At 44.5% G+C, this 288,358-nt stretch overlaps 5 protein-coding genes and 1 non-coding gene across 8 annotated transcripts; 3 read left to right on the top strand and 3 right to left on the bottom strand.

Moving 5' to 3' along the window:
- Window positions 1-24,853: 24,853 nt before the first annotated feature.
- On the bottom strand, window positions 24,854-50,192 carry LOC121574607 (E3 ubiquitin-protein ligase RAD18-like). The gene is made up of 7 exons (XM_041887158.1): window positions 50,108-50,192; window positions 49,888-49,953; window positions 49,695-49,788; window positions 32,412-32,779; window positions 27,966-28,065; window positions 25,293-25,480; window positions 24,854-24,867 (listed from the first exon to the last, which is right to left on the bottom strand). Exons 1-7 carry the CDS (start codon window positions 50,190-50,192, stop codon window positions 24,854-24,856), a joined length of 915 nt encoding a protein of 304 aa, XP_041743092.1.
- A 62,652-nt stretch (window positions 50,193-112,844) lies between these two features.
- Window positions 112,845-224,984, bottom strand: LOC121575213 (SLIT-ROBO Rho GTPase-activating protein 3). Of its 2 annotated transcripts, none has more exons than XM_041888172.2 (22): window positions 224,447-224,984; window positions 177,734-177,929; window positions 164,449-164,611; window positions 159,354-159,416; window positions 151,324-151,509; window positions 149,137-149,265; window positions 146,262-146,483; window positions 145,728-145,829; window positions 143,263-143,460; window positions 142,411-142,495; window positions 138,736-138,763; window positions 137,741-137,843; window positions 136,587-136,647; window positions 135,810-135,887; window positions 135,444-135,578; window positions 134,529-134,634; window positions 133,238-133,465; window positions 132,336-132,409; window positions 125,586-125,766; window positions 118,151-118,300; window positions 117,624-117,936; window positions 112,845-114,922 (listed from the first exon to the last, which is right to left on the bottom strand). In XM_041888172.2, exons 1-22 carry the CDS (start codon window positions 224,511-224,513, stop codon window positions 114,473-114,475), a joined length of 3,318 nt encoding a protein of 1,105 aa, XP_041744106.2. In that variant the 5' UTR covers window positions 224,514-224,984; the 3' UTR covers window positions 112,845-114,472. The 2 variants fall into 2 exon arrangements, with proteins under 2 accessions (XP_041744106.2, XP_041744107.2); XM_041888173.2 differs by lacking the exon at window positions 137,741-137,843 and adding an exon at window positions 137,191-137,221.
- Window positions 224,985-229,789: 4,805 nt separating this feature from the next.
- On the top strand, window positions 229,790-229,957 carry LOC121576075. Its single transcript, XR_006002428.1, has one exon. It is a non-coding gene; the product is annotated as a U1 spliceosomal RNA (small nuclear RNA).
- A 19,502-nt stretch (window positions 229,958-249,459) lies between these two features.
- Window positions 249,460-252,682, bottom strand: LOC121575212. 2 transcript variants are annotated; one of them, XM_041888171.2, is made up of 2 exons: window positions 252,599-252,682; window positions 249,460-252,052 (listed from the first exon to the last, which is right to left on the bottom strand). In XM_041888171.2, the coding sequence occupies exon 2, from the start codon at window positions 252,042-252,044 to the stop codon at window positions 250,329-250,331; it is 1,716 nt and encodes a 571-aa protein (XP_041744105.2). In that variant the 5' UTR covers window positions 252,045-252,052; window positions 252,599-252,682; the 3' UTR covers window positions 249,460-250,328. The 2 variants fall into 2 exon arrangements, with proteins under 2 accessions (XP_041744105.2, XP_041744104.2); XM_041888170.2 differs by having other exon boundaries at window positions 252,282-252,676.
- Window positions 252,683-252,698: 16 nt separating this feature from the next.
- On the top strand, window positions 252,699-258,102 carry thumpd3 (THUMP domain containing 3). Its single transcript, XM_041888169.2, has 10 exons — window positions 252,699-252,788; window positions 253,052-253,369; window positions 254,689-254,766; window positions 254,935-255,432; window positions 255,684-255,814; window positions 256,101-256,170; window positions 256,454-256,569; window positions 256,714-256,818; window positions 256,955-257,078; window positions 257,434-258,102. Exons 2-10 carry the CDS (start codon window positions 253,121-253,123, stop codon window positions 257,623-257,625), a joined length of 1,563 nt encoding a protein of 520 aa, XP_041744103.1. The 5' UTR covers window positions 252,699-252,788; window positions 253,052-253,120; the 3' UTR covers window positions 257,626-258,102.
- A 5,398-nt stretch (window positions 258,103-263,500) lies between these two features.
- On the top strand, window positions 263,501-285,384 carry LOC121575916 (prostacyclin synthase-like). Its single transcript, XM_041889208.2, has 10 exons — window positions 263,501-263,657; window positions 264,515-264,638; window positions 266,804-266,979; window positions 272,740-272,889; window positions 277,720-277,847; window positions 280,440-280,621; window positions 282,321-282,474; window positions 283,093-283,274; window positions 283,871-284,022; window positions 284,396-285,384. Exons 1-10 carry the CDS (start codon window positions 263,587-263,589, stop codon window positions 284,544-284,546), a joined length of 1,470 nt encoding a protein of 489 aa, XP_041745142.1. The 5' UTR covers window positions 263,501-263,586; the 3' UTR covers window positions 284,547-285,384.
- The last annotated feature ends 2,974 nt before the right edge of the window (window positions 285,385-288,358 follow it).

The raw sequence follows: 288,358 nt of genomic DNA, 5'->3' as shown, positions 1-288,358 counted from the left end.
CATCCGCTCTTCCTGCGCATCTATTCCTCAATCAGTTTTAATTTAGCCATGATGGCGAGCAGGGATGCATTCCCTGATGAGTTACATTTGTACTTTTGATACATTGGAGTAGCACGCAGATCTGATATAACCAAGAGCACAGGCCAGTCTGAGTAGGCTTTGCAAGTTCGCTGTCACGCAGACTCCAAGTGCAAGGGAGGACAAATAGAGCACAGCTGCGCAACAGGTATGCTTGCAGCTTTATAGCAAAGAAAACGGCTTGTCTCTAGCTCAAACAGTAAAAAAATGATGATCCATATTACTGGAGCTAGCTTTTTCGCACGCATTTTCTACAATTTCACAAACCATGTCACAGGCCGTTTTAAACTAATTCTGGGTCGCTAATTATTGTTTTGATAAACAACATTGTTCAGTCATGTTACCTAACTAATAACCTGCTAACTTGACAGTAGGCAAATTTGATTGGCACAAGAAGAAAGGAAAAGGGTCTACTTCACTACTCATGACATGTGCTTCAAAGGTAGGATTCATTTAGGCTGAATGTAAGCCTACACTATATCAAAAATCTCTCTCTTTCTGGTGCTCCTTAAATTCTGTTTGGTGACTAACGTTTTTAAAGTTGGGAGCAGTGTGTGTATATGTTTGTGGGAGAGAGAGTGGTGTGTGTGTTTATGAGAGAGAGGGAGACAGAGAGAGTGTGTGAGGGAGGGACAGTCTGTGTGGGTATATTTACTGAAGAGTAAAGAAGGTTTCATGCAGTGTTTTCCCCTTACTGCCACAATGACATGCAGATCATTATGCATGGCCAGTGCATTTGGAAAGTATTCAGACCCCTTAACTTTTTCCACATTTTGTTACCTTACAGCCTTATTCTAAAATTGATTCAATTGTTTTTTTCCCTCATCAATCTACACACAATACCCCATAATAACAAAGCAAAAAAGTATGTTTTGTAAATGTTGCAGAAAATGGAAATATCACCTTTAAATAATTATTCAGACACTTTACTCAGTACTTTGTTGAAGCACCTTTGGCAGCGATTACAGCCTCGAGTCTTCTTGGGTATGACGCTACAAGCTTGGCACACCTGCATTTGGGGAGTTTCTCCCATTCTTCTCTGCAGATCCTCTCAAGCTCTGTCAGGTTGGATGAGGAGTGTCACTGCTCAGCTATTTTCAGGTCTCTCCAGAGATGTTTGATCGGGTTCAAGTCCGGGCTCTGGCTGGGCTACTCAAGGACATTCCGAGACTTGTCCCAAAGCCACTCCTGCGTTGTCGTGCTTAGGGTCACTGTCATGTTGGAAGGTGAACCTTCGCCCCAGTCTGAGGTCCTGAGTGCTCTGGAGCAGGTTTTCATCAATGATCTCTCTGTACTTTGCTCCATTCATCTTTCCCTCGATCCTGACTAGTCTCCCAGTCCCTGCCGCTGAAAAATATCCCCACAGCATGATACTGCCACCACCATGCTTCACCGTAGGGATGGTGCCAGGTTTCCTCCAGACGTGACGCTTGGCAATCAGGCCAAAGAGTTCAATCTTGGTTTCATCAGACCAGAGAATCTTGTTTCTCATGGCCTGAGAGTCCTTTAGGTGACTTTTGGCAAAACTCTAAGCGGGTTGTCATGTGCCTTTTACTGAGGAGTGTCTTCCGTCTGGCCACTCTACCATAAAGGCCTGATTGGTGGAGTGCTGCAGAAATGGTTGTCCTTCTGGAACATTCTCCCATCTCCACAGAGGAACTCTGGAGCTCTGTCAGAGTGACCATTGGGTTCTTGGTCACCTCCTTGACCAAGGCCCTTCTCCCTCGATTGCTCAGTTTCGTCGGGAGGCCAGCTCTAGGAAGAGTCTTGGTGGTTCCAAACTTATTCTATTTAAGAATGACGGAGGCCACTGTGTTCTTGGGGACCTTCAATGCTGCAGAAATGTTTTGGTTCCCTTCCCCAGATCTGTGCCTCGACACAATCCTGTCTCGGCGCTCTACAGACAATTCCTTCGACCTCATGGCTTGGTTTTTGCTCTGACATGCACTGCGAACTGCCAAAGGATGCACCGAGATCAATTTCTAGTCTCATAGCAAAGGGTCTGAATACTTAGGTACTTGTGTGTAGATTGATGAGAAAAAAATAATATTTAATCCCTTTTAGAATAAGGCTGTAATGTAACAAAATGTGGAAAAGGTCAAGGGGTCTGAATACTTTCCGAATGCACTGTATATTCCTTCCTCCCATTTCTCCAGCCAAATCACAGCTAGACCTTTGCAAATATGAGCAAATCAGCCAGTATTCTATTATACAGTGTGAAGTAAAATTGTATGTGTTGTTTTGATAATATTTTTTTTTGGGTAGCACATACATTTAGAAAACGGGAACAAGAGTCGGGGGCGGGGCGAACAGGACTCTAGGCCACTCCACATTTTTTCACTGTGGTATCGCGATACTACTTGGTATCGTGATACTTGGCCTTGTATCATATTGTTAGTCAAATGTTGGTATCGTGACAACACTATTGTGTGTGTGTGGCCCTATACCTGGTGTCTGCCCATTCACTCATCTAACAGCCAGAGGAGTGAGTCATCGTGGGGCCGGGCGGGCCAGACCTGGCCTGATTAATCACACAGTTATCACAGCACACCAGCTATTTATAGAACACCCCTCTGTGAGTCACATCAATATTTCAATATCCCTCTTTCTCAAAGTTAGCTCCACCAAGCTATTTCTCGTTCCTCCCAGATTTCATCCTCATCTTGCTATCACAGCACTTTATCTAACAAACTCTCTCTCTCTCTGTCCGTCTGTCTGGCAAAGCAAACACAATCTGTCTTAGTTACCTCCTGCTGGGTAAAGGCTATTACAGCTCAGAGTTATTCCCCAAAGAGATACTGAAACACCCCAGCAAACCTAAATGTTTCCCTCCTCTTCATGGTGTAATGTCTGCGCCAGTGACAGTCCCTGATGCTTAATCACTTCAGCACATCTCCAGTCTCTCCCCCAGGCGCACTTTCAAACAACCACTCCAGATAGAGGCCTTATCAGATATACAGTAACACAGCTATCAGGGGAGCTTATGGTCCTCCTGGCAACTCTCTCCGACGCAGTTGGTCCTTAGCCATACGAGGGCCTCTCCACTAAATGAAGCAGGATCGACGATGTACCCCTGTTGCACTCCCACTGTTTTGATCTGATCTGTGAATGTGAGCGCCACTCCTCTTCTCTTGGGTTCTGGCCTGAACCAGAACCCACAGCTCTCAGAGGAAGATGACGTGGGAAACAACTTTTTCTGCTAAACTGCTACAAGGACTAACGTGAGTGCACCACTCTGGTGGAATGGACTGGACTAGAATGACTAAACACTCTGAAGCATTAACACACACTGCAGTGTTTCAGTATCTAAGACTGAAGGGCCAGGTTTACTATTCATGAATTCATGAATACTTTGCACCAGCGCAAATGCACACACAGTGTGTGAATACGTGAATACACTCAGAGCCCAGTGATGCTGCTAAACTAAACTATTTCCATGCCAATCCCTCACCAGGAGCAATCATTCAGATTCACTGAAGAACAAAACAGAGATCCACTGTCAACGGAGTCAATATCGCACACATCCATTGTAGACAATAATACACAACACGGTGCTGAAATCAATGGAGAAAAAGATGAACTCCCACTGACAACAGATCAATGGAGGAAGTGCACCACAGAGATTACTTACTATAAGTTGAATGCATCTCGTCGATTTCCCCCGCACTTTGATAAGTCCATGGCCTGCAACACAGTTGGGCAAACAAAAAAAAACATGTACTGTAGAGTGATCATTTGCGTTTCAAGAACACACTAGACAATGTTATTTACAAGGGACAACGCCTTTTATTGAACATACTGTTATATTGGGAACAACAAAAAGTATCCGGTGGTCCTGTGGAGCTGGTCAGAGATGCTTTGATCAGGTATTGGTACGTACGGCCTCCACTTCTTTGGTGATGTTTTTGGCTGTTGACAGAAGATGAAAAGAGACCTTTATGACCCTCCAGATCACAAACATGGCTTGTTTATGTGAACTGTTGTTTTCAACATATAAAAGGTATCTGCCCCTGAGACCACTGCTGAGGAAATGAAGCACCCCCAGAGAAACAAATAAAAAAACAGGAAACGATCAAGTGGTTCACATTTCTGTTTGTGATTTGCGCGCACACACATACAAACACACACACACACACACACACACACACACACACACACACACACACACACACACACACACACACACACACACAGAAAAATAAGTAGGCATTGCTCAGAGCACCATTTCATATCTAGAAGTCTCAGCAAGTGCTGTTGGACTGGAGGCTCTGTCGTTGACAGCCTTTATCCACCGACATATGTTATGCCCAACTACTAACTGGAAAGAGCTAAGAGGTAGGAGGACACACCATTACATCTAGCATGATCATGTATCAAGGTCACTCACTGACATTCTTATAGCATGTACAAGTAATATACATCCTAAAGATATCACAGAAGCATGACAAATGCCAAGGCAAGAAAAATCATTTCAGCTCTAGCGAGTATTTTACAGTGGGGAAAAAAAGTATTTAGTCAGCCACCAATTGTGCAAGTTCTCCCACTTAAAAAGATGAGAGAGGCCTGTAATTTTCATCATAGGTACAGTGGGGAAAAAAAGTATTTAGTCAGCCACCAATTGTGCAAGTTCTCCCACTTAAAAAGATGAGAGAGGCCTGTCATTTTCATCATAGGTACACGTCAACTATGACAGACAAATTGAGAAAAAAAAATCCAGAAAATCACATTGTAGGATTTTTTATGAATTTATTTGCAAATTATGGTGGAAAATAAGTATTTGGTCACCTACAAACAAGCAAGATTTCTGGCTCTCACAGACCTGTAACTTCTTCTTTAAGAGGCTCCTCTGTCCTCCACTCGTTACCTGTATTAATGGCACCTGTTTGAACTTGTTATCAGTATAAAAGACACCTGTCCACAACCTCAAACAGTCACACTCCAAACTCCACTATGGTCAAGACCAAAGAGCTGTCAAAGGACACCAGAAACAAAATTGTAGACCTGCACCAGGCTGGGAAGACTGAATCTGCAATAGGTAAGCAGCTTGGTTTGAAGAAATCAACTGTGGGAGCAATTATTAGGAAATGGAAGACATACAAGACCACTGATAATCTCCCTCGATCTGGGGCTCCACGCAAGATCTCACCCCGTGGGGTCAAAATGATCACAAGAACGGTGAGCAAAAATCCCAGAACCACACGGGGGGACCTAGTGAATGACCTGCAGAGAGCTGGGACCAAAGTAACAAAGCCTACCATCAGTAACACACTACTCCGCCAGGGACTCAAATCCTGCATTGCCAGACGTGTCCCCCTGCTTAAGCCAGTACATGTCCAGGCCCGTCTGAAGTTTGCTAGAGTGCATTTGGATGATCCAGAAGAGGATTGGGAGAATGTCATATGGTCAGATGAAACCAAAATATAACTTTTTGGTAAAAACTCAACTCATCGTGTTTGGAGGACAAAGAATGCTGAGTTGCATCCAAAGAACACCATACCTACTGTGAAGCATGGGGGTGGAAACTTCATGCTTTGGGGCTGTTTTTTCTGCAAAGGGACCAGGACGACTGATCCGTGTAAAGGAAAGAATGAATGGGGCCATGTATCGTGAGATTTTGAGTGAAAACCTCCTTCCATCAGCAAGGGCATTGAAGATGAAACGTGGCTGGGTCTTTTAGCATGACAATGATCCCAAACACACCTCCCGGGCAACGAAGGAGTGGCTTCGTAAGAAGCATTTCAAGGTCCTGGAGTGGCCTAGCCAGTCTCCAGATCTCAACCCCATAGAAAATCTTTGGAGGGAGTTGAAAGTCCGTGTTGCCCAGCGACAGCCCCAAAACATCACTGCTCTAGAGGAGATCTGCATGGAGGAATGGGCCAAAATACCAGCAACAGTGTGTGAAAACCTTGTGAAGAGACTTACAGAAAACGTTTGACCTGTGTCATTGCCAACAAGGGGTATATAACAAAGTATTGAGAAACTTTTGTTATTGACCAAATACTTATTTTCCACCATAATTTGCAAATAAATTCATAAAAAATCCTACAATGTGATTTTCACTTGTATTAGCCTACTTTATTCCAATATTTTCATCATTCAGTTGATCATAACTAAGGTGAATTTCTCTCTGTGCTTTTTCGAGGCCCAATGGCTGTTTCCTCGTCTCCTCACTCTGCTGCCGCCCACCTCCGCCGCGTTGTTCTCAACACCAGTTTAAATCAATATAGCTTAATATTTTCTGGAAATCTGGCTTTTTTTCGGGTTCGGCTCATTTCATTTCTGTCGGACCAGGCCTGGGCTCGGACTTCAGCTCACCGGACTTGGGTCAGACCGGGATCGAAATTCCAGTTCTGATGAGAACTCTAAACTGCACTTGGGTCTTGAGTGCAATCCAGCAGTGTCAATTATGTGCTTTGAATTTATGCCAACTTTGTGTGAAGTAAATACACTAGACTAAAGGCTTCAATGTGACAATCTGTTTGGATAATGTGCTATTTTATAAATTTTTTCCAATCTGCTGCTGTGCATGTTGTGTATTTTGTGGAATTGCATTAGTGCGACATTGGGGAAAATTTTTGTAATTTCCAGGTCTTGTCATTTTATGTCCCGGGATCCTGGTTACCGGTGTTAATCCCTAGTCAGTACAATACAGTACAGTACTGTAAAGTAGAGTACAGTTTAGTACAGTCGGCTTGGGCGGTATCCAGATTGTCATACCGTCCTTGAACCATACCGGGATCTTGGGTAATACCGGCACAGAACACAAGGGGCGTACTTTTCTAACCCCTCTTAGCCTCTGTAATCCGAAAGTTAGCAACGCTAACAAGTACATGTAAAATCCTATAGAGAATGGTAACGAATTGCTAATGAGTGCATTGCGAACATTTTATACAGTCTCTGACCTAAACTATGTGCAGGACATACATCCCAGCTCATAAAGTTTTACAAGTAACTAAAAAAACTCTACTCAGAGTTTGCTGCACGCACAAAACAAATATTAGACAGCAAGGCTCTTGATCCAGGAGAGGATTCTCTGGTGTTAGGCTACCAAGCGAAGCTTGATTTTGGAAGAAGCTAACCACTTAGCTAGATAGCTAACTAGCTACTAAATTAACAAACCAAATGCACAACTGCAGAGCATTTAACACATTTTAGACAGTTAACTTAATAATTATAAGATATCTAGCTGGCAAACATTTAGTTGTGAATTCCATACTGTAACTAGATCCCCTGCCACGTGCTGCACAACAGTGAGTGACTCACAAGGCTCCAGTCTCTCGTCGTTGTGTGCTTGTAAACAAACACCACGTGACTGGGGACTACCGGTAAGCTTCATAATGATAAATTATGTGGTGATCTCCAAACGTATTGCAAAAGTTGACTGAATGTCCTTGAGTGGCCCAGCCAGAGCCTGGAATTGCACCCGATCTAACATCACTGGAGAGACCTGAAAATAGCTGTGCAGCGACGCTCCCCATCGAATCTGACAGAGCTTGAGAGGATCTGCAGAGAAGAATGGAAGAAACTCCCCAAATACAGGTGTGCCAAGCTTGTAGCGTCATACCAAAGACGACGCGAGGCTGTAATCGCTGCCAAAGGTGCTTCAACAAAGTACTGAGTAAAGGGTCTGAATACTTATGTAAATAACATGTTATTATTTTTTATTAACGAATTTGCAAAAATTTATAAAAACCTGGTTTCACTTTGTCATTATGGGGTATTGTGTGTAGATTGATAAGGAAAATGTTTTATTTAATCAATTTTAGAATAAGGCTGTAACGTAATAAAATTTGAAAAAGGGAAGGGGTCTGAATACTTTCCAAATGCACTGTGTGTGTGTGTGTGTGTGTGTGTGTGTGTGTGTGTGTGTATAAACAGTACCAGTCAAAAGTTTGGACACACCTACTTATTCAAGGGTTTTTCTTTATTTTTACTATTTTCTACATTGTAGAACAATAGTGAAGACATCAAAACTATGAAATAACACATATGGAATCATGTAGTAACCAAAATAGGTTTTATATTTGAGATTCTTCAAAGTAGCCACCCTTTACCTTGATGACAGCTTTGCACACTCTTGGCATTCTCTCAACCAGCTTCATGAGGTGGTCACCTGGAATGTATTTCAATTAACAGGTGTGCCTTCTTCAAAGTGAATTAGTGGAATTTCTTTCCTTCTTAATGCGTTTGAGCCAATCAGTTGTGTTGTGACAAGGTAGGGGTGGTATACAGAAGATTTGGTAAAAGACCAAGTCCATATTATGGCAAGAACGAGAAAAAGAAAAGACAGTCCATCATTACTTCAAGACATGAAGGTCAGTAAATCCGGAAAATGTCAAGAACTTTGAACGTTTCTTCAAGTGCAGTCGCAAAAACCATCAAGCGCTATGATGAAACTGGCTCTCATGAGGACCGCCACAGGAAAGGAAGACCCAGAGTTACCTCTGCTGCAGAGGATAAGTTCATTAGAGTTACCAGCCTCAGAAATTGCAGCCCAAAAAAATGCTTCACAGAGTTCAAGTCACAGACACATCTCAACATCAACTGTTCAGAAGGGACTGTGTGAATCAGGCTTTCATGGTCGAATTGCTGCAAAGAAACCACTACTTAAGGACACCAATAAGAAGAAGAGACCTGCTTGGGCCAAGAAACACGAGCAATGGACATTAGACCGGTGGAAATTCGTCCTTTGGTCTGGAGTTCAAATTTGAGATTTTTGGTGTCTTTGTGAGACGTGGTGTGGGTGAACAGATGATCTCCGCATGTGTATTTTTTTATTCTTATTTTTTTAGTGATTTAGCAGACGCTCTTATCCAGAGTGACTTACAGGAGCAATTAGGGTTAAGTGCCTTGCTCAAGGGCACCGAGAGATTTTTCACCTAGTCGGCTCGGGATTAAAACCAGCGACCTTTCGGTTACTGGCACAACGCTCTTAACCACTAAGCTACCTGCCGCCCCACCGTAAAGCATGGAGGAGGAGGTGTTATGGTGTGGGGGTGCTTTGCTGGTGACACTGTCTGTGATTTATTTAGAATTCAAGGCACACATAACCAGGCAGCATTCTGCAGCGATACGCCATCCCATCTGGTTTGGGCTTAGTGGGACTGGCATTTGTTTTTCAACAGAACAATGACCCAAAACACCGCCAGGCTGTGTAAGGGCTATTTTACCAAGAAGGAGAGTGATGGAGTGCTGCATCAGATGGCCTGGCCTCCACAATCCCCCGACCTCAACCCAATTGAGATGGTTTGGGATGAGTCGGAAACCATTTATTTAACTAGGCAAGTCAGTTAAGAACAAATTCTTATTTACAATGACGGCCTACACCATGAAGGAAAAGCAGCCAACAAGTGCACAGCATATGTGGGAACTCCTTCAAGGCTGTTGGAAAAGCATTCCAGGTGAAGCTGGTTGAGAGAATGCCAAGAGTGTTTAAAGCTGTCATCAAGGTAAAGAGTGGCTACTTTGAAGAATCTCAAATATAATATATATTTTGATTTGTTTAACACTTTTTTGGCTACTACATGATTCCATAAGTGTTATTTCATAGTTTTGATGCCTTCACTATTATTCTACAATGTAGAAAATTGTAAAAATAAAGAAAAACCCTTGAATGAGAAGGTGTGTACTTTTGACTGGTACTGTGTGTATATATATTTGCTCTACTCTCTTGGCCAAAAGAGAATAACGCAAAATGCCACAACAGCAGACAGTGCGGAGTTGTTTTTAGGTTGCTATATCAGTCGTTTTTGACAGTAGCTTAGGCTAAAAGCAACAGTAAAAGCGAAGTCTGATGTTCGCCACCATAGAACTGATTGTTTTTCAAAAAAGGTTTTCTGGTGAGTGTTTTGCATTGATGTGTGTCAGATCTTGTGGACCCTCCTTTGAAATTTTGTCCGCTGGTTATTGTCATGCAAAAGGTGCCGTCTCACGGTAATTGATCGTTAATTAACAAACACATTTAGCATCTCCAGGTTTCCAAGCATACAAGCTGCTAATGTGAGTCTTTGGAACAAATACATTTAAAAAAGTCTAATAAATCAATTTAATATACACCATCACAATAAATCCATTATTTATTTATTTTAGGCAGGTCTAAACAAATATTATGCTATGAAGAAAATGTATTTCAGAAGAACAGAATATGAGTTGGCCTACTGTATGTTATCTGGCTATGCGCCATGCCATGGGCTGTAGGCTTGTTTATTTAGCAGACAAGATATGTGTATAAGTCCCTTGCCATTATTATGTTATTTCATAGTAAGAAGAATATAATTGAACTTAGCTGAATGAAATAGAAATGATATTTTTCCCATTCCAGAGCGAGTGCGCACATACAGTTGAAGTCGGAAGTTTACATACACTTAGGTTGGAGTCATTAAAACTCGTTTTTCAACCACTCCACAAATTTCTTGTTAACAAACTATATTTTTGGCAAGTCGGTTAGGACATCTACTTTGTGCATGACACAAATAATTTTTCCAACAATTTTTTACCAACAGATTATTTAACTTAGAATTCACTGTATCACAATTCCAGTGGGTCAGAAGTTTACATACACTAAGTTGACTGTGCCTTTAAACAGCTTGGAAAATTCCAGAAAATGATGTCATGGCTTTAGAAGCTTCTGATAGGTTAATTGACATAATTTGAGTCAATTGGAGGTGTACCTGTGGATGTATTTCAAGGCCTACCTTCAAACTCAGTGCCTCTTTGCTTGACATCATGGGAAAATCAAAAGGAATCAGCCAAGACCTCAGAAAAAAATTTGTAGACCTCCACAAGTCTGGTTCATCCTTGGGAGCAATTTCCAAACGCCTGAAGGTACCACGTTCATCTGAACAAACAATAGTACGCAAGTATAAACACCATGGGACCACGCAGCCGTTATACCGCTCAGGAAGGAGACGCGTTCTGTCTCCTAGAGATGAAAGTACTTTGGTGCGAAAAGTGAAAATCAATCCCAGAACAACAGCAAAGGACCTTGTGAAGATGCTGGAGGAAACAGGTACAAAAGTATCTATATCCACAGTAAAACGAGTCCTATATCGACATAACCTGAAAGGCCACTCAGCAATTAAGAAGCCACTGCTCCAAAACTGCCATAAAAAAGCCAGACTACGGTTTGCAACTCCACATGGGGATAAAGATTGTACTTTTTGGAGAAATGTCCTCTGGTCTGATTAAACAAAAATAGAACTGTTTGGCCATAATGACCATCGTTATGTTTGGAGGAAAAAGGGGTCTGCTTGCAAGCCGAAGTACACCATCCCAACCGTGAAGCACGGGGATGGCAGCATCATGCTGTGGGGGTGCTTTGTTGCAGGAGGGACTGGTGCACTTCACAAAATAGATAGCATCATGAGGAAGGAAAATTATGTGGATATATTGAAGCAACATCTCAAAACATCAGTCAGGAAGTTAAAGCTTGGTCAATGACCCCAAGCATACTTCCAAAGTTGTGGCAAAATGGCTTAAGGACAACAAAGTCAAGGTATTGGTGTGGCCATCACAAAGCCCTGACCTCAATCCTAAAGAAAATTTGTGGGCAGAACTGAAAAAGCGTGTGCGAGCAAGGAGGCCTACAAACCTGACTCAGTTACACCAGCTCTGTCAGGAGGAATGGGCCAAAATTCACCCAACTTATTGTGGGAAGCTTGTGGAAGGCTACCCAAAACGTTTGACCCAAGTTAAACAATTTAAAGGCAATGCTACCAAATACGAATTGAGTGTATGTAAACTTCTGACCCACTGGGAATGTAATGAAAGAAATAAAAGCTTAAATAGATAAATCACTCTCTACTATTATTGTGACATTTCACATTCTTAAAATAAAGTGGTGATCCTAACTGACCTAAAACAGGGAATTTCTACTAGGATGAAATGTCAGGAATTGTGAAAAACTGAGTTTAAATGTATTTGTCTAAGGTGTATGTAAACTTCCGACTTCAACTGTATAAAGTGGCTATGTTGAGCATAAAAGTGATCATTTGAGACAGGTTCTATATGCTAGATTAAGAGTTATTTGGCAACTCTAGTTGTGAATGATACAAAACTTAGAATGTCTTAGAAATCAAAACATATATGGGCTGCATGATATGGCTGTAGGCTATTGATGCTTTGACAATGTCGCTCTGTTCCTTGCTTCAGACAGCACACGCTGTTCTCTCATCAAGTGATCATATTGTCACCCATCAGACTATTCTCAAGAGGAATGAAGGAGAGAGGGGAGGAGACGGAAACACACAGTGGTGAGATATTCTGTAGCTAAAAGGTTATGTGTCAGCCTATTAATTATGCCAGATTATTAGTCTATTCAAAATTAAATACAAATTCACTATAGTTGTAGGCTAACTCTGTAAGCCAACAGCATCGCCTAGGCCTATCTGTTCTCTTCCAGACTCATGGATAGAACGTTTGGGGTGTAGTATAAGGTAACCAGTCCATCTAGTATGCATAATAATACAGTTCACATTTAAAGGCGATTACTATAATTTGTTTAAACTAGACCAATTATGTACCAAAGACATCTTAAATCACTTCTTAAAATGTTTTTCTGCCATGTGTAATATGCGGTAGGCAAAGTATTTTATAACGGCACAATCATTATTTTAATTCAAGTTTTTTGGGGAGCTCATACAGTGAGGGAAAAAAGTATTTGATCCCCTGCTGATTTTGTACATTTGCCCACTGACAAAGAAATTATCAGTCTATAATTTTAATGGTAGGTTTATTTGAACAGTGAGAGACAGAATAACAACAACAAAAATCCAGAAAAACGCATGTCAAAAATGTTATAAATTGATTTGCATTTTAATGAGGGAAATAAGTATTTGACCCCCTCTCAATCAGATTTCTGGCTCTCAGGTGTCTTTTATACAGGTAACGAGCTGAGATTAGGAGCACACTCTTAAAGGGAGTGCTCCTAATCTCAGCTTGTTACCTGTATAAAAGACACCTGTCCACAGAAGCAATCAATCAATCAGATTCCAAACTCTCCACCATGGCCAAGACCAAAGAGCTCTCCAAGGATGTCAGGGACAAGATTGTAGACCTACACAAGGCTGGAATGGGCTACAAGACCATCGCCAAGCAGCTTGGTGAGAAGGTGACAACAGTTGGTGCGAATATTCGCAAATGGAAGAACACAAAATAACTGTCAATTTCCCTCGGCCTGGGGCTTCATGCAAGATCTCACCTCATGGAGTTGCAATGATCATGAGAACGGTGAGGAATCAGCCCAGAACTACACGGTAGGATCTTGTCAATGATCTCAAGGCAGCTGGGACCATAGTCACCAAGAAAACAATTGGTAACACACTACGCCGTGAAGGACTGAAATCCTGCAGCGCCCGCAAGGTCCCCCTGCTCAAGAAAGCACATATACATGCCCGTCTGAAGTTTGCCAATGAACATCTGAATGATTCAGAGGAGAACTGGGTGAAAGTGTTGTGGTCAGATGAGACCAAAATCGAGCTCTTTGGCATCAACTCAACTCGCCGTGTTTGGAGGAGGAGGAGGAATGCTGCCTATGACCCCAAGAACACCATTCCCACCGTCAAACATGGAGGTGGAAACATTATGCTTTGGGGGTGTTTTTCTGCTAAGGGGACAGGACAACTTCACCGCATTGAAAATGGGTCGTGGATGGGTATTCCAGCATGACAATGACCCAAAACACACGGCCAAGGAAAATCACAAACACTTATCATCAAAACAGTATGTGCTTTTTAAAACTCACCGCACTGTGATTGATCAATTTAAAGAGAGAAGTTCCACTGAGTGGAAAACAGTCTTTGTGGATGTTGTTTCAAAGCATGACACAGCGCTGTCCATTTCATTATCTAAGGTGATGATTCATTCAAAACACCCATATGCATAGGCCTATGACCTGTGTGATTGCCAACAAGGGTTTTGCCACCAAGTACTAAGTCATGTTTTGCAGAGGGGTCAAATACTTATTTCCCTCATTAAAATGCAAATCAATTTATAACATTTTTGACATGCGTTTTTCTGGATTTTTTTGTTGTTATTCTGTCTCTCACTGTTCAAATAAACCTACCATTAAAATTATAGACTGATCATTTCTTTGTCAGTGGGCAAATGTACCAAATCAGCAGGGGATAAAATATTTTTTTCCCCCACTGTAATTGGTAGGTCTACCTTTACTTGTTACTTCCGTGAACTTTCATTGTCCTCCATGCTCATGAGGAAGATAAATTAGTTATATTGCTTAAACTTACCAAAGGCAAATCATTTCTGAAAAATGTGCATTTAATTTGTTCACACATACAATTATTATTTCATTCAATGTTTATACAAATATATTCATTCAATCGAGAATTGGATTTTTAAAAACTATAGTCCAAACCCTATGTCTCTACCATATGTGGTTCACAAGTTAGACTATTTACTCGCCCTCCATTTGGCAAATCTGACCATAACTCTATCCTCCTGATTCCTGTTTATAAGCAAAAGCAGGAAGCACCAGTGACTCGGTTAATAAAAAAGTGGTCAGATGAAGCAGATGCTAAGCTACAGGGATTCTTCAGATGGCATTGAGGAGTACACCACATCAGTCACTGGCTTCATCAATAAGTGCATCGATGACGTCATCCCCACAGTGACCGTACGTACATATCCCAACCAGAAGCCATTGATTACAGGCAACATCCGCACTGAGCTAAAGGGTAGAGCTGCCGCTTTCAAGGAGATTGACTCTAACCTGGACGCTTATAAGAAATCCCGCTATGCCCTCCGACGAACCATCAAACAGGCAAAGAGTCAATACAGGACTAAGATTGAATCGTACTACACCAGCTCTGATGCTCGTTGGATGTGGCAGGGCTTGAAAACTATTACAGACTACAAAGAGAAGCACAGCCGCGAGCTGCCCAGTGCTTCGAGGCAAGCAACACTGAGGCATGCATGAGAGCATCAGCTGTTCCGGATGACTATGTGATCACGCTCTCCGTAGCCGATGTGAGTAAGACTTTTAAGCAGGTCAAAATTCACAAGGCCGCAGGGCCAGACGGATTACCAGGACGTGTACTCCGAGCATGTGCTGACCAACTGGCAAGTGTCTTCACTGACATTTTCAACATGTCCCTGACTGAGTCTGTAATACCAACATGTTTCAAGCAGACCACCATAGTCCCTGTGCCCAAGGACACTAAGATAACCTGCCTAAATGACTACCGACCCGTAGCACTCACGTCTGTAGCCATGAAGTGCTTTGAAAGACTGGTCATGGCTCACATCAACACCATTATCCCAGAAACCCTAGACCCACTCCAATTTGCATACCGCCCCAACAGATCCACAGATTATGCAATCTCTATTGCACTCCACACTGCCCTTTCCCACCTGGACAAGAGGAACACCTATGAGAGAATGCTATTCATTGACTACAGCTCAGCGTTCAACACCATAGCTCCCTCAAAGCTCATCACTAAGCTAAGGATCCTGGGACTAAACACCTCCCTCTGCAACTGAATCCTGGACTTCCTGGCGGTCCGCCCCCAGGTGGTAAGGGTAGGTAACAACACATCTGCCACACTGATCCTCAACACGGGGGCCCTTCAGGGGTGCGTGCTCAGTCCCCTCCTGTACTCCCTGTTCACCCATGGCCAGGCACGAGTCCAACACCATCATTAAGTTTGCCGACAACACAACAGTGGTAGGCCTGATCACCGACAACGATGAGACAGCCTATAGGGAGGAGGTCGGCGACCTGGCCGTGTAGTGCCAGGATAACAACCTCTCCCTCAACGTGATCAAAACAAAGGAGATGATTGTGGACTACAGGAAAATAAAGAGGACTGAGCACGCCCCCATTCTCATCGACGGGGCTGTAGTGGAACAGGTTGAGAGCTTCAAGTTCCTTGGTGTCCACATCACCAACAAACTATCATGGTCCAAACACACCAAGACAGTCGTGAAGAGGGCACGACGAAGCCTATTCCCCCTCAGGAGACTGAAAAGATTTGGCATGGGTCCTCAGATCCTCAAAATCTATGACCAAGATGGCGTAGTAGTGCAGTTGTGTTTTTATCGTATGTCTGTAAATAGCCTGTAAATACCCTATTTTTCGTACATATTTCCATATCAGACTTTTCATCCTTCTACAAAATATACTTTCCTGCAACCCGCCTCACTCAATGTGGAACGGATTCTATCATTGACTTACCTTTATCTAGAATCTAGAATCTCCAGTTGAAACTAGCTAGCCAGCTAGCCAGCTAACTAGCTACTTGCTATTAGCCTCAGCTAGCGGTATTTCACCCAGAACATTGGATTTTTTCTGCGGGATTAATTTTAATCACTGGACATTAATCACCGGATATTCGGCCAGTCTGCACAGCGCGTTATCGACCCAGAACATATCAGTTTTTCCGCCGGAATCACTGAATCACTGGACCTTTAACTCCGGATTCATCGCTATCAGCTAGCTACAACAAAACGGACGCTGTGGTCTGGCTAATCATCCTGAGCTAGGCCCATCTCCCGGCTATCTACCTCTCTGTCAACCGGACAGGACCACCTAGTGTTGACACGGAGCCCCGCCGATCCTACACGACTGGTCTGCCGACGAAATCGTCTGATGTGGTTACGACGTTAACCACGAAGATTCCATCCATCTGCTAGCCCCGGCCCGCTAGCACACGCTAGCCGTGGCCTCTTACTCACTAGTTTACCACCGGACCTTATGATAACTCAGCTATACAGCTGATGTCTGCTGGACTGTTCCTTTTTACGGTACTACATCATGTTTATGTTTAGCCTCAGCCCAAACATGGTTAGTTTATTGTTGTTTCGGTTATTTCTAATTTTACTATATCACTGAAGACCCCCCAGCCTAGCTAAACCTGCCTTAGATAGCTCCTTTGCCCCTCCCCCTATACACGCGGAGACCGACTCAATTGATGCCTCCAGCGATGCTATCTCTTTCATTGTTACCCAACGCTTAGGTTTACCTCCACTTTACTCATATCCTTCCATATCCTTGTCTGTACATAATGCCCTGAATCTTTTCTATAACACCCGGAAATCTGCCCCCTTTATTCTATGTACCCAACGCACTAGAAGACCAGTTCTTAAAGCCTTTAGCCGTATCCTTATTCTAGTCCTCCTCTGTTCCTCTGGTGATGTAGAGGCTAACCCAGGCCCTGCAGCCCTCAGTATCACTCCTACTCCCCAGGCGCTATCATTTGATGACTTCTGTAATCGCAAAAGTCTTGGTTTCTTGCACATAAATATCAGAAGTCTACTTCCTAAGTTTGAGTTATTCACTGTGTTAGCACACTCTGCCAACCCTGATGTTCTAGCAGTGTCTGAATCCTGGCTCAGGAAGGCCACCAAAAATTCTGAAATTTCCATCCCCAACTATAACATTTTCCGTCTAGATAGAACTGCCAAAGGGGGTGGAGTTGCAATCTACTGTAGAGATAGCCTGCAGAGCTCTATCATACTATCCAGGTCTGTGCCCAAACAGTTTGAGCTTCTACTTCTAAAAATCCACCTTTCCAGAAATAAGTCTTTCACTGTTGCCGCTTGCTACAGACCCCCCTCAGCCCCCAGCTGTGCCCTGGACACCATATGTGAATTGATTGCCCCCCATTTATCCTCAGAGTTTGTACTGCTTGGTGACCTAAATTGGGATATGCTTAATACCCCAGCCATCCTACAATCCAAGCTAGATGCCCTCAACCTCACGCAAATTATCAACGAACCTACCAGGTACAACCCTAAATCCGTAAACATGGGTACCCTCATAGATATCATCCTGACTAACATACCCTCTAAATACACCTCAGTTGTCTTCAACCAGGATCTCAGCGATCACTGCCTTATTGCCTGCGTCCGTAACGGGTCCGCGGGCAAACGACCACCCCTCATCACTGTCAAACGCTCCCTAAAACACTTTAGCGAGCATGCCTTCCTAATTGACCTGGCCCAGGTATCCTGGATGGATATAGATCTCATTCCGTCAGTAGAGGATGCCTGGTTGTTCCTTAAAAGTAATTTCCTCTCAATCTTAAATAAACATGCCCCATTCAAAAAATACAGAACTAAGAACCGATATAGCCCCTGGTTCTCCTCAGACTTGACTGCCCTTGACCAGCACAAAAACATCCTGTGGCGTACAGCATTAGCATCAAATAGCCCCCGCGATATGCAACTTTTCAGGGAAGTTAGGAACCAATATACATAAGCAGTCAGGAAAGCAAAGGCTAACTTTTTCAAACAGAAATTTGCATCCTGTAGCACTAACTCCAAAAAGTTTTGGGACACTGTAAAGTCCATGGAGAATAAGAGCACTTCCTCCCAGCTGCCCACTGCACTGAGGCTAGGAAACACTATCACCACCGATAAATCTACAATAATCGAGAATTTCAACAAGCATTTTGCTACAGCTGGCCATGCTTTCCATCTGGCTACCACTAACCCGGCCACCAACTCTGCACCCTCTGCTGCAACTTGCCCATGCCCCCCGCTTCTCCTTCACACAAATTCAGACAGCTGATGTTTTGAAAGCGCTGCAAAATCTGGACCCCTACAAATCAGCTGGGCTAGACAATCTGGACCCTTTCTTTCTAAAACTAGCCGCCGAAATTGTCGCTACCCCTATTACTAGTCTGTTCAACCTCTCTTTCATAACGTCTGAGATCCCCAGAGATTGGAAAGCTGCCGCGGTCATCCCCCTCTTCAAAGGGGGTGACACTCTACATCCAAACTGCTACAGACCTATATCCATCCTGCCCTGCCTTTCAAAAGTATTTGAAAGCCAAGTTAACAAACAGATCACCGACCATTTCGAATACCACCGTACCTTCTCCGCTATGCAATCCGGTTTCCGAGCTGGTCACGGGTGCACTTCAGCCACGCTCAAGGTCATAAACGATATTATAACCGCGATTGATAATAGACAGTACTGTGCAGCCGTCTTCATCGACCTGGCCAAGGCTTTCGACTCTGTCAACCACCGCATTCTTATTGGCAGACTAAATAGCCTTGGTTTCTCAAATGACTGCCTCGCCTGGTTCACCAACTACTTCTCAGATAGAGTTCAGTGTGTCAAATCGGAGGGCCTGTTGTCTGGACCTATGGCAGTCTCTATGGGGGTGCCACAGGGTTCAATTCTTGGGCCGACACTTTTCTCCATGTATATCAATGATGTCGCTCTTGCTGCTGGTGACTCTCAGATCCACCTCTACGCAGACGACACCATTTTGTATACATCTGGCCCTTCATTGGACACTGTGTTAACAAATCTCCAAACGAGCTTCAATGCCATACAACAATCCTTCAGTAGCCTCCAACTGCTCTTAAACACTAGTAAAACTAAATGCATGCTTTTCAATCGAACGCTGCTGGCACCCGCCCACCCGACTAGAATCACCACTCTCGATGGGTCTGACCTAGAGTATGTGGACAACTACAAATACCTAGGTGTCTGGTTAGACTGTAAACTCAACTTCCAGACTCACATAAAGAATCTCCAATCCAAAGTTAAATCTAGAATCGGCTTCCTATTTCGCAACAAAGCCTCCTTCACTCATGCTGCCAAACATGCCCTCGTAAAACTGACTATCCTACCGATCCTTGACTTCGGCGATGTCATTTACAAAATAGCCTCCAACACTCTACTCAGCAAATTGGATGTAGTCTATCACAGTGCCATCCGTTTTGTCTCCAAAGCCCCATACACTACCCACCACTGTGACCTGTACGCTCTTGTTGGCTGGACCTCACTACATGTTCGTCGTCAAACCCACTGGCTCCAGGCCATCTATAAATCACTGCTAGGCAAATCCCCGTCTTATCTTAGCTCATTGGTCACCATAGCAGCACCCACCCGTAGTCTGCGCTCCAGCAGGTATATCTCACTGGTCATTCCCAAAGCCAACACCTCCTTTGGCCGCCATTCCTTCCAGTTCTCTGCTGCCAATGACTGGAACGAATTGCAAAAATCTCTGAAGCTGGAGACTCTTATCTCCCTCAATAACTTTAAGCATCAGTTGTCAGAGCACCTTACCGATCATTGCACCTGTACACAGCCCATCTGAAATTAGCCCACCCAACTACCTCATCCCTATATTGTTATTTATTTTGCTCTTTTGCACCCCAGTATCTCTATTTGCACATAATCTCTTGCACATCTAGCATTCCAGTGTTAATACTATTGTAATTATTCTGCACTATAGCCTATTTATTGCCTTACCTCCATAACTTGCTACATTTGCACACACTGTATATATATTTTCTGTTGTATTTTTGACTTTATGTTTTTTTTACCCCATATGTAACTCTGTGTTGTTTTTATTGCACTGCTTTGCTTTATCTTGGCCAGGTCGCAGTTGTAAATGAGAACCTGTTCTCAACTGGTTTACCTGGTTAAATAAAGGTGAAAAAAAAAAAAAAAAATTCTACAGCTGCACCATCGAGAGCATCCTGACTGGTTGCATCACCGCCTGGTATGGCAACTGCTCGGCCTCCGACCGCAAGGCACTACAGAGGGTAGTGCATACGGCCCAGTACATCACTGGGGCCAAGCTTCCTGCCATCCAGGACCTCTATACCAGGCGGTGTCAGAGGAAGGCCCTAAGAATTGTCAAAGACTCCAGCCACCCTAGTCATAGACTGTTCTCTCTGCTACCGCACGGCAAGCGTTACCGGAGCGCCAAGTCTTGGTCCAAAAGGCTTCTCAACAGCTTCTACCCCCAAGCCATAAGACTCCTGAACAGCTAATCATGGCTACCCAGACTATTTGCACTGCCCCCCCACCCCACCCCACCCCATCCCCCTAATTATTTGCTTTTATTTATTTTTACTTAACACTTTTTTATAAAAATAAAAAAAACTGCATTGTTGGTTAAGGGCTTGTAAGTAAGCATTTCACTGTAATGTCTACACCTGTTGTATTCTGCGCATGTGGCAAATAAAATTTGATTTGATTTGATTTAGCATGGTTAGACTGAATAGAATGACATTATGACCATGGTCAAAAAGTGGTCGCTGCCAAATAGAACGGTCACTGAGCCGTGGGCAGAACGGCGCTAAATTCGAACGTCAATTGACAAGCTAGCTAGTGGCTGCAGGTTCCTGTGTGATACCATGGGGGTTTCCTAAATGAAATCCACGGAATACAAAACAAAATTGGGTCTATATATTTATTAATTTACAAAGCTAACTGACAGAATTTCAATATCTAACCTCCCCAAAGACAATCTGTTCCAGTTTTCATGGTGTATATCTGAGTCTTTCTCTTTAAATCGCCATAGAAACGTCCCCTCTCAAACGTGATTGACCGTGGTTAAAGGAATAGAAAGCCACGGATCTGGTGATGAAAATGATGAGGGTATCAAGTTGATTTTGATTGGTCCAAACTGCAGAAACATCAAAATGTTACCACCTCCCAACGCTGAAAAATGGAAGATACAACTAAGAGCTTGGCGGTTTAAACTAGCAACGGTCACAACAAACTAATGTTCAGCGTTGGGAGGTGGTAACATTTTGATGTTTCTGCAGTCTCCCGAGTGGCGCAGTGGTCTAAGGTACTGCATCGCAGTGCTAGCTGTGCCACTAGAGATCCTGGTTTGAATCCAGGCTCTGTCGTAGCCAGCCACGACCGGGAGACCCATGGGGCGGCGCACAATTGGCACAGCGTTGTCCAGGGTAGGGGAGGGAATGGCCGGCAGGGATGTAGCTCAGTTTGTAGAGCATGGCGTTTGCAATGCCAGGGTTGTGGGTTCGATTCCCATGGGGGGCCAGTATAAAAAATGATGTATGCACTCACTAACTGTAAGTCGCTCTGGATAAGAGCGTCTGCTAAATGACGTAAATGTAAATGTTATTTAATCAACACTGTTTAGTACAAGCATATTAAGGTTCTAGTATTGTAGAGAACAATCCATTAATAAATTGTATGTGATTCATAATGACATAGGGCTTAGACATTAATTTAGCAGCACCCTCTTGAATGTACCTGTATTTCACTACATTCTATAGCAGTGAGTGAACGCCCTATAATTTCACACCAAATTTGATGTGCTCCTATGAACTTCACATGTTAGTGCTCATGGTGCTTTTTACATGGAAATGCTAAGGTTAAAAACGTAAGTTTAAAAAAACTTGTATTTCAAATATCCGGATATCTGAAAAGATATCATGACATCATTCGAATAGTGAAATTATTTCAAACGCTCATCCCTAGCCTGTTCTGTTCTGCTGAACCTCTGAGCGTTCTATGCAAAGGCAGATTAACTGGGGAGTGGGTCATCATGGGGAAACACTAACTCAGAGAGGACTTGGCCCTTCATCTACACTGATTGAAGTGGATTTAACAAGTGACATCAATAAGGGATCATAGTTTTCACCTGGCTTCATCTGGTCGATCTATGTCATGGAAAGAACAGGTGTTCTTAATGTTTTTTATACTCAGTGTATAGCAAAGTGCACGTACAGTGCATTCGGAAAGTATTCAGACCCCTTCCCTTTTTCCACATTTTGTTACGTTATAGCCTTATTCTAAAATGGATTAAATAAAATGTTTTCCTCATCAATCTATACACAATACCCCATAATGACAAAGCGAAATCAGGTTTTTAGAAATTGAGCTCAGGTGCATCCTTTACCATTGTTCATCCTTGAGATGTTTCTACAACTTGATTGGAGTCCACCTGTGGTAAATGCAATTGATTGGACATGATTTGAAAAGGCACAGACCTGTCTATATAAGGTCCCACAGCTGACAGTGCATGTTAGAGCAAAAACAAAGCCATGAGGTCGAAGGAATTGTCCGTAGAGCTCAGAGACAGGATTGTGTCGGGGCACAGATCTTGGGAAGGAACCACCAAGACTCTTCCTAGAGCTGGCCGCCCGGCCAAACTGAGCAATCGGGGGAGAAGGGTATTGGTCAGGGAGGTGACCAAGAACCCGATGGTCAAAATGTCAGAGCTCCAGAGTTCCTCTGTGGAGATGGAAGAACCTTCAGGAAGGACAACCATCTCTGCAGCACTCCACCAATTAGGCCTTTACGGTAGAGTGGCCAGATGGTAGCCACTCCTCGGTAAAAGGCACATGACAGTGCGCTTGGAGTTTGCCAAAAGGCATCAAAAGGACTCTCAAGACCATGAGAAACAAGATTCTCTGGTCTGATGAAACCAAGATTAAACTCTTTGCCTTGAATGCCAAGCGTCACGTCTGGAGGAAACCTGGCACCATCCCTACGGTGAAGCATGGTGTTGGCAGCATCATGCTGTGGGGATGTTTTTTAGCAGCAGGGACTGGGAGACTAGTCAGGATCGAGGGAAAGTTGAGCGGAGCAAAGTACAGAGAGATCCTTGATGAAAACCTGCTTCAGAGCACTCAAGACCTCAGACTGGGGCGAAGGTTCACCTTCCAACAGGACAATGACCCTAAGCACACAGCCAAGACAACGCAGGAGTGGCTTCGGGACAAGTCTCTGAATGTCCTTGAGTGGCCCAGCCAGAGCCCGGACTTGAACCCGATCGAACATCTCTGGAGAGACCTGGAAATAGCTGTGCAGTGACACTCCTCATCCAACCTGACAAAGCTTTAGAGGATCTGCAGAGAATAATGGGAGAAACTCCCCAAATGCAGGTGTGCAAGCTTGTAGCATCATACCCAAGAAGATTTGAGGCTGTAATCGCTGCCAAAGGTGCTTCAACAAAGTACTGAGTAAAGGGTCTAAATACTTATGTAAATGTGATATTTCAGTTTTTAAACTTTTAATACATTTGCAAAAAATTCTAAAAACCTGTTTTCGCTTTGTCATTATGGGGTATTGTGTGTAGATTGATGAGGGGAAAAAACGATTTAATCCATTTTAGAATAAGGCTGTAGCGTAACAAAATGTGGAAAAAGTCAAGGGGGTCTGAATACTTTCCGAATGCACTGTATGTATATAGATTTTGTGTAGGCCGGTCTCACACTTGTATCTTCTCTTTGTGCCAGACCAGGTTTAAACACCTTCCATTTCATTTTTCTGTATTTATTTATCTGAATTTATTTTTCAAATCAAATCAAAATCAATCTTTATTTATATAGCACATTTCAGACATGAATGCAACGCAATGCGCTTGACAGGAAAAAAACAACAATGAAAAAACAATGAAAATAAAAACAGAAATATTTACTACACAAACATAATAGGATAAAAAACAAAAGACTATAAAGGTGTGCTTTAAGATTTCTTTAAATATGTCCACAGTTTCGGCCCCCCTTAGGTTCTCTGGCAGGCTATTCCAGAGGCTGGGGGCATAGTAAGTAAAGGCTGCCTCTCCATGCCTCTTGGTCCTAGGCTTTGGGATAGTTAAAAGGCCAGTGCCAGAGGACGTGAGGGACCTATTGGGTACATAACTCAAAAGCATGTCTGATATGCATTGGGGTGCACAATCGTGGATTGATTTAAAAACCAATAGAAGAATCTTAAAATGAATTATAAAACTCACTGGCAACCAGTGCAGAGACTTTTAAAAAACGGTGTATTGTGTGCTCTCTGTCTGGTCTTGGTAAGTACCCGTGCTGCAGCATTCTGAATGTTTTGCAGTTGACCAATGGCTTTCTTGGATAGGCCAGACAGGAGAGCATTACAGTAGTCAAGCCTGCTTGTAATAAAAGCATGGATGAGTCTCTCTGTATCAACCTAACCTGAGGTAGAAACGGCCGCACATTTATTTACTGCTCTAGGTTTATTATTTTTGCTTGGATAACCTTATCTACTATTATGTATTGATTTCCTTTTCATTCTTTATGCGTTGCGCACTGCACAGAACACCACAATAATGTTCACTGAATTATCACTGTGAATCACTGTCATGTTTATATGTGTCAATTAGTCCCTTAAGGGATGGGTTGCCAACTGACAGTTTGACACGAAAATAACATTTCATTCATTCAGTCAGTCTAAGGCTATGATTTTTTTAACCGTCAAACAAAAGCTGTTGTGTATTCTTTTTTGTAATGATGTCAATCATGAATGATAGCTTCATGAATCGGCAATGGCCAGAAATGTCTAAAGCTTTCTAGCAGTTATACGATGATGGCTTTGAATGGTGGAAAGACAGTTTATGGTGGTCAGAAAACTGCTCTGGCATTTACTGTCACTGTGGAGCAGAATTTTACCATCATCCATGGTTGACTCCCTGCCATCTTCATTATTCTACACACAGTGAAAATGGCACTCTCACCTGATTTCGGTTCCAGGGTGTCACACTGGGCATTGTAGAAGTGTACAAAGTCCTGGTGCCTCCTGACCAGCTGGTCTCTGTTACCCTGGACAGAGAGGTGGCACTCCATCAGCCTCCTCTTCAGCTCCTGCATGGACAGCAGCGTGTACACCAGCTTTCCCATCGGCCTCCTCTTAGCACCTAGGGAGCTGTGACACGTGAAGCCATAAGGAAGATCAGTTTATAACCTACTATAACATGTTCATTAGATATTAGGCCTACAGATTTATGAGCTCTGTAGTGAGACAGATATTCAGTGTTAATATTATTCCATGATGAACTACAGTGAGGAAGTGTTGTAATTGCAGCACTCAGATCTCTGGCTGGCCCAATAAGAGTCCATCATAGGGAGGGCACCACAGAGGAAGACAACATGAATGTTATAGAGATGTCCATAGTTAACCTAAGGCCTGATATACAGCGAGGGAGGGGGGCTTTGTAATTCAATTATATTAGAGGCCGGGAGTCACTCAGCTACCACTTGTCAGATCAGACACATAATTGGAGCCAGGCGACTTGGCAGCAGTGTATGGTATAAAGCTCTTTCCTATCGCTGACCTCCCTGTAAGGCTAATAAATCTATTGGGGTTTTAGCTGGGCTTTCCAAGTAATTATTTTTCTGTTCACTCTGTTCGGTCCCCTCTCCTACTAAGCATAATGTAGACTTTCAAATAAGCTGCTTTTCATACAGAAAGTCTATGATTGATTCAGGGCCGGACAAGGTTCTGCCCACATGGCATCTTTTCATCACCAAGCCGTGATGCCTGTATTTATGAGTACAGTATCATTAAAAACTTTCCAGCTCCTATGCAGAGCTGTGTGGCAGGTCTAATGTGTTGAAGAGTATAGGAACTTGTGTAATCCATCACTCTGACATCAAGTTCCGCCACAACTCAAGAGTTTCATGCTGTCACGCACACTTTGCCTGTTTCTGATGGAGCCTCAGATGTCACATGCCTACATTATTCATACCGTGGAAACTTGCATTAGATTTAGGCATAAAGGAACATTTTCAGGTTGAATGCAAATGTTAAGGTATAGTAGACATCAATTTCCTTAGAGGAAGGGATATTATGTCTCCCCAAACATAAATCTAAACATGATATACAGTGCCTTGCAAAAGTATTCAGCCCCCTTGGCGTTTTTCCTATTTTGTTGCATTACAAGCTGTAATTTAAATGGATATTTATTTGTATTTCATGTAATGGACATACACAAAATAGTCCAAATTGGTGAAGTGAAATGAAAAAAATAACTTGTTTCAAAGAATTCTAGAAAATAAAGAATGGAAAAGTGGTGTGTGCATATGTATTCACCCCCTTTGCTATGAAGCCCCTAAATAAGATCTGGTGCAACCAATTACCTTCAGTTTAGTTAAATAAAGCTAAGTGTCACATGATCTGTCACATGATCTCAGTATATATACACACCTGTTCTGAAAGGCCCCAGAGTCTGCAACACCACTAAGCAAGTGGCACTACCAAGCAAGCGGCACCATGAAGACCAAACAGGTCAGGGACAAAGTACAGATCATGGTTGGGTTATAAAAAAATATCTGAAACTTTGAACATCCCACGGAGCACCATTAAATCCATTATAAAAAAATGGAAAGAATATGGCACCACAACAAACCTGCCAAGAGAGGGCCGCCCACCAAAACTCACGGACCAGGCAAGGAGGGCATTAATCAGAGAGGCAACAAAGAGACCAAAGATAACCCTGAAGGAGCTGCAAAGCGCCACAGCGGAGATTGGAGTATCTGTCCATAGGACCACTTTAAGCCGTACACTCCACAGAGCTGGGCTTTACGGAAGAGTGGCCAAAAAAAAGCCATTGCTTAAAGAAAAAAATAAGCAAACATGTTTGGTGTTCGCCAAAAGGCACGTGGGAGACTCCCCAAACATATGGAAGAAGGTACTCTGGTGAGATTAGACTAAAATTGAGCTTTTTGGCCATCAAGGAAAATGTCTGGCGCAAACCCAACACCTGTCATCACCCCGAGAACACCATCCCTCAATCCAATTGAGAATCTGTTGTATGACTTAAAGATTGCTGTACACCAGCGGAACCCATCCAACTTGAAGGAGCTGGAGCAATTTTGCCTTGAAGAATGGGCAAAAATCCTAGTGGCTAGATGTGCCAAGCTTATAGAGACATACCCCAAGAGACTCTACAAAGTATTGACTTTGAATAGTTATGCATGCTCAAGTTCTGTTTTTTTGTCTTATTTCTTGTTTGTTTCACAAGAAAAATATTTTGCATCTTCAAAGTGGTAGGCATGTTGTGTAAATCAAATGATACAAACCCCCAAAAAATCCATTTTAATTCCAGATTGTAAGGCAACAAAATAGGAAAAATGCCAAGGGGGTGAATACTTTCGCAAGCTACTGTACAACACAGACAGAAATACATCCAAATATAAGTAATATAACCCACCTAGAGCTAGCTTTATGTCAGGGTTAATATAAAATGTTATGAGAATTCTTTAAAGGGATAGTTCACTTGTTGTTTTTTAAATTCAGCTTACTCTCAGACTTCATTAGTGTTGTTGTTTCAGGGAAGTCAAAAATAAGTTGAAACTTCAAAAAAGTGATCCATCTCTTGAACCCCTGTGAGATGTGAGTCCACTAGTACCTCCTAAGGCTCTCCTTCTTCTCCCCTCGGGTCAGACAGGTGTCCAGGTGCTTGTTGATGAACTGTTCAGAGATGCCCACAGAACACACAGGACACACCACTGCAAAACACAGACAAAGGATTTAGAGACAAACACACACATAGAAAAGAAGAGACACATTGACCACGTTTACATGCACTACAAAATATTATTTGGGATATTCAAGTATTCTATTTTTGAGTTGACGCATATAAACATCATATCCCGTTTACAATAACCCAAATAAGCTCGTATCCTTGTTGAGAAACCTGAATAAGATGCCTGGGATATGCTAATCTTAGACGGGACACAGTGGCATGTCTTATACAGTTTACTGTTTGTTTTTCTCGGTCTGCGTAGGCTCAGTTTCACATAGTATCACCTTTGAAGTTCACATGGGAACATTAATAGTTAGAATAGTAACTGAAGTCTGGACACTGACTGTAGGCCAGTGTAGGACATGTAGCCTTATAATATTAATTCCTGTAGAATTTAGTGTTTCTTGCAGTAAATAGACCAATAGATAGACCAAATGTTTGTCTCAGGAACAGGAGTGGAGAAATATGAATTATTTATTTCATCTTGAGAAAATGTGAATGCACGCTTAGGGACCGTGTTGTGTAGGCTAAACGTGATTTTTTTTTTTCAGTGATATAAAAGTTGACAGTATTTCACCTTATAAAATACGCATCCAAAATGAACTGAAATACTATCAGAAAAATGTTGGATCGTTTCACAGCTTTTCATTTCCTTAAAACCGGTCAACAAAGTCATGTCATTTAGAAATGTTGCACGGAAACTGAACATGTCTTCGCTCCACGAGAGAAGCAGAGACAAAAGAGAAAACTTTATCAATGTCAACTAGATTGTTGATGATGTATTCATTCTATCGATTTCATTCTGGTGAGCAAGGCTTTATTTAGTATTCTAGAGCATTAAGTAATGACAGAAGAGAAGCTGCATGTATCTATACTGAACAAAAATGTAAATGCAACAATTTCAAAGATTTGACTGAGTTACAGTCTTATAAGGAAATCAGTCAATTTAAATAAATAAATGAGGCCCTAATCTATGGATTTCACATGACTGGGAATACAGATATGCATCTGTTGGTCACAGATACCTTTAAAAAAAGGTAGGGGCATTGATCAGAAAACCAGTTAGTATCTGGTGTGACCACCATTTACGTCACGCAACACGTCATCTTCTTCACATAGAGTTCATCAGGCTGTTGATTGTGGAATGTTGTCCCACTCCTCTTCAATGGCTGTGCGAATTTGCTGGATATTGGCGGGAACTGGAACACGCTGTCCTATACGTCGATCCAGAGCATCCTAAACATGCTCATTACTGGTGAGTATGCAGGCCATGGAAGAACTGAAAAATGTTTAGCTTCCAGGAATTGTGCACAGATCCTTGCGACATGGGGCCGTGCATTATCATGCTGAAACGAGGTGATGGAGGCGGATGAATAGCACGAAAATGGGCCCCAGGATCTCGTCAAGTTGCCATCGATAAAAAGCAATTGTGTTTGTTGTCCATAGCTTATGCCTGCCCATACCATAACCCCACCGCCACCATGGGGCACTCTGTTCACAACGTTGACATCAGCAAACTGCTCGCCCACACAACACCATACACGCTGTCTGCCATCTGCCCGGTACAGTTGAAACCGTGATTCATCCGTGAAGACCACACTTCTCCAGCGTGCCAGTGGCCATCGAAGGTGAAAATTGCAGTCAGGTCAAGACCCTGGTGAGGACAACGAGCACGCAGATGAGCTTCCCTGAGACGGTTTCTGACAGCTTGTGCAAAAATTATTCGGTTGTGCAAACCCACAGTTTCATCAGCTGTCCGGGTGGCTGGTCTCAGACGATCCCGCAGGTGAAGAAGCCGGATGTTGATGTCCTGGGCTGGCATGGTTACACAGGGTCTGCGGTTGTGAGGCCGGTTGGACAAACAGCCAAATTCTCTAAAACAACGTTGGAGGTGGCTTATAGTAGAGAAATTAACATTCAATTATCTGGCAACAGCTCTGGTGGACATTCCTGCAGTTAGCATGCCAATTGCACGCTCCCTCAAAACTTGAGACATCTGTGGCATTGTGTTGTGTTACAAAACTGCACTACCCAATATCGGAAATTATAAGCAGAAAAATATCAAAATTAAGTTTAAAACCTTTTTTTTCCCCTCACCCCGTCAAAAAAGATATGCCATCCCTGGGCAAATTAGGAATATTCTGTTTATTCATGGTACAGCAGTGGCGGAGGACATTTTTTATTTGTATTTTTATGAGCATGGACTTATTTCTATTACAGCATATTGGATGACTGTCATTCATATTCCATTCACCCAGCTTAATGTAACATCGATAGGTTTAGGCTACTACATGCTCCTCTAATTTTCCCTATACCAATTATGAGGTTGCTACAACCTAGCCTATGAATTAAAGTTTACAGCGTAGGTCAAGAGAAATTTGAGTACTCAAGGTGACAGACAGTGACACATTCAATACCGCCTTGCATACTCTTGCCTGCATCTAGCTGATCTAGGATGTAATCATTAGTCCAACAGTTGCAAACAAGAGTTTCTATTGGAAAAATTCTGGTATGTTTATCTCCGTTCCGTTGCTCGTTGTATAATTCCTTCTCGCAATCTACGCGCTCTCCTCCTCTCACCTATTCCATTCGCTTGTGGACTTCAGTGCAAAACAAATACATCAGCTGTCTTTGACCAAGCCAAACCTTCACATCATAATCGCTACACACACAGCCTACATTGTTGTCACCATATTAGCAGATGTCATACCCAACATAGCTACTAGAACTAACGCGTTAGTAATCCCGCTACAATCATGCAGTACAGTGTACAGTCAGCAAGCAGTTTAGCAGTTACACCGGCGGGCCCTGGTGGCAATAAATTAATAAAACCAAAAGCTTACCTTGACTAGGAAGAGTTCCAGTGTTGGATAGCCATAGCCAGCTAGCTAACATAGCATCCCACTCGGTTTGAGTCGGGTGTTTGAGTAGGCTAAACTAGCTAGCTGCATTTGCTAGCTAAGCAAGTGGAAAAAAATAAAATGAAATATAGCTAGCTCTCTCTCACTTCTTCATTTATGAAAAAACTGTTAAACTATTATCTTTCTCTCTTTGGGTCAACTACTCACCACATTTTATGCACTGCAGTGCTAGCTAGCTGTAGCTTATGCTTTCAGCACTAGATTAATTCGCTGATCCTTTGATTGGGTGGACAACATGTCAGTTCATGCTGCAAGAGCTCTGATAAGTTGGAGGACGTCCTCCGGAAGCTGTCATAATTACTGTGTAAGTCTATGGAAGGGGGTGAGAACCATGAGCCTCCTAGGTTTTGTATTCAAGTCAATGTACCTAGAAGAGGACGGAAACTAGCTGTTGAGACTACTGTAGACCTTCATTGCAAAACATTGTTTTAATCAATTATTTGGTGACGTGAATATATTTAGTATAGTTTTAATCTAAAAAGGATAACTTTTTTAATGTTTCATTATTTAAATTGTTATTAAATTCACTAAGGAGGATGGTCCTCCCCTTCCACCTCTGAGGAGCTTCCACTGAGATACAGGGATACTCCGGAGCGGGATATCAAAGGTGCATGTAGGGCCCTATAAAATATGTTATATTTTTTTGCCTGATTACGTTTTCTTTTTTCCAAAATTTAGTTTTCTCCGTTTAGTTTTCCAGGTTTCTGTTTTCCCATTTTTCGATCTAAAAAATCACACTTTTCTAATAGAAAAACAACTAAATTGGATGTTCCAAGTCCACCACAATGCTTAAACTACATCAGGAGACCTCTTTTGAGGTTTAGAACCGAACATACAGACATGGAATTGTCATTGCCTCTACAGAAAGTTGCAGGATACATTCTGTTCATGTCTCATGATAAACTTGGACAAATTAATAAAATGTTCAATACTTTTAGTTGATTCCCTACTAAATTCAATACATTTTTAAATATTGTTGAATTCCATTTTAATGTCTGGATTCTGTGATTTTGTCCGTGCTTTGCAGATTTTATAGGGCCCTAATGCATGTAAACAGTTTATCCTGAATAAGACCTTAACCGGGATATGAGCTATTATTCGGAATACTATCCGCACATAAACGTGGTCATTCTGAAATGGCCACTGTTCCATGTAGCATTGAAATCATCCATAATTTTAAATGGGCATGAATATTCTATGCATCTAGTACAATGAAAAAAAGTACAACCAACATTGCTTTCCCTATGGAGGGCATTTCCATTTTAAGCATAGGCCCATATGCATTAGAAATACTGTGTTTTGGCAGCCAAGTCTTCCTCAAATTCTAAATGTTCCATTGGAAAATATCATTAGTGTCTCCACACACACTGAAGACTTCCTAGAGACTCAGTCAGCAGACAGGCCTCACCTTTAACTACAGGCTTCATGTCCTGTGATGTGGACGGCGAGTCAGCCAGAGACGCCAGCCCTGTCATGGAGATGTCCATCTTCACAGACACCAGCACCTGGGCCGGTATCTCCTCCTCCATGGGCTCCTCGTTCACAGAGACCTGATGACCAGGGTCTACTTTCACAGTGTGTGTATGACGAGCTGGCAGGGCCTCTGTAGTGAGAGATGTTGTGGAAGTGGTTGGCCCCTTCTGGAAAAAGTGACTGAGGATGGAGCCCTCCTTCTTGGGGCCCCTGGTCTGTCTGGATGTTTTACACTTGACAGCAGAGGCTGGGGTCTTCAGAGATATTGGAGGCGAGTCAAAATTAGCTTTTGACAACTGCTGCCTGGGATAAGCAGGAGGGAGAAAAGAACATCAGAACTTTAGTGTCAGACTGAAGAAATACAATGAGTCGGTCACAGCAGAGGAACAAGAGGACAGAGCTGACAAATCCTCCAGCTCTAAGTAGTCTGATAAAATGCATTTACTATTCCACACAGATATGCACACCAACCAAAAATTACAGTCTCTCACACACAGTGACAGTGAAACAAACGCTCACTAAATAACTAAACAAAAACAGTTGTATCAGCAGATTCTCTTGAGAAGGAGAGGTTTGGGGCCTACTGGAAAGAGGAGAGGGTTATCTGCCAATGAATGCTGCTGACAGTAATGTGAGCCCCTTGACGTAAACAGAACATGTCCAATTATCTTGCACGTTCTTGCGTAGCGAGAACAAGTCGGCCAGTTGGCCACAATCTTGGAAATGTGGAAAGCAAACAAATAGAGCTGGTAGCTGCAGAGCCATTACTGGGCTATAAAGTGGAATCAATGAGGTGTGCAATGCTCTGCTTTCCATATTGAAACCCTTTTATTTGTCTTCGCTCTGAGCATTAGAGCAGCACCTTCACAGCACACACCATGCGGTGCAGGAAAGGCCATAAAACTCCCACTAAGAAGGTGCTCAGCTGCTCGCTGTACCTTACCACCTGCCTCTATTAGTTCAATAGAAAGCCACAGGTAGTATTATGCACATCCAGTCTAAATGAAATGCACTTAATGAAGAGGTGGGGGTGTAGTGGGCAGTAATATTGGACGTGTATATACAGTATATATGCTCACTCCTTCAAATGCTCTCACGCCATCTGAAAGACACATCTAGTGGCACTATTAACTCTATTACGTAAAGCAGCCAGGGTATCAGGAGGGCATCTTGTGCTTTGAGGAACCGAAGGCTCCACTCAGTGCTTACCCTCTATGCAATTCTAATCATTTTGCCATGGGGCAAAAAAATAAAAATAAATTTTGCCATGACCTATGCCATTTTAATATGATATCTGAGTGAGAGTGACTTACAAAATTAAAAATGGGGGCTCCCTGAAGGTCAGGGCCCCTGGGCACATGCCCTGCATGCCCGGTCGGTATTCGGCCTTGATTACTACAAGTTTAGATAACTGGCTAGACTAACTTAGCAATCTAAAAAGTGTTAGTTGACATGGCTAATTAAGTGACTGATATAACAAGAGAAAGACTGCTGATGCACAACCAAATGTGCATCAGCACATTGTGTATACTACTATTCTAACTCTCAACAGTAAGTTGAGACCCCGACTGGACGTCGTGTGATCCACCATTAATACTGACGTCGCGACCCATACTTTAAGAAAGTCTGTTATAACGGATGGTATCTTCAATTTCATGGAAAAATTCTAACATTTAGCCTAGGCTAATGCAATAGGTTTAATAGAGGCTGACAATAAGGCTAAGTATTAATACACACATCAACTTCGTTTTTTCTAATGATATTACATTGTTCATTTACCCCTTTAAACCAAAGGAGTAGTGTTTTTGTTTAAAAAGTATTGATTACCATGTAAGTTTCACTAATACTAAGCCCACCATGACTTGGTAGGTAGCAGATCAAAGTCAGAATTGGAAGAAGTCCCAATAGTAGAAATGCCTCTCCACACACTGCATGCTCCACCTAACCTCATTGCAAGCGATCTTTATGGAGTTCATCAAAATGCCAATACTGGGGTTATGGGAGTCGATAAAACAGCAAGCCACATCCCAAGTAATGAGCATAGAGACTAAATGGGTGCATCTGTCATTATTTTACGGCTTCTCTCATTCCAGCTTTGGCACAGAGTCAGGACTCAAACTTTGTAAATGCTGAGTGGGAGATTCAGACTCACTGATATAAATACTGCAAATGACCAACAAGAATCTTCCCTGGGCTGCCTCACTCAGATCCACTGAGTAACATTGCATATGACCAACCTGAATCTCCCCTGGGCTGCCTCACTCAGATCCACTGAGTTACATTGCATATGACCAACCTGAATCTCCCCTGGGCTGCCTCACTCAGATCCACTGAGTTACACTGCATTTGACCAACCTGAATCTCCCCTGGGCTGCCTCACTCAGATCCACTGAGTTACACTGCATTTGACCAACCTGAATCTCCCCTGGGCTGCCTCACTCAGATCCACTGAGTTACACTGCATTTGACCAACCTGAATCTCCCCTGGGCTGCCTCACTCAGATCCACTGAGTTACACTGCATTTGACCAACCTGAATCTCCCCTGGGCTGCCTCACTCAGATCCACTGAGTTACACTGCATATGACCAACCTGAATCTCCCCTGGGCTGCCTCACTCAGATCCACTGAGTTACACTGCATTTGACCAACCTGAATCTCCCCTGGGCTGCCTCACTCAGATCCACTGAGTTACACTGCATTTGACCAACCTGAATCTCCCCTGGGCTGCCTCACTCAGATCCACTTAGTTACACTGCATTTCACCAACCTGAATCTCCCCTGGGCTGCCTCACTCAGATCCACTGAGTTACACTGCATTTGACCAACCTGAATCTCCCCTGGGCTGCCTCACTCAGATCCACTGAGTTACACTCATCCTGCATCCGCTGGACAAAATCTTGGACAAGTCTGGGCTTTGTCATAATAACCAGGGCACCTCAGAGGGACAGGCCATTCACTGGCTGCCTATTGCCTTCTAATAGGAGTTACATCATAGACCTTTCCTCCACTATTCCATACATCACCCAGTAGGAACATTATAATACTTTAGAAAACCATTAGCTACAATTTTCAGACGTTGGAAGAGGCTGAGGTTAATCTGCCAAAGTAGAGAATAGTGTAGTTAATTAAACATTAAATAATCTCTTCTCTTTGTGTTTGATGACTGTTCATAGATTCTAAATTAAGACAGGAAATGGAACAGATTGGAGTTAACTATATCTGTAATTAGATGAGAGAACCAATGAGTTATCTGTGTTATTGGCACAGGGGGCGGCAGTGATGCGCACCACACACACACACACACACACACACACTGTAACGATCCCGGCTGTCTGAGTCGGGTCCTGTCTGGTGACTAGTGTTCCTGTTCGTAATCTCCAGTTTCCCGAGGGTTCGGGAACGCTCCGGGGAGCGCTCTTGTTTTCCGCACCTGCATCCCATCAGCAATCTGCACACCTGGTCCTGATCATCACCCTTCTTAGGCTCTGGCCGAACATCCAGTTCCTGCCGGATCGTTAGCTATGAACAGTATGTTTGTCAGCGTATCAGCCTCTGAGCCATTAGTGTTAGTTTTGTTGTTTTGCACTTTGTGACTTGCTGTGTACTGACCTCCGTTTTTGTTCTGTCTGCAGTCTCTCACCCGGAACCTTCACCCAACCTCTGCCTGATGGTCGGCGGCTGCCGAGCCAGTACCGGACCAACCACTGCACCCTCAACAACCCCTCCACGCCACCCGCTCTGTTCCCTGGATTATTCAGCCTCACTCGGAATCTATTAAATAAACACTCACCTTTCTCTCAACGTACCTTGTCCTGGTCTGCTTCTGGGTTCTGGCATAGTAAACCGTGACAGAACGATCCGGCCAGTAATGAACCCAGCGGACCTGGACTCTGTTCGCCATGCTATTACCCAGCAGGAGAAGATGTTGGGCCATCATAGCATGGTACTACAGGAGATCGCGTTGTCAGTTCGGAACCTTTCTACCGGTCTGACGGAGGTCCAGAACCAACGTAAGTGTCCGGTGGAGGATCCACTACCGGTTTCACCCATCTCGCCTGCCGCTTCTGAAGCTGTGTCCATCCGTGAGCCCAAGGTTCCGACGCCGGATAAATATGAGGGGGAGCTGGGAAGATGCCGTTCCTTCCTTATGCAGTGTGGATTAGTGTTCGATCTACAGCCCTACTCTTATGCCACAGACAAGGCTAGGATAGCCTTTGTGATTGAGTTGCTGCGTGGTCGAGCGCTGGAGTGGGCGTCAGCCGTTTGGGAACGACAGGATCCCTGCATGGCTTCATACCAGGGGTTCACGGCCGAGATGAGGAAGCTCTTCGACCATTCCGTCCGAGGGAGGGACGCAGCTAGGCGCCTGTTTTCGCTTCGCCAAGGAACTCGCAGCGTGGCCGACTTCGTGATCGAGTTCAAGACGTTGGCTGTGGAGAGTGGGTGGAACGAGGAGTCTCTGCAAGCGGCCTTTTACCAGGGTCTGTCGGAGCAGCTCAAGGATGAGTTGATCTCCTATCCGGAGCCTAGTGACCTGGACAGCTTGGTAGCCTTGTCTATTCGGGTGGATAATCGAGTTCGAGAGCGAAGGAGGGAGAAGCAATGGGGTCCGTCCAATCGATCAGCTTCTCAGTTCCCAGTCGGGTCGGGTGGTGGACCAGAACACGTCGATCATTCTCCACCACAATGGATTAGTGGAGAGGTTCTCTCTCCCGATTCTGAACCCATGCAAGTGGGGCGGCACGGGTTAACCAAGGAGGAGCGTCAACATAGACGTAAGACCAACTGCTGCCTCTACTGTGGTAGCTCGGGACATTACATCTCCACTTGTTCCCGGCGGTCGTCAAACTGCCCGGCTCGCTAAAGTTGGGAGGACTTTTAGCGAGCCAGTTTCAACCTCTCAGTACCTCTGTCAGACCCCGTTTCCCGGCTACCCTTGTGAACAGGAATCAGAGCTTAGCGCTTAACGCTTTTATCGATTCAGGTGCCGATGGAAGCTTTCTTGATGCCGAGTTGGTGGAACAGCTGGGGCTTTCCAAGGAGCAATTGCCGGAAGCCATTGAAGCGACCACTCTGAACGGCAGTAGTCTGGCACGTATCACGATGAGGACTGAACCGGTTAAGATGCGGTTGTCGGGGAATCATTCTGAGATGATTTCATTCTTCATTCTGCCGTCTTCCCATGTTCCTCTGGTCCTTGGATACCCCTGGCTGAAGGAACACAATCCCACGTTCGATTGGGTGACGGGCAAGGTAACGAGTTGGAGCCTTGATTGTCATGCTAACTGTCTCAAGACTGCCTGCCCCCATTCGGTTCCCAGTCAGGTGATTGAGGCTAAACCCCCAGATTTGTCCCTGGTTCCCGAGACATATCACGATTTGGGGGAAGTTTTCAGTAAGCAGAAGGCTCTGTCACTCCCTCCCCACCGACCATATGATTGTGCCATCAACCTGGTCCCTGGAGCTGTCTACCCCAAGGGAAGGTTATACAGTATCTCCCGACCTGAACGTGAGGCGTTGGAGACCTACATCAAGGAGTCCCTAGCTGCTGGTCTCGTTCGTCCCTCGTCATCACCCCTGGGGGCAGGATTCTTCTTTGTGGGTAAGAAGGATGGCTCTCTTCGACCGTGTATTGATTATCGGGGGTTGAATGACATCACGGTCAAGAACAAGTATCCCCTGCCCTTGATGAGTTCTGCCTTCGACTCCTTACAGGGTGCTACGGTGTTCACCAAGCTAGACCTACGCAATGCGTATCACCTGGTCCGGATCAGAGAGGGGGACGAGTGGTTGACGGGTTTCAATACACCGATGGGTCACTTCGAGTATCAGGTGATGCCGTTTTGACTGACCAATGCTCCAGCGGTATTCCAGAGTATGGTGAACGACGTCCTGAGAGATATGATCGGTCTCTTTGTGTTTGTTTACCTGGATGACATTCTGATCTTCTCGAAGGAACCTTCCGACCACGTCCAGCATGTCCGGCAGGTTCTGCAGCGATTGTTGGAGAATCGCCTGTTCGTGAAGGCCGAGAAGTGCGAGTTTCACGCCCACACGACATCCTTTCTCGGGTACATCATCTCCAGGGGAGAGATTAGGATGGACCAGGAGAAGGTTAGAGCGGTTCTGGAATGGGCCCAGCCCGGTACGAGATTGCAACTCCAGAGATTTTTGGGGTTTGCGAATTTCTACCGCAGATTCATCCGGGATTACAGCCGTGTGGCCGCTCCGTTAACTGCCTTGACTTCCAGTATCAGGACCTTCAAGTGGAATCCGGAGGCGGATCGAGCGTTTCTGGATTTGAAGAGGCGATTCACCAACGCACCGATTCTCTCTCAACCGGACACGGCCCGTCAGTTCGTCGTTGAAGTGGACGCGTCTGATGTGGGAGTTGGCGCCATCCTGTCGCAGCGATGCTCCACGGACAGTAAACTCCATCCCTGCGCCTACTACTCTCGTCGCCTTTCGCCTGCGGAGAGGAATTACGATGTGGGTAACCGGGAGCTTCTCGCGGTGAAACTTGCCTTGGAGGAGTGGCGCCACTGGTTGGAGGGGGCGGAGCAACCGTTTATTGTCTGGACTGACCACAAGAATCTTGCTTACGTGCAATCGGCTAAACGTCTCAACTCCCGTTCAGGCCAGGTGGGCGTTGTTTTTCGGATGATTCAAGTTTGCCCTGACGTTCCGACCTGGATCTAAGAACGGCAAGGCGGACGCCTTGTCCCCGGATGTTCTCCAAGACGGAGGAGAGTGGGTCCAAGACCGAGACAATCCTCCCCCGGAACTGCGTCGTGGGAGCAGTTATGTGGAAGATTGAGGAGGAGGTGCTGGCGGCCCTTCGGACTCAGCCCGGTCCCGGTAACGGTCCACCCGGTCGGTTGTTTGTGCCTGAGTCGGTTCGTCCTGCTGTCCTCAAATGGTCCCACGCCAGCAAGATGGCTTGTCACCCAGGCGTGGCTCGGACAATGGCGTTTCTTCGCAGACGCTTTTTGGTGGCCTGCCATGGCCGAGGATACTCGGGGTTTTGTTGCTGCCTGTCCAGTGTGTGCGCAGAATAAGAGTACCAATCGGCCCAGCTCTGGACTACTTCACCCCCTTCCTATTCCCCGCGACCATGGTCGCATCTGGCCCTGGACTTCGTCACTGGGTTGCCCGCTTCTGAGGGGAACACGGTCGTTCTGACTATCGTGGACAGATTCAGCAAGTTCGCCCACTTTGTGCCAATTGCCAAGCTTCCCTCTGCCTCGGAGACGTCCGAGATCCTGGTTAGGGAGGTTTTCAGGGTCCACGGTTTGCCCAGTGATATCGTTTCCGACCGTGGCCCTCAGTTTACCTCTCGCTGTCTGGAAGTCCTTCTGTTTGGCCATTGGAGCTACAGTCAGTCTCACATCTGGTTTTCACCCCCAATCCAATGGTCAGGCGGAGAGAGCCAACCAGAAGATGGAATCCACGCTACGCTGTCTGGTCTCTTCCAACCCCACCTCCTGGGTCTCTCAGTTGCCTTGGGTTGAGTATGCCCACAATACTCTTCCTACATCTGCCACTGGGATGTCTCCCTTCCAGTGCCTGTATGGCTACCAACCTCCCCTGTTTCCTTCTCAGGAGAAGGAGCTCTCAGTGCCTTCGGTTCAGGCCCATATTCGCGTTGCCACCGGACCTGGCATCGGGCCAGAAAGGCACTCCTTAGAGTTTCGGACCGGTATCAGCTCCAGGCGAATCGTCGCCGGATCCCCGCTCCCACCTATACCATCGGAGATAGGGTTTGGTTGGCCACACGGGATCTTCCGTTACGGACTGAGTCTAGGAAGTTGTTACCGAAGTTCATTGGTCCGTTTGTGGTGGAGAAGGTGATCAATCCAGTGGCAGTTCGACTCAAACTACCGAGGACGCTCAGAGTCCATCCCACCTTTCATGTCTCCTGCCTCAAGCCTGTCTTCCTCAGTCCTCTGTTGCCTCCTCCGCCTCCTCCTCCTCCTCCTCGGATGATCGGAGGTGGTCCTGCCTACACGGTGCGGCGCATCATGGATTCCAGACGGCGGGGCCGGGGTTTCCAGTATCTCGTGGACTGGGAGGGGTATGGCCCTGAGGAGAGGAGTTGGATTCCGCGGCGACAGGTCCTAGATGCGGACCTCATCAGTGACTTCTACCGCCTCCATCCTGGCGCTCCGGGAGTCCGCCCGGTGGCGTTCGCCGGAGGGGGGTACTGTAACGATCCCGGCTGTCTGAGTCGGGTCCTGTCTGGTGACTAGTGTTCCTGTTCGTAATCTCCAGTTTCCCGAGGGTTCGGGAACGCCTCCGGGGAGCGCTCTTGTTTTCCGCACCTGCATCCCATCAGCAATCTGCACACCTGGTCCTGATCATCACCCTTCTTAGGCTCTGGCCGAACATCCAGTTCCTGCCGGATCGTTAGCTATGAACAGTATGTTTGTCAGCGTATCAGCCTCTGAGCCATTAGTGTTAGTTTTGTTGTTTTGCACTTTGTGACTTGCTGTGTACTGACCTCCGTTTTTGTTCTGTCTGCAGTCTCTCACCCGGAACCTTCACCCAACCTCTGCCTGATGGTCGGCGGCTGCCGAGCCAGTACCGGACCAACCACTGCACCCTCAACAACCCCTCCACGCCACCCGCTCTGTTCCCTGGATTATTCAGCCTCACTCGGAATCTATTAAATAAACACTCACCTTTCTCTCAACGTACCTTGTCCTGGTCTGCTTCTGGGTTCTGGCATAGTAAACCGTGACACACACACACACACACACACACACACACACACACACACACACACACACAGTCGCACAGACCAGAGATATTCACAAGTCTTCGAGGTAGAGTCCAAGCCAAGTCTCAAGTCTTTCAGGGCCAAGTCCAAGTCAAGTCTCAAGTCTTTTAGGGTAAAGTCTAAGTCAAGTCAGTAGTCCCTTTTGGCAATGGCTTTCTGCTTGCTGTGGGTTAGGTCTATAAACCTTGTAAATTATTTGAAGAGACTCCCTTCATTAGTCCATACTTGTATGAAAGAAAGCACATCAGGCACTATTTAAATCAAAATACATTTACTTTTAAAATGTAGACAGTTTACATGAATAAAAGTAACTGTACTGGATATGAAAAAAAGCTAACATAACATTTTAAAGTGCATGGTATTTTGTGGCAGACGTCTATATTTCACTTCATTCTGTCACACAAACAGAAAATCTGTAGGTGAGGGAAGATAAATGACAAGTATAAATGTAAACTAAAATGACTGACAACTGTTCAATAACTGCACTACTAAAGTGTTCTATATACCTAAAATACTGACCTGGACACTTAACAGAAACACAATTTCCTGTAACAAGTAGCAAATTACGTCCTGTGCCCTAAGACAGAGAACATTTCTGTTGCAGACAGGTTACATTTCAGAAAGATCAAATTTGTCAGCGTTCTTGCGCTGAGCCTGGCACGATGAGGGCGCATGATGAGGCCTCCATGACTAAACACTCTCCACTGGGGCACTGGTGGCAGGCACAGCCAACACTGTCATTGCTACCTGCTTGAGCCTTGGAAAGTCTTTCGCATGGATTCTCCAAAAGTCCAAGCAATCAACTTCATTTTCATCAGAAGATGAGAAGAATAATCTCTGCTCTGACAGATGACTTTATGTCTCCTTTCTTCTTGCTGATCTTGTTGCGGTAGCCAGAGAACAGTCTGGAGGTTTTAGCAGGTGGTTGTTCTTCTTCTTCTCCACTACTGCTCTCCGTAACAGTGACTTTCCGTGCCTCAGCGAAAACAAGGTCTGAAAAAAATTCATTCAATTATGTATATAATCAAGAATATAACAGGATACATTATACATCAAAACAAATCATTATTATTTGAATGCAAGTGGCATAGAAAACGTTGCATGTTGCAATGCATTGTACCTACCAATCAGACTCTCCTTCAATTCAGCTTTATCTTCATGTGGTATGAGGACATCATGATCAAGCCAGAACAGGCAGAAAGATGGGTCCAGCAGTGCAGCCATTATGTATACATAATGAGTGCTCCATTCTGACATTCACAAACACCCCATGGAATTGACGTTTGAGGGACTGCTGCAGTGCTTTTACTAGACTGACTAGGTGACAACTTGTGCTCAGTATACTTTGCAGATGATAGTTGAGTGACAGTACACAAGGAAGGGCAGCACTGAGAGTCACCACTTTCTCGGTGGCCTGGACAAAAGGGTACAAAATGTCCACTAGCTCCAATAGCTGGCTCCATTCCCTTGGTGATAAGCAGAGCTCCTTGTGTCCTTATTGAGGCTTTGTTTGATTCAGATTGGTGACTGCTTTAACAAGCCGGAGGATGGAATTCCATCTGGTAGACACAGCAGCAGGGATACTACGATTGGCTCTGAACTCAGCTTCAAATGCTTCTTTCAGACCACAGCTAGTATGTAGTAAGCTGCAAAGTTTAGTTACCTTAGCCATCACACTATTTATGATTTTTGTTTCCTTTAGTCCATCTCTAATCACCAGTTGTAATGAATGGGCAAAGCATTGTAAGCACTGTTGCCTGCAGTTGGTTTGGATAGCTTCAACATCAGCATTGTACTCTTCACCAAATGTTTCCCATAGGCTGGGGTTATCCACATCATCATCATCATCATGATCATTGCTTGCTTTGGGGAAACAAACTGTGAAGGCCTTTTTCATATTTGCAGCGTTATCACATATGATATAATCTAATGCCAAAATTATCACATATTACTTCAAATGTATCACTGATTCTTTCCCCAGTGTGTGACCCTGTGAATATATCACAGCTCAACAGAACTGACTCCAGTCTGGGAGTTTTTTTCTCTTCCATGGCCATGTAATGGGCCGTTACGCCCATGAAGCCCCTCATGGTCCTGTCAGTCCATATATCTACAGTGACAGACACTGATTCTGTCTTCTCTAGGGCACTTTTGATTGTAGCCTCTTTGTTCAGTGTTAAGTCATGCAGGCACCTGGTCAACGTGGGCCTACTTACTGGTCTATATTTGTCATCTATCACTGACATGAAATGCCTAAAGTGAGGGTTGTCCACTAAGAACATAGGCAGGTTGCAGGAAATGATCAGGTCTTGCAGTATAGCCTCTGTTATGGCCTTCTGCCTGGGGTGGCCCTGGCTGTACACATGGACACCTGTGGTGGTCAAGATTGAGTCAATGCTTCTCTGTCCTTCTGTCCCTGCGCTGGACACCTTTGCTTTGCAGAATTCAGTGAACCTGCAGATGAACAACATGATGGATAGTTGTTGCTGACTTGAGATGGAAGTACAAGGACACAAACAAATATATATGGTCTATGGGATTTTTCAGCAGAAATGTCCAAGAAGTTGCATGCTTTGAACTCTCGTTTTATACTAAATTACTTCCTAGGACCAGGCTACAACAGACAGTATATTAAATCCCATAGTGATATGCATATCGCTGAGATGTAATTTAATAATCTCTGCTAACAAGTAGGCCTAGCTATCTGACAATCCACCTCTTAACCTTTCGAGAAATATTCGACAGTAATACATTTCCAGTTAGCTAAAAGATGGCACACAAGAAAGCTAGCTATATCAAGCTGGCATCTGCTAAACAGGCTATTATTAGTCTAACCACATTGTAACGTTGTTAGCTAGCCTAACTGACCTTTCGCGGTGAGTTTTCAAATGTCAGATGAAGTTAGATGTAGTTGCGCCAGCATCTTTAATGTTAATTCCACAAGTTTTGCAAACAGCATTTCGTTTTTTGCCACTGGCATTATACTGCAGGTTCTTGTAAACAAATGTAATAACGAAAGCCTCACCACCTGATGACATTGTTGCTGATTACAATTGTTTAGCCATAGTACTACAGTGACGTACAAATGACGCAGACATTCTAGAACGCTTTTCAGCCCTCTGTATTAAACTACTATCTCTGTGTTACAATGCCGCCTGTTCCATGTTATCTGACAGAATGCACAACAAAAATGTATCCCAGTACTGACTTGCATTGTTCACGAGTCTCTCATCTAGAGTCCAAGTCAAGTCTCAAGTCAATTGATCATGAGTCTAAGTCAAGTCGCAAGTCATTTTCTTTGTGACTTAAGTGCGACTCGAGTCCGAGTCTCAGACTCGAGTTTCCATCTCTGGCACAGACACACGCACATCTATGTACCCCTATGGCCTTTAGGGAAGAGCGAGGAGACGGAGGACAATGTTGATGTACTGCTTCCCCCACACGAGGTGTGATTTGGCATGGTTTGAGCCCAGGTCAAGGAGGAAGGGATGATTTGGAGATAATCTAAGTCTACATGACAGTTTGATATGATTGCCTGCCTGATTTACTATTCAGATGCACAGAGCCTAAGCCAGTTCCATTGTGAATAACAACGAAGAAAGGAGACCCATGGTTTTTGAGGCATGAATAACCAGTTTCCCAGTGGAAAGGGCGTCCTGATAGTTACTAAGAATCTAGGAGATCTGCTCCCTAAACAGGCTGTCAACAGCCACACACAGCGTCCATTTACATTCAAAACAACATCCATATAGGGAGGGAAATACATTACTCTAAAGGCCAAATGAAAGTATTCGATGCTGCTTGCTTTCTTGTTGTCATTTTGTTGACACAACACTATGCAACTGTCCAAACACAAAGTGGTAGAGAAATGGTCATAACAGCGGGCGTTAGATTAAAGAGCTGATAATAAATAGCAGGCCAGGCGAAGCCCCCAGAGGTGAGCGGGGGGTAGCGGCAGGCCCGGGAGAGAGGCCAGGGTTTTGGGAGATCATTGATCATGGATCAGCAGACCTGAAGCCACCAGCGGACCGGATAATCAATACGGCCTCCTTAAAGCTAAGAGTCTAATTGCATTTCAAATGTCCCAGGATATTGATTCTAAAGTTGCCAGGCAGCTTCCTGCACGCAGAGGAGAAAATGTTACAAATAGAATCTTAAGCCCAAAGTATCAGAATAGCTCATAGTTTGCTTTTAGGGTCAGATACAGATACTACATTTTAGTCATTTAGCAGACGCTCTTATCCAGATAGCCTCCTATCAAGTATCTAGCCTAGTAACAACTAATTAAGTAACTACATGATCAGTTAGGTAGGCTACTCAGCAAAATGAACACATTTCAGACGGGACAAAAAGGTGATGGAGTCAAGACATCCAGTACTAAGCAAGGACTAGGCTATATCATTGCATCTCAGACAGCAGGGAAATGAACGAGTGTGTACTCTGTAAACATCCTGCTTTCTGAGGGTCCAGTCACCCATGGTGGTGTACCTCTCTTTTCACATGCTCCCTGCTAGACAAACAGGAAATTAAAGGACAGAGGAGAGGGCAGCCACATAAGTCACTCTCTCCAAACCCCGATGGCCAACTGAAATTCCTTTCTGAGGAATGACGCCATTCAGGTGATTGACATGAGTGAGCAGCATGGTTTAAACATTGATAACAACAGCACTGTGAGATCAAATCTACTGCCTGCAGCCTCAAATCCTGCCTGGGCAAAAATACACCTTTTTATGCTCACTCATAAAATACTCATAAAACAGTGGACTTATTTACTGGGAACATCCATTTGTGGAATTGCTGCAAAAGTGCAAATATCTTTGACGTGATTCCCTCAATATCATGCCATGGTCATAGTCTTGTTATTGCAAAAAATAATATAGCTCAGGTACATGAAACAGGTGTATTAGTAGCAGGTAAGTAGTAAAAAGTATGTTAAATAAAAATTGTTTAAAAGTTGGTCACCAGAGGGCAAACTATAATGTAGTCAATAACAGCAGCATCCCATGACATTCATTCCTAATCTTTCACATACATTTTTGTTTCCTGGTATTTTTATGATGTAAGCTCAAGACAACCTTGGCTTTTTTTATGTTTACATCCTCTCCTGTGTTTGTGGTTGAGGATATTTTTTTGGTGTACTGTAGTAAATATCCCATCTGTCGTTTTCATTACTCCATTACTCCCATTCCCAAGGCCAAAGTATACAGAACATTGAATCGACTTGCTCTAACAGTGTTTCCTGCTACTGTGGAGGGAAAACGAGCAAGAACATTGTTATCATTCCTTCCATTTTATCCTCAGCCATTATCATTCTGAAATGACAATAACATTTAAAATGGCATCCCCAAACATCGGCACAAAAAGTGTATTGAAAGGCAGTCCTCAAAACCAGGGTTTCTCAAACTCGGTCCTGGGGCCCCCCTGGGTGCACTTTTCATTTTTTGCCCTAGTACTACATAGCTGATTCAAATAACCAACTCATCATCAAGCTTTAATTATTTAAATAAGCTGTGTAGTGCTAGGGCAAAAACTAAAACGTGCATCCTGGGGGGGGCCCAAGACCGAGTTTGTGAAACCCTGCTCAAAACAGCACTTTCTGAATGGTTTTGTACACTGACTGTAGAAATCATTAGGAACACCTTCTTAATATTGAGTTGCACCCCCTTTTGCCCTCAGAACAACCTCAATTTGTCAGCGCATGGACTCTACAAGGTGTCGAAAAAGTTCCACAGGGATGCTGGCCCATGTTGACTCCAATGCTTCCCATAGTTGTGTCAAGTTGGCTGGATGTCCTTTGGGTGGTGGAACATCCCTGATACACATGGAAAACTGTTGAGCGCAAAAAACCCAGCAGCGCTGCAGTTCTTGACACACAAACCAAAGCCCCTGGCACCTACTACCATACCCCGTTTGTCACGCCCTGGCTCTGGGGACTCTAGTATGTTGAGCCAGGGTGTGAGTTTTCATGTGTGTTGGTTCTAGTTGTTGTGTATCTATGTTGGCCAGGGTGGCTCCCAATCGGAGACGGCTGTAGCTCGTTGTCTCTGATTGGGAGTCATACTTAGGTAGCCGTTAGGCATTCATTCATTGTGGTTTCTTGTTCCGTGTTGGTTTGTGTATGTAACCAGGGACGTCACGTTTTCGTTTTGATCGTGTGATCATTCATTAATAAATATGTTCGCATTCAACGCTGCGCCTTGGTTCTCCACTCTCACCGACGATCGTGACAGAAGAAACCACCAAGACTGGACCAAGCAGCGTGTCCAGGAGCCATCGCCAGGGAGATCTCTAGCAGATCTCCTTCGCCTCCTCGACTGGGTCAAGCCGGGTGAGGAAGAGAAGGGCTTGACATGGAAGCAGAAGGGCGAAAGGCTGGCGAGGGACATGGAGACCTGGTCCACGGGTAGGAGAGACGCCCAGAATTTTTTTAGGGGGGGGCTAACGCCGTGGACGACGGGCCAGCAGGAGACCGCGACAGAGCGGCCCAGCGGGTTGGCAGAGGAGGCCGCCAGGTTACGGGGGCCACTGGTCGAAGAGGGGATGGAAGGTGTAGAGGCACGGCGAGAGGTACTGGGGTGTGTTACCAGTCCGGTCCGGCCCATTCCAGATCCCTGCGTAGGACCAGTGGTGTGTGTTCCCAGTACGGTCCGGCCTGTTCCTGCTCCCCGTACCAGGCCAATGGTGTGCGTCGTCAGCCCGGCTCGGCCCGTTCCTGCTCCCCGCACCAAGTCAGTGGTGCGCTTCGTCAGCCCGGCTCGGCACGTTCCTGCTCCCCGCACCAAGTCAGTGGTGCGATTCGTCAGCCCGGCTCGGCCTGTTCCTGCTCCCCGCACCAAGTCAGTGGTGCGCTTCGTCAGCCCGGCTCGGCCCGTTCCTGCTCCCCGCACCAAGTCAGTGGTGCGCTTCGTCAGCCCGGCTCGGCCCGTCCCTGCTCCCCGCACCAAGTCAGTGGTGCGCTCGTCAGCCCGGCTCGGCCCGTTCCTGCTCCCCGCACCAAGTCAGTGGTGCGCCCGTCAGCCCGGCTCGGCCCGTTCCTGCTCCCCGCACCAAGTCAGTGGTGCGCTCGTCAGCCCGGCTCGGCCCGTTCCTGCTCCCGCGCACCAAGTCAGTGGTGCGTTTGCGTCAGCCCGGTTCGGCCCGCTCCTGCTCCCCGCACCAAGTCAGGGGTGCGTTTCGTCAGCCCGGCTCGGGCCGTTCATGTTCCCCACACCAAGCCAGTGGTGTGCGTCGTCAGTCCGGCACAGCCCGTGCCTGTTCCACTGGTGCCTGGTTCAGCACGGGTCAGCTGCTTCACGCCGGAGCTAGAGCAATCCGCTCCACCAGTGTGCAGTCCAGCTCCGGTCAGCAGGGCCAGACCGGACCAGGGGTACTTTGGGGGGTTAGAGAGCGAGTGGGGATCATGCCCGGAGCCGGATCCGCCGCCAAGGCGGAGTGCCCACCCGGTCCCTCCCCTGTGGTATTTGGTTGGCGCGGTCGGAGTCCGCGCCTTTAGGGGGGGGTACTGTCACGCCCTGGCTCTGGGGACTCTAGTATGTTGAGCCAGGGTGTGAGTTTTCATGTGTGTTGGTTCTAGTTGTTGTGTATCTATGTTGGCCAGGGTGGCTCCCAATCGGAGACGGCTGTAGCTCGTTGTCTCTGATTGGGAGTCATACTTAGGTAGCCGTTAGGCATTCATTCATTGTGGTTTCTTGTTCCGTGTTGGTTTGTGTATGTAACCAGGGACGTCACGTTTTCATTTTGTTGTTTAGATCGTGTGATCATTCATTAATAAATATGTTCGCATTCAACGCTGCGCCTTGGTCCTCCTCTCTCACCGACGATCGTGACACCGTTCAAAGGCACTTAAATATTTTGTCTTGCCCATTCGCCCTCTGAATGGCACACATACACAATATATGTCTCAATTATCTCAAGGCTTAAAAATCCTTCTTTAACTGGTCTCCTCCCCTTCATCTACACTGATTGAAGTGACATCAATAAGGGATCATAGCTTTCACCTGGATTCACCTGGTCAGTCTGTCAAGGAACATTCCTAATGTTTTGTACACTCAGTCTATATAAGTAATACACATGTATTTGCAAATAATATGCACTTTTCAAAGATAACCTTTGCTTAAAATTTTAGTTTTTTTCTACAGAGAAAGGAACCTGCCAGCTGGGCTTACGGTATCAGGCATAGCCTCAGCCTTCAGACACTGAGCTTGGTGGCTTTTTCAAAATACACATTTTTGTGGTTTCTCTATCATGAATTGGCAGTTAATCTATCGTACATGTAGGCACAGTTATTATGGCTCAGTTGTGCTGCAGGGAGTCTCGTTGCCTGAGGAGATGCCTCTACGTTTCCATATAATCTAACGGCGCGTTAATAGGCTAGATACAGTATGTTGAAGTTTTTCTTCCAGCATATCATGTCATTATTTAATACACAATATAGGTACCTTGCAGTTTGAAAGTTTGTGACCAGGTCATCCAGTATCCGGTTGTTTCTTAGGTCCTGTTCTGTTGTAGGCAAAAATAGAGAAAAATACATGCCTGCCAGATTTTGACATATGGAAAGCAAACAGATTCAATTAAAAAGACAGTTTCATTGTCATGACAATGCAGTGCATTCAGTGCCACCAGGGATCATACTTACTGAATGACACACTGGACATTGCAACTTGTAGGATATACATTTTCTTATGCACAAAGAGCAGACTGTAAAGAGACATTTACATAATCAGGTGTGATGATACAGTATTGTTATGAGACAAGTGGTGCCATCTTCTATACACCAGGCTAAAGCTATAACATTGTCTTGAAAACTAATGCTGGATAGTTTGTGTCTGGGGACAATATCCAGTTAACTTACAGTTGTGAGAGCATTTCCTCATCACTGCGATACTCAGAAACTCGAAACAAATTGGACATCGTAGTAGGGTATCAACATTCTGCATTCAGAAAGAATAGTGTCAGGTACTGTAGACCAGTAGTATACATGGTGTGCATCACATTTACAATGTTGTTCATGCTCAGTGGCGGCTCCTGAAAAAATTCTCAGGGGGGGCAATTTTTCTGATGATTTAGGTGACCTACACACATTTTAAAAAAGATATGTCCAGCAACAACATGAAGACAGGGGCAGCATATAAGTCAATACCAGAAGCATTTATTGACTGATCTCAAAAGTGTTGGCTTACAAAAGCAAAATAAGTTATCACAGTAAAAATAATCAAGGGTGTTCTTTCACATTCCTCAACACTGCATAAACAATATGCATTTCCATAAAACACCTCATCTAATTGTGCCACAAAGTTGACAAGTCCAAGAAAAATACCAGGGTTGGTGGAGCCCTCAGTTTCATCTTTGCCTCGCAAAGCTAACTCAAACACTCCGCAAAACTTCACACACTGGATTAGCCGGCTGAGGATGTGGCGGTTCTTGCTAACCTCATCGTTGTGGCGGCGGACAGCTAGCCTGTATCCCTCATCCAGTTGAGTGGCAATGTTCACTCTCCCCAAAGCAGACAATCTCAAACAGCTATCCATGTGGGTCTTTGACAGCTCATGTTTCTTAATCTTTTCTGAAAGATGGTGCATGTCCGTTACACCAGTCGCTGTCCAAGCGGTGCTGTCTGCCGTGCCGCCTTCAGGGTGAAAGAGTAAGCAGGGGTAGCAGAAGACTGCATTAGCTACATCGCAGCCTGCTAGCCAGGTTTTTCGTTCGTACCAATTTTTGGAAAATCCTCGGGTGTAGGACTTTCCCCCTTTAGAAGAAACCTGTTGAATTATTAAATTTGGTCTGGGAGGTCCTAATTGTTTCGTTGCCAATTTATCTTGATTTGTTCGCCGACAAAAAGGAACTTCTTTCAAAGAGACAATCGAGTTGCACTGAACGCTAGCCATCTTGACAGTAGTACGTGAATTGATTGACGCTGCTACCCGCTCTTTTCTTAGTTACGTTCATGGTTATGTTACGTATGACGAAAGCGCGTAAGTGCAAGCCCTCCCGGAACCCATAGAGATTGTATTGAAAGCTCTGATATTTGAAAAAAAAGATTTTACATGAGAGTCTATGAGAGACTTCTGGGGCGATTTTCAACCTGACTGAAATCGCCCCAAAAGGGGCGGGGCCATTTGAAGCACGACTTTAGCCTGATTGGACATTTAGTGGCAGATCAGACGTCTAGATTAGAACACTGATAACTACTGTTGCCGTGATATAATTGATTAGAAAAAAAATCCCTTCCTTTTCCCGTTTGGCAGTGCGTCGCCAATATCGCCCTAATGAACACACCGCCCCTGTTCACGCTACTGGGTTAGCTAGCTGGCTGGCTATTATGCATCATGTTTAAAAAGGCTGGCAAATATTATGTGCTAACTAGCTTCCTATCATGGATTGTAGGCTATTTTGCGAAAATAGTTAAGAAGTAACGTTAGCTAGCTAACTAACGTAGAGGGGGATTTTTGAACTAACGTTACCACTTACTTTGAGCAAGTCAGATTTGGTGGTAAAACCGCTCCATTAAAATTGGACATGATGATAGTTCTCTATAAGCAGTGTGGCTACTAGCTATGTTTCATTACATAATTCCGCGCAGATATATTTTCATACCAAATGCACCCTTCCGGGGAGATGACGTCAGTTCCTGTCTCGGGTTGACGGTGTTTGCTCTTGGTGACCAATGGGCACACGTAAATGTACCGGTTGGGTAGAGTAGCTCACAAACGTTTGACCCGTTCTTTTTTACAACAGTTATTACACAAAGTAAATTTGGTATTGGTTTGACCACTGCTGCCTGCCTGTACTTGACTTGACTTGACTTCATGCATGGTTACTTATCTGTAATGTGCTTGTCATCCAAATACTTTATGTACAGAGGGTTTATGTTCCTATGGTTTGCTTCAGAAATTCCACATTACAAGAATGGAAGATAAGCCTCCTCTGTCCCATAGAGATCCTATTAAATTACTAAAGGGGCTATATCATATAAACCCTAAAAGTTTCAGAATGAAAATGACAGCCATATTGGTCAGGGAGAAATCCAAACCAGTCTAATTGGAATGATAATCCTCTGTGAATCCCAAATTAATAATTCCCCCATGAAGTTTTACAAGATTTAAACCTCAGTAACAGTTAAACATTTAATTTGGGAGGTACAGTGCATTCGGAAAGACCACTTTACTTTTTCCACATTTGGTTATATTACAGCCTTATTCTAAAATGGATTCAATATATTTTTCTCTTCATCAATCTACACACAATACCCCATAATGACAAAGCGAAATAGGTTTTTAGAAATGTTGTACATTTATTAAAAATAAACAACAGAAATACCTTATTTACAGAAGTATTCAGACCCTTTGCTATGAGACTCGAAATTGAGCTCCATTGATCATCCTTGAGACACACATGATTGGAGTCCACCTGTGGTAAATTCAATTGATTGGACATGATTTGGAAAGGCACACAAATCAAATCAAATCAAATTATATTTGTCACATACACGTGTTTGGCAGATGTTATTGCGGGTGTAGCGAAATGCTTGTGTTTCTAGCTCTGACAGTGCAGTAATGTCTAACAAGTCATATCTAACAATTTCACAACATATACCCAATACACACAAATCTAACTAAGGAATGGATTTACGAATATATACATATATGGACGAGCAATGACAGAGTGGCATGGACTAAGATACAGTAGAATAGTATAGAATACAGTGTATACATATGATATGAGTAATGCAAGATATGTAAACATGATTCAAGTGACTAGTGTTCCAGTGATTTCTAGTCTATGTCTATAGGCAGCAGCCTCTAATGTGCTAGTGATGGCTATTTAACATTCTGATGGCCTTCAGATAGAAGCTGTTTTTCAGTCTCTCGGTCCCAGCTTTGATGCACCTGTACTGACCTCGCCTTCTGGATGATAGCGGGGTGAACATGCAGTGGCTCGGGTGGTTGATGTCCTTGATTATCTTTTTGGCCTTCCTGTGACATCGGGTGCTGCAGGTGTCCTAAATGGCGGATAGTTTGCACCCAGTAATGCGTTGGGCAGACCGCACCACCCTCTGGAGAGCCCTGCGGTTGTGGGCGGTGCAGTTGCTGTACCAGGCGGTGATACAGCCCGACAGGATGCTCTCAATTGTGCATCTGTAAAAGTTTGTCAGGGTTTTAGGTGCCAAGCCAAATTTCTTCAGCCTCCTGAGGTTGAAGTGGCTCTGTTGCGCCTTCTTCACCACACTGTCTGTGTGGGTGGACCATTTCAGTTTGTCAGTGATGTGTACACAGAGGAACTTGAAGCTTTCCACCTTCTCCACTGCGGTCCCGTCGATGTGGATAGGGGGGTGCACCCTCTGCTGTTTCCACGATCATCTCCTTTGTTTTGTTGACGTTGAGTGAGAGGTTATTTTCCATTCACCTCACTCCCAGAGCCCTCACTTCCTCCCTGTAAGCGGTCTCGTCATTGTTGGTAATCAAGCCTACTACTGTTGTGTCGTCTGCAAACTTGATGATTGAGTTGGAGGAGTGCTTGGCCACGCAGTCATGGGTGAACAGGGAGTACAGGAGTGGGCTGAGCACGCCCCCTTGTGGGGCCCCAGTGTTGAGGATCAACGAAGTGGAGGTGTTGTTTCCTACCTTCACCACCTGGGGGCGGCCCGTCAGGAAGTCCAGTACCCAGTTGCACAAGGCGGGGTTCAGACCCAGGGCCTCGAGCTTAATGATGAGCTTGGAGGGTACTATGGTGTTGAATGCTGAGCTATAGTCAATGAACAGCATTCTTACAATAGTATTCCTCTTGTCCAGATGGGATAGGGCAGTGTGCAGTGTGATGGCGATTGCATCGTCTGTGGATCTATTGGGGCGGCAAGCAAATTGAAGTGGGTCTCGGGTGACAGGTAAGGTAGAGGTGATATGATCCTTGATTAGTCTCTCAAAGCACTTCATGATGACAGAGGTAAGTGCTACGGGGCGATAGTAATTTAGTTCAGTTACCTTTGCTTTCTTGGGTACAGGAACAATGGTGGCCATCTTGAAGCATGTGGGGACAGCAGACTGGGATAGGTAGAGATTGAATATGTCCGTAAACACACCAGCCAGCTGGTCTGCGCATGCTCTGAGGACGCGGCTAGGGATGCCGTCTAGGCCGGCAGCCTTGCGAGGGTTAACACGCTTAAATATCTTACTCACGTCGGCCACGGAAAAGGAGAGCCCACATGTAGTGGGCCGCGTTGGTGGTACTGTGTTATCCTCAAAGCGGACGAAGAAGGTGTTTAGCTTGTCCGGAAGCAAGACGTCGGTGTCAGCAACGTGGCTGGTTTTCCTTTTGTAATCCGTGATTGTCTGTAGACCCTGCCACATATGTCTCGTGTCTGAGCCGTTGATTTGCGACTCCACTTTGTCTCTATACTGACGTTTTGCCTGTTTGATTGCCTTGCGGAGTGAATAGCTACACTGTTTCTATTCTGCCACATACCCAGTCACCTTGCCATGGTTAAATGCGGTGGTTCGCGCTTTCAGTTTTGCGCGAATGCTGCCATCTATCCACAGTTTCTGGTTAGGGTAGGTTTTAATAGTCACAGTGGGCACAACATCTCCTATACACTTCCTGATAAACTCAGTCACCGTTTCAGTGTATTCGTCTAAATTATTTTCACAAGCTACCCAGAACATAAGGTCCCACAGTTGACAGTGCATGGCAGAGCAAAAACTAAGCCATGAGATCGAAGGAATTGTCCGTAGAGCTCCGAGACAGGATTGTGTCAAGGCACAGATCTGGGGAAGGGTACCAAAACATTTCTGCAGCATTGAAGGTCCCCAAGAACACAGCGACCTCCATCATTCTTAAATGGAAGAAAATTGGAACCACCAAGACTCTTCCTAGAGCTTGCCGCCCGGCCAAATTGAGCAATCGGGTGAGAAGGGCCTTTGTCAGGGAAGTGACCAAGAACCCGATGGTCACTCTGACAGAGCACCAGAGTTCCACTGTGGAGATGGGAGAACCTTCCAGAAGGACAACCATCTCTGCAGCACTTCACCAATCAGGCCTTTATGGTAGAGTGGCCAGACGGAAGCCACTCCTCAGTAAATGGCACATGACAGCCCGCTCAGAGTTTTCCAAAAGGCACAGAAATTACTCTCAGACCATGAGAAACAAGATTATTTGGTCTGATGAAACCAAGATTGAACTATTTGGCCTGAATGCCAAGTGTCACGAGGGAAAGATGAACGGAGCAAAGTACAGAGAGATCATTGATGAAAACCTGCTCCAGAGCGCTCAGGACCTCAGACTGGGGTGAAGGTTTACCCTCCAACAGGACAACGACCCTAAGCACACAGCCAAGACAACACAGGAGTGGCTTTGGAACAAGTCTCTGAATGTCCTTGAGTGGCCCAGCTGTAATCACTGCCAAAGGGTCTAAATACTTATGTAAGTGTGATATTTCCGTTTTTTATTTTTAATACATTTGCAAAATTTCTAAAAACCTGTTTTTGCTTTGTCATTATGGGGTATGGTGTGTAGATTGATGAGGGAAAAACCTATTTAATACATTTTAGAATAAGACTGCAATGTTACAAAGTGTGGAAAAAGTCAAGGGGTCTGAAAACTTTCTGAATGCACTGTATTTAATCTGTTACATGTCTTGAAATCAGACATAAACAAATGCATGTGGCATATAATTAGGCACGTCTCTGAAATTGCACAAACCCCAAACATATTGTAGTGCATGTCTGGATATCACTTCGTTCTGAAGCCTGCAGCCTTGCTGGCTCGGTCGAAGTGGCTATCTGAGGGTCTAATTAGCCCCTACCCCCTCAATAATTTTCAGTCCTTCAGCTTTGGAGGGCCGAGGGGCAAGGGGAAGTGAAAGTGGGTGATTTGTGATTCAGCCCCTGATTTGACTTATGCAGGAATATAAAAGTAAAGTGATATATCAGAAATTGTGTAATATAATTATTGTCAACCTAAAATATTGTCATAATTATAAATACAGTTTATACAGGTTTTATACACATTTTCTGTATAAATAGCCTCTAAAATATATGTAAACAGACCATAAATGTCTCCGTTTTTGTTTTCTTAGAAAGCTTTGAGTGTTGTTATATGATACAATATCAGTACTTGTTGCATTTACAACTTGTCTAAGTCCTATCATCAACTGATTTCAGCCAGTGTATGGCTGTGGATTGACTGCATTGTTTGAATGCAATACTGGCATATTGGCATTTATACAACGGATTGGTCTAATCCTGAATGCTGATTGGTTAAATCCGCATTCCAGCCAGTGTATATTCCACAAGTTACCACCGGCTAAATCTATGACGTTAAAATGCCTATTTACTCTGTTCCATCTGACTGCACAATCCACTGTCTCGTCAGCACAGCCAGGCACTTTATAAACTTGATCTCCACTATAAAAAGCATCTAGACATTATCTCACATTTCTTTAAGACTAACATTTAGTTTTCAACAGCTGAGATTTGTATAAACCTTGCTGTCTGTCTCTCCAACATTTGCAACATTGTTTCAAAATTCAAATTCGATCTCCAGATCTCCCATAGTAATGAACGTGTCGGGAGACAGACAGGCAGGCCAGGCGGGCAGCTTTTCTCAGCCAGTTGAAATCATGAATCAGCATCATTTTTATGGATATATACAAAGAACTATGAATAGAAAACAGGTAAAACGAAACGAAGTGCAGCTAGTTTACTGTCTTTCCAGTTTCCGTTTGAAGTGATTGTGTTAGCTGTGTTGTTGGCTAGCTCCTCTGAACAAGTGTCCTGACGAGAGAGCACATTTTCTACGCCATGCGAAATAGCGCATCATTAGCTCATTGTTATGGATGTATCCAAATATATGTCACTAGCAAATAGCTCAAACAAATGCAAGTGCAGCTACTTTGCTGTTATTCTGTCTGCACTGTTTGACGTGACTGTAAGTTAGCTGTAGTTGTCTAGCTAGCAAGCAAGGGATAAGAACGTTGCCAGCCAGTGAACGACCAGCCGGTGGAATGTGCATGGTGGGAACTTGGTTCGGACTTTCCACCGTCATGACCCCTACGGAAACACCCACACACCTCCCGACACACTGATCAGACCATCCCTTGAGAGCCCTCTGTTGCCATGAAATGTTGGGGTCATGAGACGTCAACCAGGGAAGCCCCAACACCACGGGAAACGCAGGAGAGTCAATCAAATACAACCGAATTATCTCCTCATGGCCCTCCTGCGTTTTCATCCTGAGCGGCGCCGTGACCTCCCTAATCAACCCAGACCCCAAAGGGCGACTATCTAGGGCATGGATAGGGAAGGGCACATCCACTGGAACTATAGGAATCCCTAACATATGGGTGAAATGGCGGTCGATAAAATTCCCAGCTGTGCCTGAATCGACTAGCGCCTTATGCTGGGAATGAGGAGAAACCTTGGGAAACACAACTTTAATACACATATGCGCAACAGGGAGCTCTGGGTGAGTTGGGCGCCTACTCACCTGGAATGACTCATCAGTGCGCGGCCTACTGCCTCGATTCCGAGGAGACCCTACCCAGCACCGACCAGCAGTGTGTCCTCTGAGGCCACAGTTGGTGCAGGGGACGGCCTTTCTCCTGGTCTCTCTCCTAGTACCAGCACCTCAGAGCTCCATCGGGGTCGGCTCGGAAGTGCTGGGGGATGGAATGGACGGCCCCGAGTCCGGACGTCCGCGGGTAGCCAACAGGGTGTCCAGGCGAATCGACATGTCCACCAGTTGATCGAAGGTTAGGTTGGTGTCCCTGCAGGCCAATTCCCGACGCACGTCCTCCCTCAGGCTACATCTGTAGTGGTCGATGAGGGCCCTCTCATTCCATCCCGCGATGGCAGCCAGTGTCCGGAAGTCCAGTGCGAACTCCTGCGCGCTCCTCCTCCCCTGTCGAAGGTGGAATAGACGTTCACCCGCCGCCTTACCCTCTGGTGGATGATCGAATACTGCCCTGAAGCGGCGGGTGAACTCCGCATAGTTGACTGTGTCGGCGTCTATTCCCCCCATTCGGCGTTGGCCCACTCCAGCGCCTTGCCGGACAGACAGGAGATGAGGGCGGACACGCTCTCGTATCCCGAGGGCGCCGGGTGGATGGTTGCCAGGTAGAGTTCCACCTGGAGCAGGAAACCCTGAAACCCGGCAGCTGTGCCATCATAAGCCCTCGGGAGCGAGAGCCGAATCCCACTGGACCCCGGAGATGAAGCGATGGGCATAGATGATGGTGGTGGTATCGTCGGAGGAGGTGTAGACCAACTCCTTCTTTCCCATCGCTCCACGGTTTTCACCACCTGTTCCATGGCGGTGCCGAGAGCCTGGATCATAGCCGCTTGTTGTTCTACGCGCTCTTCTATTGATCCATTTGGCACCGCCGCTCCTGCTGACTCCATGTCTAATAGGTGCGTTATTCTGTCAAGGCGACATGTATGCGGTAGGTGAAGTCAAGAGCAGGACACCGAGCTACTGGCAGAACTTTACTAGATTCAGTGCAACAAAACCAAGTACACTGGCAACCTCGAACAGCGAGGGAAATAACAAGACCCGCACACATGGGCAACTGCCGCAAAGACCAAAAACAATAACGCACAATACACAATGAGAAACAGAGGGTATTAAAGGGAACACAATCAAACATAATGGGAAACAGGTGTAAACAATAAAGACTAAACAAGACAAGCACTGAAACATCGATCGGCAGCAGCTAGTACTCCGGGGACGACGAACGCCGAAGCCTGCCCAAGCAAGGAGGAGGAGCAGCCTCGGCTGAATCTGTGACACTTGGGTAGCAACCCTAGATTTGTGTCGGGACTATATCTTGTGGAAGGATGAAATAGTATGAATAAATTCCTCAAAATAACTTTGTTAATGAAAATATGTTGGTAACCCGTTTTATCACTTAATTAACTTGAAAAATTAATGGAATCATTCCTCTAAAACTGTCTGGCTAGCTAGCTAACAAACATACAGTGCAGATCAATTCTTCAAATGCATTTTCTTACATAATATCTTATCACAGCACTGGAAAACCCTGGTTGACCAACTCCCTGACCTAAATGGCTGACCTTTATCCCATCCATTCTATTGTTCTAATTCCTAATTCTATTCTCTGTCCTCTCTAATGTTCCTGACATGTTCCCCATGGTTTATTGTGTGTTAATCTACTGGTTTGCACATGAAAAGCTTTAATCTACTGGCTTGCACTGGCTTGCACATGAAAAGCTTTGTGCTGGAGAGAATGGTCTGATTATTAGGAGCTAGCATGTGGCAGGATCCCATTTGTAATTAAAGGACATGGTATGATGATAATAACACATTTGCATGTACAGTTGAAGTCGGAAGTTTACATACACCTTAGCCAAATACATTTAAACTCAGTTTTTCACATTTCCTGACATTTAATCCTAGTAAAAATTCCCTATCTTAGGTCAGTTAGGATCACCACTATATTTTAAGAACGTGAAATGTCAGAATAATAGTAGAGAGAATGACCAGTGGGTCAGAAGTTTACTTACACTCAATTAGTATTTGGTAGCATTGCCTTTAAATTGTTTAACTTGGGTCAAACATTTTGGGGAGCCTTCCACAAGCTTCCCACAATAAGTTGGGTGAATGTTGGCCCATTCCTCCTGACAGAGCTGGTTTAACTGAGTCAAGTTTGTAGGCCTCATTGCTCGCACACGCTTTTTTAGTTCTGCCCACACATTTTCTATAGGATTGAGGTCAGGACTTTGTGATGTCCACTCCAATACCTTGACTTTCTTGTCCTTAAGCCATTTTGCCACAACTTTGGAAGTATGCTTGGGGTCGTTGTCCATTTCGAAGACCCATTTGCGACCAAGCTTTAACTTCCTGACTGATGTCTTGAGATGTTGCTTCAATATATCCACATAATTTTCCTTCCTCTTGATGCCATCTATTTTGTGAAGTGCACCAGTCCCTCCTGCAGCAAAGCACCCCCACAGCATGATGCTGCCATCCCCGTGCTTCACAGTTGGGATGGTGTCCTTCGGCTTGCAATCACACCCCTTTTTCTTCCAAACATAACGATGGTCATTATGGCCAAACAGTTATATTTTTGTTTAATCAGACCAGAGGACATTTCTCCAAAAAGTACGATCTTTGTCCCCATGTGCAGTTGCAAACTGTAGTCTGGCTTTTTTATGGCGGTTTTGGAGCAGTGGCTTCTTCCTTGCTGAGCGGCCTTTCAAGTTATGTCAATATAGGACTCGTTTTACTGTGGATATACAGTGGGGAGAACAAGTATTTGATACACTGCCGATTTTGCAGGTTTTCCTACTTACAAAGCATGTAGAGGTCTGTAATTTTTATCATAGGTACACTTCAACTGTGAGAGACGGAATCTAAAACAAAAATCCAGAAAATCACATCGTATGATTTTTAAGTAATTAATTTGCATTTTATTGCATGACATAAGTATTTGATACATCAGAAAAGCAGAACTTAATATTTGGTACAGACACCTTTGTTTGCAATTACAGAGATCATACGTTTCCTGTAGGTCTTGACCAGGTTTGCACACACTGCAGCAGGGATTTTGGCCCAATCCTCCATACAGACCTTCTCCAGATCCTTCAGGTTTCTGGGCTGTCGCTGGGCAATACAGACTTTCAGCTCCCTCCAAAGATTTTCTATTGGGTTCAGGTCTGGAGACTGGCTAGGCCACTCCAGGACCTTGAGATGCTTCTTACGGAGCTTCTCCTTATTTGCCCTGGCTGTGTGCTTCGGGTCGTTGTCATGCTGGAAGACTCAGCCATGACCCATCTTCAATACTCTTACTGAGGGAAGGAGGTTGTTGGCCAAGATCTCGCGATACATGGCCCCATCCATCCTCCCCTCAATACGGTGCAGTCGTCCTGTCCCCTTTGCAGAAAAGCATCCCCAAAGAATGATGTTTCCACCTCCATGCTTCACGGTTGGGATGGTGTTCTTGGGGTTGTACTCATCCTTCTTCTTCCTCCAAACACGGCGAGTGGAGTTTTGACCAAAAAGCTCTATTTTTGTCTCATCAGACCACATGACCTTCTCACATTCCTCCTCTGGATCATCCAGATGGTCATTGGCAAACTTCAGACGGGCCTGGATATGCGCTGGCTTGATTAGGGGGACCTTGCGTGCGCTGCAGGATTTTAATCCATGACGGCGTAGTGTGTTACTAATGGTTTTCTTTGAGACTGTGGTCCCAGCTCTCTTCAGGTCATTGACCAGGTCCTGCCGTGTAGTTCTGGGCTGATCCCTCACCTTCCTCATGATCATTGATTCCCCACGAGGTGAGATCTTGCATGGAGCCCCAGACCGAGGGTGATTGACCGTCATCTTGAACTTCTTCCATTTTCTAATAATTGCGCCAACAGTTGTTGCCTTCTCACCAAGCTGCTTGCCTATTGTCCTGTAGCCCATCCCAGCCTTGTGCAGGTCTACAATTTTATCCCTGATGTCCTTACGCAGCTCTCTGGTCTTGGCCATTGTGGAGAGGTTGGAGTCTGTTTGATTGAGTGTGTGGACAGGTGTCTTTTATACAGGTAACGAGTTCAAACAGGTGCAGTTAACACAGGTAATGAGTGGAGAACAGGAGGGCTTTTAAAGAAAAACTAACAGGTCTGTGAGAGCCGGAATTCTTACTGGTTGGTAGGTGATCAAATACTTATGTCATGCAATAAAATGCAAATTAATTACTTAAAAATCATACAATGTGATTTTCTGGATTTTTGTTTTAGATTCCGTCTCTCATAGTTGAAGTGTACCTATGATAAAAATGACAGACCTCTACATGCTTTGTAAGTAGGAAAACCTGCAAAATCGGCAGTGTATCAAATACTTGTTCTCCCCACTGTAGATACTTTTGTACCTGTTTCCTCCAGAATCTTCACAAGGTCATTTGCTGTTGTTCTGGGATTGATTTGCACTTTTCTCACCAAAGTACGTTCATCTCTAGGAGACAGAACGCGTCTCATTCCTGAGCGGTATGACGACTACGTGGTCCCATGGTGTTTATACTTGCGTACTATTGTTTGTACAGATGAACGTGGTACCTTCAGCCGTTTGGAAATTGCTCCCAAGGATGAACCAGACTTGTGGAGGTCTACAATTCTTTTTCTGATATATTGGCTGATTACTTTTGATTTTCCCATGATGTCAAGCAAAGAGGCATTGAGTTTGAAGGTAGGCCTTGAAATACATCCACAGGTGCACCTCCAATTGACTCAAATGATATCAATTAGCCTATCAGAAGCTTCTCATGACATCATTTTCTGGAATTTTCCAAGCTGTTTAAAGGCACAGTCAACTTAGTGTATGTAAATGTCTGACCCACTGGAATTGTGATACAGTGAATTATAAGTGAAATAATTTGTCTGTAAACAATTGTTGGAATAAATACTTGTGTCATGCACAAAGTAGATGTCCTAACCGACTTGCTAAAACTATAGTTTGTTAACAAGAAATTTGTGGAGTGGTTGAAAAACGAGTTTTAATGATTCCAACCTAAGTGTATGTAAACTTCCGACTTCAACTGTATGGTCTTCAGACACTAGCTGTGTGTTTACCCAGAACAAACACAAGATGTCACGTAGAGAAACGAGAGCCAATGTCAACCATACTCAATCCAAAAACTGTGTGCGTAATTAGATTCACAGTTTAATACATTTAATGAGAATAGTGGAGTAGATAACCTGCCTCAGTCCTAGTTCGTCATTAATTCATTCAGTCATTCATCAGCAGGTCGTCCATTCATTCTTTAGATTCCAAAGCAGCTGTACTATAATAATAACTGCCAATAGCTTTGGATTCATTTTGTGTGACATTGTGCATCGTACGGCTTGGTAAATCCCTGTGAAAATCAAATTTAGACTGTTTGCTGGTGAGAAGCGTAACATTTAGGTAACTTCATCTTTGAGAAGGGCGGTACCTCCATGCTCTCTCTGCCTGTGATTACCAGTTCATTGAGTTTACATTTACATTTTAGTCAGAGTTCAATCAATTTCTTATGCCCAAAGCATAAGCGCATTAATTCTGTAAAATCCCTCACAGTATCTCCACTATACAGCATGTGGAAGCTGCCAAGGCATTTAAGAATGGCCATAAACCATGATGAAGATCACAATTAAACATTCCCTTTGTGTACTTGTTTATTTGCTCATCCTCATTAGCTTTGGGGTTTAACTTTTTCACTGAACGTTTGCATGGCAGCAAATTAAATTGGGTTAATCTAGTTTTACAACAAATTAATTTAGATTATTCATTTAATTAAATGTTATCACCAAAAATATTTTAAAAAGATGTCACTTCACTTATATCAAGAGATGTTTGCTACTAAGAGGAACTAAGATAAGCATACAGTAAACACAAATAAACAAAATAATCAGGAAACAGATTGGAATTCAGTAAAATTGTCCCATATAAAGTACAGTTGAAGTCGGAAGTTTAGACACCTTAGCCAAATACATTTAAACTCAGTTTTTCACAATTCCTGACATTTAATCCTAGTAAAAATTCCCTGTCGTAGGTCAGTTAGGATCACCACTTTATTTTAAGAATGTGAAATGTCAGAATAATAGTAGAGAGAATGATTTATTTCAGCTTCTATTTCTTTCATCACATTCCCAGTGGGTCAGAAGTTTACATACACTCAATTAGTATTTGGTAGCATTGCCTTTAAATTGTTTAACTTGGGTCAAACGTTTCGGGTAGCCTTCCACAAGCTTCCCACAATAAGTTGGGTGAATTTTGGCCCATTCCTCCTGACAGAGCTGGTGTAACTGAATCAGGTTTGTAGGCCTCCTTGCTCGCACATGCTTTTTCAGTTCTGCCCACAAATTTGTGATGGCCACTCCAATACCTTGACTTTGTTGTCCTTAAGCCATTTTTCCACAACTTTGGAAGTATGCTTGGGGTCATTGTCCATTTGGATGACCCATTTGCGACCAAGCTTTAACTTCCTGACTGATGTTTTGAGATGTTGCTTCAATATATCCACATAATTTTCCTTCCTCATGATGCCATCTATTTTGTGAAGTGCACCAGTCCCTCCTGCAGCAAAGCACCCCCACAGCATGATGCTGCCACCCCCGTGCTTCACGGTTGGGATGGTGTTCTTCGGCTTGCAAGGTATCCCATTTTTCCTCCAAACAAAACGATGGTCATTATGGCCAAACAGTTCTATTTTTGTTTCATCAGACCAGAGGACATTTCTCCAAAAAGTACGATCTTTGTCCCCATGTGCAGTTGCAAACCGTAGTCTGTCTTTTTTATGGCGGTTTTGGAGCAGTGGCTTCTTCCTTGCTGAGCAGCCTTTCAGGTTATGTCGATATAGGACTTGTTTTACTGTGGATATAGATACTTTTGTACCTGTTTCCTCCAGCATCTTCACAAGGTCCTTTGCTGTTGTTCTGGGATTGATTTGCACTTTTCGCACCAAAGTACGTTAATCTCTAGGAGACAGAACGCGTCTCCTTCCTGAGCGGTATGACGGCTGCGTGGTCCCATGGAGTTTATACTTGCGTACTATTGTTTGTACAGATGAACGTGGTACATTTAGGCGTTTGGAAATTGCTCCCAAGGATGAACCAATTTTTTTTCTGAGGTCTTGGCTGATTTCTTTTGTTTTTCCCATGATTTCAAGCAAAGAGGCACTGAGTTTAAAGGTAGGCCTTGAAATACATCCACAGGTACACCTCCAATTGACTCAAATGATGTCAATTAGCCTATCAGAAGCTTCTAAAGCCATGACATCATTTTCTGGAATTTTCCAAGCTGTTTAAAGGCACAGTCAACTTAGTGTATGTAAACTTCTGACCCACTGGAATTGTGATATAGTGAATTATAAGTGAAATAATCTGTCTGTAAAAAACTTGCCTAAGTCCTAACCGACTTGCGAAAACTGTAGTTTGTTAACAAGAAATTTGTGGAGTGGATGAAAAACTAGTTTTAATGACTCCAACCTAAGTGTATGTAAACTGTAGGGTAGCTTGGGCAGCTTAGTGGTTAAGAGCATTGTGCCAGTAACCTGAAAGGTTGCTGGTTCTAATCCCCGAGCTGACTAGGTGAAAAATCTGTTGATGTGTCCTTGAGCAAGGCACTTAACCCTAATTGCTCCTGTAAGTCGTTCTGGATAAGAGCGTCTGCTAAGTGATTAAAATGTAAAAATTTTAACTTCCGACTTCAACTGTATGTCTCTGAGGTAGGTACAATGATTTTGTAACCAAAACCCAAGAGGGTAGACCCAATTTGTAAGTCGCTCTGGATAAGAGCGTCTGCTAAATGACTTAAATGTAAATGTAGACCTCAAATACATATGTTACTGATTAACCAGGTCAGACCCAAACAATTAAACTCCCTTAATCCTAACCATGACTCCGATCAAGAAATATGAGGATGGAAAATGGGTATTCCATACTAACACACTTACTCATGGCCCCACCGTGACAGCACTGCTACTATCCAACAGGCCTATTTAAATTGATAAGGAGACAAGTGATCTTGGATGAAGTACAAATGAACATGGTCAAAGTAGCTTTACCAGCAACCCTGCCATTGAAACTAGATTCGGAACGGTGGCCGTGGTGAGTGTACAGTATCACTTGAAGACTTGTAATGGATGAGAATGTTTTACAGTACCCTTTCCCACTGCCAGAGGGCTGTCTGAGTGAAATGCCTTCATCATGAAATAATAACCACATTTCCTCATTCCCCAGATGGCTCCAACTAAATCCTTGAGCTCTCTAAGATACAGGCAATTTGGAGGGGCCATGCAGATCTAGACTGTGAGCACACATTTTCCCCAATAAACCTTCACTTCACTTCAGTACAATGTCCCACCAAGCAACCCTACTGTTCCGTGTGGAAAGGAATAACAGTTTATGTTGATATTACACTCCTCTCATATTTCAGTAGAACAGTCCTTGAATGACAGTCAAACTAGATGTAGTAGAGGTACTAGAGGTACTCTGATAGTGCTGATGATAGCTATCACACTTGTTGTCAGCTTCACATCCCAGCAACACATTCTGATGAGACAGCTGATGAAAGTCAACCTTAACTCCAAAACAGGTCATACTGTGCCGGCCAAATGTGTTTTCACAGCTTAAAAGTATTCTGCCATCCTCACCAAACTCATTTTCCTTGCAACCTGTGTGCAGAAAAGTACAGACAGTGCTATATTTGGCCTGTCACGCGATATCTAGTTCATGACTCTAACTCTTTACAGCAGATCAACAATCAACAATGAAGAGGTTATGTCATCAGTTCTGGTCCTATTATAAGCTTTGTATTTGACTGATAAGGAGGCTGTGAGTAATGTATTGTTAAAGCAAATGGCAATTGAACTGGACGTATTTAACATAGATAAATAGCTTACCTGCTGTCAATACAACACGAGGGCAGTTACTGAGTGTTTGTGTTATATCCTATTATATGAATATAATGGAGAAAGGAAAAGCAGCTTCCATGTTCCAGATGTCTTGCCAGGTGACATTTCTTTACAAACACTATCAACAGTCATGTTCAAAGGAGATGGTTGCCAGAAATGATATTGGACACGTACTAATGGATAAGGATTATTTGCTAGAGCGTAGTGTATATTATTGAAAACGTATGGAGACAAATTAACGCTAAAAGTACACACTTCCGTACAGTCTAACTGGAACATTAATAATCTCCTTAAACTGCTACAAGGCCCTTGTAACGTAAACTGATGTGGATGCAAATGGTGGAGTCAAGCGCAGGACAAGGAGGCTAAGTCCAAAATTACTTTACTTATAATGCTCCAAGACAAAACAAACGGCCTCAAAACAACGGAGGCGAACGATTACGCACACACGCGTAAAACACTAAACATCAAACGATACACCAAACGGACAGGCGTACAATTACACACAACTGCAAACAAACCAAAAGGGAAACTTATAGGTGACATAATCAATACTCAATATGAAACAGGTGCACACACAAGACCAGACCAAACAAACATTGAGAACATCCAGCGGTAGTAGCTAGTACTCCGGGGACGACGAACGCCGAAGCCTGCCCGAGCAAGGAGGAGGAGCAGTCTCGGCAGAATCCGTGACAGTATCCCCCCCTTGACGCGCGGCTCCAGCCGTGCGCCGACCCCGGCCTCGGGGACGACCAGGAGGACGCGGAGCAGGGCGCGTGTGATGACTACGGTGGAACTCAGTCAGGAGGGATGGATCTAAAATGTCCCTCCTAGGCACCCAGCACCGTTCCTCCGGGCCGTACCCCTCCCACTCCACGAGATATTGTAGACCCCCCATCCGACGTCTCGAATCCACGATGGACCGGACTGAGTACGCCGGAGCCCCCTCGATGTCCAGGGGGGACGGAGGAGTCTCTCTTATCTCACTGTCCTGGAGTGGACCAGCTACCACCGGCCTGAGGAGAGACACATGGAACGAGGGGTTAATGTGGTAATCAATAGGCAGTTGTAACTTGTAACAAACCTCGTTCAATCTCTTCAGGACTTTAAATGGCCCCACAAACCGCCGACCCAGCTTCCGGCAGGGCAGGCAAAGGGGCAGGTTTTGAGTCGAGAGCCAGACTCGATCTCCAGGTGCGTACAACGGACCCTCACTGCAGTGGAGATCAGCGCTCACCTTCTGTCTACAGATGGCCCGCTGCAGATGGACGTCTGCAGCGTTCCATGTCTCCTCCGAGCGCCGAAACCACTCATCCACCGCAGGAGCCTCGATCTGGCTCTGATGCCATGGTGCCAGAACCGGCTGATACCCTAACACACACTGGAAAGGGGTTAGGTTAGTAGAGGAGTGGCGAAGAGAGTTCTGGGCCATCTCTGCCCAGGGGATATACCCCGACCACTCCTCCTGCCGGCCCTGGCAATAGGATCTCAGAAACCTACCCACATCCTGGTTCACTCTTTCCACCTGCCCATTACTCTCCGGGTGGTAACCCGAGGTAAGGCTCACTGAGACCCCCAAGCGTTCCATGAACGCCCTCCAGACTCTAGAGGTGAACTGGGGACCCCGATCAGACACTATATCCTCGGGCACCCCGTAGTGCCGGAAGACGTGGGTAAACAAAGCCTCAGCGGTCTGTAGGGCAGTAGGGAGACCCGGCATTGGGATGAGACGACAGGCCTTAGAGAACCGATCCACAACGACCAGAATAGTGGTATTCCCCTGAGAGGGGGGAAGGACCACGGCCATTGTGGAACGGGCAGGGGTTGTAACTTCCCCCTGGGCAGGTGTCTAGGCGCCTTACACTGAGCGCACACCGAGCAGGAGGAGACATAAACCCTCACATCCTTGGCTAAAGTTGGCCACCAGTACTTAGCGCTAAGGCAGTGCACTGTCCGGCCAATACCTGGATGTCCAGAGGAGGGTGACGAATGAGCCCAATAAATGAGACGATCACGGACCTCGAGCGCCACGTACGTCCGACCCACTGGACACTCTGGGGGAGTAGGGTCGGTACGTAACGCCCGCTCGATTTCCGTATCGACTTCCCACACCACCGGTGCCACCAGACAAGACTCCGGCAGTATGGGAGTGGGCTCAATGGACCTCTCCTCTGTGTCATACCGCCGGGACAGGGCGTCTGCCTTACCGTTCTGGGACCCTGGGATGTACGTTATCTTAAACACGAACGGGGTCAGAAACATGTTCCACCTAGCCTGACGAGGGTTCAAATTCCTAGCTGCCCGGATGTACTCCAGGTTACGGTGGTCAGTCAGAATGAGAAAAGGGTGTTGAGCGCCCTCAAGCCAATGCCTCCACGCAGGCTACACCGATAGTGGTCGATGAGGGCCCTCTCATTCCACCCCGCATCCGCCGCTAGAGTCCGGAAATCCAGGGCGAACTCCTGTGCGCTCCTCTTCCCCTGTCGGAGGTGGAACAGACGCTCCCCCGCCGCTTTACCCTCAGGTGGATGATCGAAAACCGCCCTGAAGCGGCGGGAGAACTCCGCGTAGGTGATGGTGGCGGCGTCTATTCCCCTCCATTCGGCGTTGGCCCACTCCAACGCCTTGCCGGAGAGACAGGAGATGAGGGCGGAAACGCTCTCGTATCCCGAGGGCGCCGGGTGTATGGTAGCCAGGTAGAGTTCCACCTGCAGGAGGAACCCCTGACACCCGGCTGCGGTGCCATCATACGCCCTCGAGCGACGAGCCGAATCCCACTGGATTCCGGTGCTGGTATGGGAGGACTGGCCGATGGTGGTGGTAAGGTAGGAGGAGGTGTGGGCACGCCTCCTCTCTCCCATCGGCGCAGGGTGTTCATCACCTCTTGCATGGCGGACCCGAGTTGCTGGATCCTGGCGTCCTGGCAGCTGACCCGATCCTCCAGCGACTCGGGCGCCGCCGCTGCTCCTGCTGACTCCATAGAGTGGTGTGTAATTCTGTCACGTAAACTGATGTGGATGCAGTGGTGGAGTCAAGCGCAGGACAAGGAGGCTAAGTCCAAAATGACTTTACTTATAATGCTCCAAGACAAAACAAACGGCCTCAAAACAACGGAGGCGAACGATTACGCACACACGCGTAAAACACTAAACATCAAACGATACACCAAACGGACAGGCGTACAATTACACACAACTGCAAACAAACCAAAAGGGAAACTTATAGGTGACATAATCAATACTCAATACGAAACAGGTGCACACACAAGACCAGACCAAACAAACATCGAGAACATCCAGCGGTAGTAGCTAGTACTCCGGGGACGACGAACGCCGAAGCCTGCCCGAGCAAGGAGGAGGAGCAGTCTCGGCAGAATCCGTGACAGCCCTCCATAGTAAACAACTGAAAAACATCTCTGGCTGTCATCCTTTTTTCCTCAGCTATTTGTACAGCAGGAACATTTGAATTCTATTTTCCATCAATAGTTTTCTATTACAGTGCAGTAGCATAGTGATGGAGCGTTGAATTTCAAGATGAACAGAAATGTGTCAGATTGAAACATTTTCCGAGGACACTTGATGCTGTACTAGGCCACAGTCACAGATCCATTTTACCACAACCAGCCAGCACTGACTCGCTGGTTCATGGAAAAAGAACAAAACAGTCCCAAAATTATATTATATGAGAACAGTCCCCAAATGATTGTCAAATGAATAACAACAAATGTAGATATATGTCTGTTTATGTTTGACCGTGACTAATTGCTGTGTTATTTCCAGTTTATTTATAATTCGGAATATACAGAGGCAGTAAAGTACAGTGATTAGATTTAGCCAGGCCGTTTGGCTGATGCAGCCCTCCCAGCCTTTGGCTAGACTCAATAAACAGAGATGGAGCTAAAAGCTGACCAGCCTCTTAATGACATTTCTCCAGATTGTCTCCAAATCTGCAGTATTGCTGTCAATTTGGCAGCACAGCTCTGTCTGTCGATCACACCGACAGCGTCATTGCGTTTTGGTACACCAGAAGTACATTCATTTCCAATGGAACGCTGCGTTTGCCTTGCAGCATTGTTGCAGAGGCAGTTACAGTGCGTTCTGAACGGTGCATATGTTGGATTTATTGAACGTATGCATCAAATTGTATGCGTCTCTCTCTCTCTCTCTCTCTCTCTCTCTCTCTCTCTCTCTCTCTCTCTCTCTCTCTCTCTCTCTCTCTCTCTCTCTCTCTCTTTCTTTCTCTGTCATTAGAACAGCAGGTTGGTGTCCTGGGCCGAGTACAAGGACATATGGAGACAAGGACACCTTCCTAACACACACCAGAGCAGAGGGGGGTCAAACATGCTATGCCTACGTGATGATTCATCCTCAGAGGGATATATAGATGTTCCTGCACTCAGCACATAGACTGGATCAAACATGTTGCTCCCAAAGGATACAAGGAGGCCAGGGATAATATCTTAATGGGCAAGGGGCCTTGACCATATAAATTCATTTTCAATGCAGATGATTAAAATTACATACCTCTTGCTTTTATCACCAGCGCTCTGTCTCAGGAAGGTGTAAAAGCATTGGGTTTCAAGGGAATCGTAAATGTCAAAGGCAATCAACCCTCCCCGGCTCAATTTAACTGGTTAGGTTTGTCTGATTAAATACCTGGAGCCAGAGACAACATATCATCTGGCTAAATTTACTTTGGCACATTGTCCTGATTGAAGGTTCTACATTAGAGGACCTGTTATTATTTTATTCATTTGCTTTGTTTGTTTTTAAAATACACATTTCTTTGGGGGGGGGGGGAATTGTGTTCTGTTTCCACGAATGCAGTGCATGTCCCATGAGAATTCAGATAATGAAACTGAAAAGGCTTTTTGGAATGTCTGTCGATGATCTGCCTCTGTGGTGCCCATCGATTCAAAACAAAGGCTGGCATACAGTGGGGTCCGAATATATTGACACCCTTGATAAAAATTAGCAATAATGACTGTATAAAATAAATAATTCAAATACTGAGCTATATTGTATGCTCAAATTATATTATTTTATGCTAATACAATTGTTTAACAAGTAATATATTTTTTCTCAAAAAGATAGGGGTCAAAATTATTGACACCCCTTAAAGATGTTTCTAAACACTTCTATATTAATGTGGATGCTACCATGATTACGGATAATACTGAATGAATTGTGAATAATGTTGAGTGAGGGTCAAAGATCAAATCAAATCAAATCAAATTGTATTTGTCACATGCACCGAATACAACAGATGTAGACCTTACAGTGAAATGCTTACTTACAAGCCCTTAACCAACAATGGAGTTTTAAGAAAAAATACAACCCCCCCCCAAAACAATTTTTTTAAATAATAATAAGAAGAAGAAATAAAAGTAACAAATAATTAAAGAGCAGCAGTAAAATAACAATAGCGAGGCAATAAACAAGGGGTACCGCTACCGAGTCAATGTGCGGGGGCACCGGTTAGTCGAGGTAATTGAGGTAATATGTACATGTAGGTAGAGTTATTAAAGTGACTATGCATAGATAATAAACAGAGAGTAGTAGCAGCGTAAAAGGGGGTGGGGGTGGGGGAGGGCAATGCAAATAGTCTGGGTAGCCACTTGATTAGATGTTCAGGAGTCTTATGGCTTGGCGGTAGAAACTGTTTAGAAGCCTCTTGGACCTAGACTAGGCGCTCGGGTACCACTTGCCGTGCGGTAGCAGAGAGAACAGTCTATGACTAGGGTGGCTGGAGTCTTTGACAATTTTTAGGGCCTTCCTCTGACACCGCCTGGTATAGAGGTCCTGGATGGCAGGAAGCTTGGCCCCAGTGATGTACTGGGCCGTACACACTACCCTCTATAGTGCCTTGCGGTCGTAGGCCGAGCAGTTGCCATACCAGGCAGTGATGCAACCAGTCAGGATGTTCTCGATGGTGCAGTTGTAGAACCTTTTGAGAATCTGAGGACCCATGCCAAATCTTTTCAGTCTCCTTAGGGGGAGTAGGTTTTGTCGTGCCCTCTTCACAACTGTCTTGGTGTGCTTGGACCATGTTAGTTTGTTGGTGAGGTGGACACTAAGGAACTTGAAGCTCTCAACTTGCTCCACTACAGCCCCGTCGATGAGAATGGGGGCGTGCTCGGTCCTCTTCTTTTTCCTGTTGTCCACAATCATCTCCTTTGTCTTGATCACGTTGAGGGAGAGGTTGTTGTCCTGGCACCACACAGCCAGGTCACTGACCTCCTCCCTATAGGCTGTCTCGTCGTTGTCGGTGATCAGGCCTACCACTGTTGTGTCATCGGCAAACTTAATGATGGTGTTGGAGTCGTGCCTGGCCATGCAGTCAAGAGTGAACAGGGAGTACAGGAGGGGACTAAGCACGCACCCCTGAGGGGCCCCCGTGTTGAGGATCAGCATGGCGGATGTGTTGTTACCTACCCTTACCACCTGGTTGCAGCCCGTCAGGAAGTCCAGGATCCAGTTGCAGAGGGAGGTGTTTAGTCCCAGAGTCCTTAGCTTAGTGATGAGCTTTGATGGCACTATGGTGTTGAACGCTGAGCTGTAGTCAATGAATAGCATTCTCACATAGTTGTTCCTTTTGTCCACGTGTGAAAGGGCAGTGTGGAGTGCAATAGAGATTGCATCATCTGTGGATTTGTTGGGGCGGTATGCAAATTGGAGTGGGTCTAGGGTTTCTGGGATAATGGTGTTGATGTGAGCCATGACCAGCCTTTCAAAGCACTTATTGGCTACAGACGTGAGTGCTACGGGTCGGTAGTCATTTAGGCAGGTTACCTTAGTGTTCTTGGGCACAGGGACTATGGTGGTCTGCTTGAAACATGTTGGTATTACAGACTCAGACAGGGAGAGGTTGAAAATGTCAGTGAAGACACTTGCCAGTTGGTCAGCGCATGCTCGGAGTACACGTCCTGGTAGTCCGTCTGAATGTTGACCTGTTTAAAGGTCTTACTCACCTCGGCTACGGAGAGCGTGATCACACAGTCGTCCGGAACAGCTGATGATCTCATGCATGTTTCAGTGTTACTTGCCTCGAAGCGACCATAGAAGTAATTTAGCTTGTCTGGTTTGCTCGTGTCACTGGGCAGCTTGCGGCTGTGCTTCCCTTTGTAGTCTGTAATACTTTGCAAGCCCTGCCACATCCGATGAGCGTCAAAGCCGGAGTCGTGGTACGATTCGATCTTATTCCTGTATTGACCCTTTGCCTGTTTGATGGTTCGTCAGAGGGCATAGCGGGATTTCTTATAAGCTTCCGGGTTAGAAAGCTCCTTGAAAGCGGCAGCTCTACCCTTTAGCTCAGTGCGGATGTTGCCTGTAATCCATGGCTTCTGGTTGGGGTATGTACGTACAGTCACTGTGGGGACGACATCATCGATGCACTTATTGATGAAGCCAGTGACTGATGTGGTGTACTCCTCAATGCCATCGGAAGAATCCCGGAATGTATTCCAGTCTGTGCTAGCAAAACAGTCCTGTAGCTTAGCATCTGCTTCATCTGACCACTTTTTTATTGACCGAGTCACTGGTGCTTCCTGCTTTAGTTTTTGCTTGTAAGCAGGAATCAGGAGGATAGAATTATGGTCAGATTTGCCAAATGGAGGGCGAGGGAGAGCTTTGTACGCATCTCTATGTGTGGAGTAAAGGTGGTCTAGAGTTTTTTCCCTCTGGTTGCACATTTAACATGGTGGTAGAAACGAGGTAAAACGGATTTAAGTTTCCCTGCATTAAAGTCCGCGGCCACTAGGAGCGCTACCTCTGGATGAGCATTTTCCTGTTTGCTTATGGCCATATACTGTTCATTGAGTGCAGTCTTAGTGCCAGCATCAGTTTGTGGTGGTAAATAGACAGCTACGAAGAATATAGATGAAAACTCTCTTGGTAGATAGTGTGGTCTACAGCTTATCATGAGATACTCTACCTCAGGCGAGCAAAACCTCAAGACTTCCTTAGATATCGTGCACCAACTGTTACAAATATACATAAACCGCCACCCCTTGCCTTACCAGAGGCTGCTGTTCTATCCTGCCGATACAGTTTATAACCCACCAGCTGTATGTTATTCATGTCGTCGTTCAGCCATGACTCGGTGAAACATAAGATATTACAGTTTTTAATGTCCCGTTGGTAGGATATACGTGCTTGTAGTTCGTCCACTTTATTATCAAGCGATTGTAAGTTGGCCAATAGTATCAATGGCAAAGGCAGATTAGCCACTCGTCCCGATCTCCCCGATCTCCTTCCGCGATATCTCCTTTTCTTTCTACTGCGATTGACAGGGATGAGGGCCCTGTCGGGTGACTGAAGCAAATCCCTCTCATCCGACTCATTAAAGAAAAATTATTTGTCCAGTTCAAGGTGAATAATCGCTGTTCTGATGTCCAGAAGCTCTTTTCGGTCATAAGAGACGGTAGCAGCAACATTATGTACAAAATAAGTTACAAACAATGCGAAAAAACTAGTTCATAAAACGGCACACCCCCAAGACATGCTAACCTCCCCTGTTATTGGTAATGGTGAGAGGTTAGCATGTCTTAGGGATATGATCTTTGACCCTCTGTAACTTTCTCACTCATCATTATTCACGATTCATTCAGGATGATCCATTATCATGGTAGCATCCACATTAATGTAGAAGTGTTTAGAAACATATTATATTCTTCTTTACAATAAAAGTGACTCCAAAATGACACTACATTATTTACAGTTCATTTGTATTGGGCACAAAATAATCCGAAACACAATCAAAACGAACTGCAAATGCATCCAACAAGTTTGTAGAGTCACAAGCTTGATGTAGTCATTGCGTTCTAGGAATATGGGACCTAACATTTTGACCCTTACCTTTTTGAGAAAAAAGAAATACAAATGTTCTTAGTATTAGTATAAAATAATATAATAGCAAAACAATATTTGCATACAATATATATTTTTTAGCATAATTTTTTTTCTTATACTGTAGGCGTGTGTACAGAGGCCTGTCAGTTGGAGGCATGACCACTTTGAGCAGGCCAAATTCTATTGAACAAGAATAGCCACAGACAGAAAACTCTACCAGGGATTGCAAAAAATGTCCTCAAAACAGTTTGTTATGGAATTGGGGCTCATGTACTACAGCACTTGAACAGTACAATGCACTTGAACTCGCTCTGCTGTTCAAGTGCTTAGCTTAATACAGAAATGTACCACCTCTATTGCTTATGCAGACAAACTGATCCACTGCATGAACCTTATCATCACACCAACGAGATCTAGGATCCAAATTCACTGCATCTGCCTTGATGTTCATAAAACTCCACAGACCCCCCTCTTGCGCAGTGGAACCCAGAACAATATGTGACCACTTGGTTATGGTACTGTCCTTTCAGCACCATGATTTGAAAGGCGCTTAAAATAACCTTCATCAAGTTCTGTTGCCTATGCCTAATAGTTCTACTAATCACTTATTATTATTATTATTATTATTATTATTATTATTATTATTATTATCAAATAGAAGATTATCACTTCTCACAATGGTGCTCGTTTAGTAAAGTTAGATCAAAGCTGAATCAATGTCTCACAAGATCACATAATGATGAGCTTTTCCTCCTGTGGACTGAATCCCTGTGTGTCTGATGTTTAATTGTGCGTGCATCTAAACCACCACATAGTTAATGTCAGTTCTCACTGGACATGATTCTCAGTTATCTGAGCCATGAGTGGTCAGATGTGTGTGTGATGTGTGTGTGAATGTGGACATCTTCTTCCATTAAACTCCCCTTAACCTGGACATCCGCCTCATCCTTGTTCTGACCGGACATTCTGTAGTGGTTGCTACCGGCTTTAAGCCAGCACCTAAGGTTTCTTATTATATTCATGGCCCTTCGATTCTCTACAACCCTACCCCTATTTTTCACTTATGAAACAGCAATTCAAGAAGATCTAAATGCATATTCCCATGAAACTGATTGCGATCAAATGATTGGCATGCACGTGCAGTTTGGACATTTAACCGGTAAAACTTGAATAATTATCATTCACAATTGTCAGTGATGATGGCCTATTTTGAAATGAGGTATGCCTAACTTGGTGTTTGAGGGTATTAAAAATAGAAAATGTTCTTGAGACAATATGTGTAGCAGTAGAACGTGCACACAATGGAGGTCCTGTGAATCAAATGCCCGTCCAACTGATTAATTCTGGCGCCGGCCCTGGTTTAAGGTGTACACCTGGTCTGTAAGAATATTGGTGCTGAAGTACAAGTGTAGACCTGGTTTGTATGAATGTTGAGGCTTTGGCACTAGGGTAGACCAGTTTTATATGCGTATGCCCATGGATTTACATGGTTTACAGTATATGAGTAATATTTGGGATACACGTAATGGGTCTGGATGTACGTCTATTGCCCATTTACAGTAAATCCTTTCTAGCAACAAGTTTGTGGTAGGAAAAAAGTGAATGGGGCTGGGACACATGTTACACCATTGTTCTATGAGTATATCTATGAAATGATTAGCGTATAAAGGTCAGAGGTCACAGGACTAAGATATGCAAAAACAATGTTGGGGTGTGCAGTGAATAGCTGAATATAGGTTACTGTTGGTTAAGGAAAGTGGGTAACAGGGCTGAGATAGGCAAGTAACAGGGATGAGGTGTATTGGCAAAGGAACTGGGGTCTATGAGTAACAAATAGGGCATTTAGGGCTACGATATGGGTGTATCAGTACTTGATTGTATCAATATTAGGGTATTGGCATGTGGTTGTTAAGGTTAGGCATGGGGGTAACAGGGGTAGGGTGTGTGGGTAATTGGATTTAGGGGCTGGGGAATGGGGTAAATGTCTCTTAATTATATTATAGGCAGAGCACTGTATATTCCCATCAGTCACAATTGTGACTGAGCATAAAAAACATTTTTGACACATTTCTTTAAAGCAATATTACGTTAGGGTTACTAATGGCATAATATTTGCATTGTGGGATGTCTGAGGAAAATGTGGGAACAAATGGGTTAACTCAGTTCTGTGGATCAAACTAATGAGTGTTTAGGGACTGGGGTCTGGATTTTCCCCCATCCTGAAGAACCCATTAGAGTTTTCCCTAACATGTGTGTGCTATGTGAGTCGACCAACACAAGCCTGGCCACTAGGAGAGAAAAACTGAAAAGAGAGAGAAAAACTGAAAAAATATTAAATGTGACACAAACGACTTTGGTTGGTCGCTGTTGACTTTGTAGTTTTCTTTCTTTTGCATAACAAGCTTTTCATTTAGCACAGGTGATCTATTTTCTGTTGTCATCCACACTTCAAATACTGAAATAACTCAGGCATACAGATTATATACAATGGTGGCTACCACAGCCACTATTGCTAGAAATGTACCTTAAAGGTCAGAGGATTTCTGAGAAGACACTGATATAGTGCTTTGATTTGCACATGAAATTGTCCATAAAGATGTGGATGGATGTGCAGTATATGTGGAGAGATGTTGTCAGTGAGGTTGATATGTATATGTTTCTCTTCTGCATACAGCATACTGGGCCACCTTGGGTATGAAAGTTAGAACATTTATGGAGAATCAAGTTCAGCGCATTGTTAGTCCCATTTTGAGTTCATTGTCTGAGCGAGACACACTACTTTCTTAAGATGCATCGTGTCTCCATAATGTGTCTCTAAAGTCTAAACAAAATGCATCTTGTCGAATGACTTTACAAACAGTGATGGTTAATTATGTTAGGCTCTTTCTCTCTACCACACCTTAGCATGTAAAAAACCCATGATCCATTTGTTCTTATTGCCAGCAGAATACTGCCCCAAAGCACACTTAGGTGATATATTTTTTTGTTTTCTCTCTCAATAGACACACTTCATCACAATAAAGAATTTCACTCAAATAAGAGACCAGATGGATTATGCCAAAACTGTCCCCTCCTCCTTTTCATTCATTCCATCCACCTCACCCTCCTCCTTTTCATCCCATCCCATCCACCTCTCCCTCCTCCTTTTATTCCCATCCACCTCTCCCTCCTCCTTTTCATCCCATCCCATCCACCTCTCCCTCCTCCTTTTCATCCCATCCCATCCACCTCTCCCTCCTCCTTTTCATCCCATCCACCTCACCCTCCTCCTTTTCATCCCATCCACCTCACCCTCCTCCTTTTCATCCCATCCACCTCACCCTCCTCCTTTTCATCCCACCCACCTCTCCCTCCTCCTGGTCCTCTTCCCCTTCCTCCTCCTTAGAGGACTTATCTGCCAAGGCCAGATCTACTTCTCTCCCTTCTCCTCCGCCATATGCTCTCTAACCATTCAGTTGCAACCCTCTCTCCCCCTAGCCTACATTATATCCTTACTATTCTCCTACAGGACACCACCAACTTCATTCAGATTTAATGCATGACAAAATGTGCTTTATGGTATCGTTGCATAACTCAAATCTATATTCACCAAATAGTCAAGAGAGGCATGTTAATGTGGACCGAGCAAACAAACCAACATCTTCTCTTCAACCCACATGTAGGACAATAACTAACAATCATTGGAAACTCTTTTCTCAGTTGTGTCTAATTTGCAACATAATGACAAATGATAGCCGTGAAATCAGTGAATGTTATTTTCCCTCTCACTCTCGCTCCTCACTATTACAGAGTTAAGCTCAGGAGACACACGGTACAAAATAAAACTGCATTCACATAAACCCTGTCTGAACCATTTTGGAGTTGATGCACATTGTACATGGCTGCACACAAACCATTTACATTCACAAAATATGGAACATTCAGAAGACATCATGAACAATGACTAACGCTAGTTTCAGGTGAACTGTTAGGGCTGCCAAAGTGGTTAAACACCACTGTAACCAACTGTATTGCAGTGGAGATAAGAGAGGATAGATAAAAACTCAATTCATTTTAAACCTGAGCTCTATTCGCAGCCTGAACTGTCTAGGAGTGAACTGTACTGAAATTTGTGTAAACGTTGTGGCACAACAGCATTACTACAAGCCAATTGGATTCAGGCTTATTCCTGCCCAAGTGTGAGAAATATCAGCAGTGGTCTAAGAGCAGGTGTTGGGGCTGGGTGTTGTTGTTGGGATCTTGTTATGCTGTCTTTTGAAGTGGGTGTGTGTTAAGGGAGTGCCAACTGAGGAGAGGTCTGTCAGATTCAAGATCTCTCTTTGAACAAGTTACATTTTTAATAGGTAGCCTACTGTGGCACTGTCTGTCGTTTGGTTCAAGGAGTTGGTATGCAATCTGCTACCTTCTACGCATTCATGAAAGCACACACACACACACAGACTCCATCGTCTTCAATTGTGTATTTGTTGACCATTTCTTTACAACATACAGTAGGTAATATCAGCACTTCTGATCCTCTGCAGGGAGGGACGTTTATAAAGGGAAGCTTAGTCTTTTGATATTCTGCCTGTTTGTATGATGAAATGGCTGTGTATGCGTCACATTGTGATCTGTGATGGGGCTTATCAGGAGCCAGCCATAATACAGGCTGAGAGAGAGCAGCTAGTGTTTCTATTATGTCAGAGGAGCCTCTCTGGTTTGTCTCATCCCTGCCTCTTGTCTGTGTCTGTGTCTGATCTTAATGAGGCCCTCAGCAGGTGAGTCATCTCTGTCCGTTGGTCTGTCTGTCTGTCTGCTCTCACTGCCAGGGATTTTCCGCTGATCACCGCCTAGTCGCTGAGGCAAAGTGCAAACACAGTCATGTATTTAGAGTCAGTGTTCAGTCTTCTGTGAAACAAAAGGCTTTAACAGGAAAGATGCCCTTGTCAGTGTTCAGTTTTCAATGCAGAATAGAATGCCGTTTTAATCATTCATATAGACATTTCTCCTGTACAGCAAGATGACTCATCTCCTTTCAGTTTGAACAGGGGATTCAAACCCACATCCATAAATAATGAACATTGGTATACTGTGATTAAACAAATGAAATAATAATCCAATCCAATATAGATTTATATCAAATACCATACTGTAGGTTCTCTAAGGACAACAACACTGCACACCCAATGACGGAGTGGAGAGATTCTCTGCACCAGTGCACTGTATTATATGTGCTTAGGGTGCTAAACCTAGGTGGTAATAGGCTATGGTAGTCACCATATAGTCGCTTCTGTGCTGTATAATGAATGAAGTAGCTGTACTGTATGTGCAGTATGTGAGTGATCAGTGTTTCCCAACACTGCTATGTAATTGGCATGACCCAGCAATAATCATCACATGTAGGAGTTGTTCTTCCTCAGGGTAGAGGGAAATCATATTACCATCACACACACCATCGGCGATCACTCGAGTTGAGTATGATTGTCCTCCATTTGGTATTCTAGTTGTGGGTCTTCAGATGGCTGTAGAGGTGGAGGTGTGAGCCACATATTGTGCTGTGTGGACAGGGGTGAGTGGTGGTTGTGGTTGGTGGTTGGGCCTTCCTGGTGTTGTCTCTCCTTGTGTAGCTGGCGCTTGTCCTCTGCAGCACGGTGGAGATCTTTTTCGTGTAGTGCAGCTTCCTCGTGAATGTTTTTTTCACACACAAACCCACGCAAGCACACACACTCACTCTTCACACACACGCACGCACACACACACGCACACACACACACACATACACAAACACACACACACAGAGAGAGGCCAGTCATACATCCCCTGCCTGTTCTGGAGCAGCTTAGAGAAGCTCCCCTTCCTGACAGGACAGATGGAGAGTGTTTACCCCCACAGACAAACCAGTCATTTGATTCCCACCATATGAACAAAGTAAAACGAGTGGGTGAGTGGACGACTTTTTCCCGCCATATAGTTTTTTAGTGGCTACAGCTAGAGATGCAGGTGTCATTTGGTTAGCTGGCAAGAAATGTGAATCGCTTTGCTAGCTAGGTAGCAATGCTGAACTTGAATGACTGTTATCCACAGTTAGCATATCTCTTAGTTGTCAATCAAATGTATTTGACATCGATCAAATGGGCGGGCAGGCAGGCAGGCAAGTTTCCATCATTTATCAGTGCAATTTTGACGGTCAACTGCAAGCTGAAAAGGTTTGAGAGGGTTTATCAACTGTTCCCTCGTTAGATTTTAGCTAATCTCGCTTTTGTTAACTTTAGTTGTTGATCTTGTTGTTGTTGATGTGCATCAGCAACAGAGAGATATAGCCTACCTGTTTATGGTTGTTTGATCAATAGGACTGTAATGTTCCCAAATCTAAGAGGACTAAGAGGACTGAGTCAGGTTTGTAGGCCTCCTTGCTCGCACACGCTTTTTCAGTTCTGCCCACAATTTTTATTATAGGATTGAGGTCAGGGCTTTGTGATGGCCACTCCAATACCTTGACTTTGTTGTCCTTAAGCCATTTTGCCACAATTTTGGAAGTATGCTTGGGGTCATTGTCCATTTGGAAGACCCATTTGCAACCAAGCTTTAACTTCCTGACCGATGTCTTGAGATGTTGCTTCAATATATCCACATAATTTTCCTTCCTTATGATGCCATCTATTTTGTGAAGTGCACCAGTCCCTCCTGCAGCAAAGCACCCCCACAGCATGATGCTGCCACCCCCGTGCTTCACGGTTGGGATGGTGTTCTTCGGCTTGTAAGGCACCCCCTTTTTCCTCCAAACATAACGATGGTCATTATGGCCAAACAGTTCTATTTTGTTTCATTAGACCAAAGGACATTTCTCCAAAAAGTACAATCTTTGTCCCCATGTGCAGTTGCAAACCGTAGTCTGGCTTTTTTATGGCCGTTTTGAAGCAGTGGCTTCTTCCTTGCTGTGCGGCCTTTCAGGTTATGTCGATATAGGACTCGTTTTACTGTGGATATAGACACTTTTGTACCTGTTTCCTCCAGCATCTTCACAAGGTCCTTTGCTGTTGTTATGGGATTGATTTGCACTTTTCGCACCAAAGTACGTTAATCTCTAGGTCTCCTTCCTGAGCGGTATGACGGCTGCGTGGTCCCATGGTGTTTATACTTGCGTACTATTGTTTGTACAGATGAACGTGGTACCTTTAGGCGTTTGGAAATTGCTCCCAAGGATGAACCAATTTTTTTTCTGAGGTCTTGGCTGATTTCTTTAGATTTTCCCATGATTTCAAGCAAAGAGGCACTGAGTTTAAAGTTAGGCCTTGAAATACATCCACAGGTACACCTCCAATTGACTCAAATGATGTCCATTAGCCTATCAGAAGCTTCTAAAGCCATGACATCATTTTCTGGATTTTTCCAAGCTGTTTAAAGGAACAGGCAACTTAGTGTATGTAAACTTCTGACCCACTGGAATTGTGATACAGTGAATTATAAGTGAAATAATAGTCTGTAAATAATTGTTGGAAAAATTAATTGTGTCATGCACAAAGTAGATGTCCTAACCGACTTGCCAAAACTATAGTTTGTTAACAATACATTTGTGGAGTGGTTGAAAAACAAGTTTTATTGACTCCAACCTAAGTGTATGTAAACTTGCGACTTCAACTGTATCTGTGTAGATTCTGGTCCTGGACAAGACAGATGTTTTTATTAGGTTTTATTTGCTGCAGGGTCTATTAATTGTCCAAACGCATGGCCACGTTCCCACCCTATATTGTTATGGAATTTTCACAAATGTCCTTCCCATACATTCTATGGATGTATGAAAACCTGAAATCCTCAAGTGCTCACTTGTCAGATTTTTTTTTTTAAAGGCTTCATATTCTTCCTGGGGGTGGATATGAACAGATTCTAATAAGATTTCATGTTGATAAAACGCTGTCAGTTCCACTTTAAGGTTGAACACTGACAGTTTTGTAGCTTCAATGAGGCTAACAGAGGTGTATGAGTTGACTAAGAGCCTATGCAAATCCCAAAGTTGGTATAGTTACTACTTTCTTACTACACTGAATCAAAATATAAACAGTGTTTGTCCCATGTTTCATGAGCTGAAATAAAAGAAAATTATTCCATAGTCACAAAAAGCTTATTTCTCAAAAATGTTGTGCCGAAATGTGTTTACATCCCTGTTAGTGAGCATTTCTCATTTGCCAAGATAATCCATCCACCTGACAGGTGTGGCATATCAAGAAGCTGATTAAACAGCATGATCATTACACAGGTGCACCTTGTGCTGGGGACAATAAAAGGCCACTCTAAAATGTGCAGTTTTGTCACACAACACAATACCACAGATGTCTTAAGTTTTGAGGGAGAGTGTAATTTGCATGCTGACTGCAGGAATGTCCACCACAGCTGTAACCAGAGAATTGAATGTTCATTTCTCTACTACCATAAGCCACCTCCAACGTCCTTTTACAGAATTTGGCAGTACGTCCAACCGGCCTCACAACCGCAGAGTGCCCCATGGTGGCGTTGTGAACAGAGTGCCCCATGGTGGCGGTGGGGTTATTGTATGAGCACTCATAAGCTATGGACAACGAACACAATTGCATTAAATTAATGGCAATTTGAATGCACAGAGGCACCGTGACGAGATCCTGAGGTCTATTGTCGTGCCATTCATAAGACGCCATCACCTCATGTTTCAGCATGTTAATAAACGGCCCCATGTCGCAAGGATCTGTACACAATTCCTGGAAGCTGAAAGTGTCCCAGTTCTTCCATGGCCTGCATACGCCCCAGACATATCACCCATTGAGCATGTTTGGGATGCTCTGGATCGACGTGTACGACAGCAAGTTCCAGTTCCAGCCAATATCGAGCAACTTCGCACAGCCATTGAAGAGGAGTGGGACAACATTCCACAGGCCACAATGAACAGCCTGATCAACTCTATGCGAAAGTGATGTGTCGCGCTGCATGAGGCAAATGGTGGTCACACCAGACACAGATTGGTTTTCTGATCCAGTCCCATACTTTTTTTTTTAAGGTACAGTATCTGTGACTAACAGATGCATATCTGTATTCCCAGTCATGATAAAGCCATAGATTAGGGCCTAATCCTGCCATCCAGGACCTCTATACCAGGCGGTGTCAGAGGAAGGCCCTCAAAATTGTCAAAGACTCCAGCCACCCTAGTCATAGACTGTTCTCTCTGCTACCGCACGGCAAGCGGTACCGGAGTGCCAAGTCTAGGTCCAAAAGACTTCTCAACAGCTTCTACCCCCAAGCCATAAGACTCCTGAACAGCTAATCATGGCTACCCGGACTATTTGCACTGCCCCCCCACCCCATCCTTTTACGCTGCTGCTACTCTGTTAAGTATTTATGCATAGTCACTTTAACTCTACCCACATGTACATATTACCTCAACTACCTCAACTAGCCGGTGCCCCCGCACATTGACTCTGCAACGGTACCCCCCTGTATATATAGCCTCCCTACTGTCACTTTATTTTACTTCTGCTCTTTTTTTTCTCAACACTTTTTTTGTTGTTGTTTTATTTTTACTTTTTTGTTTAAAATAAATGCACTCTTGGTTAAGGGCTGTAAGTAAGCATTTCACTGTAATGTCTGCACCTGTTGTATTCGGCGCATGTGACCAATAAAATTTGATTTGATTTGATTTGATTTGATTTGAATTTGTTTCAAATGACTGAACTGTAACTCAGTCAAATCTTTGAAATTGTTGCATGTTGCGTTTATATTTTTGTTCAGTATACACTACCATTCAAAAGTTTGGGGTCACTTAGAAATGTCCTTGTTTTTTGTCCATTAAAATAACATCAAATTGATCAGAAATACAGTGTAGACATTGTTAATGTTGTAAATGGCTATTGTAGCTGGAAATGGCTGATTTTTAATGGAATATCTACATAGGCGTACAGAGGCCCATTATCAGCAACCATCAGTCCTGTGTTCCAATGGTACGTTGTGTTTGCTAATCCAAGTTTATCATTTTAAAAGGGTAATTGATCATTAGAAAACCCTTTTGCAATTATGTTAGCACAGCTGAAAACTGTTGTGCTGATTAAAGAAGCAATACAACTGGCTTTCTTGAGACTAATTGAGTATCTGGAGCATATCTCAGACTGCCCATCTTAATCTTTTATTTTTATTGGCCAGTCTGAGATATGGCTTTTTCTTTGCAACTCTGCCTAGAAGGTCAGCATCCCGGAGTCGCCTCTTCACTGTTGACGTTGAGACTGGTGTTTTGCAGGTACTATTTAATGAAGGACCTGTAAGGCATCTGTTTCTCAAACTAGACACTCTAATGTATTTGTCCTCTTGCTCAGTTGTGCACCGGGGCCTCCCACTCCTCTTTCTATTCTGGTTAGAGCCAGTTTGCGCTGTTCTGTGAAGGGAGTAGTACACAGCGTTGTATGAGATCTTCAGTTTCTTGGCAATTTCTCACATGGAATAGCCTTCATTTCTCAGAGCAAGAACAGACTGACAAGTTTCAGAAGAAAGTTATTTGTTTCTTGCCATTTTGAGCCTGTAATCGAACCCACAATTGCTGATGCTCCAGATACTCAACTAGTCTCAAGAAGGTCAGTTTTATTGCTTCTTTAATCAGCACAACAGTTTTCAGCTGTGCTAACATAATTGCAAAATGGTTTTCTAATGATCAATTAGCCTTTTAAAATGATAAACTTAGATTAGCAAACACAATGTGCCATTGGAACACAGGACTGATGGTTGCTGATAATGGGCCTCTGTACGCCTATGTAGATATTCCATAAAAAATCTGCAGTTTCCAGCTATAATAGTCATTAACAACATTAACAATGTCTACACTGTATTTCTGATCAATTTGATGTTATTTTAATGGACCCCAAACTTTTGAACAGTAGTGTATACATAAAATATATACGCTACCAGTCAAAAGTTTGGACCAACCTACTCATTCAAGGGTTTTACTTTATTTTTAAAATGTTGTACATTGTAGAATAATAGTGAAGACATCAAAACTATGAAATAACACATATGGATTCATGTAGTAACCAAAAAAGTGTTAAACAAATCAAAATATGTTTTATATTTGAGATTCTTCAAATAGCCACCCTTTGCCTTGATGACAGCTTTGCACACTCTTGTCATTCTCTAAACCAGCTTCATGAGGTAGTCACCTGGAATGCATTTCAATTAAAAAATTTTTTTTGCCAAGAATATTATTATATTAGTGATAGATTAAGTATGACTTTTTAAATCACCCAGCAGTGCTATTTGCAGAGTTAGCTCCAGGTAAATATTGCAATTATTCAGCCATTTCTGAACCTGTGACCAAAAACAAGCTACATATGGACAGTACCAAAACATTTGATCAAATGATTCTGTCTCTTCGCAGCAAAATCTGCAGAGCTGGGATTGTTGTATCCCCCATATATATAACATTCTATTTGTTGCAAGAATTTTGTATAATAATTTAAATTGAAAAACTCTAAGTTTTGAATCGAGCGTTGTTTTGTGTATCAGTTCATAAACCATGTGCCATGGAATCGGTACATCGTAAATCTCTTCCCAACTATTTTGCACAGCTGTCCATTTTTGGTCCTTAAATGAAACTGGTATACTTTTTTATTTATCACAATTTTCTTTAGCCAATTTTGGTCTTTAATGCAGGGCCGACAGACAAGTTCCTTAGTTTCTCCCCCTTCCACTTGTCTCTTCCATTTTTGTGGTAATGCTGCAATTAGTTGGTTGTGATTTTGAGTAGAGCAGACATTTCTATATATTTTTGTGAGCTGCATGTGTGACATAACTTTTTATCAAGTAGTATATTTGAGTTTAACCATAAATTAAACTGAAATTGCAACCAACTTTCTATGGCTTGTTTAAAAAATAGCTATATTTTGGAGATTATTTCATTTTCAAATAACCGAAAGCGAGAGGTTGTAATCTGAATAAAGGGAAAAAGGCCATTCTTGAACATTCAGAGAGCAATGGCTAGCTAGTATGCTAACTATTCTAGCTAACTAACTGGCTGAATAAGTTGACGACGTACTCACTCAAACTGTCAAAACGAACCCAAAAACTTTACACAACGTTAGACACGGACACAAATGATCTGCTTGGCGTGTTAACACACTGGTGGTTTATTGTAACCAAGTATTGGTGCTAAACCGTGTTATTGGAGGCTGGCATGCTAGTTGGCTTTGGCGTCATAAGATTCGGTGCCCTGGACGGTTTTCACGGAAGAATACTGTACCAAGTTAGCTAGCTGAATAAACTAAGTTAGTCTATTCCTAGAAACATTGAACCGCTGTAGTTTACAACAATTATAATTTCTAAAGAGGAAGTTGGGAGTTATATTTGAGTGTTTCAGTGAAACGTAAGTGAGGGAGGCCCCGCTCTCTCGCTTTTCCAGATGTTTAGTTCATTTCATTCCGATCTCCTTTGCATTATTGTAGCCTTTTTCTGTAGCCTGTCAACTATGTGTCTGTCTATCCCTGTTCTCTTCTCTCTGCACAGGCCATACAAACGCTTCACACCACGTGGCTGTTGCCACTCTAATCTGGTGGTCCCTGCGCGCACAACTCATGTGGAGTTCCAGGTCTCTGGCAGCCTCTGGAACTGCCGTTCTGTGGCCAACAAGGCAGAGTTCATCTCAGCCTATGCTACCCTCCAGTCCCTCGACTTCTTGGTGGAAACATGGATCACCACAGAAAACTCTGCTACTCCTACTGCTCTTTCCTCGTCTAACCATGTGTTCTCGCATACCCCGAGAGCATCTGGTCAGCGTGGCGGTGGCACAGGAATCCTCATCTCTCCCAAGTGGACATTCTCTCTTTTTCCCCTGACCCATCTGTCTATCTCCTCATTTGAATTCCATGCTGTCACAGTCACTAGCCCATTCAAGCTTAACATCCTTGTCATTTATCGCCCTCCAGGTTCCCTTGGAGAGTTCATCAATGAGCTTGACGCCTTGATAGGTTCCTTTCCTGAGGATGTCTCACCCCTCACAGTTCTGGGTGACTTTAACCTCCCTACGTCTGCCTTTGACTCATTTCTCTCTGCCTCCTTCTTTCCACTCCTTTCCTCTTTGACCTCACCCTCTCACCGTCCCCCCCTACTCACAAGGCAGGCAATACGCTTGACCTCATCTTTACTAGATGCTGTTCTTCTACTAATCTCACTGCAACTCCCCTCCAAGTCTCCGACCACTACTTTGTATCCTTTTCTCTCTCGCTCTCCTCCAACACTACTCCCTCTGCCCCTACTCAGATGGTAATGTGCCGTCGCAACCTTCGCTCTCTCTCTCCCGCTACTCTCGCCTCTTCCATCCTATCATCTCTTCCCTCTGCTAAATCCTTCTCCCTCCGATCTCCTGATTCTGCCTCCTCAACCCTCCTCTCCTCCCTTTCTGTATCTTTTGACTCTCTATGTCCCCTATCCTCCCGGCCGGCTCGGTCCTCCCCTCCTGTTCCGTGGCTTGACGACTCATTGCAAGCTCACAGAAGAGGGCTCCGGGCAGCCCGAGCGGTAATGGACGAAAACTAGACTCCCTGCGGACCTGTCATCTTTTCACTCCCTCCTCTCTACATTCTCTTCCTCTGTTTCCGCTGCTAAAGCCACTTTCTACCACTGTAAATTTCAAGCCTCTGCCTCTAACCATTTACATTTACATTTACATCATTTAGCAGACGCTCTTATCCAGAGCGACTTACAAATTGGTGCATTCACCTTATAGCCAGTGGGATAACCACTTTACAATATGTTTTTTCTTTTCTTTCTTTGGGGTGAGGTAAGGGGGATTACTTTATCCTATCCTAGGTATTCCTTAAAGAGGTGGGGTTTCAAGTGTCTCCGGAAGGTGGTGAGTGACTCCGCTGTCCTGGCGTCGTGAGGGAGCTTGTTCCACCATTGGGGTGCCAGAGCAGCGAACAGTTTTGACTGGGCTGAGCGGGAACTGTGCTTCCGCAGAGGTAGGGGGGCCAGCAGGCCAGAGGTGGATGAACGCAATGCCCTCGTTTGGGTGTAGGGACTGATCAGAGCCTGAAGGTACGGAGGTGCCGTTCCCCTCACAGCTCCGTAGGCAAGCACCATGGTCTTGTAGCAGATGCAAGCTTCAGCTGGAAGCCAGTGGAGTGTGCGGAGGAGCGGGGTGACGTGAGAGAACTTGGGAAGGTTGAACACCAGACGGGCTGCGGCATTCTGGATGAGTTGTAGGGGTTTAATGGCACAGGCAGGGAGCCCAGCCAACAGCGAGTTGCAGTAATCCAGACGGGAGATGACAAGTGCCTGGATTAGGACCTGTGCCGCTTCCTGTGTAAGGCAGGGTCGTACTCTCCAAATGTTGTAGAGCATGAACCTACAGGATCGGGTCACCGCCTTGATGTTAGTGGAGAACGACAGGGTGTTGTCCAGGGTCACGCCAAGGCTCTTTGCACTCTGGGAGGAGGACACAACGGAGTTGTCAACCGTGATGGCGAGATCATGGAACGGGCAGTCCTTCCCCGGGAGGAAGAGCAGCTCCGTCTTGCCGAGGTTCAGCTTGAGGTGGTGATCTGTCATCCACACTGATATGTCTGCCAGACATGCAGAGATGCGATTCGCCACCTGGTTATCAGAAGGGGGAAAGGAGAAGATTAGTTGTGTGTCGTCTGCGTAGCAATGATAGGAGAGGCCATGTGAGGATATGACAGAGCCAAGTGACTTGGTGTATAGCGAGAATAGGAGAGGGCCTAGAACTGAGCCCTGGGGGACACCAGTGGTGAGAGAACGTGGTGCGGAGACAGATTCATGCCACACCACTTGGTAGGAGCGACCTGTCAGGTAGGACGCAATCCAAGAGTGAGCCGCGCCGGAGATTCCCAACTCGGAGAGGGTGGAGAGGAGGATCTGATGGTTCACAGTATCAAAGGCAGCAGACAGGTCTAGAAGGACAAGAGGAGAGAGAGTTAGCTTTAGCAGTGTGGAGAGCCTCCGTGACACAGAGAAGAGCAGTCTCAGTTGAATGCCCAGTCTTGAAACCTGACTGGTTTGGATCAAGAAGGTAATTCTGAGAGAGATAGCAAGAGAGTTGGCTAAAGACCTTGGCGTGACCCTGGACATCACCCTGTCATTCTCCGCTAACATCAAAGCGGTGACCCGATCCTACATGTTCATGCTCTACAACATTCGCAGAGTACGACCCTACCTTACACAGAAAGCGGCACAGGTCCTAATCCAGGCACTTGTCATCTCCCGTCCGGATTACTGCAACTCGCTGTTGGCTGGGCTCCCTGCCTGTGCCATTAAACCACTACAACTTATCCAGAACGCCGCAGCCCGTCTGGTGTTCAACCTTCCCAAGTTCTCTCATGTCACCCCATTCCTCCGCACACTCCACTGGCTTCCAGTTGAGGCTCGCATCTACTACAAGACCATGGTGCTTGCCTACGGAGCTGTGAGGGGAACGGCACCTCCTTACCTTCAGGCTCTGATCAGACCCTACACCCAAACGAGGGCACTACGTTCATCCACCTCTGGCCTGCTAGCTCCCCTACCTCTACGGAAGCACAGCTCCCGCTCAGCCCAGTCAAAGCTATTTGCTGCTCTGGCACCCCAATGGTGGAACAAGCTCCCCCACGACGCCAGGACAGCGGAGTCACTGACCACCTTCCGGAGACACTTGAAACCCTACCTCTTTAAGGAATACCTGGGATAGGATAAAGTAATCCTTCTCCCCCCATAAAAAAAAAAAAAGAAAAAAAGTGGTTGAATGCACCAATTTGTACGTCGCTCTGGATAAGAGCGTCTGCTAAATTATGTAAATGTAATGTAAACGTCTCCGTTTGTTTGAAGTGGAGAGTGTTCAGTATGTAGCAGTCACCACACAGAGACAGACAGTGCCATGTTTTAGAATATAAAACATCTCAAATCTACATCCATTTAGATGTAGATCCTTCTAGCCCAAAAAAAGTGGGTGTCCCACTGGCTATCATAAGTTGAATGCATCAATTTGTAAGTCGCTCTGCTAAATGATGTAAATGTAAATGTAACATGGGGTGAGACATTCTTACTTAGTCCTTAGTCCTGTATTGATAATTTGCCTGTTTGATTACTCATCGGAGGTCATAGCGGGATTTCTTATAAGCGTCCAGATTAGTTTCCCACCCCTTGAAAGCGGCAGCTTTTCAGGTCCGTTGATAGGATAGTCTCCAACAAAGCTCATCCAGTTTGTTCTACAGTGATTGCACGTCTTCCAATAGAACCGAGGGCAATGGTGGTCTATTTGCTCGCTGATGTAGTCTCGTCAGGGTGCCGGCTCTCCTGTCTCTCTTTTGCCACCGCTTCCTCTTTCGAGTCCTGGGGATTAAGGCCTGGTCCGGAGTAAACAGAACGTCCAGAGCTGCTGACTCGTTGAAGTAGATATTTTTGTCCAAATCAAGGTTAGTGATCACTGTTCAGATGTCCAGAAGCTTTTTTTTGTCATAGGAAAAAAGTTAAGATCAGCGTAAAAAACACTTTAAATAGTAGAATTGGTCAGGAGCCCGTAAGATGGCTGCTATCCCCTGCAGCGCCATCTTGCCAGTGCATTTCACTCTCAGTCAGTCCATCGCTCACTGGCCCAGATTGAGAAACTGATTGAGGAGGGTGTTAGGAGGTGTAGGGTGTGGTCCAAAGTTGCCTGGCTAGCCTTGGAGCACGGTACCCTCCACAGAAACACTTTAGCAGCCATCGGCTGGCCATTTCCCCAGCCTGCAGCAGCTGCTGTCTGCTTGTTGAGATCAAATTTACAGCTTAAAAGGCATGCTGTCTCCTAGACTCCAAAAATATGTTCCAGAGGAGTCTCTCTGTGTTTCCAAGAATAATCAGAATAGGGAGTTTTGTCATTATTTGTCTGAAAGCGGGGGGTGGGGGGGATTGTTCATAGCCAAGCAAGCGGGGATATTTAGTGTCACCTGTCATCTACACTTATACTTCCTGACAGCTCTCAGGTCTCTATCAGCCAGATCAACTTGGTATTACGTAAACCAGGCCAATCTCTCTCTACTTAGTAGGGAAGGTAATTTACTGTGGAATTAAACTGCAATTACTTCAGCGGGGGAAATGGTGTATTTGTAGATAATTGCTCAGTGTGCATTCATTTTCAATCAGCATTATCTTTACACTAAATTAACCCTGGACAAAACAACTGATATGGCTGTGCTAATATCGGTTTGTTTTTCACGTCACAAACTCAATCCATTACTTGAATACAAACATAGAGAACATTTCTGCAATATTAGGTGGGTCCACTCAGGGAGAAAACTGTTTGTAAGGAGATTATTATATTAGAAAAATGGGACCTCGTTTACCTACACTGCTTCATTACACCAACACTTTCTAGGAAGTACTGCAGTAGCAATACACACGAGGGAAAATACAGCAATTTCCATATCAACAAATAATCCCCAGACTAAAGTTGAAGTGAATAGAGTTTGTTTCCAACATCAAACATAATTTCCTAGTAGTGACATCAAAGGCATTCAATAAGAAATCAAGCTTAAAGACATATAGAGGAAGGAGAAATGTTAGTTATCCTAACTAAAGTAACACCTCTCAGGTCCAAACCTGATTAACAGTGTTGATGAGAGAACTGTTCTCCTGGTCCCTCTGGATGCCCTCAGCCCTCTCACAAATGCTTGGCATCACTGCTACTCAACCACTCTACCTCAAATGTCCATCTTGTTAACCGCTAGGCCACATTTGTCTAAGTGTTAATAACATCATTATAATAACCAGGCAGGAGACAATACACACATCTTTAATTTGTGATGTGTGTGGCTGTCCTCAGGGGACTCTATCAGCTGTCTGTATTGATCTGGAGAGTGAGTGTGTGGAGGGCACTGCCCAGACACCCATCTGCCAGGCTGGATTAATGTGGGCTGATTACACAGGCCGTATCTGCCACTGTCACAACACAGCACAGAACAACACACAACACAACACGACACACCACCACACAGATCAGAACAGCACGGCACGTCACCACATAGCACAGCACGGCACAACACGGCACAACACAGAACAAATCAAATCAAATGTATTTATAAAGCCCTTTTTACATCAGCAGATGTCACAAAGTGCTATACAGAATCCCAGTCTAAAACCCCAAACAGCAAGCAATGCAGATGTAGAAGCACGGTGGCTAGGAAAAACTCCCAGAAAGGCAGGAACCTAGGAAGAAACCGAGAGAGGAACCAGGCCCTGAGGGGTGGCCAGTCCTCTTCTGGATGTGCCGGGTGGAGATTATAAGAGGACATGGCCATTAAGGCCATATTGTTCTTCAAGATGTTCAAACGTTCATAGATGACCAGCAGGGTCAAATAATAATCACAGTGGTTGTAGTGGGTGTAAATGTCAGTTGGCTTTTCATAGCCGAGCATTCAGAGGTTGAGACAGCAGGTGCGGTAGAGAGAGAGAGTGTGTCGAAAACAGCACGTCCGGGACAAGGTAGCACATCCGGTGAACAGATCAGGGTTCCATAGCCGCAGGCAGAACAGTTGAAACTGGAGCAGCAGCACAACCAGGTGGACTGGGGACAGCCAGGAGTCATCAGGCCAGGTAGTCCTGAGGCATGGTCCTAGGGCTCATGTCCTCCGGGAGGGGAGGGAGGAATTGAGAGAGAGAGAGAATTAGAGTGAGCATACATACATTCACACAGGACACCAGATAAGACAGGAGAATTAGTGGCAGGTAGCTTAGTGGTTAAGAGCGTTGTGCCAGTAACCGAAAGGTCGCTGGTTCTAATCCCCGAGCCGACTAGGTGAAAAATCTGTCGATGTGCCCTTGAGCAAGGCACTTAACCCTAATTGCTCCTGTAAGTCACTCTGGATAAGAGCGTCTGCAAAATGTAATTACACCAGATATAACAGACTGACCCAAGCCCCCCGGCACATAGACTATTGCAGCATAGATACTGGAGGCTGAGACGGGGGGGTCGGGAGACACTGTGGCTCCGTCCGACGATACCCTCGGACAGGGCCAACCAGGCAGGATATAACCCCACCCACTTTTTGAAAGCACAGCCCCCACACCACTAGAGGGATATCAACAGGCCACCAATTTACTACCCTGAGACAAGGCTGAGTATCGCCCACAAAGATCTCCACCACCGCACGAGCCCGAGGGGGCGGAAAACACAGCACAACCAAGAAAACACAGCACAACACAACACAACAAAAGTGTGACTGCACCTGGAGTTGAGTATGGAAAGCATGGGCACTGCTGAAGCCTCATAGTAAAATATAAATTATACTTGTGCTATAACAGTAGATTTCCTTGCCTTTAATCATCAATTGGAGCATGTCTCACATAGCAAGTGAAAGCCTCCTATTGAATGCTTTGCTGTTCTGTATCAGTATGCATGTGTAGACGTTAGGGTCTCTCTGCGTGTGATGAATCCAAATACCAGCAGGATAATCAATCCCAATTTAAAAACCTTTTTGATGGTGTCATGTGCAAGTTTCTTCCAGAATCTATACTGCAACAGGGTACAGAAACTCTATTTTAGTGGTTGTGTCAGGAACAACATAAAAGACAGCCAGAGTTGGATATTTATTTACTGTAAACATCATAAAGAATATGTAGAGTCTGTTGAAGGGGCCTCTGCTGAGCAATGATCCACTTAAAGATTTTGAACCAGAAAACAAGAGCAACAAGAACATCTTTATCTTGTCCCCTACTCACCACCGAGCAGGACAGAGCGCTAGCAGGAGATGATGAGTGCTAACTCGTGTTGCCATTTGGAGCCTGCTGTGATGAAAATACACATTCAAATGAAGTAAAGGCCCAGGTGTCTAGGTGGGAAATAACCTCATTGTCACATGGAAGTGGCCAAGTCAGTAAATAACAGCATCCCTCCCTCTCTCTCACAGTGTTAGACTGAATCCCAATGCTCCACCCATTTCCCAAAGTGTCCACTTATACACTTCCCATCATGGATTTAACAATGGTTGAAACTCCCTCTAGCCAATGATTACACTAATCCAATGCTTTTGAATCCATGATGGGAAGTGTGGAAGTGCACACTTTGGGAGAAGGGTAGAGAATCGGGACAGCCTTAGAATGTAATATGGTGTGTCATATTGACTGATATGATAAGAATGTTTTCACAACCTATTGAAGGACATCATACAGTTTTTATGATCCCTAAAGGACCTCAGAGGGAGAAAATCACGTAATACATTTTAGAATCACCTTCGGCGATTACAGCTGTGAGTCTTTCTGGGTAAGTCTCTTAGAGCTTTGCACATCTGGATTGTACTATATTTGCACATTATTCTTTTTTAAATTCTTCAAGCTCTGTCCAGTTGGTTGTTGATCATTGCTAGACAGCCATTTTCAAGTCTTACCATAGATTTTCAAGCCAATTTAACCTCTACGGGATCGGTGTCCCCTATACGGGACGGTTGTTGCTCAAAATGCGCTATGTGACTAGAATGGTGTTGTAAACAACAGCCAACTTTCCGGGACACAGACATGTCTTGTATGGGAAGAAAGCTTAAATTCTTGTTAATCTAACTGCAGTGTCCAATTTACAGTAGCTATTACAGCTAAAGAATACCATGCTATTGTTTGAGGATAGTGCACAACAACAAAACACTTTTATCACGGCAACTGGTTTGGTACATTCACCTCTGAAGGTAAATAATATACTTACATACTTACTCTGATTTGTCATCCTGAGGGTCCCAGAGATAAAATGTAGTGTTTGAAAAATCCATTTTTATATTCAAATGTAGGAACTGGGTTGTACAGTTTGACCTCTGACTCCACACCCACTCCGCCCGGCCATCTAGATGTGTGAAGGTTAGTGTATTTTCTGTAGGGAAGCTAATGATCCATCATTTATGACATTCCTGGGAGTGTGCAAACTTACATTTTGTATTACCATAGCATTTTTGTATGTTCTCTGTAGTTATGTACTTGAAAGCCAATTCGGCACATTTGGGAAAACTCCTGGCAGACATACAAAATATTGTGTAGTGATGTAATTCTTCACTGAATCAGTCTGAAACTTTGCACACACACTGCTGCCATCTGGTGGACAACATCTAAATTCCATCTAGAAACCTACATCACTGTCTGGCCTTTCTCTTGCATTTCAAAGATGATGCAAAAAAAAAAAAAAAAAACGCATGTTTTTTGGTTTGTATTATCTTTAACCATATCTAATATGTTATATTCTCCTACATTAATTTCATATTTCCACAAACTTCAAAGTGTTTCCTTTCAAATTATATAAAGAATATGCATATCCTTGCTTCAGGTCCTGAGCTAAAGGCAGTTAGATTTGGGTATGTCATTTTAGGCGAAAATTGAAAAAAAGGGTCAGATCCTTTTAACTACGTCACTGAGGAACACTCAATGTCGTCTTGGTAAGCAACTCCAGTGTATATTTGGCCTTATGTTTTAGGTTATTGTCCTCTTCTTTGTGAGGCATTGGAAAACCTCCCTGGTCTTTGTGGTTGAATCTGTGTTTGAAATTCACTGCTCGACTGAGGGACCTTACAGATAATTGTATGTGTGGGGTACAGAGATGAGGTAGTCATTCAAAAATCAAGTTAAACACTATTATTGCACAGGACCCCCCTCTGGCTTTGGGCCAAGCCCAAAAGTGAGGTACTATCGGGCAGGACAATTTGATCGTTAAACATTTACACAGACATTTATAGGGAGATAAGCTACTTGAAATGTGGAACACAAAGACAATAGGGCTGCATTTAGATAGGCAGCCCAAGTCTGATATTTTTTCCCCACTAATTAGTCTTTTGATCAATTACATCAGATCTTTTCACATCAGATGTTTTTCAGAGCTGATCTGTATCACTTCAATCCTCAAAGGGATTCAGCTAACAGAGTAATCACTTGGAGGTTCATCTCTCCAACATGGTAACGCTGAAGATAGGGATGGTGGAGGTTGGAGGAAAAATTGCAATAATGTTGTCCTGTTCTGACATACACAAAGAAAATTATGCATGATTGAATTTCGTGCTCTCGTTTGCTCACTAACTGTTATGGAGGATACGCCAAATTAGCATTTACACAACCTGTTTTTCTAATTGTTTCTAGATTTGGCCAGTCTTGTCAGAACCACTAACAATTCTTCCTTTACTTCCAGATTTGAATAGGTTAAATTAGAAGGGGAATTGCTGAACAAGGCACATTCCATCTCAAACTAGACAATGACTGATCTTTATCAGCAGAATCCCACAGATATTCCAAAAACCTTATCACCATGCAAATTATTGAAGCGTTGTCTTTAAACAAACTTTGAAGAAATTAGAAGTAAATACAAAGCAAACCTTGTTCAAAGAACAAGACTTTGGAAAACAGAGATAAACCTACAGTAAAAGTCCCTGAGAATTTGCTTCAATTTGTATGCTTGTGTGGGACCACAAACAGTTTGATAGAAATGCACTGTGACAGGAGAATGGGCTTTGCAGGATTTATTGACAGTGCCCTCTGTAAGCTCTTTCAGTGTACGCCCTCTTTCTTACCTTCCCAATTATTCAGATGTATTTACTTGTACTCCATGCCTTTCCTACACAATTATATTCATGCGGGTGTGGTTGATGTTTATGTTTTCCTACATTATTGGGGATGTTATGTCTTTCTAATCTCTCCTGAATCCTCTGTCGCTAGTCTCTACCCCTGCAGTGAGAGAGGGTATCAGGGAACAACTCAATATGATTTGTGAGTGACCTGAGTTTACTTGTCCCCTTTCCACCAATCTGGGCTTTTGAACATCCGCTACCCTCTGGAGGCCTGTGGGGCCATTCTCTTCCCATGTACAGTCGGGGTTCACACTGAAGTTGGCTCAGCTGAGAAGCATGTGTGACTGCTGCATCCATGGGGCTTTATCTGATAACAAGCTACTTCCTCCTTGAGCTCTCTCTCAAACAAGGAGGTAATTAGCACACAATATATCACGTTTTGATCTGACTTAATTGGGTTGTTTTGTGAATGGATGTCAATCGCCCTACAGGAAGGATCAGGAAGGGAAGTTAAAGGTGCAATCTGCAGTTGCTACATATATTTTTGCAGGTGCTACATACAATGTACCCATTGATTCCTGAAGAATATAGCTTATAAATAAATGTCTCATGAGCTTAGTTCAACTACCATACCCCATCAGAACCCAAATATAAGCTTGTTTTACTACAATGTTTGTAAACAAAGTAAATGTAAACAAACACTATATAGCCTCAAAGCATGGTTAAAAATATAATTTGTATATCATGGATGGTCAGTCCTTGCATCCACTGCTCTGTCTATGAATTTGAGAGTGGCTACATTTCTCCAGCTCCATCCCTCAGCTTTTTACCGAAACAGTGGCAGGGTAAATTATGTGTTATTGTTTCAACTGCTGATTGCCGCTTTAAGGGCTCTAGTCAATCTGTATCACTGAAGCGTTACAGATTGCTCAATAGAAATGTAAAGGTTATTTCCGATTTAAATTTCAATCACGCTGTAACACTGAACTTCCGCGATACGAATTGAATAGAGCCCTTTTAAGTTTCAATGGTTGAATTTTGATTTCCAGTGCCCCGGCAACCTCCTGATGCTGCAATTGTCACAGTGGGCTCAGTGAACACCTATATCCCTGGAGAGAGATGGCTACTTTACTTGACTTACTAACCCCAGGCTTTGAACACTTCTTTACAGTAATCCACTCCTAGTTTGGGTCTTATCACCCGCTTCCCCTGTGTTTTCAACTCACTCATCCCAACAAGCACTGGTACTTTTGCAGTATATTCACAGTCCAAAGCCTTGTTCTTCTCTCTCTGAGACTTCTAAACATAATAATGATCTCTATCAAAGTAGGTTGTATGATAACACTGAACAAAAATATAAACGCAACATATAAAGTGTTGGTCCCATGTTTCATGAGCGGAAATAAAAGATCCCAGAAATGTTCCATACGCACAAAAAGCTTATTTTTCACAAATGTTGTGCTCAAATTTGTTTACATCCCTTGGCCAAGATAATCCCTCCACCTGACAGGTGTGGCATATCAATAAGCTGAGTAAACAGCATGATCATTACACAGGTACACCTTGTGCTGGGGACAATAAAAGGCCACTCTAAAATGTGCAGTTTTGTCACACAACACAATGTCACAGATGTCTCAAGGTTTGAGGGAGCGTGTAATTGGCATGGTGACTGTAGGAATGTCAACCAGAGCTGTTTCCAGAGAATGTAATGTTAATTTCTCTACCATAAGCCGCCTTCAATGGCAGTACGTCCAACCGGCCTCACAACTGCAGACTACGTGTATGGCGTTGTGTGGGAGCGAGCAGTTTGCTGATGTCAACGTTGTGAACAGAGTGCCCCATGGTGGCGGTAGGGTTATGGTATGGGCGGGCATAAGCTACGGACAACGAACACAATTGCATTTTATCAATGGCAATGTGAGTGCACAAAAATACCATGACGAGATCCTGAGGCCCATTGTGAGGCCAATATGTTTTTAAGGTATCTGTATTTCCAGTCATGTGAAATCCATAGATTAGGGTCTAATGAATTTATGTCAATTGACAGATTTCCTCATATAAACTGTAACTCAGTAAAATCAATGAAATTGTTGCATGTTGCGTTAATATTTTTGTTCAGTATATTAAACATAATTTGTGCGTTTGTTGGTACATTTATTTATTAATTTCATTAAAATTCTGTGGTTCCGATATTTGAAGATGAAAACCACAGTTAGAGCTACATGGTGAGATGCACTACGAATGCAGTCTGGCAGAACACGATGAACATAACAATAAGGACAAACAATGGCTATCCAACTGACTAACGTGATCAGAATGCATAACAGCTGCAACAACTCACTTAAACCAATTCATAACTTGGTGATGAGTAGCAGGTTGTTATGAACTTAACTTCTAAAAGTCTGATCCATGGTACACTATATACACAAAAGTATGTGGATCCCCCTTCAAATTAGTGGATTCGGCTATTTCAGCCACACCCGTTGCTGACAGGTGTATAAAATTGAGCACACCGCCATCCAATCTCCATAGACAAACATTGGCAGTAGAATGGCCTAATGAAGAGCTCAGTGACTTTCAACGTGGCACCGTCATATAATGCCACCTTTCAGTCAGTTCGTCAAATGTCTGCCCTGCTAGAGCTGCCCCGGTCAACTGTAAGTGCTGATATTGTTAAGTAGAAATGTCTAGGAGCAACAACGGCTCAGCCGCGAAGTGGTAGGCCACACAAGCTCACAGAACGGGACCGCCGAGTGCTGAAGCGCGTAACGCGTAAAAATCGTCTGTCCTCGGTTGCAACATTCACTACCAAGTTCTAAACTGCCTCTGGAAGCAACTTCAGCACAATAACTGTTTGTCGGAAGCTTCATGAAATGGGTTTCCATGGCCAAGCAGCCGCACACAAGCCTAAGATCACTGTGCGTAATGTCAAGCGTCGGCTGGAGTGGTGTAAACACGCCGCCATTGGACTTTGGAGCAGTGGAAACGCGTTCTCTGGAGTGATGAATCACGCACGCTTCACCATCTGGCAGTCCGACAGACGAATCTGGGTTTGGCGGATGCCAGGAAAACGCTACCTGCCCGAATGCATAGTGCCAACTGTAAAGTTTGGTGGAGGAGGAATAATGGTCTGGGGCTGTTTTTCATGGTATGGGCTAGGCCCCTTAGTTCCAGTGAAGGGAAATCTTAATGCTACAGCATACAATGACATTCTAGATTATTCTGTGCTTCCAACTTTGGGGAAACAGTTTGGGCAAGGCCCTTTCCTGTTTCAGCATGAAAATGCCCCCGTGCACAAAGTGAGGTCCATACACAAATGGTTTGTCGAGATCGGTGCGTAAGAACTTGACTGCACAGAGCACTGACCTCAACCCCTTTCGAACATCTTTGGTATGAATTGGAACGGCGACTGCAAGTCAGGCCTAATCGCCCAACATCAGTGCCCGACCTCACTAATGCTCTTGTGGCTGAATGGAAGCAAGTCCCCACAGCAATGTTCCAACATTTAGTGGAAAGCCTTCCCAGAATAGTGGAGGCTGTTATAGCAGCAAAGGGGGGACCAACTCCATATTAATGCCCATGATTGTAGGAATGAGATGTTTGACAAGCAGGTGTCCACATACTTTTGGTCATGTAGTGTATGACCATTTTAAGATGATCATTTAGCTATTAGTTTTAGATGTTTTTTAAAATAAAATATTAAATTCGGGATTTACTACTATAGCCTATAGAAACACATTGAATAACACTCATAAATGGCAAAAAAGACGGTCCAAAAAGAGATCATAAGGAATAAGGTTTGGAAGTGTCTTTCTTATATCTAGGAGATATTGTCAAACGGCTGATGTCGATGTGTGGTGGGAGTCAGGCGCAGGACACAGAGGCTCAGTCAAAACGACTTTACTGGACTGAAAATAAACACTCAATACAAAAATAAAGACCTCGACACAGGAGGTAAAACGAACACGCAAACTATGCGTAACAATAACATCCGACCAAGGAAAACCAAACTGACAACACCTGACAGGCGGACAATTACACACAAATACCCCAAAACAAAACGAGAAACTTATAGGGGACATAATGAACACTAAATAATAATAATTTGCCATTTAGCAGACGCTTTAATCCAAAGCGACTTACAGTCATGCGTGCATACATTTTTTTGTGTATGGGTGGTCCCGGGGATCGAACCCACTACATTGGCGTTACAAGCGCCGTGCTCTACCAGCTGAGCTACAGAGGACCAGGTGTACAAACAAGACAAAACCAAACAAACATCGATAACATCCAACGGTGGCAGCTAGTACTCCGGGGACGACGAATGCCGAAGCCTGCCCGAGCAAGGAGGAGGAGCAGTCTCGGCAGAATTCGTGACAGTACCCCCCCCCCTTGACGCGCGGCTCCAGCCGTGCGCCGACCCCGGCCTCGGGGACGACCAGGAGGACGCGGAGCAGGGCGCGTGGGATGACCACGGTGGAACTCAGTCAGGAGGGATGGATCTAAGATATCCCTCCTAGGCACCCAGCACCGTTCCTCCGGGCCGTACCCCTCCCACTCCACGAGATATTGGAGACCACCCATCCGACGTCTCGAATCTACAATGGACCGAACTGTGTACGCCGGAGCCCCCTTGATGTCCAGTGGGGGCGGAGGGGTCTCTCTTATCTCACAGTCCTGGAGTGGACCAGCTACCACCGGCCTGAGAAGAGACACATGGAACGAGGGGTTAATGTGATAATCAATAGGCAGTTGTAACCTGTAACACACCTCGTTCAATCTCCTCAGGACTTTAAATGGCCCCACAAACTGCCGACCCAGCTTCCGGCAGGGCAGGCGAAGGGGCAGGTTTCGAGTCGAGAGCCAGACTTGATCTCCAGGTGCGTACACCAGACCCTCACTGCGGTGGAGATCGGCGCTCGCCTTCTGTCGACGGATGGCCCGCTGCAGATGGACGTGTGCAGCGTTCCACGTCTCCTCCGAGCGCCGCACCCACTCATCCACCGCAGGAGCCTCGATCTGGCTCTGATGCCAAGGTGCTAGAACCGGCTGATACCCCAACACACACTGGAAAGGGGTTAGGTTGGTGGAGGAGTGGCGGAGAGAGTTCTGTGCCATCTCTGCCCAGGGGATATACCTCGACCATTCCTCCGGCCGGCCCTGGCAATAGGATCTCAGAAACCTACCCACATCCTTGTTCACTCTTTCTACCTGCCCATTGCTCTCTGGGTGGTACCCCGAGGTAAGACTCACCGAGACCCCCAGGCGTTCCATGAACGCCCTCCAGACTCTGGAGGTGAACTGGGGACCTCGATCAGACACTATATCCTCGGGCACCCCGTAGTGCCGGAAGACGTGGGTAAACAGTGCCTCAGCGGTCTGTAGGGCAGTAGGGAGACCCGGCATTGGGAGGAGACGACAGGCCTTAGAGAACCGATCCACCATGACCAGTATAGTGGTATTCCCCTGAGAGGGGGGAAGGTCCGTAACAAAGTCCACCGAGAGGTGAGACCATGGCCGTTGTGGAACGGGCAGGGGTTGTAACTTCCCCCTGGGCAGGTGTCTAGGCGCCTTACACTGAGCGCACACCGAGCAGGAGGAGACATAAACCCTCACATCCCTAGCTAACGTTGGCCACCAGTACTTAGCGCTAAGGCAGTGCACTGTCCGGCCAATACCTGGATGTCCAGAGGAGGGTGACGTATGAGCCCAATAAATAAGACGATCACGAACTTCGAGCGGAACGTACGTCCGACCCACAGGACACTCTGGGGGAGTAGGATCGGTACGTAACGCCCGCTCGATTTCCGCATCGACCTCCCACACCACCGGTGCCACCAGACAAGACTCCGGCAGTATGGGAGTGGGCTCAATGGACCTCTCCTCTGTGTCATACCGCCGGGACAGGGCGTCTGCCTTACCGTTCTGGGACCCTGGGATGTACGTTATTTTAAATACGAACCGGGTTAGAAACATGTTCCACCTAGCCTGGCGAGGGTTCAATCTCCTAGCTGCCCGGATGTACTCCAGGTTACGGTGGTCAGTCAAAATGAGAAAAGGGTGTTGAGCCCCCTCAAGCCAATGCCTCCACACCGTTAGGGCTTGAACCACGGCTAACAGGTCCCTGTTAGACAGACTCCTGGAAAAACAGACATTTCTCTGCCTTGACATACAAGTCATGCTCCAACAGCCTACCCAACACTCGGCGCACCAGGGCTACATGCTCGGCTCGTGTAGAAGAGTACACTAGGATGTCGTCAATGTACACTACCACACCCTGCCCATGCATGTCCCGGAAGATCTCGTCCACAAAGGATTGGAAGACTGAAGGAGCATTCATTAACCCGTATGGCATGACGAGATACTCATAATGACCCGAGGTGGTGCTAAATGCTGTTTTCCATTCATCTCCCTCCCTAATGCGCACCAGGTTGTAGGCGCTCCTGAGATCCAATTTTGTGAAGAACCGCGTTCCGCGTAATGATTCAGTCATACTCGCAATCAGAGGAAGAGGATAACTGTATTTAACCGTGATCTGATTGAGACTACGGTAATCAATACACGGGCGCAAACCCCCATCTTTCTTCTTCACAAAGAAGAAACTCGAGGACGCCGGGGAAGTGGAGGTCCGTATGTATCCTTGTCTCAGGGACAACGGATACACATGGCTCCGCGGAAGTGCTGCACCTGTCTGGAGGTCTATTGCACAATCCTTCTGTCTATGAGGTGGCAACCGCGTCGCCCTCGTTTTGCTGAACACGAGTGCTAAATCCTCATACTCAGGGGGAATGTGCATTGCGGGCACTTGGTTCGGACTCTCCACCGAGGTCGCCCCCACGGAAACACCTAGACATCGCCCTACACACTGGGCAGACCACTCCTTGAGAGCCCTCTGTTGCCACGAAATGGTGGGATCATGGGTGATTAACCAGGGAAGCCCCAGCACCACGGGATACGCAGGAGAGTCGATCAGATATAACTGAATGGTCTCCTCATGACCCCCCTGCGTATTCATCTTTAGTGGTGCTGTGACTTCTCTAATCAACCCTGATCCCAACGGGCGGCTATCTAGTGCATGGACAGGGAAGGGAGCATCAACAGGCAGGAGGTGAATCCCTAACCTTACACAAAATTTCCGATCAACAAAATTCCCAGCTGCGCCTGAATCGACTAGCGCCTTATGCTGGGAATGAGGTGCAACCTGAGGAAATCTTACAGGTATACACAAGTGAACAACAGAGAGCTCTGGGTAAGTGGGGCGCCTACTCACCTGAAATGACTCCCCAGTGCGTGACCTGTTGTCCCGTCCCCCCTGGAGACCCTCCCCAGCACCTAGCCGCAGTGTGCCCTCCACGGCCACAGTTGGTGCAGGGACGGCCCCCCTCGGGCTCTCTCTCCTCCTCTCTCTAGCGCCAGCACCCCCGAGCTCCATAGGGCTCGGCTCGGAGGTGCTGGAGGATGGAATGGACGGCCCCATCTCGGGACGTCCGCGGGTGGCCAGCAGGGTATCGAGACGGATGGACATGTCCACCAACTGGTCGAACGATAGGTTGGTGTCCCTGCAGGCCAGCTCTCGACGAACGTCCTCCCGCAGACTGCATCGATAGTGGTCGATGAGGGCCCTCTCATTCCAACCCGCATCCGCCGCTAGAGTCCGGAAATCCAGGGCGAACTCCTGTGCGCTCCTCTTCCCCTGTCGGAGGTGGAACAGACGCTTCCCTGCCGCTTTCCCCTCAGGTGGATGATCGAACACTGCCCTGAAGCGGCGGGAGAACTCCGCGTAGGTGATGGTGGCGGCGTCTATTCCCCTCCATTCGGCGTTGGCCCACTCCAACGCCTTGCCGGAGAGACAGGAGATGAGGGCGGAAACGCTCTCATATCCCGAGGGCGCCGGGTGTATGGTGGCCAGGTAGAGTTCCACCTGCAGGAGGAACCCCTGACACCCGGCTGCGGTGCCATCATACGCCCTCGGGAGCGAGAGCCGAATCCCACTGGATTCCGGTGCTGGGATGGGAGGACTGGCCGATGGTGGTGGTAAGGTTGGAGGAGGTGTGGGCACCCCTCCGGTCTCCCATCGGCGCAGAGTGTTTATCACCTCATGCAGGGCGGATCCGAGTTGCTGGATCCTGGCGTCTTGACCGCTGACCCGATCCTCCAGCGACTCGGGTGCCGCCACTGCTCCTGCTGACTCCATAGTGGTGTGTAATTCTGTCCAAACGGCTGATGTCGATGTGTGGTGGGAGTCAGGCACAGGACACAGAGGCTCAGTCAAAACGACTTTACTGGACTGAAAATAAACACTCAATACCAAAAAACAAAACGAGAAACTTATAGGGGACATAATGAACACTAAATAGAAACAGGTGTACAAACAAGACAAAACCAAACAAACATCGATAACATCCAACGGTGGCAGCTAGTACTCCGGGGACGACGAACGCCGAAGCCTGCCCGAGCAAGGAGGAGGAGCAGTCTCGGCAGAATTTGTGACAACATAGGCGTACAGAGGCCCATTTTCAGCAACCATCGGTCCTGTGTTCCAATGGCACGTTGTATTTGCTAATCTAAGTTTATCATTTTAAAAGGCTAATTGATCATTAGAAAACCCTTTTGCAATTATGTTAGCACAGCTGAAAACTGTTGTGCTGATTAAAGAAGCAATAAAACTGGCCTTCTTGAGACTAGTTGAGTCTCTGGAGCATCAGCAATTGTGGGTTCGATTACAGGCTCAAAATGACCAGAAACAAAGAACTTTCTTCTGAAACTCGTCAGTCTATTCTTGTTCTGAGAAATGAAGGCTATTCCATGCGAGAAATTGCCAAGAAACTTGTACAATGCTGCATACTACTCCCTTCACAGAACAGCGCAAACTGGCTCTAACCAGAATAGAAAGAGGAGTGGGAGGCCCCGGTGCACAACGGAGCAAGAGGACAAATACATTAGAGTGTCTAGTTTGAGAAACAGACGCCACACAGGTCCTCAACTGGCAGCTTCATTAAATAGTACCAGCAAAACACCAGTATCAACGTCAACAGTGAAGAGGCGACTCCGGGATGCTAAATGCTTCATCTTTTATTTTTATTGGCCAGTCTGAGATAGGGCTTTTTCTTTGCAACTCTGCCTAGAAGGTCAGCATCCTGGTAGTGTATATACAGTGAGGGAAAAAAATGATTTGATCCCCTGCTGATTTTGTACATTTGCCCACTGACAAAGACATGATCAGTCTATAATTTTAATGGTAGGTTTATTTGAACAGTGAGAGACAGAATAACAACAAAGAAATCCAGAAAAACGCATGTCAAAAATGATATAAATTGATTTGCATTTTAATGAGGGAAATAAGTATTTGACCCCTCTGCAAAACATGACTTAGTACTTGGTGGCAAAACCCTTGTTGGCAATCACAGAGGTCAGACGTTTCTTGTAGTTGGCCACCAGGTTTGCACAGATCTCAGGAGGGATTTTGTCCCACTCCTCTTTGCAGATCTTCTCCAAATCATTAAGGTTTCGAGGCTGACGTTTGGCAACTCGAACCTTCAGCTCCCTCCACACATTTTCTATGGGATTAAGGTCTGGAGACTGGCTAGGCCACTCCAGGACCTTAATGTGCTTCTTCTTGAGCCACTCCTTTGTTACCTTGGCCGTGTGTTTTGGGTCATTGTCATGCTGGAATACCCATCCACGACCCATTTTCAATGCCCTGGCTGAGGGAAGGAGGTTCTCACCCAATATTTGACAGTACATGGCCCCGTCCATCCTCCCTTTGATGCAGTGAAGTTGTCTTGTCCCCTTAGCAGACCCCCCCCCACCCCCAAAGCATAATGTTTCCACCTCCATGTTTGATGGTGGGGATGGTGTTCTTGGGGTCATAGGCAGCTTTCCTCCTCCTCCAAACACGGCGAGTTGAGTTGATGCCAAAGAGCTCAATTTTGGTCTCATCTGACCACAACACTTTCACCCAGTTCTCCTCTGAATCTTTCAGATATTCATTGGCAAACTTCAGACGGGCCTGTATATGTGCTTTCTTGAGCAGGGGGACCTTGCGGGCGCTGCAGGATTTCAGTCCTTCACAGCGTAGTGTGTTACCAATTGTTTTCTTGGTGACTATGGTCCCAGCTGCCTTGAGATCATTGACAAGATCCTCCCGTGTAGTTCTGGGTTGATTCCTCACCGTTCTCATGATCATTGCAACTCCACGAGGTGTGATCTTGCATGGAGCCCCAGGCCGAGGGAGATTGACAGTCCTTTTGTGTTTCTTCCATTTACCAATAATCACACCAACTGTTGTCACCTTCTCACCAAGCTGCTTGGCGATGGTCTTGTAGCCCATTCCAGCCTTGTGTAGGTCTACAATATTGTCCCTGACATCCTTGGAGAGCTCTTTGGTCTTGGCCATGGTGGAGAGTTTGGAATCTGATTGATTGATTGCTTCTGTGGACAGGTGTCTTTTATACAGGTAACAAACTGAGATTAGGAGCACTCCCTTTAAGAGTGTGCTCCTAATCTCAGCTCGTTACCTGTATAAAAGACACCTGGGAGCCAGAAATCTTTCTGATTGAGATGGGGTCAAATACTTATTTCCCTCATTAAAATGCAAATCAATTTATATCATTTTTGACATGCGTTTTTCTGGATTTCTTTGTTGTTATTCTGTCTCTCACTGTTCAAATAAACCTACCATTAAAATTATAGACTGATCATGTCTTTGTCAGTGGGCAAACGTACAAAATCAGCAGGGGATCAAATCATTTTTTTCCCTCACTGTATATACACTACCAGGATGCTGACCTTCCCTCACTGTATATATATATATATGTTTTACGCACATTTAACCCCTTTTTTTGGGGGGGCATGACTCTACCTCCATGTTTCAAATTTTTTTTAAAAACCAGTACCGGTTACCTTCAGACGAGTTGTAGAGCAAAACGGAGAACACCATCATATTCGTGAGAGTCTCCTCTTTACATAGGATTAGGGTTAGGGTTATTACTTTTTAGGCCAAACCGTTCGGACGCTACATATGTTTTCATGAGAAGACAGATTTTCAGGATGTCTCATGGTCTGACAAACACAGATGTAGCTCAGACACCTTCCACTGCAGATGCGGAAGGACAACATCAGCAGATGCGGTGGTTTGAGAGGCAGCCCTGCAAAAAGATATCTCTAGCTTAAACTGACGGATTTTGATGGGGATTTGTTTATTATTTTACTTAGATTGATGCACCGGTGCGTCAATTGACTATAGGTTAAAACATAAAAAAAGGAGCATAAAAGCTAAAGTCAACAATAGTGTCACTTCCTCAGTGCTCTAATATGTGAGCATAATTTAATGTGTTCTAAGCCTTGTTTATACCTGCCGCTAACATGCGTCCTTTGTCCGGATCTTGTCCACATTCTGATTGTGCCTCACATTCTTTGAAATATACATGGTATAAAAATGTGTCTGATATCCATCCACTGTGTCTGCATTGTGACCAGATTTCCTGATCTCTCCCTGTATGCAAATTATTTGACAGATATGTTTTCAAAATAATATTACTTTTTTTAATACACATATTGATGCAATGAGTAAATGGTGCCACCTGTCAATTATTTTTGATAGGATAATGATGATTTAAATGGTTTCACTGTCCATATGTGTCTACACAATGTGTGCCTGACTACCTCCAAGAGGTCAGGAAGATCCCATCACAATCAGATCACAATGCATATTTTAATCGTCCACACGTCTGAATATGTGGGCACAATCAGAATGTGGACAAGATCAGGACAAAACATGCATGTTTGAACGAGGTATAAACAGGGCTTTTGTCTTGTCTCTGTTGATTTAAAGGCTCTGGGCTGGAACAAATTGAATTCTCCTATTCATGCGTGAATGGTGGGTTGTTTACTGATAAACCAGAGCTTGCCACTAATAGAATCCCAGGTTATTTTCAGACAGTCAACAGGAAATTATATTTTAGGCGTCACAATAATACACTAGTAATATAGCTGACCTAACTTTTATATTTATTTTAACACATAATAATCAACCTCAAAGGTCACATATTGTAAACAAATTATATAGCTCATGTCTGCACTACACACTCTGCCACTCTCAGATCTCCTCTCCCTGTCTCTCAATGGACATCGTGCTGGCAAGAAGCACAGCAGTAGTTTTGTGCCGCAGTTTCTCCATCATGTGGCTTCAGATGGAACTGCAGTCTCAGTCACAAGAAGTTTGGGGCATGATCTCCCTGTATAGAGGTGGGCTAGCTGGTCTATTTACACAGACACTGTAAGATAACCTGGTGTCTAAGATAGCTGATTATCAATATGGTACAATATAAAAAAATGACAGAATTGGTTCGGTATTACCCATCTATTAGCATACCAATTCATAGAGATTCATGAACGTCTGCAGACACCAAGGTAATTGATCAACTAGGCTATTAGTAAAGGTATGGGCATGTGTATTTGCAATTCATTTGTTTGACCTGCTGGATAAAACAGTCAGAAAATGTCAACATCAGAGGGCAACATTTGTTTTTATTTGGACATAAGGGTTCTCAACATCCATTACATCACAAGGGATTCAACCAATCAGACACTCATGAACAGACAGCATCACTAGACAAGTGTTAAAGAGAGAGAGAGAAAGAGGGTAAACAGTATGACAACAACTCACAATCACCACTATAGGCACTCAGCCAGTTTGGTCTCTGAATGCAACTTTATAAGCATTGTTATCTTAGCCAACAAACAAAAGACATTACCCATTTTTAGCATACATTCCAGAAATCACATACAGCTTAGAGAGGAAAGAGAGTGCACCAAGTGTCTTATAAACCGTGCAAGTAGAAGAGCTAGGATACAACAATGCAATGATGTGTTAGCTTTGAAGGAGGATGATGAATATAAAAAATGAAATGATTGTTAAGTATGTACAGTAGTCTTCTTCATAAATCTATTACCCTTCCATGAATCACCTATATCATATTAGATAATAAATTCTACAAGTAAATACTACATTTCAGCCATTCTGTTAGTATGACATCTGAAGAGTAGCAATTCCTCTATAGCAATGTGTACAGTACATATTTATATCATTCTTGTTTTCACATATTCCTCAGATGAAATTATGTGCATGAAGTTGGAACACTGAAGGGAAAAATATGATAAAAGTTTATATCAAACATGACTGACAACATACCATATAGTTTCAAAAAAGTAATTGAACAAGTTCATTAAATACTAATGTGCACAAAAGGCACTTCAAAATACTCATTTAAGACAAAGGGTATAAATAAACAAAATACAAATTGTAAAAATCATTTAAATGTGAACGCGGTCTAGTTGTAGATAAAGATGTGAATCTTACTTTTGCAAATAAATATTTAAAGTCTGTTCTTTGCTTTATCTTTGAAAATAGAGCTTATGTATGTTTGAGAAAAATGTACTTGAATGTAGTCTTCAGTTATACTGATGATAACTGTGGTTAAGAAAAATGTAATGTAATGTAATGATGTAATGTAATTTAGTTGTTGTTGGTGACAGCTCCTCAGGATAGAGAGCACCCTCTGAGTTTAAATGTTTTTCATATTAAAAACATATGTATGATTTATTTATTTTTAATAAAATACACAGAATGAATTGAAATGCATTTGTTTTCATCATCTAATTCTTTGCCCATTATTCTCCTCAATACACTGTCAGAAAGGTCTGTCCATATGAGTTCACCCATACCAGACCATTATCCACAGGGTACTTGTACTTGAAGCAATACCATATATGACCAGCAGAAGGTGTAAATGTATAACTTCTGTTGCTTTCCATGTCTCTGCGTGCCCTGCCTGTAGGCTAGAATCTACCCAGCACGGAGCAGTGTAATGGACAGAGGGCAGGGTTGACTCAAACAACAGACAGGAATGACAACTTTTTCAAATGAAGGTATGTATCTCATAGGAAACTGTGTATGAAATAAAGATCTGTACACATTATAACAGTGACTGAATGATGTTGATATGATTGATAATGGATTCACAGCCTGAGACTCATGCTGCTAAATCTGCTAAATCACATTTGTTGATCTACCTTAGCTGACAATTCAATTCCATTGCCCACACATTATTGCTCCATGTTAGTGCCAACAGGTATTCTCATATTCCAAAAAGGTTAGACTTCTAGGGCATAGTAGCCCACCTCTCGAAAGCAAAATGCCTACACTCTAAGTCAATTGTGCGTTTTACCAAGGAAAGACACCGCAAACAGCCATTATTGAATTGTCATATAGTATGAGTCGAATGGTACAGCATAAAACATGCAGAGCAGGGCATGCCGTATACAAGGCAGTCCAACCACACAACTGTAGGACTGAGCAGAGGCAGGAGCGGGCTTGGGCCAGCACAGGCTATAATTCAACATGGCAGCTACAGTATAGGCCTACAGTGACATCTTTCAGTACGTGCTTACATTTCCTTGCTGAAGGACTGAAAACAAGAAGTTGAATGAGACACTGGGACATGACAGTGAGGATGTTATAACCAAGATGAGAAGAGGTAAGGAAGGTAGGACCACTGTGCTGCTGTTATTATTTCACAACATTTACCGCTAACTGCTCAGGCAACACTGGAGTTGTCTAGGTAAGGTATCACATTTTAGATTAAAAGGAATATTGTAACAGTACTTTCCTGCATATTTTGCGTGTTAAAAGCATGACATAAATCAGACTCGAACAGGCAAGAGGTTGCTTTAAAGATGGCAAAGTGTACAGTGAAATCTGATTAGGGCGGCAGGTAGCCTAGCGGTTAAGAGCATTGGGCCAGTAACCGAAAGGTCACTGGTTTGAATCCCTGAGCCGACTAGGTGAAAAATATTTTGATGTGCCCTTGAGCAAGGCACTTAACCCTAATTGCTCCTCTAAGTCGCTCTGTATAAGAGAGTCTGCTAAAATAAAAATGTGTGTCTAAAGAGCTTTCATGGGCACAAAGTTATTTGGGTCAGACGGGCTGAGTTCCTATTTTGTATGGGTATTTCCACCGTCCATGCCTCACAGGGGCAGCCTGTTGGACTGTAGTGGATGGAAGCTGACAGATTTGGGCTGAGTGAGCTCTCATCCAACTTACAGAGGTGTTAGGCTCAGTCCAAACAGTGCTCAGGACCAGCCACTAGAACACCCAACATCAGCCTGGTAACAACAATCAGTCAGTCTGGTTGTGGACTGACTTCACACATGTTACCGTGTAGACCTCTAGAGCTGTTGGAACAATGAGGGGGTAAGGAGCCATGGTCAACAGTATTCTCACAGTATTACAAAATCATACAAAATAAAAGAGGGTTCAAACCTTACTGTGGCAGAAAATGGTATAATACACTCATTTTACTGTCTTAAATATGAATAATAGAGAGAATATCAGGATCCATTTGAGTGCAAATTGAATTTTAACTCATAAATACAATGTGTGGTATGATGTTGACATCCCCATAACCACATATTCTTAACACAACCTTCAGTGCTGTGTTTAGTATGTGTGTTCATGCAGAAAATGATGAAAATAACACAATGGAAGCAGAACCTTTTTGATATGTTGTCTTTGTTTGCAGGTTGACTCTTTTGTTTGTTTGTTTTTTGACAATGCCATTCACCTCTCCTTGCCTGTTCCGTCTGGGCCTGTACAAGATGAACACTTAAAAAAAAATAATACATAAACTATATACAAGTTAAACTACATGTTTACCACAGGTTTCTTACAATTAATTGGTATATTGGTTCAGTCTCTGCATCTCATATACATATACAATGTTGCTATGGTGTTACTTTGTTGAACATCCCTTATACTACAGTACAAACAAAAGGCATAACAACTTTAAGTAAGTCTCTATTTACAGTCAAAAGGCCGGTGACCATCTTGGTTACAGCAAAAGGCCGGTGACCATCTTGGTTACAGCAAAAGGCCGGTGACCATCTTGGTTACAGTCTCTTAGACACAGGCTGGTAGACTGAGTGTCCAATCCAGAGAGAAAGGGATGAGACACCTTACTGGTGAGTGTCCAATCCACCAGCAAGGGATGAGACATCATCTGGACAACCAGTGCAGGATGAAAACCAATGTCAAAATTCCACACGTACTTCTTCACGTCTTGCAGTCAATGAATCACTAAAAAGCCGGACCTGGCCACATACTTTTAATTTTAAAGGTAAAAAATGAAAAATAAAAAAATAGGTTTTACTTTGAGGTGATTTTATTCATTATTTTCACGCCTGGTTTAAAATCAAGCTTCACAGAGAGTTGCGTTGATAGGCAAACCCCTACAGCCTCTCTGCCTGCCATCACCATGGCAACTCAGGCTCACTCCAGGAGCTTCCTGAATTCAAGAAATAAAGTCAAACTCAAAATGAGGAGGAAGGAAAAATCCACAACTGTCCTCAGAGAACACATTGACAACGCATCGTCCCATTCCTATCGGCTTTCCTCTGCGTCAAACAGTTGCAACATGACAACCCTAATTCTCCCTCAGAGCTACATGGTGCCGGACTTGTCCCCGGATGCGTTAGCTGCGTTGGCTGCAGAGCTAGCCGTGGCAGTGCTGTTGGGGAAGATCTTCTCAGTGGGCGTGACAGCAGGGCTTCCCACCCCAGAGGAACTGGAGCTGGAGGAGCGGTGCCCGGTGGGGGGCGGGCGGACGGGCCTCATGGGCGGGGGGCGCAACTGGGCTCCGGCCAGACGGGCCGACAGGGCGGGCTTAAAGGTGCTCATCATCTCGGAGGTGGAGCTGCTGCTGCGCCGCATGGCGGCGTCTGGGTCGCGGATCATGATGGTGTGGAGGGGGCTGCCAGGCTCCGAGTTCACAGGGTTCTTCATGGTGGTGTCCAGGGTGTCCAGTACCACGTCTGGAGCCTGCTTGGCCGTGTTCTGGCGCTCCAGCTCACGCAGCTCATGTAGAGCCGTGGTCATGGTCTTCTCTATGTCCTGACATACACAAAATACACAGAAAACGTGAAAGGAGATCATTGTGATATAATTGTTAAGCCAAGCTAAGCTACGTTTAGCTAAGCAATGGCTGTAGCCATTGATGCTGAGAATCTAATGCTAAACTTCTTGTGCTTTTTAATAAAGCGTAGCCAGTTCAGAAGGGAAACTCGAGTGTGGTGGCATCAGCTAATTGCATTAGCAGATATTGCACCAATTGGATTCACACTTTAATTACATGCGGTCTATTTAAGTTGACCAGTTCTACATATGCTTCCTCAATACCAGATGTCAAATGCTCGCATGCGCTGGTGTCTCTTGCTGCGTTGATGCTGTAACTAGTTGTTACTCGCTATGCTTGCTGTTTCTGATATCCCACCACCACCCCAGCCGCCACCTGCACAGGTTGTGTGTTTCTTCCTTCGGGGGATTTGATATAGAATATCGTGCTCACTGCCTGTAGTTATATTATCATCTTCATATGATGCTTGGCTCTGGCAGTGAGCTACCCTGAATGAGCAGAGCCCTAACGCCAAGACATACACTGTTATCTTTTCAAATAAATAAACGTACATGTGGTGTTTTCTTTCAGAATGCAGCTCCATTCCACCGTGATGTACAGTACCATTCAAAAGTTTGGACACACCTACTCATTCAACGGTTTTTCTTTATTTGTACTATTTTCTACATTGTAGAATAATAGTGAAGACATCAAAACTATGAAATAACACATATGGAATCATGTAGTAACCAAAAAAGTGTTAAACACATCAAAATATATTTTATATTTGAGATTCTTCAAAGTAGCCACCCTTTGCCTTGATGACAGCTTTGCACACTCTTGGCATTCTCTCAACCAGCTTCATGAGGAATGATTTTCCAACAGTCTTGAAGGAGTTCCCACATATGCTGAGCACTTGTTGGCTGGTTTTCCTTCATTCTGTGGTCCAATTCATCCCAAACCATCTCAATTGGGTTGAGGTCGGATGATTGTGGAAGCCAGGTCATCTGATGCAGCATTCTATCACTCTCCTTCTTGGTCAAATAGCCCTTACACAGCCTGGAGGTGTGTTTTGGGTCATTGTCCTGTTGAAAAACAAATGATAGTCCCACTAAGCGCAAATCAGTCGTATCGCTGCAGAATGCTGTGGTAGCCATGCTGGTTAAGTGTGCCTTGAATTCTAAATAAATCACTGACAGTGTCATCAGCAAAACACCCCCACACCATCACACCTCCTCCTCCATGCTTCACGGTGGGAACCACACATGCGGAGATCATCCGTTCACCTACTCTGCGTCTCACAAAGACACGGCGGTTGGAACGGAAAATCTCAAATTTGGACTCATCAGACCAAAGGACATATTTCCACTGGTCTAATGTCCATTGCTCGTGTTTCTTGGCCCAAGCAAGTCTCTTCTTCTTATTGGTGTCCTTTAGTAGTGTTTCTTTGCAGCAATTCGACCATAAAGGCCTGATTCACGCAGTCTCCTCTGAACAGTTGATGTTGAGTTGTGTCTGTTACTTGAACTCTGTGAAGCATTTATTTAGGCTGCAAATAAGCTTTTAACAAGGCAGACCTGTTAATTGAAATGCATTCTAGGTGACTACCTCATGAAGCTGGTTGAGAGAATGCAAAGAGTGTGCAAAGCTGTCATCAAGGCAAAGGGTGGCTACTTTGAAGAATCTCAAATATATTTTTATTTGTTTAACACTTTTTTGGTTACTACATGATTCCATATGTGTTATTTCATAGTTTTGATGTCTTCACTATTATTCTACAATGTCGAAAATAGTAAAAAAAAAAAAAAACCCTGGAAGGAGTAGGTGTGTCCAAACTTTTGATTGGTACTGTAGGTGTGTCTTTCTTTCAGGTGCAGACTGTCTCTGACAGGGGCTGCTTCACCCAGACACACACAGACAGACAGTACAGCAGGACATCACTTCTGTCTCTGTTCTCCCAGACACCAGTGGCTCTCTAACTAGCCTCTCTAGTAGCCTCTCTCTGTTCCCTCTCCTCACACAGTACAGCCCAATGGCACCAAATGAAGAGAATAACACCCCCCCTTTAATGGCTGCACACTCATTACCTCTGTCACAATTATACACAGACACAGACACACACACACTCCCTCTGTCTGAATAACAGATTAATTGATTAGTGGAGAATAATTAAAGATCAAAGATTGGGTTTAATCATGCCCTGACAGTGCAGGGTCATCAACATGGGCTCAGGCTGAAATAGGACTCTGATAGGAGACCACTATCATTATCTGCACTGACCATAACTCTGTGATTTCAAAAGCTGCCTCTGTGGCTTTTCCATGTATCCAGCGCCGGGCTTGTGTTGCCGATATCAATGATCATTAGTTCTCTGTGTAATTTACTTTATTTCAGCATCGCCATGAAAAGCATTTAGCTCCGGTCTCTAGGGAATGAATATTCTCTGATTGGCTTTGCTGTGTGAAGGTTTAGAAATACTGTCCTCTAAATTATTTCGGAAAGGTATGACAAATAGCTATAATTTTCATAGGACACAAAAAGTATCACTTGCGCACCACTATTGATTCCATTCCATATTCCATATTGTCTGATGTTCTATGACTCATAAGGTTACAGGACATGGGGAAAAGAGGTTATGCAGTTATATTGAGCCGAGGTAATACTTTAGAACCTGGGGCTGATAGGAAATAAGGTCCATACCTCTGCCAGTGTCTCAGCCTCCAGTGACTTGTGGTCCCCCAGGCTACTGTGGCGTGTGGCCCCTGGTACGGGCCTCAAGGGGTGGCCCTCAGGGTAGGCCTTCCTGTCGGCATAGTTGATGCTGCCCGCACTGCCAAATGTGCCCAGGCGCCTCTTCTCTGGGCTTTCCATGCGGCTCCTGCTAACTGCCACCTTGTGGGGGCTGCTGGGACAGGCTGCGGCCCGCGGGGGTGTGTCAGTGCCCCGAGGAGGGCTGTGGGTCTCTCTGCTGCGACGTCGAGGGGTGGCAGCCCCGTCAGAAGGTAGCCGCACCCTGAGGAGAGAGATGACATCAGTCACACAGAGTAGGATGAGGTTGGCCCTTGACACTGATCTATGGTCAGTTTGAAACATTGAATATTTCCTCCATAATGGTTAAGATTAGCATTTGGAGAGGTTAAACTGATCTTACATTTATGCATAAAAGCATTGAGACTAGAAAGAGAAGTAAACATTTCAATATGTAGTCCTTCCCAGTCATTACCCACCTCCCCATGACTCCTCCAAAGTTGGAGTCTGTGGAGTGTTCACACGGTGATGGGACATCGTTTTTGCATGAGGCCTTGTCATCCAGCAGTGGTCCACTGCTCGCCTCGCTGTCCGCCTTCTGACTGAGATTATCTGAGAAAGCATCATCCCTGCGAGGAGAGCGAGAGAGAGAGAATGAACATTATTCATACAGTTGGTAGAGATCTTATTTGGACTGTTGTTTATTCAAACTAATTGGTCCATATTTACAGAGGGCTCTGGTTTTCAATCTGCAGTCAGTTTATCTGTTCCAGACAGTTCTGGAGCCACTCCTTTTGAACATTGATCATTCCAATGTATTCCTCCTAACACAAAAAGTAGCAATATGAGACTCTGGCCTTACTGCCCACTCAACATCCAAATGGATTCATGAAACAGACACCAGCAATGATTAGTCATTTCACATTTACATTTGAGTCATTTAACAGATGCTCTTATCCAGAGCGACTTACAATTAGTGCGTTCATCTTAAGATAGCTAGGTGAGACAACAACACATAACAATCGTATCAAGGTCATTTTCCCTCAGCCAAGTCAGTGCTAGTAGGAAAGACAAGTCAGTGCTAGTAGGAAAGACAAGTCAGTGCTAGTAGGAAAGACAAGTCAGTGCTAGTAGGAAAGACAAGTCAGTGCTAGTAGGAAAGACAAGTGCCTTTCTTTTTATTATTATTATTTGGGAGGGGGGGATGGGGAGGGGGCGTTGGGGATGCCGTGAGAGTTATTTAAGATACTCTTCAAAGAGTTAGGGTTTCAGACGTTTTCTGAAGATGGGCAGGGACTCCACTGTTCTGACTTTAGGGGGAAGCTTGTTCCACCATTGGGGTGCCAGGACAGAAAAGACTGGGCTGAGTGGGAACTGCCCTCCCGTAGAGGTGGAAGGGCCAAGAGACAAGAGGTGGCGGAACAGAGTGCTCAGGTTGGGTTGTAGGATTTGAGCATAGCCTGAAGGTAGGGAGGGGTAATTCCTCTTACTGCAGTGTAGGCAAGCACCAGGGTCTTGAAGACGATGTGAGCTTCGACTGGAATCCAGTGGAGTGTGCGGAGGAGCGGGGTGACATGGGAGAACTTAGGAAGGTTGAACACCAGGCGTGCTGCGGCATTCTGGATAAGTTGCAGGGTTTGATGGCACAAGTGGGGAGCCCAGCCAACAGAGCGTTGTAGTAGTCTAGACCAGGGGTTCCCAAACTTTTTTACTCAACTTTTTACCCCCCTTCCAGCATTGGGGAACATCCCGCACCCTCCCCTGCGTACGCACGCGCCACGTCTATTTCTATGGCACAAGCACTGTTCATGAGACAAACTGTTCACACCCCTCTTGAGAGAATCTTGCAGGTTTAAAGCTTATTTTCTGCAATTCTATACATATTGCCATTTGATATTTGAGTGACAAAAAAATTACAACAATATCTATAAAAAATGTAATAAAAATAACGCTAGCTGACATGGGCTAGTTGATCTGGACCTTTCTGACAAGTTATAAATAGCTCTCTAAGGAATGCAATGACTAACATGACAAGAGGAAAACTGATGATGCACTACCCAATTTCGAAATTGCACCTTGTGCATTCTGCTATTACAAATTTCAAGAGTAAGTTTAAAGCCGGACTGAGTTTGTAAATATATATGTATTTTTTTACGTGCCCCCCCCCCCTGTGGGGTGGTCGGCAGTTTGGGAACCACTGGTCTAGACGGGAGATGACAAGTGCCTGGATTATGAGCCTGCAGCCGTGAGTCTGCTTTGATGTTTGCAGAAAACGACAGGGTGATGTCCAGGGTCACGCCAAGGTTCTTTGCACTCTGGAAGGGGGACACCGTGGAGTTGTCAACCGCGATGGAGAGGTCTTGGAGTGGACAGGCCTTCCCCAGGAGGAAGAGCAGCTCCATTCTGTCGAGGCTGAACTTGAGGTGGTGGGCCGACATCCAAACTGAGATGTCTGCCAGGCACGCGGAGATGCGTGTCGCCACCTGGGTGTCAGAAAGGGGGAAGGAGAAGAGTAGTTGAGTGTCATCCACATAGCAATGATAGGAGAGACCATGTGAGGATATGACAGAGCCGAGTGACTTGGTGTACAGAGAAAAGAGGAGAGGGCCTAGAACCAAGCCCTGGGGGTGGTGCTGAGCGATTTGTGCTTTTTGAGGTCGGTTTGATTCGGTTAGATTATTACAAAATAATCACGGTTTTTGATTTTGATTTCGATATATATACAGTACCAGTCAAAAGTTTGGACACACCTACTCATTCAAAGGTTTTTCTTTATTTCTACTATTTTCTACTTTGTAGAATAATAGTGAAGACATCAAAACTATGAAATAACACATATGGAATCATGTAGTAACCAAAAAGGAGTTAAACAAATCAAAATATATTTTATATTTGAGATTCTTCAAAGTAGCCACCCTTTGCCTTGATGACAGCTTTGCACACTCTTGGCATTCTCTCAACCAGCTTCATGAGGTAGTCACCTGGAATGCATTTAATTTAACAGGTGTGCCTTGTTAAAAGTTAATTTGTGGAATTTCTTTCCTTCTTAATGCGTTTGAGCCAATCAGTTGTGTTGTGACAAGGTAGGGTTGGTATACAGAAGATACAGTGGGGGAAAAAAGTATTTAGTCAGCCACCAATTGTGCAAGTTCTCCCACTTAAAAAGATGAGAGAGGCCTGTAAATTTCATCACAGGTGCACGTCTACTATGACAGACAAATTGAGGGAAAAAAATCCAGAAAATCACATTGTAGGATTTTTAATGAATTTTTTTGCAAATTATGGTGGAAAATAAGTATTTGGTCACCTACAAACAAGCATTTTTGGCTCTCACAGACCTGTAACTTCTTCTTTAAGAGGCTCCTCTGTCCTCCACTCGTTACCTGTATTAATGGCACCTGTTTGAACTTGTTATCAGTATAAAAGACACCTGTCCACAACCTCAAACAGTCACACTCCAAACTCCACTATGGCCAAGACCAAAGAGCTGTCAAAGGACACCAGAAACAAAATTGTAGACCTGCACCAGGCTGGGAAGACTGAATCTGCAATAGGTAAGCAGCTTGGTTTGAAGAAATCAACTGTGGGAGCAATTATTAGGAAATGGAAGACATACAAGACCACTAATAATCTCCCTCGATCTGGGGCTCCACACAAGATCTCACCCCGTGGGGTCAAAATGATCACAAGAACGGTGAGCAGAAATCCCAGAACCACACGGGGGGACCTAGTGAATGACCTGCAGAGAGCTGGGACCAAAGTAACAAAGACTACCATCAGTAACACACTACGCCGCCAGGGACTCAAATCCTACAGTGCCAGACGTGTCCCCCTGCTTAAGCCAGTACATGTCCAGGCCCGTCTGAAGTTTGCTAGAGTGCATTTGGATGATCCAGAAGAGGATTGGGAGAATGTCATATGGTCAGATGAAACCAAAATAGAACTTTTTGGTAAAAACTCAACTCGTCGTGTTTGGAGGACAAAGAATGCTGAGTTGCATCCAAAGAACACCATACCTTCTGTGAAGCATTGGGGTGGAAACATCATGCTTTGGAAACATCATGCTTTGTTTTTCAGCAAAGGGACCAGGACGACTGATCCGTGTAAAGGAAAGAATGAATGGGGCCATGTATCGTGAGATTTTTAGTGAAAACCTCCTTCCATCAGCAAGGGCATTGAAGATGAAACGTGGCTGGGTCTTTCAGCATGACAATGATCCCAAACACACCGCCCGGGCAACGAAGGAGTGGCTTCGTAAGAAGCATTTCAAGGTCCTGGAGTGGCCTAGCCAGTCTCCAGATCTCAACCCCATAGAAAATCTTTGGAGGGAGTTGAAAGTCCGTGTTGCCCAGCGACAGCCCCAAAACATCACTGTTCTAGAGGAGATCTGCATGGAGGAATGGGCCAAAATACCAGCAACAGTGTGTGAAAACCTTGTGAAGACTTACAGAAAACGTTTGACCTGTGTCATTGCCAACAAAGGGGTATATAACAAAGTATTGAGAAACTTTTGTTATTGACCAAATACTTATTTTCCACCATAATTTGCAAATAAATTCATTAAAAATCCTACAATGTGATTTCCTGGATTTTTTTTTCTCATTTTGTCTGTCATAGTTGACGTGTACCTATGATGAAAATTACAGGCCTCTCTCATCTTTTTAAGTGGGAGAACTCTCACAATTGGTGGCTGACTAAATACTTTTTTTCCCCACTGTATATATATATATTTTGTCACGATCGTCGTTAAGAGAGGAGGACCAAGGCGCAGCGTGATGAACGAACATGTTTATTTATCATTAGCGATAAACACGGACAGTAAACAAAAACAACAAACGACTCGTAACGTCCTAGGTAACATAGACCAACACGGAACAAGAACCCACAAACACAAAGGGAAAAACAGACAGTATAAATATGGCTCCCAATCAGAGACAACCAGCCACAGCTGACACTCGTTGCCTCTGATTGGGAGTCACTCAGGCCAACATAGAAATAAACAACCTAGAACTCCCAACATAGAAATACACCACAATGAAAGAACACACCCTGGCTCAACATATAGAGTCCCAGAGCCAGGGTGTTACATATTTGCGAGAAGAAAAAAAACATATGGGGGATTGGAAGTGATGCAGACAATTACATTGATGGAAGTTACAATCTATCTGCAATATGAAAGCTGATAGATTGTAACAGCTCAAATAAGCAAAGAGAAATGACAGCCCATCATTACTTTAAGACATGAAGGTCAGTTAATCAGGAAAATGTCAAGAAGTTTCTTCAAGTGCAGTCGCAAAAACCATCAAGCACTATGATGAAACTGGCTCTCATGAGGACCGCCACAGGAAAGGAAGACCCAGAGTTACCTCTGCTGCAGAGGATAAGTTCATTAGAGTCCTCTGTAGCTCAATTGGTAGAGCATGGCGCTTGTAACGCCAGGGTAGTGGGTTCGATCCCCGGGACCACCCATACGTAAAAATGTATGCACACATGACTGTAAGTCGCTTTGGATAAAAGTGTCTGCTAAATGGCATATTATTATTATATTATTACCAGCCTCAGAAATTGCAGCCCAAATAAATGCTTCTCAGAGTTCAAGTAACAGACACATCTCAACATCAACTGTTCAGAGGAGACTGCTTGAATCAGGCCTTCGTGGTCGAATTGCTGCAAAGAAACCACTACTAAAGGACACCAATAATAAGAAGAGATTTGCTTGGGCCAAGAAACACGAGCAATGGACATTAGACCAGTGAAAGAGAGTGATGGAGTGCTGCATCTTATAACCTGGCCTCCACAATCACCCGGCCTCAACCCAATTGAGATGGTTTGGGATGAGTTTGACTGCAGAATGAAGGAAAAGCAGCCAACAAGTGCTCAGCATATGTGGGAACTTCTTCAAGACTGTTGGAAAAGCATTCCAGGTGACTACCTCGTGAAGCTGGTTGAGAGAATGCCAAGAGTGTGCAAAGCTGTCATCGTGGCTACTTTGAAGAATCTAAAATACTACATGATTCCATATGTGTTATTTCATAGTTTTGATGTCTTTCTACAATGTAGAAAATAGGAAAAATAAAGAAAAACCCTTGAATGAGTAGGTGTGTCCATACATTGAAAATATTTCATTGTCTGTGATCAGGTCCACATTGGGTAGACATCAATAGAAAAATAGGAAACTACTATGAAATAATACATTATTTAAGTTGTATATATTACTTTGTTTATATTTGATGACTATTATTTTTAATTACTTAAAGTCATCATCTCATCTCTGCTCAGGCAGTAGCAGCCAGCCAGCCAGCCAACGTTATCTCGTGCTCCCCATACTGTATAGGCTAGTTTGTCAGAGCTGTCTGGCAAACCATTTGACTAGTTCTTCAAAGTCAAAAAGGCATACTTTCACAAACTGTCTCTATCCCTCTCTCTCGTCTTTGTGTTCTGTACACTCCTCTCTCATGCGGTCTGTGTGTATCTAACCTAACGTAGCAGGCGTAAAAGTGTATCCATCTCTGTCCGAGACGGAAAAAGGCGCAATGGATTATGGTCATTGTAGTTAATTACCACGTTTCTGCGCTGAACTAGGTTGAATATTTGTTTAATGAAAACTACAACTCCCTTCACCCCAGTGTCCCACTTAGTTCTTGACTTGATTTCTCTCGTGAATTATTTGATTTCGAGAAACGGTGCATTGGGCTCACAAAAAACGAACTAAATGCAATTCAAGTAATTGAACTGATGTTGGTCAACAAAATGTTGGTTAATCGCTCAGCACTACCTAGTCAGTAGTGAGAGCACATGGTGCAGAGACAGATCCTCTCCACACCACCTGGTAAAACTGACCTGCCAGGTAGGAACGACCTGTCAAGTGAGACGCCCAACCCTGAGAGGGTGGGAATGAGGATCTGATGGTTTACGGTGTCCGCCTTAAAGCATGACTGGTTAGGGTCAAGAAGATTGTTCTGAGAGAGATAACGAGAGAGTTGGCCAGAGACAGCACACTGTGTTTTAGAAAGGAAAGAAAGGAGGGATACCGGTCTTTGTTTTTTTACATCAGAGGGGTCGAGTTTTGGTTTCTTGAGGAGGGGAGCGACTCTGGCCATCTTGAAGTCAGAGGGGATGCAGCCAGTGGTAAGGGATGAGTTGATGAGGGAAGAGAGGAATGGGAGGTCTCCAGAGATTGTCTGGAAAAGGGAGGAGGGGATGGGGTCAAGTGGGCAGGTTGTTGGGCGGCTGGACATCACTAGTCGCATCTGGAGAGAGAGGGGAGAAAGAGGTCAAGGCGTAGGGTAGTTCTGTGTGAGTGGGATCAGTGGACTCAGTAGGCTGAGTGAATGAGGAGTGGATGTCGTCAACCTGTTTTTCAAAGTAGTTGACAAAGTTGTCTGCAGAGAGGGAGGGGGAGGAGGTGGAGGATTAAGGAGGGAGGAGAAAGTGGAGAAGAGTTTCACAGGAAAACTATAATTGTATACTAAGTGGCTCATCTTTTAAATGATTGCGTACATTTATACCAGGAATTCCTATCTGAGGGTGTTTTCAATTAATTAATTAGAGTTGTAAACTTAAAGCACGCTTTGGCCTTCTCTTTAGCATCTTTACTTCTGCCTCATTGACTGACATCAAATCCATATTTAATAGTGTTACCACTAAAGGTGCAATTGTCAGTGAGGTGTCTTTGAGCTAACATATCAGGAATGATTTGAATTATTTATTTGTGCCTTTGTGATATTCAGTCAAGGATCTTCCATGAGTGTTATTGATGTGTGGCTAACGACATCAAAGACAAGAGAAAGCTTTTGATACACCTGCCACATTAAATTACTCCCCGCTTTATATCCCTTTAGAGAGGGACAATTGTTGAGGAAAACACCTGATTAACTGACTGAAGGATCATGTTTATGAATGGTTGTTACTCACAGGTCCTGCACCACTATGTACTGATGTGGGATCAGTCCGTCCACACCGTTGTGCCGGCCCTCCCACCAGTCCTCAGAGGCGCGGTGGTACAGCAGCAGCGACGCCCCCTTCTTAAAGGACAGCTCCCGGGGGGTGCGCCCCACATAGTCAAACTTAGCTATGGCCTCAATCTGCTCCATCTCTGTGGACATAAAGAACAAAGGGAGAGAAAAATCAGTCACAACCTGGACCAGCTTCATTTCCAGGTGTTATAACATATCTCACACCCCATTGAGATGTGTGGACAGAGTAGCCTGACCTGTGTATGAGTGTGACCCAATCCAGCTGCTTCACCGAGTTCATTAATAGAAATAAGGAGCCCCTTGCTCTAATTACTAAGACCTAAACCATGTGGCCAAACAATGAGAGCATGTCTTCATGTTCTCAGACAATGGCCTCAGGTCTCTGTGGTCTGTGATCAATTCCACAGTACAGTAGAGTACACTACTTCTCCAGACAGAGTTGTGATTGCCTGGGGGCTCAATTTAATGGCTGAGTTTGTTCTTCAGACCCTCAAATCAAACACAGGAGTATCTGAGAGACAAAGAGCGAGAGGGAGAAGAGGGAATATCTGAGTTGAAGATAAATAGAATGAGATGCAGCATTACAATATAAACTATACTCTCTAACAGAGGGGATGGTTATACTGTTTGAGTGATACACTTAGATTCCAAGCATTGTTGTGAGTTGAAGATGAGCCGTCATTGAGTTCCACACAGCTAATTGGCCAGTGTTACCTAGTGTTGATGTTTCAGTGTAACATTTCTAGTGTTGATTCAGGAGTTAAATTTTACATTTACATTTTAGTCATTTAGCAGACGCTCTTATCCAGAGCGACTTACAGTTAGCGAGTGCATACATTTTCATACTGTAAGTGTGAAATTAACACTCAGTGGTGTAAAATAGCCCCGGTGTTGATGTTAATAACCAGTGTTGAGTGTGAGAGTGTGATTGGGTCAGTTTTACTCTGTGGAGAGTAAAACAGTCCCATCAAAACCACGCCCATCTTTAACAGATTTCACAGCATGCTCTACTGCAAGTAGACATTTTTCTGGATTGTTTTTCATATCTGTGTACATTGATTGATTTATTAATCTTATGTGACACAAATATAAATGACATGCATTTTTCTAAACTAATCCAATCAGTTAGTTAGATTTGTTGCACCCGTTACTGAAATGGTTGTTCCAGTTTAAATGGTTTAGGTAGTCTCCTTACAATGTTCCTAACCCTGACAGTCATTCTGAGTGCAGGTTGCGGGTGAATAAAAATTCCAACTTATTGGATTTCCTAACTCTGGCTGGATTCCAATAGGAATTACACATCACTTTGCAAGGCTGCATAACGTGACTTGCAGGCCTGATGTGCCCTGGAAACCAGGAGGTTCCTAACACAGCAGGCCTTACGATGTATAATTTATTGTCCTAAAGAGTTTAATTTTAATGATAACATTCGCCTCCAGTAGGAACTCACTTGGTGAAGTCCACAGGACTGAAAATGAATGAATTCAACAACCATGTCTCTGTCACTAACAAATGTCCTTTATCCAACACGAGCGACCTCGTCAAGAGATACGGACCTCTTTGCGTAATGGTTCAAAATACAACATGTGGTGTTATTGCATAACCCTAAAAGTGTTAATTCCCTAACACTGACAAAGTGTAACAGCGTCAGAACTAAGCAGTGTTAATTTAACACTGAAAAGTGTGGACCTGTATAGACACCTGCCCAGTGTTAAATTTAACACTGTCAGTGTTGATTTAAAACTGGAGAATTTGCTGTGCAATCAACACCAGTGCCACCAATGAGGACATCACAACTCTGCTCAAGGGTAACACTGTATTCTGATCAGGGAACACTACTATCCTAACAGCTAGTAGAATGGTTGACAACACATTAAATCCAATGACTTGGTCCTTTAATGGCATTATGGGTCCCAACACACCAAACTACTCACACACTGAGCACACACCAATAGCCAGAATAACCAACCTTCATGATGTTGCCAGCCTCTTGATAGAACAGACACACAAAGGCACAGGCTCTATTTGTCCGTTAGCAAACATCAGTCCCCATTCAACACTGGACCAGAGGAGATTAGAAGACCTGTCTCTGCTACAAGCCCTCTATCCCACAGGGACGGTGCCAGGGGAGGGGGTATGACCGGGTGAGGGGGAGGTATTGCTACGCACGCACGGACGCATGCCCACGCACACACCCTGCGTCCAAGCTGATATCAATCACACAAAGAGCCTGATGACACATGCAACCTAGAGAAACTAATTTTTGCTTGGGGACATGTCCCATAGAGATATGCACATTTAGTGAGTGTTCAAAATAAAAAGGGATCTAAGCTAGTCCCCAGGCTGTCAGATTTCCCATCTAGATTTCCCTGACTGGGCGGAGGAGGTGTGTTTGTACGTGGCAGGATGGCCTTGGCCACTGGTACTACAGCCACGCCTCATTGTGTCTCTATGGCCCAGACCAGACAGACAGACAGAGCAGGAGTCAGCCGGGGGTTAAGCACATGTATAAAATAAATCGTCTCCCAGCAGGAAATCTCCAAGCCAACCAGAAAGCCCAATCAGTTACATTAGGAGCTCCATCCAGGGGTGAAATTATCTACAGAGACAGGGAGAGCGAGGGAGGAAGAGGAGGAGAAGAGAGGAGAAGGAGAGAGGAGGAAAAGGGAGGAGAGAGCGAGCGAGAGAGAGAGCGAGAGCGAGATAGAAGGACAGAGACAGGGTAACATTGTCTCTCTTTGTCCCCCTCGTTCCAAGAGTAGATTCAGCCTAAGGCTTTTAGACCACTTAAATAGAGCGCTCGCTCTCTTCCTCAGAAACACAATAACACATGTACAGGTAACTGCCAAAACAAAGGAAACATTTCAGTAAATGAGGGATACAAAGTATATTGAAAGCATGTGCTTCCACACAGGTTTGGTTCCTGAGTTAATTAAGCAGTTAACATCCCATCATGCTTATTTTGGTTACCATGGCTTTAAAAGAGGCGTTTCAAAGGAGCATAGGGGGTTTAAAGAACAGTTTAAAGGGTGTGTGTGTCTCAGTCACCAGATCTCAACTAAATTGAACACTTATGGGCGATTCTGAAGTGGCGCCTGTGACAGCGTTTTCCACCACCATCAACAAAACACCAAATGATGGAATTTCTCGTGGAAGAATGGTGTCGCATCCCTCCAGTAGAGTTCCAGACAAGGCGCATTGAAGCTGTTCTGGTGGCTCGTGGTGGCCAAACGCCCTATTAAGACACTTTATGTTTATTTTGGCAGTTACCTGTACAGTTGAAGTCGGAAGTTTACATACACCTTAGCCAAATACATTTCAACTCAGTTTTTCACAATTCCTGACATTTAATCCTAGTAAAAATTCCCTGTCTTAGGTCAGTTAGGATCACCACTTCATTTTAAGATTGTGACATGTCATAATAATAGTAGAGATAATTATTTATTTAAGCTTTTATTTCTTTCATTTTGGCCCACGCCTCCTGACAGAGCTGGTGTAACTGAGTCAGGTTTGTAGGCCTCCTTGCTCGCACACGCTTTTTCAGTTCTGCCCACACATTTTCTATAGGATTGAGGTCAGGTCTTTGTGATGGCCACTCCAATACCTTGACTTTGTTGTCCTTAAGCCATTTTGCCACAACTTTGGAAGTATGCTTGGGGTCATTGTCCATTTGGAAGACCCATTTTTTCACATTCACATTTTAGTCATTTAGCAGCTGCTCTTATCCAGAGCGACTTACAGTTAAGTGAGTGCATTCATTTTTTCATACTGGTCCCCCATGGGAATCTAACCCACAACCCTGGCGTTGCAAGCGCCATGCTCTACCAACTAATGCCATCTATTTTGTGAAGTGCACCAGTCCCTCTTGCAGCAAAGCACCCCCACAGCATGATGCTGCCACCCCCGTGATTCACGGTTGGGATGGTGTTCTTCTGCTCGCAAGCTACCCCCTTTTTCCTCCAAACATAACGATGGTCATTATGGCCAAACAGTTCTATTTTTGTTTCATCAGACCAGAGGATATTTCTCCAAAAAGTACGATCTGTGTCCCCATGTGCAGTTCCAAACTGTAGTATGGCTTTTTTATAGTGGTTTTGGAGCAGTGGCTTCTTCCTTGTTGAGCGGCCTTTCAGGTTATGTCGATAAAGGACTCGTTTTACTGTGGATATAGATACTTTTGTACCTGTTTCCTCCAGCATCTTCACAAGGTCCTTTGCTGTTGTTATGGGCTTGATTTGCACTTTTCGCACCAAAGTACGTTCATCTCTAGAAGACAGAACGCATCTCCTTCCTGAGTGGTATGACAGCTGCGTGGTCCCATGGTGTTTATACTTGCATACTATTGTTTGTACAGATGAACGTGGTACCTTCAGGCGTTTGGAGCTTGCTCCCAAGGTTGAACCAGACTTGTGGAGGTCTACCATTTTTTTTCTGAGGTCTTGGCTGATTTCTTTTGATTTTCCTGTGATGTCAAGCAAAGAGGCACTAAGTTTGAAGGTAGGCCTTGAAATACATCCACAGGTACACCTCCAATTGACTCAAATGATGTCAATTAGCCTATCAGAAGCTTCTAAAGCCATGACATCATTTTCTGGAACATTCCAAGCTGTTTAAAGGCACATTCGACTTAGTGTATGTAAACTTCTGACCCACTGGAATTGTGGTACAGTGAATTATAAGTGAAATAATCTGTCTGTAAACAATTGTTGGAAAAATGACTTGTGTCATGCACAAAGTTGATGTCCTAACCGACTTGCCAAAACTATAGTTTGTTAACAAGACATTTGTGGAGTGGTTGAAAAACGAGTTTTAATGACTCCAACCTAAGTGTATGTAAACTTCCGACTTCAACTGTATGTCTGTCTGTCTGCAGTAAGGGAAAGGTCCCTGTGATCATCACAATATGACTCTGTTGTTCTCCAATAAAGAACAAATACTCAGAATCAACATACAAGCTGAAGGCCACAACAGTCAAACTAGGCCCACATTGTGGTTCTCTGATTTATATAGTATTCATGTAGTCCTTTAGTTCTAGCTTCAGCTAGAAAGTGTTGTTGTGTCTGTGCGGCCATGTGCTGTGTGGCCATGTCTCTAGGCTCGGTTTGAGGGCCGGGCTGTTGAGGGCAGCATCGCCTCAGGTCTGAGAAGAGCCAAGACAGGACCATGTGACTCTCATTCTCTCCAAGCATACTAATTAAACAGAGGGAGACCACGATCCAGCGCCAAGGGCCCTGCCCTGCCTGGCTGTGCCTCTGTACTCTCCTCTCCTCCCAGCTCTCTACAGGCAGAGCTGTGGGGGGCAGTCAGCCTTTGTTCTGCTGTTTGGTTCAGAGGGCTGGGGAGGGTGTCAGCACTCATTACTGACACACCCATCCCTACAGATGGGGCTCCCCGATATTGTTACCCTAGCCTAGCCTAGCATACAGCAATACACTTGGGCCTGCCCATTGAGAGCCAGAAGTATCTCTGGTGTTGTGACTGACTAGTGTTTTGGTTTTCAGAGTATGTTTAGTTTTAGCCAAATTATTCTGTCAGGGCTATGAGGAGAACCAAGAAAATACAAAGGCACAAAGGAGGAAGTCCCATGGGACCTGTTTACTACTGCTGAAGAAAGAGATGAGAGAGAATAAGAGTGAAAGGGTGCTACAAGGGGAGGTAGAGAGAGAGCGAGAGAGAGAAAGAGAGAGAGCTACATGGGGAGGTAGAGAGAGAGAGCGAGAGCGAGCAAGAGAGAGAGAGAGATGAGAGAGGTGGGGGTTGCCAACAATGTACACACAACCTTGTCTCCGGCTTCAAGCATGATGTGCTCCTTTGCAGCCCTAAGCTGTCACAGTCTGAGCTGTGCCTAGTTCTCTCCTTCAGTCTGAAGAACACACAGAATAAGGTCAGTCAGCGCTCAGGGCACCTCCATCTATACAGCCTTCTTACACTCCAGATCACATTCATACTGAGCACATCCAACCATCACACGCAATACCTCTGGCTTCGAAACAACCACATACAACCTTAAAACAAACTTTTATAACCTTATATCAAGGGCTCATCAGCTCAAATGTATGATTAATCTGCTGTTGTAATTGATATTACAGATCAATCTGTCCGTCTCTATTGGAGACATCTAGAGGTACATAGATAAATCACTGCCCCTGGTCTGACTCACTGCTTTAATACTGAACGGCTCATTGCATGAATTACATCCTGTATATATTAAGCTGAACGTTAACCCACGGCTACAGTACATTGGCTGTTTCTGCATCGTATCTCAATTATAATGGGAGGTCCAGTACAGACACAGAACTACAGTGCTGCAGTACACAGCAGAGTACCTTCCTGGGGAGGCAGACAGACAGACAGCAGGGCTACCAGACACAACCAACCCTCCATCTTTAACATAGACAGAACAGACTATGCTGTTATGTCATACTTTAGTAGTGTAAAGTATGACCACATGGCTAAACAGCAGTTCAGTTACAAAACCAAACACAACACATAGAGTAGCTAGTGAAACGGCAGACAACAGAAGGAAGGCGAGGGAAACAACACACGCTTTTGGAGTTCTGCAACAGCCAACTGTTTAATTAAGATTAGCTGTGTAGCCAGCTAGCTACAACACATTTATCTTAATCAATCACCCAAACAGTTCCTCTACAGAGTGTCTGAAGAAGTAAAGGAACCCCATGTTACTGACCGTCATCACTGGTGTGTGGCTCAGTCCCATTGTCAGCCTCATCGATGGTGCCTGGCTCACTGTGGGGGCTGTCACTGTGGACAGAGAGAGCGAGATGGACAGTCAATCAATGGTCAACTCAGACACACCCACAACACATGCATAGGTTAACTTATCTAAACTAATGCCTCCTTCAGGAAAGATGAGTTACAGGTCATACTTGGATCTGTTCCAAAGTAAAGGATTAATTGAACTAGGGGGTATTTATATCAGCATATTTCTCCAGGAAGTATCAGCTACATGTTAGTTTGGACCAGCTCCAGGTGAGGTATTAATTTAACTATACATGCTGGCTTGTAAGCCATCCCTGTGAGTTTTGATATACAAAACGTCCACAAGCAGTATTATTGGAGTCTGTGCACTAGAAATATTCAGTTCTACATTTACTTTGGAGCATCTGTATCACGAAAAATGGAATAAAAGGCAACAAAGAGAAAATACAATTTAAACAGTTACATAATGCATCCTTCCAGACAGATTGGCTCTTTAAGTAATTTATACCATTCTACATTTCTAGCCACTAGATAAAAGTAATTATCTTAGGGTATTATATCTAAACACTGTCTGTAAAAGCATGTGCTGAAGAAAATACCACCCCTTAGGAGTGTTAATGCAATAATGCTTTATAGCAATTATCTTAGCATCTTCAAATCTACTACACTCTAAATTCCCCTCTTCTCACCACATTATCAAGCAGGGTTATAATGTAGATGTTGTATGGGTGAGATCACACCATATGCTCGATCCTGGTGCTAAACCCAGGGTTACACAAGTTCAGTATTACTGCTTTAGCCTTAGCCATACTGTATGTCTTCAGTGCTTGTCTTAAAGGTGTTGACCTCCCAGGTCTAGCTACTACTCACCAGTACTCCTCTCCTCCAGTCATGCACTTCTCATAGACCGGCCCGTCCAGCTCGCGGTGGCTGGGGAAGATGACCTCGTTGTGGATGATGATGGTCTTGATGACCTCATTGACGTGTGCCTGGATGGCTACAGGGTCCTGTCCGTCGGGTATGGGCATCAGGGTGGGGCCGAAGCAGATAGCCAGGTTATAGGGATCCATCATGTTCTCATCACTGTACTGGGACAGGCTGGAGGGAAGGGATGAGGTTTGAGTGAGTGGGGTGAACCATTAGGTCGTGTTTGAATTATGAGGTGAATATCTGACGGGTGATTCCATTTTAAACGTATTTATAGTTATTTGTTTGCCAATAGAAGTTGTACGTTTCCCAAATGCTTATTGAGTTCCCTTCTATAAATAAGGTTGAGTCTGGACTGTAGACTCTAGACTCTACAGGGAGTTGAGATCTGCATAATCTCCTCTACTACCTAAAGACAGCTCCATGTTGACTTGGCATCAGTCTTCGACCACAGCTTAGTGAGTACATCCTTAAACCCCCTCCCATTAGTTACCTTAACCCCCAACATCCCAGCTTAGCTAGCACATTCCTCAGTCTCCCTGTTTAGTTGTCGCCTAGATTCCCACACCCATCCAGCCTTAACAAGCCTGCCCTTATAACTTCACAGTTTAACAGGCCTATTAATAAGCCTTCCTGGTTTAGGGTGCAATGAGACCATCCTTCCTTCCAGCAGCATCCCAGTTAGGTACCAGGCCTACAGTACCTTCACACTCATAATCAGAGCAGAGTGATGTGGAGCAGTAAAGACCTACAGCTGGCCCAGAGACAAACTCTGTCTGTGGGGGGTATCAAACACAGAGATAAAAGTCAGGATGTGGAATCAAACTCTTTGTTCTGCAGGGGAACCAAGCAAAATGAGTATAAAATAACAGTCCAATAAAACAGGGCAGGTATATTACTGGGTTGAGGGATGACTTTCCGAGTGGGCCCGTAAATAAGTTCTAAAGCGCTGCCGACATACGCGGTAATAAATAGGACGTGAACAGTAGGGCTGTTCAATAACTCTTTGGAAAGTAATGCCATTTCCTCTGACTGCTGAAACAGAGATTCACAAGTTTTGCTGATTTAGTGCAATACAGTGACTCTGAAAGGTGTATAAAAGTTATAATTTCAGACTTTTACCCCATCCTGTTATACTGTATGCCCTTAGTGTATAGGTACTCTGGTATAAGGACTCTATTCAACAACAGAGGACTGTAAAACTTGACTTGTTATGTCAATATGGCCGACTTACTGATTGAGGAAAGCGAACAGGTATCTCATGACGATGATGACGGTGCGAGGAAGAGTCACAATAATCTGCTGGACGTGATGCGCTCTCTCAGCTCCAGACTCCAGTTCTGAATCAGAGGAGGAGAAGAGAGAGTCAAATGCAGTTAATATGCACTCACTAACTGTAAGTTGCTCTGGATAAGAGCGTCTGCTAAATGACTAAAATGTTTAAAAAATGTAAAGAGTCATTACACCACCTGGCACTGGGATTAATGAGAGGAAAAGAAAAACATGACATATTAATACAGGGGAACATTATGCTCCATTACACCACCATGATCTATTGAATATACAGAATGAGCCGACCTTATCAGGGGGCTGGCAGTCATACTGAGGGTACAGTAATGACAACACAAACACTTCTATCATTAATAGATATCCCCACCTCATTTAAACCAGAGGATATGGTGATTTGAGTGACTGGGCTATCTGGAGCAGGGGGGAAATACTGCAAAGCTGTGCTCAGTTAGTAGACTGATGTGGCCCCCTCGCTCCTCTCTTCCTATTGGGTTTCTATTAAATCATGGGCAGGCAGACAGCCATGGTGTTGAGATTGTTTCCATATGCTGCGCTGTGTGCCTCTCGTCCCTACCTTACCCCTCCCATAAAGCAGTGGGATTAGGGTGTTGTGGTGGGGAGTGATGATGTATCTTTGGAGCCGGAGGTTGGCTTCTCTCTCTTCTATTCTGATTCTATCTCTACTCAGTGACTGACGGTGAATAATCCAAAAGGCATGTACTGTACCGTAGCCCCAATGGTGCTATTTCACCACCCAGATGGGTAGGGTTATGGTACCATTTCAGTTACCCTGAACACATTTACTACATTGACCAACAGTGTAAGGTAGGGGCACCAGTGGGCTTTAGAGTCTACTCACTGATAGTAGAAATGAGGTCCAGGAAGCGTTCCTTGGGGAACAGAGGGTTCTCCAGGCCCCTGAAGTACAGCTTGAGGACCCCTGCCACTGAGTTGATGTCATGTTCATTCTGGTCGTCAATCAATGGGTCTTCACCTAACAAAACAATAAAGCAGAGTAGAGTTATTAGTTTGGAGCATCTGACCACTGCAACAGAACTGAATCAGTTGATTGCTTGCTACACGTAGATGTTATATTATAGAAAATAATAGGTATATACTGTATGTCTGAAATTCAATGGGTTTGTCATGTTATTGATCCTGAGCTGTAGGAGAAAAACAGAAATCTAATCTATTACCAATTACCACCAATCTCACGGGGACCTACCTCTCTCAAATGAGTTTTTAATATCATTGACCTCCACCTGGGATCCAGGGACACGGAATATGCCCTGCTGCTGGAGCCCTGCAACAAGACATAGAAACATAATACTGAGTCTGAGCCCACCATTATCCCCACACCCAAACGGCCGCTATATGAAAGACCAATGGAAAACACACAACAGAGAGCAGGAAATATAATTTAGTGGTGAAGGGACGTGTGTTTTCTTTTCTTCCAAGAGAGGGCCCCTCGGTCAGTCTGCCGCATATGGTTTTTGTTAGAGAACCCCTAATCAGTTTGTGGGGGTTTCATTAGGTCTAGGGGGGTAGGGAATGGAGGGGGCGTGGCGGGGAGGGGAGGGGAGGGGAGGGGAGGGGGTTACAGGCCTGGAGGCTACACCACTTTGGCTGGAGTCAGATGTGGAGGTGGACAGAAGGATGAAGATATGAGGAGGGAGGAAGGGAAGATTGGACTGATTTAGTAAACAAAGACCAAGGGTCCTGTCAGAAGTCCCTATGTGTGATGTGCTGCCACGCTCCTGTCACGTTATTCTATATTCAAGCTGAGAGCACATGGGGCTGAGGTGTTAAATCATAGCAGGTTTGTCTCAACACCTGGAGATGTTTTAGTAAATGGATTACCTCTACTCAGAGGTTCTGTCATCTATTATGAGATATGAAGTGTTCACAGTGGAGTTCACAGCTGTCTACTGGTGTTTTGAATACCCTTGAATACAGTCCAATGGTAGAAGCCATCAGTAAGGTGTGATTTTAGTAGACTTACCATACAAATTGATGTGTCGAATACAGCTCTCAACCACAAGAGGAATAGGTTGACCTGAATCCTGAAAGCAAATCATGGCAATAGTAAGACTGACACTTATACAGTGACTAGAGAACTTTTAACCACAAATACTATACTGTCCATATTGATAGATTCTGTTGTTTATGTGAAGCAGCACTGCATAATAAAAAAACGTTTCAGCATACTGTATATAACAACCAATTAGGCCTTACTTCACATTATTCTAAAAGAAGAGGCAAAGCATTGATTATTCTAGGCCTGCCCTGCACCCCGCCATAAAGAAACAAATGCCTCTTCCTGATGGCTTCATAAACAGCAGTGTCCACCAACATTTATATGAGCAGCATTAAAATGACAGATAGAAACCATTACTATTCACAGCCCCCTGTTACAGCAAGCAAATAGTCATGAAACAAGTGGAGCAGCAGTGACATGCTTTTGGAGCTCATTAGTATGACTACGTGTGGAGGAAAGCAGAAATCAGCATGTAGAGCTATTCGTGTAATAGTTTTCATTAGGCCCACTCTACAGCACCGTGCCACGCGCCCTACCTCCCATCCTACCACCCCCCCACTGATAGTACCTGGTTGCGGGTACGGGCATTCCGTCTTCCCCTGGGACAGAAAGCAGCACAGCAAGGAGGTGCAGAGGAAGGGAGGCAGAGAGGCAACACAGTTAGAGAAGCACAGATGACAGATAGACAGAAAGAGCCTCCTCCGTAGGCCTGGAGGATAAGCACAGGTCAGGGGCCACTGGGATGGCTTGAGATGCAGTGAGATGTGGGTGCATTGAGGGAATCAACTAGCACAGGGATCTCTGCAGAGCCATTATGGGGACTATGATAAGCAGTATCCTCACGTCTGAGGATAAGCAGAGGAGAATCTGTGCTACTGCTACATCTGACAGAATAGGGAGACACTAACCCACTGCCACCCTGTCTGTGTGCATCGTCAGAGCCATGGGAGGAGAGGAAGTGGAGGTGAGGTTAAAGACAGTGGTTACAGGATGAGGGAGAGCAGTGAGCAGGAAGAGCGAGAGAGAGGGAGAGAGTGGGCCCTAGCGGCCCTCCTCCTCCAGCCCCACAGGGTAGCTCATTCACACAACCCAGTGTGAATGAGCGGGGGGTGGGGTACCTTGATGAAGGTCTCCATATTGCCGTTAAACAGCTTATGGTTATAGACTGAGCGCGGCCTAGGCTTCCGCATTTTCTGTGGTTTAGGGGGGAGAGTGGGGGGCCTGGGGAGATGGCCGGTGAGGAGGGGAACAAAAACACCATATGCTGTGAAACAGTACAACGAACACGCAAGGCTGAAATGCAGGTATGAAAACATCATCTCTCAATAGCCCTGACTTCCGCCTTCCCAAATATCCCCCTGTACTCTGTTTATCAAGAGGAAATGTGTGTAGGCAGGAGGAAGTGATCCACATCCAAATGTTGAACATTTAACCAAAACGAGACGTTTTATTACTGGTGTGTGTTATTTAAAGCTGAAAGGCTATGCCCTGTAATGAACCCCTAAACAGTGCTAGGCTGGGCTTTGCTGCTGGGAGGTCCTGAGGGGCTGTATGGCCGGAGGCGTCGGGTCCCTTATAAAACCCACTCTGACTGACGTATTGAAAACTTGACTCCAAATGTATAGCTTAATGTAAACATTATTAACCAGAGCTAATAAAATCAAGCACACCTGCTGATAGTTCAGGTTATCCCACCCACCCGCACACACACTAACAGCTACCCAGCATTCCTGATCCATCTGCACTGCGGTCCTGAAGCCCTTCCCAGAGACAGACAGATCAGTGACACATACTGCACTATCCTCTCTGCCATCCAGACAGAACTCTAAACACAGCCTCAACCATTCTGCTCATTGTTGCAACACATGATGCTTAGGTTTGTATTAACTCCTGGCAATAAGGTTAATGGAGTATAAAACAATGGATGTATGTGAACAAGATGCTCTGAGAACTCCATACTGTATGATCTGCCGTAGTTTATTCCTTTACTCTCTATTAGACACCCACTGAAATCAAATAACCTTATAATATATATTATATTGTATGCACCATGAGAGTAGTTATGTCAAAGGCAGGGGATTTGAAATGGTTTAGTTTTCTTAAGGCATCTTACCTCGTAGTCCCACATTCAGCCCTTTCTCCTGGAAACACAGAAGAAGAGAGAAATGTCATTAAGAATATGAGTGCATGGCATGCACAGTGTGCAGGCTAACTCCTGCTCCTCTATCAGGGCTCAGTGAAGGATTTAATGGGAATAGTCAAAGCTATTGAGGGAGAGCTGAATGGTCTAGGGACAACAGCATCCTTGAGACAAAGGCATTGAGCTGTCACCATAGAAACTTCAGAGGGGACCCTGTGGGGGGCAGGCCCACTCCCTCAGGGAAGAAAAGGGGCTCTGGGTGCGAGGCGGAAGGCAGGGGGACTGGGGGTACATCTCACACTGGTGACACTGAGCGATGTCTGCGCTGGCTCACTGAGCCCTTTGTCCCAAAGCCCTGCGCACATCTCAACACACACAGCAGCACATGTACACACACAGCAGCACATGTACATACACAGCAGCACATGTACACACACAGCAGCACATGTGCACGCAAAAACACTAAACCCAACCCAAACTCACACACTTTCATGAATACAAGTTCTCCCTCTGTCTTTCTCACACGCACACGCACACACACAACCAATAAACCTTGCTAGTCTAGCCTTAGGTAAAGACAAGACATTGAGTATAGGTTAGGCAATGAAGAAGTCAGTCAGTCCTTATTACTGTTATTCATATGCATCAGAAAGGTCCTCCCACTAACCACAGCTTTAACAGCCAATAGTTAATAAATAGAGTTTAGTTGCTAGGGTTGAGAAAGGCCCTTTGTCTTTTAAATATAATCAATTGAGCATTGACTGAATGTGCCTCATTGTGTACAGCAAGCATAAAAAGTACAGTACACTAGTCCAGCATTCTGTTGTTCCCTTTCTATCAGCTTTAGAATGAGAGACGAGAGTGATGACTGACCCATTTCTCTATGCATAATGTTGGCAGTAGATGAGACTAGCAGTGTGGTCTCTGGAGCGTTCATGTGGAGAAACAACAGTGCATTTCCTGCCAGTCATTCCAGTGAGTGATAGCCTAGCCTAGCTCAGCTCAATGAACCCAGAAATTACACCCCCTTTCTCCTGCATGGGCAAAGCACAGGCTGGCTATACAAATTCTGTTTTAATTTCATATCCAAACATAAGGATTTAAGTGTCTCATTGTAACTGCAAGAATACCGTAGCAAATAACCCTTTGCTAAGCCCCACCCCCTTTGGTTACTTTTGCAACCTTGGACAACCTTTTTCCTGGAAAGCCCAATTCCCCATTAAACGACTGGTGAAATCCTCTCACAATGATCTCAAACTGTGTTTTTAATACACAATGGAATTAAACACAGACTACCCCTTGCTAATCAGGAAACTCTTGGATATGTTGTGGTGGACTTCCATTACAATTGCTTCACGGGAACCTGGTAAAATTCGGTTTGTGTAGCTAGCCACTGAATAGCTCTGAATTCACTGTCAGCATACAGTCAAAGCTATAACCACTTTTGGAGCTAACTAGTGCATTCAAATCGTATCCTGATGTCGACAGCAGATAGCAATGATATGAACATAAATGTTGAGAAAACAAGTGATATTAAGTGGCTAGTGAGACTGAGAGCTAGCTAACCTGCTGAGCCAGAAAACAATTAAGCTAACAAAAGTAGAATTTCGGATTTGAAAAATACTTCATTAACAGGTTCTGCATTTCAGGAATCACAGCACCAAGTACTCCTGGTGCACTGTTCAATTATTTAGCCATTAAAAAAAGTATTAGCCTCACTGGCTTTCAACGGATTTAAATGTGAGCATGTCCGAGGTGTTGTCTTGACAACAGTTGCTATTAATTCGATTGCAATTGGTTGCCCCAAATTATGGGGCGGGGCTTAGCAAAGGGTCAATTGGTGACTGAGTACTTTTGCTAAATGAGCCGAATGCTTTATGTAAAAGCTGCTAACTCGAGGTTTCAGTATTCTAAACCAACACATCAACTACAGCTCCATAACCTAATAATAGGGAATTAATCATCACAATGGTGTAATTTTGTATAACTGTCTGTGAATTCTACCTGCGTTAACTGTAGATATTCATGGATGAAGATCTGTGATTTCCACCTAGAACCCAGGAGGGTATGCTTTCAGGTTGGCAGCTATCCCAGCCATGTTGAGTAGTTTCAATGTTGACATAGTGTTGTAGTAATCTATACAGCTATGTCTGATGTGTGCACCATGTGGTATTCTCCATGGTCACTAATAACACATTCATGCACGTACACACACACACACACACGCTTAATGAGCAGGCCTGATTGATCACCTCAATAATTAAGCATGTTTGGTACCTGCAGCCACCATATGTCACACCCATACAAGTCCGTATTGCCCAGCGACAGCCCTGAAACCTGAAGGATCTGGAGAAGGTCTGTATGGAGGAGTGGGCCAAAATCCCTGCTGCAGTGTGTGCAAACCTGGTCCTCTGTAGCTCAGCTGGTAGAGCACGGCGCTTGTAACGCCAAGGTAGTGGGTTCGATCCCCGGGACCACCCATACACAAAAATAATAATAAAAATAAATAAATAAAATGTATGCACGCATGACTGTAAGTCGCTTTGGATAAAAGCGTCTGCTAAATGGCATATTATTATTAAGACCTACAGGAAACGTATGATCTCTGTAATTGCAAACAAAGGTTTCTGTACCAAATATTAAGTTCTGCTTTTCTGATGTATCAAATACTTATGTCATGCAATAAAATGCAAATGAATTACTTAAAAATCATACAATGTGATTTTCTGGATTTTTGTTTTAGATTCCGTCTCTCACAGTTGAAGTGTACCTATGATAAAAATTATATTATGCAAAAAATATTATGTAATTGTTTATATATTTCTGCCGAAACACGCTTTTAAATGGATAGTCATTTGCTTAATGACTGGAAGTCTATGGGAACAGCTAGTATGTCATTGCGCTGATGCTAGTAGCAATGCACCCACCCTTGCCATCACTGCTGAAAAGAATCCTAGGGGAAACACTGAGTGTGAGTGTGTGTGTGCGCGGCTATGCGCACACATGGCCCCATCTGGTTGCTCCTGCTGTCCCTCTCTATTAGGTGAACCCCTGGTGCAGCAGCAGCTGCGGAGATAGGCCTGTGCTGCTGGGTGCTTGGATGGCCTGATTGATTGGGCGTAAACTGCTCATGGCTGAGGTGACAAGGGTCCCCCTGGGAGGGGCCTCTGTGAGAGGGGTGGGGTCTCTATTACCCATAATCCTCCAGGACCCTCCTAGAGGCTACAGCACAACATGCAGAGAGTAGAGGGGATTGTGATGTTATAGTGTTTCCTTATGATACCTTTGATGCACTTAAAGACCTCGCCTTTGAATATGAACTGAACTCCTCTTCCCTGTTTCACCCCTACTGCACCTTGAGGGGACACAAGTCCCTGTGGTGTCCTCCCTCCTCAGCCTGGTTCAGCTCTGCTCATTAGATAAGAGCACCACAACACTACTGGCCCTGAGGGCGGCCATTTTACAGACCCGTCACCTTTCCCAGGGATCCCTGGCTCATTATAAGCTAGGTGTTGACACACTAGGCCTGGTGCCTGCCATTAACATCATTGTGACCAGAAGAAATAGGAACATTAAGAGAAGGCATGTCGAACTAACATTGATGTCTATAGACATGACGTCATTGGTGGAGAGACTTAGGGCCCTTACCTTCTCCCAGTGTCTGCTTCAGGAGGTCATGCTTGGCCTGCAGTTTAATGATGAGGTTGCTGCCGTTCAGGAACTCCTTGAACTTCTGCAAACCCAGACAGACCAGATGAAGGTGTCAGTGAGTGAACAGTGTTAATGGGATGTGACTGGAACAGGCAGAGCCGCCCGCCATCTACCACGAAGGCCAGAGAACACAGTCAGTCTCACTCTGAATGGCACAAATTCAATCTGTTCCAAGGATAATTTAATTTCCATTGGATTTCCAAAGCATACGTGTTTTGTGGAATAGTGTGACCGCTGATGGCTTTGATGTGCACTAAACTGACACTAAAGGTCCTTTTAGTCAGGGAAAAAGGCTATGGTAGTACAGCTAGGTCTGTCACTTTAGTGTGAAACAGATATAACAGGCAGTTGCCCTCAAACATGGCTGCATATCTTAGGGCAAAACAGGCAGGTATGACAGCTATGTATAACAGGCAGGTATGACAGCTATGTATAACAGGCAGGTATGACAGCTATGTATAACAGGCAGGTATGACAGCTATGTATAACAGGCAGGTATGACAGCTATGTATAACAGGCAGGTATGACAGCTATGTATAACAGGCAGGTATGACAGCTATGTATAACAGGCAGGTATGACAGCTATGTATAACAGGCAGGTATGACAGCTATGTATAACAGGCAGGTATGACAGCTATGTATAACAGGCAGGTATGACAGCTATGTATAACAGGCAGGTATGACAGCTATGTATAACAGGCAGGTATGACAGCTATGTATAACAGGCAGGTATGACAGCTATGTATAACAGGCAGGTATGACAGCTATGTATAATAGGCAGGTACTCACAGTGAAGTAGAAGACCTCTGTCTCCTGCTGGTTGGCCCGTCTCTTAGCCACGTTCAGTTTGCTCATGTAGGTCTCAGAGGCCACCGACTTGATGGACTCAGTGGAGCGGCTATGCTGGAAGGCATCAGACACATCAAAGTCCTCCACAGTCAGCATGTCCTGGAGCATCTGCATGGTGGCATCCAGAGTCTTCCTCACCTACAGCAAAGGCAAAGATTCAACAACTCAAACCATGATAAAAGAACCAGGATTTCCTCCTCATATGATCCAGGTCCTTTTGAACATCTTCAAGGTTCAAAAGTAAAACCACCCTATGCCACTTGCAAGGTCAAACGTGAGTGATCACTGGCATATCCCATTTCAAAGACAATAACAACGAATGACCTTTGATTGTAGCTGTCTGACACCTAACAGCCTTCACCCCCTAAGGCAGGTACAGGGCTCATTCCTAGGCAGCGTACAAGACGACCTGCCAGTCAGCCATTCATCAGAATAACAGAAGAATATGAAGAGCATTTGGCCTGGCTGGATGAAATGCCGGCTGTATGTAAAAGGGATGCAGGCTCTTTCTATACAGCACTGAGATTGATCAGGCTCATTCCCAGAGTGGCACGACTCGTCCATTACCCGGCAGTTATATGAAACGTTATGAGACATGATGAGAACCAGGGAGATATGAGATGAAGCCGAGGCGTAGCCATCAGGGCAGGCTGTAGCTAGCTAGCCAGGGTCATTAGCATCTCCATTAGCACCTGCATCCACTCAGAGGGAGAGAGAGCTGTGTGTGTATGCTGCCTGCTGCAGTGGCGGCTCCTGAAAAAATTCTCAGGGGGGGCAATTTTTCTGATGATTTAGGTGACCTACACACATTTTAAAAAAGATATGTCCAGCAACAACATGAAGACAGGGGCAGCATATAAGTCAATACCAGAAGCATTTATTGACTGATCTCAAAAGTGTTGGCTTACCAGGGTTGGTGGAGCCCTCAGTTTCATCTTTGCCTCGCAAAGCTAACTCAAACACTCCGCAAAACTTCACACACTGGATTAGCCGGCTGAGGATGTGGCGGTTCTTGCTAATGTCGTAGTAAATATATTTGTTATAGTGAATATGGAATATGATATGTTGAGTAAAATGTTGTGCTAAGATCTATTTAGGTCAGGAGCTGGTTATAAGTTCTGTTCCTATCCAATAACAATGGACAAAAGGGTCCTATCTTGTCAGCCTTGTCAGTTTCAGTTCTCCAGTAAACTTGTGATTATCAACACTAACCTCATCGTTGTGGCGGCGGACAGCTAGCCTGTATCCCTCATCCAGTTGAGTGGGAATGTTCACTCTCCCCCAAAGCAGACAATCTCAAACAGCTATCCATGTGGGTCTTTGACAGCTCATGTTTCTTAATCTTTCCTGAAAGATGGTGCATGTCCGTTACACACCAGTCGCTGTCCAAGCGGTGCTGTCTGCCGTGCCGCCTTCAGGGTGAAAGAGTAAGCAGGGGGTAGCAGAAGACTGCATTAGCTACATCGCAGCCTGCTAGCCAGGTTTTTCGTTCGTACCAATTTTTGGAAAATCCTCGGGTGTAGGACTTCCCCCTTTAGTAGAAACCTGTTGAATTATTAAATTTGGTCTGGGAGGTCCTAATTGTTTCGTTGCCAATTTATCTTCATTTGTTCGCCGACAAAAAGGAACTTCTTTCAAAGACACAATCGAGTTGCACTGAAGCCTAGCCATTTTGATAGAAGTAGTGAATTGATTGACGCTGCTACCCGCTCTTTTCTTAGTTACGTTCATGGTTATATGTTACGTATGACGAAAGCGCGTAAGTGCAAGCCCTCAGAAACCCATAGAGATTGTATTGAAAGCTCTGATATTTGAAAAAAATTGATTTTACATGGGAGTCTATGACAGACTTCTGGGCGATTTTCAACCTGACTGAAATCGCCCCAAAAGGGGGGGCATTTGAAGCACGACTTTAGCCTGATTGGACATTTAGTGGCACTGTGGCAGATCAGACGTCTAGATTACAACACTGATAACTACTGTTGCCGTGATATAATTGATTAGAAAAAAAATCCCTTCCTTTTCCCGTTTGGCAGTGCGTCGCCCATATCGCCCTATTGAACACACCGCCCCTGGCCTGCTGCCTGTTGCCTGCTGCTCCCACTGAGAAGGACCACTCCTCACCACGCACAATAGACCATCATCAGCGATGTACTGTATCTACCTGGAACATGCATCCATTAGTGTTATCACACAAGCTCAATATCACAAGCTAAAGATCCATTCTCAGCTCCCAGGGAGTGTGTGTGGGCCACTAAATTGAAATTGCGATGAGAGCTGATAGCTGTATCTATAGTTCTGAGTTCTGGCATTTCAGAGACTTGGGCAACAGGGGCGACAGGGCGATCTCAGTGGGGTGATGCAGCAGACACACTGGGGGGATGGACGCTATCGTGAGCGCTCACCTCCTCGTTCTCGATCTTGAGCGTAGCTAGACGGGACTGCAGCTGGTGGTAGCGCATCAGTAGCTCAGTCTGCACAGGCTGCTGGGCACTCACCTGGCACACCTGAGGGGGCACACGTAGACAGAGGTAACTTTCAAAACAAACATCTTTCTCCCTTGTGCTAGTGCAAAGATACCATTTACTGTGTAGAAAAGTGACAGAATACCATATCAGTGATGATTTATTGTGAATGGGTGGGTCAGAGTTTGTTCAAATGGAATTGGATGGGGTGTCTTGTATTTAGGGGTGTTTGTGAGAGAGATGGATAGTGGCACCAGAGTCGAGTTAGAAGGCACAAAAACAAAACCATTCTGTACCTCACAGAATTGGAAAAAGCATGCTTAGAAACATTGTTTCTGTTGGCTTGAATGTACTTTCCATGGTTGAACAAATCTATTGGTTGTACTTGTAACTTGGATCAGTTTCAATAATGACAATCAATATAGTATGAATCTATAAATGTATCAAATGTATCAGTCATTTAACACCTCTCACCTCGTCCCCCATGTGGGGCAGGTACTCGAAGCACATGGGAGGGCAGAACACCTGGTTGTGCATGTCCATGATCTTGTGCTTGTCACTGCGGGAGTCCAGGTTGTCCACGGCGTTCTCAATGATGTCCAGGCCCTCGTGGCGACTAGTCTCCAGGTTGTACTCAGCTGACAGGTAGGTCCTGAAGGTACGCGCCAGGCTGGCGTGGTAGCCCAGGTCACAGCACTGAGATACAGGAAACACACTCATTATAGTATAGTATAATACAATAATGAATATAGGAGTAGAATATAATATAGGCATTTTTCTTGACCACATGACCTGACTGTAAGCCTACACCAAGGGTCCAGAGTTTTCTAGCTCAGGTCACATGACTAAGAACCTCCTGGCCCTAATTGTGAACAACCTGACATACCAGTCTGAATCCATTATACAAAAGTAAATGTGATAAACTCAGTCTTTATCATTCCCACGATTCAGTTAAACGATTCCTCTCATTTCCTACAAGCACGTTACTAACCTGACCTTTCAACATGAACTAAATTCCAAATTAGACACTGCTACAGGTTAACAGGCAGAAATAGAATAATAGAATAGACCGAATTAGAAGCGCAAGCACAGCAGGACACCTAGGACTATTAGCTCAACCATGGAGCTGCATAAACTAACCTAATTACTGTAGCCAAGCAGAGCAGAGCGGTGAGTGGGTTGTTAAGAGGCTGGAGGGGCCTGAGTCAGACTGCTTTGTGATTCACTAAACGCTCTTTAATAGACGCACAGGAAGTTGCACTCGGCTCCAACGATAAATCCCCATAGCAGCATTTATTTTATAACAGGGTCAGTGTACAATGAGGAAGGATACGGCAGCACAGAGCTCTTTATGGTACAGAGTTGTATTTCAACAGCCACATCCCATAACAAACACACTGGCAGGCTGTAATGAGACCCATGCCTTGATTTCATCAGGGCCCTTCAATCATGAGTAGATTGTAGCAGGAGTGCTGACAGGCAGAATAATGGTACTGAAGAACTGATTACATTGTTTATTTACATGCAAAAGACATCTGCGTTCTATTTCCATTTATTCTAATAGACAGGGCTGACTTTTGCAGTGTGGATGTACACTAGCACAACAGTTTTCAGCTGTGCTAACATAATTGCAAAAGGGTTTTCTAATGATCAATTAGCCTTTTAAAATGATAAACTTGGATTAGCAAACACAACGTGCCATTGGAACACAGGACTGATGGTTGCTGATAATGGGCCTCTGCATGCCTATGTAGATATTCCATAAAAAATCAGCCATTTCCAGCTACAATAGCCATTTACAACATTAACAATGTCTACACTGTATTTCTGATCAATTTGATGTTATTTTAATGGACAACAAAAATGCTTTTCTTTCGAAAACAAGGACATTTCTAAGTGACCCCAAACTTTTGAACGGTAGTGTATGTTTTGATGTCTTGCTGATAGTGACTGTTTCTGTGTGACATGACAAACAGGCCCTTCTCCTCTGCCCAGCTCGTGGCGGCACGACCCAGCACAGCGAGTCATGCTCACAATCCCTTTCCCTGCAGGATGGCAGGATTTGGGATGACATGGCCCCTTTCGCATGCCAGACACAGGAATCAGCTCCAACAAAGCCTGTCTGGTGGACCCCTGTGTTGATGTTTAGAACTGTTTAAAATCTAGCCAGCCTCAAGCCTCTAAGTTCAATCACATCATATGCATACTCTGAATATGCAGGATCTCTGTATCCAACTCCCTGATCAGTGGAGAGTTTTAGAGCTGGCCAGACAGGCCTAGGGCAATACCAGGGAGAGAGGGGGGAGGGGGCACATCTGGTGGTAGAGTCACCAGAACCACCAGGTAACCCGAGGCTGAATGATCCCTGCAAGAACCACCAGGTAACCTGGGGCTGAATGATCCCTGCCAACCACACTGGCCACACTGCTGCCTGTATGCACACAGCCTGCACCCAGACCCAGGCTAGGGTTTCCTCCCTCTAGCCAGTAGTGGTCTACAAAGCAAACTCGTTCACCAACCGAAATCACAGACTTCGCAGGCAGGCTTGCTGCTGGGGTGTGTTGGCTTTGCATTTTGAATTATGATGGTGGTTCACCTAGATATGGTATTTTCTGTCATGTAACTCTCCATTTCTATTTCTATAATCCAAATAATACTTTGAAGGGGAAGTTGTATTCTGTTCAACAGAACACATGTATTAGATACGGACCAACAGAAGAGGGTGAAAACCCTGATGTTATTGTAGATTTGAAGAATGAAGTAAGAGAGGAAAGTGTTTTGTTTTAAATAGATTCTGATGAGATTCTCCCTTCACTATCCTGTAAATCCAGTTTTCCTGTGGCTGTGGTTCCTCTCTGCCCTGTAGAAGTAGGAAGCACATTGGACCAGAGGAGTTTCTATGCACGTGTGAGTGTGTGCATGTGTCAACAAGGGTCATGTTTCACCATCAGTGTGTTTTGCTTGGCTCCCTAGGAGAGTGGGGTGTGTGACTGTGACAGTGACAGGCAGACACACATGCTCCGCTCCACATCTCTCAGCACAGCTCCCTAAAGGAGCCTCAGCCCTCACAACACTCCCAGATAGATGAGTGCATGACAGAGACAGGAGAGGAGAACAGGGGGAAGAGAAGAGCAGTAGGAAGGCATTCTGACTGTCAACTCTGATCCATTTCCATGACAGGAAGTCATCATTTATATTCTAGAAGAATCCTAACAATGCAATACAGCAAATGGGCTGCGAACACTAAAACAGGTGGTGAGAATATCTAGTGTAGCCACCAATGTTAGACCAACATTAGACAATCCTGCTGAGAGATACAATCAAAACTGTGTGCCTATCGCATACTTACATCAATCATATCAGCGACATCGTGGATGTAGTATTTCGCCACAACGGCATTCGTTGCTGCCAGGTTCAACAAATAGTCGTTGCGGGCTTTAGTGCACTTCAGCTTGTTCTCTGAGTACTTGGCTTGTCTCTGGGGGAAGGAGAGAAGAAAGAGAGAGAGAGAGAGTGAAAGAGAGAAAGAGGGGGGAAGAAGTTAATGGAATTAAGCAACGTTGAGTTTGCTAAATGGTACTTGCACAATAACATAGGAGTACTCTCTCTCTCTCTCTCTCTCTCTCTCTCTCTAGAGTGGTCGGCTTACACAATGGACCTGCACCCACTCTCACACAGCCTTACTATCCTATTCATTCACATAATACTGAGAGGGTCCCTCTGGCCTTAGCCAGCTAAAATGGACCCAGCATGATTCTAGCTGCCGCACAAAATACCACTTACAGAAGTAACTAGGCTGACAATGTACAGTACTAGCAGCAGTCCCAGCCAACAGCACTAGCTGTTAGAGATACTATGGTCATCAAGCCTTTAGGGCTGACCCCATTTAGTCGACTGGTCGATTGTTTAGTCGAGCAGTGGCAAATATATATAACAAAAATGATGGCACACGAGACACCTGTCTGATTCACGCCTGTCTGAGTGGACTAATCCATTGGGGATGGCACACCAGTATCACCACTAGTACATTTACCGTTAATTCCCATAATTTTTTCGAATCTACGTTTGTTTGGTTACGGTGATTTCTGTTAATGCATTCAATATATTGTTATTACAGTCTAAATGTTGTCATTATAGGAGTGGACACGTTGTTTGGAGAGCGCACAACCTAGGCTACACAAATTGTGGTTTATTTAATTCCATTTACGAGTTCTCAATTTATTCATTTTATTTTGTTTGGAGTGCTCCTGTCAATCTTGAGTAAGGACACGCACTTGATTACGCATAGAACTAGGCTTAGGTTACCTGGCCTGCGCGCAAATGGATACCTATAAATGTGCCCATTTGGGGATCTGATACTATTTCTGATTGTCTTAACTCACCATCACTGTGGAGCTTCTCATGGTAATTTTTTCTTCACCTCAAACAGTAAGTAAACGAAGTCTGTTGTTACATCCATTGAGAATGACAATAGTTCCTCAACGTAGCCTATTTGAAAAATCTTTCCAGCTCTCTCCTTTTCGATAACCATTCAGCATGAAAGGTGGGAAAAAATAGTGCTCTGGTCAGGTGGAAACTTCATAAAATAGGCCTACCTGATTACCTCCTATCCCTTGTCTGGAGCTTACTGTCTCTGGAAACTCTGAGGGCCCAGAATATTTTATAGATTGTTGAAAGTTTGCTAGCACGAGTTTCGGGCTGACCAAGTTAATAGTTGATACAATGTTTTAAGTTCCTTGCAGACAGGCCATGCGTAGCCAATGTGATTTATAGGATATTTATTTTTATCTGGATATTTTCTACCAGCGGGCTGCAATGTTTTTATTTGTTGGCTTTATATAGGCTATTTTTACATATTGGCAATGGCAATAGAAGTTACTTTTAGATTTGTATGATTTTCATTTAGATAGAGGTTTGATTAACCACGACATAGATTTTGTGTGTATTGTTGTGAATTGTTAGATACTTTGTTAGATACTACTGCACTGTTGGAGCTAGGAACACAAGCATTTCACAACACCCGCAATAACATCTGCTAAATATGTGTATGTGACCAATACAATTTGATTTGATTTGAGATATTATTATAAATTAAATGAAACTGTTCCACGAAATGTGCCTATGAAAATATAATAACTGGCACGCAGATCAGTAGAAATGTTACGATAACTTGGCACTCCAAATGGAAAAGGTTGCCGACCGCTGGTGTAACCTATTACCGGCAACTTCAGGAGCTTAAAGGCAGAATCTGCGAAGGCCAGCAGCAGCGGACAGCAGGAGGAAGAGGGTCGGGAGCAGGTTTTTTTCTTCTGGTCAGGCTATATTGATCTCTGGCTCCCTTTGTGTGTCTTTATTTTTAATCGCAGTGCTTAAAGCATCAGACATGCTCAGTAGCCTACATATAGTCGATTTTATTCAAACATAGGGTGGGTCTATATATTGAAAAATACACGTTTAATAATGTCGACCAATCGACTGGTCGGCCAATATTTGTTTTTGTCGGGGACAGCCCTACAAGCCTTGGTGTCACTCTCACCTTCTCCTTCATCTTCTCGATCTTCCTGACGGAGCTGCGTCTCTGGGGCCGGTCCTCGTGGCGCAGCAGGTTGACATTGAGGTCTCCAGACTTACTGAACTGCTTCTCCTCCTGCTTCTCAGCATCCTTCAACTTGCTCTCGGCGCTGATGCTCTCCGTGTGGTACATGTGGTAGGTCTTCATCACCTGGAGGAGCAGGAGCAGCACAGAGGAAGGATGAGGAAGTTGCAACAATAACTGGACATAGGATTCATAGACTTCACAACAGTAGACAGAGCAAGTAAATGGGTGATCTGAGGTGACACCTAGTTTGACACGTTTCATTATAATCTGTGCCCTAACTAACAAAAAATGTTACACCTTTTGAACTATTTCCCTTTGAAATAATGACTTGCAGTGTGACTGGGTCTGTTTCATAAAATACTGCATGAGGGGCTTGTGTTTCATCCATGGTGGCAGGGGCTCAGCCCAGTGACAAGGACAGGGAACAGGATCACATCAGTATTCTCATCAGGACCACAGCTGGCCATGAATATGCATAACAGGGCCAGGCAAAGCACAGAACATCACAGCTCCTTTATCTCACATCCACAGACCAGTCTGCATCCAGAGATCCAACGACTTAATGAGAAACTGCATAATATACTCTCTTCAACTTTGACACATATGGAAACTGTTATTTGCTCCTTTGTTGGCCTAAGCTCAGTGAGCGTACACACAGTCAGTTGATGTTTTCAATGGAGGGCTGATTGAATCAGGGAGCCCAGGGCTGTGTATGGTACTATAGCTCATCTCATCTGGGCCAGACTTGACACATCCACACCCCCTCTCCTCCCCCTTCTCCCCCTGGATCTGGCTTTGTAAATCAGGATAACTGTTCATCACCTAATGCTTGTTCATTTCATGCCATTTGTGTGGCATAGTGACACCATTGTGCACTCTGCCTTTCCCCTCCCTACTGTGATCTCTCTGCCTTTCCCCTCCCTACTGTGTTCTCTCTGCAGTCCGACAGTCATTATTCCCTCTGTCACAAATCAAAACAAATAACTGTAATGGATGGGATGTACAGTAAAGCCCTTTCCACCAAAAACACTGGTAATACAACTTGTCTAGTTGAATACATAGACTAATCTTAAATCTGTTTGTTAAAGGGGCATTGCACTTAAAAGCGTGATTTTCCATGTTTTAGAATAATACAGGTTGGAATAATACTGTGAAATTGTGAAAATTATAATAATACCATTTTAGTGTAAGAGCTGTTTAAAAAGACTGCCTGAAATTTCAGTTAGTTTTGCATGGGTGGAGTTTTGGCCTGCCTGGCGACATCACCAGGCGGTATAAGTTAATTGACCAATAATAAAAAGAGTTTAAAACCTCTACCAATAACAGCTAGTTTTAAGGTTACATATCCCTCCCATTAGTCTAAACTAATTAGGTCCCGCTCTCAGACCACTCCCAGACAGTCCTAGCTAAATTATTGTGCTCGCAATGGTGCAGCTGTAAAACTTTTTGATGATCTGAGGGCCCATGCCAAATCTTTTCAATCTCCTGAGGGGGAAGAGGCGCTGTCTTGCCCTCTTCACAACTGTGTGGGTGTGTGTGGACCATGTTAATTCCTTAGTGATGTGGACACCAAGGAACTAGAAGCTCTTGACCCACTCCACTACAGCCCCATCGATGTGGATGGGGGCGCGCTTGCCCCTCCGCTTACTGTAGTCCACAATCAGCTCCTTTGTCTTGCTGACATTGAGGGAGAGGTTGTTGTCCTGGTACTAAACTGCCAGGTCTCTGACCTCCTTCCTATAGGCTGTCTCATCATTGTCGGTGATCAGTCCTACCATCTTTGTGTCGTCAGCAAACTTGATGATGGTGTTGAAGTTGTGGCACGGCCACAAAGTCGTGGGGGAACAGGGAGTACAGGAGGGGACTAAGCACATACCCCTGAGGGTCCCCAGTGTTGATGGTGGCAGATGTGTTGTTGCCTACCCTCACCGCCTGGGGGCGGTCCGTCAGGAAGTCCAGGATCCAGTTGCAGAGGGAGGTGTTCGGTCAGCGCATGCTCTGAGTATGCATCCTGGTATTCCGTCTGGCCCCGTGGCCTTGCTAATGTTAACCTGTTTAAAGGTCTTACTCACAATGGCTATGAAGAGCGAGATCACACAGTCGTCTGGAACAGCTGTTGCTCTCATGCATGGTTCAGTGTTGCTTGCCTCGAAGCGAGCATAGAAGGCATTTAGCTTGTCTGGTAGGCTCGCGTTGCTGGGCAGCTCGCGGCTGGGTTTACCTTTGTAATCCATGATAGTTTGCAAGCCCTGCCACATCCGTCGAGTGTCAGAACCGGCATAGTAGGATTCGATCTTAGTCCTATATTGACGCTTTGCCTGTTTGATGGCTAGTTGGAGGTCATAGCGGGATTTATTATAAGCGTCCGGACTATTGTCTCGGTCCTTGAAAGTGGCAGCTCTAGCCTTTAGATCACTGCAGATGTTGCCTGTAGTTCATGGCTTCTGGTTGGGGTATGTACCGTTGAAGTCAGAAGTTTACATACACCTTAGCCCAATACATTTAAACTCAGTTTTTCACAATTCCTGACATTTAATCCTAGTAAAAAATTCCCTGTCTTAGGTCAGTTAGGATCACCACTTTATTTTAAGAATGTGAAATGTCAGAATAATTGTAGAGAGAATGATTTATTTCAGCTTTTATTTCTTTCATCACATTCCCAGTGGGTCAGAAGTTTACATACACTCAATTAGTATTTGGTAGCATTGCCTTTAAATTATTTAACTTGGGTCAAACATTTCAGCTAGCCTTCCACAAGCTTCCCACAATATGTTGGGTGAATTTTGGCCCATTCATCCTGACAGAGCTGGTGTAACTGAGTCAGGTTTGTAGGCTTCCTTGCTCGCACACGCTTTTTCAGTTCTGCCCACAAATTTTCTATAGGATTGTCTTTGTTGTCCTTAAGCCATTTTGCCACAACTTTGGAAGTATGCTTGGTGTCATTGTCCATTTGGAAGACCCATTTGCGACCAAGCTTTAACTTCCTGACCGTTGTCTTGAGATGTTGCTTCAATATATCCACATAATTTCCTTCCTCATGATGCCATCTAATTTGTGAAGTGCATCAGTCCCTCCTGCAGCAAAGCACCCCCACAGCATGATGCTGCCACCCCCGTGCTTCACGGTTGGGATGGTGTTCTTCTGCTTGCAAGCTACCCCCTTTTTCCTCCAAACATAACGATGGTCATTATGGCCAAACAGTTCTATTTTTGTTTCATCAGACCAGAGGACATTTCTCCAAAAAGTACAATCTTTGTCCCCATGTGCAGTTGCAAACCGTAGTCTGGCTTTTTTATGGCAGTTTTGGAGCAGTGGCTTCTTCCTTGCTGAGCGGCCTTTCAGGTTATGTCCATATAGGACTTGTTTTACTGTCGATATAGATACTTTTGTACCTGTTTCCTCCAGTTGTACCTGTTTCCACAACCAGACTTGTGGAGGTCTACAATAGTTTTTTTCTTGGCTGATTTCTTTTGATGTCAAGCAAAGAGGCACTGAGTTTGAAGGTAGGCCTTGAAATACATCCACAGGTACACCTCCAATTGACTCAAATGATGTCAATTAGCCTATCAGAAGCTTCTAAAGCCATGACATCATTTTCTGGAATTTTCCAAGCTGTTTAAAGGCACAGTCAACTTAGTGTATGTAAACTTCTGACCCACTGGAATTGTGATACAGTGAATTATAAGTGAAATAATCTGTCTGTAAACAATTATTGGAAAAATTACTTGTGTCATGCACAAAGTAGATGTCCTAACCAACTTGCCAAAACTATAGTTTGTTAACAAGAAATTTGTGGTTGAAAAACGAGTTTTAATGACTCCAACCTAAGTGTATGTAAACTTCCGACTTCAACTGTACGTACGGTCACTGTGGGGACGACATCATCGATGCACTTATTAATGAAGCCGGTGACTGATGTGGTACACTCCTCAATGTTTTCGGATGAATCCCAGAACATAATCCAGTCCGTGCTAGCTAAACAGTCTTGTAGCTTAGCATCCGCTTCATCAGACCACTTCTGTGTTGAGCGCAGTACTGGTACTTCCTGTTTGAGTTTTTGCTTGTAAGCAGAAAGCAGGGGGATAGAGTTATGGTCTGATTTGTCAAAGGGAGGGAGAGAGAGGGCCTTGACCGCGTTGCTGTGTGTGGAGTAAAAGCGATTTAAAGTTTTGTCACCTCTAGTTGCACAGGTGACATGCTGGTAAAAATGCATTAAAATCACCGGCAACAAGTATTTTCTTGTTTGTTTATGGCCCTATACAACTCGTTGAGTGCGGTCTTGGTGCCAGCATCGGGTGATGGTAAATAGACAGCTACAAAAAATATAGATGAATACTCTTGGTAAATATTATAGTATGCAGCTTATCATGAGGTAACTCAAGCGAGCAAAAACCAGAGACTTCCTTAACATTAGAGATCGCGCACCAGCTTTTGTTAACAAAGAGATACACCCCTCCTCCCTTCTGACCCACCGTTCTGTGCTGTCTGTCTGTCTGTCTGTCTGTCTGTCTGTCTGTCTGTCTGTCTGTCTGTCTGTCTGTCTGTGGGTTAGATCCACTCTGCTGTCTGTGGGTTAGACCCACTCTGCTGTCATTCTGTCTGAGATGTAAACCCATTCGGCTGTCTTTCTGTCTGTCTAAATGTTAGACCCACTCTGCTGTCTGTCTGTGAGGGTTAGACCCACTCTGCTGTCTGTCTGTCTGTCTGAGGGTTAGGCCCACTATTATGTGGTCTGGCCTCAGGAGGTCTTAGCAGCTCATTGAGCAGCCTTGTAAAGTACAGCACAGATGTGTGCAGCGTCTTAAAACGCCTCCTGGGCGTGTAACTCGGCAGTGAGCAAGACCCAGTACTAGAACTAGATGTTAGACAGACTGAGAGCCTGACATTAACGCTAGCTTGTTCTCTTCCTGTAGTAAATGCTCACTTTGTATAGTATCATCTGACCGGATGGTATGACTCCCTTTAATCTGGAAAAAGAAGGTTATAAGAACATGGGTTAGGGTTACGTCAACCGGAACCTCGACTATTTCCAGTTGACTGCTACTGTATGATATTAAGGTTTCTTAGTCTGAAAAACAGCTTATTTTTATCATCCAGCCAGTTGCTTTCATTAACAGAACTCCACTGCACAAGGCGCTACAAGTCTTAGGAGAGTAAAAAAAACCTGACAAACATCTGAAAGGCAAACACTTCAAAGAAAAAACGTAAAGCAAAAACAAACTCTTGTCTATTCTAGTATATGACAGAGCACACAGTACAAAGAAGTCACTTCAGTGTTTGGGGAAACTAGGGCTAGCAGTGTGCATCTCCCTAGGCTGGCAACCCATTTATCCAACAGCGTGAAAAGAAAACAGGGTTTCCAGGGAACTTTGAGCAGCACAACTAAAAGACCTGCAGCAAAAGACAGAAAGTAATTTGCAGAACATTGAGGTGAGGCAGGGTCTACCTTCCGGGAGGTGTGTGCATGTGGTTACTGTCTCCACTGAAACAATAACCTGAGGCTGTTCTCTGTTTCTGCACTGACGAAAGCTACAATGAACATATTTCATTGTGGCAATACAGACAGACGTGATTTCCACTTAAAGTGAACCGTGGTTGCAGCATTGATATTAATGCTGAGACCTCAACCAACCCAACCTAATATGTTGTGTCAAATATGCCACTTTGATATTTGATTCTGTGTTCTATGAGCCTGTGTATTCAAACCAAATTGGTTTCCTGTAGTTTGTCAATTGGAAAAATATGAACGTGTTGTGCCAAAAGACCTGTCAAAATAAACATGGCCATTATGGCTAACACAATTACAATGACAGTCAGAGGAGCACCCCAGAATGAAACTGGAGAGAGATGGAGAAACCAGACCTGTTGTGAGTCACTTCACCGGGACAGTCAGTATCAGACTGTACTGCCCATCTCAGACCCAGGGTGGAAACAGAGAGCAGAACATCTCCATCATTACAGAGAGCAGAACATCTCCATAATTTCCATAATTTATTGCAACAAACTTAATACCAGGGCAGCGTGCTTCTGCATTCATTAAACAAACAGCCTCTAGTGTGGCAGAGATTAATAACAAATGAACCATCTGAAATGCAACAGGACTTTTTGCTCCTGTACTGTCAGGATAATTCAAATAACTTTAAATATATATTTATGTTGATTAAATGGATCAGAGCAGCCAGGTGAATAATTGATTCTGTGATCCACTGAAGAAATTGCTGGTCTTCGCTCTCATTTCTAATTTCAGGTTCACTACATATAATTCAAGCCACAGGCATCAAGCATCACGCCATCAAATCAATAGCTGTCTCAGTAGCACCAGCAGCAGATACTTTAAATAATGTTTGAACAATGACTTCAGCCCAACACACTTAAATATCTCCCCTCTGTGTTAGTGAATGTGAAAGGGATTCACAAGGGATTTCTGCAATTCTACCTCTGGCAAAATGCATTGTTGTTTGCAGTCCATAAGATCTGTCATCTGATTACCAGTGAGCTAAAAGCTTCAACTGTTCCCGTGTTTTTTAACTGCCATTTTATTCAATGAATAATTATAACAATCCTCAATCATCATTATCATCACCATCAGAGTCTTTCTGGAAAAAAAGTCACTGCTGTGGGTTTCTGATTCTGATTAGTTCGATTTTTGAGATGGGGCAAAAATGAAATGGGGCACCACAGGAGGCAAATGGGGCTTGAAGAAGAGAGGGACAATTTAAGAGCCTCTCTCCATTATCATAAAACATTATCCTGGCCATTCAATCTGATAGCAGCCCACATATTTAACCAAGCCATGGCTGGCCCTAGCTGTTGAAGAGCAGGTGGAGCAGCAGAATAATTATCTTGTCTGCACCCTGATGCATTTGGACTCCTCTGGCTGTGACCTTGAAATGCACACTGCTGCTGGAGCGAGCCCCCTGGGCCGTACCCCACACAGGGTAGGGTTTAGGACACCAGCCGCTTAAGAGGAAAAACAATCTCTGTCTCATTCATGAACCTGGTGGAGAAAGCCTGGCAGACTCGAGGGCAGACAGAGGTGCTGCTGATGAGCCGTGAGCATGTCCTTGCCTTTAATGCAGCACAACACTGGGTTGATGATCTTTCTCTTTAAAAGGCGATAGAACCTCTATTCTAACTCCCTATAACCCCTTTTTACAGTGTCGTGGTGGACAGATGGCCTGATCAGAGAGAGACGGCATCTGTGCCAGCCATGTCCTTTGATAGCCTGTCACTCGTGACATCAGATGAATAAGTCATCGAAGTCTGCTCTCCTTGGGGGAGCTAGAGGACTGCTGAAGTTGCCTGGAGATTCTCCAGACATGGGCACAGTGTCTCCTTTAGTATGAGCTTCACAACGCGACAGTGGGGCATAAGCACAGTGTCACACAGTGTGCCCTTCATTTCTCCCTGGTCACAAAGGAAAGTTTACAGAAGAGTTAATAAGGCATAGAGAGAAGCCCTGACGGACACATAGATACAGTAGACCCGATGGTTGAGCGAATGGTGTTTTGCATTCCTGTTACCGTGGGCCCAGCCACTGGCACCAGAACATCCTGCAATGTGGAAGTGATTTGAGCTGCAGCCTGCAACTGGCCCACTTGGAGAGAAATGCAACGTTCCATTCTATCATCATAACAATCGCCCACCTCCTCCTCCTTATCATCCTCTACATCTGAGCTCAACACTGCAGTTGGAGAGAGAAAGAGAGAGAGGGGGTTATAAAAAGAAGAGAGAGAGAGAGAGAGAGAGAGAGAGAGAGAGAGAGAGAGAGAGAGAGAGAGAGAGAGAGAGAGAGAGAGAGAGAGAGAGAGAGAGAGAGAGAGAGAGAGAGAGAGAGAGAGAGAGAGAGAGAGAGAGAGAGAGAGAGAGGCCCTGATACTGGTTGTGTCTGGATGAAGAGATGCAACAAGAGGAGAGATGGAATCGATTCTGACAGGGGAGGAGAAGATGGGTTTTGTTGTACTCACAGTGTAGAGTTCGTTTGTCACTTTCACCAGCTCCTCGTGCATCTGAATCCCAATGTCCTTGCTCTGAAAAACAAGGTGTTGGAAAGCAGTTAGGGACAATGCACATCAATCAATTCACTTCTATGATCCAAGTGGATACAGTGCATCAACAAATAGCCAAAATAGTGATGAATATCCTGTATCAACAAACTGACAGGCAATGGTTTTTCAGTGTGTTGGTGGTGATGAGACTGTCTGGATTGTTTGAATCTTGACAGCAGTTTAAGAAGGTGCACATACAGTGCAGTGACCAACAGTATAAACATACATGTGATGGATGGACAGAAACATATATTATTCTAAAAGAGAGACTGCCTGCCAGACCAGCCAGTGGAACACAATCAACCACTAGACTAGTGAATGAACTTCCCATCTGGCCTCTCTCCCTCTCTGACTGAAGAGGGCTGGAGTACGTGTGGTTTCATGTTCCACCCCGCACTGCCTCTTCCTGTGATTTTTACATGTGGGCTATGTTAAGCTACAGATGTTGTGCTGCTGACTGTTAAAGCTGCTGTTTAGTTGTGGTGCTTGGTGGGTAAATGTCACATCCCTCTCCTTATTACCTGCCACCTCTGATCTGCACCGAGTGCATTGGGACAACACCCTCCCAAAACGGCTGAACCATCAACATCAGCATTTATAGTGTTACCACTTACTAGCCTATATGATGTGGTCACACACAATCATGCAGTTCATGGATGTCTTTCAATTTCTTAAGTAGATAATATCAGTAATGACTCAAACTGAGAAAAGGCACAATCAGCCGTTTCATCTTTTCCCTGTTGTCAACCAATGTCCAGATTGTCATTTTGTCATGTCATGTACGGTGTTGTTTTTCAAAAGGAGCCTTGAGAAAGAAGCTGTAACTGATGGAAGCTTGACTTTTCAGTGACATTCAGTTTTCCTATCAGCCTTCAAGATGGAGGAGGACTATGAGTAATGTGTTTTACAGATGACAAATACACTGCAGTATTTACACCCATCCCACACAACCTATCTAGTGATGACGAGAGTGGGGAACACACCTGGTATTGTGGGAGCTCAGTGAGAGAAAGTACTTGCTAGCACAGCGGTACGCGCCACAGAAAGCAAACTGTTCCTAGATTGAGACTACATGGGTGTGTGAATCCACCCACACAACACATTACTGTGTTTTCACAGAAAATGAAGTAGGGACACAAAGGAAATAACACCTTTACTAACTTCACAGAAGTACAACTCTGACTAACCTTTTCACAAAAGTTTTTTCTAGAACACATACCTTGAGTAATTACTCTCTCAAACTCTATCTCACTGTTAACAGTATCTTTCATACTACCCACACACACATAAAGGACGTTTCACACTCCCACAGTGTACCCAAAGCCTACGCTGTCTAAGAGTCCCTACTGTTCCAGGCCCTAGCTCTGTGTATACTGAATCTGATATATGGTCCCTATACCTCCATGTCTGCTAGGATTTATGGTTCTGCTTGCTATGGTGGCCCTCCCTGGACATAAATCATAATGGAGGGTAATACTGTGGGATCGATAGAGCCAGCAGCACTGCTACACTCTGACTCTATAGCACAGAGCCAAGCACCAGGGCTATTCTCTAAACATGCACACACATGCACGCACGCACGCGCGCGCACACACACACACACACACACACACACACACACACACACACACACACAGAGAGAGAGAGATACAGGTAGATGCAAGTAAGCTTGCCTGAAGGCACACACACACCCTTTTCATACTTGACCGCACATCATCTATTTTTGTATGGGTTACGCCAAACAGGTTGAAGCTATAACCATAAAAACCAAGCCCTAACATACACAGGCTGATGAGTCAAAATTGGAATGTGGAATCAATCACGGAGGGAGGGGCTCATAGCAACAGGAGGAGGGGCCAGCTGAGATGGAATTTTCTGAGGTTTCTTTGATTGGACAATGGTTGTGCGTCCCTCTGTGGTCCGCCCTTTAAACTATACTGAGCAAAGATAGCGAGACAGAGAGAGAGAGGCAGAGAGAGAGAGAGACAGAGAGGGAGAGAGAGGGAGAGGTAGCCAAATTATTTTATTTTACATTCAAAACTCCCAGAGAGGACAGGAAATATGTCATGTTAAATCAGATATGAAAGTGCCTTGGCCTGAACATGATAAGTGGGAAGCTCTTTGTGTGAGGAATATGTGAAAGCCTCCTGGCAGCTGGTGAATGGCATTTGTATGCATGGGTGGCTCTGATGTCAGACATACTGCAGAGAGAGAATGTACTGCAGAGGCACTGAGGGAGCAGAGAGTGGAAAAGTAAGAATATGGATGTGTCAAGTCAGATAGCGCTGGCCTAAAACTGCTCTGGCTGTCGAGTCAAAAATAATAAATTCATGAAATTCTCTCTTCTCTCTAAAAATAGAGAAAAAATGAACACAGTGGAGCCTGATTGCATTGTTTGTTCTATTTTTCATGACCGAATTTTGAACTGTGCACCTCACCAAGATCTTGCAGTTCTCGACTGAGCAATTGGCTCGACATGGGTACCTTAAACACCAATAACTACCTGAAAATGGTAGCTAACTACCTGTAAAAGCATAAAATATGTCTTTATTAAAAAGATTGTGAGACCTTGATAATGTTCCCACGGGTGTGAGAAACCAGTCATTACCATACCAGACAGGCAACCTAGACCAGTGGTTCCCAACCTTTTTCTGTTACTGTACCACCAACTGAATTTTGCTCTGCTGGAGTACCCCTGAAGTACTCCCTCGTGCATTTTACCAGTAGGTCTATGGTCTCATGAGTCTTCTCAAGTCCCCTTGTGGATAGGCCAAGTACCCCCAGGGGTCATAGTACCCCTGGTTCGGAAGCACCGACCTAGAAAATCACAGTGTTTCCCCTAGCATTTTTTCCTGCAGTGGTGGCAAATGTAGCAGGGGGGACATGCTAGCTGTTCCCACAGACTTCCATTCATTGAGTCAACGACCATAAAAGTATGTTTCGGCAGAAATATATATACACTACCGGTCAAAAGTTACACCTACTCATTCAAGGGTTGTTCTTTATTTTTACTATTGTCTACATTGTAGAATAATAGTGAAAACATCAAAACTATGAAATAACTCATATGGAATCATGTAGTAACCAAAAAAGTGTTAAACAAATCAAAATATATTTTATATTTGAGATTCTTCAAATAGCCACCCTTTGCATTGATGACAGCTTTGCACACTTTTGGAGGCCAGGTCATCATTTTTAATAACATCATATTTTTTGCAGCAGTGGCAACAATTTAGCAGTGGTGGGCCACTGTTAGGTATGGCCATTTGAAATAATTTCATTATTCAAATAATATTAGGATTTTTTTTCGAATATCCGTATAGTCGAAATACGTGTTGTTGTTTTTTGTAGACTGTTCCGCTCTGCTGCTGCTACAGCAGCGGGCGGAGGAGGGGCCGGTGTGTATACATTTGTGAGATGGAGAGTGAGACTAGAAAGTAGCCACGATGGCTCACGCTAGTCAGACAAACTTGTAACGTTAGCTGCTTGTTCTCTTATCATCCCATGACAGTGCCTGTCTTGACTGCATCAAATCGATGTAGAGAAGATAGCTAAGCTAGCCAGCTAGCTAACTAAGTTAGCCAGCTAGCTAGCTAACTAGCTAATTTAGGCTACAATATGCTGCGCTCCCCGTCCTTGTAAACAAATAACACCATGATTAAGAACAACAACCTTGTTGTAGCCCACTCCTTCTCATTTAGCGAACTTTTAATTCCGTAATTTTTATTCCATTTTGCATTGATTAGAAATGTCTCTTCTAGACATGGAACCTCTGACTGTAGAGCAGCTTTGATTGGCTGACAAAATAAACCAGACTCAGAGGCTACTAAACCTCCAACAGAGAACACCTCACTCAGGAGAGAAATACTACAACCAAGACCTGTGTCTTTTTCCCAGAACAGATCCAGTCTAGAAAAGGCCCAGAGTTATTCCTGGTCAGGTCAAAGGTCAGATCACATGGTCAGGAAAAACTCATGGCCCTATTTATGGAGTATTCATTTATGACTATCTGGATATCAGAAATCTTGGGCATCATCGGGTCTTTCTTTCATCATCGGGGCTGCTTGATCGACTTGTAGCCTATTCAGCTCTCTCTTCCATTCATTTACTTGACAGCTACAAAGCTAGGCAGCATATTTCTTTGACATGTTATCCATTGTCACTGCGAGGCCTGCCAGCAAGCACGCGTAGCTCCATTCATATTACCAGCTAGAGGAAAAGCTACTTGAGGGCAATTTACTGACTAACAGGAGGCTGTGTTGTTCTGTTTTCAGCCCTGGCTGGCGCTCTCTAAAGCATGTGTTGCTTGTTTCCCCCATTCACATTCCTGCTGACACACACACACACACACACACATAGTGGTGTGTCAATGGAGGCTGGTAACGCGGGTTGGGACTCACCTCCAGGAAGGCCTGCCAGGTGTAAACAGGGGTCTGGTGTTTGGGTTAGACCTCAGTCATCTCTGCTATGTGCTGACACTGGGCCAGACCCTGCTCACACCAGCAGGGGCCTATGGGGGGTTAGGGGGCCAGGGGGGTACCCTACCCTGCTGTACCCTGCTCTACCTCAACCCTGCTACTGCACTACTACTCCACATGCCACATGGAACTTATTTATGCCCGACGGAGCTATACAAATCCAATGTGCTGGCATTCGGGTCAGTTGATAATGTAGCCGCTCAAAACACATCACTGCTCACATAGTCTCACAGAACCATCAATCTGTATACTAAAGAATATGGAAAGGATGGAGGCAAATTGCTTTCTTTCAGACTCATTTCAAAGGCCCAGGTGAAAACTGGTTTGAATGTGGTCGTAACCTTAAGCAAAAGAGCAATGAGGTCTGGTGTTATTTGTGTATGATAACGATCTTAGAGAAAGGCCAATCGACATCCTGCCCATTACTGCTCAGCAAGTGAACGATAAAAGCTAGTGCTCACTTGTATCTTCAACTCTGAACACAGGTGATAAGGAGAGGACAGGCGGACGGACAGTAGGATGACAGACAGACAGACCTTCTTGAAGAGGCGGATGACGTCCTCGCTGATCTGGGCGAGGCGGACAATGACATTGTTGGTGTAGATGTCGTTGAGGGTGGCGTGGTCCCTGCTCTCCCTCCTGGTCTGGTTCAGTACCAGGTACCAGCAGTTCACACTGGACAGCAGGTGCTGGTCCTTCCTGAACACAACAACACAGAGAGGAGGTGACGTTAGAGTGATCAGCAAAGTGTTACTGTAACATACTGTACATACCTGTGGTTTGTCTCTGCTTTCATCATTTCAATATTTCAAAGGTCTACTATCTGATTAGGATGTCTATTCAACAGGCTCAACACATAGGAGTATAAACAGACAAAGTGATGGTCAGAACAAATATCTGAACTCCCACAGAAAAAGCCTTCGACTTCACCCTAATCATTTATTTTCATTTTGTGCACCAGACAGACTGACAGGTTGATGACTTGCCATTAAGTTGAGCATAGCCCACCCCAGTGAATATGAGTGAGCAGCCTATATTACCCAGGGTTGCGCTGGGTATACAACACACAAACAGACAACACAACACATACACAGGCATTGTGTTTGTGTATTTAACAGCTTTTGTTGGAGTACAACATGAGGGCTTCTGAGACTGATTCCTTTTCCCAGTAAATAATACAGCTGCTGCATGATCCCACTGTTGGCTGACTGCAGAGACTTAACCACACTGACATCAGACATCACACCACACTCTCGCTTTCTCTTCTCCTCTCTCTCTCTCTCTCTCTCTCTCTCTCTCTCTCTCTCTCTCTCTCTCTCTCTCTCTCCCTACCTCATTCCCCCTTTCTCTTTCGCTGCCTCTCTCTCTGTCTCTCTCCCTCTTTCATTTCATTCCCTCCTTATCGCTCACATCCTTTCCGCCATCTCTCTCTCCCGCCCTCCCTCCCTCTATGGCACGTGTCAAACTCATTCCATGGAGGGCCGAGTGTCTGCGGGTTTTCGCTCCTCCCTTGTACTTGATTGATTAATTAAGGTCACTAATTAGTAAAGAACTCCCCGCACCTGGTCTTAATTGAAAGAAAAAAAGACAAATCCGCAGACACAAGGCCCTCTATGGAATGAGTTTGACACCCCTGCTCTACAGTGATGGCACTATCCTAGAACAGACGCCAATCGTTTCTCCTCGCAGCGCTCCAGTCTGACACAGCATTGATTGCTTAAATCCTTAACGCTGGTTACCATAATGACCCTGACAGGAATGGGCTCTGACTGAAGCCTAATCAGCTTTTACTGCATCCCCCTCCAGTGTATGTTCACACACACACAGTCACACACACGAACACAATGCCCCCCCACACACACACACATTGATAGCAGCAGAGGGTTTCACTGAGCCGAGGTGAAAACTGCACATGCACTTGCTTCAGAGAAAAATGATGAGCGCTGACAAATGATGAGCGCTGATCAAAGGCTCCCCTCTACAGAGAGCTTCCGCACTGCTAATCACCTCTAAGAAGCTGATATATGTCTGCTCCAGAGTGTTGCTACCATTATTCCCCCACTTACCCCCACAGCACAACACCACAATGGACACAGCTAACATACTGTAAGACTCTGGCAAGATGCTATAGCAGGTCAACTCAGCTGGCCCAAGATGTCTCACCATTTGAGGAAGGATGCTTGCTGCAAAGAAGAAGTTAGGCAGAAAATGGATGTGTCTAATATTATACTATGAAAGTAGGCTTTCAGACTTCTGCATTTGAAAATATCTGATTAAGCATTGTCCATCTGATCACGGTTTAGAAATGACTTTTACAGTTTTGTAATCAAGAGGAATGGGAAAGTAATTTGAATGAGATGAGCAAATCCCCCAATTAAACCACATTGGGGTCAGTTCAATAATCAAGAGGTCACTAGTAATAATAGAACGATTAAACTGAACTTTCTGTTGCTATGAAAAGTGATTAATGGTCTCAGAGAGACTAGATAGAGGAAACAATAGGCCTGTGGGTGACTCTCTAACCACATTAGAAACTCAATGTGATGAAACATGTTCTCCTTGCCTTCTGGGATGGCCTATGTCCTGTCTCAGCACAGCCCTCATTCTGTAACAGTTCCGGTTGAGTGACCTATCTGGTTGTTAGAGCAGCAGCTCCTCGCTGTGTAATTGGTGTTTGTGGATGAGAGGCCTAGGGACCAGGCACCTCTATCCTCTCCTAATCCCTTAGAGTGGCCAGAGATGCTTAATCCCCTCCTTAAGCACGACCAGGCTCACACACACACTCTCCCTGCTCCCTAGCCATCCAAGCAACAAGGCTCTATTCACAAGGCTCTCTGTCTATAGTACTGTACTCCACCTCCCTTGGTTCGGCAAAAATGCTGAGCAGGCATCTCCAAGCCCCTGTAATCCCTGATAAAATATTCATCTGCTCGTAAAATCACTTATTTCCCCTGATTATTAAAATAAAGTCAGCTGTTTACCGTGACAGGAGCTCAGGGCTAGTTGTGTGTTGCCTGGTAGACACAGACAGACAGACAGACAGACAGACAGACAGACAGACAGACAGACAGACAGACAGACAGACAGACAGACAGACAGACAGACAGACAGACAGATATAGATATAGATATAGATATAGATAGGGAGGGAGTTCCAACACTCTGTGACAAAGTAGCCTATTCATTGTGACGTTCAATGCAGCACTGAAACTGCCAACGCTGCAAAAACCCACCCACCCACACCACGAGACCATAACTATTAGCAGAGCCTCCGAAAAGAGACATCTGAGAATCTGGCCAGGCCTGTCATTGTTTCTCTGGGCTGTTGGTTAAACCCTTTTCCTGAGGAAAGAGAAAAGGACGCAGGCTCTCTTCTCCCCAGCTGCTGTCCTCATTTCACAGGAACTGGGAACAAAAAGGCAAGCAATTAGGCCTGTGTGGCTGTGCGGCTGCAGCAGGACACATCTCTGCTCCGGGAGAGAGAGAGGAAGGGAGCTGATTATTTTCACCCAGTGATAAATGCAGCCCTGGTTTTATAGTAATGGAGCAGTGGGTTGTAGACCCACAGGTCACAGCTCTAGTATAACTATAACAGTACCTCCTTTTCAGACAGACAGTATGATCCTAAATCAGACCTCGGTAGGCTTGGACAGTATACCCTATATACCGTACACCAGGGTACACCAGGGTATTTCGAAATAGCCAGGGGATGGTTTTTCAATACCATCAATATTGTTGAAACTATTTATTTGAAGTTTTTCTATACATTTTAAAATTGGTAGCTACTTTTTAAGTAAAGACCTGCAGTCAATTTGTGCAATATGTTAGAAGATGAAGCAGATTGCATTCTTCATTTCACCTGTCTATTTTACATCATGATGCTTACCGTAGTTCCCCCGAACAGTTGAGCCAGTCACGTGTTTGTTTGTAAATAGCACAACTGGAGAAAGCGGGAGCAGGTGAGTCCAGCTGTGTATTGACAGGGGTCGCGTTTTATATTGAAAATCAACAGTGTGTTTTTTTTGCTTCAACTGAGTGATCAGGGACATCTACTGTAACTACAGTTTTCATTCACAGAAAATACATTAGTGTAATACATTTGGCAGAAAATAGCTTCATTTTCATCAGAAAACAACAGAAGTGCAACGCTATTTGGCTGTCAGCCACACAAGTAGGTTAATTGAGCTTACAATGAAAACGCACAGTCTTTTTTGAAAAAACTATGCATGGACATCATATTTCTGTTTATCATAGAAAGAATGTAGCCAGCCACATTTCCTAATGTTTTTCTTAAATATGACTAGGACTTCTGAAGGTAATTAGGATGGCTACACCAAAAAGGAACTACACATCAGTCAGAGCTTTGTCTGCTGATAAAATAAATGTCAGTTTGTGAATTCTCATCTGAGTGGAAATTAGTCTGATGCCGAGCAAAAATTACAATAAGAAGCATTTCAAATGTGTTTACAAAACATATTTCTTATGCGTTGTATCTTTTTTTCCTATGCGCTTTTTAATAATAATATACCATTTAGCAGACGCTTTTATCCAAAGCGACTTACAGTCATGCGTGCATACATTTTTTGTGTATGGGTGGTCCCGGGGATCGAACCCACTACCTTGGCGTTACAAGCGCCGTGCTCTACCAGCTGAGCTACAGAGGACCACGTTCGGAACAGTTTCATTTCAATAATAACGTTTTCGTTTCGCAAAATCATTGTCACGTGGTTAAACATAAAAATCTGAATTAAAATTATACAAATCTAAAAGTTTAAAGTCAACTCAAGATCACCAGCCTCTGCCATATGGCAGCTATAAAGAAATTAGCGCATGGAACTCATAGCCTATAGGCCAATGCAGCAATAGGCCTATAACTTCAATTGCTCTTTCACACCGAGGTTTGGCAATTATCAAGGGGGAGATTGTTAGAATGATTTTTCCAATAGTGAGGAACTATAGTTTTACTATATTATCATTAGCAGTCGATGTTAAAAAAACACTTTCCTACATTTCCGCGCAGAAGGCAAGGTACGTCTATGCGTGCTCAGGCGCGCGCGCTCCCTCAACATTATCAGGACAGAGAAACTAGACACATGCTCATTGCTCATGTGGACCACTCCAAAGAAAAGACAATGAACGAATTAACAAATCTCGTCTATATCTATATCTTACATACTTTTCCTTGTCTCAACATTTTAAATTATGCTCAAGACACATTATCTTCACACATATTTGAGATGCTTTTCACTGACAGCTGCAACTCAATAATCAGCTAGCCCTACTGCCACACACGCTGCCCAAATTATGGGTTTCCCAAATAGGCATAGACCTACGAGCTTGTGTATAGACAGGAGTAATTATATAATTTGGGCACATTTATTTGCACTTACTTCCCTATTGGACACACCGCTATGCCATTCATCTCCTGTTCCATTGGTTTTCATATCAACTTTCTTTCGTTGTCCAGAAGCCAAACGCACAATCCTAGTCATATTAGTAACCGCTATCAGGTGTGCTGTTCAGAATGGTGTTTTCCCAGGTGCACTGTTTAGAATGGTGTTTTCCCGCTAATTACATTTCGGCCGTTATTTAATAAAACGTTTTATTGTCTGCTTCATTACATGAGTTGCATGTTCTGTTAAGATCGATTACCATAATCTAAATGTGATTTCTGTCATCCTGAGCACCGTGGGTGGACGCCCTAACGAGTTACGCACCCAATGCATATGGGTCCGGTATATTTCTCAAATGGCCGGTAAATTAAAATCTTCCAGGTCAGATTGTCCAGCTCCACATTTTCCTAATGGAAACCCTGGTGTGTGTATGTGCGTGCATGTCGAGTGCGTGTGTGTGTGCGTTCGTGCGTCTTCAGAATCTGAAGATGCCTCGCTAATCCTTTCGTTCAAGGATGAATAGCTGATAAACTGTTTCCATAATCAGTCTATACCCTTAACAAGTTTAACTGATGTGTAGAAACATTTTCACTCTTTAGTCATGGATGTATAGAACGCCTTCATCTGAACTTCCACAAGGAATTGGGCAACATTAATCACACCAGGGCTACTTCCCAAATGGCATCCTGTTCCTTGTATTGTGCACTAATTTTGACCAGGGCCCTGTTAAAAAGTAGCGCACTATATAGGGAATAGGGCGTCATTTGGGATGCACATCAAAACTCAGAGCTCTGTAAAGGGATTTTAATCCACTCCGCACTGCCTGCTGTTTCTTCCTCTGGAAGAGCGAGGAAAGGACAGACACAATCAAATGTGATATCAAAAGACAGGGGGGAAACGTGGGCACACAGCCCCAGCTTTGCAGTTCAAATGCATTTCCATTGCTTTCAAGCAGGGCTTCAATAGGCACCGATGCTGATTTGCAGATCTTTCAGCAGAACCAATTTTTTGGGGAAAGGAGGCAGTGCCAACATTTGATAGTAAGCAGCTGCAGCCTAGGCCAGAGCAGTGTGGTTGTGGTGGTGGTGTTGGGGGGGGGTTACCTCATTTTTACCAGCATGTAACCTTTACCCCACACACAGAAACGCATACAAAGCTCTCCCTCGTCCTCCTTTTGGCAAATCTGACAATAACTCCATCCTCCTGATTCCTGCTTACAAGCAAAAACTAAAACAGGAAGTACAAGTGATGCGCTCATTATGGAAGTGGTCAGATGAAGCGGATGCTAAGCTACACGACTGTTTCGCTGGCACAGACTGGAATATGTTCCGGGATTCATCCCATAACATTGAGGAGTTTGCTGCGGGGCCAAATGGTTTACCAGGACACGTACCTAGAGCATGCGCTGATCAGCTGGCAAGTGTCTTCACTGGCATTTTCAACCTCTCCCTGACCCTGTCTGTAATTCCTACATGTTTCAAGCAGACTGCCATAGTCCCTGTGCCCAAGAACGCCAATGTTATCGGTCTAAATCTTTTTGCGCTGCTGCTACTCTGTTAATTGTTTACGCATGGTCGCTTTGGCTCTGCCCACATGTGCATATTGCCTCAGCTGCCTCGACTGGCCGGTGCCCCCGCACATTGACTCTGCACCGGTACCCCCCTGTGTGTGGCATCCCTACTGTTATTTTATTTGACTTCTACTCTTTTTTTCTCAACACTTTTTTGTTGTTGTTTTATTTTACATTTTTATTAAAAAATAAATGCATTGTTGGTTAAGGGCTGTAAGTAAGCATTTCACGGTAATGTCTACACCTGTTGTATTCGGCGCATGTGGCAAATACAATTTGATTTGATTTGATTTGATAAATGACTATCGCCCCGTAGCACGCACATCTGTAGCCATGAAATGCTTTGAAAGGCTGGTCATGAAATGCTTTGAAAGGCTCAACACCATCATCCCAGACACCCTGGACCCACTCCAATTCGCATACCACCCCAACAGATCCACAGATGACACAATCTCTATTGCACTCCACACTGCAATCTCCCACCTTGATAAGAGGAACACCTATCTGAGAATGCTGTTCATTGACTACAGCTCAGCGTTCAACACCATAATGCCCTCCAAGCTCACCACTAAGCTCAGGACCCTGGGACTGAACACCTCCCTCTGCAAATGGATTCTGGACTTCCTGACGGGCCGCCCCCAGGTGGTGAGGGTAGGCAACAACACATCCACCAAGCTGATCCTCAACACGGGGGCCCCTCAGGGTTGCGTGCTTAGTCCACTCCTGTACTCCCTGTTCACCCACAACTGTGTGGCCCTGCATGACTCCAACATCATTAAGTTTGCTGATGACACGAAGGTGGTAGGCCTGATCACTGACGACGATACGACAGCCTATAGGGAGGAGGTCAGTGACCTGGCAGTGTGACGCCAGAACAACAACCTTTCCCTCAACATCAGCAAGACAACCGAGCTGATCATGGACTACAGGAAATGGAGGGCCGAGCACGCCCCCATCCACATCGAAGGGGCTGTAGCGGAGCGGGTCGAGAGCTTCAAGTTCCTCGATGTCCACTTCGATAAAGGAATGAACATGGTCCACACACACCAACAAAGTCGTGAAGAAGGCACGATCAATGCCTCTTCCCCCTCAAGAGGCTGAAAAGATTAGGCAAGGACCCTCAGATCCCAAAAAAGTTATACAGCTGCACCATTGAGAGCATCTTGAATGGCTGCATCACTGCTTGGTATGGCAACTGCTTGGCATCCGACCACAATGGGCTACAGAGGGTATTGCGTATGGCCCAGTACATCACTGGGGCCGAGCTCCCTGCCATCCAGGACAATTCTCTCTGCTACCGCACGGCGTTGGTTCCAGACTTGGTACCGATGCACAAAGTCTGGAACCAACAGGATCCTGAACAGCTTCTACCTCCGAGCCAAATTGGTGAAGTGAAATGAAAAAAATAACTTGTTTCAATTTTTTTTATTTTATTAATAACGTAAAAGTGGTGCGTGTATATGTATTCACTCCCTTTGCTATGAAGCCCCTAAATAAGATCTGGTGCAACCAATTACCTTCAGAAGTTACATAATTAGTTAAATAAAATCAACCTGTGTGCAATCATGATCTGTCACATGATCTCAGTATATATAAATACCTGTTCTGAAAGGCCCCAGAGTCTGCAACACCACTAAGCAAAGGGCACCACCAAGCAAGCAGCACCATGAAGACCAAGGAGCTCTCTAAACAGGTCAGGGACAAAGTTGTGGAGAAGTACAGATCAGGGTTGGGTTATAAAAATTATCCCACGGAGCACCATTAAATCCATTATTAAAAAATGGAAAGAATATGGCACCACAACAAACCTGCCAAGAGAGGGCTGCCAAACAAAACTCACGGACCAGGCAAGGAGGGCATTAATCAGAGAGGCAACAAAGAGACCAAAGATAACCCTGAAGGAGCTGCAAAGCTCCACAGCGGAGATTGGAGTATCTGTCCACAGGACCACTTTAAGCCGCACACTCCACAGAGCTGGGCTTTACAGAAGAGTGGCCAGAAAAAAGCCATTGCTTAAAGAAAAAAATAAGCAAACACATTTGGTGTTCGCCAAAAGGCATGTGGGAGACTCCCCAAACATATGGAAGAAGGTACTCTGGTCAGATGAGACTAAAATTGAGCTTTTTGGCCATCAAGGAAAACGCTATGTCTGGCGCAAACCCAACACCTCTCATCACCCCGAGAACACCATGCTGTGGGGATGTTTTTCATCGGCAGGGACTGGGAAACTAGTCAGAATTGAAGGAATGATGGATGGCGCTAAATACAAGGAAATTATTGAGGGAAACCTGTTTCAGTCTTCCAGAGATTTGAAACTGGGACGGTTCACCTTCCAGCAGGACAATGACCCTAAGCATACTGCTAAAGCAACACTCGAGTGGTTTAAGGGGAAACATTTAAATGTCTTGGAATGGCCTAGTCAAAGCCCAGACCTCAATCCAATTGGGAATCTGTGGTATGATTTAAGGATTGCTGTACACCAGCGGAACCCATCCAACTTGAAGGAGCTGGAGCAGTTTTGCACGCTCAAGTTTTCTGTTTTTTTGTCTTATTTCTTGTTTGTTTCACAATACAACATATTTTGCATCTTCAAAGTGGTAGGCATGTTGTGTAAATCAAATGATACAAACCCCCCAAAAATGTAAGGCAACAAAATAGGAAAAATGCCAAGGGGGGTGAATACTTTCACAAACCACTGTACATATCAACCTCAATGACCTCATACCGCTGCACATCGATTCAGTACTGGCACCCCGTGTAAATAGCCAGATTATCGTTACTCATTGTGTATTTATTCCTTGTTGTTATCTTTCTATTTTTTTCTCTCTGCATTGTTGGGAAGGGCATCTGTTGTTTACAAAGCGTGACAAATAACATTTGTTAAACACACACACACACACACACACACACACACACACACACACACACACACATTAGAACCCTGCCTGGTTCTGCTGATACTGATGTCATCCAGTTGAGGTTGTAAACCAAAGGGATATGGGACTACAAGCCTCTCACAATTTCCCTTGGAGAGGAGTTTGATGTTTGCTGTGAACACACCCAGCCTCTCTTTCTGACAGGGATATAGTTGAACCTTTAACACTATAGTTTAACCTTTAACACTAGACCACCGGGGAAAGACTCAGTGATGTGGGCTGTACAGATGATGAGGGGCTGTACAGTCAGTGGGCTGGTTAGGACTGGTGGGCACACAGAACAGAGGCCGTATGGTTCTCACTAATGTCCGTAAATTAGAAATGCATTGGTGCAAAGCAATCTGTACAGACAGAATATGATGTACAGCATGTATGTAGTCTAGCCTAAAAAATATTCATTCTAAGCCTTTGGCAGCCCTTGGTCTGCCTCTGCCCCACAGGCAAGTACACCAACCAAGCAACCCCATGCATAACAGTGCGAATGTTAGTTCACGAAGGGGTTGGTATTTGGACCGATTAAGAAAATGTGATATTAGATTAAATGTCAAAGGCAATCAATTCAACTCAGAGTTATGGGCTGTAGCTACATACTGCATTGCAGGATGGTCTGGTTTGGTTTTTAATACGAAACAGTACTGTTTTTATTTACAATGAAAAACCATGAAAAGTCAGTCTCATGTTTTGTGTTTTGCAGCCAGACAGGGAGCTGGACAGAGATTGCAGGCAGCAACATCAAATGGAACTAGGGTTAAGAAAAATAAGAGGAGGCCACCAGAGTGTTTGTAGTCAAGCAGAACGAGCGTGGAGGAGACAATCTGGCTCAGCGCGATACCAGGACAATCATTAATGACCCCCTCCTACCCACACATGCACACGCGCATAAAGGCAGGCAGGCACACACACGGACACACACACACACAACACAACACAACACATGCACACAGGCAGGCACACGCACAAACACATGAACACACAGGTTTGGACGTTAATGCAAGCTTTATCTTATCTCTCTCAGACAGGTTATGTTTCCTTTCAATATAAAATGAGCTGCTTTATAATGGCTTGCTTGCTGTTGATAATGTTTAATCACTGTTTTGACTGATATACCATATTAGTTTAATAGGTGGTGATTAAAATCCCCATTTAATGATAAACCCCAAAACGTCTCCTCAATCAATTTATTTTGTCTGTCTCATAGACATTGAAGATCATTCTAGGAGCAATAGGAAGTGCCCGAAGCCCCACAGACGAAATGGTTTAAAGTGATAGTTCACTCCACAATCAAAGTTTGTTTGATCTTCAAGTGGTCTAATGTCAAGATAGAGCCACGTCACATGTCTGTTGTGTAGATCCAGCTATATGTAAAAAATGAAAAAGATAGGCACCCTCTAAAGGGCAGAGACAAGCCTTCACCTACTCTCTGACAACTCTCTGACAGTGAGGCCACCATTTGATGTAATAGAAAATAGACTTCTGGTGGTTGGTGTTTTGGTGGGGTTGGGTGGGTTGACTGGGACCAGACTGACAGATCCCAAGCAGAGACCCAGGCAGGCTGGAACATTAGGGGCTGAACTGAGCTGAGCTGCAGGGATCTCTTGCATACTGATGCCCTCAGCTTTTCCCTTCATATGGGCCAATCAGAGGCGGGTGTTGGGATATTTCACCCTCATCTGAATTAGTCGAGAGATACTATAGTTGCCTGATATGTTAATGTACATGAGCCAAGAGGAGACCGAGCAGACATACAGCCCCATGGCAGTGCAGCTGTAAAGTACAGTGGCATTGGGCATAGCATCAGTGACTACTGTCATTAACTCAGCTCATAAAGCCGTATTTGTATGGTGTGGGTTAAGCCAACAAGACCGGGGCAGTGACCCAGCAGCTCAATGTGGACCTCTGCCCTACCCTGGCTGACCAGAGTCTTTAACTGTGCTGTTTTCATTTCCCATAGTGCTGTGCAGTGTATAGCAGAGGCAGGGGACTGCCATGCATGAGTTGCTAGGCACCGGAGAAGTCATGCTGCTCATGGCCTATCCTTCCACAGAGAGCTGGGCTGCTGTGGCAACTCAGAAATATCCACAGAGAGACAAAAGATCAGGGGAGAAACTGAGAGTTGGGGCTTGTTTGTATCTAAACTAAAGACACAGCGAGACCACAGTGAAAGACAGGACACATGAGCGCATGCATATTTGAGAGACAGCCAGAGAGTATCCATATTACATATGTGTTGTGTGTGATATATATATACACAGTAGATGTTGTGCCCAGGGTTTATTTATGAAGCGAGGGTCTTTAACAAGGACACTGTCAAAGCTAATTGATTGAACATTTTTATGTTTGTGTTTGTTTGGGTTAATGGAGTCCAAAGGAAGCCAACGTGGCCCTCATAAAGAAGTGTGTGTAATCAAAATGTCACACTTCGTTGTTGCCAACACACAGATCTTCAGTGTGTGTGTGTGTGTGTGTGTGTGTGTGCGCGCGCGTGTGTGTGTGTGTGTGTGTGTGTGTGTGTGTGTGTGTGTGTGTGTGTGTGTGTGTGTGTGTGTGTGTGTGTGTGTGTGTCGTCAGACAACTACACACAGCCAAAGACTCTGCGGCTACAGACTTCTAGACGGCTGCTTTATACTGCAGCCCTATGAGAGTGAGTCCAGTGGTTGAGGCAGTCTTGGTGAAAGCATTGAGGTGGCAGAGGAAGATGAGATGCTGAGTCTGGTAAGAATTGTGTGGCTGGTGCCTGCTCTTCAAGAACTGTTTGAACTGGTCTACTAGAAGATCTACTATACAGTAAGTGTCTTGGTTAAGCCATAGCTTCTGCAGCAGAACATGCCTGTCTACTGTCAGCATGGCCTTGGGGACCCTGGTGCAAGCTGCCTGCTCGAAAACAGTTGGTCTCAATTACTGAGTCAAATCCCCATCGAATTCACCAGGGCCTGAACTAACCGGATGACACACTTCTGAAACACCCCCTCTCTACTTTACTGCCTGCACTGACATGCAAAGTTTAAAAACTACTGTTATGATCACTGTTATCATATTAAAATAGTTAACCTTTAGAATGTGTTACATTATATTAAAAAGTTGGGAGTACAGTACATACTGTACAGACAGAGGACGAGGAGTACATTTTACAGCATAAAACTGCACTGTACTCAAACGCTCCAGTGTAAAGGCTGGGGCTAGCTAGCAAGCTGTAAATATATCACTGGCATGCCTAAATGGCAGAGAAAAATCTATTTATCCATTGATGTGATGGAAAACAAGGCCCAGTCTCGTAGCATGCATTGCCCCAGCCGTGCCTCGACCCTATAGGATAATACTGGTAAGGCCTGGCTGGCTTTGAGTCCCTCCTCAGCCCAGAGCTACAGGAACAAGAGCTTTATATGGGGACATTCTGCACTGGAGTGCTGAGTATCAGCTTTGCCAATTAAAATTGAGGTTTCATCCAGAATGAGATTACTTTTCTATCGCCATTGGATGGTTTGAGATTTCTAATGAGTAAAGAGGAAAAATCATTATCTTCTTGCGTATTTTAAGAAGGACATTTATATCCAAAGGCTATGCAGTGAACCTAAAATGCAGCAGGAGTCGTTTTTGGACAGATTACAGTGAGAAAAAGAGGGTGGAGTAGTTTGAGATCTGGGGAGAAAAACTTGGCAAGAACGGATGTAACTCCATGTGTACTCAACAAGTTCACACGCTCTAAGACAATATAAAACATTTATCTGCACACCCAAGCAAACACACAAACAGAGTAGACATGTTCTGGCAAGGCAAGTAGACACACAAACACACACTTGCATGAACACACACATGCACACACAATCCCTCGCTGCCTCACATACAGTTTAAATGTTTGGCTCAGTTTGAAGCTAGGTGGTCTTTAGCGGTGTGGTGGTCTCATCTCTGCAAGGAGGGATACTCACTTGAACTGGTGGTGTTCTCTGGAGCTGCGGATCTTGTTGGAAAAGCGCTCTGCCAGTTTCTCCAGGCTGCGGGAGTACTCCAGCTGGATCTCAGCCTTGCGGCGGAAGAAGTCCTGCAGGTCCTGCAGAAGCTGGATACGAGACTCGGACTGCTGCTCCAGGCATTTGAACTGCTCCACCAGCTGGTTACGGATCTCTATGCATCAAAACACAAAACAGGACGAGTCAATCAGTCATAACAGAGTCATCATCTCTAACGTATCAGGGCATGGGGCTGGATTCAGTCAACCCTACCATAGCCATGTTTGCCATCTTTGTTAAAACATGCTCCCCCAAATGTGTCTTATTCTGAAAACATTTATCTGAGAAGAGTTTATGTATACTGAACAAAAATATAAACGCAACATGCAACAATTTCAACGATTTTAATGAGTTACAGTTCATTTAAGAAAATCAGTCAATTGACATACATTCATTAGGCACCCACTTGGGCGACAGGCCCACCCGCTGGGGAGCCAGACCCAGCCAATCTGAATGAGTTTTTCCCCACAAAAGGGCTTTATTACAGACAGAAATGCTACTCAGTTTCATCAGCTGTCCTGGTGGCTGGTCTCAGATGATCCCGCAGGTGAAAAAGCCGGATGTGGAGGTCCTGGGCTGGCGTGGTTACACGTGGTCTGCGGTTGTGAGGCTGGTTGGACGTACTGCCAAATTCTCTAAAACAATGTTGGAGGCGGCTTATGGTAGAGAAACGAACATTCAATTCTCTGGCAACAGCTCTGGTGGACATTCCTGCAGGCAGCATGCCAATTGCACGCTCCCTAAAAATGTTGACATCTGTGGCATTGTGTTGTGTGACAGAACTGCACATTTAAGAGTGGCCTTTTATTGTCCGCAGCACAAGGTGCACCTGTGTAAGTATCATGCTGTTTAATCAGCTTCTTGATATGCCACAACTGTCAGGTGGATGGATTATTTTAGTAAAGGAAAAATGCTCACTAACAGGGATGTAAACAAATTTGTGCACAAAATGTAAGAGAAATTTAAGGGATCTTTTATTTCAGCTCATGAAACATGGGACCAACACTACATGTTGCGTTTATATTTTTGTTCAGTATATTTGTTTTACAGCACCCTAAACCATTCTGTGGATTTATTCAAGATACATTTGTTTTAAAGTGCAAAAGAGACATTTAATACTTTATCTTATTATGGGTCTATCATAATTCAGTTATGATAGTTGCGCCAAGGATTATTTTCCAACCGTGAAATAGGTTACGGAGGGCACTGAAATATCATCAACATTCACACAGTTTCTACTTTTTTAAACTGGGCTTGTTCTTTCCCCCAAATCATTGCCAGTTGGCTGGAAAATAACGGTTTTCACCTTGCACACCTAACAACCATGAAATGTCCTGTCACATATTTCCAAGCAGCTCACTGTGTTAACAAATTGTTTCTCTCTCTAACATCCCTCAGGCAAAGCTGTCAATCAGCACCACACATCATGTCTGAAAGAGTTGGAAGCTTAATGTTGGTTCCTGAGTTTGTATTGTAGCAGTCTTTTCTGTTTTCAAACAGACTGTTTCCCCTGGTTCCACCCTGGGCTATTGAACATCTCTTTAGGAAGATGAGAAACGACTGCCTGCTGAATATAATGTACAATTTTCATAAAGTCTGCTGCCTCAGTTTTGATGATGGCAATTTGCATATACTCCAGAATGTCATGAAGAGTGATCAGATGAATTGCAATTAATTGCAAAGTCCCTCTTTGCCATGAAAATTAACTTAATCCCCCAAAAACATTTCCACTGCATTTCAGCCCGGCCACAAAAGGACCAGCTGCCATCATGTCAGTGATTCTCTCGTTAACACAGGTGAGAGTGCTGACGAGGACAAGGCTGGAGATCACTCTGTCATGCTGATTGAGTTAGAATAACAGACTGGAAGCTTTAAAAGGAGGGTGGTGCTTGAAATCATTGTTCTTCCTCTGTTAACCATGGTTACCTGCAAGGAAACACGTGCCGTCATCATTGCTTTGCACAAAAAGGGCTTCACAGGCAAGGATATTGCTGCTAGTAAGATTGTACCTAAATCAACCATTTATCGGATCATCAAGAACTTCAAGGAGAGAGGTTCAATTGTTGTGAAGAAGGCGTCAGGGCGCCCAAGAAAGTCCAGCAAGCGCCAGGACCGTCTCCTAAAGTTGATTCAGCTGCGGGATCGGGGCACCACCAGTGCAGAGCTTGCTCAGGAATGGCAGCAGGCAGGTGTGAGTGCATCTGCACGCACAGTGAGGCGAAGACTTTTGGAGGATGCCCTGGTGTCAAGAAGGGCAGCAAAGAACCCACTTCTCTCCAGGAAAAACATCAGGGACAGACTGATATTCTGCAAAAGGTACAGGGATTGGACTGCTGAGGACTGGGGTAAAGTCATTTTCTCTGATGAATCCCCTTTCCGATTGTTTGGGGCATCCGGAAAACACCTTGTCCGGAGAAGAGAAGGTGAGCGCTACCATCAGTCCTGTGTCATGCCAATAGTAAAGCATCCTGAGACCATTCATGCTATCTCTCTCAGAATGACCTTCTTGATCCAAACCAATCAGGTTTCAGGACTGGTCATTCAACTGAGACTGCTCTTCTCTGTGTCACGGAGACTCTCCGCACTGCTAAAGCTAACTCTCTCTCCTCTGCTCTTGTCCTTCTAGACCTGTCTGCTGCCTTTGATACTGTGAACCATCAGATCCTCCTCTCCACCCTCTCCGAGCTGGGCATCTCCGGCGCGGCTCACTCCTGGATTGCGTCCTACCTGACCGGTCGCTCCTACCAAGTGGCGTGGCGAGAAGCTGTCTCCGCACCACGTGCTCTCACCACTGGTGTCCCCCAAGGCTCAGTTCTAGGCCCTCTCCTTTTCTCCCTATACACCAAGTCACTTGGCTCTGTCATATCCTCACATGGTCTCTCCTATCATTGCTACGCTGACGATACACAACTAATCTTCTCCTTTCCCCCTTCTGATAACCAGGTGGCGAATCGCATCTCTGCATGTCTGGCAGACATATCAGTATGGATGACGGATCACCACCTCAAGCTGAACCCTGGCAAGACGGAGCTGCTCTTCCTCCCGGGGAAGGACTGCCCGTTCCATGATCTCGCCATCACGGTTGACAACTCCGCTGTGTCCTCCTCCCAGAGTGCGAAGAGCCTAGGCGTGACCCTGGACAACACCCTGTCGTTCTCCGCCAACATCAAGGCGGTGACCCGCTCCTGCAGGTTCATGCTCTACAACATTCGGAGAGTACGACCCTGCCTTACACAGGAAGCGGCACAGGTCCTAATCCAGGCACTTGTCATCTCCCGTCTGGACTACTGCAACTCGCTGTTGGCTGTCCTCCCTGCCTGTGCCATTAAACCCCTACAACTCATCCAGAATGCCGCAGCCCGTCTGGTGTTCAACCTTCCCAAGTTCTCTCACGTCACCCCCCCTCCTCCGCACACTCCACTGGCTTCCAGTTGAAGCTCGCATCCGCTACAAGACCATGGTGCTTGCCTATGGAGCAGTGAGGGGAACGGCACCTCTGTACCTTCAGGCTCTGATCAGTCCCTACACCCAAACGAGGGCATTGCGCTCATCCACCTCTGGCCTGCTGGCTCCCTTCCTCTGCGGAAGCATAGTTCCCGCTCAGCCCAGTCAAAACTGTTCGCTGCTCTGGCACCCCAATGGTGGAACAAGCTCCCTCACGACGCCAGGACAGCGGAGTCACTCACCACCTTCCGGAGACATTTGAAACCCCACCTCTTTAAGGAATACCTGGGATAGGATAAAGCAATCCTTCTACCCCCCCAATTGTAAAGTGGTTATCCCACTGGCTATAGGGTGAACGCACCAATTTGTGAGTCGCTCTGGCTAAGAGCGTCTGCTAAATGACGTTAATGTGCCCTTGAGCAAGGCACTTAACCCTAATTGCTCCTGTAAGTCGCTCTGGATAAGAGCGTCTGCTAAATGACTAAAATGTAAATGTAAAATGTAATTCATGTGTGGGGTTTCTTCTCAGCCAAGGGAGTGGGCTCACTCACAATTGTGCCTAAGAACACAGCCATGAATAAAGAATGGTACCAACACATCCTCCGAGAGCAACTTCTCCCAACCATCCAAGAACAGTTTGATGACGAACAATGCTTTTTCCAGCATGATGGAGCACCTTGCCATAAGGCAAAAGTGATAACTAAGTGGCTCGGAGAACAAAACATCAATATTTTGGGTCCATGGCCAGGAAACTCCCCAGACCTTAATCCCATTGAGAACTTGTGGTCGATCCTCAAGAGGCGGGTGGACAAACAAAAACCCACAAATTCTGACAAACTCCAAGCATTGATTATGCAAGAATGGGCTAACATCAGTCAGGATGTGGCCCAGAAGTTAATTGACAGCATGCCAGGGCGGATTGCAGAGGTCTTGAATAAGAAGGGTCAACAATGCAAATATTGACTCTTTGCATAAACTTAATGTAATTGTCAATAAAAGCCTTTGACACTTATGGAATGTTTGTAATTATATTTCAGTATACCATAGTAACATCTGACAAAAATATCTCATAACACTGAAGCAGCGAACTTTGTGAAGACCAATACTTGTGTCATTCTCAAAACTTTTGACTACGACTGTAGTGTAATGGCTCCAGAGCTGAGCTGAGCTGAGCTAAGATGAGCTGTGTGAGAACGGGCTTCGGGAATTCAAAATGCTGTCAATGGTGCTTAAAACCCTATGAGGGGAACCTGACACTGGCAGTCTCACTGAAGATCCACGACGCTGGTGGGTACCCAGGAGAGAAACCTGAGTCTCCATCGGCTTTGTAGTGTTGTCACTGAGATCCAACTCTGCCTCGACTGAAGAACAAAGAATGGCCTATTTAACTGAACAAACCAGAACATCTGAGATGCTTCTTTCTGATCTTCATAAAACAGCTACTGTAAACAAATGGAATAAAGAGGAAATATTATTTGAAAGCAAAGTAATACTGACTAGCTACCGGATTGAAAGGTGGTATCACTAGCCAACAGAAAGGGAAGGCCTTGACCTCATGAGCATCCTGTATTTAGCATGCAGAATAAAAGCTTTTTCATGTGTCATACCATATGTATCAAAGGCGCTTTATATGGCGGCATCAAACAATACTGTGTTCTTTTGGTTTTCTCAACAGGGGTTCCTGGTCCAGGATTGACTGTAAACTTAAATAAAATAAATATTGGATGGCGGGGGCAGAGCAGCTTGATGTTAAATAGGACTGGCAGCGCCCCTTTACCTGGTGCCCAGAAAGGTTCAGATGCCTTAATCCTTTGTTTGCGTTCTGTAATACAAGGTGAAGCTCTTTTACTGCTGCAGGCTTCAAAGTACTGCTTGGAGACAGAATGTGAGCGGACTATTCTTTGCTGAGGCTTAGAGAATAGTTTGAGTCTTGGATTTGTCTGAGGTCAACAGCAAAGCCTATCATTGTGGCTTCATGTACTCCAGGAAAGGTCAAAACTATAAGAGGTCCCTGTGAAGTAGATTTGTCATAGGGCAGACATAACACAGGCCATGGGGGTGACACTCTGCACGGCAGATGTACTGTTAACTACACAGCACCACCACAGCAATGACAAAGACCATGTTTCCATGGTACAGAGGGTGTAATTTGGTCAGCCAAGCCCTTCCCGTGGATATATACAGTCTGTGACTTAGCGAAGGGAAGCTAGCCATTTGTATTTTGCAACTGGTGCAGTGATCTTGTGCAGGGGAGGGTTTCTGTCCCTGTGATGTTGAGCCGCCAGGCCCCAGCCCCAAGCGGCATCCTACAATCTGTGGTTAACCACTGTCCCAGCCCTTCCCTTTACCCAGGGGCCTCCCTCGCTCTCCATCAGCCTACAGAGGTCTCCTATAACCAGCACCAGCCCTGGAGATGCCCGGCTCCTACTTCTAGAACACACACATTCCAACCCCTACTTCCAGGGACTCTAAGCTCTTCTCAGACCGAATGAAGGACTGTTTTCTTCCTTTCTTTCCATTATTTTCTCTCGTTCGCTCGTTTTCTCTCTCTCCACGTAGGCTATCCAGTGACAAAACAAGGGGAGCCAGGAGAAACGCCCCAGAAAAATCGGACACCGATCCGATTTTTTAAAACACTCTCGTGTTTTATAAACGCAACATGTAGTGTTGGTCCCATGTTTCATGAGCTGAAATAAAAGGGAGGACTTTTTAAAACACTCTCGTAAAAAATGGGCGACTGTGAACCGGCAGCTGCAATGGTGGATTTGACAGACGAGTTTGGAAAAATAGGTAACGCGCCAGAAGTGTTTCCTCACCTCTTTTTATGATTTTTATGGTTTCTTTTTTTTTAAAGTTCTGTATTAGGTGTAAACATCAATGTTTCATGGAATGTAAAGGAATCCATGACGTCAAACATTTATTGTTTGATTATTGGCTATGGCCCAATTCTTTGAGAGCAATCAAGTTATTAAAAAATTAGCTTGTTCGAGGTTATGAGTGGTGCCCTACTTGAAATTAAGTGTTTGTGGTTCACTTGTTCATGCGTTTGTATGGATAAGAAGCACTGACTACTTCCCAGTGTTGGGGGGAGCGTGAGGGGGAGGGAAGATGGAGGTAATTCAACTCCTCAAAATAAACAGGAGCTCTACTAATTAGATCTAGGCCATAAGCACAACCTTTAATTGGAGGGTACAATTTTCTTGGCTTTAACACCGCTGTTTGATTAGGCAATGCAGCAATTACATACGGCAGGCGCACAGCATTTCTTCTCTACACGTGTTTCCATTTGTGGATGGATGTGTCTGCTCATTGGGGTGGCAACCTCAGAGAAAAACAGTACAGGTTTGAGCGCGTGGGGGGGAGGGCATGAGGGGAAGGGGCAGTGGTAGTAAACCACAGGGTCCGTCCTTCATCACTACTTCCACGCCCATAAGGATCCACACCAAAGGGATACAAAACCCCTCTTTTGAGGGCTATACAAAGCCTTAAAATTAGGGGAAGAGGATGGGGAGATAGAGCTGAGACAGAAATAGCCTGATGAGGCAATTCTACCACAATTACATATGGGGGAGAGAAGCTAGTAACTGAACAACATTGTTCCTACAACAGAGCTGTCCTTTTGTCTATTTGTGTTACTTCATCTGAAAGTTAACTACCATACACTGTCTCAGTTTGATACAAGAGCAAATATTCCAAATCAGCACAGATACCTAACAGTAAGATCATCAATGATGGATGCACCCCACATTATGCATTACATTCGCATTCAGCAATCAGTACTCTAGTGCATTTATTTTGCAAACAAACATTGTGTCAAGAATGCGCCATCATTGTGAATTTGCTGCAATCTATATTGAGCTAATGTTCAATTATCATGCTTCTCTGCAGTGTATATCGATATCAAATGATTGTATCAATCCAATTCAGTTACTACTGCACATATAATGCAACTTTTCTGGCAAGCCAAAGTGATGATGCAGTATTACTGTTTCTCCCTGAAAGCTATTGGAGTCACAGGCTTCATTCATTATGCAGTTGAACATGCAGACAGATAGGCCTATGTGTAGAGGCAGCAATGCACAAGGACTTGTTTATCCCTGAACAGTCTTCTCTGTATTGATGAAACTGTACGTCTGGCTGTAACTTGAATGTGTACAGTGAATAAGTCCACGAAAGAGAATTCACTCTGTATAGTACAGTATGACTGCTCCTCTGAACGTACAGGTAACTGCCAAAATAAAGGAAACACTTGAGTAAATGAGGGATAGAAAGTATATTGAAAGCAGGTGCTTCCACACAAGTGTGGTTCCTGAGTTAATTAAGCATTAACACCCCAGCATCCTTAGGGTCATGTATAAAAATGCCCTGTTGCCCATTATTTTGGCTACCATGGCTAGAAGAAGAGATCTCAGTGACTTTGAAAGAGGTGTCTTTAAGGAGCATAGGGGGTTTAAAGCATGTGGGGGACTTTTTTAATGTCCTGAATTTGTTCAAATGCTGATGAGAATGGCGCCGGAGAAGATGGCTGCTGTTTTACAGCCCTCTAACCAATTGTACTATTATGTGTGTTTTTCCACGTTATTTGTAATTTATTCTGTACATAAGGCCTCCTGTACCTCAGTTGGTAGAGCATGGCGCTTGCAATGCCAGGGTTGTGGGTTCGATTCCCACGGGGGGCCAGTATGGAAAATGTATGCACTCACTAACTGTAAGTCGCTCTGGATAAGAGCATCTGCTAAATGACTAAAATGTAAAATGTAATAATGTTTCTGCCATCGTCTCTTATAACCAAAAAGAGCTTCTGGATATCAGGACAGTGATTACTCACCTCGTATTGGATGAAGATTTTTTATTCAACAAGTCGGACGCGAAGGATATCCTACAGACACCCGACAAGGCCCAAATCCCCGTCATTCGCATTAGAAAGAGACGGAGATATCGTGGAAGTAGGTCGGGTGCCTTGTAAGGATCCGACGGCGACGAGTAAACTGCCTCTTCCATCAATCCTATTAGCCAATGTGCAATCATTTGAAAATAAATTCGATTACCTAAGATTATGGTAATCCTACCAACGGGACATTAAAAACTGTAATATATTATGTTTCACCGAGTCGTGGCTGAACGACGACATGGACAACATACAGCTAGCGGGCTATACGCTACATCGGCAGGATAGAACGGCTGACTCCGGTAAGTCAAGGGGTGGCGGTCTGTGTATATTTGTAAACAACAGCTGGTGCACAAAATCAAATACTAAGGAAGTCTCGAGGTTTTGCTCGCCTGAGGTAGAGTATCTTATGATAAGCTGTAGACCACACCAAGAGAGTTTTCATCTATATTTTTCATAGCTGTCTATTTACCACCACAAACCAATGCTGGCATTAAGATTGCACTGAATGAGCTGTATAAAGCCATAAGTGAACAGGAAAACGCTCATCCAGAGGCAGTGCTCCTAGTGGCCGGGGACTTTAATGCAGGGAAACTTAAATCAGTTCTACCTCATTTCTACCAGCATGTTAAATGTGCAACCAGAGGAAAAAAAATCTAGACCACCTTTATTCCACACACAGAGACGCATACAAAGCTCTCCCTCTCCCTCCATTTGGCAAAACTGACCATAACTTTATCCTCCTGATTCCTGCTTATAAGCAAAAACTCAAACAGGAAGTACCAGTGAAGTGGTCTGATGAAGCGGATGCTAAACTACAGGACTGTTTTGCTAGCACAGACTGGAATATGTTCTGGGATTCATCTGACGGCATTGAGGAGTTCACCACATCAGTCACCGGCTTCAGTAATAAGTGCGTCGACGACGTCATCTCCAAAGTGACCATACGCATATATCCCAACCAGAAGCCATCGATTAGAGGAAACATCCGCACCGAGCTAGAGCTGCCGGTTTCAAGAAGTGGGACACTAATCCGGACGCTTGCAAGAAATCTCGCTACGCCCTCCGACCAACCATCAAACAGGCAAAGCGTCAATACAGTACTAAGATCGAATCCTACTACACCGGCTCTGATGCTCGTCGGATGTGGCAGGGCTTGCAAACTATCACGGATTACAAAGGGAAACCCAGCCGCAAGCTGCTCAGTGACGCAAGCCTACCAGACAAGCTAAATGCCTTCTATGTTCGCTTTGAGGAAAGCCACACTGACCATGCATGAGAACACCAGCTGTTCCGGACGACTGTGTGATCACGCTCTCCGTAGCCAATGTGAGTAAGACCTTTAAAAACAGGATAACGTTCACAAGATTCAGACAGACTACCAGGACACATACTCAGAGCATGCACTGACCAGCTGGCAAGTGTCTTCACTGACATTTTCAACCTCTCACTGACCCAGTCTGTAATACTTACATGTTTCAAGCAGACCACCATAGTCCCTAAGCCCAAGAACACCAAGGTAACCTGTAGCCATGAAATGCTTTGAAAGTCATAGCTCACATCAACACAATCATCCCAGACACCCTGGAGCCACTCCAATTCGCCTACCGCCCCAACAGATCCACAGACGCAATTTCTATTGCACTCCACACTGCCCTTTCCCACATAGACAGGAATAACACCTACAGTGGGGAGAATAAGTATTTGATACACTGCCGATTTTGCAGGTTTTCCTACTTATAAAGCATGTAGAGGTCTGTAATTTTTTATCATAGGTACACTTCAACTGTGAGAGATGGAATCTAAAACAAAAATCCAGAAAGTCACATTGTATGATTTTTAAGTAATTCATTTGCATTTTATTGTATGACATAAGTATTTGATACATCAGAAAAGCAGAACTTAATATTTGGTACAGAAACATTTGTTTGCAATTACAGAGATCATACGTTTCCTGTAGGTCTTGACCAGGTTTGCACACACTGCAGCAGGGATTTTGGCCCACTCCTCCATACAGATCTTCTCCAGATCCTTCAGGTTTCGGGGCTGTCGCTGGGCAATACGGACTTTCAGCTCCCTCCAAAGATTTTCTATTGGGTTCAGGTCTGGAGACTGGCTAGGCCACAGATCTCGCGATACATGGCCCCATCCATCCTCCCCTCAATACGGTGCAGTCGTCCTGTCCTCTTTGCAGAAAAGCATCCACAAAGAATGATGTTTCCACCTCCATGCTTCACGGTTGGGATGGTGTATTTGGGGTTGTACTCATCCTTCTTCTTCCTCCAAACACGGCGAGTGGAGTTTAGACCAGCTATAGAAAAGCTATATTTTTGTCTCATCAGACCACATGACCTTCTCCCATTCCTCCTCTGGATCATCCAGATGGTCATTGGCAAACTTCAGACGGGCCTGGACATGCGCTGGCTTGAGCAGGGGGACCTTGCGTGCGCTGCAGGATTTTAATCCATGACGGCGTAGTGTGTTACTAATGGTTTTCTTTGAGACTGTGGTCCCAGCTCTCTTCAGGTCATTGACCAGGTCCTGCCATGTAGTTCTGGGCTGATCCCTCACCTTCCTCATGATCATTGATGCCCCACGAGGTGAGATCTTGCATGGAGCCCCAGACCGAGGGTGATTGACCGTCATCTTGAACTTCTTCCATTTTCTAATAATTGCGCCAACAGTTGTTGCCTTGTCACCAAGCTGCTTGCCTATTGTCCTGTAGCCCATCCCAGCCTTGTGCAGGTCTACAATTTTATCCCTGATGTCCTTACACAGCTCTCTGGTCTTGGCCATTGTGGAGAGGTTGGAGTCTGTTTGATTGAGTGTGTGGACAGGTGTCTTTTATACAGGTAACGAGTTCAAACAGGTGCAGTTAATACAGGTAATGAGTGGAGAACAGGAGTGATTCTTAAAGAAAAACTAACAGGTCTGTGAGAGCCGGAATTCTTACTGTTTGGTAGGTGATCAAATACTTATGTCATGCAATAAAATGAAAATTAATTACTTAAAAATCATACAATGTGATTTTCTGGATTCTTGTTTTAGATTCCGTCTCTCACAGTTGAAGTGTACCTATGATAAAAATTACAGACCTCTACATGCTTTGTAAGTAGGAAAACCTGCAAAATCGGCAGTGTATCAAATACTTGTTCTCCCCACTGTATGTGAGAATACTGTTCATTGACTCCAGCTCAGCGTTCAACACAATAATGCCCTCCAAGATCATCACTAAGCTAAGGACCCTGGGACTGAACACCACCCTGAACACCTCCACAACCAGGTGGTGAGGGTAGGCAACAACACATCCGCCAAGCTGTCCCTCAACACTGGGGCCCCTCAGAGGTCGGCGCTTAGTCCCCTCCTGTTCTCTCTGTTCACCCACGATTGCATGGCCGCGCACGACTCCAACACCATCGTTAAGTTTGCCGACAACACCGCGGTGGTAGGCCTGATCACCGACGACGATGAGACAGCCTATAGGGAGGAGGTCAGAGACCTGGCAGTGTGGTGCTAGGAAAACAACCTCTCCCTCAACGTCAGCAAAACTAAGGAGCTGATCATGGACTACAGGAAAAGGAGGTCCGAGCATGCCCCCATTCACATTGACAGGGATGTAGTGGAGCGGGTCGAGAGCTCCTTGGTGTCCACATCACTAAGGATCTATCATGGCCCACACACACCAACATAGTCGTGAAGAGGGCACGACAATGCCTCTTCCTCCTCAGGAGATATTAAAAATAAAATACCTTATTTACGTAAGTATTCAGACCCTTTGCTATGAGACTCGAAATTGAGCTAAGGTGCATCCTGTTTCCATTGATCATCCTTGAGATGTTTCTACAACTTGATTGGAGTCCACCTGTGGTAAATTGGACATGATTTGGAAAGTCAAACACCTGTCTATATAAGGTCCCACAGTTGACAGTGCATGTCAGAGCAAAAACCAAGCCATGTGGTCGAAGGAATTGTCCGTAGAGCTCGGAGACAGGACTGTGTCGAGGCACAGATCTGGGGAAGGGTACCAAAATATTTCTGCAGCATTGAACGTCCCCAAGAACACAGTGGCCTCCATCATTCTTAAATGGAAGAAGTATCTTTTTTTTTTTATACATGTGCAAAAATGTCTAAAAACCTGTTTTTGCTTTGTCATTATGGGGTTCTGTGTGTAGATTGATGAGGAAAAAAAACAATTGAATCAATTTTAGAATAAGGCTGTAATGTAACAAAATGTGGAAAAAGTCAAGGGGTCTGAATACTTTCCGAATGCAGTGTATATACCTCAATTACCTCGTACCCCTGCACATCTACTTGGTACAGGTACCTTGTTATCGTTACTCATTGTGTATTTATTATTACGTGTTTTACTTTCCTATGATTTCTCTATTTTCTCTCTGCATTGTTGGATTGTTGGAAAGGGCTCGTAGGTTAGCATTTCACTGTTAGTCTACACCTGTTGTTTACGAAGCGTGTAACGAATAACATTTGATTTGAGCCGGCCAGGGGAAACAGAATGAAAATAAGTAGTTAGCCCAGACCAGGCCAGGCCCAGGTTAGAGAGAGGACCTACTTTACAACTCCATGTTTTAACTCCACTCAAGTCATAAAATCGCACTTATCCGAGATGTTTTTATCTTCCTCTGTGGTTCCCTACAGAAAATTAGCAAAATGGCCCACAGCTGCAGTGTGGAAATGCAGCACAAGGCACCATATTGGTCAGGAATTTCAACCAAGGCTTTATAGAGAGTTAATGCAATTAACATATTTTCCTTCACAACGGCAAGAATCGTGGATTCTGAAAGTTTCTAGTGTGAGTGTACAGAATGTGTCTATCTCAATACAATATATATATACCAGTAATAAAGACACAACAAACATCAGAGGGTACGTCATTTCCCTACGCTCAACCTTTGCTTCCTAGAAGTCGTTCCAGGACACTGCCAATGCACCGATGCAGGGGTTTTGTGCACGGCAGCCATTTTGGAAGCTTGGATAATGACTCCTCCAGGCAATTAAGTTGAACCGAATTGATTAACCTCCCGCGGCTGCATTAATGTCTCTTCATTACCACTGAGGATCTGAGCAGGAGCCCCTATTAGATTGGTCGGGAAAGGGTTGGGGGGAGAGGGTGAGGGATGAGACAGGGGTAAGGAACGGGTGTGGGCAAGGTAGAATAACAAGCTAGCTAGAATTTAGCATAGAGAGAGAGACAGTCAGTGCCTTCAGAAAGTATTCACACGCCATGAATTTTTCTACATTTTGTGGTGTTACATCCTGATTTAAAAATTGATTAAAATGAGATTTTGTGTCACTGGCCTACACACAATACCCCATAATGTCAAAGTGGAATTATGTTTTTAATTTTTTTACAACTTAATAAAAAAATTATTGAGTCAACCCCTTTGTTATGGCAAGCCTAAATAGGTTCAGGAGTAAACATTTGCTTAACAAGTCACATAATAAGTTGCATGGACTCACTCTGTGTGCAATAATAGTGTTTCAACATGATTTTTTAATGACTACTTCATCTCTGTACCCCACACATACAATTATCTGTAAGTTCCCTCAGCCGAGCAGTGAATTTCAAACACAGATTCAACCACAAACACCAGGGAGGTTTTGCAATGCCTCGTAAAGAAGGGCACCTATTGGTAGATGGGTAAAAAAAAAAGCAGACATTGAATGGTGAAGTTATTAACTACACTTTGGATATTGTATCAATACATCCAGTCACTACAAAGATACAGGTGTCCTTCCTAACTCAGTTGCCGAAGAGGAAGGAAACTGCTCAGGGATTTCACAATGAGGCCAATGGTGACTTTATAACAGTTTAATGGCTGTGATAGGAGAAAACTGAGGATGGATCAACAACATTGTAGTTACTCCACAATACTAACCTAAATGACAGAGTGAAAAGAAGGAAGCCTGTACAGAATATAAATATTCCAAAACATGCACCCTGTTTGCAATAAGGCACAAAGTAAAACTGCAAAAAATGTGGCAAAGAAATTAACTTTATGTCCCGAATACAAACCGTCTAACACAACAAATTACTGAGTACCACATTCCATATGTTCAAGCATGGTGATGACTGCATCATGTTATAAGTATTAGGGCTGACCCCAATTAGTCGACTAGTCGATTGTTTGGTCGTTTGGCTGTTGGTCGACCGAGATTGTTTTAGTCGAGCAGTAACAAATATATATACAGTACCAGACAAAAGTTTGGACACACCTACTCATTCCAGGGTTTTTCTTTATTTTTACTATTTTCTACATTGTAGAATAATAGTGAAGACATCAAAACTATGAAATAACAAATATGGAATAATGTAGTAACCAAATCTTAAATATATTTTATATTCTTCAAAGTAGCCACCCTTTGCCTTGATGACAGCTTTGCACACTCTTGGCATTCTCTCAACCAGCTTCATGAGGAATGCTTTTCCAACAGTCTTGAAGGAGTTCCCACATATGCTGAGCATTTGTTGGCTGCTTTTCCTTCACTCTGCGGTCCAACTCATCCCAAACCATCTCAATTGGGTTGAGGTCGGGTGATTGTGGAGGCCAGATCATCTGATGCTGCACTCCATCACTCTCCTTCTTGGTCAAATAGCCCTTACACAGCCTGGAGGTGTGTTTTGGGTCATTGTCCTGTTGAAAAACAAATGATAGTCCCACTAAGCGCAAACCAGATGGGATGGCGTATCGCTGCAGAATGCTGTGGTAGCCATGCTGGCTAAGTGTGCCTTGAATTCTAAATAAATCACTGACAGTGTCACCAGCAAAGCACCCCCACACTATCACACCTCCTCCTCCATGCTTCACGGTGGGAACCACACATGCAGAGATCTTCCGTTCACCTACTCTGCGTCTCACAAAGACACGGCGGTTAGAACCAAAATTCTCAAATTTGGACTCATCAGACCAAAGGACAGATTTCCACCGGTATAATGTCCATTGCTCATGTTTCTTGGACCAAGCAAGTCTCTTCTTCTTATTGGTGTCCTTTAGTAGTGGTTTCTTTGCAGCATGAAGGCCTGATTCACGCAGTCTCCTCTGAACAGTTGATGTTCAGATGTGCCTGTTACTTGAACTCTGTGAAGCATTTATTTGGGCTGCAATCTGAGGTCCAGTTAACTCTAATGAACTTATCCTCTGCAGCAGAGGTAACTCTGGGTCTTCCTTTCCTGTGGCGGTTCATGGCGCTTGATGGTTTTTGATACTGCACTTGAAGTTCTAGACATTTTCCGGATTGACTGACCTTCATGTCTTAAAGTAATGATTGACTGTCTCTTTGCTTATTTGAGCTGTTCTTGTCATAATATGGACTTGGTCTTTTACCAAATAGGGCTATCTTCTGTATACCACCCCTACCTTGTCACAACACAACTGATTGGCTCAAACGCATTAAGAAGGAAAGACATTCCACAAATTAACTTTTAACAAGGCACACCTGTTAATTGAAATGCATTCCAGGTGACTACCTCATGAAGCTGGTTGAGAGAATGCCCAGAGTGTGCAAATCTGTCATCAAGGCAAAAGGTGGCTACTTTGAAGAATCTCAAATATAACATATATTTTGATTTGTTTAACACTTTTTTGGTTATTACATGATTTCATATGTGTTATTTCATAGTTCTGATGTCTTCACTATTATTCTACAATGTTGAAAATAGTAAAAAAAATAAAGAAAAACCGTGGAATGAGTAGGTGTGTCCAAACTTTTGGCTGGTACTGTATATATATTTGCTCCCATCTCAGTGAACTAATCCATTGTGGAGGCCGAAACTAAAAGCCAATTTATGCTTGATCCGATAATTGTGGTTGGAGGCTTCATATGGAGGGTGTGACGCAATTGTGGAGCCTCCAGAGGTATGCAGAGGCCAAAATCGAGCTCCGTACCGCATCGCCATGCGCCTTCCAAATGTTGTAACAATGCAGAGGGCTCTGTATAACTCCGCATTGACATGATTGGTTGACGCTAGGTGGGGGCAGTACATCCTGTAGAAAACACAAACTCACATCCTTGACAACAGCTCTGCACTGCTCCACGAAGCGCAAGAAGTATGAATACCTTGACTTCTGCTGAGGCTGTATCACCGTAAATGCTGCATGGCCAATGCAGTCCACAGATTGACCATGCACCCATATGCACAATGCACTTCTCTCTCCAGAATGCGCTTTCTCCCGCCAATTTGTGCACACTCAATATCCAAGATGGCGAAGTAGTGCAGTTCTGTTTTTGTCATGTGTCTGTAAATAGCCTGTAAATACCCTGTTTTTTTGTATTTTTCGTACATATTTCTCTATCAGACTTTTCATCCTTCTACAAAATATACTTTCCTGCAACCCGCCTCACTCAATGTGGAACGGATTCTATTATTGACTTAACTTTTATATAGAATCTCCAGTTGAAACTAGCTAGCCAGCTAACTAGCTACTTGTTATTAGCCACAGTTAGCGGTATTTCACCCAGAACATTGGATTTTTTTCTGCGGGATTAATTTAATCACTGGATATTAATCACCGGATATTCGGCCAGTCTGCACAGCGCGTTATCGACCCAGAACATATCAGTTTTTCTGCCGGAATCACTGAATCACTGGACCTTTAACTCCGGATTCATCGCTACCAGCTAGCTTCAACTAAATGGACGCTGTGGTCTGGCTAATCATCCTGAGCTAGGCCCATCTCCCGGCTATCTACCTCTCTGTCAACCGGACGGGACCACCTAGTGTTGACACGGAGCCCCGCCGATCCTACACGACTGGTCTGCCGACTGAAATCGTCTGATGTGGTTACGACGACGTCGACCACGAAGATTCCATCTGCTAGCCCCGCCCGCTAGCACACGCTAGCCGTGGCCTCTTACCTGCTAGTGCTTTAGCAGCCTCCGAACTATCCTATTGCTGTTCACCGGACCTTATGATAACTCAGCTATACAGCTGATGTCTGCTGGACTGTTCCTTTTTACGGTACTACATCCTGTTTATGTTTAGCCTCAGCCCAAACATGGTTAGCTTATTGTTGTTTCGGTTATTTCTAATTGTACTATTTCACTGTAGATCCCCCAGCCCAGCTAAACCTGCCTTAGATAGCTCCTTTGTCCCACCCCCCATACACGCAGAGACCGACTCAATTGGTGCCTCTAGTGATACTATCTCTTTCATTGTTACCCAACGCTTAGGTTTACCCCCACTTTACTCATATCCTTCCATATCCTTGTCTGTACATAATGCCCTGAATCTTTTCTACAACACCCGGAAATCTGCCCCCTTTATTCTATGTACCCAACGCACTAGAAGACCAGTTCTTAAAGCCTTTAGCCGTATCCTTATTCTAGTCCTCCTCTGTTCCTCTGGTGATGTAGAGGCTAACCCAGGCCCTGCAGCCCTCAGTATCACTCCTACTCCCCAGGCGCTATCATTTGCTGACTTCTGTAATCGCAAAAGTCTTGGTTTCTTGCACGTAAACATCAGAAGTCTACTTCCTAAGTTTGAGTTATTCACTGCGTTAGCACACTCGGCCAACCCTGATGTTCTAGCAGTGTCTGAATCCTGGCTCAGGAAGGCCACCAAAAATTCTGAAATTTCCATCCCCAACTATAACATTTTCCGTCTAGATAGAACTGCCAAAGGGGGGTGGAGTTGCAATCTACTGTAGAGATAGCCTGCAGAGCTCTATCATACTATCCAGGTCTGTGCCCAAACAGTTTGAGCTTCTACTTCTAAAAATCCACCTTTCCAGAAATAAGTCTCTCACTGTTGCCGCTTGCTACAGACCCCCTCAGCCCCCAGATGTGCCCTGGACACCATATGTGAATTGATTGCCCCCATTTATCCTCAGAGTTCGTACTGCTTGGTGACCTAAATTGGGATATGCTTAATACCCCGGCCATCCTACAATCCAAACTAGATGCCCTCAACCTCACGCAAATTATCAACGAACCTACCAGGTACAACCCTAAATCCGTAAACATGGGTACCCTCATAGATATCATCCTGACTAACATACCCTCTAAATACACCTCAGCTGTCTTCAACCAGGATCTCAGCGATCACTGCCTTATTGCCTGCGTCCGTAACGGGTCCGCGGTCAAACGACCACCCCTCATCACTGTCAAACGCTCCCTAAAACACTTTAGCGAGCAGGCCTTCCTAATTGACCTGGCCCAGGTATCCTGGATGGATATAGATCTCATTCCGTCAGTAGAGGATGCCTGGTTGTTCCTTAAAAGTAATTTCCTCTCAATCTTAAATAAACATGCCCCATTCAAAAATACAGAACTAAGAACCGATATAGCCCCTGGTTCTCTTCAGACTTGACTGCCCTTGACCAGCACAAAAACATCCTGTGGCGTACTGCATTAGCATCAAATAGCCCCCGCGATATGCAACTTTTCAGGGAAGTTAGGAACCAATATACACAAGCAGTCAGGAAATCAAAGGCTAACTTTTTCAAACAGAAATTTGCATCCTGTAGCACTAACTCCAAAAAGTTTTGGGACACTGTAAAGTCCATGGAGAATAAGAGCACTTCCTCCCAGTTGCCCACTGCACTGAGGCTAGGAAACACTATCACCACCGATAAATCTACAATAATCGAGAATTTCAACAAGCATTTTGCTACAGCTGGCCATGCTTTCCATCTGGCTACCACTACCCCGGCCACCAACTCTGCACCCTCCGCTGAAACTTGCCCATGCCCCCTCCGCTTCTCCTTCACACAAATTCAGACAGCTGACGTTTTGAAAGAGCTGCAAAATCTGGACCCCTACAAATCAGCTGGGCTAGACAATCTGGACCCTTTCTTTCTAAAACTAGCCACGAAATTGTCGCAACCCCTATTACTAGTCTGTTCAAACTCTCTTTCATAACGTCTGAGATCCCCAGAGATTGGAAAGCTGCCGCGGTCATCCCCCTCTTCAAAGGGGGTGACACTCTAGATCCAAACTGCTACAGACCTATATCCATCCTGCCCTGCCTTTCGAAAGTATTTGAAAGCCAAGTTAACAAACAGATCACCGACCATTTCGAATACCACCGTACCTTCTCCGCTATGCAATCCGGTTTCCGAGCTGGTCATGGGTGCACTTCAGCCACGCTCAAGGTCCTAAACGATATTATAACCGCGATTGATAATAGACAGTACTGTGCAGCCGTCTTCATCGACCTGGCCAAGGCTTTCGACTCTGTCAACCACCGCATTCTTATTGGCAGACTAAATAGCCTTGGTTTCTCAAATGACTGCCTCGCCTGGTTCACCAACTACTTCTCAGATAGAGTTCAGTGTGTCAAATCGGAGGGCCTGTTGTCTGGACCTATGGCAGTCTCTATGGGGGTGCCACAGGGTTCAATTCTTGGGCCGACACTTTTCTCAGTGTATATCAATGATGTCGCTCTTGCTGCTGGTGACTCTCAGATCTACCTCTACGCAGACGACACCATTTTGTATACATCTGGCCCTTCATTGGACACTGTGTTAACAAACCTCCAAACGAGCTTCAATGGCATACAACACTCCTTCAGTAGCCTCCAACTGCTCTTAAACACTAGTAAAACTAAATGCATGCTTTTCAATCGAACGCTGCTGGCACCCGCCCACCCGACTAGAATCACCACTCTTGACGGGTCTGACCTAGAGTATGTGGACAACTACAAATACCTAGGTGTCTGGTTAGACTGTAAACTCTCCTTCCAGACTCACATAAAGAATCTCCAATCCAAAGTTAAATCTAGAATCGGCTTCCTATTTCGCAACAAAGCCTCCTTCACTCATGCTGCCAAACATGCCCTCGTAAAACTGACTATCCTACCGATCCTTGACTTCGGCGATGTCATTTACAAAATAGCCTCCAACACTCTACTCAGCAAATTGGATGTAGTCTATCACAGTGCCATCCGTTTTGTCTCCAAAGCCCCATACGCTACCCACCACTGTGACCTGTACGCTCTTGTTGGCTGGTCCTCACTACATGTTCGTCGTCAAACCCACTGGCTCCAGGCCATCTATAAATCACTGCTAGGCAAATCCCCGCCTTATCTTAGCTCATTGGTCACCATAGCAGCACCCACCCGTAGTCTGCGCTCCAGCAGGTATATCTCACTGGTCATTCCCAAAGCCAACACCTCCTTTGGCCGCCATTCCTTCCAGTTCTCTGCTGCCAATGACTGGAACGAATTGCAAAAATTTCTGAAGCTGGAGACTCTTATCTCCCTCACTAACTTTAAGCATCAGTTGTCAGAGCACCTTACCGATCACTGCACCTGTACACAGCCCATCTGAAATTAGCCCACCCAACTACCTCATCCCTATATTGTTATTTATTTTGCTCTTTTTGCACCCCAGTATCTCTATTTGCACATAATCTCTTGCACATCTAGCATTCCAGTGTTAATACTATTGTAATTATTTTGCATTATAGCCTATTTATTGCCTTACCTCCATAACTTGCTACATTTGCACACACTGTATATATATTTTCTGTTGTATTTTTGACTTTATGTTTTTTACCCCATATGTAACTCTGTGTTGTTTTTATCGCACTGCTTTGCTTTATCTTGGCCAGGTCGCAGTTGTAAATGAGAACTTGTTCTCAACTGGCTTACCTGGTTAAATAAAGGTGAAAAAAAAAATGAAAAAAAAAAATGCATTGCTTCATTACTTCATTGTGTGAATTGTTTGACTTTGATTGTTAGTGTATATCGATTCCCATGACAAATATCACCAGTAGTACATTTACCGTTAATTCCTATCATTTCTAATCTACAATGTTTGTTACTTTGGTTACGGTAATTTCTGTTAATGCATTCAATATTATTATTCCAGTCTTACCGTTATCATTGTTGGAGTGGACACATTGCTTGCAGAGTGCACAACCTATGCTACACTTGTGAGAAACACATTTTGGTTTATTTCATTCCTTTTATTTCATTTGGTCAATTTAGTCATTGTCTTTTGTTTGGAGCACTCCTGTCAATGTTGAGTTAGGATGAGCACGCATAGTAGGCCTATAGGCTACCTGGCCTGCAGGTAAATGTAGACATATAAATGTGTTCATTTGGGGATCTGATAGTATTTCTGATAGGCTTAACACACCACCACTAATGACCTATGGAGCTTCTCAAAGTAATGTTTTCTTCATCTCAAACAGCAAGCAAACAAAGTCTGGTTAAGAATTACAATAGTTACTCAATGTATTTGAATTTTTCCAGCTCTCTCCCTTTCGATAACCACTCAGCGTGAAAGGGAAAAATGTAATGCTCTGAGCCAGTGGAAACGTCATAAAATAGGCCTACCTGATTACTTCTTATGAGTGCTAGACTTGGACTGAAATAGGTTCCTGTACTCATTTTGGGTGCTGGTACTGTTTATATTTAGGTGCAGGAGCTCCACAATACTTCTGAGCTAATATTGTATAAGAGGAACAGGAGCTCAAGCAGTAGAACATTTGAGGTGCCGGTACTCAGCTCCGGTGAGCTCCTGCTCAAGTCAAGCACTGCTTCTTATCCCTTGCGCAAATAGCCTACAGCTGTGTCTGTCCCGAGCTCACTGTCACAGGAAACTCTGAGTGCCCAGAATATTTTATACAATGTTGCAAGTTCGCTAGCTCAAGCTTCAGGCTGGACCCAAGTTAATAGTTGATACAATGTTTCAAGTTTGTTGCCAACAGGCCATGTGTAGCCAATGTGATTTATAGGATATTAATTTTTATCAGGAAATGTTCTACCTGCAGGCTGCAATGTTTTTATTTGCTGGCTTTATGTAGGCTATTTTTACATAGTTGGCAATGGCAATAGAAGTTACCTTTTAGGTTTGTATCATTTTAATTTAGATTTGGATAGAATTTTGATTAATAACCACATTACAATGATTTTGAGATATGAAGACTGTTTCACAAAAATTTAACCGTTTCACAAAAAGATGCATATGAAAACCATAACTGGTACGCAGATCGCTAGAAACTGTAAGATAAATTGGCATTCCACTGAGAAATGATGCCGACTCCTCGTGTAGCCTATTACCGGCAACTTCAGGAGAGTAATTGCAGAATCTGCGAAAGCCAGCAGGAGCGGGAGGAGAATAGTTGGGTCAGGTTAAGGTTTTTTTCTTCTGGTTATCTAGATCTCTGGCGCCCTCGAGGCTTTTGTCATATTTTATCAAACCGTAAGCTCAATTCATATAGTTGATGGCAAAGCAAAAACTGGTTTTTAGAATTTTTTTGGCAAATGTATAAAAAATGGAAATCTCACATTTACATAAGTATTCAGACCCTTTGCTATGAGACTCGAAAATTGAGCTCAGGTGCATCCTGTTTCCATTGATCATCCTTGAGATTTTATTACAACTTCATTGGAGTCCACCTGTGGTAAATTCAATTGATTGGACATGATTTGGAAAGGCACACACCTGTCTATATAAGGTCCCACAGTTGACAGTGCATGTCAGAGCAAAATACCAAGCCATGAGGTCGAAGGAATTGTCCGTAGAGCTCCAAGACAGGATTATGCCCAGGCACAGATCTGGGGAAGTGTACCAAAAAAATTCTGCAGCATTGAAGGTCCCCAAGAACACAGTGGCTGTCACGGTTTCGGCTGAGGCTGCTCCTTCTCCTTGTTCGGGCAGGCTTCGGCGGTCGTCGTCTCCGGAGTACTAGCTGCCACCGTTCTATGTTTCTATGTTTGATTGGTTTTGTCTGTTTTGTTACACCTGTTCCTTGTTAGTGTTCATTATGCGTCCTATTTAGTTCTCTTGTGTTTGGTCAGGTGTTGTGTGTAATTGTTCGATGTCACGTGTTGTGTTAGTTCGTTGTTCTGTTCTCTCTATTTAGTTTTGTTAGAGAGAGTCCCGCACTTTGTGCGCATTTATTTTGTACTTACCATTGTGCGTAAGTTCGCCTGTGGCCTGTTGCCGTGGTTGGCTTGTTCCTTGGACTTCACTAAAGACATCTGTTCGAACCTCTGTGTGTCCTGCGTGTGATTCTACGTTACCTCTACACTCAACCCTGACAGTGGCCTCCATCATTCTTAAATGGAAGAAGTTTGGAACCACCAAGACTCTTACTAGAGCTGGCCGCCCAGCCAAACTGAGAAATCGGGGGAGAAGGGCCTTGGTCAGGGAGGTGACCAAGAACCTGATGGTCACTCTGACAGAGCTCCAGAGTTCCTCTGTGTAGATGGGAGAACCTTCCAGAAGGACAACCATCCCTGCAGCACTCCACCAATCAGGCCTTTATGGTAGAATGGCTAGACGGAAGCCACTCCTCAGTAAAAGGTACATGACAGCCCGCTTGGAGTTTGCCAAAAGGCACCTAAAGGACTCTCAGACCATGAGAAACAAGATTCTCTGGTCTGATGAAACCAAGATTGAACTCTTTGGCCTGAATGCCAAGCGTCACGTCTGGAAGAAACCTGGCACCATCCCTACGGTGAAGCATGGTGGTGGCAGCATCATGCTGTGGGGAGGATTTTCAGCGGCAGGGACTGGGAGACTAGTCAGGATTGAGGGAAAGATGAACGGAGCAAAGTACCAAGAGATCCTTGATGAAAACCTGCTCCAGAGCGCTCAGGACCTCAGACTGGGGCGAAGGTTCACCTTCCAACAGGACAACGACCCTAAGCACACAGCCAAGACAACGCAGGAGTGGCTTTGGAACAAGTCTCTGAATGTCCTTGAGTGGCCCAGCCAGAGCCAAGACTTGAACCCAATTGAACATCTCTGGAGAGACCTGAAAATAGCTGTGCAGCGATGCTCCCCATCCAACATGACAGAGCTTGAGAGGATCTGCAGAGAAGAATGGGAGAAACTCCCCAAATGCAGGTGTGCCAAGCTTGTAGCGTCATATTCATTTGCATATATTTCTAAAAACCTGTTTTTGCTTTGTCATTATTGGGTATTGTGTGTAGAGCAGGGCTCTCCAACCATGTTCCTATAGAGCTACCCTCCTGTAGGCTTTCACTCCAACCCCAGTTGTAACTAACCTGATTCAGCTTATCAACCAGCTAATTATTCGATTCAGGTGCGCTAGATTAGGGTTGGAGTGAAAACCTACAGGACGGTAGGTAGCTCTCCAGGAACAGGGTTGGAGAGCCCTGGTGTAGATTAATGAGGGGGAAAAAAACAATTTAATACATTTTAGAATAAGGCTGTAACATAAGAACATTTGGAAAAAGTCAAGGTGTCTCAATACTGTCCGAATGCACTGTACACACAGCACATAAGCACACGTACATGTATAGAGCAGACAAAAGCGTCTGCTTCCGAGCCAAATTCACTCACTTAATCCCCTACACAGCTTTGCAATATCTGGCCTCTCTACTGCAGAGCCAAATGCTCATGAAAATCAGCCTGGAGTAGACACTCACACTGCACATGCCCAATGGCAGTAGCCTAAACTCATCTTCGCACTCAAATGTAAGACTGCCTTATCCTCTTCTTGGACTTTTTCCATTGCCGACTAATGCTTTTTCAGACCCGGCTTTTGGGTGGGTGTGGTAGGCATGGCATCCTTCTATGTGCAACCCTCTCTCCCTTCTCCTCCAGGCTCAGTTTTCCCCTCTTTCTCTGTCACTAATCCCTGCTGTAGGGCTCTGTCTATCAGTCCGTCTGTCAGTCTGTCTGTCTGCCTGCCTGCTCTGTTCGCCTGCCTGCTCTGTCAGCCTGCCTGCTCTGTCAGCCTGCATGCTCTGCCAGCCTGTTTATCATGTATCCCTGGCCATTATCATCTGGTTTATGGGCACTTCCTTTTAAGGAACGCCTGTTGAATTTAGATCAATACAGTTCAACCCAGGAAGGGATAAATATTTCCCCTGCACGGAATAAACGTTTGTCATATGCTGATAGATGAAGTAGCCATGAAGTAGCCGTGTTCTTGCATGATATGGAGTAGATTTGCCAATCGCGGCAGTTAGCCTAGCGGTTAGAGAGGCGAGCCAGCAGCCAGTTCGAATCCAGGGTTCGACAGGAAAAATCTGGCGGGAAGTGGGCTGGCAACCGGAGGGTGGCTGGTATCAAATCCTAGATGCCATTGCCTACCTACCACTGTGACCTTGTGCCCTTGAGCAAGGCACTTAACCCCCCACAACAACAGCTCCCCGGGCGCCAGTGTGGCAGCCCCCCGCACCTCTCCAAAACTTGTATACAGTATGTACTGTATATCTATGTGTATGTATGTGTGTCTTTTGGAGTGGTTGTGTTAAAAGCAGAAGTCAAATTTCAGTTGGACCTTCATCAATCATAATACTATGTGAAGATTACTTTAGGGGGTATTATTTCATTGGCGAGATATCTGATTCCCTTTCAATTGCCAATTATTTTTCAAATCTCGATTTCTTCAAACAGTCACCTGTCAAGTGGAATACTGTGGTGTATCTAAAAGGAAGGAAACGTGACAGCTTCTCATCACAGGTCCAGAGGTTCAAACAGACAGACAGAAATACAGACCACTTCACAGTGAGAGATGAATCACAGTCAGCCCCTCTCTCTCTCTCTCTCTCTCTCATCCTTCCTTACCATTGATTTTCTCTCCTTCCTGAGTATCATCATTACATTGTCAGCATGCTACACAGGACTGAAGCTTCAAGGAAGCCAAGGCCCCGGCGCACCAGACATGCCCTTTCACAACACCAGCCGTCAATCACAGCCGTATCCAGGCACCAGCTGACATGGAGAACCAAGGAAAATAGGTTGCATGGTGTCTCCATGGCAACATGGGCGTGCACCTATCCCTTGGGAGCAGCTGATTGGGGAGAGCAGGGTGGGGGGATCCAGATAGGTGGGGAAGTGGGATTAGAATGTATGTGTAGGTTCACTCCTTGTGACATGACATGAATGTTATTTTCTCTTTCTGTCTCTGGGTCAGTAGCAAGTGGATCAAATAATGTCAACATAAAACATAATCTTGTTTAATTCCTTTGTATTATTGCTGCTCTGAAACACTTCCCTTAGCAGAGTCAGTAAATAAAATGGCTATATCTCCCTAGCAGTAACCCAGGCTTAACATCCTTGGGAACGATACAGCGCTGTCTTGGAGCAGCTAACTCTATGCACAATATATGTAATATTCTTAAATCTGTTTTACCTAATTACTACCAACATGTCACGTGCAACCAGAGGAAAAAAAACTCTAGACCACCTTTACTCCAAACACAGAGACGCATAGCAAAGCTCTCCCTCGCCCTCCATTTGGCAAATCTGACCATATTTCTATCCTCCTGATTCCTGCTTACAAGCAAAAACTAAAGCAGGAAGAACCAGTGACTCGCTCAATAAAGAAGTGGTCAGATGACGCGGATACTTCGCTACAGGACTGATTTGCTAGCACAGACTGGAATATGTTCCGGGATTCACTTCATTGAGGAGTATACCACCTCAGTCACCGGCTTCATCAATAAGTGCATCAACGACGTCATCCCCACAGTGACCGTATGTACATATCCCAACCAGAAGCAATAGATCACAGGCAACATCTGCACCGAGCTAAAGGCTAGAGCTGCCGGTTTCAAGGAGTGGGACACTAATCCGGACGCTTATAAGAAATCCCGCTATGCCCTCAGACGAACCATCAAACAGACAAAGCGTCAATATAGGACTAAGATCGAATCCTACTACACCGGCTCTGACGCTCGTCGGATGTGGCAGGGCTTGCAAACTATTAAGGACTACAAAGGGAAACCCAGCCGCGAGCTGCCCAGTGACGCTTGCCTACCAGACGAGCTAAATGCCTTTTATGCTCGCTTCGAGGCAAGCAACGCTGAAGCATGCATGAGAGCACCAGCTGTTCCGGAAGACTGTGTGATCACGCTCTCCGTAGCCGAAGTGAGCAAGACCTTTAAACAGGTCAACATTCACAAGGCCGCGGGGCCAAATGGATTACCAGGACGTGTACTCAGAGCATGCGCGGACCAACTGGCAAGTGTCTTCACTGACATTTTCAACCTCTCCCTGACCGAGTCTGTAATACCTACATGTTTCAAGCAGACCACCATAGTCCCTGTGCCAAAGAAAGCGAAGGTAACCTGCCTAAATGACTACCGCCCCGTAGCACTCACATCGGTAGCCATTATGTGCTTTGAAAGGATGGTCATGGCTCACATCAACACCATCATCCGGGAAACCCTAGACCTTCTCCAATTCGCATACCGCCCCAACAGATCCACAGATTACGCAATCTCAATCACACTCCACACTGCCCTTTCCCACCTGGACAAAAGGAACACCTAATTTATGTGAGAATGCTGTTCATTGACTACAGCTCAGCGTTCAACACCATAGTGCCCCCAAAGCTCATCACTAAGCTAAGGACCCTGGGGCTAAACACCTCCCTCTGCAACTAGATCCTGGACTGCCTGACTTGCTGAACCAAGGTGGTAAGGGTAGGCAACAACACATCTGCCACGCTGATCCTCAACACTGGGGCCCCTCGGGTGCATGCTTAGTCCCCTCCTGTACTCCCTGTTCACCCACGACTGCGTGGCCAAGCACGACTCCAACACCATCATTACGTTTTCTGACGACACAACAGTGGTAGGCCTGATCACCGACAACGATGAGACAGCCTATAGGGAGGAGGTCAGAGACCTGGCAGTGTGGTGCCGGGACAACAACCTCTCCCTCAATGTGAGCAAGACAAAGGAGCTGATCGTGGACTACAGGAAAAGGAGGGCCGAACAGGCCCCCATTAACATCGACAGGGCTGTAGTGGAGCGGGTCGAGAGTTTCCAGTTCCTTGATGCTCACATCACCAACGAACTATCATGGTCCAAACACACCAAGACAGTCGTGAAGAGGGCACGACAACACCTTTTCCTCCTCAGGAGACTGAAAAGATTTGGCATGGGTCCCCAGATCCTCAAAAAGTTCTACAGCTGCACCATCGTGAGCATTCTGACTGGTTGCATCATCACCTGGTATAGCAACTGCTCGGCATCCGACCGTAAGGCGCTACAGAGGGTAGTGCGTACTGCCCAGTACATCACTGGGGCCAAGCTTCCTAACCCTAACCCTAACCCTATATACTAGGCGGTGTCAGAGGAAGGCCCAAAAAATGGTGAAAGACTCCAATCACCCGAAGTCATAGACTATTCTCTCTGCTACCGCACGGCAAGCGGTACCGGAGTGCCAAGTCTAGATCCAAAAGGCTCCTTAACAGCTTCTACCCCCAAGCCATAAGACTGCTGAACAATTAATCAAATGGCCACCCGGACTATTACATTGACTCCCCCCCCCCCTTTACCCCTACCTACATGAACAAATTACCTCGACTAACCTCTACCCCCGCACATTGACTCGGTACCGGTACCCCCTGTATATAGCCTCGTTATTGTTATTTTATTGTGTTACTTTTTATTTTATTTTTTACTTTATTTTATTTAGTAAATATTTTCTTAACTCTATTTCTTGAACTGCATTGTTGGTTGAGGGCTTGTAGGTAAGAATTTCACGGTAAGGTCTACACCTTTTGTATTCGGCGCATGTGACAAATACAATTTGATTTGATTTGATTTTGATTCTGCAATCACATCATTTATCAAATACACTGTACCTGCCATCTGCATTGCCAATATTGTAGAGCATGATGTCTGATTAGAGTATTTTAACAGGTCTAGCCATTATGATATTCCTGCTCTATGGTAAAACATGTATTTGTAGCCAAAGTGTCCCCCCTGCCAGACTAATGCTCATCCATTAGCGTGAGACCATTTCCACAGAGGCCAAGGGAGAGCTCATTTATTCTGTCAGTATACTGTACCACCACCACAGCTACATACAGCAGCTACAGTAGAAATAGAAACTTCCTATAGAACAGAAGACAAAGGGCCTGAGAGAGAGAGAGAGAGAGAGAGAGAGAGAGAGAGAGAGAGAGAGAGAGAGAGAGAGAGAGAGAGAGAGAGAGAGAGAGAGAGAGAGAGAGAGAGAGAGAGAGAGAGAGACAGAGACAGAGACAGAGACAGAGACAGAGACAGAGACAGAGACAGAGACAGAGACAGAGACAAGGAAGGAGCTAGCCTTGTGCCTCCTGTCCAGTATCCTCCATGTCCGCTGCTCTCTGGCAAACTCCAGCCCAAAGTCTCTGGAGAGCCTAAACCAACTGACCAAGCAAACATGCTCTCAAAAAGAACTGCATTTCTGGGATGGTTCCTTAAAATGGCTGCCAGTGTACCATTGCCTCCAAACCAAGTGTCTAGTAAAAAAGAGTAAGTAGCTTTGCACAAGCTTTGGCTTGTGCAAGCCGGAACAGCTCATTGGAGCAGGAGTCTAACTCCTGTTTCTGTAGCCTGAGGCATGCTATCGCAGGACCTTACCCCCAATCTATCTCCTTAATGCTGAGTCCCATGAAGAGACGCATCAGGCCCCATTTTTACAGTCTTTGGTATGACTCAGCCGGGGATCGAAATCACAACCTTCCAATCTTAGGGTGGACTCTAACTACAAGGCCACTGAGTGTCTAGTAGTCTACTTTAAACATTTATATTTAAGAATGCAGATCTGAAAGCTCTTACTTAGACACCCTCAACAGATTAGTTTCTCTTGTGTGTGTCTCATTTCCTCCAGAGATAGTCATCAATTATTAATCGCAATCCTTCTCTGTGTTTGCCAGGAGTGACTTGGGGGTCCCGATCAGAGACAGTACAGTGGTGATGACAGACCAGACCAGGGCATAGAGCTGTAATAATGCCCAGCTGTGCTGGGAGTCCCAAGCCAGTGTGAAAAGCTGACAGTGATGAATGTCAATATTTGGGATTGCACTACTGAGGCCGCTGGGACCAGTCAGTTGAGACAGTGTGAGAGAGCAGAGCAGGACCCTGGAGACCCCATCCATAGACAAACTGGATCATGACTTCATGTCAGTGCTGGGATCTGTTCTGCAGTGGGGCTCACCTGTGGAGCACAGTGGAGCAATTCACCAAACACAGCCTAAGTCTGCCCCCTGGGCTCCACAGTCATAAGCCTGCCGCAGACATTCCATGGGGCCCAAGACAATCCTCTCTGCACATGGACTAATCATTGAGCCATGGTACAGTATAATGTATGTGTGCTGTCAAGTGGAATTTATAAGTAGATGACTTAGCAACATAGTGCCCTTGATCTTCTACATCCATCTTGACTGCTAGAAGTTTTGCCACCTGTGTTTAGTCACTTGACAGTTGTGCTTTTCTAGATCTTTCTAGATGTATAATGGGAGCCTGTGCTGCGATGCTACAGTACATCTCTATCTTCAGTGGAGGTTGCTGAAGGACTGCTGTGTAATAGCTGTCTCAGCTCATTGGTGTTTTCATTCATTATCAGTCATATATTGCTATATCATATTGTTAATCAGCCTGGTCAAAGGGTAATTAGGAGTTTATTAATGACTAAAACGTCCAACTTTTTCTCCCCCCTTTCTATTTGTTACGGTAGGATAGAGTCCATGCAGCTAAAAGTTGGCAGTGTGATGTTGCTTATGTTACTGGTTGTCAGAGGCCACTGTTGTTTTAGCACTTCTCACCGCTGACTGTCTCAGTGACAGAGGTTAAATCATCTGAAAAGTAGAATGGCCCCGCTGTGTTGTCCATGGAAACTCCTTGGCTGTGAACTAATGTGGCCTAAAGGCCATGCCATAATTTCCCCTGCCTGGCTGTGCTGGCTGTGCTCCAACTAGGATTGCTGCTCACTGCTGCATATATATTATTTTGAAAAAAAAATATTCCCTTTCTATATTGGTTTTTGGGGCTTTTGTCTCATTTACAATTCTTTCGAGCATATAAAACTTACTGCACGATTTGTCGCGTGAGATCATGTATTGAAATGGCAGTAAATATTCCGGAAAATTCAATCTTATTCCATTCACATACTGACTGTAGGCCCATGGGTACTTCACCAATGCCGAAGCAAACACAATGATTGAACCTGGGGACTAATCTGTTTTTGTAAAAGACAAATTACAAAGTAATAATTGCAGATCACTCATTAAACAGAAGCTTTTGCTTTTCTACAAAGGCCTGATTATTTCTGAAATTCATGGAACAATTGATACAAAGTAGCAATTTATTGTGAGCAGCTGCAGTCACTTCAGATTTGGCCAATTGGGACCAGGACAATTACAGTACAGCAAACACTGATTGCATTGACTTGAGTTGGCCAACATATTGGCCTTTATGGAGACGCATGGCCTGGTCATAGTTTACAGTGATCTAATGTAGACTGTTGTTTCACAAATGGTGGTTTGGAACATGGGGACCATAGACACCATATAGACTACATAATTGGTTGGGACCCACTGGTTGGTTCTCACAGCCCAATTACGTCACACTAGGCTCAGTATGCTGTGACCAGAAACCTTGTTTCGATTATCTGATTAATATTGCCAAAGACCAACATGAAATATGAGTTAATCATTGCAAATCTATTGCAATCGTTGTGCCCGGAGTGTGTTGGTTTGAGGCTGTGTACCACTTGGATGTTGCCTTAATGCCTAACACTGCATGGATGGTTTGCTGCATTGATCTCCCCCTGTCTGATTACAGAAAAGCTGCCTTGTAACCTGAAGTTAAAACAGACAGACACACTCCCAACCTCGCATAATTCAAATGGGATTTCATCATTGTTAAACCAAAGCTCATAGTCAATAAAATCAGCAAGATTTACACTAATATTGAGACGGTTTGATATCAAATAATAAACACATGGACGTTTTAAACTCTGTTAAATATCTACTCTGAATAAAGATTCAAAGATGTCTGCAGAAAGAATGGGGTGTCAGCTATGATATGACACCTTGAGTTAAAAAACTATCTATTTTGGTTATTGAACTACAGTAAGTGAAGTGGATTAACACCCGGTAACAGAATGACGGTAACAGAATGACATCATGGGTTCCTGATCTGTACTATACAGAAATGCATAATTATGAATGTCATTCTCTTTATGGTGACATATCCTGAATAGGTACACAAAGGTAGAAAAATTGAATATCCTCCTATGCATGTTTGGGTATTATTCTACACACTGGCTATTATTCGAATGAGCTCCGCCCAAATCTGAGGTCCGGACCAAATCTGAACCAATCATAGACGTCTATGTTTCACAAGTTTTAACATTACATTAGAGCACAGTAGAGTACAGCACAGCACAGCTGCGACCACAACAACTAGGATATTGTAGGACGGGAAGTATCCTAGTTGCAGAAGATTTAAATGCCTGGCAACGGAAAATAAACCTAACCTCATATGTCTGGCTTCACCCCAAAACATTTTTTTCCCATCAACAAAAGAATATCGATAATCTCTAGCAACACCACTTACCAGTCGTAAGGTTAAATGTGTCCCTCGCTATCAAATTAAAGTTCAACTTTTGTTCGAACTGCACCACAATCTTGCTGTGTAAACAGTGGTAGATTAAGTGGTAGGAAGTCTTGTGTGAAGCCCACTGTCTAACACAGCAGGATTGTTGTGCAGTTGGATTCAGACGTTTATTTGATAGAGGAACACATTTAACCTTACGACTGGTTCCTAGTGATTATAGATATGCTTTTATTGATGGGACATTTTTGGGGGGTGAAGCCAGACATATGAGGTTAGGTATATTTTCCGTCGCCAGGCATTCAACCTTCCACAACTAGGATACTTCCTGTCCTACAAGATTCTAGTTGTGGTCGCAGCTAAGCACAACACAGCACAGCAGAGCAGAGTTCAGTAAAATATAGTATAGCACAGTAAAGTAGAGTTCAGTGCAGTATAGTTCAGTACAGAACAATAGAGTAAATTATACTGTACTCTACTCTAGTGTGATCTACTGTATTGTACTAAACTCTACAGTACAGTACTGTATTGTACTGACCTATACTCTACTTTTCTTTAGTGTACTGTACTGTACTGTCCAAACTACTTTTCAATGTCTATGGATGTCCGTTGTCGGTCGTTGCTCAGTGGGTGAGAGGGCTGGTTACAGTAAATGAAAAGAGAGGGGGCTCATGGGTAAGTGTCAGTAAGAGCCGGGAGAGGTGACATTAAATGGAGAGAGAGAAAAGAGAGACAGGGAGAGAGGGAGGGAGGGGTTGTCCAAACTGTTTTCACACTCTTGCTTTGACCACCATGTGACAGAAATAAAAAATAAAACAGCTATAACACAGCAGGTCCTCTGTAGCTCAGCTGGTAGAGCACGGCGCTTGTAACGCCAAGGTAGTGGGTTCGATCCCCGGGACCACCCATACACAAAAAAATTTATGCACGCATGACTGTAAGTCGCTTTGGATAAAAGCGTCTGCTAAATGGCATATTATTATTATATTATTATTATTTATTATTATTATTATTATTATTATTATTATTATTATTATTATAAGCTGAACATAACAGCATGCCAGTGGAAGGGAAGACAGTAGCAGGTGACCCAACTGTGGTAATTTTTATTTAATTGTTTTATTAAATTTTTTTGCTGTGGGTTGTTGTTACTATGAATTCCCATTGTAGCCAATTCAGCTGCAGTCATTCTGTTACTGATTTGTTGGTCATTCTGTTACCAATTTTGTAACAGAACGACACATTTTAATCACTTAATAAATCATAAACAAAATTGTTATCAGTAAAGACACTATATCTAAATGGTAGGTCTACCTTTACTTGTTACTTCTGTGAACATTCATTATCCTCCCTCCTCATGATGGAGAGAAATTAGAAAATACAATATCTTGGAAAATACAATATCTTGGAAAGTATTCAGACCCCTTGACTTTTTCCACATTTTGTTATGTTACAGCCTTATTCTAAAATTGATTACATATTTTTTTCCCTCATCAATCTACACACAATACCCCATAATGACAAAGCAAAAACAGGTTGAGAAATGTTTGCTAATTTATAAAGCTCCGAGACAGGATTGTGTCGAGGCACAGATCTGGGTAAGGGTACCAAAAGATTCTGCAGCATTGAAGGTCCCCAAAAACACAGTGGCCTCCATCATTCTTAAATGGAAGAAGTTTTCAACCACCAAGACTCTTCCTAGAGCTGACTGCCTGGACAAACTGAGCAATCAGGGGAGAAGGGCCTTGGTCAGGGAGGTGACCAAGAACCCGATGGTCACTCTGACAGAGCTCCAGAGTTCCTCTGTGGAGATGGGACAACCATCTCTGCAGCACTCCACCAAGCAGGCCTTTATGGTAGAGTGGCCAGACAAAAGCCACTTATCAGTAAAAGACACATGACAGCTCGCTTAGAGTTTGCCAAAAGGCAACTAAAGGACTCTCAGACCATGAAAAACAAGATGCTCTGGTCTGATGAAACCAAGATTGAACTCTTTGGCCTGAATGCCAGGAGTCTCGTCTAGAGGAAACCTGGCAACATCCCTACGGTGAAGCATGGTGGTGGCAGCATCATGCTGTGGGGATGTTTTTCAGCGGCAGGGACTGGGAGACTAGTCAGGTTTGAGGAAAAGACGAACGGAGCAAAGTACAGAGAGATCCTTGATGAAAACCTGCTCCAGAGCGCTCAGGACCTCAGACTGGTGTGAAGGTTAACCTTCCAACAGGACGGCGACCCTAAGCACACAGCTAAGACAATGCAGGAGTGGCTTCGGGACAAGTCTCTGAATGTCCTTGAGTGGCCCAGCCAGAGCTCGGACTTGAACCCGATTTAACATCTCTGGAGAGACTTGTAGTGTCATCCCCAAGAAGACTGGAGGCTGTAATCGCTGCCAAAAATGCTTCAACAAAGTACTGAGTAAAGGGTCTGAATACTTATGTAAATATGATATTTCAGTTCATTTTTTTCTTTTTTTGGGGCAAAATAAAAAAAAACAGTTTTTGCTTTGTCATTATGGGGTATTGTGTGAAGATTGATGAGGGAATAAGGCTGAAACGTAACAAACTGTGGAAAAAGTCAAGGGGTCTGAATACTTTCCGAATGCACTGTATGTGTTTTTTTGGTAACAGAATGTCAAGACACTAAGCAATATTTCTTAAACTTACAGAAAGCAAATCATTTCAGCAAAACTAAATATAAATGTTGATATTAGTTGGCAGGGTTCTTTACTTCAACATTATTGTATTTCTAATACCTTTTAAATACTTTTTCTGCTAGATGTTTTCTAAGACCCCTTTTCCATCTGTTTGACCAGAAATCAAAGCCTTTGCTTATTCCATATTTTTAGGATGGAAAATGCTTGAAACATTTATATATGCATTCATTTCTCAAAAATATATAGACTCTTAGCTTTCATTTGACACCAAATTTGATGTGCTCCTATGAACTTCACATGTTAGTGCTCATGAGGCTTTTTACATGGAAATGACCACATGTCTTCTTAACACTTTTCACATGTGCCAGCAGTTCAGCCATCACAAATTCGGGATGAAGACAAAATATATATTCTGGAACCAATTATTCTATGTCAAAGACTTCAAATTATTATTTGATTTATTGCAATACAATAAAGCTTTAGGAATAATACGCTAAGGCAAAACAGAAGAACACAGAGGTACAATCAGGAAAATATATAGTTTTTTTCTGTTCCAAGCTAAGCTTACCAAAAGTTCTTAATAGGAAATGATTGTCAGATATGCAAAATAGTATTTATTCTCAAACTATCCACATCATTTCACTAAAAGGCTGAAGACTAGTTGCGTCTGTGCAGTATAGTATACATCTCTGTATCTCAGTAATTGTAATAGTGTGATCACTGGGAGTAACAACACCTATAGTCTACACTTTTTATCCACTCAATGTGTGAACACTATCCCCTTGGCCAGGGTTCTTCAATTCCGGTCCTGGAGGGCCGAAACACTTCTGTTTTTTATTTCTACTTGGTAGTTAATTGCACTCACCTGGTGTCTCAGGTCTGAATTAGCCCCTGATTAGAAGGAGAGGATGAAAAACAGAGGTGTTTCGGCCCTCCAGGACCGGAATTGAAGAACCCTGCCCTTGGCTCTCACTTGGCAAGAAGTCAGTTACTTTGGAATGCTTTTCATACTGGCTGCTCTCTCTAGCCCTTCTAATTAAACGTAACATCCTCTTGGATGTGCTGGGATCATAACTGAAACTCCTCAAGCCCCTCTGCTCTGCATGAAACAAACAAGGGTGTCACACCCTGGCTCTGGGACTCATTATGTTGAGCCAGGGTGTGTTCATTCTATGTGTTCTGTTTCTATGTTGGGTGTTCTAGTTCGTCATTTTCTATGTTTGACTGAGTGACTCCCAATCAGAGGCAACGAGTGTCAGCTGTTTGCTGGTTGTCTCTGATTGGGAGCCATATTTAACTGTCTGTGTTTCACTTTGGGTTTGTGGGTTTTTGTTCCTTGTCGGTCTTTGTCACCGTGGACTTCACGAGTCGTTTATTGTTTTGTGTAGTGTGCTTATTATCACTGACGGTAATAAAGTCAATCATGTTCGCTCAACACGCTGCGTATTGGTCTACTTCTCGTCAAGACGATCGTGACAGAAAAACCCACCATACCAAGACCAAGCAGCGTGTCCAGGAGCAGGCAGCCTGGACGTGGGAGCAGATCTTGGACGGGCAGGGGTCCTGGACCTGGGAGGGAAATCCTGGCCGGGATGGATCGCCGGCCATGGAGTGAGACGGTGGAGGCGCGCCGTAGAGAGGAGCTACGGCGTGATCAGGGTCGTCGTCGGACGGTCGTGAGGCAACCCCCAGAAAATTTTTAGGGGGGCACACGGCATGGACGACGGGGCTGACGGAGGAGAAAAGGGGGCGGATCCAGAAGGCCACCAGGCCAGGGGTACACCGCCCTGTACGTCCTGTGCGGATGCCTCACACAGAGTGTGTGAGGGTAGGCATTCAGCCAGGACGGGTGGTGGCCGCTATTCACTCCAGGCCTCCTATCCGTCTCCACAGCCCGGTTCGGCCTGTCCCTGCTCCACGCACCAAGCCTACGGTGTGCGTCGCCAGCCCAGTCCGGCCTGTCCCTGCTCCACGCACTAAGCCTACGGTGTGCGTCGCCAGCCCGGTCCGGCCTGTCCCTGCTCCACGCACCAAGCCTACGGTGTGCGTCGACAGCCCAGCCCGGCCTGTCCCTGCTCCACGCACCAAGCCTACGGTGTGCGTCGCCAGCCCGGTCCGGCCTGTCCCTGCTCCACGCACCAAGCCTACGGTGTGCGTCGACAGCCCAGCCCGGCCTGTTCCTGCCACCCGCACCAAGCCTACGGTGTGCGTCGACAGCCCAGCCCGGCCTGTCCCTGCTCCACGCACCAAGCCTACGGTGTGCGTCGACAGCCCAGCCCGGCCTGTCCCTGCTCCACGCACTAAACCTACGGTGCGCGTCGCCAGCCCGGTCCGGCCTGTTCCTGCCACCCGCACCAAGTCTACGGTGCGCGTCGCCAGCCCGACCCGGCCTGTTCCTGCCACTCGCACCAAACCTACGGTGCGCGTCGCCAGCCCGGTCCGGCCTGTTCCTGCCACTCGCACTAAGCCAGGGGTGCGAGAGTCAGCCTGGTAAGGCCCGTTCCTCCTCCACGCACCAAGCCAGGGGTGCAAGTCGACAGACTGGACCAGGGGCACTATGGGGGGTGTATTGGAGGGTGGTGGTCAAGGCCGGAGCCAGAACCGCCGCCGAGGAGGTATGCCCGCCCAGCCCTCCCCTGTTTTGTTTAGTTGAGGCGCGGTCGCAGTCCGCGCCTTTAGGGGGTACTGTCACACCCTGGCTCTGGGACTCATTATGTTGAGCCAGGGTGTGTTCATTCTATGTGTTCTGTTTCTATGTTGGGTGTTCTAGTTCGTCATTTTCTATGTTTGACTGAGTGACTCCCAATCAGAGGCAACGAGTGTCAGCTGTTTGCTGGTTGTCTCTGATTGGGAGCCATATTTAACTGTCTGTGTTTCACTTTGGGTTTGTGGGTTTTTGTTCCTTGTCGGTCTTTGTCACCGTGGACTTCACGAGTCGTTTATTGTTTTGTGTAGTGTGCTTATTATCACTGACGGTAATAAAGTCAATCATGTTCGCTCAACACGCTGCGTATTGGTCTACTTCTCGTCAAGACAAAGGGAAGCCTGGGGAGAATCCTGAGGCATGAGGGTTAATATTATGGGAGGCCATCAGTACATGATATACACTATATGGTTCTCTCTAACCTCAGTAAGGCATAGTTGGACTGTGGGTATGGTTCTAGCAGAGGATATTTGCATTATTTTGCATTCATTCTGCCTGTATTGTAGAAATCAGAGGCTAGATTTGTTACTCTAAATATCCCAGGGGTATTTAGCAGACCTCTGGGTAACATTGCCATTACACAGACAGAGTGCTTTTGGACATATCTGCTACGTGAGACGTGAATCAAATCCCACTTACTTTATTGCCTCTGCAGAGCAGGTTGAGTTTGTTTGCTTTTGGTCTGGCTGAGGACAACCTGCAGAGAAGGATCACTAGCCTAGTAGCAGAAACCTGAGCCCAAAGGTGTGAAAACTGAAAACTCCCTTGACCAGACCACAGAGTGCTGCCTGCCTGCAGCAACATGACCCTGTTTCCTCTGTCTGTCTGTCTGTCTGTCTGTCTGTGTGTGCTATTAGTGAGGAAATTACCGGCATGCTTGTACATGAGTATCACCAGGGTTAGATAGACAGTGAGTGTACCGGTCATTAGCGAGCTGTGATCTGAGAAAGATGCTATGCTGCAAGGTAACCTCTGTATTTTCTAAGGAAGGCAAGTCATTAATATGTGTCTCTGTTCACTGAGTCATGATATGAATGTTAGAGCCTGTAGTGTACATGGTGACATTTCCAATCAAGTACTAACAAGTGGAAGAGTTCAGTAGGGAACTACAGATCTCATAAGCACCATAAACAATACTTTAGACAGCATCACAGCTACAGAAAAATGCTAATGTGGTGAAAGGATGATGAGCCATCAAAATAAACTAATATACAGAACATTTTGGAGCAGATTTCAGTGGGCATGTTATTCAAAGCTCCGTCATCCTGTTCATTAAGGGTTCACTGTTCTAAAAAAATAACAAAAGGAGTCTGAGGAGATAGCTCTGCAGCACTTCTCCTGCAATGGGATCAGGTTTACAGCACCAGAGCCAGGGCCAGGGAAGGCTGCCAACAGGACAGGCAACATGCTGTCCCCCAGTCAGGGCCGGGTGTGGGGGGAGAGGGAGAGAGAACAGTACAAGATAAATAACAGACAAATCTAATAAAAAACGAACCATTCACAAGACAACCACGCCATGGGAGCTGCACCAAATGGCCCGGCTACACAACTGAGTGGTTTAGAAGGGATTATGTAATGGGAGAAAACAAGCATTGGAAATGCGTCAGTATTAGGTCATCAAGCCAATCTAGCATAGAAGGAAGTAGAGAAGCTTTCCTGTAAACTGTAATGGATGAACAAGAAACTGAGATTACAGAGACATACGGCAGGTAGCTTAGTGGTTAAGAGCGTTGTGCCAGTAACCGAAAGGTCGCTGGTTCTAATCCCTGAGTCAACTAGGTGAAAAATCTGTCGATGTGCCCTGGAGCAAGGCACTTAACCCTAATTACTCCTGTAAGTCGCTCTGGATAAGAGCGTCTGCTAAAATGTAAATGTAATGTGTTGCACGTCCGTGTGCAATCCAACTAGTGCATGTACAGTATGATCCCAAGACCTTTGATCCATGCTGTCTCTGAGCTTCTTGCAGGAGGAAAGGCTTTTCTTGTAGAATCCTCTCCTCTCTGTATCATACATCATACATACAGGGGGCTGCACTGCATTTGCAATGATGGCAAAAGAGAAGTTGACTTATGAATTCACAAATATTTTGAGCAAAATGTTTGTGGTGATGTGAAGTTGTTTTCTTGCTTGGTGAATCATTTAAAATGCATCAATTTAAGAGGAAACAGAGACTAATCACAGTGATAACATTGTCCTTTCCTATTGGCTCATACGTCTTTATCCTCAAGCTCAAATGACTATTAAATAATTCCCTGATGACTTACTGAAACCAATCTATCAATGTTCTATAAATACAAGCCAAGCAACCTTGCAGCAGCTAGCTGTGCTGTGCCATGTCCTATCAGAAAGGCACCACTGATCATCAACCCCCTCTCTTTCTCGTATACATAATCCATACCCAAAATGCAATAACTCACCACGACAGGTGCCATCTCCAAACTGAAGCTCATTATTTTTATTTTTATTTTATTTATTTCACCTTTATTTAACCAGGTAAGCCAGTTGAGAACAAGTTCTCATTTACAACTGCAACCTGGCCAAGATAAAGCAAAGCAGTGCGATAAAAACAACAACACAGAGTTACATATGGGGTAAAAAAACATAAAGAAAAAAAAATACAACAGAAAATATATATACAGTGTGTGCAAATGTAGCAAGTTATGGAGGTAAGGCAATAAATAGGCTATAGTGCAAAATAATTACAATTAGTATTAACACTGGAATGATAGATGTGCAAGAGATTATGTGCAAATAGAGATACTGGGGTGCAAAAGAGCAAAATAAATAACAATATAGGGATGAGGTAGTTGGGTGGGCTAATTTCAGATGGGCTGTGTACAGGTGCAGTGATCGGTAAGGTGCTCTGACAACTGATGCTTAAAGTTATTGAGGGAGATAAGAGTCTCCAGCTTCAGAGATTTTTGCAATTCGTTCCAATCATTGGCAGCAGAGAACTGGAAGGAATGGCGGCCAAAGGAGGTGTTGGCTTTGGGAATGACCAGTGAGATATACCTGCTGGAGCGCAGACTACGGGTGGGTGCTGCTATGGTGACCAATGAGCTAAGATAAGGCGGGGATTTGCCTAGCAGTGATTTATAGATGGCCTGGAGCCAGTGGGTTTGACGATGAACATGTAGTGAGGACCAGCCAACAAGAGCGTACAGGTCACAGTGGTGGGTAGTGTATGGGGCTTTGGAGACAAAACGGATGGCACTGTGATAGACTACATCCAATTTGCGTGTTGGAGGCTATTTTGTAAATGACATCGCCGAAGTCAAGGATCGGTAGGATAGTCAGTTTTTCGAGGGCATGTTTGGCAGCATGAGTGAAGGAGGCTTTGTTGCGAAATAGGAAGCCGATTCTAGATTTAACTTTGGATTGAAGATTCTTAATGTGAGTCTGGAAGGAGAGTTTACAGTCTAACCAGACACCTAGGTATTTGTAGTTGTCCACATACTCTAGGTCAGACCCGTCGAGAGTGGTGATTCTAGTCGGGTGGGCGGGTGCCAGCAGCGTTCGATTGAAGAGCATGCATTTAGTTTTACTAGTGTTTAAGAGCAGTTGGAGGCTACTGAAGGAGTCTTGTATGGCATTGAAGCTCGTTTGGAGGTTTGTTAACACAGAGAAAAGAGTCGGCCCAAGAATTGAACCCTGTGGCACCCCCATAGAGACTGCCATAGGTCCAGACAACAGGCCCTCCGATTTGACACATTGAACTCTATCTGAGAAGTAGTTGGTGAACCAGGCGAGGCAGTCATTTGAGAAACCAAGGCTATTTAGTCTGCCAATAAGAATGCGGTGATTGACAGAGTCGAAAGCCTTGGCCAGGTCGATGAAGACAGCTGCACAGTACTGTCGATTATCGATCGCGGTTATAATATCGTTTAGGACCTTGAGCGTGGCTGAGGTGCACCCATGACCAGCTCGGAAACCGGATTGCATAGCGGAGAAGGTACGGTGGGATTCGAAATGGTCGGTGATCTGTTTGTTAACTTGGCTTTCAAATACTTTCGAAAGGCAGGGCAGGATGGATATAAGTCTGTAACAGTTTGGATCTAGAGTGTCACCCCCTTTGAAGAGGGGGATGACCGTGGCAGCTTTCCAATCTCTGGGGATCTCAGACGTTACGAAAGAAAGGTTGAACAGGCTAGTAATAGGGGTTGCGACAATTTCGGCGGCTAGTTTTAGAAATAAAGGGTCCAGATTGTCTAGCCCAGCTGATTTGTAGGGGTCCAGGTTTTGCAGCTCTTTCAGAACATCAGCTGTCTGAATTTGTGTGAAGGAGAAGCGGGGGGGCATGGGCAAGTTGCAGCGGAGGGTGCAGAGTTGGTGGCCGGGGTAGTGGTAGCCAGGTGGAAAGCATGGCCAGCCGTAGCAAAATGCTTGTTGAAATTCTCGATGATTGTAGATTTATCGGTGGTGATAGTGTTTCCTAGCCTCAGTGCAGTGGGCAGCTGGGAGGAAGTGCTCTTATTCTCCATGGACTTTACAGTGTCCCAAAACTTTTTGGAGTTAGTGCTACAGGATGCAAATTTCTGTTTGAAAAAGTTAGCCTTTGCTTTCCTGACTGCTTGTGTATATTGGTTCCTAACTTCCCTGAAAAGTTGCATATCGCGGGGGCTATTTGATGCTAATGCAGTACGCCACAGGATGTTTTTGTGCTGGTCAAGGGCAGTCAAGTCTGAGGAGAACGAGGGGCTATATCTGTTCTTAGTTCTGTATTTTTTGAATGGGGCATGTTTATTTAAGATTGAGAGGAAATTACTTTTAAAGAACAACCAGGCATCCTCTACTGACGGAATGAGATCTATATCCATCCAGGATACCTGGGCCAGGTCAATTAGGAAGGCCTGCTCGCTAAAGCACAGTGGCTGGGCCCTACAGACAGAAAGAGCCCCAAAACGCTGCCATTGTTGTTATCCAACTGATGAACAAAACCAACAGGCTGTGGATGTCAGAGCCCCCCTGTGTTGGTGGCTGGAGACCCTCTGTGTGGTTGAGCAGCTGAGAATGAGTGAAGAGGCGAATTTCTCCATAAATTAGCATCAGTCTCTTCCGTGCTCTCTTTCAAGGCCTTGTCTTACACACAGCCAGGCTTTATGGAACAAGAGAATGGCTCCCATGGCAGCTTCAGATGTATGCTGAATAATAGATGGTTGAATGAACAAAACGGCCTTCCAATCGGCACAGTGCCATGGCAGAGAGAGAGAGGAGCCATGCTGGAGAAGTCTGGCCAATGGCAAGCTGAAGACGAGATGTTGTTAACTAGATCCCAGTGCCAACTTTCAATACAAGGCCAAAATGTCGCTATGTGTTTGTTATAACTCATAATTTAAAGTCACAGCACCATATAAGGCAACATTAGGTTTCACCACCAGTATTACCAACAGTAACAGAAGTAGTAGACATACAGCCCTACCCCAGTAGTAGTACGAGTGGGAGTGGTGCTGTAGAGCAACCCATAATCCTCCAGTAGCAGTTCACACTCTCCTCCTAGCCTAGCGTCTGAGGGTTGACTCAGGGGATCATTAACCATAAGCCCCTGCAGCACCATAACTGAGACTGGGTGGGAGTGGGGAACTCTCCCTCTCTCGCTTACACTGCCACTCAACCCAGCCCACTTAGCAGCACTGATGCTTAAGATGGTTCTCCTCATTCTCTTGGTGCCTGTTCAGTCACTTGTTCATCCTTATGTTACACCATACAGTTTACAGCTTATACGCCACCCCCTCTCTCTTTATGGTTCATTTGGATGGCTTACATTATTTACAGCATTTCTGAGGAGTTCATGCTTCTCTACCATGCTAAAATATTCCCTGTATTCCCATTCTTACAGTAGTAGACTATTCACAGTATTATTCTCAATGATCCAGCTCCATCTCTTATTTACCTCCTTTGTATTTCACACCGCACGGCCACTACCCTGAGATGCATAGGAAGACAGTGACAGCAGCACGGGCTGGATTATCTAGGATGGCACTGGGTGAAATTGCATCATTGGTAACATATTAAAAACATGTCTCGCCAAACCCAGTGATAAACATTGTGAATAACAGATTAACACGCTTGACAATAATAAACTACAAATCCCCAGCTGCAACCCTGACGGAATTCCCTAAAAGCCTTTACATCAGGCCTAAATCACAAATCTAATCTCTCAGTCTGTGATCCATTACTAGATTAGATATAATCCCAGTCTTTGAAATCAATGAAACAGAACTATGTACAGTACATAAAAAGGTGCAGTGAGGCAGGTCCAGGCAACAAAAGGCTAGAAGGCCAGTGAAATTGTGATCGTCCACACTATTATAGGGTGTGAACAGTGAGAGTAAACACATTCTGTCTAATTGATCACAGACAATAACTGTGAGTGAAAGGCTAATATGAGCAGCTATAGATACTGTCTGGCCCAGGGTAAGACATTCAGTCACATAAAGTAAATCTACTTTTGCTTAATTAGGTCTTGATGCTCCAAGAGGAAGGACAGAAAACAACAGGGCGTAAAGATTCATAAAAACAATATCATGACATTTCACTATAGGCAGCATGGAAAACAACATCTGTATCTTTCATAACATCTTTAGAGCCTCTCATCCGCATGAGAAGACCCATCAGCCCCTCAAGTTTTCTGAGCAAACAAAAAAGAAAAAAAAGAATGGGGGGGACATAAAAGACTGTAAAAACACCAGCAAATCAGCGCCAAGTGATTTTAATTTTGGAAATCTGTTCCAAAGTATTCCCATTCATAGAGAGATTCACACTGTGTGTATAAAACATTACAAACACCTTCCTAATATTGAGTTGCACCCCCTTTTGCCATCAGAACAGCCTCAATTCATTGGGGTATGGACTCTACAAGGTGTCGACAGCGTTCCACAGGGATGCTGGCCCATGTTGATTCCAATACTTTCCACAGTTGTGTCAAGTTGGCTGGATGTCCTTTGGGTGGTGAACCATTCTGATACACACGGGAAACTGTTGAGTGTGAAAAATCTAGCAGCGTTGCAGTTCTTGACACACTCAAACTGGTGCGCCTGGCACCTACTACCATACCCCATTCAAAGGCACTTTAAATCTTTTGTCTTGCCCATTCACCATCTGAATGGCACACATACACAATACTCAATTGTCTCAAGGCTTAAAAATCCTTCTTTAACCTGTCTCCTACCCTTCACCTACACTGATTGAAGTGGATTTAACAGCTGACATCAATAAGGGATCATAGCTTTCACCTGGATTCACCTGGTCAGTCTATCATGGAAAGAGCAGGTGTTCCTAATGTTTTGTACACTCTGTGTTTGTGATCATATGCAAATGTAAGCACATTTTGAAATGGTTATGTTTTAGTCAAATATTATATTTGTTTGGGCTGCTTGAGGTCAATTTGCAGTCTACAAATTATGTGTAATTATGTTCCGCCATCCTGACCATCCGCTGAAGAAAACAAATCGGCTAGCGGCTGAATCTAGTTGATGATCCCGGTCCTACAGGATATTCTTCCTAACAGAGAGAGGAGACAGACAGAGAGAGAGAGAGAATGCCAACAGAGCCCCCCTGCTGTAGGGGTGTCATGCTACTGTATGTTTATATTTAATCCAGTGGTAGCTATATTAATCATTGACACTGAGAGTTGTAATATTTGCTTCAAGACATGTGGCACATGGATTTTGAAGAATATTTCCAATGCAGGCTACCATTGTTTGTAGTCTATTTCCAAGGTTACACATGCAATTTATAATTTAGATACTTTATTAATCATTAATCTGTGTGTTTTTCTTAATAATAACGCAAAAAGATATCTAACATAGCCTGGCCTAAAATAGCATAGGCTATGACATAATCACGGTGGCACCATTTAAAAAAGAGAGAATGGCCAAGCAATTTGTCAAGTTATGGACACCAGTTTGGCACATTTACGCATGATCATCAATTTGCAATTTATTCAAATATAATTGATATCCACTATAAATTGATGCTATATTTGCTTCTCCAGTGACATTAATATAGAGGCAATGTGGTGTGGCTGAACTCAAAGGCTCAATAAATGTAAACAAAGGAGCGCAATTAACGGAGCACAGCCCCAGACCTCCCCCCCAGCCACAGAGGGACCATGACAGGCCACAGATCGTTCTACCCAGCAACAAAGAGTGCAGCCTTTCAACCACACTGACCTTAAAACGAACCAGACGGAAAAACCCATGTACGACTCCGACTTTCTAAACCTTGTCTATTACCCTGGCGTCTTCTAGGGTGCATATAAGAATTGAGTGGTCTCTCCCACATGTCCAGTGGCCTTATCAATGGTTCTACAGAAGTTAATTGACAGATCACCTGTCACCAGAAGGCAGGGCACAATATAATGATATGCAAAAAGCTACATAGATAGGGATGCTGATAATAAAGGTGACCAAACCAACCATCACTGGCCAACCCACAGCGATGGACGCTCTGTCTACTACTTAAGGACCACTCATCACTGGTAAGGGGACCAAGCAGGCACAAAAGCTAAATGTCGATTTACTTATGATTCATTGAAATGTAGAAATGAAACTGTAGCCTATGCTTTCCCACTTTTGTCTCATGTGTCATTTAGCTTGCAGTGCTATTGATGCAGTTCCACAAGGTCAAAACATTTCTGAATTTGCATATCCTTTATTACCCACCTTTGACTTGCGTTTCATATTCTCCTATGATCTCCTTGTCCTTCTTGACTCTGGTTTGAGATGACATTTTTCGTGGGGGCTTGCGCGAGAGGTCCTCTATGATGATTCTCGACTCCTGCAGCGTTTTTCTCCGTCCTCTGCTCTTTGTGTCGGATTAGCTCAATGCAAAAAATTAAATAACGCTAATCACTTAATGAAGAAATGAAACGCGAAATTATATAGTGAGCTCACTAATGCTCACCTGCAGAGGGCTATGTCTATTTTATCTTGTAGAGAAGTACTACGCTTCTGTGAGAGAAGAGGGGCTCTTCCTTTCTTGATAAAGCATGCCATCCAAAGCAAAAGCTGCAGCGGAGAAAAACAAAATCCTTCTACTCAAAGCAAGAAAATAATGGTCATAGAATGATTGTGGGTGTAAACTAGGCGTTCACCCATTCCGATGGTTTCTTTATTTCTAGTGTGCCCAAAAATGAATATTTGTGCGTTCGCGGTGTACACCGATCCGTCTTTGATTAGCTGTGCGCTCTGAGAATTTGCGCTGCAGGGACATATGAATTGAGTCGAACGTCACACGAGTCTCCTCCCGTTGTAGAACTCTCACTCTCACTCTCACTCTCACTCTCACTCTCACTCACACACGCACATTGTGTTGCATGAAATGTGGTATCTGTTAGGCTGTTTTTTTCTTTAATTTGATATGATCTCTTGCATTTTCTTAAATGTCGACTAAATAGTCCCTTATTCTACCAGTTAGTGTCTTATTCTGTCATAAATGGTTCTGTTGAATTGTTCTGCAATCAATTAAATGCAATCAACATACATGATTACACAGGTGACAGGATCTGCTATTAGAAGCTCTGTCAGTTTTATTCTCCTGTTTTGCTTTGTAGTGTGTTAATCAATAAATTAAATTCACATTCATGTTTTTATTAAAAGCTGCATTGGTCAAAACATATTGATAATCATCTATTAAGAGAGAAGAATAGCATACTCTACTCATTGTCATGGCAACCCCCCTCCAGCCTTGCTAACACACATTACTTCCATGGCTGTGGCCCTTATAGAGGCATATGTAATACCAACAGTACTAAGTTTCTCCATTGTGGTGAGGGAGAGCCTCTGCTGTCTTCAGATTTTCACGTTAATGTGTGCAGACACCACACACTGTTATATCACACACACTTGATATGCAGGTCCTGTAGTGGGGTGGCAGGGCAGCAGTCATGTATTGGTGGTGGGATGTGAGGGGAAAAGGCCTGGGGGTATGTAGGTCTGTGTGGGAAATGTGCACAACTGCATGTTGCTTTGATATGCAAGTAGAAAGCCAATGTTTGTGTGTGTGTGTGTGTGTGTGTGTGTGTTATGGGGACATATTGTAGGTGTGCAAGGCCAGTGTAGTGTTGATAGTTAAAGGTAGGCTTGTGCTGTTTGTTCCAGGGTTGGTATTACAGGGTTAAGTGCCTTGCTCAAGGGCACATCGACAGATTATTCACCTAGTCGGCTCGGGGATTCAAACCAGCGACCATTTGGTTACTGGCCCAACACTCTTAACTGCAAGGCTACCTGACACCCTACATGAAGCCTAGCCCAGTCACTGTGACTGGGATTATTAATCAACACCCTCGGCACCTCTTTAATATCATTGAAACTCAATTCCAAGTCTCTGTTGGAAAAAATTATTTGTCTTCATGTTACTTCCTGCTTTAAATAAAGATGAATCATTTACTTACTTAGGCCCATCGCCCCATGAGGAACATACAGTAGGCCGTCAACGACGCCTCTCCAGCAAACTTGACGTTGGGCAGTCTTCTCCATCTCATTCCAGGAGTAGCCAATCTTTCTGTGCTCTGGTTAGATGTAATAATAAATAAATAAATAAAATAAAGGTTAGATGAAAAACAATCCTCACATGAAGGATTGCACACAAACACTCACTCAATGTATATTGGATCTGTAGGTTGTTTTGCTAAATGGAGGCGTCATAGACGCAAATACTGCAATGTGTTACACATGCAGAAGATGTATGACTATAGGCATGGTAACAAAGATGTGAATGTTTTGCTGGCTGTGCCAATGTTATTGTAACTGAGCCCTAAACATTGTGTTGGCTCTGGATCTGAGTGTGAAAAATGGTCTAGCACACAGTAGAAGCAAATAAATATACTGTAGGATTGATGAAACTCAAAACTCTGATTGGAGACGGCTAAAAAGATAAAGTATTATTACGTTATTATAAACAATGCAATGAAAAGTAGCAGTGCTCCATTCTGAATCATTCACACACATCTGATTCTCACTTTTGGTTAAACCTATACCACATATGCGCTTTATGTTTTAATGCAACATTCACAGTCTTCTAAATAATATTTTTCAGTAGTGTCAAAATGAGTCATGTTTGTTTGTTAGGCTGGCTCTTCCTTCCTGTACACCTGTCTGTTATGTTAAATGGGGGATGGCAGTCGTGTATGCACATCACTTGACTCGCTTGACTTATTCCTTTCAGCTCCTAGTGGAGCAAAGGGCCTCAGCGGTGCATCTTTCTTGACATCATTCTAGGTGGTTCCTGCATGCCTTCTTCATCTCAGTCTCCACAGTCCTGAGTTTATTATATCTTTCTCTTATGTTTGTGGATCCATGTGTAAATATCCAAGTCGACTGCTGAACACTGTACATTACATTGCATGTCCATTTTCGTCATTTAGCAGACGCTCTTATCCAGAGCGACTTACAAATTGGTGCATTCACCTTATGATAGCCAGTGGGACAACCACTTTACAATATTAGTTTAATTTTTTTGGGGGTCTGGTAGAAGGACAACTTTTATCCTATCCCAGGTATTCCTTAAAGAGGTGGGGTTTCAAGTGTCTCCGGAAGGTGGTGAGTGACTCCGCTGTCCTGGTGTCGTGAGGGAGCTTGTTCCACCATTGGGGTGCCAGAGCAGCGAACAGTTTTGACTGGGCTGAGCGGGAACTGTGCTTCCACAGAGGTAGGTGGGCCAGCAGGCCAGAGGTGGATGAACGCAATGCCCTCGTTTGGGTGTAGGGACTGATCAGAGCCTGAAGGTACGGAGGTGCCGTTCCCCTCACAGCTCCGTAGGCAAGCACCATGGTCTTGTAGCAGATGCAAGCTTCAACTGGAAGCCAGTGGAGTGTGCGGAGGAGCGGAGTGACGTGAGAGAACTTGGCAAGGTTGAACACCAGACTGGCTGCAGCATTCTGTTTTTTTTTTTGTAGGGGTTTAATGGCACTGGCAGGGAGCCCAGCCAACAGCGAGTGACAAGTGCCTGGATTAGGACCTGTGCCGCTTCCTGTGTAAGGTAGGGCCGTACTCTGCGAATGTTGTAGAGCATGAACCTACAGGATCGGGTCACCGCTTTGATGTTAGCGGAGAACGACAGGGTGTTGTCCAGGGTCACGCCAAGGTTCTTTGCACTCTGGGAGGAGGACACAACGGAGTTGTCAACCGTGATGGCGAGATCATGGAGTGGGCAGTCCTTCCCCGGGAGGAAGAGCAGCTCCGTCTTGCTGAGGTTCAGCTTGAGGTGGTGATCCGTCATCCACACTGATATGTCTGCCAGACATGCAGAGATGCGATTCGCCACCTGGTTATCAGAAGGGGGAAAGGAGAAGATGAATTGTGTGTCGTCTGCGTAGCAATGATAGGAGAGACCATGTGAGGATATGACAGAGCCAAGTGACTTGGTGTATAGAGAGAATAGGAGAGGGCCTAGAACTGAGCCCTGGGGGACACCAGTGGTGAGAGCACGTGGTGCGGAGACAGATTCTCGCCACGCCACCTGGTAGGAGCGACCTGTGAGGTAGGACGCAATCCAAGAGTGAGCCGCGCCGGAGATGCCCAACTCGGAGAGGGTGGAGAGGAGGATCTGATGGTTCACAGTATCAAAGGCAGCAGATAGGTCTAGAAGGATGAGAGCAGAGGAGAGAGAGTTAGCTTTAGCAATGCGGAGAGCCTCCGTGACACAGAGAAGAGCAGTCTCAGTTGAATGACCAGTCTTGAAACCTGACTGGTTTGGATCAAGAAGGTCATTCTGAGAGAGATAGCAAGAGAGTTGGCTAAAGACGGCACGCTCAAGAGTTTTGGAGAGAAAAGAAAGAAGGGATACTGGTCTGTAGTTGTTGACATCGGAGGGATCGAGTGTAGGTTTTTCGAGAAGGGGTGTAACTCTCGCTCTCTTGAAGATGGAAGGGACATAGCCAGTGATCAAGGATGAGTTGATGAGCGAGGTGAGGTAAGGGAGAAGGTCTCCGGAAATGGTCTGGAGAAGAGAGGAGGGGATAGGGTCAAGCGGGCAGGTTGTTGGGCGGCCGGCCGTCACAAGTCGCAAGATTTCATCTGGAGTGAGAGGGGAGAAAGAAGTCAAAGCATAGGGTAGGGCAGTTTGAGCAGGACCAGCGGTGTCATTTGACTTAATAAATGAGGATCGGATGTCGTCAACCTTCTTTTCAAAATGGTTGACGAAGTCATCCACAGAGAGGGAGGAGGGAGGGGAAGGAGGGCGTTTCTTATACATTGCTGTATAAGAAACGCCTGACTTCACCTGAAAGACTTCCTGCCATCTCCCTCAGCCGTGAGACACCTTACTGTCTCACATCTTGAAATACATTCGATTTTATGCACAAATTGTTCCAGATAGGGATTCTGCAGACCAATGTAAGGTAGAGTAAAACAAATATTGATTCAAGACCCTCCTCTCTTGACACTTTGAATTGAAAAATAATGTCCATCAATCTCTTTACCAACCCACAAGATGTGTCAGAGGTTGTCTTAGCAGATGCACAAACTGGTTACGTATCACCCTCCATTAATTCTTGGAAGATAGTTAGATAATGGCTTTTAAATTACCCTGATGGCACTCGAGTGTAAAGCTCATAATTGTGCCTGAGCCTTGTCAGTGGGAGTGGGTTGCGACACGAGCTTGGCACAGTGCTTCATCCTATGAGGACATGCTAGTACATAAATTAGGTGTGGAGACGAAACAGTCTGTCTGGAGAGTCTAATTGATCTGTTGTGGAGATGAGGCAGAGAGTGGCTCTCTAAGCCCCCAGAATGTCAATTCCCGCTCATCTGGGCACACTCTTAACATGCCCCTGATGCCTCAGGAATAAAGACAGCAAAAATAGGATGTGGTTTCTCCCCCCGCCCCGCTTACTAGCCCAGTGCTGTCTGAAGATATTTTCTGGCTGATGAACACCTGCCTAAGGAGAATACACAGCCGGGTAAGTAATAGTAGCTGTATGAGCTGATGCATGAACATCATTGTGACCTTTGACCTTCTACCATAGTTTCTGAATGAAAAATACATTAATGAAAATGGCTGCAGATATACTTACCTGGCAGGGCAGACACCTTGATCATGAAGTAGGTTCACCTAGGGAGTGGCTTGGCTACTGCACTCCGGCCGTAATGACCGTTACAAATTCTCCAAATGTGGCAATCTCCACTGCATCATTTGTGGTAGTCAGGGAATAAAACTAGTTTAGAGATTTCAGGAGTGCGCTTAGCTACTCAAGTTACTGCTAGTGTTGATAAGTTTGTTATGAAGTGAGGTTGTTCTCTAAAAACAGCTTCTAAACTGAACTAGTCACTGGTCAGTCTGAGAGGAGGAAAACAGGGAAAAGAGGAGGGGGATACCCATAATTTTACATTTACATTTACATTTTAGTCATTTAGCAGACGCTCTTATCCAGAGCGACTTACAGGAGCAATTAGGGTTAAGTGCCTTGCTCAAGGGCACATTAACGTCATTTAGCAGACGCTCTTAGCCAGAGCGACTCACAAATTGGTGCGTTCACCCTATAGCCAGTGGGATAACCACTTTACAATTTGGGGGGGTTAGAAGGATTACTTTATCCTATCCCAGGTATTCCTTAAAGAGGTGGGGTTTCAAATGTCTCCGGAAGGTGGTGAGTGACTCCGCTGTCCTGGCGTCGTGAGGGAGCTTGTTCCACCATTGGGGTGCCAGAGCAGCGAACAGTTTTGACTGGGCTGAGCGGGAGCTATGCTTCCGCAGAGGAAGGGAGCCAGCAGGCCAGAGGTGGATGAACGCAATGCCCTCGTTTGGGTGTAGGGACTGATCAGAGCCTGAAGGTACAGAGGTGCCGTTCCCCTCACTGCTCCATAGGCAAGCACCATGGTCTTGTAGCGGATGCGAGCTTCAACTGGAAGCCAGTGGAGTGTGCGGAGGAGGGGGGTGACGTGAGAGAACTTGGGAAGGTTGAACACCAGACGGGCTGCGGCATTCTGGATGAGTTGTAGGGGGTTTAATGGCACAGGCAGGGAGGCCAGCCAACAGCGAGTTGCAGTAGTCCAGACGGGAGATGACAAGTGCCTGGATTAGGACCTGTGCCGCTTCCTGTGTAAGGCAGGGTCGTACTCTCGAATGTTGTAGAGCATGAACCTGCAGGAGCGGGTCACCGCCTTGATGTTGGCGGAGAACGACAGGGTGTTGTCCAGGGTCACGCCTAGGCTCTTCGCACTCTGGGAGGAGGACACAGCGGAGTTGTCAACCGTGATGGCGAGATCACGGAACGGGCAGTCCCTTCCCGGGAGGAAGAGCAGCTCCGTCTTGCCAGGGGTTCAGCTTGAGGTGGTGATCCGTCATCCATACTGATATGTCTGCCAGACATGCAGAGATGCGATTCGCCACCTGGTTATCAGAAGGGGGAAAGGAGAAGATTAGTTGTGTATCGTCAGCGTAGCAATGATAGGAAAGGCCATGTGAGGATATGACAGAGCCAAGTGACTTGGTGTATAGGGAGAAAAGGAGAGGGCCTAGAACTGAGCCCTGGGGACACCAGTGGTGAGAGCACGTGGTGCGGAGACAGCTTCTCGCCACGCCACTTGGTAGGAGCGACCGGTCAGATAGGACGCAATCCAGGAGTGAGCCGCGCCGGAGATGCCCAGCTCGGAGAGGGTGGAGAGGAGGATCTGATGGTTCACAGTATCAAAGGCAGCAGACAGGTCTAGAAGGACAAGAGCAGAGGAGAGAGAGTTAGCTTTAGCAGTGCGGAGAGTCTCCGTGACACAGAGAAGAGCAGTCTCAGTTGAATGACCAGTCCTGAAACCTGATTGGTTTGGATCAAGAAGGTCATTCTGAGAGAGATAGCAAGAGAGTTGGCTAAAGACGGCACGCTCAATAGTTTTGGAAAGAAAAGAAAGAAGGGATACTGGTCTGTAGTTGTTGACATCAGTGGGGTCGAGTGTTGGTTTTTTTGAGAAGGGGAGCAACTCTCGCTCTCTTGAAGACGGAAGGGACATGGCCAGCGGTCAAGGATGAGTTGATCAGCGAGGTGAGGTAGGGGAGAAGGTCACCGGAGATGGTCTGGAGAAGGGAGGAGGGGATGGGGTCAAGCGGGCAGGTTGTTGGGCGGCCTGCAGTCACAAGTCGCAGGATTTTATCTGGAGAGAGAGGGGAGAAAGAAGTCAAAGCATAGGGTAGGGCAGTGTGAGCAGGACCAGCAGTGTCATTAGACTTAACAAACGAGGATCGGATGTCGTCAACCTTCTTTTCAAAGTGGTTGACGAAGTCATCCACAGAGAGAGAGGAGGGGGGAGGATTCAGGAGGGAGGAAAATGTGGCAAAGAGCTTCCTAGGGTTAGAGGCAGATGCTTGGAATTTAGAGTGGTAGAAGGTGGCCTTAGCAGCAGAAACAGATGAAGAAAATGTAGAGAGGAGGGAGTGAAAAGATGCCAGGTCGGCAGGGAGTTTAGTTTTTCTTCCATTTCCGCTCCGCTGCCCGGAGCTCTGTTCTGTGAGCTCGCAATGAGTCATCAAGCCACGGAGCTGGAGGGGAGGACCGAGCCGGCCGGGAGGATAGGGGACACAGAGAGTCAAAGGATGCAGAAAGGGAGGAGAGGAGGGTTGAGGAGGCAGAATCAGGAGATTGGAGGGAGAAGGATTGAGCAGAGGGAAGAGATGATAGGATGGAAGAGGAGAGAGTAGTGGGAGAGAGAGAGTGAAGGTTGCGGCGGCGCATTACCATCTGTGTAGGGGCAGAGTGAGTAGTGTGGGAGGAGAGCGAGAGAGAAAAGGAAACAAAGTAGTGGTCGGAGACATGGAGGGGAGTTGCAGTGAGATTAGTAGAGGAGCAGCATCTAGTGAAGATGAGGTCAAGCGTATTGCCTGCCTTGTGAGTAGGGGGACGGTGAGAGGGTGAGGTCAAAAGAGGAGAGGAGTGGAAAGAAGGAGGCAGAGAGAAATGAGTCAAATGTGGACATAGGGAGGTTGAAATCCCCCAAAACTGTGAGGGGTGAGCCATCCTCAGGGAAGGAACTTATCAAGGCGTCAAGCTCATTGATGAACTCTCCAAGGGAACCTGGAGGGCGATAGATGACAAGGATATTAAGCTTAAATGGGCTAGTGACTGTGACAGCATGGAATTCAAATGAGGAGATAGGTTGGGGGAAAAACTGAGAATGTCCACTTGGGAGAGATGAGGATTCCTGTACCACCACCCCTCTGACCAGATGCTCTCGGGGTATGCGAGAACACATGGTCAGACGAGGAGAGAGCAGTAGGAGTAGCAGTGTTTTCAGTGGTGATCCATGTTTCCGTCAGCGCCAGGAAGTCGAGGGACTGGAGGTTGGCATAGGCTGGGATGAAGTCAGCTTTGTTGGCAGCAGAACGGCAGTTCCAGAGGCTGCCTGCGACCTGGAACTCCACGTGGGTGGTGCGTGCAGGGACCACCAGGTTAGAGAGGCAGCAGCCACGCGGTGTGGTGCGTTTGTGTAGCCTGTGCAGAGAGGAGAGAACAGGGATAGGCAGAGGCATAGTTGACAGGCTGTAGCAAATGGCTTCAAAAATGCAGAGGAGATCGGAATGAAATGAGCTAAGCATCTGGGAGAGGAGAGAGCAGGGCCTCCCTCACCAAAAACTTCTACCTCAGAAACTAAAATTGTTTCACTGAACCACCCGAACAAAAACTCTCCCAACTTCCACCTTTAGAAATCAGAATTGTTGTGAACCACAGCGGTTCAATGTTTAAAGGAATAGACTCAACCCACTTTATTCAGCTAGCTAACTATGACACCATAGCTAACTAGCAAGCTAGCATCCAATAACAATAACACACCGTTTAGCACCAACACTTGGTCACAACAAACCACCATTAGTGTGATAACACACTAAACAGATCATTCGTGTCTGTGTCAAGTTCCTTTCATGACGCAGCAATGATTAAACGTTGGCTAGCTAGGACAAGTATATTGTAGTTAGCTACTACAGTACAGTTAACTGGTCGTGTTGGGTAGCTAGCAATGGCCACTGTGTTGACTTTGTTTGAAGAACGGCTAGCTAGCTAGATTCGTGCTACACCCGGCACACAATGGCTACTGTGTTGACTCTGACTCTGTTCGAAAAACAGCTAGTTAGCTCGCTCGTGCTACAGCCGGCACGGCCGAAGACACTGCCAAGACACAGTAACTACCCACAACAACCCACGATGCCTAGCTATGACGCCGTAGCTAACTAGCAAGCTAGCATCCATTAACACACAATTTAGCACCAATACTTGGTTACAACAAACTGCCAAGAGTGTGTTAGCACACTAAACAGATAATTCATGTCCGTGTCTAGTTCCTTTCATAACGCATAACGCAGCAAAAAATTAAACGTTGGCTAGCAGCACATTAACATTGGAAACAGCTCTCCAGCGTTGCTAATCGTTACCAGTAGCTACCCGCTAGCTAGCTAGCCTCGTGCTTCGATACTAACCTACAATTACCTACGGAAACCTACAATAACAACAATACTAACCTATAATAAATACGATACCTAACTACAGCTAACTACCTACCTACGATCTAATACATGGTTAAGCTTTACTCAACACCATATGAGAAGCTTACCTCCTGCTTACCTCCACGAGCTAGCTAGCCTCGTGCTTCGATACTAACCTACAATTACCTACGGAAACCTACAATAACAACAATACTAACCTATAATAAATACGATACCTAACTACAGCTAACTACCTACCTACGATCTAATACATGGTTAAGCTTTACTCAACACCATATGAGAAGCTTACCTCCTGCTTACCTCCAGCTAGAGAAAAACACAACCTCTCCCGACAACCTCTCCCGACAACCTCTCCCGACTTTGTGTTCCCGACCACCAATTCCCGACCACCAACCTGTGATGCTGACCAGCTGTGTTGGAGCACTGAGAGACTTGGAGAAGAAGACCCCTAGAAGGCCAGAGTGACACCCTGATGGATTCTGCTCCTTTGTTTACCACAAAAAAGTTGGAGCCTCCACCCTCCCCTCTTCCCCCTCCCCCTTCCCCCTCATTGCAAGGCATCTCAGGGGGGAGGAAGCCTGGGAAACTATGACTTCACTGTTTTTCAGGCACAAAGATCCATTGTGAAGCACGTTCAGTATTTCATTCTAAAGAGCCAGAGTGGGAGCCACTGCTAGTCTCCACACCAAACTGAGGCACAAGGGAAAAAATGTCTGCACCCAGGGATTCTGTATGGGCCTTGTCAGAGAAACAGAATTAGAATCCTACTGTAAGAGAGAGAAATAAAAAATAATGAATATAATAGAGCATTTTGGTATTTGAAAAATTCCCACACTACATTCTGAGGTTCATTTCTGTGGTGCTGTGGGGTTTCACTGTAGATACTTTCTATAATTGTTAGGCCTACTGCTGCTAGGTAGCTCTCTCTCTGCTCTCCCCCTCCCCTCTGTCTGTCCTTGATTGCAGGAGTGAAGTCTGGTGTGCGGGAGTCAGGGTTCCAGCTGCAGCTCATTCACCATAATCACCTCAGCCTTTAAGACCCGGTCAAACTTTCCACTCATCGTCAGATCATAGTCAAGACAACCATATATTTGGAACCTGACTCCTGCCTCCGCTTCACTCCTGCCACCACCATCCTGCTCTCCACTATCGGGCCTCTCCTTTGGACTCACCACGGACACTAGGACATTACGGTACCACACCTGCCCTGACCTGGATCTGTACCCTCCCTGTAACCTGGACTTGCTCTTCCCCATTTATTGGAAACCTGGACTATTGAACATTATAATAAACCTGTTAAAACTTCTCTGGCTTGGTGTACTTGTCTGCATTTGGGTTCTATCCAGTTAAATCATAACAGTATGATCTGACCAACATGAACCCAGCAGACAGTAGCTCGGATACCACCCCAGAGTGCACTCAAATTTGGACTGCCATAGCCAATCAGGGCATTCTACTTGGCCAACATGATACCCTGTTTAAGACGATTGCTGAGGACAGTCAGGTGCTGCTTAATCAGGTTCAATTACTCACCAATCAAGTGTCTGCCCTTACTACCCCTTCAGCCCAGATCAGAGAGCCTTTTGTTCCTGCTCCAGAGCGCTATGACGGGAACATGGGAACCTGTGGCGATTTTTTGACTCAATGCTCGTTAGTGTTTGAACAACAGCCCCTCACCTACGCCTCAGAAAGAGCCCGTATTGCCTACCTTATCAACTCTACTAGCGGTTCCGCTCGTGCCTGGGGATCCGCGGTCTGGGAGAGTCAGTCGGACATTTGCAACGCTTACGTGGCCTTCACCACGGAGATGAGGAAGGTTTTTGACCACCCCGTACGAGGCAAGGAGGCTGCGAAACGGTTGTTTTCTCTTCGGCAGGGGGCTCGTAGTGTGGCGGAGATGGCAGTGGAGTTTCGGACTTTAGCAGCAGTGAGTGGTTGGAATGACGAGGCATTACAAGGAGTGTTCATCAATGCTTTGTCTGAGACTTTAAAAGATGAATTGGTGTCATATGATGAATCGCCTACGCTGGATAATCTTATTTCACTCACTATCAGGTTGGATAATCGGATTCGGGAGCGCCGCCGGGAGAGGAGTGTTAGTTCCAAGCAACCTGTCTGTCATCAACAAACTCCTCCCTGCATCGTCCCTACGGAGAGAGCCGTGTCTTCCCGAGTCGATACGAGGAGCACTGAACCCGGAGCCATGGAGGTGGGTCGGTGCACGGTTGTCCTCAGAGGAGCGTGCACGCCGTATTCAGGCTCGGGTCTGCCTGTATTGTGGAGAAGCTGGTCATTTCGTTCCTTCCTGCCCAGTTCGTCCGGGGAAAAGGGCCGGCTCATCATTTATGGGAGAAGTTTTGGTGAGCCGAGCAGCGGATTCTTCCTCTTCTCCCCGCATTCTGCTCCAGGCATCCCTCCAGTGGCAGTCCCAGAATTTCTCTGTTAGTGCGCTGATTGACTCTGGTGCCGACGAAAGCTTTTGGATAGAGAGTGGGCTCAACAAATGGATTTGGAGACTGTTCCTATGGACTGTCCGCTGCAGGCTAAGGGTCTAAATGGACAATTGTTGACCCGCATTACCCATCAGACTGTTCCTGTTTGTCTTAGAGTGTCGGGGAAATCATCAGGAGAACATTCAATTCCATATTATCGACTGCCCACAGACTCCCCTGGTCCTTGGTATCCCCTGGCTCATAAAACACAATCCACACATTGATTGGGTGACAGGTAGCATTGTTTCATGGAGCACATTTTGTCATGTGAATTGTTTGTGTTCTGCTCAGACTCCTGCCAGTACTGTGCCTCAACCTCCACTGGAGTCCATGGATCTTTCTGCTGTTCCTGACGTGTATCATGACCTGGCATCCGTTTTCTGCAAACACAGAGCTACTTCTCTTCCTCCTCACCGGCCTTACGACTGCGCCATTGACCTCCAGCCAGGAGCCCCGCTCCCCCAGCAGTCGCCTGTACAATCTCTCCCGGCCGGAGACGGAGGCTATGGAGAACTACATTCGGGACTCCTTGGCGGCAGGTATTATGCGTCCTTCCTCGTCACCTGTAGGAGCGGGATTCTTTTTGTTGCTAAGAAGGATAAGACCCTCAGACCCTGTATTGATTACCGTGGACTTAACAACATCACCATTAAGAACAAGTATTCTCTGCCTTTGATTAATTCTGCTTTTCCCCTCCTTCATGGTGCTACCATCTTTACGAAACTGGATCTACGAAATGCGTATCACCTGGTGCGCATTCGTAAGGGTGATGAATGGAAGACTGCCTTCAACACACCCTTGGGACATTTTGAGTATCGGGTTATGCCTTTTGGGTTGTCTAATGCCCCTGCTGTTTTTCAGGCACTAGTCAATGATGTCCTTCGGGACATGTTGAATCGGTTTGTTTTTGTCTATCTGGATGATATATTGATATTCTCAGAGTCCTCCCAGGAACATGAGCTGCATGTGCGCCAGGTGTTGCAAAGGTTGTTGGAGAACAAACTGTTTGTGAAGATGGAGAAATGTGAATTTCATGTGTCTGAGACCTCTTTTTTGGGTTACATCATAGCTCAGGGGAGCTGCGGATGGACCCAGCTAAGATCTCTGCTGTCACGGACTGGCCAGCTCCCTCTACCCGCAAACAACTTCAACGATTCCTGGGGTTTGCGAACTTCTATAGGAGGTTCATCAAGGACTACAGCCGCATTGCGGCGCCACTCACCCGCTCTCACCTCCATCTCACGACCGTTCGCTTGGAATGAAGGGGCCGAATCAGCGTTCGAAGAACTGAAACATCGCTTCGCCTCGGCTCCCATTCTGATGCAGCCGGACCCCGACCGCCAGTTTGTCGTGGAGGTGGATGCATCCGACACTGGGGTAGGTGCAGTGTTGTCACAACGTTCTCCTGAAGATAACAAACTGCATCCCTGTGCTTTTCTCTCAAGGAAACTTTCTCAGGCAGAGAGGAATTATGATGTTGGAAATCGTGAACTGCTCGCCGTTAAGCTGGCTCTCGAGGAGTGGCGACATTGGTTGGAGGGGGGCGGAACAACCCTTCATCGTTTGGACGGATCATAAGAATCTGGCTTACCTCCAGTCAGCGAAGCAGCTCAACCCCCGTCAAGCCAGGTGGGCACTATTTTTTGGGAGATTCAATTTTTTCTCTGTCTTACCGTCCTGGGTCACGCAACGTCAAGCCTGACGCCCTGTCTCGTGTTCATTCGGCTGTTGATACTGGTAGTAACCCTGAACCCATTTTGCCTCCTACCTGCAGTATTGCAGTCATCACATGTGACATCGAGGGGATTGTTAGACAGGCTCAACATCATCAAGCTGACCCTGGGAGGGGTCCTCCTAACCGGATGTTTGTCCCTGAGTCTGCTCGCTCCCAGGTACTTCAGTGGGCTCACTCGTCTCCCCTTACCTGTCACCCTGGAGTTTCGCGGACCCTTGACTTTGTGCGACGGAAGTTCTGGTGGGCCACGATGGAGGCGGACACTCGAGCCTTCATTGCTGCTTGTACGGTATGTGCACGAAGTAAAAACTCCACCCAGGCCAGCGCTGGTCATCTACGACCTCTACCTATACCCAGCCGGCCCTGGTCGCATATCGCTATGGATTTTGTCACTGGACTTCCCCCTCATCTGGTAAGACTGTCATTCTTACGGTGATTGATCGTTTTTCTAAGTTCGCTCATTTTTTGGCCCTACCTAAACTGCCCACTGCCAGAGAGACGGCTGATATTTTGGTTGAACATGTGTTCCGCTCTCATGGTCTACCCACGGATATTGTCTCTGACAGGGGTCCCCAGTTTGTCTCCCAGGTGTGGAAAGCTTTCTGTAAAGCTTTGGGCATTACATCCAGCCTGTCCTCTGGATATCACCCCCAGACCAACGGGCAAGCCGAGAGAGCGAACCAGGAGATGGAGACCGCACTTCGCTGTGTCACTGGGTCTAACCCTGGGTCATGGAGCTCCATGCTCCCCTGGGTGGAATATGCTCATAACACCTTGACTAACGCTTCCTCTGGTTTGTCTCCTTTTCTGTGTGCTCTGGGTTATCAACCTCCCCTGTTCCCTTCCCAAGAGAGGGAACTTGCGGTACCCTCGGTGCAGTCCCACATGCGCCGCTGCTGCAAGGTCTGGAGGAAGGCCAGGGTAGCTCTGTCCCGAGCTTCGGCGTACATGCAGAGGCAAGCCAACCGTCACCGGTCCCAGGCTCCCGGTTACTCTCCTGGTCAAGAGGTATGGCTGAAGTCACGGGACCTTCCATTGAAGGTGGAGTCGAAGAAGATGGCGCCTCGTTTTATAGGACCGTTCAAGATACTGTCTATTGTTAACCCCTGCGCGGTTAAGCTACAGCTTCCTGCCTCCCTACGGGTTCATTCCACCTTTCATGTTTCCCAGATTAAGCCTGTGTCGGTTAGCCCTTTGTGCCCGCCCTCTCGTCCCCCTCCTCCGCCCAAGATCGTGGGTGGGGTCCGGTCTACACTGTCCGGCGACTTCTGGATGTTCGCGCCGGGGTCGTGGTTTCCAGTACCTGGTGGATTGGGAGGGTTATGGTCCTGAGGAACGTTCCTGGGTGCCCAGGAGCTTCATTGTGGATCCTGCTCTGGTTCGTGAGTTTCATAGGTTACATCCTGATAAACCCTGTCGGCCGCCAGGTGGCGTCCGTAGAGGGGGGTACTGTTAGGCCTACTGCTGCTAGGTAGCTCTCTCTCTGCTCTCCCCCTCCCCTCTGTCTGTCCTTGATTGCAGGAGTGAAGTCTGGTGTGCGGGAGTCAGGGTTCCAGCTGCAGCTCATTCACCATAATCACCTCAGCCTTTAAGACCCGGTCAAACTTTCCACTCATCGTCAGATCATAGTCAAGACAACCATATATTTGGAACCTGACTCCTGCCTCCGCTTCACTCCTGCCACCACCATCCTGCTCTCCACTATCGGGCCTCTCCTTTGGACTCACCACGGACACTAGGACATTACGGTACCACACCTGCCCTGACCTGGATCTGTACCCTCCCTGTAACCTGGACTTGCTCTTCCCCATTTATTGGAAACCTGGACTATTGAACATTATAATAAACCTGTTAAAACTTCTCTGGCTTGGTGTACTTGTCTGCATTTGGGTTCTATCCAGTTAAATCATAACAATAATATGCTACATAATTTGCTTTTCCTATGAAAAACAACTATTGCAACTAACTTCATACAAACTAGATACAAAAAAGTGGTGCCTCTTTACAAATGCAGCAAATTATCTCTGCTTGGGAATATTCCCCCAAAAAACTATAAATGAAATATCCAAATAGCGTACAATCCAGCAATATTACACCTTGGGATCAGTAGCTAAATGAACAACACATTTCTGACATATTATACCACTGGGAGAAAGGAGAGTGTAATCATCTGTTGAAGTAAAGAGGTAGGAGTGAGAGAGTGTGAATACCCGACTTGACCTTTGACTGCTGGAGGTCAGTCTCAGAGATCTGAGATTGCAGAGAGGGGGATAAACTGCCAGGAGAGCTCCATAGTTTTCTTCTCATCTCCTCTCCTCTCGCTCGCTCACTCCATCCATCCAGGGATGGCTTTGCATGGACATTACAGCCTTTCATATAACCAATAATCCCTGAGAAATGGCTAAGGCGCTGTACTCTCCCAGGCTCAGAGGAATCCCTAATGGGAGCTATATACAGTACTTTCTCCAGTGCAGGATTGGTTTCCTCACAGTCCATACTGTTACTCACAATAGACATGTCATACCTGAATGGGAAATAAAATGAGTCATTTCGCTTTTTGTCTGTTGATTCGATACAGTGGCGTTGGGTTGAACATTCGGTTCATAGTGATTAAGTTTAGATTCTTTCTCAGTTCACCAAAATGACATTTTCTTGAAGGTCTGCCCTTTACAGTGACAAGAAACATGCATGAGTTGAATGCTGACATAACTGATCTTTTTAGTGAAAAATGAAAAATCCATGCCAAATAATTAGCATAAAATAACAATATTCACTGGAACTTTGTTACTTCTCAATAATGTTTTCAGTGTGCAGAATAAAAAATTATTGATACCTGAAAGAGAGCGACCTGGCTCTCTGTATTTGCTGGTCTGTGACCCGCTAGCATCGCCCCAAGTTAGATGGGAATAAGGCAACCTCAGAGTTACACACAGGCAGGGGAATTCCATAACAATACTTATTTGTTGGCATTGTTAGTGACCCATACTATTCCATCTATTCCACACTATGAAAATACATAAAATAAACATTTCTTGGTATGGTCCCATTAATAGTCATTACCCAAGATGTACAGTACCAGTCAAGAGTTTGGACACACCTACTCATTCAAGGGTTTTTCTTCATGTTTACTATGTTCTACATTGTAGAATAATAGTGAAGACATCAAAAATATTAATGTGTTTGAGCCAATCAGTTGTGTTGTGACAAGGTAGGGGTGGTATACAGAAGATAGCCCTATTTGGTAAAAGACCAAGTCCATATTATGGACTTAACAGCTCAAATAAGCAAAGAGAAATGACAGTCCATCATTACTTTAAGGCATGAAGGTCAGTCAATCCGGAAAGTTTCTTCAAGTATGAAAAATGTATGCACTCACTAACTGTAAGTCGCTCTGGATAAGAGCATCTGCTAAATGACTAAAATGCAGAGGATAAGTTCATTAGAGTTACTAGCCTCAGAAATTGCAGCCCAAATAAATGCTTCACAAAATTCAAGTAACAGACACATCTCAACATCAACTGTTTAGAGGAGACTGTATGAATCAGGCCTTCATGGTCGAATTGGTGCAGAAAAAACACTACTAAAGAACACCAATAAGAAAAAGAGACTTGCTTGGGCTAAGAAACACGAGCAATGGACATTAGACCGGTGGAAATCTGTCCTTTGGTCTGATGATTCCAAATTTGAGATTTTTGGTTCCAACCGCCGTGTTTTTGTGAGACGCAGAGTAGGTGTCTCCTGAGTGGCGCAGTGGTCTAAGGCACTTCTTCGCAGTGCTAACTGTGCCACTAGAGATCCTGGTTCGAATCCAGGCTCTGTCGCAGCCGGCCGTGACCGGGAGACTCATGGGCGGCGCACAATTGGTCCAGGGTAGGGGAGGGAATGGCCGGCAGGGATGTAGCTCAGTTGATAGAGCATGGCGTTTGCAACGCCAGGGTTGTGGGTTCGATTCCCACGGGGGGCCAGTATAAAAAAATAATAATGTATTCACTAACTGTAAGTCGCTCTGGATAAGAGCGTCTGCTAAATGACTAAAATGTAAATGTAGGTGAACGGATGATCTCTGCATGTGTGGTTCTCACCATGAAGGAAGAGGTGTGATAGTGTGGGGATGCTTTGCTGGTGACACTGTCTGTGATTTATTTAGAATTCAAGGCACACTTAGCCAGCATGGCTACCACAGCAATCTGCAGCGAAATGCCATCCGATCTGGTTTGCGCTTAGTGGGACTATAATTAGTTTTTCAACAGGACAATGACCCAACACACCTCCAGGCTGTGTAAGGGCTATTTGACCAAGAAGGAGAGTGATGGAGTGCTGCATCAGATGACCTGGCCTCCACAATCACCCGACCTCAACCCAATTGAGATGGTTTGGGATGAGTTGGAGCGCAGTGTGAAGGAAAAGCAGCCAACAAGTGCTCAGCATATGTGGGAACTCCTTCAAGACTGTTGGAAAAGCATTTCAGGTGACGCTGGTTGAGAGAATGCCAAGAGTGTGCAAAGCTGTCATCAAGGCAAAGGGTGGCTACTTTGAAGAATATAAAATATATTTTGATTTGTTTAACACTTTTTTGGTTACTACTTGATTCCATATGTGTTATTTCATAGTTTTGATGTCTTCACTATTATTCTACAATGTAGAAAATAGTAAAAATAAAGAAAAACCCTAGAATGAGTAGATGTGTCCAAACTTTTGACTGGTACTGTACGTGCCCCCATAGACTCTTTAGAAATCCTAAATATTTCCTGCATCATAAACTGGCCTCAAAGTTTTTATTTTATGGTCCACATCTGTCTCTCAGCTGCAGTGGGCTCTGTATTGTTCTTTGTCACTGTTGAGTGAATGCAGGTTATGAGTCACTGATTTAATTTGTCCAACTAAGTGAGAGAGGCTCTGGCTAATGTAATCTAAGGCCTTGACTGAAATCCAAGGGAGAGGACTGGCGGTCTATACTATAGTAATCATTTTCAGTGGTTCTCAAATAATGCCAGGTGTCTGCAAATGCTTACAATACAACACAATTAGGGCTGTCAGTGTTAATCAGTTAACTCAAGTTAACTTTCTGTCATTTTAATGCACCTTTTTTTTGGTGATTAATCAAATTGTCTGAAAGTATTCAAAATACACTGAAAACATCTAAAATACATCATCTATACAGCTAAAAACAAAACTGTGATCTCTGAACAACAAGTTGACGTTGAGGTTAAAACGTTTTCTTGATCAATTTACCTGATTTTGCTAACAAAATCAAGACGTCAATATTCTTATAATGCTTTATATAGAACAATTATTTGATAAAATATTGAATTTGGCCTTTACTACTGTAGCCCATAGCGAGTGGTGTCTGCATATGGGTGCAGATTGTAAACACTCACAGAAGCTCTGGCGAGGGCCTTGGGGCCGATACGTAAAGCTTAATAAAGAGCAGTGATACTAGCAAGAGCAGTGTGCAGGTTTCTTCTTTTTTCTCTACTATAGTCCATAGAAACTCATTGAATAACACATTCATAAATGGCAAAAAAGACAGTCCAAAAATAAATAATAAGGAATAAGGTTTTGAAGTGCCTGTCCTATATCTAGGAGATATAAAAATGCTCGTGAAATATTGTAGTTTTTTTGGACACATATTTAACCTCTTATTTTTGTTGGCACAAAACTACCTCCATACTTCCATTCATTTATATGGGTTAGCTTCAGATGAGTCCGGTGACACTTGTGGGTGTCGTAAAGCATATTAGTTTGTAGGCCAAACCGTTCGGATGCTACAGACGTGAGAAGACCGATTTTCGGGATGTCTCATGGTCTGACAAACACCGCTGTAGCTCGGCCACCTTCCACCACAGATGTGGAAGGCTGACATAGGCGGATGTGGTGGATTGAGAAACAGAGATCTCTAGCTTAAACTGACGGATTTTGATGGGGATTTTTTCATTATGTTACTTAGATTATAGACTCTTAATCATGGTTAATCACAGCAAATCCTGCGATTAACTCGATTACATTTTTTATATCGTTTGACAGCCCTAAACAGAGTACAACTTTATTTTCCATGGTACAGTGAATAACAGAAATGTGTCTTCTGCTCTCATTACTCAACTTCCCCAGATGGCACACAACACACACACAGTTGTGAGGAGTCCTGTGTATGAAGATGAAGAGCAATACATTTGTACATGAAGTACAAGTAAATACAGTAATATGACAAAACATCTAGTGGGACCCTTTGAATTAGCTGATTCATATGAAACTAGAATCCACAGCATTCCTCCTCTGTATCTATAACAAAGAGGTATACCTATTTAAACCATGCAGTGTTTGGTCAATGCTACAAACCAGAAACGAAGTGCATATGTGATCATATTGACTTGAAAGAGCCGGTAGGTATAGAATCTTATTAGCACAGCTCGTCTAGCAGTCACTTATCCCCTTATGAGTAATACCACATTGAGAGAGAGCCTGTGGAAGACTCTCACCAAAGACCCTCTAAATCCATAAGGGTTTTTCCTTTATCATACGTGATTGCATAGAGCTCCTTTTCATGCTAGTGAATAAAGTCACACTGGAGAGCCAGAGCCTGCCTTCTCAGCTTCACTCAGTGGGAGATTATAGTCCCAACACTGAGAATAGAGGAGAAGTGTCAGAGGTTACCTCCCAAATATTACCCTATTCCCTTTATAATGCACTGCAGGTCCCACAGGGAATAGGGTGCCATTTAGAACGCACCCTGAGTGTGACTATAGTTATCCAGACAGACACTCTATGGCCCTCTGACACTCAGCAGAAGTGGCAGGAGTGGAAGCTCTAATTGTGCTGATTGGACGACCCCTGGACCAGAGGGGAGCGGCAGACAAAAGGAGAGTGTCACTGTGGCCCCTTATGAGTGACCCCAGGGTTGTGGGATGCTGACAGAGGACTATAATAGGGATGGACAGGACTGTTTGGTACAAACACATAGGAGTTCCTCATACTTAACCCTGAGATGGGTTACCAGATTTCACCCTGTGTTCTATTGGGTTTTTACATGCCTCTATCTATCCTCCTCTCATATAATTTATTTGGCTAATAACATTATTTCATATAATACTGATGGATTTTATTTAGAACTTATGTTTAAAGTTCCTGCAGTTTGAGATTGTTTTTGTATAGAATTCCTGAGAGAAGATATCTCTGACCCTCTGTCTGCAGCACCATACAGCCACCTGCTGTGTGGGAGTGTTCTTTCCTTGGCTTCAACAAACACCCACGGTCCTCTCAGACTCCACACTGACTAATCTATGTGTTAGAGATATAACTTTTAACATGTAGGAGTACAAAACTGTATTAGCTTAATTAGCAAACTCAAATTATGTTTGATTGTTATGGCTTTACATCTACAGTGGGGAGAACAAGTATTTGATACACTGCCGATTTTGCAGGTTTTCCTACTTACAAAGGTCTGTAATTTTTATCATAGGTACACTTCAACTGTGAGAGACGGAATCTAAGACAAAAATCCAGAAAGTCACATTGTATGATTTTTAAGTAATTAATTTGCATTTTATTGCATGACATAAGTATTTGATCACCTACCAACCAGTAAGAATTCTGGCTCTCACAGCCCTGTTAGTTTTTCTTTAAGAAGCCCTCCTGTTCTCCACTCATTACCTGTATTGACTGCACCTGTTTGAACTCGTTACCTGTATAAAAGACACCTATCCACACACTCAATCAAACAGACTCCAACCTCTCCACAATGGCCAAAACCAGAGAGCTGTGTAAGGACATCAGGGATAAAATTGTAGACCTGCACAAGGCTGTGATGGGCTACAGGACAATAGGCAAGCAGCTTGGTGAGAAGGCAACAACTGTTGGCGCAATTATTAGAAAATGGAAGAAGTTCAAGATGACGGTCAATCACCCTCGGTCTGGGGCTCCATGCAAGATCTCACCTCGTGGGGCGTCAATGATCATGAGGAAGGTGAGGGATCAGCCCAGAACTACACGGCAGGACCTGCTCAATGAACTGAAGAGAGCTGGGACCACAGTCTCAAAGAAAACCATTAGTAACACACTACGCCGTCATGGATTAAAATCCTGCAGCGCACGCAAGGTCCCCCTGCTCAAGTCAGCGCATGTGCAGGCCCGTCTGAAGTTTGCCAATGACCATCTGGATGATCCAGAGGAGGAATGGGAGAAGGTCATGTGGTCTGATGAGACAAAACTAGAGCTTTTTGGTCTAAACTCCACTCGCCGTGTTTAGAGGAAGAAGAAGGATGAGTACAACCCTAAGAACACCATCCCAACCGTGAAGCATGGAGGTGGAAACATCATTCTTTGGGGATGCTTTTCTGGAAAGGGGACAGGACGACTGCACCGTATTGAGGGGAGGATGGATGGGGCCATGTATCGCGAGATCTTGGCCAACAACCTCCTTCCCTCAGTAAGAGCATTGAAGATGGGTCATGGCTGGGTCTTCCAGCATGACAACGACCCGAAACACACAGCCAGGGCAACTAAGGAGTGGCTCCATAAGAAGCATCTCAAGGTCCTGGAGTGGCCTAGCCAGTCTCCAGACCTGAACCCAATAGAAAATCTTTGGAGGGAGCTGAAAGTCCGTATTGCCCAGCGACAGCCCAGAAACCTGAAGGATCTGGAGAAGGTCTGTATGGAGGAGTGGGCCAAAATCCCTGCTGCATTGTGTGCAAACCTGGTGAAGACCTACAGGAAACGTATGATCTCTGTAATTGCAAACAAAGGTTTCTGTACCAAATATTAAGTTCTGCTTTTCTGATGTATCAAATACTTATGTCATGCAATAAAATGCAAATTAATTACTTAAAAATCATACAATGTGATTTTCTGGATTTTTGTTTTAGATTCCGTCTCTCACAGTTGAAGTGTACCTATGATAAAAATTACAGACCTCTACATGCTTTGTAAGTAGGAAAACCTGCAAAGTCGGCAGTGTATCAATTACTTGTTCTCCCCACTGAATTAAGAATACTGCAGGATGGTGTGCTTCTTGCAAACTTAAAGTTATAATTAGGGCCCTGGGTTTTACCTGACCATCACCAGGAAAAACTCTGAGCCCTTATTATACCTGGCTAGTTGTAACATATAGTTGCAATACTTATTTTTTTTTTACCACTATCTGTTCACCACTTTTCACAAAGAAAAAAAGGCACGTTCTGAGGCATGTTCCCCAACATACAGTATAGATGGTCTGGTGTTTGATGATAGATTAGTTATCTCAAGCACTGAACCAGACTTCCAGCCAATGACAAGCACTGCTGCTCGTGTCTCATCACACTTTCACAAGGAACAATTAATCAAAGATGGAGATGTGACACACAGGAACAGTTATTCTACTCCCCATTCACTGGATAAGCATGGATAAGTGCTAAGGATGGGTGGTGAAAGGAAAGTGATGATTGATTTTCAAAACCCCATGTGTAGGACTGACCAGACTACAACTATGGACTGAACAAACAAATAAAGGTGTGTATACAATATAGCCTACGTGTGGAAAAGACTAATGCATGATTCTTCCAGAGAGCAGAAGTGACAGTGTTAAAACATTCTAGGCTTTCATCCCTCCCTCTTGGATATGGCATGTCTTTACAGCATAATAAGCTCCTTTATCGTTCCTTTTCTGTAAACAGTGGATAGACTGAGAGGAAATACAGTTCTCATGGCCACCCTTCCATTGAGAGCTCAATTTTTTATTTATTTTTTATATTCTTCCATTTTTATATATATATTTTGTCATTTAGCAGACACTCTTATCCAGAGCAACTTACAGGAGAATTAGGGTTAAGTGCCTTGCTCAAGGGCACATCAACAGATTTTTCACCTAGTCTGCTCGGGGATTAGAACCAGCAACCTTTCGGTTACTGGCACAACGCTCTTAACCACTAAGCTACCTGCCGCCACAGGGCAAGCCATCAGGTTCCCCTAATTGTAAACAGAATGTACGCTATGAAACGTACACTGGCCTCGGAGAAAGATGTCAAATAAATACAGCAGGTTTGATAAGTGACCCCTCTTGTTTTTTTTTCCGTTCTTGTTATTGCTCATTCTTTCAATATTTTACACCCTTTATTTTCTTCTGTTTGGGGTTGGGGGTGAGAGTGAGAGCATGTGTGTGTGTGTAGAATGGCTGGCAAAGTGGCGTGTGTGAGGGTAAACAGAGGATCATGTTTGGTGGATGGATCTTTCAGGCAGGCAGGCAGCTACAGCCCCTCCTGCGTAGGACAGCCCCTCCAGCCCCCTTGCAGCAGGGAGCAACAAACAATCCCATCTGGCCCACAGAAACCCAGTCCTGTGATACAGGCTGCCATGGTGTTGTTTCTCTTCTTTCTCTCTCTTTTCAGAATGTCAACTCATGCATTCATTTGCACCCTCTCAGTGTTATGTTAGCAGTACAAAACTGCTTTTAATTAATGCATAGCAAAACAATTCCCTTAGATTGGGTTTAACCCATATCTCTCTGGTGGGCTTGGCAGGAGCAAAGCTAGGATTCTTAATGTAACTTTAAGTTACATAAGTTATTGCTCACATCCAGATAGATTGCAAATATTTTTAGGACTATAGCATGTAAAGCTATTTGTGGTATAATCCCATTCTTGTCACTGTAACATGTGAAGTCCCTTGACTGTGTTTTCTTAAAATCAGACAACCAACAATTCAATATTTTTACTTCCAGTCAACTGTCCTCTGCTTCCCAGTTCTTCAGGCCTATGTCTAGGCTATTCACCTGTGGTTCACTAACGCCCTCTTCAGGTGATTTATTGTAAACTCATTGCATGCCTCCTATAATCTTTGCCCAGGGTTGTGAAATCCTGGGAATTTTCCAAATGTGAAAAATTCCATGGGACTACTGGTGGGGATTTTTGCACACTGACTTACTATTTTGTTCTCTTTGTCATCAAATAAGACATACTCTTCCATACAAATAATAATAGGCTTTATTTAGGTTTTGAACTTCAATTAAGTAGTGCTCAGTTCTGAACAAACAGAGTAAAAACTCAAACGGACAGCTAGGAAAAGCTCAAACCAAGTTTATTCACCCACTGGGTCATACAGCTGCAAAGACAACATACAAGTCACACAAGCACATATTTATACCTTCCAACTAGGCAGACTCATCTCCTTGCATGTCTAAGACAGACACTACTTCTCTGTTGTTAGGCAGAAACACAGTAGGTTCCTCTTACTGGTATTGTCATGGCCCTGCCTAAGTCTAGGACCCTCATGGGCATGGAAATGTGTGTGTGTGTGTGTGAGATAGGACTGCGTTCAGATGGCCTTCGGGGTGGGCCCCTGTGGCCCCCCTCCCAGCAGTGTCTTCTCTCTTCAACTGTTGACCTTATCTCGAGTTGAGTTCCACATCCCTCATGGTCCTGGTTCCACAGCAACTGGTCTGCCTTATCAGGAACAAACTAGACTACTGTTGCCCTTTGCCTCCCTCCTTAGGAACATTCATATTCAACAATAACATATTTGAACAGAATATTAACTTTCTGCACTTCCCCTTTTCTCACTCAGTAACTTTCCATATCACTCAGTAACTTTCCATATCACTCAGTAACTTTCCACACAAAGGTCCTCTTTACCCTTCATTGACCCCTAACATATACATTCCGTATACATGTGAAATAATCAAGAAGTTCTGGTATGGTAACATGAATAAGTATATTTCAAGATAGAATCCAACATTAGCCTAAAATTGTACTTGTAATCTACTTTGTAAAATTGCTAGAATTATCCAATAAACATTATTTTAACAAAATTATAAATGTATCATGTGCATCTGAACCCCCCCTCCAAAAAGGCATCTAAAAATAAAATGATAAACCTGTCCACTTATTAAGCTTGTTGTCCATATTTTGTCCCTTTTTCATCCTTAGTTGCTCATTCAGACTCTGATTTAATGTCCATTTCCTCCTTTGTATCACTCTGAAGCTGTGTGCTGGACCCTGGTTCTGTTCCTGGCTCAAAAAGGTTAAGGTTCACCCTGATAGCCACCAATTTCTCCACTCTGTTGTTTGTTAGACTGTTGCCCACCTTTGTTTGGGTTTTCCCAAAGAATGCTCTGTGGCGCACAGAGGCTGCTGATGTTGGTGGGATCTGAAGGATCACAGAGGCGATGGGTGACAGGGCCTCAGATGCACAGAGCCCCTTCCACCAGGTGTAGGGAGAAATGTGCTGGCATGATTGCCATATCCCATCCCCATTCCAAAGGCCTTGCTTGGTAGAGAACTTTGCCAGACTTGCCAGAACTTTACCCTCATCAAGATTGAGGTGGTGTGAGAGGGTAGAAATCACATAGTATGCACTGTTGATCTGTTCTCCAGAAAGTATTTGTTTCCCAATATGCTTCGGATCTAGCATGTATGCTGCTGCGTGAATTGGCTTGATACAAAACTCTCCACACATCTCCACAAATCGAACAACTGCCGACTCCTCTGTGTTGAGTAGCAAGGCTGAAGGGAGGGCCATGCTGATTTTGTCTTTTAAATCAGCAAAAAGCCTGAGAACATCTGACAAGACAGCATCCTCTCCTTCAATCTGATCAATGGCAGATGCGATCGGTGAGAGTAGTGTAAGATTGCGAACCACTCTCTCCCAAAACACATCATCAAGCAGTATTTTCCTGATGGAGATTTCAATATCCACAGACTGCGATCTTGCCATTTCTTGCAAAGACTCCTTGTGCTTCAGAAGGCTGTTGTACATGGTGACAACCCCAGCCCATCCAGTGTTGCAGGGCAGCTTCAGTGTGGAGTTACTTTTCTTTGTATTTTTCTTGCTGTAGGTTGCTGCCATTTCCTCTTTGCTCCTGACATCCTGTACAACTTGCTTGGCTGTCTTGTATAGCGTTTCCATCGTTTGCAAACTCATGATGTCCTTGATGAGTAGGTTAAGCCCATGAGCCGTGCACCCAATAGGTGTAATGTGAGGGTAGGCCTCCTCCACTTGTGCCCAGGCAGCCTTCATGTTTGCGGCACTATCAGTAACAACAGCAAACACCTTCTGTGGTCCAATGTCATTGATTACAGCTTTCAGCTCATCAGCAATGTACGTGCTCGTGTGTGTGTTGTCCTTTTTGTCTGTTGTCTTGAAAACCAATGGTAGAGGAGTAGAGACTATGTAGTTTATGATGCCATAACCTTGCACATTTGACCACCCTTCGGAGATAACAGCAACACTGTCTGCCTTCTCTATTGTTTCCTTCACCTTTCCTTGCACTCTGTTGAACTCAGCTTCCAGTAAATGAGTAGACAGAGCATCTCTGTTGGGAGGAGAGTATCCAGGGCAAATAACATTGAAACATCTCTTCCAGTACACATTCTCACTGAGCATGAGGGGTGAGCCTGTGGCATATACAGCTCGAGCCAGGCACTCATCGGCATTCTTCTGGCTATGGTCTTCCATTGTATGGCAGAACAATGGTTCTTGTGAACTTTGATATAATGTTGCATTTTTGCATTTGGTTAAATGCACCTGCAACTTTGTGGCATTCTTTACATACTGCTTTGTACAGTAGTTGCACATGTACATAGTCTTCCCATCGTCATTAATGGCTGGGGTGAAATGCTTCCACACATCTGATACTAAACGTGGCATTTTTCCACCTATAGAAATAAAGTGGAAATGTTTAAATCAGCCTACACATAACAGCATGAAATGTTAAAGGTAGCCTACAGTATGCACTGGGAAATGAATCAAGCAATAAGTCGGAAGTATGATTAGCCTATTGTGCTTGAAATGTTTTTATATATATGTTTTTAGCCTGTGTGGAAATAGCTAAATGTGTAGCTATTTCAAGAACAATATGATCAATCAAAACCATAATCAACTTACCTTACTAGGGAGTATATCGTTAACAATAGTCTCCTGTCCTGACGTAGCAAATATAATATATATATATATTGCTGAAGTATAAAGAATTGTTACTTTCAAAAAGTGTTTCTCCACATTAAAAATACAGGAGTTCTTTTAAAAATCCCAACATTACAAACAGTCCGTCGAAATTTTTCATGGAAATTTACCGGAAATGTACCTTTTTGCCACCAGCTGCTATACAAGCTAGTACATAAAGCTAGATAATGTTTGCTAGGCAACTTTATCCATGATAATATAATAATAACACGTCAACGAAAATACGTTTATCTACTGACCTATTTGTATTCATCCACAACTCAGTGATGAATCAGAAAGGAATATGAAACGCATAACTTTTTATTTTCGTTGCTGCAACCCGGAAGTACTTCTGTTACACATGGGTTTCCGTTTGCAGTTGTTTGAAGAAGCATGAGAGTGCAGTGAACAAGCCATGAACTGACTGAGCTTTTAAACAGCAAAACACCGGTAGGTTTCACCAAACAACCTTTTATTAAAAGGAATGCTGATAGATGTTGCCAGATGCTTGATAGTTGATGTTGCCAGATGTTTTGACACAAGAGTATCTTCAGCCAAGTAGGTAGCTAGCCATAATAGCAGATATTTGAAATGTGCTTGCTGAGAAAAGATTTCAGTCAAGCTGTGAGAATAGAGTTAATGTGTTTCTAGTGATTTGGCCTACAGTAACCCCGTGGTGAATTGCGCTATTTGTGTATGTTGTTTCTATCCAGGTACATTCCTGCTTCTTGTAGTCACTGGGAACATCGAAGTGCATTATTTATCTGGCAGCCTACAGTACCATGTCCTCACAAAACAGTAGTGAGGGGCAGCAGTGCCCCCTGGCGGTGGGTGTGGAAACAAGCAGCCAGTCTGCCGGGGATGGGGAGACAGCCTGTGAGGTCATCACTGTCACCATAGGAGCAACAGTCCCCACAGGGTTTGAAAACACTGCTGCAGAGGAAGTCCAGGAGAAAATTGGGGCTGATGTAACAATAAGCAAGGACCGCGGTCGAATATACTTCCAAATAACCACAGATAAGCTCTCACAGGTAAGATGCCATTGGCTTTGCCGACAGATGGGTTTCACACACTCCACTGTAAAATATCCCATGTCATGGTTGATTCACAGGTCATTGGGATATGATGGCATTCCCAGTAAGTCTCTCTGTCAGATTTGACATGAAAACTTAAGCCACTTAACTGAGATTCACAATAGCTTTGAAAACATCTGCCAAACCATTATGTTACCATAGGAGAATATAATAGGTGTAGATGTAACATAACCATTTCCTACTTGGGTTCCCAAGAAAAGGGCTTTGCCACCCAAACCAATATCATTGTGATTTTAATTATTCATGGTTAATATAGAGTACCACAGTATGAGTCATAATACCCATAAAACCTAGCGGTCAAACAAGGAAATGGTTCCCATAGTTTTTCCACCATTCATTTTTCCCCATAGGGGACTTTAGAAACACTTAAAATAAGGGCTGTGTTTTGTGTAGGCTTACCCTGGTGTGACGTGTTGATAACCGTGTAAATCTCTCTAGGACAAGGTGACTTTTGTCAAAGCAACAAAGTCATTTCTGAAGATGATTATTTATTTCACGAGATTAATAAATATGTTTTAAGGTCAACCCTTTTACGTGAACTGAACTATTCCCTTTTTAAATTACTTTTTCAAAAGAAACATGCAGGTGAGCTGCTTCTGCTGGTTATGTTCTTTTTGGCCATTTTGTGGTGGAAAACTGAGTGGTTCGAGCATAACTCGTCAACCCTGTTACCCATAGATAGATAGGCTAGAAACAAAAAAGAATTTGAAGCTTGCATTCAATTGCCCCTCCCTGGTGCACAGGGGGAGTTATGATTTATGATAACTTCAACCCTGCTATGGCAACTCTGTTACTTTAATTGGCACTAAATGTAATTTCTTAATTTAACCTCTTGAGATAGGAAAACATGTTTTATATTAAGTTGAACATGTGCACTTTATGACAGAATGTTAAAATTAGGTGAAATAATTAGTTTTCTTTTACCAAATTACACTGCCCAAAAAGCACTCTATCGATGGAATGACCCAGCCTACATTTAATATTACTGTAACTGCAGAATTAGTCAATATCCTTTCATCTTTTTTGGGGGGCTACTTTAATATGACTATCACAAGAGTTTTGTGATTGTGATGAAATACAGATTTTATTTAAGCCTATTTTAAATGCTTGGTAAAAAGCCTCTTATTCTTTAATGTGGGCATCAAACCTTTGATGAATTTTGCACACATTCACAATAGTTTGTTCACCTGGCTGTGACAGTACCATTGAGTAAATTCAAATATAGCCTAGCTTTTTTTACCTGTGCCTCTTTCTAGGTCCATCATCTGAGGTCTGTAGACAACCTGTTTGTTGTGGTTGAAGAGTATGACAACTATCAGTTTAAAGACTCAAAGGTATGTCTCTTTTCATTACAGCACAGCCAACCTGAATTCATACAGCCCTACACGTTCATTCCAATTATAACATTCACGTTGGTAATAAAAGACAGGACCCCTACACTTTATACCATGCTTCTCCCTCTTAGGGTATTTGATAAAAACACTACCCATTCTGTCCAACAGGAGGGGACATTGGAGGACTTGCAGAAGCTGGCCTCCAAGCTGCCATGGACCAACGCACTGAAGGTCTGGAAACTGAACACCTCTCTGAAGAAGAAGAGGGGACCCCATAGACGGCCCCAAGGTCCCAAGGGGAAGGGAAGGAGAGGCAGAGATTTCAGAGATAGAGGCAAAGCCAACAAAGATGTTGTGGAGACAGACACCGTGGAGACTGTCACTGCAGAAACAGATAAGCTGCTGCTGGAGCCTCAGGCACCTACTGCAGGCCAGGGGGGTGGGGTGGGGGAGGCCGGGTCACCTGACCTGGAGAACAGCCCCCTGGGTGAGCAGCAGGAGGTGGAGGGGCAGGAGCCCGGGCCAAAGTTGCTGAAGTTCCGTGTGACGTGCAGCCGAGCAGGAGACAAACACAGCTTCTCCTCCAACGAGGCCGCCAGGGACTTTGGTGGCGCCGTGCAAGACTTCTTCCAGTGGAAAGCAGACATGACCAAGTTTGATATCGAGGTAAAAATATCATAACATTGCATCCTGTTCCAACAGGACTGGTACCCACTGAATTCCTATGCCCGCCCTAGACAGGCTTGTCAAGATAAGCCTGCGAGACACAACTAAATTGATTATGTTACAAAGAGGGAAGGAATAACAGTTCTGAGACTAAATATTTTCCCTCTAAATAAATAGGTGGGGTCACATAATGTGATGTGAAATTAAACAAGTGTGTTTCCATTATGATTACACCATGTGTGTGTTGCCAGGTCCTGCTGAACATACATAACGTTGAGGTGGTGATTGGCATTGCCCTGACAGAGGAGAGTCTCCACAGGAGAAACATTACTCACTTTGGACCCACCACGCTGCGCTCCACCCTGTGCTATGGCATGCTCAGGTCTCCTACTCTCCCTCCATTCACACTCAGTACAGTCAAGCTAAACGGAAAGCTCTCTGTACCTCATGCCTGCACTTTGATAATGCATGGGTGTAATACGGATTGTGATAAAATAACCCCATTCTGTGATTTCTTGATGCAACCTATTTTGATTTACACATGACACAACACATACAGTAGCGTAGTGCTTCATGTAAAGTATGTTGCCTCTAACTGATAAAAATTTGTGAAAATCAATATTTGGCACACTGATAACTGATATTTGTGTGTCTCTTTCATTGGACAGACTCTCTAAGCCTCAGGCGTCTGATGTTATACTTGATCCCATGTGTGGAACTGGAGCAATACCTTTAGAGGTAAGAAGAGAAAATATGACTACGGTAACTGACTATGCCTTCCATGGTGGCAGGTAGCTTAGTGGTTAAGAGCGTTGGGCCAGTAATCGAAAGGTCGCTGGTTCGAATCCCTGAGCCGACTAGGTGAAAAATCTGTCTATGTGCCCTTGAGCAAGGCACTTAACCCTAATTGCTCCTGTAAGTCGCTCTGGATAAGAGCTTCTGCTAAATGACTAAAATGTAAAATCTAATGAAGTAGTAATCAGATGGTATAGCCTACTGAGTAGTTGATTGTCTCTATCAGGGAGCCATTGAATGGCAGCAGGCGTTCTACCTGGCCGGAGACAACAATGACATGGCAGTGAGCCGCACAGTCAATAACATCTGTCACATCCAGAAGAAGAGACTAGACAAGGGCAGGTGAGACACAACAAATCAAACCATACATAAGTGACTTTATGAGAATTAGAAGACATCGTTTCAATTTTGGATCGTGCAAGACAAAGTGATGAGACCCATTTGATCGTTAGTTGTGTTTACTCTATATACTCCCCAACCCTGCAGTGCGCCAGGGCTGCCCATGGACACAGTGCAGTGGGACCTGTGCCATCTACCCATGAGAACCAGCTCAGTGGACATCATCATCACTGACATGCCCTTTGGGAAGAGGTAGGTACCACAGTACAGTTTCTATTAGGACCAACACTCAAAATTGACTAAACCGCCCAGATATGGCTCATTTCTGTATGGAATGTATTGGTATTGTTTACGTGGCTGAGGTGTACATTGTGTGGTTTTCTTATAGAATGGGCTCCAGGAAGAAGAACTGGGACCTGTACCCGCCCTGTCTGAGAGAGATGGCCCGGGTGTCCAGACCAGGCTCAGGGAAGGCTGTCATCCTGACCCAGGATAAGAAATGCTTTCAAAAGGTAATGTACCACACATACAGTAAGACTGTGTAATCCGTGGTGGATGGAGTGGGGTGTACAGACGTGTCCTAACCTGTCTGTACCTGAAGGCTAGGTCATCAACGGGAAATTCCAGGATAACCAGAGAATGAGTAGTTGAGGATGTTGTGGTGTCTTATTAAATGTAATTAATCCACACCAATATTATCTGTGTGAACAAATCTCTATTGTTAGTGTATAGTATGGACTGAATCTACTCTGTTTCTAGTATAGGTGGTCCCTTGGCCAGATGGCATTTCTCCAAGCAATACTGTGGTGTGTCAACATTAATGAGTTGTGCCATGAGTGTCTTGTGACCGTATATTTGTTCCCTCAGGCCATATCGAGGATGGGAGGACTCTGGCGGAAGCACCACACGGTCTGGGTCAACGTAGGGGGCCTACACGCAGGGGTGTTCCTCCTCAAGCGCACTGCAGGGATCTTTGGCCAAACCCCAGAAGATGTCCGGGAACCACTAGAAGAGCAACCAGGGAAGGAAAAACCAGCAGAAGGAAAGGAGGATAAGTGACAGAGTTAAGCCCGACCTATACAGAAGTATACTTTAGAAATGGCATAGAAATAACTTTTTGCCATTATATATTTGATTAACCTATTTTGCTGGGTTTTTTGTTGAAGGTCCAAAAGTGAGTATGTCTCATAGGAAAACCTTTCCTAAGTTTTACTGTATTGTTATTGACAGACGAGGTTTGGGTTAAGTGAAAGAAAAGTTGTCTGCCTGCTTATTACAACCAGTTTCCTATTCATGTTAAACTCCAGCTTTATAAAAAGTTGTCTTGCTACGCCTGAGTGCCAGTTATATAAATACAAGTCATTAATCATCCATGGTTCTTTTAGCTACGGTAGGTAAGCAAAACTTGATTTATACCCCCATTGTGTTGTTGAGGGAATCAGTTCAAATGACCACACCTCTCCACTCCATTGATTACTTGTTGGCAGGTTCTGTACGATGACTCTTTATGGTAAATAAAACTTGTTTCCAAACATGCGTTAAAGGGCGACTGCACTTTGTAATTTGGCCTCATTTATATTTGTTTCATTAAGAAATGCTAGCGGCCATGACTGAAGTCAAATGTCAGTTGTTTTTGGGTTGTGGTTTGATGTGGGTGTCTCTTGTGTGTTCGCAAGTGGGAAGAGTTAGTCCAAAGAGTTTCCCCTTTAATGTTGATGTAATGGACTTTTTTTATGACACAGACTGCACACACTCATTCATCACCCAGCTGCATAAACAATGACAACAGTGTCTCATCATTACATCAGAGGGGTATACAAAGCAGCTAACTTGCCTAAATATTCTGAAATAACTTTCAATTTTTTTTAAAGATAAGCTTGAAATTGGAAATTGGTCTAATTGACTCAACAATCAAAAACACAGAACTTTAGCTATCTTGTTGAATCAGAAAATCAACAGTTATTTCTGAATGTTTATCGAAGTTAGCTGGCTAACACATTGATCCTGCTTTGTAGTATACCCCTCTGGTATGTCTGCTGCTGTTGCAAAACAGATGCATCATTGATAGTGTGACATCAGTCTACCTCATTTTAAGTTTGGGAGTTTCACACATCACCATGATTGTGTCACATAAAATTGACTATGTTCTCATGCAAGTTTTGTCTAAATATGACAGACTAGGAACATTTCATCTTATTTGATTGAAATTTCAGTTTAATAATGTTGGCTTGAATAACATGTTAGTAAACAGTGTAATTTATTGAGGCTATCCATGATGACACTTCATCAGTGGAATGTATTTATTTTATTAAGCCTAATCTGATTACAATCAAATGTGGGTTTGTTGGTTTGTTTTGTTCAGGCATAGATCTATCTGAAAATAGATATAGTCGTAGTCCTACTAGTGATGGGAAGTTCCGCTCTTTTTACTGACTGATCTTTTCGACTCGTTCAGTCAAAATAACTAATCTTTCGACTCAGTTTGTTCATTTGAGTCAGTAATGGCCAAAGCACGCAGGACCCCCTACCGGCGAACGATGAACTGAAAACTCGAAAGAGTCATGATTCTACAAGCCTCTCATTCTCATGTCATTCACCATAGGGCAGGGTTCCCCAACTGGCAGCCCGTGGGCTAACGCGGGTGGTTTTATTTGGCCACCCAAGTTTTCTGAGCAAAAAAAACATTTTATTTTTATTTTCAATGTTGGACATAGAAGACTGTAAAAACACCAGTCATTTTAATTTTGGAAATATGTTCCCAAGTATTCCCACACATAATAGAGGGACACGTCATTGTAAGCAAGTTTTGAAATGATGTTTTTGTAAAATATTATATCTGTTTGTAATTCCTGCGGTCAAATTGCAGTCTACAAATGATTTGTAATTATGTTCTGGCCCCCCGACCATCCGCTCATGAAAAAATCGGCCCTGCCATAGGGGGCTTTTTGGAGCTGTCATTTGTGACTGAGACTTGTAACTGTGTGCTTTAAACAATGTACATTTGTGATTGCTAGGCATACAAATAAGATTATTTCTTGGTACATTTGAAACAAGGTCTAGTTGTGGCTGCAACCGAACTAGATTGTGAACTACCCTTGGCGGAATAATAAGTAGCCCGATGACTCTTCTGCTGCTCTGTCCTTCGCTACATATACTCCTCATTCCGGAGAAGAAACGAATGTCCGTGGGCGTGGCGTTTTGTCTGGAGCAAGTAGTCTGGGTAGCCAGGCAAGGTGGTAAGCACAGTCGTTTGCGAGCTGCAGCACCCCAAGCAATTCGTTTTCGAGTTTGAGTTTGTTGAGTAAAGGCTGTGTATTAAAGGATCTGCATGGTCAATCCCTCATCTGCAGTGGCCAGTATTTACTGCGGTACGGCCTCACCAGAAGTCAGGGCATTATATATATTTTTTCTCACCTTTATTTAACCAGGTAAGCCAGTTGAGAACAAGTTCTCATTTACAACTGCGACCTGGCCAAGATAAAGAAAAGCAGTGCGATAAAAACAACAACACAGAGTTACATATGGGGTAAAACAAAACATAAAGTCAAAAATACAACAGAAAATATATATATACAATGTGTGCAAATGTAGCAAGTTATGGAGGTAAGGCAATAAACAGGCTATAGTGCAAAATAATTACAATTAGTATTAACACTGGAATGATAGATGTGCAAATAGAGATACTGGGGTGCAAATGAGCAAAAATAAATAACAATATAGGGATGAGGTAGTTGGGTGGGCTAATTTCAGATGGGCTGTGTACAGGTGCAGTGATCGGTAAGGTGCTCTGACAACTGATGCTTAAAGTTAGTGAGGGAGATAAGAGTCTCCAGCTCCAGATTTGTGCAATTCGTTCCAGTCATTGGCAGCAGAGAACTGGAAGGAATGGCGGCCAAAGGAGGTGTTGGCTTTGGGGATGACCAGTGAGATATACCTGCTGGAGCGCATACGGGTGGGTGTTGCTATGGTGACCAATGAGCTAAAATAAGGCAGGGATTTGCCTAGCAGTGATTTATAGATGGCCTGGAGCCAGTGGGTTTGGCGACGAATATGTAGTGAGGACCAGTCAACAAGAGCGTACAGGTCACAGTGGTGTGTAGTGTATGGGGCTTTGGAGACAAAACGGATGGCACTGTGATAGAATACATCCAATTTGCTGAGTAGAGTGTTGGAGGCTATTTTGTAAATGACATCGCCGAAGTCAAGGATCGGTAGGATAGTCAGTTTTACGAGGGCATGTTTGGCAGCATGAGTGAAGGAGGCTTTGTTGCGAAATAGGAAGCCAATTCTAGATTTAACTTTGGATTGGAGATTCTTAATACTCATTGTGCTTCACAGAGCAGAACTGTTGTGAAGGAAGTGGTCAAGGAAGTGAGATGGTGTTTATACAGGACCTCCCGCCCCCACCTACTGTCAACCAATCATGTCAATGCGGAGCTATACAGAGCCCTCATTGTTACAAGATTTTGGAGGCACACGGTGATGTGGTACAGTGCTCAATTTGGCCTCTGCGTGCCACCGGAGTCTTCGCAATTGCGTCACACCCTCCATACGGAGCCTCTGACCACATTTTCAGATCAAGCATAAATTGGCTTTTAATCAGGGCTTTTATAGTTATTGCGCTTCACTGAGCAGAGCAGAGCTGTTGTGACAGAAGTTGTCAAGGAAGTGAGTTTGTGTCAACCAATTATGTCAATGCGGAGCTATACAGAGACCTCCCCATTGTCTGCGATGCGGTACGGAGCTCAATTTGGCCTCTGTATGCCTCCGGAGGTTCCGCAATTGTGTCACATTGTGTCCATACGGCTCCTCCAACCACATTTGGGATCAAGCATCAATTGGCTTTGAAATGGAGCCATGACTCAGCTAGTAAAAATAGTCATTAAAAAATCTTAAATGAACTGCACATCACTAAAAGGCTCTGCATGGTTAATCTGACTTCTTCAGCGACCATACAGCATTTACTGCATGCGGCCTCTGCAGAAGTCAGAGCAAACATACTTTTAGGCTTTGCAGAGCTGTTGTCAAGGAAGTGAGTTTGTGTTTATATAGGACATCCAGCCCCCACCTACTGTCAACCAATCATCTCAATGCTGAGCTACAGTGGGGAGAACAAGTATTTGATACACTGCAGATTTTGCAGGTTTTCCTACTTACAAAGCATGTAGAGGTCTGTAATTTTTATCATAGGTACACTTCAACTGTGAGAGACGGAATCTAAAACAAAAATCCAGAAAATCACATTGTATGATTTTTAAGTAATTAATTTGCATTTTATTGCATGACATAAGTATTTCATACATCAGAAAAGCAGAACTTAATATTTGGTACAGAAACCTTTGTTTGCAATTACAGAGATCATATGTTTCCTGTAGGTCTTGACCAAGTTTGCACACACTGCAGCAGGGATTTTGGCCCACTCCTCCAAATCCTTCAGGTTTCGGGGCTGTCGCTGGGCAATACGGACTTTCAGCTCCCTCCAAAGATTTTCTATTGGGTTCAGGTCTGGAGACTGGCTAGGCCACTCCAGGACCTTGAGATGCTTCTTACGGAGCCACACCTTAGTTGCCCTGGCTGTGTGTTTCGGGTTGTGGTCATGCTGGAAGACCCAGCCACGACCCATCTTCAAATCTTCAATGCTCTTACTGAGGGAAGGAGGTTGTTGGACAAGATCTCGCGATACATGGTCCCATCCATCCTCCCCTCAATACGGTGCAGTCGTCCTGTCCCCTTTGCAGAAAAGCATCCCCAAAGAATGATGTTTCCACCTCCATGCTTCACGGTTGGGATGGTGTTCTTGGGGTTGTACTCATCCTTCTTCTTCCTCCAAACACGGCGAGTGGAGTTTAGACCAAAAAGCTCTATTTTTGTCTCATCAGACCACATGACCTTCTCCCATTCCTCCTCTGGATCATCCAGATGGTCATTGGCAAACTTCAGACGGGCCTGGACATGCGCTGGCTTGAGCAGGGGGACCTTGCGTGCGCTGCAGGATTTTAATCCATGACGGCGTAGTGTGTTACTAATGGTTTTCTTTGAGACTGTGGTCCCAGCTCTCTTCAGGTCATTGACCAGGTCCTGCCGTGTAGTTCTGGGCTGATCCCTCACCTTCCTCATGATCATTGATGCCCCACGAGGTGAGATCTTGCATGGAGCCCCAGACCGAGGGTGATTGACCGTCATCTTGAACTTCTTCAATTTTCTAATAATTGCACCAACAGTTGTTGCCTTCTCACCAAGCTGCTTGCCTATTGTCCTGTAGCCCATCCCAGCCTTGTGCAGGTCTACAATTTTATCCCTGATGTCCTTACACAGCTCTCTGGTCTTGGCCATTGTGGAGAGGTTGGAGTCTGTTTGATTGAGTGTGTGGACAGGTGTCTTTTATACAGGTAACGAGTTCAAACAGGTGCAGTTAATACAGGTAATGAGTGGAGAACAGGAGGGCTTCTTAAAGAAAAACTAACAGGTCTGTGAGAGCCGGAATTCTTACTGGTTGGTAGGTGATCAAATACTTATGTCATGCAATAAAATGCAAATTAATTACTTAAAAATCATACAATGTGATTTTCTGGATTTTTGTTTTAGATTCCGTCTCTCACAGTTGAAGTGTACCTATGATAAAAATTACAGACCTCTACATGCTTTGTAAGTAGGAAAACCTGCAAAATCGGCAGTGTATCAAATACTTGTTCTCCCCACTGTATATGGAGCCCTCCGCATTGTAACAAAATTTGAGAGGCGCACAGCAATGCGGTACAGAGCTTGATTTGGCCTCTGCATGCCTCCAGAGGCTATGCAATTGCGTCACACCCTCCATACGAAGCCTCTGTCCACATTTTCGGATCAAGCATAAATTGGCTTTTAAGGAAATATACAGGGTGACGTCGGGAACACCCTGAAACGCTGTCATCGGATGACATAAAACAGCACTATATCAGGTGGACCCTGTAATCATCCATTATTCATACGTTTTCACTGCTGCGCACCAACGTGCAGGTACGTCTGTCAAGACAACGAGCTATGATTTGGACGATACTTTTGATTGTCCAGGGCATCCTTCTCTTATTCATACTTGTTTTGAAACGCTCCAGGTGAGTACACTTTTCTAAAATTAGTGTTTTATTCGAGTTAATTCCTACGCTTTTAATGCATACATTGAACATAGCATGCATGCTTTCTGTATAATACTGTATTGTAGCCTTTTCAAACTTGTTTTCACCTGTGCACATATTTGCGTAGCCTACTTATTAATATATGTATTGCCTACCCAGCATAAACTAACCCAGCATAAAGTTGTATTTACCATAAACCTAAAATAATCTAAATAGATCTTGATAATATCATAGTTGTATTGAGCGATATATAAATGAGCTGTCGCCTGTCAATCATTTTTGAGAGGCACAATTTAGATAATTCTGAGTTTAACCAAAAACCAAGGGATTTACTATAAGAACTAAACAACATTACTTAATCTGTTAGTTTAGTGGCCTGTTCTATAACCATTTACCCTCCCACTCAACGCTGTGTTTGGAATGTGGTTAAACAGCCAACCTTCTAAACTTCTGTCGATTTAAGGACTATTTCCACTGGCCAGTTAAATGTAAACTTGCGTGTCTCAAAGATCTTGTGTCAAAGGTTTATGAAGGCACATCTGTTTTCATCCTTGTTGCTGTATCCTTGGTTGTGAAGAATTGATGGGCTCTTTCTATTCTAAATGTTATTGGGAGAGCTTTAAAACTTCCTGGAAAAGCTGTATATATTTTACTCACAGCTGTGTCACACAATGTACTGATATGAGCCAAGCATGTAAATATTGAATCAATTGATTTTCGGTACAGTTACTATATTAAAAGACAAAATATGTGCAATCAGTAATTTTGGTATGAACAAATATAGGTGTGAATATTAGCTTTTCAAAATTAATTGCATTCTGTTCTTTTCTATACAGGTCAGAGAAAGAGCCACCTTTAGACAAAGGAGTTATTCCATGGTTAGGCCATGCCCTTGAGTTTGGAAGAGATGCTGCCATGTTCCTAACCCGTATGAAGGTGAAGCATGGCGATATCTTCACGGTAAGAATGGCAATATCCTCCTGAGACCCAGCAATAATTTTTTGTCCTCTAGTGGACACCAGTTCTTGGTCCATATCTCTAAGGCCATACAAACCACAGTATTAAGTCCTTTGAGAGGACATTCTGGGCTTTTCAATGATATCACGTGTGAGGGTGTGACCTTGACAACTTTATCTTCCAGGTTCTTTAAAAAAATGAAATTTGAAAAGAAATGTGTAATTATTAATGATTATTTTTGCGAGTTTGATATTCAAATTGTTTTCTAGTAAGTGAATATCTCAGGAATAGTTAAGTGAGTTGTCAGGACTGTGTAATATATTTTTTTGACATTTAAATAAGAGCTAAATAAGAGCTTATCAAGAAATGTCCTCTGTAGTGGACAACCGGATGCCGCAACTATATAAAATAAATAACAATATAAAAAATAATCTTGGTAGCATGTTTTCTTTTCACCCCAAACACTTTTTTTCGGGTCTCAGGAGGATATAAACACTATCCTCAATATCATCTACAGTGAGGGAAAAAAGTATTTGATCCCCTGCTGATTTTGTACGTTTGCCCACTGACAAAGACATGATCAGTCTATAATTTTAATGGTAGGTTTACTTGAACAGTGAGAGACAGAATAACAACAACAAAATCCTGAAAAACGCATGTCAAAAATGTTATATTGATTTGCATTTTAATGAGGGAAATAAGTATTTGACCCCTCTGCAAAACCCTTGTTGACAATCACAGAGGTCAGATGTTTCTAGTAGTTGGCCACCAGGTTTGCAGACATCTCAGGAGGGATTTTGTCCCACTCCTCTTTGCAGATCTTCTCCAAGTCATTAAGGTTTCGAGGCTGACGTTTGGCAACTCTAACCTTCAGCTCCCTCCACAGATTTTCTATGGGATTAAGGTCTGGTGACTGGCTAGGCCACTCCAGGACCTTAATGTGCTTCTTCTTGAACCACTCCTTTGTTGCCTTGGCCGTGTGTTTTGGGTCATTGTCATGCTGGAATACCCATCCACAACCCATTTTCAATGCCCTGGCTGAGGGAAGGAGGTTCTCAACCAAGATTTGACGGTAGATGGCCCCGTCCATCGTTGTCCTGTCTCCTTAGCAGAAAAACACCCCCAAAGCATAATGTTTCCACCTCCATGTTTGACGGTGAGGATGGTGTTCTTGGGGTCATAGGCAGCATTCCTCCTCCTCCAAACACGGCGAGTTGTGTTGATGCCAAAGACCTTGATTTTGGTCTCATCTGACCACAACACTTTCACCCAGTTATCCTCTGAATCATTCAGATGTTCATTGGCAAACTTCAGATGGGCCTGTATATGTGCTTTCTTGAGCAGGGGGACCTTGCGGGCGCTGCAGGATTTCAGTCCTTCATGGCGTAGTGTGTTACCAATTGTTTTCTTGGTGATTATGGTCCCAGCTGCCTTGAGATCATTGACAAGATCCTCCCGTGTAGTTCTGGGCTGATTCCTCACCGTTCTCATGATCATTGCAACTCCACGAGGTGAGATCTTGCATGGAGCCCCAGGCAGAGGGAGATTGACAGTTATTTTGTGTTTCTTCCATTTTCAAATAATCGCACCAACTGTTGTCACCTTCTCACCAAGCTGCTTGGCGATGGTCTTGTAGCCCATTCCAGCCTTGTGTAGGTCTACAATCTTGTCCCTGACATCCTTGGAGAGCTCTTTGGTCTTGGCCATGGTGGAGAGTTTGGAATCTGATTGATTGCTTCTGTCGACAGGTGTCTTTTATACAGGTAACAAGCTAAGATTAGGAGCACTCCCTTTAAGAGTGTCAAATACTTATTTCCCTCATTAAAATGCAAATCAATTTGTAACATTTTTTACATGCGTTTTTCTGGATTTTTTTGTTGTTATTCTGTCTCTCACTGTTCAAATAAACCTACCATTAAAATTATAGACTGATCATTTCTTTGTCAGTGGGCAAACATAGAAAATCAGCAGGGGATCAAATACTTTTTTCCCTCACTGTATGTAAATGTACCTTAACCTGATCATCTTTACCTGCCTGTTCTTGCCTTAATTCTCGAATACATCTACAGTGGATTCAATTCTTCACCATTCAGGGTGAGTGTTGGTGTGTCATCCTGATTACTTCTGTGTATTTCTCTCTCTCTGTGTGTGTGTGTGTGTGTGTGTAGGTGCGTGTGGCTGGACGTTATGTGACAGTGCTGCTGGACCCCAGCTCTTATGATGCTGTGATAGAGGACTCTGTGTCACTTGACTTCACACGCTACGCGCAGGTTCTCATGGACAGGATCTTTAGCCTGCGGCTCCCCCATCACAACCCTGCTGTAGAGAAGGCCATGATGAAACAGTACGTCCCTATCCTTATCCCTATTACAGTGTCACACACTCTTTTATGTGGGCCAGCCCAAAAAAACAGCTCTACATGCCCATCGATACGGTCAGAGAGTTACAAATTACTTTTTTTTTTAAAGACAATTGAGGACAGCATTATCCAGCCAATAACTGGATCCTTACACAGGCATAATACACAACTCTGTGTGATGTTGCTGCCTGGCTCCACCGTAGTCTAAATCAACATGTTTCCCTCCCTGAGACAGAGAGGTGTCTGGGACCAGGGATTACTACATCCACCATCACAGATATCCCTACCATCTGCATAAGATGGTGAGCAAGATCGCGCTGACAGACATGGTCACTGTGTTCCTAGCTCCTAGACAACTTTTCTTGTTGGGTATTATTGCGCTGTTGGAGCTAGGAACATAAGCATTTCGCTACACCCGTGATAACATCTGCAAAATATGTGTATGCCAGGTGGAGGCTCCTCAGAGGAGGAAGGGGAGGACCATCTGCCTCAGTGAAATATTAAAAGTTATCCTTTTTAGAAAAAATTATACTAAATATATTCACGTCACCAAATTAAAAGGACATTTCTAAAACACAATGTTTTGCAATGAAGGTCTACAGTAGCCTCAGCAGCACTCTGTAGGGTATCATCATGGTGTAGCCGGAGGACAGCTAGCTTCTGTCCTTCTCTGGGTACATTGACTTCAATAAAAAACCTAGGAGGTTCATGGTTCTCACCCCCTTCCATAGACTTACACAGTAATTATGACAACTTCCGGAGGACGTCCTCCAACCTATCAGAGCTCTTGCGGCATGAACTGACATGTTATCCACCCAGCTACAGCTAACTAGCACTGCAGTGCATAACATGTGGTGAGTAGTTGACTCAAAGAGAGATAAAGACAATAGTTGAAAAGTTTTGAACAAATGAATTTCTTCCGAGAGCGAGAGAGAGAGAGAGCGCTAGCTAGCTATATTTGGTTGTATTTTTTTTTTTACTTTCACTTATCTAGCGAATGCAGCTAGCTAGTTTAGCCTACTCAAACACTCGGCTCAAACAGAGAGGGATGCTATGTTAGCTAGCTCGCTTTTGGTTTTATTAATTTATTGCCACCAGGGCCCACCGGTGTAACTGCTAAACTGCTTTCTGACTTTACGCTGTAGTGCATGATTGTAGTAGGTATGTTGACTATGACGTGACAACGATGTGTGTGTAGCGGTTAGTGGTCATGATATGAAGGTTTGGCTTGGAAAGGTTTTTTCGCCTGGTCACAGACAGCCGATGTGTTGTGCACTGAAGTCCACAAGCGAAGGTAAAAGGTGAGAGGAGGAGAGCGCATAGATAGTTGTGAGAAGCAATTATATATACAATGAGCAAAGCGATCATGCTGTTTTTATGTGGCTGCTATGAAAGTTAACTGTGTTTGCGTGTGATCAGGGGTGCATTCATTCCGCCAATTCTGTTGTAATTGTTTCTTAAACGGAAGCAAACGGAACAAAACGAGGATAAATATATCTACATTTATAGTCATCTTGACTACAAAAAATTATCTTGACCTGTGCATCTACGTTGTAAACTCATTTATAGGTTGTAGCAGCCTCATGATGGGTACAGGGAACATTTGAGTACCGAAACGTATCGATGTTACATTGAGCTGGGTGAATGGAATATGAATGACAGTCATCCAATATGCTGTAATAGAAATAAGGCCATGCTGATAAAAAAGTTTGAGGAGGAGGCTTGAAGCACTGGGCATCTTGTTTTGACATGCATTATCTGAATTAGGTCCACATAATTATACATACACTACCGTTCAAAAGTTTGGGGTCACTTAGAAATGTCCTTGTTTTCGAAAGAAAGGCAATTTCTTTGTCCATTAAAATAATATCAAATTGATCAGAAATACAGTGTAGACATTGTTAATGTTGTGAATGGCTATTGTAGCTGTAAATGGCAGATTTTGTATGCAATATCTACATAGGGGTACAGAGGTCCATTATCAGCAACCATCAGTCCTGTGTTCCAATGGCACGTTGTGTTTGCTAATCCAAGTTTATCATTTTAAAAGGCTAATTGATCATTAGAAAACCCTTTTGCAACTATGTTAGCACAGCTGAAAACTGTTGTGCTGATTAAAGAAGCAATAAAACTGGCCTTCCTGAGACTAGTTGACTATCTGGAGCATCAGCAATTGTGGGTTCGATTACAGGCTCAAAATGGCCAGAAACAAATAACTTTCTTCTGAAACTCATCAGTCTATTCTTGTTCTGAGAAATTAAGGCTATTCCATGCAAGAAATTGCCAAGAAACTGAAGATGTCATACAACACTGTGTACTACTCCCTTCACAGAACAGCGCAAACTGGCTCTAACCAGAATAGAAAGAGGAGTGGGAGGCCCCGGTGCACAACTGAGCAAGAGGACATATACAATAGTGTCTAGTTTGAGAAACAGACGCCTCAGAGGTCCTCAACTGGCAGCTTCATTAAATAGTACCCACAAAACACCAGTCTCAACATCAACAGTGAAGAGGCGACTCTGGGATGCTGACCTTCTAGGCAGAGTTGCAAAGAAAAAGCCATATCTCAGACTAGCCAATAAAAAAAAGATTAAGATGGGCAAAAGAACACAGACACTGGACAGAGGAAGATTGGGAAAAAGTGTTATGGACAGACGAATCGAAGTTTGAGGTGTTCGGATCACAAAGAAAACATTTGTGAGACGCAGACCAAATGAAAAGATGCTGGAGGAGTGCTTGATGCTATCTGTCAAGCATGGTGGAGGCAATGTGATGGTCTGGGGATGCTTTGGTGGTGGTAAAGTGGGAGATTTGTACAGGGTAAAAGGGATCTTGAAGAAGGAAGGCTATCACTCCATTTTGCAATGTCATGCCATACCCTGTCGACATCGCTTAATTGGAGCCAATTTCCTCCTACAACAGGACAATGAGCCAAAGCACAGCTCCAAACTATGCAAGAACTATTTAGGGAAGAAGCAGTCAACTGGTATTCTGTCTATAATGGAGTGGCCAGCACAGTCACCGGATCTCAACCCTATTGAGCTGTTGTGGGAGCAGCTTGACCGTATGGTACAGTGAGGGAAAAAAGTATTTGATCCCCTGCTGATTTTGTACGTTTGCCCACTGACAAAGAAATGATCAGTCTATAATTTTAATGGTAGGTTTATTTGAACAGTGAGAGACAGAATAACAACAAAAAAATCCAGAAAAACGCATGTCAAAAATGTTATAAATTGATTTGCATTTTAATGAGGGAAATAAGTATTTGACCCCCTCTCAATCAGAAAGATTTCTGGCTCCCAGGTGTCTTTTATACAGGTAACGAGCTGAGATTAGGAGCGTGTGCTCCTAATCTCAGCTTGTTACCTGTATAAAAGACACCTGTCCACAGAAGCAATCAATCAATCAGATTCCAAACTCTCCACCATGGCCAAGACCAAAGAGCTCTCCAAGGATGTCAAGGACAAGATTGTAGACCTACACACGGCTGGAATGGGCTACAAGACCATCGCCGAGCAGCTTGGTGAGAAGGTGACAACAGTTGGTGCGATTATTTGCAAATGGAAGAAACACTAAATAACTGTCAATCTCCCTCTGCCTGGGGCTCCATGCAAGATCTCACCTCGTGGAGTTGCAATGATTATGAGAACGGTGAGGAATCAGCCCAGAACTACACGGGAGGATCTTGTCAATGATCTCAAGGCAGCTGGGACCATAGTCACCAAGAAAACAATTGGTAACACACTACGCCGTGAAGGACTGAAATCCTGCAGCGCCCGCAAGGTCCCCCTGCTCAAGAAAGCACATATACATGCCTGTCTGAAGTTTGCCAATGAACATCTGAATGACTCAGAGGATAACTGGGTGAAAGTGTTGTGGTCAGATGAGACCAAAATCGAGGTCTTTGGCATCAACTCAACTCGCCGTGTTTGGAGGAGGAGGAACGCTGCCTATGACCCCAAGAACACCATCCTCACCGTCAAACATGGAGGTGGAAAAATTATGCTTTGGGGGTGATTTTCTGCTAAGGGGACAGGACAACTTCACCGCATCAAAGGGACTATGGACGGGGCCATTTACCGTCAAATCTTGGGTGAGAACCTCCTTCCCTCAGTCAGGGCATTGAAAATGGGTTGTGGATGGGTATTCCAGCATGACAATGACCCAAAACACACAGCCAAGGCAACAAAGGAGTGGCTCAAGAAGAAGCACATTAAGATCCTGGAGTGGCCTAGCCAGTCTCCAGACCTTAATCCCATAGAAAATCTGTGGAGGGAGCTGAAGGTTCGAGTTGCCAAACGTCAGCCTCAAAACCTTAATGACTTGGAGAAGATCTGCAAAGAGGAGTGGGACAAAATCCCTCCTGAGATGTGTGCAAACCTGGTGGCCAACTACAAGAAACGTCTGACCTCTGTGATTGCCAACAAGGGTTTTGCCACCAAGTACTAAGTCATGTTTTGCAGAGGGGTCAAATACTTTTTTCCCTCATTAAAATGCAAATCAATTCATAACATTTCTGACATGCGTTTTTCAGGATTTTTTTGTTGTTATTCTGTCTCTCACTGTTCAAATAAACCTACCATTAAAATTATAGACTGATCATTTCTTTGTCAGTGGGCAAACGTGCAAAATCAGCAGGGGATCAAATACTTTTTTCCCTCACTGTATGTAAGAAGTGCCCATCAAGCCAATCCAACTTGTGGGAGGTGCTTCAGGAAGCATGCGGTGAAATCTCTTCAGATTACCTCAACAAATTGACAACTAGAATGCCAAAGGTCTGCAAGGCTGTAATTGCTGCAAATGGAGGATTATTTGATGAAAGCTAAGTTTGAAGGACACAATTATTATTTCTATTAAAAATCATTATTTCTAACCTTGTCAATGACTACATTTCCTATGCATTTTGCTATATTTCCTATTCAAACTAATTTCATGTGATTTCAACATTTCTAAGTGACCCCAAACTTTTGAACGGTAGTGTAGGAGGAGCGGCTTCTATGGAGGAACTTTGAAAGTCCTTTGAGCTAGCTAGCTAACAAGCTTGAGCTAGCTATCAAGCTTGTGTGCAGAGCGGCACCAGAATAAAAAATACGTCTTACCTTTTTGTAGTTTTTTAATCTTGCAGACAGATACTGGAATAAGTTTCTGAGTGACAGAGTGATGACTTTGCATAGGCGTTTTGTTATGGGACTATAAAAAAATGCCTGGAACGTAAAATAACGTTATTAACCGGTTCCCATGCTTTTAAAATAACGGTTCTGTTCCGGAACTGTATGGATCACTTTTGTTCCAGGTTCCATTTCTGTTCCTTGAAAAAAAAGTCTTTATTTTCCTGTTTTCTTTTCTTTTCTGTTCCCTGAACCAGTTCCAACCCCTGGTGCATACCACACATGCACTCACCTCACACCATGCTGTTGCTGGGCACTGTTGTGGAACTACCTCAGTCTATCTCAGCCATATCGTCATTGTGTAGTGCTTTTTTTCTGGCTATACAGTGCATAGACCACTGGCTCTGTGTAGTGGATTTTGAATCCACAGTATCAGCATTTTGTACCCTGCCACACAGGTTTACTACAGACATAGGATAGTGCTTCTTAATGCTAATACCATAGGTGTTTTATGGTGTTTTTCCACATTGACATTATTTAGATAGGAGTGAATTACAGGTTTGGTCTTGATGACATAGATGACGAACGTTCCTCTTTCTTGACCTTAGTCTCTTGACTTAAACCTTTGTGTCCTCAGGCACTTTGAGGGGGAGAGCCTGTCCTGCCTGAGCAGCACCATGCACTGCCATCTCCAGTCCCTGCTGCTGCAAGCCCAGAGGCCCTGTCACAACCAGACCGACTGGAACACGGACGGGCTCTTCAGCTTCTGTTACAGTCTTCTCTTCAGGTATGTTTGGAGGAGTTCCAATTGTCGTGGAAATTACCACTAAGGATTTAAAGTTAAATGAACAGATCTTTATTATCAAGGCCGGAGAGGTTACAACAAACAGAATATTCTAAGTACAAGTCTGTCAGAAGCTCTGAAGTGATGTTCTCCCTTCAGCACTCTTTATACTCATGCACAAACTAGGCATCTCTGCTCTCAGAGGGCAATAAGCTGATCATGACCTTGCACACACAGTGTCTAGACGTTGGGCCAAAGTAACAATGTGTTCCCTTCTTTCTGTTCTTCTTCTATCAGTCCCTTCCCTGAGAGCAGTCACATAACATCCTAACACAATAATCAGGACTCAACACGCTACATGCATTTGCAGAGACACAGAGGACACAGAAAATGTCCACTACACCATATGTGATAACAAAAATGTATTTTACTTCTTAACATACATTCAGTCTATCATCAGGAGTGCATTGAGTAAATACTTCATATTTGATCATTTTTCCGTTACCCTTTACATTATAAGGTTGCTGTCGTTTAACAACCTAACTTAAAACCTTCAGGTATTTTATCAAACATGGATACTAAGTAATTATTGTATATTATTTACATTTGACATTTTAGTCATTTAGCAGACACTCTTATCCAGAGCGACTTACAGTTAGTGAGTGCATACATTTTTTTCCTTATTTTTTTTCATACTGGCCCCCGTGGGAATCGAACCCACAACCCTGCCGTTGCAAGCGCCATGCTCTACCAACTGAGCTACACAGGGCCCATCATCCATTATAGGGGGAAAGGGGAGTTCATGGAGAGACAGCACGTTATCAGTATCACCTTCTTTAGTAGCATTGAACATGATAGTTGCTGAGACTCGAGTTGCCAGGGAAGTACAAATGGCCTTACAACAAGAAAGCAAAAATGATCAAACACATTAAACAAAATATTCCAGCTATCACTCACGGAACTATCTGGGAGCCCCAAGCTCCAAAGAGGCCTTTCAGCCAACCAGGAAACACCAACTCTGATTTCCTGGAATGAGACTTTGCAACCGTGGCAATGTAGTTAGCCAGATCTGTCACATTTGATGACACATCTGGGACAAAAGTGCAGCATTTGTCGCCAATGAGTGCAGAAGTACCCCCTTGACCAGCCAATAAGTAGTCAAGTGCCTCTCTGTTTTGCAGGGAGTCCTTTCACTTCCTCATTCAGAACAACCAAGGCATCTCTAGTAGGGCTCTGGCGGTCACGAAATTTCATCAGCTGGTGATTGTCAAGCAAATAACTGTTGGTCTCACGGTAATTGACCATTAATTAACATAAACACATTTAGTATCTCCTGGCTTCCACACATAGCCTACAAGCCACTGATGCAGACCTAAATATTCCAAACATAGTCTGGGACAGTTGTGGGATGCGATAGATCCCAAATTAATACAACCACTAGCGTCAAAAAACCTTTTTTACGCAATGTGGCTGACGCAACAGATCAGAACGTTTAGCTTAAAATTTTGATAAACAATTAGGCTATTTCTTGACATTATAAGCGCAACAGTGCGCACATGTGTCACGTTCGTTTAAGGACGGGTCAGACCAAGGCGCAGCGTGAAATGCGTACATGTTTATTTAAACTATAAACACACGAACAAAACAACCAACAAACGAAACGTGAAGTCCTAAGGCTAAACACAAAACAAGCCTCCACACGGAACAAGATCCCACAACTAACTAGTGCCAATAGGCTGCCTAAGTATGATCCCCAATCAGAGACAACGAGCGACAGCTGTCTCTGATTGGGAATCACACCCGGCCAAACACAGAACTACAACACCTAGACTGAAACATAGAAAACACACCATAGAACACCACACCCTGACTCAACATATAAGAGTCCCTTGGTGCGAGGAGCAGGAACGGGCCGGGCCGGACTGGCGACACGCACCACTGGCTTGGTGCGAGGAGCAGGAACAGGCCGGGCCGGACTGGGAACAAGCACCACTGGCTTGGTGCGAGGAGCAGGAACGGGCCGGGCCGGACTGGGAACACGCACCACTGGCCTGGTGCGAGGAGCAGGAACGGGCCGGGCCGGACTGGGAACACGCACCACTGGCTTGCTGCGGGGAGCAGGAACGGGTCGTACCGGGCTGGCGATACGCACCACTGGCTTGATGCGGGGAGCAGGAACGGGCCGGACCGGGAACACGCACCACTGGCTTGGTGCGAGGAACAGGAACGGGCTGGACCGGACTGTGGAGGCGGACTGGAGGTCTGGAGCGGAGAGCTGGCACAACCCGTCCTGGCTGCCCACTTTCACACGACACGTGCGGGGCGCTGGCACAGAACGCACTGGGCTGTGCATGCGCACTGGCGATACAGTGCGTTTCTCCGCATACCTGGGTTCCTCTTTTAACCCCCGCTCCTTATATTGCCTAACCAGCTCCTCTCTCCGTGCCTCTACTTCCTCCTTCTCCCTACGAGCCTCCTGCAGTGCCTCCTCTTGAATGGATCTCTCCCGCTCTATTCTAGGGAGCCCCCACGAGTTAGGGAACAGACACTCATCGTCGTCGTCATCCTCCGACTCCTCAGTATAGAACTGTTCCCACTCTTCCTCCCATGGTCGTAGGCACCCACCGGGTGCAGTGGTCGGGGCTCTTCTCTCTCGCTCCCCGACCACTCCTTTAGCCCCCCCCAATTGTTTTTATTGGGGCTGCCACTCAGGCTTCCTCCTCGGCCGGCGCCTTCTGTGTTGCCGTTGCTCCTCTCCTGCCTGGGCTTCCTTCTTCGCCCAGGGTCCTTTTCCCGCAAATATCTCCTCCCAAGACCAAATCTTCCCCACCTGTGTCCAGGGTGTTTGCTCCTGGGCACGCTGCTTGGTCCGTGTGTGGTGGGATCTTCTGTCACATTCGTTGAAGGATGGGTCAGACCAAGGCGCAGCGTGAAATGCGTACATGTTTATTTAAACTACAAACACACAAACAAAACAACCAACAAACGAAACGTGAAGTACTAAGGCTAAACACAAAACAAGCCTCTAACACGGAACAAGATCCCACAACTAACGAGTGCCAATAGGCTGCCTAAGTATGATCCCCAATCAGAGACAACGAGCGACAGCTGAATGGAATCTACTGGCCAAGTATTTCAATTTCTATCAGGGGATTTTCAATCGAATAGGTGGTAAGTTTCAGCATCTGGCATGCTTCTGTTTCCACCTCATCCTATGTTCTTTGCCCACCAAAGGGATTTCCAACCCTTACATCTTCATGTGGTCCTCGCCATTCACCCTGGTCATCTCCATCACCAGGACAGTCCCTTGCAAAATGTCCTGTCTTGCCACAGTTGTAGCAGCTCCGGTCTCTCCCTCCAGAGGCGCCTTGCGCTCCTCGCCCTCTGCCTCTTCCCATTCCTCTACCTCCTCTCGGCCTCGTAGATGATGTGTTTTCTCCCGGGAAGCCCACAGTGAGTGTCTGGTCTGGGCGGGTCCTCGTCATCTTTGGTCAGATGAGAATTTCCCTTGCATGCCTTCACATGGAATGCGCCACCGGTGTTCCCTCACAAACCCTCACTGCCGAGCTCCACAGGTAGAATCAATCATCCTGTTTAGTGACGCCAAATTGTCGTGGGAATTACCACTAAGGACTCAAAGTCAAAGTTAAATGAACAGATCTTTATTATCACAGCCGGAGAGGTTACAACAAACTTACTAAGTACAAGTCTGTCAGAAGCTCTGATGGGATGCTCTCCCTTCAGTACTCTTTATACTCATGCACAAACTAGGCATCTCTGCTCTCAGGGTGCAATAAGCTGATCATGACCTTGCACACACAGTGTCTAGACGTTGGGCCAAAGTAACAAAGTGTTCCCTTCTTTCTGTTCTTCTATCAGTCCCTTCCCTGAGAGCAGTCACAGAACATCCTAACACAATAATCAGGACTCAACATGTTAAATGTAGTCACGCATTTGCAGCGACACAGCGGACACAAAAACGTTACACTACACTATACTTCCCTCCCTCCTCTCTCTCTCTCTCTCTCTCTCTCTCTCTCTCTCTCTCTCTCTCTCTCTCTCTCTCTCTCTCTCTCTCTCTCTCTCTCTCTCTCTCTCTCTCTCTCTCTCTCTCTCTCTCTCTTCTTCACTCACTCATTCACCCACGCGTCCCCCAGGGCCTACGTCAAATGCCTGGGATAAACAGTTTACGCACAAGCCCGTTCCACGAGCCACTTTGTTTGTAAATACACCAAGAAGAATGTTGAATGACACATAAGAGGCATTTAATGAAAGGAAAGAGCAGTGCCACCCATGCTTATTTGAGCCTCCCTCTCACACAAACACTAAGCTTCTAGGCTGCCCTTCCACGCCTACACACTTTAGAAGGCTTTTTATTTATAGAGATGTTTGAGTTGGTCATTTAAACACTCAGCATCCTAATGTGAAGCAGATGATGTAGCCATGACTTATTATTGCATGAGAGAAGTTTATACTAGTAATGGCCCACACTGTGAACAATAATCAAGTGGGTGAGCGGTGGAACACAGGAAGTGTACCTGTTGACCTTAAGTGGGAGGACACCAGCGTGAGTTGGGTAGTCCTACATCGATAGGAAATTAATCCTAACCATCACTTAAGGCAACATCAATCAATGTAATGACCACTCGTTGACATGGTTTCCGATGCGTAATTGCTACCTAAATTAGCAAGCTCCCTCTGTTTGGTATACCACCTAGTCTCGGAAATCCGAGACCTATGGTAACATGTCGGAACATTGTTACATTGTGGGAGGCAACCTGTCTGACTAGGGTGACTACTACTACCCTCACCTACCCACTCTCTCTCCCTCAGGGCAGGGTACCTCACACATTTCGAAGGGGAGCAGAAAAGCAACAGAACAGACCCCATTGACGTTTACGAGGAGTACCGGAAGTTTGACAACCTCCTGACCAAAATGGCCAGGACCACACTAAAACCAGGTGACTACATGAAACATGGTCCCTGAAAGAAACATAATGAACTACAAGGTTTTAAACCTGTGTAAAATTACAGTGGCAGCTGGATGTGGGAGTTGATAAAAATAGTAATTGTGTCCGATCTTAGGGCTCAATTAATTTTGAATGTGGTATTATAGTTTGAATGTTTTACCCTGATGTATTAAACAGACTAAATAGAGGGATCATTCAATCTGTATTATTATCACATTATATGACTCAGCTTTTTGTATCATTGAGTCGTCTGGCTATTTGTGATATTGTCATATTTGTCATTGTATGGACTCACTATGGTGACCACATCAGTGATTGGACTTCAGGTTTGATTCTCGGTTACCATGGTGCGGTCACTGCAGTGAATTACTTTATGTTTGAATCCCATTTCCGACTCACACTGGCTTATTACTCATGGTCCCTATGTCGTCTCCTCTCACTCTCACACCTGTTTCATACAGGCTCTATCTGATGTCACCTGACACACCTATGTATTCTCTCACTGTCACCTGTCCTTTTCACTCCCTTATCTCTGATTTTACTCCTCTCTCACTATACATACTGTATATGTTTTTACCTCCAGGCTTACTACCACATATCTCCTGTTTCTGATAGCATCTGCCCCACCTGTGTCACTATTGTCACCTTTTTCCATTCATATGGCATGTGGATCTCAGTGATGTTGCATGTCACACCGATGACTCACTCATTGCTTAATTTATGTCATGCTCATGTTACATACCTCTTCCACCTGTATTAATATGATTACATCTATGGGTGGAGTTACATTAGTAAAATACAGTGCTTTTGGAAAGTATTCAGACCCCTTGACTTTTTCCCCATTTTGTTACATTACAGCCTTATTCTAAAATTGATTAAATTGTTTTGTTTCCCCCTCATCAATCTACACACAATACCCCATAATGACAAAGCAAAAACAGGTTTTTAGAAATGTTTGCAAAATTATTAAAAATAAAAAACTTAAATATCACATTTACATAAGTATTCAGACCCTTTACTCAGTACTTTGTTGAAGCACCTTTGGCAGCAATTACAGCTTAGAGTCGTCTTGGGTATGACGCTACAAGCTTGGCACACCTGTATTTGGGGAGTTTCTCCCATTCTTCTCTGCGGATCCTCTCAAGCTCTGTCAGGTTGGATGGGGAGCGTCGCTGCACAGCTATTTTAAGGACTCTCTAGAGATGTTCGATCGGGTTCAAGTCCGTGCTCTGGCTGGGCCACTCAAAGACATTCAGAGACTTGTCCCGAAGCCACTCCTGCGTTTTGTCTTGGCTGTGTGCTTAGGGTCGTTGTCCTGTTGAAAGGTGAACCTTCGCCCCAGTCTGAGGTCCTGAGCGCTCTGGAGCAGGTTTTCATCAAGGATCTCTCTGTACTTTGCTCCGTTCATCTTTCCCTCAATCCTGACTAGTCTCCCAGTCCATGCAGCTGAAAACCATACCCACAGCATGATGCTGCCTCCACCATGCTTCACCGTAGGGATGGTGTCAGTTTTCCTCCAGATGTGATGCTTGGCATTCAGACCAAAGACTTCAATCTTAGTTTCATCAGACTAGCGAATCTTGTTTCTCGTGGTCTGAGTCCTTTAGGTGCCTTTTGGCAAACTCCAAGCAGGCTGTCATGTGTCTTTTACTGAGGAGTGGCTTCCGTCTGGCCACTCTACCATAAAGGCCTGATTGATGGAGTGCTGTAGAGATGGTTGTCCTTCTGGAAGATTCTTCCATCTCCACAGAGGAACTCTGTCAGCGTGACCATCGGGTTCTTGGTCACCTCCCTGACCAAGGCCCTTCTCCCCCGATTGCTCAGTTTGGCCGGGCGGCCAGCTCTAGGAAGAGTCTTGGTGGTTCCAAACTTCTTCCATTTAAGAATGATGGAGGCCACTGTGTTCTTGGGGACCTTCAATGCTACAGAAATTTTTTGGTACCCTTCCCCAGATCTGTGCCTCAACACAATCCTGTCCTTTTTACTGAAGAGCAACAAATATAACGTTTTGGAATGGCCTAGTCAAAGTCCAGACCTAAACCCGATTGAGATGTTGTGGCAGGACCTGAAACAAGCAGTTCATGCTCGAAACCCCACAAATGTCTCTGATTTAAAGCAGTTCTGCATGGAAGAGTGGGCCAAAATTCCTCCACAGCAATGTGAGAGACTGATCAACAACTACAGGAACCGTTTGGTTGCAGTCATTGCAGCTAAAGGTGGCACAACTAGTTATTGAGTGTAAGGGGGCAACTACTGTGTAAGGGTGTTGCATGACTTTGTTTATTAAATAAATGAAATAAGTTTCCAAATGTTGTGTTATTTGTTCACTCAGGTTCCTTTTTATTTAATATTCGGTTTTGGTTGAAGATCAGTATCAAAACATTCAGTATCAAAAATATGTAAAAATAGAGAAAATCAGAAAGGGGGCAAATACTATTTCACGGCACTAATCACATTAACTCTGTTTAACCTGTGTGTTTGTTTGTGTTTACTCTTGACTCACCTTCCTGTGCCTGTGTGTGTTCCTGTCTCTGTGTGTTTTGTGTGGGTGTCTCTCTGCCTGTCTGTCTGTCTGTCTGTCAGAGGAGAAGAGGACTGCCCAGAGTGTGCGGGTGCGTCTGTGGGAGCTGTTGTCCCCGGCGGGGCTGGGTGAAGGCTCGGGGTCCAGCACCTGGCTGAGAGGCTACAGACACCTCCTACAGGAGGAGGGAGCTGACGAGGACACACAGAGGAGAGCCCTGCTGCTGCAGCTCTGGGCCACACAGGTGAGTCACATTCACTCCCCGAACTCACTTCCCTGTGAGTGTTCTGTCATTGTTACAGAGCAAGGGCTGCCCAGCAATTTATAGCTGTTCTGAACAGGTCTCGTGAACGATTGGTGAAAATCCCTGTTGTTCCATTGCACCCAAAAATTCCTTTCTATTCAATAGCTTTTTGGAGGTGGGCCAACACCTTTCTGGCACACCCTTCTGGCTAGCAGCCATCTTAAACATGACAATGTTCCAATACAAAGATTCTCACATGCCAATGTCAGATGCTAGTCTCGATTGGTTAGGGTTACCCTTTGTAAAATTCTGCTTCCAACACAGTGTGCCTCTCAAATTCTGATTCTACTGTGCCTGTTTGTCAGCCACACCTTTACGCCTTGTTCAACCATTGTAGAATACTTTTATAATAAGTGATTATTCTTGAAAAACTAGAAATAATTACGAGCACGTGCAGTGCTTTAAGATGAATACTAATGCTGTATTCTCAACCACTGGAGTGTATGGAAAAACCCCAGAACAGTTAGACCTTATTTTAGAGTTGTTATGTAAGAGGGCAGATATACTATCCCTATGTTAGACTACTGCGAGTCCCAGTGGGCTTCAACTACACATGGCCTCAGTGGGATTGTCTCAAGCTGTATTTCTCTTCCGTGCTAGAATTGTTGTCACAGAGAGACACTACAGTCCGCTCCTCCTGCTCTAATAAGGACTTCACAACAGAAAGATGGACATGAGTGTAATACTCATCTTTACCACAAGAGTGCACTTGAGTGTAGCCTCTTTATGTAGAGAAAAGTGTCCCAAGATGGCAAAAGTAGGCTGTAAACACAAAGGTGTCTTCAAGTGCATCTGAACATATTCTGAGACTAAGTACATTCTGAGTACACTCTGCTTAGCAGGGTTGGGGTCAATTCCATTTAAATTCCAGTCAATTCAGGAGGTATTGTCTTCAATGCTTTTCAATGAGGAACATTTGGAATTGGAATTTTGTTTACTTTCTGAATTGAAATGGAATTGACCCCAACCCTGCTGCTTAGAACATATTACTTCACCCATTGAGAACTGATAACTGCCTCAAACATTTTCCACAGACACATGATCAACCATCATCATGCAACTCTTGATTGCTATCTTTCAGTTCCCTTTTTTTAAGTTCCCCTAAGAATTTAGTGAAGAACATAAGGTGTTACCAACAATATCCTCACCAAACCCAGTCTCCTCCTTGTGGTATTACATTATATTGTATAAAACTCCTAGATAGTCTATTGTGCAGTTTATTACATGGCAAACATTGTTTAGTCTGGAGGCAATGTAAATTCAGTGGTCTTTCCAATCATGTACAAACACAGAGAGATGGCCATGGACAAGCCAGTCTGTCCTCAAACACTCCATATTGAGTCTCTCTTTGGTGTCTAATGGATTTCCTTCCTGACAGTAGCCAGAACGTGGTTCTCTATCATAGAGACACAGGAAAGGAACCAGTGTAATTCATTAGGCGTTGTGATTGAACTGTACAGACAAGTGATGGTTGCCCCTTGTGTGAACTACATGACTATGAGAGAAAATAATAAGAGTTGGCATGTAATGTTCTCTTCTCCGATTAGATAATTGCTACCTGTACAATCTCTCTGTGAGAACTATCAGAGAGGGAACTCACTGTATCATTGCCTTCATGTCAATCTTTATTTGTTGCCAGGGTAATGTTGGACCTGCTGCATTCTGGCTCTTGGGTTTCCTGTTGACAAATCCTGAGGCCATGAGGGCGGTGAGGAAGGAGTTCAGCAAGATCTCAGAGCAGGACTCAGCACAGTGTCCCCTACTGGACAGGCTACAGCACACGCCTGTGTTTGGTGAGTGTTTCTTGTTTACTGCACAAAGACAAGGAGCTTCATCCCTATGGGCACATGTACCCTAATGAACAGAGTATTTCTGTTTAGAATCATGATAGAGAGAGGGAGAGGGAAATGAGGGTAGGGGAAAAAGAGATGGAGAGGTGGTGAGAGGGGGAGAGGAAAGTTGAAAAGAGAGATACATACAACACACACACACACACATGCACACTGTTCCCAGGTGAGTGTCCACACATAGTATTTGCCTGAGGCCCTAATGACTAAAAGACCAGGGCAGATCCACCTGCTCAGACCCTGAAGGATGCTCTCAATTAGCTAATGGCTCCCATGTCACCATCAACAGGTGGTCTAACCTCTAGTGCAAATAATGACATTAACCTGAATATAGAAACCTGACTTTAGCCCTTTTGAAAGTGTAACTCCTCTGCAGGGAGTCCTCAAATGAGAATGACCTTCGTGAATCTATTATGAGGACATAACCCCTGCATAACCCCAAGCATTTCGCTACACCCGCAATAACATCTGCAAAATATGTGTATGTGACCAATAACATTTTATTTTATTTGATATGCATAATTAGTGTTCATCCTCTTCTTTTCTTTGTCCTCCCCATCCCAGACAGTGCCTTAGAGGAGACGCTGAGGCTCAGGGCTGCCCCCTTCATTACCAGAGAGGTAGTGCAGGCAAAGGCCCTGCACATGGCTGATGGGCAGGAGTACAAACTCAGGAGTGGGGACAGAGTGTGTCTGTTCCCATTCATTAGCCCTCAGATGGACCCTGAGATCCACCAGGAACCACAGGTATGAATGTCACTTGTCTCTCACACATTAACAAAGACAAACTCCCTAATTAATGGACAATTAAAGATTAGTTTCAAGTCCATCTGTGCATGTTCTGTCAATCCTACAACACTAGTTGTATTAATTGTGTAGCACAGGTTGAAGATAAGGTACAGTAATAAGCATTGACGTTTGTTTACATAAAGAGGAAGCACGCCTACACGGTTTCTAAAGTGCCCCTGGATTACGGAGGGAGGGAGGGAGGGAGGGAGGGAGGGAGGGAGGGAGGGAGGGAGAGAGGGAGGGAGGGAGGTTAAACCCATAACACTGGACCACTACAGGATTAGCCGGTACGGCACAGGAACACACACAGAAACACAGCTAATAGGCGTGGGAAGGGAATTAGTTACACAGCTTTGTCATTGCTATGTCCTTCTCCACCCTACGGTACCAGCCAATTAGTGGAATATGCAGGGAAATTGAAGTCAATGATGGGGTAGTAATAGATATGATATGGTTGTGTGTAGCAGGAAGCGTTTGGGAACAGTCATGTGTGATCATCATTTGTTAGTATGAGCTGGATTCACTGCTTTACCTCCCTGTGTTTCCTGTCATAGAGATTCAAGTATGACCGCTTCCTCAACCAGGACGGCTCTGTGAAGAAGGACTTCTTTAAAGGAGGGAGACGGCTCAAGTACTACACCATGCCATGGGGCGCGGGCACCAACGGCTGTGTGGGCAAACGCTTTGCTATCAGTTCCATCAGACAGTGAGTGTCTCTGAGTGTTCCCTGTGGGTGTTAGGGGAGGGCAGAGGAAGTCAGAGGTCCCCACCTCACCAGAGTCAGGGACAAACTAAATTATGGGACAGACAATTGATTAGCTCACCTCACAGCAAATGCCATTTAGGGAGATGGAAGGCTTAGCAGCTGTCTGTTTCTACGCAGACTCCTCCAGGTGTCTATGCAAGATTGGGCTCCAGTGAGATGAATTTCACTGCTATGCAAATAGCCCATTCCAAAGGAAAATACAAATGGGGTTTGCAAAAACTGGTATATGCAAATAGAAAATGTTACAGTTTAGGCATGTTTGTAATGTATTATGTCAACAACTCATCTATTGTGTCTCTCTCTATGTGTTCAGGTTTGTGTACCTGGTGCTGTCTCATCTGGAACTGGAGCTGTGTGACCCAGAGGCTCAGATGCCAGAGGTGAACACCAGTCGCTATGGGTTTGGAATGTTGCAGCCTGAAGGAGACCTGGCCATCAGATATAAACGTAGACGGTCACATTGAAGACACAGAGTGGTGTGGAGATCTCTTAAAACAGACATCAATTTATGCTCGTTTCAAAGTGTTTATGACATATGTCCATATAAAGTCTTGTATCTATTTTTGTACCAACACAAATGTACAGTGTAATGTTATTGTGCTATTTATCTTGAATTATAATTTATATATTTCACTTTAAAGTGTTTGTTTTTGTTCTTCACTATTTTGTTTATACAATATATTGTATCAATGATTAGCTTGACTCCATAAAACCTGCCCGAAGTGTTTAAAGTGCTTTCCATTTAAACTCTTGCCCCACCTAATTACAAATATATATATTTTTTAATGTTCACAACAATTTGGAGCTTATCCCAGTGATTAAATGGTGTCATAAATCCCCTCCAGTCTCATCACAGTTGTGTGCATTGCATCAGGGAACTATTTGGTAGATGCTTTGAGAGTAATGGGGTGGCTGGCCGCTCTTTAAACAGAGCTAACCACACATTCGTCACACTGACATTGCCCTGCTGGTCAGGGGCAGAGTGAACGGAAAGTTTAGATTTATATGTCATTTGAAAATAAATTGATAGCCCAGTTGACCAATAACAAGAGCTGGCCTACTTTTTAGTCACACGTTAAATTACTGAGTCCATATCCCCCTAACAGGTTTCTGGGGATCCCAGCAGCATAACATTGAGTGGTAAGCTTATGCATGTACAAAGAGGTTGCAAATGTAAAGCATGTTGTACCCAATGACGTATATAAACTCTGGATTGCTGATGCAATGTAATGGCCATTGAGAGGCTTTGGAAACCACCGGTCGGCCATATTGGCACTCCCTAGTAGGAGCAGTCCTCCATAGGAATGAATGGAATTCTACAGTATTTCAATTAAAAGGACAAAATGACATGTATTTAAGTATTTTTTTGTTGTAGTGGGGACAATAACATTAGTACTCTCTAAACAAAATACTTGAAGGAAACTGTTTTTACATATTATTTTCTTTTTTTAAATAATGTTTAGTTCACGTAATAGAATTTGAAAGTATGCATTAAGGCGTCTGTAATAGAATAAAGGTGTCAAAAACGAATGTAGACATTAATAAATGCATTTCTATTGCTTCCAAAATATTTTTTACAATTGCGGAGGAGTACCAAGATGGCTGCGCGGTGGCTTCAATACAGCGCCCCCCTGTCAGTCATCCAGGGTTTATACACATCATTGGTTGTACCCAGTGCAATGAGGGTCCCTCAAATTACAAACTTTGGAGACCCTCAAATGACCCTTATGTACAGATTGTATAACTTTGTTATAATAGCCTAATAGGGTATACAATACAATACAATAGAAGGCATATCATAGGAATGGTGTAACATAGACACCTGCTCTCTCTTGCACACAATAGTGCTGTTAAACCCTGTGATTGCTGCTTGATTTGTTTTCTCAGTTTTTGTGTCATCATGTACATGTTGGCCATTGATCATGCCCAAAGCAGGGGACACCAAAGCAACTACCTTGCCAAGACTGTAAATCTTGTAAAATACCTTTTACTTAGATCTTTTCCCACAAAACACTGGTTAATAATGACACTAATATTTAGTCTGTTTTGTGCAAATTATATCCTAGTAGTCTACTGTACATAAAAGTTGCTTATTGCACAACTTTTGGATAAATATAAAAACTTTGTTCTGATTTAAATGGAGTGATTTAAAAAAAATGTTGCCTAAATAATGTCTTATTTGTTTATGATAGCCTTCTTGTTTGCTTAAATAGAGCACTTGGTGTTCAATATCATTATTTGCAGTTTCCAGAGTAGGCCTGTAGTCATCATGTACATGTTGGCCGTTGATCATGCCCACTGCAGGGGACACCACCAAAGCAACTACTTTGCCAAGATTGTAAATCTTGTAAAGAAAAATATATATACACTACCAGTCAAAAGTTTTAGAACACCTACTCATTCAAGGGTTTTTCTTAATTTTTACTATTTTCTACATTGTATTTAGAATAATAGTGAAGACATCAAAACTATGAAATAACACATATGGAATCATGTAGTAACCAAAAAAGTGTTAAACACATCAAAATATATTTAATATTTGAGATTCTTCAAAGTAGCCACCATTTGCCTTGATGACAGCTTTGCACACTCTTGGCATTCTCTCAACCAGCTTCATGAGGAATGCTTTTCCAACAGTCTTGAAGGAGTTCCCACATATGCTGAGCACTTGTTGGCTGCTTTTCCTTCACTCTGCGGTCCAACGCATCCCAAACCATCTCAATTGGGTTGAGGTCGGGTGATTGTGGCCAGGTCATCTGATGCAGCACTCCATCACTCTCCTTGGTCAAATAGCCCTTACACAGCCTGGAGGTGTGTTTTGGGTCATTGTCCTGTTGAAAAACAAATGATAGTCCCCCTAAGCCCAAACCAGATGGGATGGCGTATCGCTGCAGAATGCTGTGGTGGCCATGCTGGTTAAGTGTGCCTTGCATCCTAAATAAATCACAGACAGTGTCACCAGCAATGCACCCCCACACCATCACACCTCCTCCTCCATGCTTCACGATGGGAACCACACATGCGGAGATCATCCGTTCACTTACTCTGCGTCTCACATGGCGGTTGGAACCAAAAATCTCAAATTTGGACTCATTAGACCAAAGGACAGATTTCCACCGGTCTAATGTCCATTGCTCGTGTTTCTTGGCCCAAGCAAGTCTCTTCTTCTTATTGGTGTCCTTTAGTAGTGGGTTCTTTGCAGCAATTCGACCATGAAGGCCTGATTCACACAGTCTCCTCTGAAGAGTTGATGTTGAGATGTGCCTGTTACTTGAAATCTGTGAAGCATTTATTTGGGCTGCAATCTGAGGTGCAGTTAACGCCAATGAACTTATCCTCTGCAGCAGAGGTAACTCTGGGTCTTCATTTCCTGTGGCAGTCCTCATGAGAGCCAGTTTCATCATAGTGCTTGATGTTTTTTGCGACTGCACTTGTCTTAAAGTAATGGACTGTCGTTTCTCTTTGCTTATTTGAGCTATTCTTGCCATAATATGGTCTTTTACCAAATAGCGCTATCTTCGTTATACCACCCCTACCTTGTCACAACACAACTGATTGGCTCAAACTCATTAAGAAGGAAATAAATTCCACAAATTAACTTTTAACAAGGCACACCTGTTAATTCAAATGCATTCCAGGTGACTACCTCATGAAGCTGGTTGAGAGAATGCCAAGAGTATGCAAAGTTGTCATCAAGGAAAAGGGTGGCTACTTTGAAGAATCTCAAATATAACATATATTTTGATTTGTTTAACACTTGTTTGTGTTATTTCATAGTTTTGATGTCTTCAATAATATTCTACAATGTAGAAAATAGTAAAAATAAAGAAAAACCCTGGAATGAGTAGGTGTGGCCACATTTTTGACTGGTACTGTATATATATGTTTACACTCTCTTGTGCACAGTGTTCCATGTCCCAAAGAGTGGCCCACAAAGAAAGCAACTGCGTAATTTCTCGTCACCCTTTTATGAACCATTGGGCTTTTTTTTACAACTACATGCACTTATGGGCAGACTATTTCACCGATTCTGGACTCTCCTGTTTATCGTTGTTAGGCGAAAATCTCTATAGGGAGATCATTTCAAGAAGACCAACTGTCAGGTCGCGGTTGCTTCGCTCTCGTGAAACACCGCTGTTCTATGTGGTGCTAAAGTTAAAGGATTTCAGCACCGAAGTATAGGGACAGCGCACAGCGGGGAAATGTGATGGTTTTCTGTACTGACATATAGGCGTTTTCAGCACTGGACAGCGCTCGCGAGTGGAGTCGAGTTTAT

The sequence above is a fragment of the Coregonus clupeaformis genome, chromosome 10 (assembly GCF_020615455.1).
Source record: "Coregonus clupeaformis isolate EN_2021a chromosome 10, ASM2061545v1, whole genome shotgun sequence".
Lineage (NCBI taxonomy): Eukaryota > Metazoa > Chordata > Actinopteri > Salmoniformes > Salmonidae > Coregonus > Coregonus clupeaformis.
Note: the sequence above shows the minus strand (reverse complement) of the source record. Positions and strands in the feature narration are given on the sequence as shown.

Bases quoted from the DNA above. Each gene is read 5' to 3' on its own strand.
- LOC121574607 (XM_041887158.1), bottom strand. From the start codon at position 50,192: ATGCAGAATGTTGATACCCTACTACGATGTCCAATTTGTTTCGAGTTT. The intron at 49,789-49,887 runs GTATGATCCCTG...AAAATCTGGCAG, and splicing joins TCCAGTGTGTCATTCAGTAA to GCATGTATTTTTCTCTATTT. The intron at 28,066-32,411 runs GTGAGGCCTGTC...TGTGTTTTGCAG, and splicing joins CATGAAGCCTGTAGTTAAAG to TGGTGTGTCCTGTGTGTTCT.
- LOC121575213 (XM_041888172.2), bottom strand. From the start codon at position 224,513: ATGTCATCTCAAACCAGAGTCAAGAAGGACAAGGAGATCATAGGAGAA. The intron at 143,461-145,727 runs GTGAGCGCTCAC...CCTTTGCTGTAG, and splicing joins TCAAGATCGAGAACGAGGAG to GTGAGGAAGACTCTGGATGC. The intron at 135,888-136,586 runs GTAAGTCTACTA...GTCTTGTTGCAG, and splicing joins TCGACACATCAATTTGTATG to GGCTCCAGCAGCAGGGCATA.
- LOC121575212 (XM_041888171.2), bottom strand. From the start codon at position 252,044: ATGCCACGTTTAGTATCAGATGTGTGGAAGCATTTCACCCCAGCCATT.
- thumpd3 (XM_041888169.2), top strand. From the start codon at position 253,121: ATGTCCTCACAAAACAGTAGTGAGGGGCAGCAGTGCCCCCTGGCGGTG. The intron at 255,815-256,100 runs GTCTCCTACTCT...TTCATTGGACAG, and splicing joins CTGTGCTATGGCATGCTCAG to ACTCTCTAAGCCTCAGGCGT. The intron at 256,819-256,954 runs GTAGGTACCACA...GTTTTCTTATAG, and splicing joins GACATGCCCTTTGGGAAGAG to AATGGGCTCCAGGAAGAAGA.
- LOC121575916 (XM_041889208.2), top strand. From the start codon at position 263,587: ATGATTTGGACGATACTTTTGATTGTCCAGGGCATCCTTCTCTTATTC. The intron at 266,980-272,739 runs GTACGTCCCTAT...TTGTGTCCTCAG, and splicing joins GAGAAGGCCATGATGAAACA to GCACTTTGAGGGGGAGAGCC. The intron at 280,622-282,320 runs GTGAGTCACATT...ATTTGTTGCCAG, and splicing joins TGCAGCTCTGGGCCACACAG to GGTAATGTTGGACCTGCTGC.